Source organism: Aquarana catesbeiana, linkage group LG10, assembly GCF_042186555.1.
Source record: "Aquarana catesbeiana isolate 2022-GZ linkage group LG10, ASM4218655v1, whole genome shotgun sequence".
NCBI lineage: Eukaryota > Metazoa > Chordata > Amphibia > Anura > Ranidae > Aquarana > Aquarana catesbeiana.
Window position 1 is genome coordinate 169,199,442 of NC_133333.1, and position 288,358 is coordinate 169,487,799.

General features: G+C 43.4%; 2 protein-coding genes and 1 pseudogene across 3 annotated transcripts; all 3 read left to right on the forward strand.

Annotated features, from left to right (window-relative positions):
* The first annotated feature begins 26,011 nt into the window (after positions 1 to 26,011).
* PUSL1 (pseudouridine synthase like 1) lies at positions 26,012 to 225,612 on the forward strand. Of its 2 annotated transcripts, none has more exons than XM_073602936.1 (8): positions 26,012 to 26,186; positions 37,499 to 37,556; positions 167,152 to 167,339; positions 174,141 to 174,287; positions 178,366 to 178,539; positions 199,084 to 199,138; positions 212,683 to 212,845; positions 225,486 to 225,612. In XM_073602936.1, exons 1-8 carry the CDS (start codon positions 26,131 to 26,133, stop codon positions 225,512 to 225,514), a joined length of 870 nt encoding a protein of 289 aa, XP_073459037.1. In that variant the 5' UTR covers positions 26,012 to 26,130; the 3' UTR covers positions 225,515 to 225,612. The 2 variants fall into 2 exon arrangements, with proteins under 2 accessions (XP_073459037.1, XP_073459039.1); XM_073602938.1 differs by having other exon boundaries at positions 178,369 to 178,539.
* On the forward strand, positions 161,379 to 161,497 carry LOC141111576 (5S ribosomal RNA; annotated as a pseudogene).
* A 55,888-nt stretch (positions 225,613 to 281,500) lies between the features above and the next one.
* On the forward strand, positions 281,501 to 284,179 carry LOC141111022 (lysophosphatidic acid receptor 6-like). Its single transcript, XM_073602939.1, has one exon. It carries the CDS (start codon positions 281,644 to 281,646, stop codon positions 282,715 to 282,717), a length of 1,074 nt encoding a protein of 357 aa, XP_073459040.1. The 5' UTR covers positions 281,501 to 281,643; the 3' UTR covers positions 282,718 to 284,179.
* Positions 284,180 to 288,358: the final 4,179 nt, after the last annotated feature.

The window sequence follows — 288,358 nt, forward strand, 5'->3', positions numbered from 1 at the left end:
ACGCGGTATTGCGCATATTAATGTGCATTGCATGAAGGTAGGCAGTCCATTCTGTTCATTATTTATGTGCTGCAAATGCATTGTAACAAATCAAACAACACTCATGACCCTTTTTTGGCAACACAGAGCACCACAAAACATGGTGTGTGTATTGTGGTGCGCTGTAGTGTATTGCGCTCTACTGTACAATGCCTTCACAAAGAATGGCACCAGGATACGCCACAGAGAAAACATTACATACATCACTGCAACACACAGGTGTGCACAGGCCCGGCGGCATTTTTTTCTATTTTTTCCAAATCATTCAGCCATTCAACATCCTGGGCGCCCCTATGCTTTGTTTTCGCTTTTAATATACCCCACCAATCTCATGCGCCCTTTGGAACGCCCGCTCCATCTGTAACAAGCTAACATCTGTACATGACCTCTTCATCTCTCATGGCTTGAACATACTCGCCATAACAGAAACCCGGTTCAAAATTTTGACTCAGCTTCTCCTGCTGGCCTCTCCCATGGTGGTCTCCATTGGACTCACTCCCCCAGACCCAACAGACAGAAAGGAGGTGGAGTTGGCTTCCTTCTATCCCCACAAAGCACCTTCCAAGTCCTTCCTGTCCCTCCCTCTCTATACCTCTCTTCTTTCGAGATGCGCTGTATTAGTCTGTTTTCTCCCATTTCTCTGAGGATTGCAGCAATTTATAGGCCTCCAGGACCGGTATCGCGCTTTCTTGATGACTTTGCTGCCTCGCTACTCTACTTTCTCTCCTCTGAAATACCCACCATTATTCTTGGTGACTTTAACATTCCTGTCAATGTTAATAGCCCAACTACAGCTAAACTTCTCGACTTATCCTCATCTTTTGACCTAACCCAATGGACACATACTTCCACTCACTCCAATGGTAATATCCTTCACCTTGTATTCTCCCATCTCTGCAACCCTGGCAACCTCACCAACACCCCCTTTCCTCTCTTTGATCACAACCTCATTACTTTCACTGTATCCTTGCCTCCAACCACCCATCCCTCCAAACAGCAAACAATTACTTGTTTAAACCTTCGCCACTTTTACCCTTCTCTTCTCTATTCTGCTACTGACCACCAATATGACATATTCTCTCCCCTGTCCTGTCCTGACCTGGCCACCTCTGTCTACAACAGTTCACTCTCATCATCACTAGATGCACTTGCTCCTCTAACCACACACAGAATCAGGCCCCGACCGTTACAACCCTGGCAAACTGACAACACTAGATATCTCAAGAGACATTGCCGTGCTCTTGAACGACTGTGGCGTAAAACCAAATGCCTGCAAGATTTCACCCTATATAAATCTGCCCTTCTAAAATACAATTCATGCCTCCATGCTGCCAAACAAGCCTACTTTGTCTCTCTTATTAATTCCTTGTCATCCAATCCCCGTCGGCTCTTCTCAACCTTTAACTCTCTGCTTCGTCCCCCACCCCCTCTACCCACTAACTCACTCACTGCCAAAGAGATTGCCAATCACTTCAAAGACAAGATCGATGCAATTCGTGATCGTCATCTCCACTGTGGGTACGTCTTCCCCACCTAACATACCTTGCCTAGCAGCACATTCAACACTCTCCTCTTTTGAATTGGCTACTACTGAAGAGGTTACAAAAATTTTCTCGGATGCCCACCTAACCAATTGTCCCTTGGATCCTGTTCCCTCACAACTACTACGGTCACCCTCTTCTTCTATCCTATGCTCTCTCACCCACATCTTCAATCTCTCCCTCTCTAGTGGCATCTTCCCCTCCCCTCTAAAACATGCGCAGATCACTCCCATTCTTAAAAAGCCCTCACTGGACCCTACTGACCTGAACAACTTAAGACCCATCTCATTGCTCCCATTTACCTCTAAACTTCTAGAACGCTTAGTCTACAACCGTCTTAGCTCCTACCTCAATGAAAATAACCTTCTTGACCCCTTACAGTCTGGCTTTCGCTCGCAGCACTCCATGGAAACTGCCTTACTAAAACTCACTAACGATTTACTAACTGCTAAAACCAACAGCCAGTACTCCATACTCCTACTACTTGACCTCTCTGTGGCCTTTGATACTGTTGACCACCCGCTCCTTCTCAATAAACTACATTCCCTTGGCCTCCGAGATTCTGCTCTATCCTGGTTCTCTGCCTATTTATCACAGCGCTCCTTCAGTGTCACCTACAACTCTGTCTCCTCCTCTACATTGCCCCTTTCTGTGGGGGTCCCCCAAGGCTCGGTTCTTGGACCCCTTCTCTTCTCTATCTACACCTCCTCCCTTGGTCACTTAATAACTGCCCACAGCTTCCAATACCACTTATATGCTGATGACACCCAAATCTATCTGTCTACTCCTCACCTCACTCCTTCAGTCTCCTCTCACATTACTAACTTACTAACTGACATATCAGCATAGATGTTGCACCACTTCTTTAAACTAAATCTCTCTAAAACTGAGCTATTAATATTCCTCCCCCACCCGTGCCCCCCTCCATGACTTTTCCATCAAAATCAACAATGCAACCATCAGTCCCTCCCCTCACGCCAGGGTACTAGGTGTAATCCTAGACTCTGACTTGTCATTTCAGCCTCAAATCCAATCATTGTCAAAAGTTTGTAGAATTCACCTCCGTAACATCTCTAATATTCGCCCCTTTTTAACAAATGAAACCACCAAGCTCCTCATTCACTCCCTCGTTATCTCTCGCCTTGACTATTGCAACTCCCTTCTCATTGGCTTACCTCTCCATAGGCTATCCCCTCTTCAGTCTATCATGAATGCTGCTGCCAGACTTATCCACCTTACCAACCGCTCAGTGTCTGCCAACCCTCTACTCCAATCCCTACACTGGCTCCCAATCACCCAGCGAATTAAATTCAAAATACTAACCACAAGATACAAAGCCATTCACAACTCTGCCCCGAGGTACATCACTAATCTTGTCTCCAAATATCACCCAAATCGACCTTTCCGCTCTTCTCCAGACCTTTCAAGCTCTCTCATCTCCTCCTCCCATGCTCGTCTCCAAGATTTATCCAGAGCCTCTCCCATCCTCTGGAACTCGCTACCACCATCCATCCGGCTATCCCCTACTCTTGCTACCTTCAGGTGATCCCTGAAAACTCATCTCTTCAGGAAAGCCTATCACGTCTCTAACTAATCTTTTACCACTTCCATCAGCACATTCTCCACAGTTACAACCTTTTGTACCACCTGCCCCACCCTATTAGATTGTAAGCTCTTCTGAGCAGGGCCCTCTTAATCCTCTTGTATTTTATTGTATTATAACTGTATCGTCTCCCTTTTATATTGTAAAGCACTGCGTAAACTGTTGGCGCTATATAAATCCTGTATTATAATAATAATAATAATAATATACACATACTGTAAGTATCTTGAGGCTATGTTAGCCCCCCCCTTCTTACCTTGTTTTAAATTAAATAATTCCAAATAATGATCTTGTTATTATACACTATATATTCAACATACTCCTTTTTCGCTAGGTCTTTGTTTGCCCCCTGCAACCAGGTATAGTTGTGGCGCAGGACCTTCGTTCTCCCTCGGGGCGCCTTGTGCCCCCTGATGCTAACTGCGATCATCTGGTAGGTATTCATCTATCCATCTGGGGGGCTATGGTTTGGACCCGGGCATTAGTGAGAGGGGATCATTTTTAGTCATGTCCAGCATTCATTCGTTGGTAAATCTCATTGACAAATGAGTTAATTGTTTATTATTAGCAAATATTGTTATATGTTTTTTCTTTTCTTTTTAGAACTTATAGAAGTGTACAGGTATTATCATCTTTCCCTGAGGAAGCCAATGTTGGCGAATTTGACTTTTTATACCAATAAAATTATATATTTTTAAAATAATTTTGTGCAACATATCTTCAAATTCCTTGGCACCGCTACAATCCCCTTCTCTATCCCCAATTGTTACATCCAAAGGATAATGCACAAGGCTGGTGCGCCCTTGTTTTTCTTTTCTTTCTTCCTCCTCATTGGCTGAGACAGCAGCATGGTGCCATTGGCTCCCGCTGCTGTCAAAGTCAGTCAGCCAATGAGAAGAGAAAGGGGGCCGGGCCGGGCCCTGGCTCTGTGTATGACTGTACTCAAGAGCTGTGGCTCGGCTGGGGTGCCCACATAGCAAGCTGCTTGCAGTTGGGGCACTCAACAGGAGAGAGGGGCCAGGCGCACCGAAGAGGAGGATCCAGGCTGCTCTGTGGAAAACCCCTGCACAGAGCAGGTAAGTATAAAATGTTTGTTATTTTTAACAAAAAAATTTGACTTTACAATCACTTTAAATGAACACAGTAAACGATTGGCACGATCACTCACTGTGTCCATCCATCACTGAAGCATAGTAAATTGTGTTTACTATGCTTCAGTTTGTGAATGACCATGGAGCCTCAGAGCGCTTTTCGTTCATTCACTGTCCAGTACAGCTGACGCTGCAGAGACTGGGTCTGGTGAAACTCTGTTGTCAGTCCCTTTATCTGTTTCAAATGTGAGACATCATGGGTCTGTTTAGATCCCTGATATTTCATCAAAGGCCCCACAACAAGTCTGTTAAAGGAAAAGTCCAGCCTGAGCTCCTTTGGCTGGGCTTCATCTATGGGTCACAGGAGTGCAATCCGTTTTGCACTCCTGTGACCCGTTTTCAGCAGAGAGTGGGCTGAAGCCCGCTCTCTGCTGACGTCACCAGGATCAGTCCAGGCACCGCGTCATCCTGACTCTGGGAGTCTTGATCCACCAGCTGCCTTGACTAATGGCAGTCTTAGCCTCTCAGCGAGCTGCTGAGATGGCCGCTCCCCACCCCTCCACAGCTCAGCGCTCCAATGAGCATAGAGGAGCAGAGCAGGAGAGCTGCTGATTGACAGCCAGGAGCTCTCCGTTCGGGGAGCCGAGAGAACCGAGCCATCGGCAGTGTTCGGCGGCTCGGTTCTCAGTGAAGAGGCGCCAGGGACAAATGCAGCATCCACCTAGGTAAGTATGAATCTGCAAAAAACAGGATTCCCATACTTATACCTTTAAAAAAAAGTAAACAAAAAAAAAGTACGGGGGGCCCTGTCAGGTAGGCAGTACGGGACCCTGTGATTTCTAACAGCAGCCCTGTGTGGTGCACTATGTTACACAAAAGAGAATGCACCTTTTTTTCGATGCGTCATGCAGCCTTTTCACAGGAATTGACTGTCTTACCAAGGTTCTACAGAAGCATAAAATGTATCAATGCACAAACACAGTGTAGACCCAGCTTGTTGGATGATATGTACCCCAAAGAGTGCTGGGGTTCCTCCTGCCAGCTTCTGCTTCACTTCTTTGTGAAGCAGAAATTGTGTTTCTATACTAGTATAATAAATGTCATAGCTGCTTAACCAGCACCCTATGACACTCACACGCAGATAGTGTGCATTCAGAGGATACATCAGTGTGCGTGTAGGTGCTTTACACAACCCCTGGTACACAACCGCATGCAGATGCATTTTCTATTGCATCTCAACGGGCAGCTCTACGTGGCGGCATTGGGACCCGAGAATGTCATTATGCAGGCTTTGCATGCTTTATGACCGCATGCAAAAGGCCTAACGTGTAAGTGTCTATGTCTGTTTTATTGGCACATATAAGGATACAGTATATTATACTGATCACTGTGATATAGTTACCACCTGTTCTTTAAAAAATACCTGTATTATCAGCAGTGTTTTCATTCTGAATTATTAAAGATTAACCCCAGGCAAGTAGGTAAATAGACAGCCATAATACATATAAGGAAATGATTCAATTGCCAAGACACTTGTAATTATGTTCTGCCAGTCTTATGACCCCGGCACCCCTGCCAGATAACACAGCCAGATCCTGCCTGCTGATAGGATACCGAGGGAGCAACAACACACTGATAGTGGAAAACATAACATATTATCTTTTGTATCACTTGTTCCTCCCTTTTATTTTTATTTTTTCAGATTTGCCTGGCATGTGCCATCAATAGGGATAACAACTCCTATTATTTACAGAGAGCTTTACATATATACTGTATATTGTACTCAGTCTTTGCCCTCAAGAAGCTTGCAAACTTAGGTCCCTAGCTCACATTCATAGATATACTATTTTAGACAGGAGCCAAAGCCAATTAACCTACCAGCTTGTTTTTATAATGCTGCATAACATAACCAATTGAGTAAGAGTTATCCTGTTTATGGCATCAAAACAACTACTGGCAAAACAAAATATATATATAAATACATAATAAAATTAGGATAAAAAATACAAAAATAAAAAGACACAAATAAAATAATAATAAAAAAAGAGACTACTAGTGGTCTTTCCATCACTGGTGATCATGTAAACTTGAAACTGTTTGCTATTCATTCCTACCTACAATGATTGAAAAATGAAAAAGATGAAAAAGGATAACTTGGTAAAGCCCACAAATGTTATTGGAGATCGATCCATATAATAAGTACTGTATAATGGATGTTCATGTTGGGTCAACAAAGAATCACCTCCCTTGTATTATCTAGCAATGTCACTGTGTTTAGCTTTAGCCAACTAAATGTCATTCAGTTAGAATGACATCTAGTTGGCTAAAGCCTTGTGTCAAACACAATGGTCACTTTATAAAATATTGTTTTCACCTTTTCTTTCATCTTTTTTGTCTTTCATTGTTGCTCATTCCCTGCAGCCTCTTCCTGTCCACAGTGCACCATAGCATCAGGTGCAATCATTTCTATAGCCCGGCCTATCTGAGAATGACAATGGTGGACAATGCCTGTGCAATATATGTCAGCATGGCCACTTGCGGTCCCTACTAGGGGTGCATGTGACAGGGTGACAACACAGGAGCACAACTGGGAGAGGGTTGTCATCCTATAACAGAACAACCTGAGCAAGGACCTTCCTGGCAGGATCACTAGGTACTCTTTTAACTTAGTAAAATGGAAGATGTAAAAATATTAAAGTTAACATTGAAATGACATTATCATGATAAAGCTTACATGATATTTTTAGACTTAATTTAAAATCCCACTCTGGGCACCTGAAAAAAATACCTTGCACTGCAAGGCTTAAATACTTGTTAGGTCTAGTCTTAGTGGAATAAGCTTACCTTGCTGCTGCTCCTGTTGTAAATATGTTGCAAATAAATGTTGCTCCAGCAGGTTTCCTTCATGCTGTATAACTGGTCCCCTGAGGCCTCTTCTCTTCACCACTCCGGCCAGCAGTCAGACTCTGACATCATCACATTCAGTGGACCAATATTTGGAAGCGAGCATCAGAGAGAAGAGGAGAATAAGGTAGGTATTTCAAATTATTCCCTGTACCCCAGGCTTAATGAGCATTTACCCTTTGCAGTGCAGGGACATCCCATTGCAAGGGAATTCTTTTTTTAATAGCAGAGTTTGTCTTTAACATATAACATGTAACAAAAATTAAGGATAAAGCATGAGCCAAGAAAATGCCCATTATCAACGCAGAGACTTTTTAACATGGCAACTGGAAGGACTGTTCTGTCTTTCCCAAAAAAGAAAAAGTGATGTACGCTTACATCAGACTTAATTAGCATTCAGCAAAATAGGAAATAAAAAAAACTCTACTAATATGGGACTTATGAGGCACAACATGTTACAATAAAATATTGTATACTAAAATACTACTGTGTAGTAAAATACTGCCCCTCCTTGCACCTACAGCTCAGCCCAGGACTGTCACTCTATTTTATATACCAGGATGATGAATTGTCCATTAATTTTGATTATTTTTGTTTAGATGCCTGTGATTAAGCATAATGATGGCTTCTGTGGAAGTGGATAAAGTCCATGAAACGTGTTGGACCACTAAGAAATCAGTATTTCCCGATATACTGCATAATGTTTCCACTATTTTAGTGTTTGTATTGTAAACTGACTTCTGAAGAAATTTAATGTAACCTATTGTAGATGACCATTTTAAGTGTTTATTCGAAATAAAGAATTAGTATTTTATTGTAACATGTGCCTTAAAAGTCCCATTTTAGTAGAGTTCCTCTTATTTCCTATTTGTCACTTGCATGGGGATGTGGCACTTCCCTTTCTTTTAACTATTTGGGATAATTAGCATTAAGATTAGGTTAAAAAAGCGTAATAGTTTTTGGCAATGCGATATTGTAACAATAAGGTGTAAAGTTCCTCTTTTGTTAGTATCACCAGACCGTCTGTGGTCATCCACGGCTTCTTCTGTACTGACGTGACCAAAAATCTCAATGTATTTTGTCTCTTAATAAAATTATATCTAAGCCCAAGTACAAAAATATAATACAGTATCACACAAAAGTGAGTACACTCCTCACATTTTTGTAAAAATTTTATATCTTTTCAATTTGACAACACTGAAGAAATGACACCTTGATACAATGTAAAGTAGTAAGTGTACAGCTCGTATAACAGTGTAAATTTGCTGTCCCCTCAAAATAACTCAACACAAAGCCATTAATGTCTAAACCGCTGGCAACAAAAGTGAGTACACCCCTAAGTGAAAATGTCCAATTTGTGCCAAAGTATCAAAATTTTGTGTGGCCACCATTATTTTCTAGCACTGCCTTAACCCCTTTGGGCATGGAGTTCACCAGAGCTTCACAGGTTGCCACCGGAGTCCTCTTTCACTCCTTCATGACGACATTAAGAAGCTGGTGGATGTTAGAGACCTTACGCTTCTCCACCTTCCGTTTGGGGATGCCCCACAGATGCTCAATAGGGTTTAGGTCTGGAGACATGCTTGGCCAGTCCATCAACTTTACCCTCAGCTTCTTTAGCAAGGCAGTGGTCATCTTGGGGGTGTGTTTGGGGTCGGTATCATGTTGGAATTCTGCCCTGCGGCCCAGTCTCCGAAGAGAGAGGATCATACTCTGCTTCAGTATCATTCATGGTTCCCTCAATGAACTGTAGCTCCCCAGTGCCGGCAGCACTCATGCAGCCCCAGACCATGACACTTCCACCACAGTGCTTGACTTTAAACAAGACACACTTGTCTTTGTACTCCTCACCTGGTTGCCGCCACACATGCTTGACACCATCTGAATCAAATACGTTTATCTTGGTCTCATCAGACCACAGGACATGGTTCCAGCAATACATGTCCTTAGTCTGCTTGTCCTCAGAAAACTGTTTGCGGGTTTTCTTGTGCATCATCTTTAGAAGAGGCTTCCTTCTGGGACAACAGCTATGCAGACCAATTTGATGCAGTGTGCAGCGTATGGTCTGAGCACTGACAGGCTGAACCCCCCACCCCTTCATCCTCTGCAGCAATGCTGGCAGCACTCATATGTCTATTTCCTAAAGACAACCTCTGGATATGACCTTGAGCACGTGCACTCAACTTCTTTGGTGGATCACAGCAAGGCCTGTTCTCAGTGAAACCTGTCCTGTTAAACAGCTGTATGGTCTTGGCCACCGTGCTGCAGCTCAGTTTCAGGGTCTTGGAAATCTTCTTATAGCCTAGGCCATCTTTATATAGAGCAACAATTCTTTTTTTTTTCAGATCCTCAGAGAGTTCTTTGCCATGAGGTGCCATGTTGAACTTCCAGTGACCAGTATGAGAGAGTGAGAGCGATAACACCAAATTTAACACACCTTCTCCCCATTCACACCTGAGACCTTGTAACACTAACATGTCACATGGCACCGGGAGGGAAAATGGCTAATTGGGCCCAATTTGGACATTTTCACTTAGGGGTGTACTCACTTTTGTTGCCAGCGGTTTAGACATTAATGACTGTGTGTTCAGTTATTTTGAGAGGACAGTAAATTTACACTGTTATATAAGCTGTACACTCACTACTTTACATTGTAGCAAAGTGTCATTTCTTCATTGTTGTCACATGCAAAGATATAATAAAATATTTGCAAAAATGTGAGGGGTGTACTCACTTTTATGAGATACCGTATATTGCAGCCTACCAGTCCTTAGATGTAATTGCTGCATTTGTTTCCTTGTTCAAGCTAGGAACATTTTCTTAGCACCCGTTCACATCGGTGCGATTTGTCATGTGATTTGACCGTTACAAATCGTATGACAAGTCCCACCCCATTGTTGGCAATGGAACCGTTCAAATTGATGTGACTCATGTCGCAGCAACTTTGAAAAAGGTTCCTGCACTACTTTTTGCCAATTTCATTGCGACTTGCATAGACTTCTGCTGTATGAACTTGCAAGCCACAATGAAATTGGCAGTGCAAATCACACTGATGTGCGGCTTTTGAAGTAGCACGATTTCAACGTGGCACCGGTGAAAATAAGGGCTTAAGTACAGAAAATACCAGTTGATACTGCCAGAAATTTAGTGTTCTTGTGCACTGAACTGATATCTCAAACAATATCAACTTACCAGACATCTTCTGTGCACTACAAAACACCTCCTCCCTATATAATATAGGTTACAAGAGAGGCAGATGAGTGTAGTTCATATCAAGAAAGCAGACTAGGATGACAACACTGCTCCTCCTTAGATACAGTGCAGTAAATGAGCGTTTTCACCCTAGGAAAGGAAATGGGTTACTTGCATAATCACAAGGTGAAAATAAAGGCAAAAAATTCTGTAAAAAAAGAAAACTAATGCAGCCACCACATTTGAGGTCTTGTGAACACAAATATGACACATTTACGACAAATGTTTTTTTTTTAGATGACTCTAAACACAGCTCCATGTTAGCTAATGTGCCCATGCAGAAGTTTAAATCTATATTTGTCTGCTGCATTCAGGAGCATAAACAAAAAAGCCCCAAACCCATGTTCCTGGAGAAGCATATATGTGCTTTTTACATGTAAACGTGCATATATGCATGTAAACACATTCTAGAGGCTAGAATAAATGACTAGTCTAATAGCCTGAGTTTAAAGGTATATGCTTCTAAACGCCATACGCCTGTAAATGTGCAGAAACACGTGTAATTTATGTGTTATAATTAGTATTTTTTAGCTGGATTTTTCTGCCAGCTCCTGTATATTGGAGTATATTAATATTCCTGAGTGCATGAGGCCAAAGACCTAATAGTCTGCAAAATATAACCTTTTGGTTCATGGATTTAGATGCACTTTATCTGACCACAAGAGGGCAGTGTCACAAAGTCACAAAGCTTCAGCAATGTCTGTAGTCTGTCAATTGTTGTGTTGTGCCTCCTGTCTGCCAACTGCCTTTGTCATATTTCATCTACACAGACATTCCCTTCCATGTTTTTAAAATAATTTACTCTCCTGTGCAAACTTTTGGCCGGCCGTAGACAGAAACATATTTCTGAATACAAGTGTTTGCCAGTGTATAAACATCTCATTTGATCTGTTTAATAAGACCACATATGAAGCTTTACTAAATAGCAAAACATTACAATATTTGGCCTGTGTTTGTTCTTATAAGTTGGATAATACAGGGCCAAACATCCCCTGGTGGAGGAACTCTTGTGGCTTGTCTTGTGAGGAACACAGTATTCATGAACTGTGAGCCAAGGAATCCAGTTCATGGTGATCCTTAAAGGGGAACTCCGGGCACAAAAACCTCCAATAATTAAACAAATAATAATAATAGCCACAAAAGGAAACGCAGGCAGTGTGAATTATAGTAAACCTCTACATAGGTGGTCAGTGTCAAAGCAACCCCTCACATAGTCAGTATAGAAGTAGCTCCTCACATTGGTGGTCAGTGTAGACGTAACCCCTTACATAGGTGGTCAATGTATAAGTAATTCCTTAGGCCCCTTTCACACTGCCCACTGCAGTTTCCCCCCCATCGCAGGTGCAGCGCAGTGTACCTGTGGTTTTCATGCAGGTTACCCATGATTTACCATAGACTTCTCTTAGATCGGTCATTTTTGGTGTGTTTTCTGAGATGCAACATGCAGGACTTTTGGTGTGCTTTCAGAAATCGCACCAAAAACGCCCAATCTAATAAATATCTATGGGAAAGCACAGGCAACTCATACGAAAGCCGTAGGTGCACTGCTCTGCACCTGCGCTGTGGGGAAACTACAGTGGGGCCGTGTGAAAGTGTCCTAACATTGGTGGTTAGTGTAGAAGTGACCCTTTACATTGATGATCACTGTAGAAATAACCCCTTACATTGTTAGTTAGTGTAGAAGTGACCCTTTACATTGGTGAGATCACTATAGAAATAACCCCTTAGGGCCCATGTACACATAGACTAGGTTAACCGCTGGCTGTGGGAAAACGCAAAACACAGCAAAATCATGCCGTGATTTTGCCGCGTTTTGCGGCCAGCGGTCAAAACACACCTATCCTGAATGCGATTTATCTGCATTCAGGAGAGTTAGGTTGAGAGAGGTTGAACCTGCAGTTGAACCTAACTGCAGCAGCTTCTAAACGCTCGTAAAAGCTAGGCTTTTATGGAGTAAAGTTTAGGAGCTTTGGCAAAAAAACGCCAAAAGCTCCTAAACTCAAGTTTAGAAGCTGTAGTCTACATGTGTCCTTACATTACGTTGTTAGTGTAGAAGTGATCCTTTACATTGTTGATCACTGTAGTGATAACCCCTTACATTGGTGGATAGTGTAGAAGTGTTATTTTACATTGTTGGTTAGTGTAGAAGTGTCCCCTTAAAGCTTTGGTCAATGTAGAAGGGACCGATTACAAAGGTGATCAATCTACAAAATAACTCCCTACATTGGTGGTCAGCGAAGAAATGACCCCTTACGTTGTTGGTCAGGGTAGAATAACCCCTTGCATGATCAGTGTAGAAGTGACCCCTTACATTGGTGATCAGTGTAGAAGCGACCCTTTAAATTGTTGTTCAGTGTAGAAGGGATCCTTTACATTGGTGGTCAGTGTAGAAGTAACCTGTTACATTATTGGTAAGTGTAAAAGTGTCCTCTTGCATTGGTGACCAATGTAGAAGGCTAACAACTCCAGTGTAGAAGTGACCCCTTACATTGATGATCAGTGTAGAAGTGGCCCCACACAATGGTTGTCAGTGTAGAAGTGGCCCCTTACATTGGTGGTCAGTATGGAAGTGGCCCTTACATTGGTGGTCAGTGTAGAAGTGGCCCCTTACATTGGTGGTCAGTGTAGAAATGGCCCCTTACATTGGTGTTCAGTGTAGAAGTGGCCCCTTATGTTGGTGGTCAGTGTAGAAATGGCCCCTTACATTGGGGTTCAGTGTAGAAGTGGCCCCTTACATTGGTGGTCAGTGTAGAAATGGCCCCTTACATTGGTGTTCAGTGTAGAAGTGGCCCCTTATGTTGGTGGTCAGTGTAGAAGTGGCCCCTTACATTGGTGTTCAGTGTAGAAGTGGCCCCTTACATTGGTGGTCAGTGTAGAAGTGGCCCCTTACATTGGTGGTCAGTGTAGAAATGGCCCCTTACATTGGTGGTCAGTGTAGAAATGGCCCCTTACATTGGTGTTCAGTGTAGAAGTGGCCCCTTAGATTGGTAGTCAGTGTAGAAATGGCCCCTTACATTGGAGTTCAGTGTAGAAGTGGCCCCTTATGTTGGTGGTCAGTGTAGAAGTGGCCCCTTACATTGGTGTTCAGTGTAGAAGTGGCCCCTTACATTCGTGGTCAGTGTAGAAGTGGCCCCTTACATTGTTAGTGTAAATGGGAGACCAGTATACCAGTGCTTTATTCTGAAGGAACCTCTAGGAACCTCTGGAAAAAACCCAGGGTTCCACAGAACACTGGTTGAGAGACAGTTCCTCCAAACGAGAGCCAGTTGGTAGCTTTGTTTCTAATGGCAGTAGCATTTGAGCCTATCTAGAAATCAGGAACGGAAAGTCAAGGGAGGCAGGTGAGGCAGAGCCTCACCTACCATGATTATGAAAAAAAAATTGAGATTCAATTCAATAGCTCAGCGGCCTGGGGTCATAGAGACCCCAAATTTGGGGGTCCTATCGTCTGTGGTTCCGGAGATACGGGGCTCCTTGCGCAGCCTGTCAGAAGCTACATACAGAGCAGCCAATTTATATACAAGTTGGCACACTCTGCAGCAGAGGCACTGAGCTCAATAAACAGCTTGGAGCCTTGGATCAATGGTAAAGCACCACTGGAACAAGCTGTCCTATAAAAATGCTGCAGTGGAGACTCTCCTCCCACTTCAGTGTCATAGAAGGGGGCATGTGTCTAAAAGACACATGCTCCCTTCCAGCCCAGCCCTCTTAACTACAAGGAAACAACATGCGTTTATGGATATAAGATTTACCCACAATCCCATGTTTTTCTCACACAATTAAGAGGGAGGATCTGCTGCTGTTGAAAGCAGGGCTGTTTTGGCCTAGGCCAACAAGGCCTAGGCCTAGGGCGGCACTTTGTGGGGGGCGGCGAAAAGGGCCACCCCCCCGCATGAGAGGAAGCCCCCCCACCCGTCTTGCCGATTCCCGGCTCCCGCTGCCGCCTCCCGCACATATGCAGCCTACGGTGGCCGGCTTTCTGTAGCGGCGCCGCGGAGTATGGGCGTGCTTGGCAGAGGGTGGGGGCGTGTACCTCACGCCCCTCCCACTCTCTGCCAAGCACGCCCATACACCGCGGCGCCGCTACAGAAAGCCGGCCACCGTGGGCTGCATGTGTGCGGGAGGCGGCAGCCGGGAATCGGCAAGACGGGTGGGGGGTTTTTTCTCATGCGGGGGGGGGGGGGCGGCGTGTGTCACTCGCGCCCCCATAAGCAGCAGGTGACAGGTGGAGCCTTAAGCTCCGCCTACCCTCCCCTGCAGTGAATCTTCTCCTCGGCTCTGGGGCGGGATCTGGCTGTGACGTCAGATGGAGGAGAGAGAGGAGCACGAGGGAAACCCCCAGGACAGCAGGTATAATGATTAAATAAATTATATCAGTGTTATGGGCACTGGCAGTGGCATCATTTGATGGGCACATTGTTAGCATTTGATGGGCACAGTGTTAGCACTTGATGGGCACAGTGGCTACGTTTGATGGGCACAGTGTTAGCATTTGATGGGCACAGTGTTAGCATTTGATGGGCACAGTGGCTGCGTTTGATGGCACAATGGCTGCGTTTGATGGCACAATGGCTACATTTGATGGCACAGTGGCTGCAATTGATGGGCACAGTGGCTGCAATTGATGGGCACAGTGGCTACATTTGATGGACACAGTGTTAGCATTTGATGGGCACAGTGGTAGCATTTGATGGGCACAGTGTTAGCATTTGATGGGCACAGTGGCAGCATTTGATGGGCACAGTGTTAGCATTTGAAGGGCACAGTGTTAGCATGTGATGGGCACAGTGGCTACGTTTGATGGGCACAGTGGCTGCGTTTGATGGGCACAATGGCTGCGTTTGATGGCACAATGGCTACATTTGATGGCACAGTGGATGCGTTTGATGGGCACAGTGGATGCGTTTGATGGGCACAGTGGCTGCGTTTGATGGACACAGTGGCTGCGTTTGATGGGGCACAGTGGCTGCAATTGATGGGCACAGTGTTAGCATTTGATGGGCACAGTGTTAGCATTTGATGGGCACAGTGGCAGCATTTGATGGGCACAGTGTTAGCATTTGATGGGCACAGTGTTAGCATTTGATGGGCACAGTGGCTACGTTTGATGGGCACAGTGGCTGCGTTTGATGGCACAATGGCTGCGTTTGATGGCACAATGGCTACATTTGATGGCACAGTGGATGCGTTTGATGGGCACAGTTGATGCGTTTGATGGGCACAGTGGCTGCGTTTGGGCACAGTGGCTGCGTTTGATGGGACACAGTGGCTGCGTTTGATGGGGCACAGTGGCTGCAATTGATGGGCACAGTGGCTGCAATTGATGGGCACAGTGGCTGCGTTTGGCGCAGTGGCTGCGTTTGATAGCACAGTGGCAGCATTTGATGGGTACAGTGGCTGCAATTGATGGGCACAGTGGCTGTGTTTGATGGGCACAGTGGCTGCATTTGATGGCACAGTGGCTGCATTTGATGGGGCACAGTGAGGCTGCAATTGATGGGCACAGTGAGACCCCCCCCGCCGTGATAGCATTAAAACTCAGCAGCTACAAATACTGTAGCTGCTGACTTTTAATATTAGGACACTTACCTGTCCAGGGATCCAGCGATGTCGACACCTCTCGCTTTCGGGTTTTACCACTATCATTCATGGTAAGGGAAACCGACCGGTTCCCTACTGCACATGTGCGAAGCGCGTTGCACTTTCTGAATGACCCAGTGGAGGAAGGAGGAGGGGGGGCAAACTTCAGAGGGGACAGCGCAGTCTCCCGGAAGTGGGGAAGGGTACCTGTCAGAAACAGGTACCCGTTCCCCCCTGAAAGGTGCCAAATAAGCCTAAAGAGGAAGGGGCGTGGTTTACAGATGATAGGGTGGGTCTTAAACAGGAAGGGGTGTGGCCTCAACAGGATAGGGTGGGTCGTATTTAAATTAGGGGGGTGCATGCGTTTAGTCAGGCCTAGGGCAGCACAAAACCTAAATACACCACTGGTTGAAAGGGTACTGTTTTAATCAAGCTAAAGTACATATTATTATGCTATATGTTATAAGATAATAACTTATTTATCTGTGAAATTACTGGTTTACAGTTATAACTTCAAACTTCAGTAATTTGACCATCAAGCCACCTGCTTGAGTACAGTTCTTGAAAATATAGTAAATTACCTTAAAAATAATATATAATAATTATTTGTATATTACTTATGGTAATTATTCACTTGCCACCCAGGCCAGTTCTATCACTTCTCTCCTACATGTAAAAAGCATAATTTTTTTTGATAGAAAATCACTCAGTCTCCCAAACATTTTATATATATATATATATATCTATATATATATATAGATATATATATATATAGATATATATATATATATATATCTATATATATATATACACTACCGTTCAAAAGTTTGGGGTCACATTGAAATGTCCTTATTTTTGAAGGAAAAGCACTGTACTTTTAAACGAAGCTAACTTTAAACTAGTCCTAACTTTAAACAAATATACTCTATACATTGCTAATGTGGTAAATGACTATTCTAACTGCAAATGTCTAGTTTTTGGTGCAATATCTACATAGGTGTATAGAGGCCCATTTCCAGCAACTATCACTCCAGTGTTCTAATGGTACAATGTGTTTGCTCATTGGCTCAGAAGGCTAATTGATGATTAGCAAACCCTTGTGCAATCATGTTCACACATCTAAAAACAGTCTAGCTCCTTCCAGAAGCTACAAAACTGACCTTCCTGTGAGCAGATTGAGTTTCTGGAGCATCACATTTGTGGGGTCAATTAAACGCTCAAAATGGCCAGAAAAAGAAAACTTTCATCTGAAACTCGACAGTCTATTCTTGTTCTTAGAAATGAAGGCTATTCCATGCGAGAAATTGCAAAGAAATTGAAGATTTCCTACAACGGTGTGTACTACTCCCTTCAGAGGACAGCACAAACAGGCTCTAACCAGAGTAGAAAAAGAAGTGGGAGGCCGCGTTGCACAACTAAGCAAGAAGATAAGCACATTAGAGTCTCTAGTTTGAGAAACAGACGCCTCACAGGTCCCCAACTGGCATCTTCATTAAATAGTACCCGCAAAACACCAGTGTCAACATCTACAGTGAAGAGGCAGCTGCGGGATTTTGGGCTTCAGGGCAGAGTGGCAAAGAAAAAGCCATATCTGAGACTGGCCAATAAAAGAAAAAGATTAAGATGGGCAAAAGAACACAGACATTGGACAGAGGAAGACTGGAAAAAAGTGTTGTGGACGGATGCCAAAGGTGTGCAATGCTGTAATCGTTGCAAAAGGAGGATTCTTTGATGAAAGCAAAGTTTGATGTAAAAACAATGTTATTTCAAATACAAATCATTATTTCTAACCTTGTCAATGTCTTGACTCTATTTTCTATTCATTTCACAACGTATGGTGGTGAATAAGTGTGACTTTTCATGGAAAACACAAAATTGTTTGGGTGACCCCAAACTTTTGAACGGTAGTATATATATATATATATATATATATATATATATATATATATATATATATATATATTAGCAGACACCCTAGGGAATAAAATGGTGGTCGTTGCAACTTTTTAAGTCACAAGGTATTTGCGCAGCAATTTTTCAAACGCATTTTTTTTAATAAAGAAACTGTTTCATGAAAAAAAAAAAGCTGAAAAAACAAAAGTTAGCCTGATTTTTTTGAATAATGTGAAAGATGATGTTATTCCAAATAAATAGATGCCTAACATGTCATGCTTTAAAATTGCGCACACTTGTGGAATGGCACCAAACTCTAACAATCAGGGCATGTGTAACCTGTGTGTATCTGGCTCTAATAATAGCCAGCGCCTCGCCACCCACTGACCTCACCGCAAATCCCTGCTAGAAATATTAATCAGGGTAAAGGGGGTCCCGGGTTACAAACAAGATAGGGTCTGTAGGTTTGTTCTTAAATTGAATCTGTTTGTAAGTCGGAACAGGTACATTTTTTAAGTGTAGCTCCAGCTAAAAAAACGATTTTTTGGATAGCATAGGGAGGGGTTAACACCCCTGTAATGTTGGTTTTGCTGTGTGTGCCCTTGTTCAGAAGATTTCACCTCACTTTCTGCACCAATGACAATTGGGTTTTGAACATTTTGGGTTGTTGTGGAAACAAGGATTGGTGATAAAGCATCAGTGGAGGTACCTTTTTTCCCATATTAACGCTTACAGGAGTGAATTTCCCTTCCTAGGGGTAGATTTCCTCTCACTTCCTGTTGTCTCCCTCCGTTTGTAAGTAGGAGTCGTTTGTAAGTTGGATGTTTGTAAGTAGGGGACCGCCTGTATCTAGAAACAAGATGATGTTTCGTCAGATTAGGCGACCCGTCAGAATGTGTAACGGAAGTGAGGTTCCGTCGCCACCATCTTGCTACACCCCGCACTCCTCCATAGTAAGAATACACTGAGAAGGGGGAAAGCGGACATCTGGTTACATCCACAAGAGTTTTGCATTTTACACTTATTTTTAACAGTAAAGTGAGTTAATATAGTGAAATACATTATTAGAACTCCGTCTGACTGGTTAGATGTTGAATTTTAAAAGCAGAGAACTTCTGTCAGATTAGCAAACCTATGAGATAAGCAGGCTTGACACTGCTTTTAGAATTCAATATCTAACCAGTCAGACGGTATTCTAAGTACTGGATTTCACTATATTAACTCACTTTACTGTTAAAAATAAGTGTAAAATGCAAAACTCAGGTGGGTGTAACAAGATGTCCGCTTTCCTCCTTCTCAGTGTATCCTCACTATGGAGGAGTGTGGGGTGTAGCAAGATGGTGACGACGGAACGTCATTTCCGTTACACATTCTGACGGGTTGCCAAATCTGATGAAACACAGGCAGATCAATTAACAAGAAGATCACTATGCTTGAAGAGATGTTTCATCACATTATCACTCCAACATTTGTGAAGCAACACAGAGGAAATAGTAAGAGATGGATTGGATGCTCCATGACTGGGAACAAGAAGCTGCTTGTCCCTTAAGGGAATAAGGACAATCTAGGTGAATGAATACATGGACATTGGAGAATGGATCAGCCATGACTCTCACACTACAAAGTACTGCCAGAACATGTGAATCCATCATTACAAAGTAAGGCAAACAAATGACACAGGGAATATAACTACACCAGTACCTAGCTAAAACAATGAAAACATTTGAAGTTGTGCAATGCCTTTAAATCAATGTTTTTTTCCCACTTTAAAGCAATATTAAAGTCTTGTTTTGTTTTGTTTTTTGTTTTTTTAACAACAAACGTGTTATACTTACCTGCTCTTTGCAGTGGTTTTGTACACAACAGCCTGGATCCTCCTCTTTTTGGCTCCCCTGCCGGTGCTCCTGGCCCCTGCCTCCTGCCAAGTGCTTCCAGAGAAAGCACCTCTCCACCTACAGCTCTGTGTGTCCATTCACGCACAGAGCCACGGCGTGGCCCCCTCCCTCTCCTGATTGGTTCACTGGCTGTGACTAACATCAGTGGGAGACAATGGCTCCTACTGCTGCCTCAGCCAATGAGAAGTGAGAGTCCCCAGAGGGTTGAGGCTCCTGTGCACATCTCTGGATCGAGATGGGGTTCAGGTAAGTATTAGGGGGGCTGGGAGGTGGGGGCTGCTGCACACAGAAAAAACCCTGAGCCTTTAGAACCGCTTTAAAGCTGAACTCTGGGAACAAAAGCTTTAATTTAAACATATTCCTTGATAGCCATAAAGGATATAAATATACTTTGTGTGCACCAAAATGTCTTTACAAACCCAGATATTACCATGTAAAAGTAGCAGTGACATCATCATTGTACTGGGTAGAGAGCGGAGCTGTGGGAGGGGCCCAACAGATTCCCCCCACCATAAGTCTAAATGCCCTGATGGCTGGAGTTTAAAGTGGTTGTAAAGTCTCAAGGTTTTTCACCTTAATGCATGGAATGCTTTAAGGTGAAAAACCTTCTGTGCTGCAGCTCCCCCAGACTCCCCTCCCTTTTTTCTTGCCTGAGCCTGATCTGATCCAGCTATGTGCACGAGCACAGCGGTTCTAGCTGCTGTCACTCTCCTCATTGGACAGATTGACAGCAGCAGGAGCCATTGGCTCCTGCTGTTGTCAATCAAATCCAGTGACATGGGAGCGGGGGGCCAGGCCGAGTTTGGCTGTCTGTGCCAATGGATGCAGCAATGGGACTCGGGAGTGAGCCCACACAGATGCCCCCAGGGAAAGCGGCTTTCTGTGGGGTCACCCGATGTAGAGGAGGGGCCTGGAGTGCCGACGGGGCCCCCCAGAAAAAAGAGGATCAGGGCTTCTCTGTGCAAAAAGATTGCTCAGAGCAGGTAAGTATAGGCATAAAAAAACAAGGGTTTACAACCCCTTTAACTAACAAATATAATGCAGTCTTCACAATTTTGACCAGTTTCTCCAGTCTTTGTTGGTAGGCTCAGCAGACTGACCATAGTCAAAAAAGATTTTGATCACGCATGTTTATGGAATTATCACAGTAGTCTATATAAAAATACATAGTAATCCATAACAACCAATTGCAAGTCCACTTTCATAGGCTGACTAGACAAAACCCCTTAAAGCTGAATTCTAGGCACAACATTTTTTTTTGCTCAATAGCCACAAAGAATATACAGGTATATCCACTTTGTGTGCACCATATGCCTTGGCAAAGCCAGATATTACAAAATTAATGGTGATATCATCACCGTGCTGTACATAGCCTATGCAGAGAGCAGAACTTTGGGAGGAGCACAGCGCCTCCACCCACTACAGGCTGCCTGTAGAAAACAACAGGAGGGGGCGGAGAGAAGACCAGTCACTCTGCACATGGAGAGAGATCAGCAGTGACCGGTCTTTATTACAGGAAACTCTTGCACAGGGGTAAAATTTTACACTGGATTACTCCACAGATCTGGAAGAAATAGACTAAGTACACCAAGATTTAAGGAGGAATACAATATTTGCTTATCCTGGAGCTCAGCTTTAAAGCCCCATGTAAACCAAGCAGTTAAACCCCATTATTTTCCAACTGTCGGCTGGATTTGAATCTTTTCAGCTGTGATCAGAGAGACAGTTTTATATTTGACACTCTAATATACAAGGCACAGAGGTTGGGTGTTCATACACCACACAGCTAACACAACGCCAGAGCCATGTAGCTGGGAATAGTCACTGTGTGTGTTCAGCACTGACAGCATCCTAGTGCAGCAGCTAACACATAAAATCCTTCTGCATGAATGAGAAATCATTTCCCATGATCCTCCACTGCTACAGTCTTTTCCCACTTCCCTGCCTTCTCTAGCGTGCAATGGCATTTCCATTCTGTCCTGATTTCCTGCCCACTTGTATCATGGTACTAATACAAAGAATGTATAGGAGCAGATGGCGACAGACAGAAATGTTATTTTTATATTGTGTTTTTGTTTATGTAATGTCTGATATTACATTAATACCTAAGCCTATATATACAGTATATAGAATATATAAAACACACACATATACTTTATATTTTTATGCAAATCAGACAGACATAGCTGAGTGATTACTCCAGACCCGGGGACTCCAAACCTTTTAGTATGAGGGCCACAGCATATCATTTTCAAATATTCACAGGCCAAAAAAAATATTTTGTTTTAAAAGAACAAATAAATCTTAAATGAATATGAGTTTTTTTTTTTATAAGCAGCAAGATATGACTCATAACAACAGAGGAAAAAACTTCAGTAAACACAGAAATTTTAAATGAATTTGAGTCCCCAATTACATCAGAGTCCCCATTAAATTCACACTTACACCAGAGTCCCACCTAACATCAGGGTCCCTATCAGAGTGACCCTTTACATCAAAGTTCCCATCAGAGTCCCTCTTGCATCAGGATCCTCAGTAGACTACCCCTTACATCAGGATCCCCCCTTACTTAAATGTGCATATCAGAGTTCCCCTTATATCGGGAATCCCAGGGGTCCCTGTTTACATTAAGGTCCCCATCAGAGTTCCCCCTTACATCAGGGTCCCTATCAGAGTCCCTTCTTACATCAGGGTCCCCATTAGAGTCCCTCCTTACATCAGGGTCCCCAACAGAGTCCCTCCTTACATATGGGTCTCTGTCAGAGTCCCTTCTTACATCAGGGTCCCCATTAGAGTCCCTCCTTACATCAGGGTCTCCATCAGAATCCTCCCTTAAATCGGTGTCTCCATCAAAGTCCCCCCTAAGGCTCCATTCAAATCTATGCAGTTTGCTTTTGAGCATTTCTGCAGTGCTTTTTGCTGTGCTTTTTTGTTTTTTTTTTTTCAACTATTTTATTGCAATTTTGCCTCGATTTGCGTGTTTTTATGGGTTTTTTTTGGCAAATTTGTTGTTGGGCAGATTAAAGAATGCAAATTCCAGCAAAGACGCACTGCATGCTTTTCTGCAGCTTCTTTATTGAAGTCTATTAAACCAAAAAAAGCAAAAAAAAGCCACAGTTTTGTGTTTAAAAAAGTCCCTGACCCTTTCCAAAAATGCAGATGCACAAAAATGCATTGATGTGAAGGTATTCCATGGGAACCCATGTTAAAAATAATGTCCTGTGTTTATGCAAAAAGCATAAAAAATGCATTGGAGTGAATAGAGACTCACATTACAGTTTATCTGTAGTCAACAACCCCTTCAATTATTATGACACATATAGGGAAAGGAATTTTGATCGATAGTTGAAAGATACGATTGTAAATGATCAATCACATCTGTGTTTCCACTGTGCATCCTTATGATCTGATTGACTGAAATACGATCAGATTCATGATCAGCGCTGCCGATCAAGGCAAAATGATTGATAATTTCCCAACCTTAACGATAGACTAGTTTTATCAAACCCGATCTAAATTGCATCTAAAACAATCAGAAGGGAAGTTATAGCTAACCGATTATATAAAAAATATGTCTAAATCAATATTTAAACATTAATAGCGCTAATATAGTCAGAAAGTTTTTTAAATTGATACACAGTCCACTTTGACAGTGAAAGTAGCAAAATGTGGAATAAAAGATAGTCCGCTCAAACAGAAAAGAATTGAAAAATGAGTTGCAGTTTATTGATCCGGACGAGTCAACATCACCACAATGCTTGTATAATAATCCCCCAAAGGAAATTCACTTACCAGATATTACTGGATTTGATGTAATATCTCTAGATAGTTGTTATCAGCAAAACACTGTGTGTCTCCATTCAGTGACCACGCAGCAACCTACGTGCAGTTTATTGATCCGGACTAGTCTCCATCACCACAATGCTTGTATAATAATCCCCCAAAGGAAATTCGCTTACCATATATTACTGATTTTGATGCATATCTCTGGATAGTTGTTATCAGTAAAACATTGTGTGTCTCCATCCAATATTGCTGGGTTGGTGCGTGGGTGTTAGGTAGCTGTAATCAGGAATCACTGCATCTCTCCATCTATATATTGCTGGTCACAAGCAAGAAAATAAGGGGGCACATAGCGCAATCCAGTATTTGGAAGGTATGTTTATTTAAATAATTCCTTATAGATGTACACTTACGATAAAATCAATTGTTAAAAGCATAAGTAAAGTATACTTATAAAGTCGCTCCCTCCTGATATACCTCTCACCGCTACAGCGGTGTTCCTGGGTAAGGCAAACAGGGGACTCGACAGCGTAATTCGACACACGAGCGGACTTTACGGCAGACTTGGCCATTTGTTTGGAACAAGCAGCCATGTGCACTGCTCTATGCATACTACAAATCCCATAGTTTGTAGAACATCTAGAGGTTGACTACATTCCAACATACAGTGGAACTATGGAGAACTAATGTAGCCACCCTCCAACAGGGAGTGAGGTCACAGCAGAAAAAAAAAATCTATATATTTGAAGGATGCTGAGAGCAATAGAAGGGACTTTTTGGAGTTAAAGCAGTATTAAACTCAAAAGCAAACATTTCTTATATTGCAGTTTACCAATTCTTAGATGTAATGGCTGCATTAATTCTCTTTTTAATGATTTTTTTTAATTTATATTTTCATCTGATGATCCTGTCAGTAAGTAAGCAGAACAAGCTGTCCTGCAAATATACCAGTTAGAGTGCTGAGACCCATTTACCACTGTCAAGGGTGCTTACAATGATCAGCTTTTAATTGCTCATATAAAACCTTTATCCCAAATGGAAAAAAGAAAAACTGTTGCTGTAACTGATTATGAAGTGTGAGCTGGAGTTCAGCTTCAATTTGTTAGCGTATCAAAAGCCTGGTACGCACTGCTATTTTTTTATTTCCGTTCAACCCAGCAGGCTGAACGAAAAACATACTGACAGCTCAGGTCAGAGCCGCTGTAATAACTATGCAATGTTAGTACAGCGCTCTCCCCTGCTGTATTATTGTGTTCTGACAGGGGGGTTGCCCCTTCGCCAAAATACCCTGGTCAGTGCTCTCAGCCATTGGCTGAAAGCGCTGACCAGGAGCCAGTCGGCAGACCTTTTTCGGCCATGCCCCTTTGACAGAAGCCAGCGGAACCAGCTACAGTACACACGAGCCGGCCGATGCCGCCCGACATTCGGCTCATGCGTACTAGGCTTAAATCGGCTTGTACATCTAACACTCCCCTCCCCTCAGACTGAGAGTGCTGCTGTCCAAAGGTGCCCCCTGTGCTCCATCATCCATAGTGGGGGCACTATAATACAGAAGGTGTGTTACTGGTCAGATCACCAGGTGAAAACAGAGGGGGGAAAAGCCAAATAGAAGAAAACGAATGCAGACACCACATATAATGATTAGTAAGCTGCAATATGTTACATTTTTGGTTTGGGGTTTATTACCACTCTAAGAATACATACTTGAATAGAATTGCTTTTAAACCAGAGTTTAATGTATATCTATAAGTGAAAGACATATAGTTACCACAGCTATCATGCCGATCGAATAATCAAGTGTGCAGCTGACCTTCAGCTTCCTGGTCTGCATGCTTGTTTATGCTCAGTGAGTTAGACGCCACTAAATCTACAGCATTAGCATGGCAGCCAGGCAGTTAGCATGTTCAGTAGGAGGCTATTGATGGAAGAATCTGTTGTTTCTTTTCATCCCCTACATGTGATTAGCTTTAGTGAACCCTCTCAATTTACATGAAATGTGGTGACAAACTAGCATACAGTAATAAATATATATTACACTGAGATTATTATAAGAAAAAGAAACATCATTGTCTCCAATAACTTTTATTTTCCAAGTATTTAGCATTTATCATAAAAACAAAACCCTAAAATGCTCTTGTTGGACAAGTCTCCTTCCCAGCTGATATAGGAAAAGCTCTGTGGTGACGTCATGACTGAGAGACTTTTGCTTCAAAGGACCTTGAAACCGCTCTATAGCTTTAGCTATGCTCCGAAGGCGTCTTATTGATGCCTGAAAAACAGAGCCGCCTTTTAAGTATTAGGCAGCACAAGGAAGTGTGTTTATTTTATGTCTAAATGCCATCAAATATTTCAAACGAGTGTTATTATTGTAGAGGGTTGAAAATGAATGCATAGTTTCTGCGCAGGCAGTGAGGTCAGCTATACAGGGGTCTTTCCATACCGGCTGGTCCCTGCCTTGTAGGGTCACATTGTGTCCTGTGCTGTCTGCTGTGGGGTTGTATTTGGATGAAAGTCGCACGGTGTGATCTCTCTGGGCTTCCTGAGGGAACATGGCTTGTAAAGTTCGCTATTTATTATTTTTCCAGTATTATGGAACGAAATACAGGTAGTTATTTAAGCCTTATTGTATGAAGTTGGTGACCTGAGCTGCATATTCTAATGGTATGCCAGTGGATGGAAACCCTAATAAATGACATTTCGACACTCTGTTATAAACAGTTCCCACATCTTGTTCTTTGTTTATTTTATTTTTTAAACTTTGTTGCTGCTGATCTCCTGCAGCCTCTTTGCACACATTCCAGCAATGGCTGCATGACCTGCCTCGGGGTCTGGTTTTCCCTAAGATGACAATGTGGGAACATGTCTGTGCAATCCGTGTTGGGAAAGCCTCTTATTATCTCCGCTGAAAACACAAGTTAGAGGAGAGGAAATTACTAAAACTGGAGCACCCAGAATCCTGTGCAGCTGTGCATGGTAGCCAATCAGCTTCTAACTTCAGCTTGTTCTGTTAAGCTTTGGCAATAAAACCTGGAAGGTGATTGGTTTCTATGCAGAGCTGCACCACATTTTGCACTCTGCAGTTTTAGTAAATCTCCACCAGGGTGACAACACAGAAGAACACTTGGGGGACAGGGACAGGGTGTTGTCACCCTATAACTGGAAGTGCCTTAACAAGGACCTTCAGGGTAGGATCACCGTATATTATTCCACTTGCCGACCGGCTCCTATACATATACGTCAGCACTTTTAAAATGGATATCTCGTTAATGTCAGCAGCTGCTGCCACAACCGAGGTATCCATCTCTTCAGGAGCGGTTGTGTTTACCATAATGGTGGTCTCTGCGGTGGATTCGCCACAAGATCACCGTTATTGGTGGCGGGAGAGGGGCCACCCCCCTCCCCCCGCTTACCGGAGCCAGCGGTGGAGGCGAACAGGACCTGTCCATGACCTGGTGTGGAGAAGATGGCCCCCACCCATCTCCATACCATAGCAGGGCAGAAGTGATGTCAAAACATCACTTTCGCCCATACGTCTTAGAGGCACATTTTTTCAAAGTCATTTTTTTCTAATGACAATTTATTTATTTTTTTTTATTGCATTTTAGTCCAAATATGAGATCTGAGGACTTTTTAACCCCAGATCTCATATTTAAGAGGACCTGTCATGGTTTTTTTCTATTGCAAGGGATGTTTACATTCCTTGTAATAGGAATAAAAGTGAAAAATGTTTTTTTTTCTTAAAAAACAGTGAAAAATACTGTAAATAAAAATCAAGTAAAATAAATAAGGGAAAATTTTTTTTTTTTTTTAAAGCGCCCAGTCCCGATGAGTTGGCACGCAGAAGCGAATGCATACGTGGTATGAAAACGGTGGTCAAACTACACATGTGAGGTATCGCCGCAATCGTTAGAGTGAGAGCAATAATTCTAGCCCTAGAACTCCTCTGTAACTCAAAACATGCAACCTGTAAAATTTTGTAAAACGTCGCCTATGGAGATTTTTAAGGGTAAAAGTTTGACGCCATTCCACGAGCGGGCGCAATTTTGAAGTGTGACATGTTGGGTATCAATTTACTTGGCATAACATTATCTTTCACATTATAAAAAAATTGGGCTAACTTTACTGTTGTCTTATTTTTTTTATTCAAAAAAGTGATTTTTTTTTTTCCAAAAAAGTGCGCTTGTAAGACCGCTGCGCAAATACGGTGTGAAAAAAAAAGTATTGCAATTACAGCCATTTTATTCTCTAGAGTTTTAGAAAATATATATATTTATTTGGGGGTTCTAAGTAATTTTCTAGCAAAAAAACTATTTTAAACTTGTAAACACCAAAATCTCAAAACGAGGCTAGTCCTTAAGTGGTTAACCGCTTACCATCTCGGCCAATTTTGATGTTTCTCACATATATGTAAAAGTCTGTATCCCTTTTTTTTTTTTTTTTTCTTGGTTGAAAATTACTTTGAACTCCCAAACATATATTTTCTGAAAGCAAAGGCCCTGGAGAATAAAATAGTGGGTGTTGTAATTTTTATGTCACTAGATATTTGTGCAGCCGCTTATCAAATACAAATTTTCAGGAAAAAACACTTAAATTAATTTTAGTGCACACATACACACTATATTACCCAATTTTTTGGTAAACTATAAAAGATGATACACCAAGTATAAAGATAACAACAAACCTGTCATGCTTCAAAAATTGCGCAAGCCCGTGTAATAGTGATGAACTACGGCACATTAAAATTATCTGTAGGTGACACTTTTAGGCTAGGTTTCCACTATTGCGGCCCCAAAGTCACGCAATTTACAGTGGGACTTTGCAATGCGATTTGATGCAATGTCATGCGACTGGTGAGAATCATGCGAGAACAAGTTGCACCAAAGTCGAAACAAAGTAGTACAAAAACCTTTTTTTGAAGTTGCTGTGACTTGAGTCGCACCAATTAGAACGGGGACAATTGAAATACATGGATTTTGACTTATGCGACTTTACATGTGTCAAGTCGCAGAACAACTTGCAGTGATGGAAACAGCCTAAAGGCCTGTACAGGTTACCAGTTTAGGCTTCATTCGCAATTGTACGACTCCAAAGTTGGCGTGCAACTTCAATGCATCTTTGGATGGGTGCAACTTGGATACGACTTTGACCAGTGATAATGGACAACTGCTGCATTGTATAACATTCAGGTATGACTTTCATGCAACCTTTGAGGGTTAACATTGAAGTCTATGGCCCTCAAGTTGCATGAAAGTCAGACCAAAGTAGTGCATGAACTATTTTGAAGTTGCTGCAACTTTAAGGCTCAATTTCCACTATTGCGGCCCCAAAGTCACGTGATTTACAGTGCGACTTCGCACATTGCTATTTTTGATGCGATGTCATGCGACTGGTACGAACCATGGGAGAACAAGTTGCACCGAAGTCTGAACAAAGTAGTACAAAAACCTTTTTTGGAGTTGCTGCAACTTGAGTTGCACCAATTAGAATGGGGACCATTGAAATAAGAGGATTTTGACTTGTCATGCAACTTCACATGTGTCAAGTCGCACAACAACTCACAGTAGTGGAAACAGCCTAAGGCTCGATTCACATTTGTGCGACTTGTCATGCAAATTTTGGACATCAAAGTCGCATGACAAGTCATTCCCCATGTTTTCCATTTATAACCATTCATATATGTGCAGCTTAAAGTGATTGTAAAGCTTTGTGTTTTTTTTTTTTTTTTTTAAATTACAAACCTGTTATACTTCCCTCCTCTGTGCAAGGGTTTTGCAGAGCGGCACCGATCCTCCTTTTCTGGGGTCCCCACGTGGCGGTCCTGGCTCCCACCCCCATTCTCCCGTGCCCCCACGGAGAGCCACTTTCCATGGGGGCACTCGTGCGGGCGCGTTCTCGAGTCCTTCTGCATCCATTGACACAGACAGCAGGACTCGGCCCCACCCCCAGGCTCCCGTGTCACTGGATTTGATTGACAGCTGCGGGAGCCAAAGGCTTCCGCTGCTATCAATATATCCAATGAGGATCCGAGACAGCGTCTGGAGCTACTTTGCTCATCCCCATTGCTGCAACGATCAGGCTCAGGTAAGAAAAAGGGGGGCTCTGGGGGGCTTCTGCAGCACAGAAGGTTTTTCACCTTTAATGCATAGAATGCTTTAAGGTGAAGAACCGTGAGGGTTTACAAACCATTTAAAGTTGCAGCAACTTCATAGTAGTTCATGCACTACTTTGGTCCAACTTGAGGGCCATAGACTATTGGCTACTGCCCTGTTTATAGTCCCGACATACATGTTTTACGTCACCGCGTTCAGAACGATCGGATTTTCCGACAACTTTGTGCGACCGTTTGTATGCAAAACAAGTTTTAGTCAACATCCGTCGGAAAAAATCCTTGGATTTTGTGGTCTGAATGTCCGATAGTGTGTACAGGGCAAAAGAGTTTCAATTTGTCTGCAGTCATGCAGGCCCTTGCACTACATGGTTTTGGTAGATCTGAAGGAAATTGGACAGCAAAAGTTGTATAGTGTGTATGGGGTCTAAGTTGCACATATATGAATGGTTATTATCATTGGAAAACATGGGGAACGACTTGTCATGCGACTTTGATGCCCAAAGTTGCATGACATGTCGCACAAGTGTGAATGGAGCTTAAAGCCTCGTATACACGGTACAATTGTTGGCAGGGGATTATCTGTTGACAGACTGTTGTCCTACAATCTTACCGTTAGTATGCTCATTTTGACAGTTGTTGTCCGCCAAAAATTTACTAGCCTGCCATACAACATTTGTTGGCCGAAAGTTGGATAATGGCTTAACGTCTGATTTTCGTATGGTCAGTACTCAAATGCGTCACACAAAAGTCGAAAGTACAAACACGCATGCTCGGAATCAATGCTCACCAAACATGAAATTAGCAGAAGGGGCCCAAAAGGGTTGCGCTCAAGTGCTGAAATTCCTTGTAGTACGTCACTACATTTGTGTTTGTGGCACGACAATTGTGTACCATTAGTATGCAATACGAGATCCTGGCGCATGCCCTTTTGAAAAAAATCAGACACTCAGTTAGCAAACAATCATACCATGTGTGCGAGGCGCTAGAGCTAAACAGGAGTTCTGGAGCTATAATTATTGCTCTCACTCAGACGGTTGTGATGATATCTCATATGTGTGGTGCAATCGCTGTTTATACATGCATGCAACAATTCTGTTCACATTTGCACCGGTGTAGGTAGGGGTGCTTTAATTTTTTTTTTATTACATTTAAAAAAAAAAAAAGATTTTACTTTTTTTTTTTTTTTTTTTTATTTCCTTTTTACACAGTCTTTTTAACCACTTCGATACTGACCACTTTCATTTCCTTCCTGCCCAGGCCAATTTCTAGCCTTCAGCGCTGCCGCACTTTGACAATTGCGTGGTCATGCAATGCTGTACCCAAAACAACATCCTTTTCTTTTGGTGGTATTTATTCACCACTGAGTTTTTATATTTTTTTTCTTAGTTTCTGTTACAAAATGTTGTAAATAAGTAATTTCTCTCCTTTACTGATGGAGCGGCACTGATATGCAGCCTTGATGGGCACTGATAGACGGCACTGAAAGTCAACACTGGTAGTATAATTGTTGGGCACTGGCAGTCATTGCACTGATAATCAATGCACTGACTATCAGCGCAGACCCCCCCCCCCCCCCCGGTCAGGAGAGCTGCTCATCAGCTCTTCATTGCTTACACACTGTCAGTGTGAATAGAGGAATGCTGATAACCAGCACTTCCTATTGGACACAGCGGATCGCATTGTAAAGAGCCCAATGCTGGCCATACACTATATGAAAAATCGGCCAAACCCATTTTCGAAAAACAAACATTTGGCCATGAGAGCAAGCGATAGTGCCATCATGTAATGACCGATAAATCGTTCAGTGGACATAAATGAATCAATTTTTTGTTTTGTTTTTTTATATATACCTAGTGCAGACAGTTCGGATGGGAAGCACATTAACCTTTCAATTTATCGTTCAGCATAAGTCATAGGCTCTATACTGTGATCGGAAATGTGGTGTGTCCAGATGCCCAGTCACAACAATTAACCCCCCCCCGGCCTATAGTAAAATGACAGCTTGTTGTGACAGGGCGTCATATGAGGTCTGGACACTCTGCATCTCCAATCACAGTATGACGTAGGCTCTTTACCATGTGATCAGCTGTGTCCAATCATAGCTGTTAAGGTGTTCATTTAGTTTTTGTTTGAACTATATTTCTATCACAAGGGATGAACATCTTCCCTTGTGATAGCATTGGCAGTGACAGGGCCTCTTTATGGAGAGATGGACCCCAGATCTATCCCCTGTCCTCCAGAGTAGCCAATCACACTTGGTTTGGTTGGCTGCTTTACAAGCCGGTATCAGCTAGTAAAAAACAAAACTAGAAGTGACAAAATCCTCATGGATTCTGGTTTCTTACATTAGAGGAGGAGGAGAAACAAAAGTTCTACTCGCTCTTCTCTGTGCATCCAATGCAACCTTCCTGGGGGGGGGGATTGGGCAGCTGTAGAAATGTCCGGATCACTTTACCAAAAAGCCCATCGCCTGCTCTAAAGTACGATACCACGATCATGGTTACAGCTCCAGCCATAATCCTGGTAGAACCACCTCCACCCGAGGCTGTATTCACTATATATGGCCTAAGGATGGGAATGGGTTAAAGCTGCTAATTTAAAAATGTATATGAAATTTTAGTGTAAGCTGAGATACAGATTTGCCTTCAGTCTTGTACAGTTGTTTGGGTTGATCTCCTTTACTGACATTCCTTACTCTCTTCTCACTGTGGGCTTTTCACAATGTGGATTAGAAGCTCCCGAAGGTCAGATAGAGCCACCTCATCGCCTGGCTGCAGGACTTCCAGCATCATCAAGCCCTTTGTTTTGCAGCCTTAAAGTCTCTGGCTCTCCCCTTTTATTCATTGTATTTCAGTTCTTTCAATCATGGAGGCTTTGCATTATCTAGGGTAGTCTTGATGCAAATACAGTATGTATAGGAATGTCCGCTCCTTCAAACTGACACCCAGTCAACAAGGCGTTTTTATATTTGCAGAACTCCTCCCAAGAGCCAACCCACTACTTGCATTAGGTCTGAGGGCTCTAGAGAGGAGAACTGAGGCAGGGTGCTGTGATGTTTTTAGGAAGCTATGTACAGCACTCTGCCAGCACCTCCCACCAGTCATAATCTGCCTGCATTACATAGAGAAGCACAGAGACCCAGTGAGGATGTATGTAATTAGATTGTTCATGACAGTGGGGATTGGACCAGGGAAGGCAAAACATAAGCAGATGAACTTTAAGCCACTTAAGGTGGAACTACAAGTCCCATCACTTTATTTAAAGTGTCACTAAAGGCAAACATTTTTCATTTTGGATAGAGTGCAGAGGGATTAGAACCCCTGTCAGGTTTTGTTCGTGTTTGTGCCCCGGTTAGGTGATTCACCCTCTCTATTTGTCCTGTGTGTTACCATTAAACAGCAATAAAGATCAAAGCAAATCCCAAATTTTGGGTTGATATCAGAACAGGAGTTTTTCCAATGGGGACACTAGTTCTGGTGACACCCAGGGATTCCCTCACTTTGGATGAATTTCCTCTCACATCCTGTTTGGCTATGGGACAAGAAGTGAAGGGAAATCACCCCAATAAGACACAGATGGCAAGGAAACTGACAGGGGTTATAACCCTTTCTTTCACTACCAAAATGAAAAAACAAAAGTGGTTGTAAATCCTTACATATACCCAGTGCAGTGACTGCTTCAGGTGATACACAGAGATGAAACAAATCCTCCTACATAAGTTGTACCTGTCTATCTGCAGTCTTCTCACCTCTACATCTGTTTAACTGCTTCAGAACCAGGCACTTTTACCCCCTTCCTGCCCAGGCCAGCTTTCAGCGTTGTCACACTTTGAATGACAATTGCGTTGTCATGCAGTGCTGTACCCAAATACATTTTTATCATTTTTTTTACACAAATAGAGCATTCTTTGGATGGTATTTAATTACTGCTGGGCATTTTATTATTTGCTAAAAACACGAAAAAACACCAAATATTTAGAAAAAATAAAGTTTTTGTAAGTTTCTGTCAATTTTTGTTTGTAAATAAGTAATTTTTCTCCTTCACTGATGGGTGCTGATGAGGTGGCACTAATATGCAGCAGTGACGGCACTGTTGAGCAGGCACCCATGGGCACAGATTGGCATCACTGTTGGGGCTGCACTGGTAGGGCACTTATGATCAGTGCACTGATTATCTGTACAGGTCTCCCCTGTGGGGAAATGCCGCTGATCGGCTCTCCCCATACTCTGTCATTATGGGGCGAGGAGAACCAATAATTGGCATTTCCTTGTTTACATGTGATTGGACACAGCGGATTACATGGGTAAAGAGCCTCATCATTGGACACAGCGCGCCCGTGATTGCCGAGCAAGCACACAGTGATACTGGGGTGATGTCATCACAGAACAAGAGAGCACACTGCCCGCCATCATTTGTCTATAAGGTGGGCGGAAGGTGGCTATAGTCCAGAGTTTATAAAGCTTGTCCGAGCTGTCAAAAAAAAATGGGGCAGAGAGCTGATTGGAGGGAAGGGACACTTGCCCCCCCCCCCCCCCACACACACACCTGAGGCTGTCAATCAGCTGGAGCTCCCTCCCCTGTCACCTTTTTTTCTCTTGGTGTCAGGAGAACTTGTCACAAGTGATTCATGCTGATAGAATGACACTTAGTGCTCTTAATTGAGACAGGTACACACTATAGAGGGATATGCTTTGTTCATATTTCATGTCTGAGGTTTAAACCACTTTAACTTCCTAAAGTTAGCTGTAAAATCACAGGATGCTTGCCTATGTTGCATTATTTTTGCCATGACAGACTTTGTGGTTGAGGTCTACAGAACGCTATTGTCTGTTTCCTTTTCCTGGCGTCTTACTTTTTCATTATTCAGTCTGCTTGACCAACAGTATTAAAGAAACTGATTGGTTGATTGGACTAAAACCCAACGTAATGTTTATTTCAAAAAGTAAATTTAGGCCGAGATGGCAGAATTAGCAGTTATTTTACCTTTGTCAGCACTGTATTATATTGTGGTAGTGTTCTCTCCGTTCAATAATCAGCACTATGTTCCAGCAGCAGTTCAAGGACTTCCTGTCTGCTACCCGGACTAAATCAAATTGGACTGAGTTCTTCTCAGCCATTCAGAAAAAGCCTTGTATTTTTACTAGGCTTCCTCTAATTGGCCGAGGTGGAAATATCATTTTTACAGATATAAAAAAAAAGATGAAATGATGTTATTAAAAATACTGTGCTCCTATTTCCTCTAATGATGCTAATTAACTTACTCGGCTGCTGTTATAGTTCCTAAATCTGTGTCTGGCTTTACACAAGCCTGGCTGAGCTGGGTGAGTCAGACTGAATCACTGTATATGTGTTGGAAAGTGTCACATGAGGGAGGCTTGAGTCACCATTGTTTTCTTGGATTTGTTTCCATTTATTTTTCTGCACCATGTACTCAAGATTTTAAAGAGACCCTGTCACCAACCTAAACAAACGCAGGCAATAGTCAAGTATTTCAAATGCTTACTTGCAGCGCTCGTTCTTTCCATAAATGTTTTTTTGTTAACTTATAGTGTGTCTCTGAAGCTTTGCTAGAGAGTGTTTATTCCCTAACATAGTCCCCTCGCTCCTTGCACATCACAGCCTTCCCATCCTTTGGGATTGTCTAATTATTCTCTGTGCTGGCCCAGCTCCTCTGTCTCTCCTCTCCCTACATAACCTTTTATGTAGCATGCAGTAAGTAATCGAAAATCCACCATTTGTGAACAATAGTTTGACTAAAGATGACAATACATGTGTGTGTTTTTTTTTTTTTTTTTTCTGCTAGCAGACTAAATGAACCTAACAGGCTGGTTGTACACAAGTAATCGATAGATCGACGCGTGTACAACCAGGGTACCCATACACTGATCAAAATTCATCCGGTCCCTGCTGAACCTGCTGAATTTCAATCCATGTATGGCCAGCTTAAGTGATAACGAGTAACAAAAGCTGCAGCAACCAGAGATGGAGCAGACATCATTTCAGCTAACTTATTTAAGTGCTTTCACACTGCCGGCGCCCGGGCGTCGGTGGTAAAGCGGCGGTATTTATAGCGCCGCTTTACCGTTGTTTTAGCGGGGTGGTTTTAACCCCCGCTAGCGGCCAAAAAAGGGTTAAAACCGCCTGCAAAACGACACTGCAGCGGCCGTTTGCCGGTGGTACGGCGGCGCTGCCCATTGATTTCAATTGGCAAGGGCGCTATAGGAGCAGTGTATTCACTGCTCCTATAGCGTTGCAAAGAAGCTGCTTGCAGGACTTTTTGTGATGCCCTGCCAGTGCAGCGTCCCAGTGTGAAAGCACTCAGGCTTTCACACTGGGTTTGCAGCTGAGGCTTTTTTCAGGCGCTTTTATAAGGTGCTATTTTTAGCGATAAAGCGCCTGAAAGACGCCCCCAGTGTGAAAGGGGTCTTTTTCTGGGCATATGGCCAAAAATAATTTTGGATGCACTTCAGCTTTAAAGCCCCACTCCAACCACTTGTTTGGCTAGGGGGGAGAAGGAAAAGGTGAAATACTTGCCTTTAGGCCCCTTTCACACTGAGGTACTTCTAAACTGCCAGTAAAACACTGAGCGCTTTTGAAGAGTTTTTCAGGCGCTTTTGAAGAGCTTTCCATTCATTTCAATGGAAAGGGGCGTTTTTTCACCGCCCTGCCAGTGCACTGCTCCAGTGTGAAAGCATTCATTGATTTTAATGGAAATAGGTTTCCTTGAGCTTTTCAGGTGCTTTTTTTAGCGTGAAAGTGCCTCAGTGTGAAAGTGGTCTTATTCATCGCTCCCATGGGCTTAATATGGTCCAGGCAACTGGACCGCGGGTGAAAAAGAGATAAAATGGCCCGCAAAGTGCCGCTGCAGTGGCGCTTTGCCGGCGGTTCGGCATGGGTGCCCATTTAGTTCAATGACAGGAGCGGTTTAGGAGCAGTGTATACCACGCTCCTTCAACGTTGCAAAGATGCTGCTTGCAGGAGTTCTTTTAATGTCCTGCAAGCGCACTGCCCCAGTGTGAAAGCCCTCAGGCTTTCACACTGGAGAGACAGGAGAGGCACTTTGCAGGAGCTATTTTTAGCACTGTATCGCAGGTAAAGCGCCTCAGTGTGAAAGGGGTCTTAGACCCCTTTCACACTGAGGCGCTTCTAAACTGCCAGTAAAACATTTGAGCGCTTTTGAAGAGCTTTTCAGGCGCTTTTGAAGAGATTTCCATTAATTTCAATGGAGAGGGGCAATTTTCACTGCCCACTACCCCAGTGTGAAAGCATTCATTGATTTTAATGGAAATAGGTTTTTGTGAGCTTTTTTTAGCGTGAAAGCACCTGAAAAGCACGTCAGTGTGAAAGGGGTCTTAGGGTTAGGGCGCCCACATCCGTGCATTAAAGCATTGAGCCCAGGGCAGCTGCCCCTCCTGCCCACCCCTTGTCCCAGCCTTGTTGGCCGGTCACAGCTCTCTGACCTCATTGTGTACAAAGAAGGCTCAACACTACAGTGCAGGAGCATCAACATTCCAGAATGTCAGACAGAGGAGAAGTGTGCCAGGTCCTGGGTGTTGAGAGGACTAAGGTAAGTATTTGTACTTATCCCCCCCCCCCCCAGGCCAAGTATAAACACCACAGCACTCTAGATTTTTTGTAAACATGTGTCAGTTGTGCTTGCTGTATAGATCTGTAGTGTAGCATATAGAACAACAGTGATTATGTAGGTCTGATCAGAAGTATATACTGTCCTCTGGGCTACTTGCAGTTTCTGTGTCTTTTGCCTTTCTGGAAATCAAATGACCTGAATACCATATTTCTGATTTTAGTGGGGTGATGAGGGTGCCGGCCAGCCAAGCAGTTCTTGGAGTGCAAAACTACTTGGAAGTAAGTCTTATGACACCACTTCATGTTTTATCACTTTGGTCCCTGTGTACTAATGATTAATGGATGCACCCATACAGAAAAATACAGTAGCAAAGACTTATTTCTTTATTGATATGTAACAGTTGAATTTTTCTGTTGATCAACTTATACGTTACCTTTTAAAAGTTTGTTTTGTTTCATAACAAAACAAATATGTTTTTCATTTGTTATGCATGAAAAATATTGCACATACATATTTCATATTTACTATTTCCAGACAGCAGATGGAGCTGTAGGATTCTATTTACATGATCACCTGCCAGACCTTGAAGGGGTTGTAAAGTCTAAAGTTTTTTACCTTAATGCGTTCCTTACATTAAGGTAAAAAATGTTTAGGTGTTAGCATCCCCCCTCAGCCCCACTTTACTTACCTGAGACCTCATTCGATCCAGTGCCGTGCACGTCTGCAGATATTTTCTTCCCTCACTTCCGGGTCTCGCTGGCTTTGCTGGGGCATCGGGAGCCGTTGACTCCCAGTGCTCTCAAGCAAAGCCAGTGACGAGGGGGCGGGGCCGAGTCCCGCTGTCTGTGTCAATGGACGCAGCAGACGGACTCGGGTGTGAGCATGCACGAGTGCCCCCATGGGAAGTGGCTTCCCATGGGGGCACTGGCCAGAGAGGAGGGGCCAGGAGCGCTGGTGGGGGAACCGAATAGGGGAGGTTCCTGCCTGCTCTGTGCGATTCCATTGCACAGAGTAGGTAAGTATAGACATGTTTGTTTGTTTTTTTTTTTTAATTATCTTTACAACCCCTTTAAGTAATTTATGTGCAGATTGCAGGCTGAAGGAAAATAATCAAACACATTCCCCCATCAACGATGTACAGCGATTCTGACAGCTGCAGTCGGTGCCTATCAGAATACCTGAATAAAAGCTGCATCTGATTGGATGCAGCCACTGTTCAGCTGACAATTTTCCATCCTGCTCCTTTGCTCTTTCAATCATATGCTGTTGTGTGTGAGGCAACTGTTAGGAGCCGGTAGAAATTCCTATAGCTCAACCATAACTTTCCTATTTGCTTCCTTAGGTCTGTTTGGTCTGTTAAATATATAATTGAAAGAGCTTTGTCATAAATGTTTGAGAAGTGCAAAAAAAATAAAAAAATCAGATTCTGCCAGTAATCTTGATAGATAATGTACCCCCGATAACTTTGTGTGCTCTTTGCTTGTGCTACAGTCTTATCAGTTATCATTGTTCACAGCTTTATCTGTGGTCTACAGATCATCCCCCCCTATGTTCTTGAGAAAAAAATAGAGTGGGAGGTGTTTTTTAGGTCTGGCCTAGGGTGGCAATGGTGAAGATACAGAGATACAGTACAGTGAATGAACACTGTCACACTAGGACAGGATGTGTGTTACTATCAGAATTACCAGGTGAAAACAGCCTAAAAAAAAAGACTGCAGTCGCTATATCTAAGTACCGGTAAACTGCAATGTACTACATTCTTGCTTGTGGGTTTAGATTTACAGCAAACCTGTGCTTTGTGTTAACCCCTTCCTACTTACAGCCTGTATATTACCATTTCCTGGCAAGATGCACCTAAACAAAGGTATGTTCTCCCTTTTGAGAGCCAGCAGCTGACACCTTATGCGGCTGCTGGTTCTCAATCTCTGCCGGGTCCCACTGACTATCGGGATCAGAGTGGTTCTTAGTCATGTGGTAATTAACGGTCAGTTTTGACATAGTGGTCATAAGCTGAAGATTGACAAGAATGAAGGCCTGCAAATGAACACTGCTATCTGCAATGGTAATTTGCAGTGCCGTGTATTTAGTAGTTCAGCTGTGAGATACAGTTACACTATTAGAAATTATAATCAATTATTTAATAATATAGATAGAAACAAAATAACTTTTTGCACATCTGTCAGCTTTTATTAAAAACAGCAAACTGTGTATCAAATAAAAACCTTAAATGTATATAAAATGTGTATTAAAAATATTAAAGCGGAACTAAAGATACAAAACCAAGAATTGCAAGCAAGCAGAGCTTTAGGCCTTTTCACACCTGAGCGATTTTCTGCTTGTAGCTCTGATGCTCCATTCACACCTGAGCGATCTGAATCCTGGAATCGCCATGATTCTGCCCCTGATTTGAATTTGCAGCAAATCGCGGAACGCTTGTGCGATGCCATTACTTCTAATCACAGAGTATCGGAACACGCGTTGCTGTCGCTCAAAAGAAGCTCCTGCTCCTTTGTGAGCGAAAAGCATCGCAATTTGCCACAATTTCAGCGTGCTTTATCGTGTCAAAATTGCTCCGCAAATGGGGCGCCATTAAGAAGTAATGGCATCGCACAAGCATCCCGCGATTTGCCGTGCTTTTGAATCGTGGCGATTTGGATTGCTCAGGCGTAAGTGTAGCCTAAAACGCTTAACAAGCCAAATCCTATTCATTTCAATGGCCCCTGATCACATCCGAGCGTTCTGTCACGCAAAAAAGTACATGAGCTTCTTTTTGGCAGATTACAAGTGTTTTTGACCCCATAGACTTCAATAGAAGTGCCTGACTTGAGTGTTTTACAAGCGTTTTTTGCTCAAATAGCAGCTGTCCACCCCTTATTTCCTCTCCTCCCCTTAGTGCTTTTTTCTTTTGGCTAAACAAAAACACCTGAAGCTGTAAAACGCCTGTAATACACTTTTAAAACGCTATAAGAAAGCTAAAAAAGAAAAACGCCAGTGAATCAATACGCTCAGGTGTGAATGGAGCCTAAGGTCTGGTTCAAACCTATACAGGTTGCAGTTTGCATATTCCAGGTGCATTTTGCATTTTTCAATACACATTTTTGATCCATTGAAGTCTATGGAACCAAAAACCAGAAAAAAGTCGCTGGTCCTTTCCATAAAATGCTTAGATGTGAACTACATCCATAGGAAACCATGTTAAATGGACTGTAGTGCTTTTCTGCAAAACTGGAGATGCACTAAAAAATGCATAGGTGTGAATCAGGCCTTATTGCAGAAGAAACATACTATGGGTTGATATACTAAAACTGGAGAGTGCAAAATCTGGTTCAACTGTGCATGGTAGCCAATCAGCTTCTAACTTCAGCTTGTTCAATTACGCTTTGACAAAAAACGTGGAAGCTGATTGGATTCCAGCTGCACCAGATTTTGCACTCTGCAATTTTAGTAAATCAACCCCTATGTCTCTTCTCCAGTAAAACAAATTTACCTTCCTGTTCTCAGTCTTTTTTAGAATGTACACTGAGCTGCTCAGAAGTACATTCTCGGCACAGTGCCCCAATTTCTTATGCATGCACAAGAGTTACGTCATCCTGCCCCAGCCAATCAAAACAGCCGAAGACCTGACACCTGGAAGAAAACAGGGAGAGGATGTCTGCACCAGAGAGGGACCCATTGTCAGGGCTGGGCTCAGCCCTTCCTTCTAAAAGCTGGCCGCTCAGCTGTCAGCTAACTGCCAGCTCCTATCTCTCCACAGTAACTCACCTGTTGATGATACCCTGCTTGTCAGTCCTGTCTACTTAAGCCGTCCAGTCCAGATGATCTCTGCCTTCGCCTTGGTCACATCTCTAGAGATGCTCTCCTGTGTTTCTGTTAAAGACTTGCTTGGCTGACATTCCTTCTGGCTCCAGACCCTACTACGCTCATCTCTGGCTCCCTGACGTTTTGGCTTGTCTGACTATCCATTCCGGTTCCTGGACTTTGGCTATGTTTTGACTACGTTTACTCTGTTTACCTTTTTTTATTATTATTAAACAAGTGTGATTTATCTGTACTTCTGTCTCAGTCTGATTCATGGTATCTGACAATAGGCGAAGGCCATGAATTCAGTAATGTAGATGCAGAAGATGCAGTGAATCCACTTGTTGGTAATATTTTTTCCAGATTGGATGAGCAGGATCACCGCATCAATCAGTTTGCCATGGCGTTACAAATGCTCTTGAGTCGCACGGCTCACCTGGAATCTCCCACTGTGGCTGCTCCAGTACAACCTGTGTTTGGGGACCTTCCCTTCTGCTGCTCCAGTCTCTGTGCACGCACCCGCCGCGACTATTACCTCTATAAGAGGTATGTCTGTTCCACCCCACTTCCCCAGTGATTTGGGGGAAATCCAGTCCAATGCAGAGGGTTTCTCAACTAGGATGAGATATACTTTGAAATGCTGCCCCAGGCGTTTCCCACGGACAAAAGCAAAGTAGGTTTTGTGATATCTTTGCTTTCTGAGAGAGCCTTGGCCTGGGCAAACCCTCTATGGGAGATGCAAAAACCTGTTGTCCTGAGTTTGTGACTTCTTTTGTTTTCAATCTCTTTTTATTAAGTTTTCATTTCATATAAAACAAACATAACATCCCAATTATGCAAGACATTTTTACAGCATGTTCATATTTCTGTTAAGAAAAATTTCTTTTCCTTTTTTCTCCATACCCTTATAATAGGCTGTAAATGTCTGCAACATTCAATACCTTACCTACGAATATACTCCCCCTTACCCACCCTCCCCACATTCATACCATTACCACACTCGTAAAAAAAAAAAAAAAAAAAAATTTTAATAATCTTCATAAACTCGTTCCTTATACCATTTCTAATAGTTCTCGCAATGACCGAAACTCCTCCCACCTTTGCCAAATCGCAGGTAATTGATTTGTTATATACCCTTCCTCTCTAATCTGTTCCTCCATGTATCGAATTTCGTTCATTTCACATACCCAATCTGCTATTGTTGGACTCTTTGTTTTCTTCCAGTTTCTTGCTATTATTGTTCTGGCTGCTGATGCCATATGGTGAATAATATCTTTTTTAATTGATCTTATTGTTTTTGGTATCAATGACAGTAATGAGATTTCCATACTTGGGGTCAACTCCACTCCTGACACCTTGTAATAAATCTCAAATATCTTATTCCAGAATCCCTTCACCATATGACATCCATACCGTATATGTTCCATTGTTCCTTTTTCCACTTTACATCTCCAACATAAATCTGTATTTCTTTTGCTGATTAAGTTTAAGGTAACTGGGCTCCTATACCATCTCATTACGATTTTATAGTTTCTCTCCTGATATTTATTTGCAATAGTTGTTCTATGTATAGTTTCGAAAACCTTTTCCCATTCTTCTTCAGATAGGGGCCTTCCAATTACTACTTCCCATTTCCTTATGCTTGTTATCTCTTTAAGGGGACTGATCGAAATTAATTCACCATATATCTTTGATAACTTCTTAGTTGGGTCCTGTTCTCCCAGCAATAATTTTTCAAACCTCGTCAATGGTTTAATTATCCTGGCTATTTTGGGCTCTATAAACGTCTGTAGCTGTTGGTACTGCAACCATTTTTTTTCGTATCCCTCTCCCATATCCCTCAACGTGGGTATTTTCCCATTCTCGAGGATTTGTGCCAATCTTATGTCTTCCGATCTATTCCATTTTTGCCTCTCATTGCTGGAGGGAATTCTGGGTTAAAAAACAATGGAGTCATAGGTCCCATGATCGTAGAGAGCTTCCCGCCTTTCACTATACCGACCCATACTTTTAACGTTGCACTTACAAAGAGTGTCAGCTCGCTTCTCTTGGGTCTTAAATGGGGTTCTACCCATGGAAGGGCTTTTAATTGAGGCCCTATTATTTCCTCCTCCAAATTGACCCATTGCTTTTTTTCTTTATTGTGGTACCAGTCTATTATACTGGTTAGTGATGCTGCCTGCAGATATTTTACGCAGTCCGGTAACGCGAGACCTCCATTTCTTTTTTTTCTGATCAAATTTTCCCTTTTTATCCGGGGAGTTTTATGCGCCCATATAAATTCGGCTATAGCTTTTCTTAACTCCTTCATCAATTTTTTTTGGGGGTTCCAATGGTATTGTTTGAAAAGTATATAAGAGTTTTGGCAATATGTCCATTTTCACAATATTAACTCTTCCCGTCCAAGAGTATATAAATTTATCGTATTTCTGTAACAAATTGATAGCGTTTCAAATTATTTTCTCATAGTTCATCCCCTGTAGTTGTTTCAAATCTTTTGTTATAAAAATTCCCAGATATTTTATTGCATTTTGCTTCCATTTAAATGGAAAATCTTTTTGCATCAATAAACAACTTTTCTCGTTAACTGATATATTCAATATCTCTGATTTGTCGTAATTTACTTTGAAATGACTCAAATCCCCGAATCTTCTAAATTCTTTCATTAGATTTGGGATAGTTATGATGGGGTTGGTTATATATATATTAGCAGATCATCTGCATATGGCGCTATCTTATATTCCTTCCCCCCAACTTTTAACCCCTGAATATCATTATTGTTTCTAATTGCCTTAATTAGATGTTCCATTATTAGTACAAACAGCAACGGAGAAAGGGGACAACCTTGACGGGTACCATTTTTATACTTTAATATCTTTTGATAACATGCCATTTACTCTCACTATTGCTTTCGAGTTAGAGTACAAAGCAGCGATCCTATCTCGCATTTTTGGGCCCATACCAAGTTGTTTTAGTGTTTCTTCTAAAAAACACCATCCTATCCTATCGAATACTTTTTCCGCATCTACGGCCAGCATACATGTTTCGATAGCGGTTCTTTGAGCAAATTCCATCAGCGTACAGGTCTTTATAATGTTATCCTTGGTTTCCCTCCCTTACGTAAATCCTGCTTGATCTAATTTTATATAATTAGGTAAGATTGGTGTTATTCTATTCGCAATGATTTTAGAATATAGTCGTATGTCTATATTGGTTAAAGAAATTGGCCGATAATTTTTACATAGCGTGTGGTCCTTCTCTGGTTTTGGAATTAAGGAAATATGAGCTTCTGTGCTTTGTGGTACAAATCCTTGTATGTCGGATATTGAATTGTATGTTTTTTTCAATATAGGGGCAATTATATCCTGAAAGTTCTTATAGAATCTAGTAGTATATCCGTCAGGTCCTGGACTTTTTCCTGGAACTAGTTCTTTGATCGCTTGTTGAATCTCTTTTTTGACTTCTTTAAAAAGGGTATTTGACATTCCTGCATGCTCCGCTTCTGCTGCCAAGTGCCTCATGTCCATCAAACAGAGTATGAGAACTGTTGCCGATTATGCCATTGAATTCCGTACTCTGGCAGCGGAGGTTGCTTGGGACAATGAGGCCCTTGTGGCTGCTTTTGCTCATGGTGTCTCGGATACCATCGAGGATGAGATAGCAGCCCGAGATATACTCACTGAGCTGGAGAGGTTGATCACGTTTGCCATCCTCATTGACTCCAGACTCAGAGAAAGACTCCCTTTTAAGGAGCGCTTGCGGAAGCCTCCTGTACATTTGTCTCTTTGCAGTCCCACCCTTGCCTCCCTCACCTCCCATGCCTCCTGGTACCGAGTCGGTCTGTGAAGATGAACCCATGCACTTGGGCTTCACGTGTCTCTCTGCAGATGAGAGAACCCATAGGAGGAGGTAGAGATTGTGTCTTTATTGTGGCCAGGCAGGTCACTTTTTGAAGTCTTGCCCTACCCGTCCAGGGAACGCCTGAACGTTGAGGTCCTGTCACGGCATTGTTTCGTTCCCAGTTATCCAGAAGGATAAGCCCCTGGTTTTGGTTACCCTTTCTTGGGCTGAGTTGTCAGTTGAGATACAGGCTCTAATCGACTCTGGGACTGCAGGCCTGTTTATTGATGCTGCCTTTGTATCAAAGCACTTGATTCAGCTGCAGCTGGTGTGACACTCCTTGCCATTGAGGCTCTTGACGGAAGACCTCTACAGCCTGCCCATGTGACTCATGAGACTGTACTGTTGTCTATAGCCATAGAGGCTCTTCACCATGAGATAATCCAATTCCAATTTATTTCTTCACCTAAGTTTCATCTGGTTATTGGTTATCCTTGGTTACAGAGGCACAGCCCCTCTTTTGATTGGCTCCATGCTGAGGTTCTCTCCTGGTCGCCGCAATGCAGTAAGACATGCTTCCAGAAGGTAGCCAGGTTCTCTGCACATCTTCACTGCTGGAGGAGTACCGCGATTTTTAGCGTTGTCTTTGACAAAGGTCAAGCCGGTAGTTTGCCTCCACACCGGTCGTATGATTGCAGAAACTGATTTTCAACCTGGTGCCATACCCCCTCGTGGCCGGGTTTACCCTTTGTCGGTCTTGGAGGATAAGGCCATGGAGGAGTATGTTGTAGAAGCACTTTCTCGAGGATTCATCCACAAATCCTCATCTCCTGCTGGTGCTGGTTTCTTCTTTGTGAAGACGAGGAGTGGTGAACTGAGACCTTGTATTGATTATAGAGGACTCAATCATTTCACAATTAAAAATGCCTATCTGATTCCATTGATTACGGAGTTATTTGACCGCCTCAAGGGAGCAGCGATTTTCACGAAGCTTGATTTGAGAGGGGCATACAATCTTGTGAGGATTAAGGAGGGCGACGAGTGGAAAACTGCTTTTAATACCAGAACAGGCTATTATGAGTACCTCGTAATACCTATTGGCCATTGTAACGCTCCGGCAGTTTTCCTGGAATTTATTAACAATGTCCTCCGAGATTTGTTGCAGTTATGTGTGTTGGTTTATCTTGACGATATCCTCATATTTTCCAAGTCCCTGGAGAGCCAACACACAGATGTCTGTCGTGTGCTTCAGAAACTGAGAGAAAAATCTCTGTTGTAAATTGGAGAAGTGCAAATTCCATCGTGAACAAGTTAAATTCCTGGATTATGTCATTTCCACTGCTGGTTTTTCAATGTACCCAGAGAAACTTTCAGCAGTCCTACAGTGGCCCCGACCCGTGGGTTTACGTCCTCTGTATCGTTTTCTTGGCTTTGCCAACTATTATCGGAAGTTTATTTCGTAACTTCTTGTCTCTGGTCAAGCCCCTGACTGATATGACCAGAAAGGACGGTAACCCACAGAGTTGGTTTCTGGAGTCCATTGAGGCCTTTGAGAGTATCAAGGCTGCCTTTGTTTCTACTCCTGTGTTGGCACATCCTGATCCTACATTACCTTTTATCCTTGAGGTTGATGCTTCTGATACTGGAGTTGGCGCCCTTCTGTCTCAACGTCCTACCTCTGAGAGCACTATGCATCCTTGTGGCTACTTTTCCAAGAAATTGTCACCTGCGGAGTGCAATTACGAGATTGGTGACAAAGAGCTGTTGGCGATCATTTTAGCCCTGAAAGAATGGAGACATCTCCTCGAAGGTACTACTGTGCCGGTTCTCATTCTTACTGACCGTAAGAATCTCACATTTTTGTCTGAGGCTAAACGCCTCTCTCAGAAGGGCGCGATGGGCTCTTTTCTTGTCTAGTTTTAATTAGATTTTCTCATTCTTGCCCGGTACTAAGAATGTAAGGGCTAACACCTTGTCACAACAATTTTCCTCTGCTTCCAAGTTGGGGTCGGTTCTGGTTCTTGTGATTCCTCCTGATCGTATTCTGGCTACGGTTTGTACCTGTCCCATTTTCTCCTTTGGGTGACAAAATTCTTGCCGCTCAGGTCCATGCTCCTCCTGAGAAACCTTGTGACAGCTACTTTGTCCCAGATAGTCTCCGTACTGCCGTGATCCAGGCTTACCATTCTCCCAAGGCTGCTGGCCACCCTGGGAAGAATCAGCTCATTTGGGCCATTTCCCAACAATTCTGGTGGCCTAGTCTATGTGCTGCTGTAACTGCCTTTGTAGCTGCCTGTTCCGTGTGTGCTCGGAGTAAGATTCCACGACACCTTCCGGTGGGCCTCCTACAACCTTTACCCAATGGAGAGAGGCCCTGGACCCAGCTGTCTATGGATTTCATTGTGGAGTTACCCAACTTCCAGGGCAACATGGTTATCCTTTTGGTGGTTGACTAGTTCTCGAAAACATCCCATTGTATTGCACTTAAGAAGTTGCCCACTTCTAAGGAACTGGCTTCCATTTTTGCTCGGGAGATTTTTCGCTTACATGGGCTACCCAAGGTGATTGTCTCGGACAGGGGTAGTCAGTTTGTCCTGGTTCTGGTGAGCCGTAGAACGAGCTAACCAGTCCTTGGAGCAATTCCTACGTTGCTATATTTCTGACCATCATAACAACTGGTCAAACCTCTTACTGTGGGCGGAGTTTGCTCAAAATAGTGCCTTGAATTCTGCTTCCCGATTGTCCCCGTTTATGGCGAACTATGGTTTCCAACCTTCCATGTTGCCTGACTCATTTGTTCCGCAGAGTATTCCTGCGTTAGAGGAGCATCTCTGTGGTCTTCGTCCCACTTGGGCACAAGTCCAGGAGGCTTTGTGACATGATGATGGGTACAGACTGCATGCTGACTGCAGATGCCTGCCTGCGCCTTTCTACCAGGTTGGGGACAGGGTCTGGCTGTCATCTTGCAACCTCCGACTTCGTGTTCCCTCTCTGAAGTTCGCACCTTGGTTTATTGGGCCTTTCCGTATTCTTCACAGGATTAACCCGGTGGCTTACGCATTAGGCCTTCCTTCTAATATGCGTATTTCAAATGTATTTTATGTCTCCTTATTAAAACCTTTGGTCTGCAACAGCTTTACCACCTCGGTGCCTCGTCCTCACCCTGTGCAGGTTGAGAACCATAATGAGTATGAGGTACAGTCCATTGTTGACTCCCGTAGGTTCTTTGGGCGCATACAGTACCTGGTGCATTGGAAAGGGTACGGTCCGGAGGAACACTCTTGGGTCTCATCCTCAGAAGTACATGCCCCTGTCCTCCTCCGTGATTTCCATAGAGGTTTTCCCCGCAAGCCTGGTTGTCCTCTGAGGGGGAGGGGTCATTGAGGAGGGGGTACTGTCAGGGCTGGGCTCAGCCCTTCCTTCTCAAAGCTGGCCGCTCAGCTGTCAGCTAATTGCCAGCTCCTATCTCTCCACAGTGACTCACCTGTTGATGATATCCTGCTCGTCAGTCCTGCCTACTTAAGTTGTCCAGTCCAGATGATCTCTGCTTTCGCCTTGGTCACATCTCTAGAGACGCTCTACTGTGTTCCTGTTAACTGCTTCCTGACCGACTTGTGCAGATATAGTGCGGCAGAAGGGCACGTACAGGCAGATTAATGTACCTGTACGTTGCCCTTTAACCTCCCTGGCGGTATTCCCGAGTGTGGCTCGGGGTTAAAATTCAGTACCATTAGCGGTAACCCCGAGCCACACTCGGGATCGCATTGCAGGATCCTGGGGCGGCTTTACTTACCTTGTCCCCGGGATCCTGCGATGTCCCCCGCAGTGTCCGAGGGCTCCGTCCTCCTCCGAAGCCTCTCCGTGCCAGGCTCCGTTCCCTGCGAGCGGCGCGACGCACGGGGGCGGAGCCTGGCGGCAAATTCAAAAAAATGTCAAAATCATAACACATACAGTACTGTAATCTTACAGATTACAGTACTGTATGAAATGATTTCACATCCCTTTTGTCCCCAGTGCTCTGGCCCATGCCCTGCATGCAGTTTTACATGATATACACTGTTCTTTCTGCCTGGAAACTGGAGATTGTCCATAGCAACCAAAAAGTGTCCCTTTACGTCAAAAGTGGCTTTAGACCAGCTAGAAAACAGCGATAGTAAATTAGAACACTTGCAGAATTGAGCGATAGTGAATTGTGGGGAAATTTATTTTATTACTATTTTTTTTTTTTTTTTTTTTTTTTTTTTAATTATTTATTTTTATTTATTATATTATAATTTATGTTTTTGTGTTTCAAACTTTATCATACCCGGGATATCTACTAGACTCTTGTTTGGACAGATTTAAGTGTGTTATTGTTAAGATTTACAGACCTACAATATAAAACGCCAAATTTCCATGCAAAATAATTGTACCGCTTTCAGCACCTAAAATCCGAAAGAATCATACCGCCAGGGAGGTTAAGAGGTGGCTTGCGGGCGCGCGCACCCCCGTGAGCTCCGTGACCGTGATCGCGGGCCTGATGTCCGCGGGGATACCCGCGTTCGTCACACGGTGAGGAAGAACGGGGAGTTGCTAATGTAAACAAGCATCTCCCTGTTCTGCCTAATGACACTGTCACTGATGACAGCTTCCTGTGATCGGGAGCGGCGATCAGTGATGTGTCACACACAGCCCCTCCCCCCCCCCCGCAGTTAGAATCACTTTCTAGGAACCACTTAACCCCTACAGCGCCACCTAGTGGTTAACCCTTTCACTGCCAGTCACATTTACACAGTAATCGATGCATTTTTAATTTCACCGATCGCTGTATAATTGTGAATGGTCTCAAAATCGCGGCAGAAGTGTCCGATGTGTCGCAGTCACGATAAAAATCGCTGATCGCTGCCATTACTAGTAAAAAAAAAAAATCAATAAAAATGGCATAAAACTATCCCCTATTTTGTAGACGCTATAACTTTTGCGCAAACCAATCAATAAACGCTTATTGCGATATATATATATTTTTTTTAACCAAAAAAATGTAGAAGAATACGTATCGGCCTACACTGAGGGGAAAAAAACATTTTTTATGCATTTTTTTGGGATATTTATTATAGCAAAAAGTAAAAAATAATGCGTTTTTTTTTCAAAATTGTTGCTATTTTTTTGTTTATAGCGCAAAAAATAAAAACCACAGAGGTGATCAAATACCACCAAAAGAAAGATCTATTTGTGGGGGAAAAAAAGGACGTCGATTTTGATTGGGTGCAACAGTTAAATCGACGCAGTGCCGAATCGCAAAAAGTGCTCTGGTGAGGAAGGGGGTACATCCTTCCGGGGCTGAAGTGGTTAAAGACCTGCTTGGCTGGCATTCCATCTGGCTCCAGATTCTTCTTGCTGTTCTACTACGCTCATCTCTGGCTCCCTGACGTTTTCGCTTGTCTGGCTATCCGATCCGGTTCCTGAACTCTGGCTATGTTTTGACTATGTTTACTCTGTTTACCCATGGACGTTGGACATTTTTGGTAGGGAGGTGAGAATGTGTGGATTTTACTTCTGCTTTAACCACTTGCCTTGCATACATATGTGATTGAGCCTGCTTCAGTTCGGGGGTGCGTTTGTGTGCTGTGACAGCAGATCACTGTTACTGGTAATCGGTTATCATGTGTTCATTATAATTGGTCATTGCAATCACATGATAACAATGTAAACAACCCATCATTAATGGCTTTCCATTCATGAACAGCTTGCTTACTGTTGTGATCTGTGATTGGTTCAAATAAATCACATGGTACCTAGCTTCCTGTGCCATGTGAATAGCTTAGCCAATCACAGATCACAATCAAAAGAAAGCTGTTCATGTATGGAAAACCCATTTTAAGATAATGCTTATACAGTGATCATCACTGTATACACAATAACACGGTAAAAAAAAAACCCTGATCACCCTCCCCCAGAGTACCCGCCTGTAGTACAGTGTCAGTGTTTTTAGCTTGTATAGCAAAAAAATAAAAAAACCCAGTGGTGATCAAATACCATCGAACGAAAGCTCTATTTGTGTGAAATGTTATAAATTTAATTTGGGTACAGCATTGCATGACCAGTCAAATTAGCTCAGTGCTGAACTGCAAGAAATGGCCTGGTCATGAAGGGGGTAAAACCTTCCGGAGCTCAAGTGGTTAAAGTTATGCAGATTAGTCATACCTTTAGTGTTAGGATAAAAAAAAAACATGCTGATGCTTTTAGTTTTGACCTGAGTATCAAGGCGTCAATGAGCTCTGGTAACAAAAAGGGTTAGGTTTGTAATTTTTTTTTTCAAAATGTTACAAAAATGTTGTCCTTTGTCCATGCAGGGCAAAGTAACAGGTTCATTATTGAACCCGATCCTAGCAGCACATATTCACCTTGTCTTTACTCCATTCATCTGCTGAAGATACCCGTTACTTCTAGCTATGGAGGAGCAAAGAGACAAATTCCCTCTAATGCTTACACAAAGGATTTTCTATGGAACCCTTTTACAGTAGTTAAAGATGCAGAACTCTTTTATATTTTTTTTTCGGCCCCATGCACACATGGCTTAGAAAAAAAACTCCAGTTCCCTTGGCAGAAAAAAAAGCTCGTATAGAGTGTTTTTGTACAAAAGTTTAGACTATTTTAGGAGAGTTTTGCGTTATTTCTGCCAGAAAGCTCCGAACAGCAACGCAAACCAGAAGTGTTTTTTTTTTTCCTGCCTCTAAGGCCCCTTTCACACGGGGCTGTCCGTTTTTACTACTCCGCTTGCTCAGCGGGGATCGCTCTGCTCTTCATAGCTGTTTAACCACTTCAGCCCCGGAAGGTTTTACCCCCTTAATGACCAGGCCATTTTTTGCGATACTGCGTTACTTTAACTGACAATTGTGCGGTTGTGCGACACTGTACCCAAACAAATTTTTTTTCCCCACAAATAGAGCTTTCTTTTGGTGGTATTTGATCACCTCTGCAGTTTTTGAACAAGAAGAGCGACAATTTTGAAAAAAAAAAAAACAATATCTTTTACTTTCTGTTATAAAACATATCCAATAAAAATATGTAAAAAATCAAATTTCTTCATCAATTTAGGCCAATAAGTATTCTGCTACTTATTTTTGGTAAAAAAAAAAAAAAAATCACAATTAGCGAATATTGATTGGTTTGCGCTACAAACTATGGGATAATTTTATGGCAATTTTATTTTTACTAGTAATGGCGATCAGCGTTTTTTTTTTTTTGCAGGACTGCGACATTGCGGTGGACAAATCGAACACTAAGTGAGACTTTTTGGGGACCCATGACACCAATACAGTGATCAGTTAAAAAAAAAAAAAAAAGCACTGTTACTGTATAAATGACACTGGCAGGGAAGGGGTTAACATCAGGGGCGATCATGGGTTAAGTGTGCTCTAGGGAATGCTTTCTAACTGTGGAGGGATGGACTGACTGGAGGAAGAGAGAGATCTGTGTTCCTGATTAGCAGGAATCGCAGATCTTTCTCTTTCTCTGTGATGGAACGATGGTCTGCCTTGTTTACATAGGCAGACTGCCGTTTTGCCTCTCCTTCGAATGATCGCGGCCGCCGGACGCGCTGATGTGTCCAGTCACAGTGGGGGTGGGTCTCCGCACCGAGGAAGAGGAAACAATGTAGAGGTACATTGTTTCGCGCAGCCAGGCCGCCCTGCCGCAGTATATGTACGGTGGGCAGTCCAGAAGCTGTCAAACACATTGCTCAATTACTTCTGCCTTACTTCCTGGTCAGACTTTATGTCATGACACAGGAAGGAGTTGACCAGCTGAGGGTAGATAATGCAGGGTGTGTGCTAATGAGATCAGCTGGTCAACGCCTTCCTGTGTCATGACCTAAAGTCTGACCAGGAAGTAAGGCAGAAGTAATTGAGCAGTGTGTTTAAACATCTATGAAGAGAGTTGGATAAGCCAGTGTAGAATTTAATGGAAAGCTGTTTTAATATTTGCAAAAGAAGTACATAAATGCTATATTGGTACATAGGGGAGCTGGAATTTAGAAAAAAAAAGGGTGAACTTAGCCTTTAAGCCAGTGTGCAATGGAGCCTTACCCTGCATTTGCTGGTAACAAACTTATCAGAGAAATGCGAGTAGGGAAACGCTCCTGTTGTAGATTCTCTAGAGCAGAGCCGCTCCATATTTCCTGGTTAGTTCTTTTCAGCAGAGCGAGAAACTGCCGTCAGATAACAGAATGTGTTACAGCGTTCGCCTTCTACAGATAAAACCTTAGAGGATGCTGAGTTAATGAGCGTTTAATTAAAGAATGAGGATGCAGTGCTGTGTCAGGCAGCTCAGTGCCATGTTCTCCCGCTGGGGCCTGCGGCTTGCATCACCTGCTAGTAATTAACAGGAACCCCTTCCAGACCCGTCCCTGCTGGAGAGATCAGACACCAGCTGGAGGATCTATTCAGGTAGACTGAGCAGCTCCTGCCTGTTTTATCTGCCTTTTTTTTATTGGATGCTTCAAGGAGTTAAGCTGGCCATACACTAGTAGAATTGTGTTAAAAAAAATTCAATTGAGGAGCATTGTGTACTAGCCAGCTTTATTAATCATTCATTAAGGGACACACAATTCAGTTGTTCTGGGATGAATGGGTTATACTGCCACCATATCCTTCTGTAGGTGGCAGTATAACCCAGTTGTCTCGGAATAGCTGAATTCTGTGTCCCTTAAAGTGGTTGTAACTCTAAAAAAAAAAAAAATTAAGATCCTGTTTCTTTAAGGCATTCTGTTATAGCACAGTGCTTGTGCTATGTCATTTTTCCCTTCCTATCTTGTAAAATATGTGGTTAATCCTGGCATTTACAGTGTCCTCCTGTCTGTGCTGACCACGGTAATCATGGCTGCTGATCCATGATTACCGTGGTCAGTTTACGTGTCTCCTTCACCCCACTGCTATTTTATAACAGGCTCTGACAGTCTCTCCCCTCTGCCCCTCCCGCACTGTCAGCTGCAGTATGCAGCATAAATACATGTACCCCCTCCGGTTTAGGCTGGCATCAACAATAGTGTATATGACTTTTTTTTTAAATGAAAAGGCTAAATTTCCCATACCGCCACTGTGCGGTCACATGATCCCCCTGTGTTGGCCAGCTGACGTCACTGGGGAATCTTGGCCCTTCCCGCTTCTCTCCATAGATCGGAGAAGACCAGCGCAGGGAGATCGTGTGACAGCACAGCGGCGGTGTTAGAAAAGGTATTTAGCCATTTCTTTTACAAAAAACATATAAACTATTGCTGATGGCAGCCTAAACTGGAGGGGATATATGTAAAGTCCCATAGTGACTTTAAAGTGGTTCTAAAGTCAGAAGTTTTTTTTTTTTTATATATCCTAATGCATTTTTTTATTAATATAACAAACATGTTATACTTACCTGCCCTGTCTAGTGGTTTTGCACAGGGCAGCCCGGATCCTCCTCTTCTCAGGTCCCTGGCTGGAGCTTCTGGCCCCTCCCTCCTGTTGAGTGCCCCCACAGCAAGCAGCTTGCTATGGGGGCACCCGAGCAGAGCTGCAGCTCCATGTATCCATTCAGACATGGAGCTGCAGTTCGACCCCATCCCTCTCTCTCCTGATTGGCTAACTGAGTTTGATTGTCAGCAGTGGGAGCCAATGGCGCAGCTGCTGTGCCTCAGCCAATCGGGGGGGAGAGTCCCGGAAGGCCAAGGTTCAGGCAAATATTGGGGGGGGGGGGCGGAGGGGAGCTGCTGCACACAGAAGGATTTGTATCTTAATGCATAGAATGCATTAACTGCTTGCCGACCAGCCGCCGCAGTTTTACTGTGGCAGAATGGCATGTCGCTACACCTTTTGGCCACTAGGGACGCGTGCCCACAGCATGTGCTCAGAGCTGATGCGAGTGCCTGGCGGGCGCGATGAACGGCAGACACCCACGATTGCTCGTGACGGAGGTCCCGCGATTGCTCGTGACGGAGGTCCCGCGATTGCTCGTGACTGTCTCCTCAGGGGAGAGGAGACAGATTGTGCGTTTATACTAAGTATGAACACTGATCTCTCTCTTCCCTTAGTCAGTCCCACCCCCCCTACAGTTAGAACACACCTAGGGAACACAGTTAACCCCCTGATCGCCCCCTAGTGTTAACCCCTTTCCTTGCCAGTGACATTTATACAGTAATCAGTGCATTTTTATAGCACTGATCACTGTATAATTGTCAATGGTCCCAAAAGTGTCCAATTTGTCCTTCGCAATATCGCAGTCCCGATAAAAATCATAGATCGCCGCCATTACTAGTAAAAAAAAAAAAACCTAATAATAAAAATGCCGTAAATCTATACCCTATTTTGTAGACGCTATAACTTTTGCGCAAACCTATCAATATACGCTTATTGCAATTTTACCAAAAATATGTAGAAGAATACATATCGGCCTAAACTGAGGAAATAATTTTTTTTTTTTTTTTAATGTGGGATATTTATTATAGCAAAAAGTAAAAGATATTGTGGGGGTTTTTTTTTTCAAAATTGTCGCTCTTCTTTTGTTTATAGCGCAGAAAATAAAAACCGCAGAGGTGATCAAATACCACCAAAAGAAAGCTCTATTTGTGGAAAAAAAGGACATCAATTTTGTTTGGGTACAGTGTCGCATGACCGCGCAGTTAAAGTGAGCAGTGCCGTATTGCAAAAAATGGCCTGGTCCTTGAGCAACCAAATCTTCCGAGGCTGAAGTGGTTATAAATGAAACCTTCTGCCTTTACAATCACTTTAAGATAAAAAATCTTCTGTGTGCAGTAGCCCATTGGCTGAGATGGCAGCGTGGCGCAATTGGTGCCTGCTGCTGTCAGTCAGTGAGCCAATGAGGAGAGAGAGGGGCAGGCTGAAAACCGGGCTCTGCGTCTGAATGGACACACAAAGCAGTGGCTTGCCTCGGGTGCCCCCATAGCAAGCACTCGGCGGGGGGGGAGGAGCCAGAAGTGTCAGCGAGGGACCCAAGAAGAGGAGGATCGGGGCTGATCCGTGCAAAACTTTTGCAGAGCAGGTAAGTATAGCTTGTTTGTTATTTTAAAAGAAAAATAACTGAGACTTTAATATCACTTTAATGAAGTCAAAGTGATTAATTTATGGCAAATAAAAAAAAATCCTGTTTTTTTTTTTTTTTCATTAAAGGACTCAGGATTTATTCAGACAATTGGTTTATATCGCTGCTTACAAGAGGATTTGGCAGCAGTATAACCCAGTTGTTTCCGAAAAACTGACTCTAGCTTAATGGAAGTAGCCAGTCAAGGCTCTGAAAAGATCCCGACCATATGGTTGGGATCCACCCAGATTTCTGAACTGCAGCTAGCTCAGCCTCTCAGCAAGCCACTAAAAGCCTGAGCCAGCCTCCCGCCCCTCCACAGCCCAGTGCTCCTGTGAGAGCTAGGGGCAGAGCAGAGAGCCAGAAACTGACTGGATTGGTGCTTCAGCCATCTAGGTGAGTAATTTTTTTTTTTTGCAAATCCTACACTTTTCCATCATCTGGGAGCGGCTTACCTCAGAGCTTGAGGTGAATATCTTAAAGGATATCTAAAGTCTTGTTTAAAAAAAAAAAAGTCATGCTTACCACCTCTGTACAGTTGGTTTTGCACAGAGTGGCCCCGATCCTCCTCTTCTGGGGTCCCTCAGTGGCGCTCTTGGCTCCTCCTCTTCTCGAGTGCCCCGTCGGAGAAAAGCTCTCCCTCGGGCGCTCCCGTGTCCTGCTGCTGCATCCATTGACACAGACAGCAGGACTCAGCTCCGCCCTTCAGCTCCCACGTCATTGGATTTGATTGACAGCAGCGGGAGCCAATGGCTGTGCTGCTATCAATCTATCCAATTAGGACCCGGCTGGAGCGGGTGTGCTCATCTCCAGCGCAGGAACGATTGTGCTCAGGTAAGTAAAAGGGGGGCTCTGGGGGGCTGGTGCACTACAAGAGGTTTTTCAGGGTTTAAAGCATTTGACACAGTTCCCCATAAACGTTTACTGTACAAAATAAAGTCCGTTGGCATGGACCATAGGGTGAGTACATAGATTGAAAACTGGCTACAAGGGCGAGTTCAGAGGGTGGTGATAAGTGGGGAGTACTCAGAGTGGTCAGAGGTTGGTAGTGGGGTAACCCAGGGTTCTGTGCTGGGACCAATCCTATTTATTTTGTTCATAAACGACCTGGAGGACAGCTCAATCCCTGTATTTGTGGACAATACTAAGCTAAGCAGGGCAATAACTTCTCCGCAGGATGTGGAAACCTTGCAAGAAGATCTGAACAAATTAATTAACTACATGGCAAATGGGGTTTAATGTAGACAATTGTAAAATAATGCATTTGGGTGGAAAAAATATGAATGCAATCTATACACTGGGGGGAGAACCTCTGGGGGAATCTAGGATGGAAAAGGACCTGGGGGGTCCTAGTAGACAATAGACTCAGCTATGGCATGTAATGCCAAGCTGCTGCTAACAATGCAAATAGAATATTGGCATGCATTAAAAAGGGGATCGACTCCAGAAATAAAATGATAATTCTCCCACTCTATAAGACTCTGGTCCGGCCGCACCTAGTGTATGCTGTCCAGTTCTGAGCACCAGTCCTCAGGAAGGATGTACTGGAAATGGAGCGAGTACAAAGAAGGGCAACTAAGCTAATAAAGGGTCTGAAGGATATTAGTTATGAGGAAAGATTGCAAGGACTGAACTTATCCCGTACATCACGGGACACAGAGCCATGGTAGTTACTATGTGGGTTATAGGCCACCTTCAGGTGATGGACACTGGGATTGCCCTAAGACAAAAAGTCCACTCCCTATATAACCCCTCCCACTACTGGGAGTACCTCAGTTTTGTAGCAAAGCAATACACATGTATACCCAAGAAGGGAGGGACCTCTGTGTCCCGTGATGTACTTCAAAGAAAAGGATTTCACAGGTAAGCTGTTTTAAAAATCCTATTTTTTTATCGTGCATCACAGGACACAGAGCCGTAGTAGTTACTATGTGGGATGTTCCATAGCAATGCCAACTGAAGGGAGGGAGACACAACAAAGTAGGGCACTAAGAGAATAGAGGACTTATACTGCAGCACACTGCGCCCAAAGGCGATATCCTCATGACCTTTTACATCTACTTGATAGAATCTGGTAAATGTATGCACTGAAGACCAAGTTGTGGCCTTGCAGATCTGAGCCATGGAGGCTTGGTGATGCACTGCCCAGGAAGTACTAACAGCCCTGGTGGAGTGCGCTTTAATATGAAAAGGTGGAATTTTCCTTTTTAAACCATAAGCTTGAACAATCACTTGATGAATCCATTTAGAAAAAGTAGATTTTCGACGCTGCCTGTCCTCTTTTATGACCTCCTGGCAACACAAACAAAACATCTGTTTTACAAATCTGAGCGATCACCTTCAAATAGACCTTGACTGCTCTCACCACGTGAAGAGAATGTAGAAACCTTTATTCCGCAGAACGAGGTTCTGGAAAAAATGAAGGCAGAATAATATCCTGGTTTAAATGAAAACCTGACTCTACCTTTGGTAGGAAATTAGGATGAGGCCGTAATACAACCTTATCCTTATGAATAATCAAAAATGGCTCTTTACAAGAAAGAGCAGCCAACTCTGATACTCTTCTTGCAGAAGATATGGAAACAAAAAAAAACAATTTCCTTGTCAACAGGACCAAGGGAATATCTCGTATCGGCTCAAAAGGCTGTTTCTGTAACACTGACAGGACTAAATTCAGGTCCCAAGGGTTCAGGGGTGACCTAACTGGAGGATTAATCCGCGTTACCCCCTGAATAAAGCTACGAACCAGAGATTGTGAAGCAAGTGGTCATTGAAAAAACACTGATAAGGCCGACACCTGGCCTTTGATAGTATTCAAGGCCAGCTTCATTTCTAATCCCATCTGTAGAAATTCAAGGATCCTACATATGACGTATTTTCTGGGGTGCCAACCCCTGGATTCACACCAGGAGACATATGCCTTCCAGACTCTATATGACTCTGGAGGCTGGTTTCCTAGCATTAACCAATGTAGAAACTACTGAACCTGGCAGTTGGTCATGAGTAAAGATGTGCTGTGCTGAGCTCCACTGGAGAAATCCTTGCTGGGGCATGCAGCCGATCCATTCAAAGTGTCCTTTAGGCCGAATTTAATGGTACCCGGGCCTCGTATTCGAAGAAACAAGGTTTTTCCTGTAACGCTGTAAAGTTTTACTGGCGGTGGTGCTATTACAGGTCCAGGATTGTGGGTTCCCCCGAGGGTCCCCAGCTCCTGAAGGTTTGTTAACGGAACCCACCGTGAAGGATGAAGATTGGGTCTGTTGGTTTTACCACAGAAAACCCTACAGCGGGAAAGGTAAGTGGAGTTTTTTCTAAGAATTTTTATGAATTTTCTTATGAATGTCTCCTTTAATTCGTGAATGTTGTCATGCCTTTGTGTCACCGGGGCTGTATAAAGCTCATACCTTCTCATGCTTCCTCAGAGAGCTCACGTTGTGTCCGGAACAGCAGCTTCCTTCCTCCAGCAGCAGACCTCCAGTAAGTCTGGGGGATTTACCTCCCCACCAGACGTCCCCCACCTGTGCTATTTTCTCCCCCTCTTCACGAGGAAGAAGCGCAGAAGAAAAAAAAAAAAAAAAAAAAGAGCGGAATGCTGCCCTACTCGGCGGCTTCCAGACTCCCTCCTTGCTATACGATCCCATAGGATCAGAGGCCGGCGCTCGCGTGGGAAACCTCTTTTTTTTAAAAAGAGAGAAGGTGGCCATAGGCGACAGGGGGGCGGAGCATAGCGCGGCATTGGCATCCTCCAACGTCCAGCGCGGGAAAGTGTGTTTAAAAAGCACCACTGTTAGTGCTGCTAGCTGCGGAGGGACACGAGCAAGGGTGGCATGAAAGAGGTTTGGTGACACAGGCATTCCTTTGACACGTTTACTATTGCATCAGGCTGAGCACTAACAGCAGCAACAGGGCTGGACTATTGCCAAGCAGTGGATACATTCCTTCTGGTAGTGCTTCTGTTTTGTGCATCAGGCTATGGTCAGAAGGGGGGTAAAAGCACCTCAAAAAAGGGCTCTAGAAAGATTTCTATAGCCACAAAGAAGCCTAGAAGCATCTCAAAAAAGATGGCATCCTCCCCTGAGAGTGATATGGCTGGTCAGAGTGATGCATCTGGGACGCCGGTGTTGCAGCTGCTCTTAACACTGCAGCCCCTGTATTTATTACTAAGGATGTTTTTTCCTCAACCATTTTAGGCTTGGAACAAAAAATTGATGCCTTAATCGCTTCCCAGAGTGGGACTAAGCTTTAACAGGCCCCCGTCCATTACTCAGGACCCTCAAACTGAGGAACAGGGGGCGAGAGATGACGAATTTCTCTCAGGGGGCCAGGAAGAGGCTAGTGACTCCTCTTCTGAAGAGCCTAATATGGAAGGATCAGGTTCACAAGAAAGGTTGTTGGTACAATCTCTCACTGAATTGGTCCGCTCCACATTTTTGCTGCCAGTAGCGGAGTCATTCGATGAGCCCACTTCTGGTTTGGGTTCGCTAAAGCCTCCCCAAACTGTTCATGCTTTTACTATCCATTCATTACTAAAGAAGCTTATGTATTATGAGTGGGAGCACCCAGATAAGCAGTTTTTTCCTCCAAAAAAGTTTTCAACACTTTATCCTATGGAGGAAGAGTTTAATAAGAAATGGGGGATTCCAGCAAATGACGCTGCTATATCTTCGGTGAACAAAAACTTGACTTATCCAGTAGACAATGCTCATATGCTGAGGGATCCAACAGATAAGAAGTTGGAATTCCTTTTTAAAAACTATATTTCACTGGCAGGTTCAGTGGTTCAGCCTGTGCTGGCAGCAATCGGGGTATCTCAGTCCTTGAAGGACCAGTTTTTAAAGACTTACTCAAGGTTATTCCTGATCAGCAGGCCCAAGATTTGGCCGGGATATCAGAGGCGTTATGTTTTACAGTAGACGCTATGAGAGATTCTATTCTCCAGGCCTCACGGCTTATGCCAGGGCTGGTACATGTGCGTAGAATTTTATGGTTGAAAAATTGATCAATCGAAGCACCATGCAAAAAGCTCTTGGCTAGTTTTCCATTTCACGGTGAACGGTTATGTGGGGACGATCTGGATAAGTACATCCAAAGAATTTCTAATGGGAAAAGTTCCCTTTTACCAGATAAGAAGAAGTTTAAGCATTTTTCTTTTAAACAAGCTTCTACTCCAGTGCCAGGAGCATCAGCCTCCAGGCAGTCACCGACGGCCTCCACTCTCAGGTTCAAGAGGTAAACCTCAGGGTCAAAAGAGGCCCTGGGGGAGGAAACCCACAAAACAAAATAATAAAACCTCCTTATGAAGGGGCTCCCCCGCTCGCTCGGGTGAGGGGAAGACTTCTGCGGTTCTCAAGGGTCTGGCAGAAACAGTGTCGAGACAGATGGGTGGCTTCCTCGATATCTCTAGGTTACAAACTAGAGTTCCAAGATTTCCCGTCTCCTCGTTTTCTCAGATCAAACGTTCCCAGACTTCCATTAAAAAAGAAGTCTCTCTTTCTAGCTTTGGATCATCTCTTGTCTCAAAGAGTGATATCGGTGGTCCCCTTGGAAGAGCGAGGAATAGAGTTTTATTCAAACTTTTTCACGGTACCAAAACCAAATGGTGATGCCAGACCCATTTTAGATCTCAAAGATCTAAACTGGTTTTTGAATATCCGCTCTTTTCACATGGAGTCAATCTGATCAGTGGTCTCCATTCTACAAGGTGGAGAGCTGCTAGCGTCAATCGACATCAAGGATGCTTATCTCCATGTGCCTATTTTTCCCGCTCACCAGAAATATCTACGCTTTGAGATAGAAAATCTTCATTTTCAGTTTGTAGCTCTGCCTTTCGGCCTAGCTACTGCTCCTCGAGTGTTTACAATGGTCCTGGCTCCTACTTTAGCCAGATTAAGGGCTCAAGGTATAACGATACTAGCTTACTTAGATGATCTACTCTTGATAGATCAGTATCTCCCACTTATACCAAAGTTTGGTCACCGCAGTCAGCTACCTGGAATACCTAGGTTGGATTCTCAACCTAGAGAAATCCTCCTAAAACCATCAAGGAGATTGCAGTACTTACAGTGGGGACAGAAAGTATTCAGACCCCCTTAAATTTTTCACTCTTTGTTATATTGCAGCCATTTGACAGAAAAACACATAATTGTTGACATTTGTGCATATTTATTAAAAAAGAAAAACTAAAATATCAAATGGTCCTAAGTATTCAGACCCTTTGCTCAGTATTTAGTAGAAGCAACCTTTTGATCTTATACAGCCATGAGTCTTTTTGGGAAAGATGCAACAAGTTTTTCACACCTGGATTTGGGGATCCTCTGCCATTCTTCCTTGCAGATCCTCTCCAGTTCTGTCAGGTTGGTTGGTAAATGGTGGACAGCCATTTTTAGGTCTCTCCAGAGATGCTCAATTGGGTTTAAGTCAGGGCTCTGGCTGGGCCATTCAAGAACAGTCAGGGAGTTGTTGTGAAGCCACTCCTTCGTTATTTTAGCTGTGTGCTTAGGGTCATTGCCTTGTTGGAGGGTAAACCTTCGGCCCAGTCTGAGGTCCTGAGCACTCTGGAGAAGATTTTCATTCAGGATATCCCTGTATTTGGCTGCATTCATCTTTCCCTCCATTGCAACCAGTTGTCCTGTCCCTGCAGCTGAAAAACACCCCCACAGCATGATGCTGCCACCGCCATGCTTCACTGTTGGGACAAGTGATGAGAAGTGCCTGGTTTTCTCCATATATACCGCTTAGAATTAAGGCCAAAAAGTTCTATCTTGGTCTCATCAGACCAGAGAATCTTATTTCTCACCATCTTGGAGTCTTTCAGGTGTTTTTTTTAGCAAACTCCTTGTGGGCTTTCATGTGTCTTGCACTTAGGAGAGGCATCCGTCGGGCCACTCTGCCATAAAGCCCCGACTGGTGGAGGGCTGCAGTGATGGTTGACTTTCCACAACTTTCTCCCATTTCCCGACTGCATCTCTGGAGCTCAGCCGCAGTGATCTTTGGGTTCTTCTTTATCTCTTTCACCAAGGCTTTTCTCCCCCAATAGCTCAGTTTGGCTGGACGGCCAGCTCTAGGAAGGGTTCTGGTCTTCCCAAACATCTTCAATTTAAGGATTATGGAGGCCACTGTGCTCTTAGGAACCTTAAGTGCAGCGGAAATTTTTTGTGACCTTGGCCAGATCTGTGCCTTGCCACAATTCTGTCTCTGAGCTCTTCAGGCAGTTCCTTTGACTTCATGATTCTCATTTGCTCTGACATGCACTGTGAGCTGTAAGGTCTTATATAGACAGGTGTGTGGCTTTCCTAATCAAGTCCAATCGGTATAATAAAACACAGCTGGACTCAAATGAGGGTGTAGAACCATCTCAAGGATGATCAGAAGAAATGGACAGCACCTGAGTTAAATATATGAGTGTCACAGCAAAGGGTCTGAATACTTAAAACCATGTGATATTTCAGTTTTCCTTTTTTAATACATCTGCAAAAATGTCAAAAATTCTGTGTTTTTCTGTCAATATGGGGTGCTGTGTGTACATTAATGAGGAAAAAAAAAATATTTTAGCAAATGGCTGCAATATAACAAAGAGTGAAAAATTTAAGGGGGTCTGAATACTTTCCGTCCTCACTGTAGGTCTGATCATAGATACAGCTCAGAAGAGGGTGTTTTTGCCCCAGGCAAGGATCAGTTCCATAAGGGAACTGATTCAGTTGGTCAAATCAAAGAAGAATCCTTCTATTCGACTTTGCATGAAATAGCTGCCTGCCTGTGGTAATCATAGGAGCAGAACAACAGCAATTGTCTTCAGGTAGCTTTAGGTGCACACTGCAGAGGACGCAGTACACTAACTGTAAATACTGTAACTGCCTGCCTGTGGTATTAATAGGATCAGAAGAACACCACCAATTTTCTTCAGGTAGCTTGAAGAAACCAGGCTGAGGCCATGGTGACCCTGCCACCATGGCCAGATGGTGGCTTCATTCGAGGCCATTCCTTATGTGCTGTTTCATTTGAGACTGCTGCAAAAAAGTATCCTGTCAACTTGGAACAAGAAGATCCAAGCTTTGGACTTCCCAATGCGTTTATCCCCTCAAAGTTCCTCAAAGTCTCAGTTGGTGGCTGATATCCAAGAATCTTCAAAAAAGAAAATCCTTTCTACCAGTTACCTGGAAGGTGGTAACAACAGATGCCAGCCTTCTGGGCTGGAGAGCGGTCCTAGAAGAAGCGTCTGTCCAAGGAAGATGCTCCAAATCAGAAATGATCTTGTCCATCAATATCATAGAGATTCAGGCAGCACGCCTGGCCCTGAAGGCCTGGACGCTCAGATTATGGAATTGTCCTGTCAGAATCCAATCCGACAATGCCACAACAGTGGCCTATATCAATCACCAAGGGGGCACGAGAAGTTGTGCGGCCCAGAGAGAGGTAAATCATATCCTATCTTGGGCAGAAGACAACATCCCTTGCCTGTCGGCAGTCTTCATTCCAGGAATAGAGAATTGGCAGGTGGACTACTTGAGTCGCCAACAGTTGTTCCCAGGAGAATGGTCTCTTCACCCCAAAATCTTTCTGTCAATATGTCAAAAATGGGGTATTCCGGACATGGATGTGTTTGCGTCCAGGTTCAACAAAAAGATCGACAACTTTGTGTCAAGGACAAGGGATCTGATCGCATGCGGAACAGATGCCTTGGTTTTCCCGTGGGATCAGTTTTCACTGATCTATCTGTTCCTTCCTGTTCTGCTTCCACGCCTTCTTTGCAGAATCAAGCAGGAAGGGAAGGAGGTGATTCTTGTGGCCCAGGAGATCTTGGTATGCAGAGATCGTAAAGATGGCAGTAGGGGACTCATGGACCCTACCACCATGGCCAGACCTTCTCTCGCAAGGTCCGGTATTCTATCCTACCTTACAAACGCTAAATTTAACGGTTTGGCTATTGAGACCCACATTCTGAGACCATGGGCTGTCAGGTTCAGTAGTTTCTACTTTGGTTAATGCTAGGAAACCAGCCTCCAGAGTCATATATTATAGAGTCTGGAAGGCATATGTTTCCTGGTGTAAATCCAGGGGTTGGCACCCCAGAAAATATGTCATAGGTAGGTTCCTTGAATGTCTACAGATGGGATTAGAAATTAAGCTGGCCTTGAGTACTATTAAAGGCCAGGTGTTGGACTTATCGTTGTTTTTTCAACGTCCACTTGCTTCACACTCTCTGGTTCGTAGCTTTATTCAGGGGGTAACGCGGATTAATCCTCCAGTTAGGTCACCCCTGAACCCTTGGGACTTGAATTTAGTACTGTCGGTGTTACAGAACTAGCCTTTTGAGCCGATACGAGATATTCTCTTGGTCCTGTTGACAAGGAAATTGTTTTTTTTGGTTGCCATATTTTCTGCAAGAAGAGTATCAGAGTTGGCTGCTCTTTCTTGTAAAGAGCCATTTTTGATTATTCATAAGGATAAGGTTGTATTACGGCCTCATCCTAATTTCCTACCGAAGGTAGTGTCAGGTTTTCATTTAAACCAGGATATTATTCTGCCTTCATTTTTTCCAGATCCTCGTTCTGCGGCATAAAGGTCTCTACATTCTCTTGACGTGGTGAGAGCAGTCAAGGTCTATTTGAAGGTGATCGCTCAGATTCGTAAAACAGATGTTTTGTTTGTGTTGCCAGAAGGTCCTAAAAGAGGACAGGCAGCGTCGAAAATCTACTATTTCTAAATGGATTCATCAAGTGATTGTTCAAGCTGATGGTTTAAAAAGGAAAATTCCACCTTTTCCTATTAAAGCACACTCCACCAGGGCTGTTAGTACTTCCTGGGCAGTGCATCACCAAGCCTCCATGGCTCAGATCTGCAAGGCCGCAACTTGGTCTTCAGTGCATACATTTACCAGATTCTATCAAGTAGATGTAAAAGGTCATGAGGATATCGCCTTTGGGCGCAGTGTGCTGCAGTATAAGTCCTCTATTCTCTTAGTGCCCTACTTTTGTTGTGTCTCCCTCCCTTCAGTTGGCATTGCTATGGAACATCCCACATAGTAACTACTACGGCTCTGTGTCCCGTGATGCACGATAAGAAAATAGGGTTTTTAAAAGCACTTACCTGAGAAATCCTTTTCTTTGAAGTACATCACGGGACACAAAGGTCCCTCCCTTCTTGGGTATACATGTGTATTGCTAAAAAACTGAGGTACTCCCAGTAGTGGGAGGGGTTATATATGGAGTGGACTTTTTGTCTTAGGGCGTGCCAGTGTACATCACCTGAAGGTGGCCTATAACCCACATAGTAAAAACTATGGCTCTGTGTCCTGTGATGTACTTCAAAGAAAAGGATTTTACAGGTAAGCTGTTTTAAAAATCCTATTATTCTCTCTGGAGAAGAGATGTTTGAGAGGGGATATAATTTCAATTTATAAATACCGTAGTGTGATCCCACAATAGGGATAAAGCTTTTTTTGCGGAAGGGAGTTTAACAAGACACGTGGCCACTTGTTAAAATTAGACGAAAAGAGGTTTAACCTTAAACTATGTAGAGGGTTCTTTAGTGTAAGAGCGGCAAGGATGTGGAATTCCCTTCCACAGACGGTGGTGTCAGCGGGGAGCATTGATAGTTTAAAAAAACTATTAGATAAGCACCTGAACGACCGCAATATACAGGAATATGCAATGTAATACTGACATATAATCACACATATAGGTTGGACTTGATGGACTTGTGTCTTTTTTCAACCTCCCCTATTATGCAAGTATGTTTACAACCATTTTAATACACAGGAGAAAATACATATTTGAAAGCTATTTTACCTGTCAAGGATTTGTATTTTTGTCTATACAGTCCTGAAATATACACAGCTCTTCCACCGACACAGCACAGCCCTGTTTGGCAGGGCAGGAGACCTACACATTACTAAGCTTCTTCCTGGCCACGCACCCTTCACACAGACAGGTGCATTGCTGAAGAGTTTTCTGATTTATTGGTGGAGACTGATGTGGAACTGAGAGATTGGTTCCCCATTAGCTCCAGCTTGCTCTTTTTTTGACAGCACAGGCAATAGGCAGGCATGGAGTTGGGTAGGTGGAGCCCCATGGGGAAATCCGAGACTAGCTTCCCATCAGGTCCGAGACACACACAGATCCAAAGCTCTGCTCAAGATTGGCCTCTCCTGCACATGGACAACCTGGGTGCCAGCCATTACAGTCTGTCTCCACTCCTCACTGAAAATAGGAAAAAAATAAGCTGCACTCTAATTATCTTTTCTTGCAGGGACTTCCCCTATCCTTGTCAGCAAGCTTAAGAGTGGTGAAACGCATCAAGGAGGGTTGGAGACATTAGTGAATGCAGTCAACACACTGATTATTAAGAAAAGCTAATCGTAGTGCGGCTGATTTTTTTCCCGTATTCCCCATCATGTCCGCCACATTTGGATAATGACGTCAGCCAATATGCCTAGCCCTTTTGTTTACATGCAGCTTTCGACTGGGGAATCTCTTGGACGACACCTGAATTGGGCTGGGAATCATTGGTTGCTATGAAGCCGACAGTTTGTCCTACCTCTCCTGCTCCAGTTGCTCCAAGCAATGGTGAAGGACAAGACTGGTAGAGTTGGTGACCAAGGAAGTTGGGGGGCATGTCAGAGCTCATCCAATTTCTGGGCTTCTGAAGTGCTCGATAGGCACTCATACCCTACGTGGAGGCGCCTAGATGTTTCTATTCTGAAATGTAAATGCCTATTTAAAGCTGAGGTTTATGTTTTGTTTTTTTTGTTATGCAGCACCACAGGAATAAATACCTCAAATGAAGTGTGTTTCATGTCTTGTTGCTGCTGTCTTTTTGCTGCATAGTATATAAATCTTCTACCTACAGTCACTGGGTTGTCCCCCACAGTGCTGATCTTCTGGCACTGTTGGGGCCAGCATTGGCAACTGCAAACGTGACATAGTTAGTCAGTTTGAAAAAGACACAAGTCCACCTAGTTCCAGATCTGCTACGTCAACGTTTCGCCAATCCTCAGCTTCTTCAGGACTTAATATATCAGGATAGAGCAACAATCACTGTGATGAACCATAAGCAGACATCCCAAGTCTTCTGCATTTGCCTGCGGGCTCCCGGACACCCGACTGGGCCTGTCACTCAGCCACAGACAGAAGACAGAGCGGTCGCCGCGGCCATACTCCATTCGGCCACTCGAGCTGCTCTGTCTTCTGTCTGTGGCGAGGGGAGGGGGCGGGACAGAGCCAGGAGAGCTCCGCTGGTGAACACTGAGGCTGCGCTGGTAAACACTGATGAGGTGGCACTGAAGGACACTGATGGCCTGCACTGGTAGGCACTGATGGACCCCGATGGGCTGCACTGATGGACACTGATGGGCTGCACTGATGGACACTGATGTTCTGCACTGGTCGGCACTGATGAGGTGGCACTGAGGCTGCACTGGGCTGCACTGATGGGCACTGATAGGCTGCACTGGTGGGCACCGACAGGCTGCACTGGTGGGCACTAATAGGCTGCACTGCTGGGCACTGATGGACACTGAGATGGCACTGGAGCACTGATGAGGTGGCACTAATGGACACTGATGGGCTGCACTGGTGGGGACTGATGAGGTGGCACAAATGGACACTGATGGACATTGATGGGCTGCGCTGGTAGGCACTGATAAATTGGTACGGATGGACAATGATGGGCTGCATTTACATGGCACTGGTAAGGCTGCATTTCATTGGGGGGGGGGGGTTGGCGCCAGCGTCAGGCTACACCTCCCTGAAATGAGTTTTTGCATGTTGGGTTATCTGCATAAGATGTACATAAGCATAGCCTGGGGGCGGGCATAGGGGTACCCATGGCCATCACCTTGGTGGAACACCGCCAGGGCAGTGAAAGGCTGGATATTTATTAGCTCAATAGGACAGACAGGTGTATCAACATATCATGTGGCAAGAGTAGAAAAGGTGTATCCAAGTACTGAGCTTGTGGACTTAGCAGATTATCCAATAGTTAGATAGAACGCCCATGTGTGAATGTCCAGGGACTGCAGATCAAAGGTCTGTCAGTATCACCTGTCAGTTTTCACTGCCCGCCAGGCTATTTTTTCGCAGGATGCAAAGTTTTCAGTGTTTGGACACAATGGAGGAGGTAGCTAGAAGGGGCAGGTTGGTTGCACAACACTGACACTCTCAGCAACTGATGTTAGCTCCCACAGCACCAAAATATCAGCGTTGTGGGGAGAAGAGTGCTACACTATGCAGAAGCCAGCTGGACATTGGACATACTTCGTTAGAGGTAGGTTATGTCCCTGTTGCAGGTTGCTTTAACATCATTGAATATTGTCAGCTTCCTGTTATTCTGTTTTTACTTTTTAATGTGGTGGCTGTTGGCAAGGGAAACATTTGCTTCTTTTCAAGAGCTACAGGTGCCACTATCTCTGACACTTTGGGGTGTATCAGAAGGGCCCTGTGTTTCTTCCTGCCCCCTACATTACTAATTGCAGTACCAAGCAGGGACATCCTCAGCTCTCCAACAGAGTGAGGCTTTACCTTACCGCCTACCAAAAGATGAATGTTGCCCTTGTTCTTTTGCAGATCTCCTGGTAGCATACATGTCAGGGTTACTCTAGATTGAAAATACGAGGTGTGCACAGAAACACTTATAAATTTCCAAAAACGTTCTTTTTTTTTAGTCCTGAGATTACATAACTGACTGCATTGGTCCATCCTATCACATAATGTAGTAGTTATGTAAACAGGAATACGTTTAAAGAGTTTAAATAACTCTGCTGTTTCAATGAGCAATATTGCTTTCTTGCGCCATAGATATGTTATACTGTTTGGATTAGGAAGAGGTTATGACCGAGTCAATTACAGAAGCCTCATGGGGGTGGTGAAAGGATGTTGAGTCTGTCTTCAGATCCTGTAAACTATCAAGACATCTTTAATGTCTTTCTGTTACCACTATGATTATTTCTGAGCAGCATAGCTATCCCAGCAATGAAGGAATGGGGATTGTTAAACTTGACAATGCCACATAAATACTTTTTAAGAGTTTTAAAGAGGCATTCCAGCCTTTATTGATATTTCAGGTGTGGCTTGATACTTGGCAGTTGTATCTGTCATAGATATTCCTAAAGTTCAAAGACTGCCGTATGACAGTCTAAGCAAGTACCAAAATCCAGTTACTAAAATAAAGAAAAAAAACTTTCTTTAGCTTCCCTGACTGAGCCAAATCCTCTTCCCCCATGTGTCTCACATACTTCCCAGGCACTGCAGCTCACAGTGGGTGGGTTTTAGTAACGGAGTCAATGTCTTTGAAAGCAGTTGGTAGGACTAGGCGTGGCCAGGTACTGACTGTCTAGCTACAGACAGCAGTGACAATCCTAGTTGCCACACCCCCTGAAACATTTTTTCATCCTACTGCATAGCTCCCAACTGTCCCTGATTTTGAGGAACTGTCCCTGATTTGGAACAAAGTCCCTCTGTCCCTCTTTCCTCCTCATTTGTCCCTCATCGATCGATATAGTTCTATATAAAATGCACTATTTCTCTTTTAAAAGGTGTTTCCCAGTGCTAAACCTTTCACCCAATTTCCAAATATCTGCATTGGTAATTTTCAAAAGCCAATATAAATAGTAGTGGTTAAAAAAAAAAAAAAAGCACTTGCGGGTTTAAAGAATAATTTTTTTTGTATAATTCTCTGTTAAGGGAGCATGTGTCCTATGCCTACATGCTTTTGCTAATGAGTGTCCCTCATTCCTATCGCAAAAAGTTGGGAGGTATACCTACTGTAGTGTAAGCAGCAGGAACATGCAGCATCAATGCCACCCCTTTACAGGAAGCTGCATTAGGTGGGATTTGAGATAGGAAAGTATATCATATTTACTTGTTTTAAACTTTTTTTTTTTTAACATTCAGTTACTTCCTGGTTTCTTGCCTTGGCAAATGATGCCATACATCCCAGGAGTCTTCAAGAGGGGAGGTGAGGAGAGGAGGGGGGTTTCTCAGCTAAGCACAGTCTCCTGCATGCATTTTCAAGCTAAGGGCAGATGGATTCCAGGAAGTAAATGCACCACAAATTATCTGCCCTTACTCAAGATGGCCACAGCCAGAAATGCTAGGGAGGGTGTTTTTTCAAAGTAATTTCTCAACAAAATAAAGCTTAGGGACATGGATGGATGGGCGAGTTTGCTTTGAATATATAAAAATAAATTAAATAGGGTTTTCTTGTTCATACATCACGGGACACAGAGCCTTTGATAATTACTTAGTGGGTTAGATAGTCACCATCAGGTGATTGGACACTGGCAACCCTAATTATAAGGTGAGTCCCCCCCCTATATAACCCCTCCCATATGAAGAGTACCTCAGTTTTTTCGTTGGGGTCTAAGGTAGTGGGTCACGTTAAAGATGTGCTAAAAAGAAAGCTCTGTGTGACAATCTCTGCAGGGGCCTAGGAGCTATAAAACCGGATCCATGCCTCAGGCCAATAAATATGCCAAAGATGGATGGTACCCGGGCCTCATGAAAGAAGAAACGAGGTTTTGCCTGTAATGCCTCTCTTTGAGGACTGGGCTTTGGGATCCAGCACTTTGGTGCACAAATTTAAGTTATGCGTAAAGTTTCTGGCAGAGTCTTCTACAGGTCCAGGGAAGAGGATCCTGTGAGTAGGAACCCAGAACCCTGAAGTTTGTCACAACGCTACCCACCGTGATGGGTGAAGGTTGGATCTGTCTGTTCTCAGCAGTTCCTGCGGCGGGGATAAGGTAAGTGAAGACAATCCTAAAGTATACACATTATGGATTATCTTCTTTTGAGTAGTTTGCATGTCTTACCTGGTTTCCGCCACTAAAGGGAGTAAGAGACATACCTGGTGTATACTTACATGCCATCCAGGATACACGCTCAGTGAAGCTGGTCTAAGAAGCCGCTCACCTCGTCCGTTGCAGGCTCTGCCACATAAACTGAAAGGGGGGATCCCACGCAGTCCGGGGGTCCTGCGCAGTCCTCAGGTAGTCTCCTTTCTTCCCCCTCGCCCCTATCCGCCGCCATGATGCTATCCTATGCTCGCAGGGGGCGCGCTTTTACGGTGGTTTCGGCGGGGAAGGAGGGGGGCGTGGTTGTGGTGGCGTGCACGGCGCACCAGTGCGCAGAAGCAAAGCGGCTATGTTTAAAGCCCAGTACGCCGGAGCTCCTGTAAGCGGTGGGACACAGAGCTGTGGGCAGTAAGCATCTCCGTGGATTCGGATCCAGGCATACCTAAGACACCTACTCGGCATCAGGTTGTGCAGACTGAGCTAATCTTAATATTGTAAGACTAAGGCACAACAGTGATTGCATTTGTACTTGTACCTCTGCTTTGCAGCTTAGGACTATGTCTCCCCGCAAGAGGGCTTCAGGGGGAGGTAAAAGTGGCACTAAGAAATCGCCGCCTAGATCTAGGGGTTCTGAACATGCCTGCAGGATACCATCCTCCCCTGAAAGACTGGAGGCAGCCTCACAGGATGAGTCTGTGCCCCTGTCAGGCTTTGCAGCCTCTCCCAATGTTACAGTCCCTGTATATGTCACTGAAGACACTATGAAGGTTGCATTGGATGGTTTAGAAGGAAGGATTACTACTTTTATCACAGCTTCCTTAACCACTTACCCACTGGGCACTTAAAACTAGGGATGTACCGAAATTTCAGCCACCAAAACATATCGGCCAAAAATGGCCTTTTCGGCAAAATGCCGAAAGAGAATTCTTTCCGATAATGGCGGCGAAAATCGTGCATGCGCAGTAGTGGTGGGAGAACCGGTGGGTGACGTCACTCATTGTGTGGGCGGCGTGCACATTCCTCGTGGTTATGACGCCGCACTCGTAAGCATGTTCCCTAATGAGACGCTGGCACCTTCCCTGCGGACACTCCTCGTGCTTGAGGGACACTGCTGGGACCCGAGAGACGCTGCTGGGACCCGAGAGACGGCTTCATAGAGAGCTGTACATACAATACTCAAGTGGGCACTTCTTCAATTTTTTTTTTTTTTAAATTTCTTTTTATTGAGATTTTTCCGATAGTGTAGTGTACAACTGGGTGCGTCAAGTGACCCTTCCCCAGTGAAACTTGGCCTTGCAGGGCCTTGAAACAACTAAACCTAACAGATACAAACTAGGCCTACCCCATACCCTCTCCACTTCCTCCCCCCCCCTCCCCCCTCCCAGAAACCTGTCACAGCTCAGGGACATTTCTTAGCAGGCTAATTGTTTAGTCTTGCATTTCACATTTTTACATTCTTGCATTTGTGCGTTCACATTAACTTCCACCTTCTTGTCTGTTTCCTTGTTTTAGACTTCCCTCCCCACTTGTACGTATAATACACTGAGCCTTTACATTTTGTCTTTTGAATTTCATACCATCCAAATGTGTAAGCCATGGAGTAAATCACTTATCCCACCGTATTACTAGATTCCCACCAAACCTTCCATATTTTGTCGAATTTTTTCTCACACCCCCTTGCTCTATATGTTGTCTTGTAAAACGGGAGCATATTGTTGACTAACTGTTTCCAAAACCTGCCCTCTGGAGCATTCTTGTTTTTCCATTTAAGGAGGATCGCTTTTTTCCCATAGAATAGGAGGATGGTTATTAGAGTTCTTAATGCCCTGGTTGGAACCAGGTCTTCTACCAGCCCCAATAAGCAAACCTTTACTGTTACTGGGATGGGAACTGTGATCAGGTCTGAGATGCACTGTGTGATTTCCTTCCAGTATATTTGAATATTTGGGCATGACCAAAATATGTGTTCCGCATTTGCTGGAGAGAAAGAACATCTCCAGCATTTTGCTGTGTCTCCACCATACATTTTTGCAAGTCTCGCCGGGGTGTAATAGCTTCTATGCAGAAACTTAAATTGGATCAGTCTATCTCTTGCTGCAACTAAGTATTGAAAAGATTGTGTCCATAGGTCGTCCCAATCCCCCCCTTGTAACTCTGGAACCTCGGTTTCCCAATTTGTTCTACATTTAAGAACCGCTTTAGGGGTAGTTTTAAAAAATTCCTTGTATGTTACTGAGAGAACTTTAGGCAATTCTTTGTCTGTTAATAGAGATTCCAGAGACGAAGGCAGGGATTCCACCCTCTGCTCCCTGAATTGTTTTTGGAAGGCGTGCCTAATTTGAAGGAAACGAAAGAGGTAGGAGTTCGGCAAATCGTGTCTGGTCTTAAGCTGTGGAAAAGTCAAAAGCTCACCAAAAGATGTGATATCTTTCAGCGTTTTTATACCCCTCACTGCCCATATCATTGGGTCCGGGAGAATATAAAACTGCGGGAGTAAAGGATTCATCCATAGTGGTGAGGACGGTGAGAAACCCAGGTAGCTAGGAGATGCTAATTTTACTGCCAATCCCCAGGCTCTAATTGTGGCTATCATTGTCTCTGTAAGTGGTAAATCTGTTTTAGTGCCCCTAAATAGGGCCAGCCTAAGGCTTTCGTATGACCCGAGATGAGCCGCCTCCAAAACCGTAGCTGCGTCCCCATCGTCTGTCAGTAACCATCTACGGGCAAACACCATTTGTCCCGCCAGATAGTACTTGTGCCAGTCCGGTAACGCTAGTCCTCCCTGTGCACTAGGCTCCTGGAGAACTTTGAGACCCACTCGGGGAAGCTTAGGTGTCCACAAAAATGAGACTATCAGGCTATCCATACTGTTGAAGTAAGTCTTTGGTATCCAAACCGGGGCATGTCTAAGAAAGTACAGGATTACCGGCAAAATTTTCATTTTTATAAGGCATATTCTGCCTATCAGGGAAAGGGGTAATCTGGCCCAGGCCTGAAATTTTTGTTTAATGAGAGTTAGCAGAGGTAGTAAATTTAACTTGAAATAATCCTGTACTTTCGCTGTTATTTTTACCCCGAGGTATCTGAGTGAGTCCACCCATTGGAGTTGAAGATTGGGGTCTGCTCTATCCTTTGCTTTGCTGTCTATAGGCAATATGGACGACTTACTCCAGTTTACCCTGAGCCCTGAAAAAAGGGCGAATTTATTTAGGATTTCTAGGACCGCTTTTAATGAGGTGACAGGGTCATTTAAAAACAGAAGCATGTCGTCGGCATATAAGGCCAATGTTTCACGGATTGTACCTACTCTAACCGCTTCCACATTACTCGAGGATCTCAGTGCAATAGCCATAGGTTCCATTACCAGGGCAAACAGAAATGGGGACAGTGGGCACCCTTGTCTAGTACCCCTACCCACCTCAAAAAAGTTAGATACCGCAGATCCCAATCTAATAGCCACCTTTGGATTCTTGTAGAGCATATAAATCCATTTCCTGAAATTCGGACCAAATCCCATAGCCTCCAGCACGCTAAACATAAAATTCCAATCGACTGAGTCAAATGCCTTTTCTATGTCTATGGATACCACAATCCTTGTCTCAGAGTCCGAGGGTGGCAGCTGTAAGTGTGTAAATAGTCTCCTCAAGTTTGTGTCTGTCGACTTGCCTGGCATAAAACCCGTTTGATCGATGTTTACTATGGCCGGGATCACTGTCGCTAGTCTTGTCGCCAGAATTTTAGTTAGAATCTTTAAGTCTGTGTGTAACAGTGCTATAGGCCTGTATGACGCACAATCCGTGGGGTCTTTCCCTGGCTTTAATAACAAGATCATATAAGACTCTAGCATAGAATTAGGGAGAGCTGAATTTTTGTGACAATATTCCATGAGCCAATGAAGTCTGGACGCCAACTGTTCTACATTATCCTTGTAAAAGTCAATGGGGAACCCGTCCGGCCCTGGAGCCTTGTTAGACGGAAAAGCAAATATTGCTGCCTGTATTTCTTTGATTGTTATATTTGCCTCTAAAAGTTGACAGTCATTTTCAGATAATTTCGGGATATGCAACCCCTCTAGAAGTTCGTGCATTTCTTCAGTATCATAATTGGGGATTGGTGAGTAAAGGGAGGAGAAGAAATCAACAAACTCCTGCATTATGGCGGTCGGTTCATTAACCAAAACTCCCTGCTTGTTTTTAATCACCGGTATGTGAGCAATGGGTGATTGGTCAGCCACTAACATTGCCAGGAGCTTGCCATTCTTGTCCCCCTCTGCAAACACCCTATGTGCCGCCCTAGTCGAGTCCGAGCTAGTTAAGCCCTTTATATGTATAGATAATCGCCGTCTCGCCTCTAGCAGTGCTTCATAGGAGGACCCAGTATTAGACTGAGCATGAGCTTCTGCACATTCTCTCTCCCCCTGTTTTAGAGTTTCCATTTCCTCATTTTCATTTACTCTTGCAGTTTTTATAGCTGATATGCATTCCCCCCTAGCTACCGCCTTGAAAGCATCCCACACCACAGTTGGTTCGGCAGACTCTGAATTGACCGCCCAATATGAGTTGGTGGCTTTCTCAATTTGGGTCGCCACCTGCTCATTCTGTAACCAGATAGTCGAGAGACGCCATCCTCTCCCCCTTGCCCCGGTTGGAAGGGACAGAGCAAGAGAGAGAGGATTATGATCCGACAGGCCTCCAGCCAAATACTCAACCCTATGCACGTATTGTAATATTTGATTGTTACCAAAAGCAAGATCTATTCTTGCTGCCGACCTATGAGTTGATGACAGGTGAGAATACCCTCTTTCCGTTGGATGTTTCCATCTCCACAGTTCTATTAGGCCCGCCATCGTGGCCCATCCACACAGGTCCGCCGAACTCGCTCTGCCCGGATTGGATGAGTCCAATGCCGCATCAAGTATCGCATTGAAATCACCCATCAGGAGCAAAGGGAGGTGCAGAAACTGGGCCAAGCGGGTCAACATGTCATACAACATCTGGATCTGGAATGGAGGAGGAACATACACATTTACCAGTAGCATTCTACTATAAAACACATCAATTACCATTGCCACGTATCGGCCATTAGGATCAGTTATAATTTGGTGTATGTTACACGGAATTGACTTGCTAACCAATACAGACACTCCCCTAGCAAAGGTAGAGTAGGTGGAGTGGAAAGCTTTTTGTATCCATGGTTTGCGGAGAGACATCACCTTGCCACCGTCCAAGTGGGTCTCCTGCAAGAAGACTATGTGTGGTTTTGACTGCTTTAGGTATTGGAACACCGAGGCTCTCTTAAACTTATTGTTCTGGCCTCTAACGTTCCAAGACACTAAGTGCAAGTTATCCGTCCCTGCCATTGGCATGATAATAGTATTTGTTTCCTCCTTTTACCGGAACCTTTTCCCACCTATGCATTGTATACCGACTAGTTATGTAATCTAGTCCACTTATGTCAATCTGAGCTGTGACAAGCTAAACCCTCCCCCCCCCTGCTATTATACCAGTGAACAACCCCAACCGAACGTAAAAAAGTCTGGCATGTAGCTTTATCCCAAAAAACGAAAAATCAAAAAATAACTTGGACATCTGCCGTATCTGGCGAAAGTCTGGTAGCTCTTCTAGTGTAGTGTTCGTCTTCCTTCGAGATGCTCCGGGCAAGATGATTTTTGGAGCTTGTAAATTTTAAAGTGGGCTTAGGGGACTTAAATGGCAGGAAAGCCCTAGCAACAGTCTACCCTCCCTCCAATAAAGTGTGGGACATGTGTGACCGGAGTGTTCTCCATTAAACGTCCTTCAGGAGGATCACTGCTCCCCTTCTTTAGTGACAACTGTCCCATCCAGGCGGAAAAACAGGAACAGAGGGAAACCAGTGAAGCGAAATTCGAAAACAGAGGAGTAAAAAATAAAAAATTTGAAAAAATAAAAAATTTGAGAAAAAAAATAAAAATTTTTTTGAAAAATAAAAAAATTTTAATAGCATTTCTTTGTTGAGACGGAGGTCTGCATGAAGGTTGTGTTTAATATTCCAAAGAATTACGGATGCTGGGGTCAGGATATTCTCGAGCTTCCAGGCCCTATAATGATCTGTTGTCTCCTTCCAGAGGTGATGTTAAGTTCAGGGGCGGTCATGCAGTCACCCTTTTCTAGCTTTAGGACTTAACTTCCTGGTGCTAGGTCTGATTCAAAACAAGATGGCGCTTTTCAAACTCCAACAGCGGGAATGATCTTGGCAACTTACAACCTTGCTATCAAATAGTAGTGCCTTTAAAATAAGTCAAACTGCATCAGTCTATCCAGTTAGCCTTCTTCTAATCACTGTTTTTAGGAGAGTTCTTTGTCCATCCATTCGCATGCTTCCGCGGGGTTATCAAAGAATCTCACATTGCCTTTATACTGTATTCTGAGCCTGCTAGGATAAAGCATGCTGTATTGCACCTCCTTCTCCCTTAAGCGTTTTCTTACATCATTAAAGGAGCGACGCTGCTGCTGCGTGGCTGCAGAAAAGTCTGGAAATAACATTATCCTGGCATTTTCAAATTTTAGTTCCTTGGCTTTTCTGGATTGCGTCAGGATCATGTCCCTATCTCTGTAGTTTAAGAATCTCACCAAGAAGGGTCTAGGGAAATCTCCTGGAGGTCTTTTGCCAGTGGGGACTCTGTGTGCTCTTTCTACTACATAAGTGGGGGGTAAATCCTCCAGTGAGAGGAGCTTTGCGAAGAATTCTTCTGCAAACAATGTTGGCCTATCCCCTTCTGCTCCCTCTGGCAGTCCGACCACCCTGACATTGTTTCTTCTTTGGCGGTCTTCAGCGTCGTCTGCTCTGCGTTGCAGGGAGTTTACTAGGCCACGGAGTTCCGCCAGCTGGTTGCTCTGGGTGTGAGATGTGTCTTCTACCCCGGAAACCCTGTCCTCCACTGTGGTCAGCCGACCTCTAATTTTGTCCAGATCATGTCTGATTAAAGTGCATTCTGAAGATAAATGGTCAATTCTCCCCATTAATTCAGACTTACTAGCACTGATGGCTTCCAGGATCGGTCTGGTGATCGCCTCCGCATCCACCGCCACAGCTTGCTCCTCTATCCCCTCTGTGTCAGCCAGCAGCTCTTCTGTGACTTCTGTCTGCGCCATCATGGAGGTTGAAAGCTGGGCGCCCTGTGCTGGCTTCCGGGAAGACAAGATGGCGGGGGCGGAGCCTGTGTGCGTCCCCTTAGTGGAGCGAGTCTTACGCTTCTCAGTGTGGCCCTTCTGCTGCATTTTGGAAGCCGTGGAAGGCATCTCTGTGATCCTCTCACCTTCCCCCAGGTGCCTGTGTAGTTTTAGAGCGGATCAGAATGCTCCAGTATTCCGGATTGTAGTCAGGATGAACGGAGCTCTGGAGAAAAGCTAGCTACCTCGCTCACATCCGGCCACGCCCCCCGGGCACTTCTTCAATTTAAGTGAGAACTCCAGATTTTGAACTACTGTACATACATAGTTTGTTGCTGTTGGGCCAAACTATGTCTCTCCGTAAGCTGTCAGCCCTCTGCATATGCAAATGCAAAACTGTATGTTCTGTGTCTGTGGCTGTCTACATACTCCAGTACTATACACTATACTGCACTGTGTTCTGGGTATGGGTGGAGACTTCCAGAAACACAGACTAGTCTACATTGCTTACTGTCATTGGCTGCAATGCCTCTCTTTTGGCCCAACAACAAACTATGTATAACTAAGTATAAAGAACAACTAACCATAACATAAATATGGCAGAAGTCCTTATTCTGTTTCACAGTTTCTGTAAATATAAGTTTAACATATGCTAATGCTATAATAACATTTTTATTTATTTTCAACTTGAGAACTAGTAATTTTTAGAGTTCTCTCCCTAAGGTGTCAGTGGCTGCATGTGCGATTAAAAGTGTATTTATGTAGCTGCAAGTTACATACATATTCATACAGTAGACCGCACTGTGTTCTGGCCCCGGGTATGGGCGGAGACTACCCGGAACACAGACTAGTCTACAGCAGCGATGCTCAGCCAATAACAGCAAGCAGTGTAGACTAGTCTGTGTTTCTGGAAGTCTCCACCCATACCTGGAACACGGTGCGGTATAGTGTGTATAGTACTGGAGTATGTAGACAGCCACAGATACAGAACATACAGTTTTGCACATGCAGCGGGCTGACAGCTTAGGGAGAGACAATGACTGACATAGTTTGGCCCAACAACAAACTATGTATAACTATGTCAGTCATTGTCTCTCCCTAAGCTGTCAGCCCGCTGCATGTGCAAAACTGTATGTTCTGTATCTGTGGCTGTCTATATACTCCAGTACTATACTGCACTGTGTTGCGGGTATGGGTGGAGACTTCCAGAAACACAGACTAGTCTACATTGCTTGCTGTGATTGGCTGAGCACCGCTGCTGTAGACTAGTCTGTGTTCTGGGAAGTCTCCACTCATACCCGGGGGCCGGAACACAGTGCGGTCTACTGTATGACTATGTATGTAACACGCAGCTACATACATACACTTTTATTGCACATGCAGCCGCTGACACCTTAGGGAGAGAGAACCGAATTACTAGTTCTGATTTAAGTTGAAAACTAATAAAATAAAAAAATCTTCTTACTTCTTAGGCTCCATGCACACTGGAGCTGATAAACTGCAGTTTATTGGAGTTTGGGCGTTTTTTCTAAAAGCCCATAAACTCCACTCTGTTATCCTCTGTGTCCATGCACACATGGACGTTTTTTAGCTTTAATGAGCAGTGGAGTTTATGGGCTTTTTTCTGAACGCCAGAAATTCGTTTTCAAAGTGCCGTTTTTCACCGCCAAAAAAACGCCAAACGCCGATAAGCGCTCATAAACGCGTGTTTAATTAGCATTCGGCGTTCTATTTTTTTAATGCATTGTGGGAGTTTGGAATGCATTGTGGGATTTTGGGAGTGTCCTCTGTGTATTTTTATTAAAAACGCCCATAAATGATAACGCTAAAAAACGCTCATAAACGCTAGTACAAAAAGCTGTTAAAAGAACATTTTTCAACCAGAGTTTTCTGCCGGCAATCTGGTGTCCAGAAAATGCTTTTTTGAGCTTCAGTGTGCATGGAGCCTTAGACTTATGCCCCGTACACACGGTCGGATTTTCCGATGGACAATGTCCGATCGGAGCGTGTTGTCGGAAATTCCGACCGTGTGTGGGCTCCATCGGACATTTTCCATCGGATTTTCCGACACACAAAGTTGGACAGCAGGAGATAAAATTTTCCGACAACAAAATCCGATCGCGTCAATTCCGACCGTGTGTGGCCTGTTCCGACGCACAAAGTGCCACGCATGCTCAGAGAAAAAACAGACACGGGACAGCTCGTTCTGGTAAACTTAGTGTTCGTAATGGATAAAGCACTTTCGTCACACTGCAATGTTCAAAATGGTTTAATACAGCGCACTCTCTTCTTCTTTATAATGTGACAAGAATTAAGTCGTTTTGATGCTCATATTCACACACACTTCTCACAAACTTTTTTCGTTACTATTTATCGGGATTCCCTCAATATATTTTGATTTCTCACATCTGACAACATATTTTTTTTTTTTTAGGTTTTTTTACTTTAATGTAGAATCTTTTTTTGTGTTTCTCTTTTTATTTTTTATTTTTTTGGTGATTTGGATTTGTATTCCCGAAAATGTTTGTGTGTTTTTGGTGACAAGTTCCCACAACACCACTAATATGTTGTTCTATTTAATCTGTAGGAGATTGTTTGGTGTTGTTGTCCCTTGTTAATTTCACATTGTACTTTAGAAATGTACCTGAATCGTCACCAACAAACTGTCCTTTTTGGATGAAAACACACACAGGAGAGTAGAATTTCCCGAAAAATATTTTATTAAGGGCTCACAACTAAACAATGAGGGAGGCAACGCTGGAGAAACTGCAGAAGTGGGTGAAGCCTTGGACCCCCAGGGCAGACATCAATTATTTAAAAGCAAAATTGGTGGCCTGAGGAGTCCTTATCTAAGGGAGGGCAGTCTGGTCCAGAAGTCCCAGAGATCCGGAAAGCAGCAGATGACATGTGTGTCCCCAGGCTGTGGTCATACGAGAGACTGCATCTTCTGTCAGACCAGACTGAACCCAGGGCAATCACTCTTTGGTCTTCCTTCCACGCTTCCTTACAGGCTTTGGCTGTGGTGGTGGATTTGTGGCAGCAGGAGGAGGAGGAGGATCGTCCCTCTCCATGACATCTGTCTTGTGTGTCAGTTCCCCACTCTCCCCCTTACGTAGGACTTTATAAATCAGGTCCTCAGAAATCTTGCGTTGGCCCTCCTGCATGCCCTGCAATTTTGTGGCAGCCATGCAGGCAAAGGCCTCTTCAGGACTGGGGAAGGCTCGGAGGGACGCCGAAGCCTCCTGGATCAGCCTGTATGCTGAATCCTGCACGGGACTCGGAGTGGCCTTCCTGGCCCTTTTGTATGGCAGGTGGAGGGGAGGAACCTGAGACTCAGTCAGGCTGCGACTGGTCCCAGGCTTCTCTTGGCTGCCACTAATCCCCGCCTCCTCCTGGCTGCCACTAATCCCCGCCTCCTCCTGGCTGCCACTAATCCCCGCCTCCTCCTGACTGCCACGTTCCACAGCCTCCTCCTGGCTGAGGTCTTCCTGTGTATGAAAAAGGGACATAGTTTTAGTTTTTTTTTCATCAATCACACACAATTTTCACCTCCTGACTGCTGCAAATTGAATGTTAACAAATATAACAGACTATCCTTCTGAGCCCAGCAGTTTTCATTCTTGTCCCAATTTTGGGTGCCCACTACTGTCTATTGATATGTAAAACACTTTTTTCAATCAGCAATTAGTGATCAATAATAACATCTAATAAACATCATTTATTGATTGACCAGAAATCTGTAGAAGAATGCTATACCTGACCCCAGCTGGGCTCCTCCACTTCTTCCTGGCTGGAAGGCCCAGGTTGGACATCGGAAGCCTCAGCTGGGGTGGAAGGAAGCGTGGAAGGAAGAGTAGAGAGGGATTCCCTGACTTCAGTGTGGTCTGACAGAAATCGCAGTCTCTCATAGTACCACAGCCTGGGGACATAAACGTCATCTGCTGCAGCTCCGGATCTCTGGGAATCTGTGACCTTCTTGCGCTCCCTAAGATAAGTGCTCCTCAGGCCACCAATTTTAGCTTTTAAATAAGGGATGGTTGCTGTGGGGACCACTGGCTTCACCAACTCCAGCAGTTTCTCCAGCGCTGCCTGCCTCTTCTGTTTGTGATTATAGTGGGGGTGTCTCACCTGCCACAGACAGGGCAGCTCCCTGTACTTGTCTATGAACAGGGGCAGGAAATTGTGGTCGTTGAACCCATCCATTTTCTATGCAAGACACAACACAAGACAAAGCCTAATGTCAGGCCAAACTCCCCTAATCTTGTTACAATATAGGCTTCAATTTCGAAGCAGTATAGGGCCAAGTTTAGATCCTACCTTCGTTAGCACGATCGGCGTCTCCGATGCTCCTTCCTCCGCTCACAGATCGTACGTCAGACGCGCGCGTTACGATTTATACACACTGCGCATGCGTATAACTCCGCCCGCCCCTGACGTTCTTTCTATTCTATTCCCCGCCCCTTTTCGTTCGGCGCAGTGGAGGAAGAGCACATGGCGGAGAGACAGCAGGATCCTGAGAATTGGAGCAACGAGGAGGAGGAGGAAAGGCCGGAGCCTGAAACGTCCAGATCCAGAAGGAAATTAAAGGACTCAAATATGTCCTTTGGGGAGATGTTGGAAATGGTTGACATCCTGAAGAGGGCCAACTATGATGGAAAGTATGGGCCTTACCCCAACCCCAATGTCCGAAAGGCCAAGATCATGGCGAAAGTGGTCAGGAGTCTGCACCGGAAATTCGGGGTACGACGATCGAAAGATCAGCTCAGGAAGCGGTGGTCGGACCTGAAATTACGAGAACATGAGCAGTACAGAAAGATCCGGAGAGTGCTGCAAAAAAGTAAGTAGTTGTGCTGTGTTCCTATTTTTTTGGTGTTTATTACGTTCGTGCTGCTCCATGTGCTTTTAGGAACTGTTGTACAGTTTAAAATGGCAACTTTCATGTTCATGGGCACATTATTCGTTCGGATCACACATTTTTTTTGCGGACTAGAAAATACCATTGTTTAGGCCATATGCATTTGGCCACCATTTTGAGGCCCTATACTTGTCTTCAAAGAATTGGGTTGTGTAGATGGCTTTGTTACTAGAATGAAATGCAAACTAGATTCTGTGTAAGGAGAGGACACTGAGCAGCTGTTTTCACATCTGCACACTGGAGCACTAGTGTGGGACCCCAGAACACCATTTTTATTAGGGGGGCCACACAGGTGCTCCAGTGTATACTATAGGGGGGGCTACATCTGTGAAGCTTGTACTAAACAGGTAAAGTATTGCAGCTTGACAAAGGGCACTAAAAAAGCTACATCTTGGAACTCTGCTAAAATATATCATTGTACCCCACTTCCAAGCAATGTTTCATCTTTATATAGTTCTGCCATCAAATATCTGTGTGCTAATTATACCATTTTTGTTTTACATAGGGGATAAAAGACTCGGAGGACACCCCTCATGTGAGGAGACCAGAGCCCCCCCCCCCCTTTGGAAGAAGGTGAAATCCCCCCAACACAAGATGAGCAGGAGGATGAAGACGTGGTGGAAGTAGTCACCACAACAGGTGAGTGTCTGCGACCACAGGCTCAGATAAGAGATGGATGGCGGCATATTTTTTACACCTAATTTATTTTGGGGTTCCTCTCTTTTTAGGTGATCGTGAGGTTGTGGATGAAGTTCCTTTCACATCAGAAAGTGCCCAGATTGTGATCGGGGAGATCATGGGGTGTAATTTACAATTGGAAAACATCAAGCAAAACATCAATGATGTTATTCCAAAATATAAAAACATCATTGATGTTTTGGGGCGAGTTTAAAGCCCCTCCAAATCACTTTCTTCTTTTGTCTGCTACAATGTGCGAAATGTTTTTGTGATTTTTTCCCAAAGCCAAATTTGGAGGATGCACACAGTGTGTCAACATGTGCTATCTGTCATCACGGGAGATCAATGGGCGCGTTTTGGGGGTGCAACCCCTTCCTCAATAATAAAGTAGCGGTGAGGAAGGGCTTTCTCCCCCAAAACACGTCCCTTGATCCCCCGTGATGGCAGCTAGCACATGTTGACATTGGGAAATTTGTGTGCATCTTCCAAATTTGGCTTTGCCAGGGGTGGTTTCCCCCCATCTGAACGCAATATCAAACACAGTTCCTAAATACTCATGTCTGATATTGCCTTCCAGTTCTACCAAATGTGAACTTTGTAAGATCAAGATTTGTGTCTTTCTTGTGGGTTTTACACAGGCCTGTTTTCTATAAAATGCACATTTTGATTTTGGATAATGACACCACAAAAATTGTTATACAACAAACATGTTGGTTTGTCAGAAAAACCTTTGGTAAATGCACATGTGATTGTGCAGGTAATAAAAAGATTGTTCATCAAGAATGTGTGGATTATTGTCTCAATGCTACAACACTTTTGGGGTGAGGTAATTGTTGTTTTATGAGAAAATAGGGGTTATTTCCTAAGGGGAAATCCACTTTGCACTACAAGTGCAGTTTCAGTGCAGTTGCAAGTGCACTTGTAGTGAAAAGTGTCTTTGCATTTAGTAAATAACAGCCAACAGTGCTTTGTATAAGGTTACACAATCACGACATTTTCTGCACTCCACACATTTCTGTCAGGGTCAGCTCAAACAAACACAAGCAGTAAATGTCCACAAAGAAGAGCCTGGGGGGAGATGCCTGTCGAGAACTTGAGGTCCTGCAGGCTTCTCCCTGTGGCCAAATACCGCAAGGTAGCGACCAACCTCTGCTCCGGAGTGATGGCTTGCCTCATGCAGGTATCCTGCCTGCTGATATAGGGGGTCAGCGAAGCCAACAAACGGTGAAACACGGGGTCCGTCATCCTGAGAAAGTTCCTGAAATCATCAGGATTATTCTCACGGATCTCACGGAGCAAAGGCATATGACAGAACTGGTCACGCTGAAGCAACCAATTCTTGGTCCATGAACTCCTCCTCACCCTGTTCATGGACTGGACTTGTGTCAAGGTCAGGACCCCAACACCAAGCCCCCGCACAGCACGAACACTACGAGGAGTACGCATACGAAACATGGCTAGAAAACGGTCGGCTGCTCAGAACGAAGTAACAGAACGCACTGAAGAACAGCAAGGCCTGTGAAGAGCGACCTGAAAAACAGCAACGAGCAGGCAAGATCACACAGAAAACTCTGATACGAACTGACTGCACGCACTGAAAAGCAGATACAAACCCACAAGCACAAACTGAACGTCAGAAAACGATCTGAAAGCCACAAGTCTGAAAAAGCGCGAATCGTCTCTCACCAAACTTTTACTAACACGGGATTAGCAAAAGGAGCCCAAAGGGTGCCGCGCTTGGTTCTGAACCGGCCTTTTCTAGTCTCGTCGTACGTGGTGTACGTCACCGCGTTGTTGTCGATCGGAAATTCCGACAACTTTGTGCGACCATGTGTAGGCAAAACAAGTTTGAGCCAACATCCGTCGGAAAAAATCCTAGGATTTTGTTGTCGGAATGTCCGAACAAAGTCCGACCGTGTGTACGGGGCATTAGTCTTAGGCATTTTTATATTATTTATTATTTTTTATGCCTGTTGTTTCCTTTTTTTTTTTTATTATTTTATTTTGTTGTTATGGTGCAATGTGCACTGACTGCAGTCTGCACTGCAGGATATGCTGTAGTTATTTATTATAATTTTGTATTTTATTTGATTTTATCTTATGTCTCCACTGCCCAATTTATGTGGGTTGCTTTTAATTAAAGTACTTATTTACATTACTGGATTGTACTATTCTTTTATTCATAAAATGAATGATTAAGTTGAATATGAATAATATAACGAATATAACACAATTTTATATATCAAATAATTTTTTTGTTTAATATATATAAAAAAAGCCATTTTCGGTATCGGTTTCGGTTTTCGACCTAGTGTATTTTTCATTTTCAGTATCGGTTTTGGCACCAAAAAGCCCATTCGGTGCACCCCTACTTAAAACCCCTTCCTAACCAGACCAATTTTCAACTTTCAGTGCTCTCACATTTTGAATGACAATTACTCAGTCATGCAACACTGTACCTATATGAAATGCTTGTCATTTTTTTCACACAAATAGAGCTTTCTTTTGGTGGTATTTATTCACTGCTGGGTTTTTTTATTTTTTGCGCTATAAAAGAAAAAAGACCGAAAATTCTGTAAAAAAATGCAATTTTCTTTGTTTCTGTTATAAAATTTTGCAAATTAGTAATTTTTCTTCATATATTTTGGCCAAAATTTATACTGCTACATATCTTTGGTAAAAATAACCCAAATCGGTGTATATTATTTGGTCTTTGTGAAAGTTAGGCCCCTTTCACACTGGGGCGGTGGGGGCGTCGGTGGTAAAACAGCGCTGCTTCACCGTCGTTTTAGCGGCGATATTCGGCCGCTAGCGGTGCGGTTTTAACCCCCGCTGGCGGCCGAAAAAGGGTTAAAACCGCTCGCATAGCGCCGCTATAGCTGCGGTATAGCCGCAGTATAGCCGCGCTGACCCATTGATTTCAATGGGCAGGAGCGGTGAATACACCGCTCATTCACCGCTCTAAAGATGCTGTTTGCAGGAGTTTTTTTTTCTCTCCTGCCAGTGCACCGCTTCAGTGTGAAAGCCCTCGGGCTTTCACACTGGAGAAACAGCAGCGGCAGTTTTAGGTCGGTTTGCAGGCACTATTTTTAGCGCAATAATGCCTGCAAACCGCCCCAGTGTGAAAGGGGTCTTATAGAGTCCACAAGCTATGGTGCCAATCTCTGAAAATTGATCACACCTGATGTACTGTCGGCCTATCTCAAATCTTGAGACCCAAACAAGCCAGGAAAGTACAAATCCCCCCCAAATTACCCCTTTTTGGAAAGTAGACATTCCAAGGTATTTAGTTAGAGGCATGGTGAGTTTTTTGAAGTTGTAATTTTTTCCCACAATTCTTTGCAAAATCAAGGTTTTTTTTGTCTTTTTTTTTTTTTTTTTTCACAAAATTGTTATATTAGCAGGTATTTTTCAGACACAGCATATGCATAGCACAAATTACACCCCAAAACACATTCTACTACTCCTGAGTATGGCGATACAACATGTGTGAGACTTTTACACACCTACAGAGGCCCAACATGCAGGGAGCGCCATCAGGCGTTCTTGGAGCATAAATTATACATCTAATTTCTTGACTACCTCTTACACTTTTGAAGTCGCTGGAGCACCAGGACAATGGATACGCCCCAAAAATTACCCTGTTTTGGAAAGAAAACAACCCAATGTATAGTATATGAGGCATAATGAGTCTTTTGAACATGTCAGTTTTTTCTACAAGTTTTTGGAAAATGTGTAAAGAAAATGAAAACACTTTTTTTTTACACAAAGTTGTCCATTTACACAATCGGCATGTGCCAGTTCTTCAAGGAACAAATGAAGCAGGTGCTTAACCTCCTCTCCACTGAGGAGGTTGAGTTTTATGCAGACCTTCCTAAAGCCTTGTGTTTTGCTGTTGATGCCATGATGGATTCTGTTCAGCAAGCATCCCGCCTTACTCTCCTGCTGGTACACATGCGCAGGGCCCTTTGGCTTAAGCATTGGGTAGCTGAGGCTTCATGCAAAAAATATTTGACTGGGTTCCCGTTTTATGGGGAACACCTGTTTGGGGATGATCTGGTTAAATATATTCAGAAGATTACCAGGGGGTAAGACCACGTTGTTATGGGTTAAAAAGAAGAATAAACATCCCTCATTTAATGTTCTTTTTCCCCAGCCCCTGGAGCCTCGACCTCCAGGCAGTGGCGACGGCCTCCCCAGTCCAATACTAGGTGTAAGGGTCCAAGGCCAAGCTCAAGGGCGAAAGAAGTCTTGGGTCCAAGATCTGTTAAACAGAACCCCAAAGCCTCCCTATGAAGAGGCGCCCCCGCTCAGCCGATTGGGGGGAAGGCTGCTGCAGTTTGCAGGCGCCTGGCGGGAAGAGATTCAGGACAAATGGGTAGTCTCCACAGTGTCCCTGTGCTACATGCTGGAGTTCCGGGAGCTTCCGCCATCTCCTTTCCTAAGGTCAAGAGTCTCCAAAGATCCAGAAAAAGGGAGGCCCTTGTTTCTGGCCTTAGAACGTCTATTATCCCAAGGGGTAATTATAGAAGTGACCCCAGAAGAGCAAGGCTCAGGGTTCTACTCAAACCTCTTTATGGTTCCAAAACCGAACAGGGTTGTCAGACCCATTCTAGATCTAAAAGACCTGAATCAGTTCCTAGACATTCGTTCTTTCCGCATGGAGTCAATCCGCTGAGTAGTTTCCACCCTTCAGGGGGGAGAATTCCTGGCATCAATAGTCATCAATGATGCATATTTACGTGTGCCAATATTTCCCGCTCACCAAAGATTTCTAAGGATTTCGGTGGATCAGCGCCACCTCCAATTCGTGGCCCTACCTTTCGGACTTGCTACCGCTCCTCGAGTGTTTATGATATGGCATAACAGTGACAGCTTATCTGGAGGATTTGCTACTTGTAGAAAAGTCTGTAGCACACTTAGACCACAATGTGCTCAGCACAGTAGAGTACTTAGAGTACCTAGGCTGGGTCCTCAATCTAGAAAAATCTTCCTTACTGCCCCTAGAAAGGCTGGAGTATTTGGGCATGGTCATAGACACAGTCCAAAGCAAAGTATTTTTGCCCAGGTCAAAAGCCAAAGCCATAAAGGATTTGGTCCAGGTAGTCATAGCAAGGAAAAAACCCTTTATTCGACTACGTATGAGACTATTAGGAAAAATGGTGGCCTCTTTCGAGGCTGTTCCTTATGCCCAGTTTCACTCGAGGCCTTTGCAGAGCAGCATCCTCTTTGCCTGGAACAAAAGAGTTCAAGCCTTGGATCTTCCAATGTGCCTATCACCATGGGTATGCCACAGCCTCAATTGGTGGTTGCTGACCAAGAATCTAATGAAACGGAAATCCTTTGTTCCAGTTACTTGGAAAGTCGTAACCACAGATGCCAGCCTAATAGGCTGGGAAGCAGTTCTGGAAGAGGTTTCCACCCAGGGAAGATGGTCCAGAGCCGAAAGGCTCTGCCCATCAACATTCTGGAGATTCGGGCAATTCATCTAGCCCTCAGGGTCTGGACTTACAGGTTGCAGGGTTGTCCTGTCCAGATACAGTCCGACAATGCTACAGCAGTGGCCTATATCAATCACCAAGGGGGCACCAGGAGTCTGGATGCCCAAAAAGAGGTGAATCACATTTTTTCTTGGGCAATGAGACATGTTCCTTGCCTCTCTACGGTCTTCATCCCAGGAGTAGAAATTTGGCATGCGCATTTCCTAAGCCGCCAGCAGCTGTGTCCAGGAGAATGGTCGCTACACCCCAATGTATTTCAGGCCATATGTCGAAGATGGGGTACCCCGGATGTAGGCTTCCAGGTTCAACAAAAAGCTGGACAGCTTTTTGTCAAGAACAAAGGATCCACCAGCACAAGGGTCATTTGCTTTAACGATTCCATGGGATCAGTACTCTGATCTATGCGTTCCCTCCAGCTCCGCTTTTCCCGCGATTCGTTCGGAGGGTCAAAAAGGAAGGAAAGCCGGTAATTCTGGTGGCCCCGGCTTGGCTCAGGCGACCTTGGTATGCGGAGATCATAAAAATGGCAGAAGGAAGACCTTGGGTTCTTCCGCTGCGCCCAGATCTACTCTTGCAGGGTCCAATATTCCATCCTGCCTTACGAAGTCTTAATTTGACGGTTTGGCGGTTGAGACCCACATTCTGAAGGCTCGTGGCCTCTCGGGGCTGCAGGCGGCAGTATAGGCTCTCTTGTCCGCTGGCGCTCTATGTTTCTGACCTGTGTCTCCGTCCCCTCAAATTTGGAAATTGCTCTGGGACATCCCACTAAGTAATTATGAAAGGCTCTGTGTCCCATGATGTATGAACAAGAAAATAGGATTTTTTAAAAACCGCTTACCTGTAAAATCCTTTTCTTGGGAATACATCTCAGGACACAGAGCTCCCGCCCCTCTTCGGGATTATACTTTGGGATACTTATTGCTTTGCTACAAAACTGAGGTACTCTCCATATGGGAGGGGTTATATAGGGGAGAAACTCGCCTTGTAATTAGGGTTGCCAGTGTCCAATCACCTGATGGTGGCTATCTAACCCACTAAGTAATTATCAAAGGCTCTGTGTCCCGTGATGTATTCCCAAGAAAAGGATTTTACAGGTAAGCTGTTTTTAAAAAATCCTATTTTTGGTTTGTGGTGCTCAGATGCAGTGAAGATCCGCTTTAACAGGCGTTTGTGATCTAGCACATGCACTTATTATTTAGTGCTTCAACTTTAACCACTTGCCGACCAGCCGCCGTCAGTATACAGCGGCAGGTCGGCACAATTCCGTGAGCTGTCGTAGCTGTACATCGGCTCCTTTAAGCGGAATAGCAGGCACGTGCCTGCTGCACTGCAGGGGTGCCGATGCTAATGACCGGTGGTCGCGATGACCACTGGCCACTAGGGATCATGGGCGCGGGAGGCAAAACAGGGACGTGTGTGTAAATGCACAAATCCATGTTCTGTTCTGAGAGGAGATGCAGATCGTGAGTTCCTAATAGCTATCAACCACGATCTCTCATTTTCTATAGTCAGTCCCCTCTCCCTACAGTTAGAACACACAGTCGGCGAACACAGTTAACCCCTTGATCGTCCCCTAATATTAACCGTTTCCCTGCCAGTGACATTTATACAGTAATCAGTGCATTTTTATAGCACTGATCGCTGTATAATTGTCAGTTGTCCCAAAAATGTGTCAGAAGTGTCTGATGTGTCCGCCATAATGTCACAGTCACAATAAAAATCGCAGATCGCCACCATTACTAGTAAAAAAAAAAAAATAATTAAAAAAATGCCATAAATCTATCTCCTATTTTTTAGACGCTATAACTTTTGCGCAAACCAGTCAATATACGCTTATTGCAATTTTTATTACCAGAAATATGTAAAAGAATACATATCGGCCTAAACTGAGAAAAAAATTAGCTTTTTTATAAAAAAATTGGGGATATTTATTATAGCAAAAAGTACAAAATATTGTGTTTTTTTTCAAAATTGTCGCTTTTTTTTGTTTATAGCACAAAAAATAAAAAACGCAGAGCTGATCAAATACCACCAGAAAGCTCTATTTGTGGGAAAAGAAGGACATCAATTTTGTTTGGGTACAGCGTCGCACGACCGCGTGATTGTCAGTTAAAGCAACGCAGTGCCGTATCACAAAAAGTGCTCTGGTCATTGAGCAGCCAAATCGTCCGGGGCTGAAGTGGTTAAGCTACATTATATATAATGGACAACACGCATAGTTTTGCTGCATCCTGCATTAGTGTTTGCGCCCACTCCCCCCCACTCCCCTTCCCCTTGTCCCGCAATATTGTCCTGCATTCAACTTGCATGCAAATTACACCAAGCAAAGTGGTGCTGGATCTTCTTCCAGGGCTGTAAAGGAAGTAATAAAACCATAGAAGGTCCGAAAAATGCCTTTCCAAACATGATTTGAGCTTGGTCATGTGATATCAGTAAGTGCTAAATGTGAAGAATGAGATAAATTGTAAAATATAAAATAAAAAAAAAAAAAATTCCAAAAAAAAAAAAAATTTTATAAAATTTTTATAAAATCAAAAAAAAATTGATTTTTTGATTTTATATTTTACAATTTATCTCATTCTTCACATTTAGTACTTACATACTGATACTGATTTTGTAATTACAATCATCATTTATTGATTACCACAACATCCATATGCTGCTGGCTGTAACCAAATACAAAGAACTAAAAAGCATATAAAATGACTTTTTACACTATAAAAAATCTAGCCATCCATTTATTATTTCTATTACTTTCGTATTGAAATTATGAAACATTTTTATCTGTGTTAAACATAAATGTATTTATAGCACTGCCATTTGATGCTTTGACCGCAGGTGCTGCGTTTTCGCCTCCACGCCCCTTCCTGGCATTTAGGATTATCCTTTATTGTGATTCCTCGTATACCACTCATGAATGGTAGGCCCTCATCAATGTTGTTCTGGCAGGTTGGGATTCCCAGTGGGATCGAGTGGAGGGGGGTGTTTAGAGGACCTCCAGTTCAGGAGACATTGCACAATACAGTGTGATTGGTAACTACCAAGACAAATGTTCATTACTATGGCATTTTTATTCTGTATGTTTATGATTTTCAATATATGTATAAATATTTTTACAGCGTATTAATCCTCTGATGATGACACGGCGGGGTCGAAACGCGTCAAAATTCGCTCTCCATTATCAACTTTTTTAGCGTTTGAAAATTATATAAATTGTGTTCAGTCTCTGTGTTGTTGCTTTTACATCTCCTGTAACACAGTTCATTTTCTAACCATCAGTGTTAATTTTTTGATATTATGTCATCAATAAAAAATTCAGTAATTCTAAATCACATGTAGTATTTTTTCTACCCCTTTGCTGCTAAAAAACCCCACGCGGGAGACCTTTCCCTTTTTTGACATTTATCGGGGTGTGCAGCACCCTTCTTTTCTCATATGTCTTCTTTTTTACAATATATATTATTATTATACATGATTTATATAGCGCCAACAGTTTGTACGGTGCTTTACAACATGATGGCAGACAGTACAAATACAATACAGGAAGAATTAGAGGGCCCTGCTCATTAGAGCTTATAATCCAGGAGGGGAGGATCAAGTGATAAAAAATGTAATAACTGTGGGGGATGATCTGATGGAGAAAGTAAAAGTACAGGCAGAATAGGCTTCTCTGAAAAAAAGGGATTGTCTAAAAGCAAGCAGAGTAGGAGATAGTCGGACAGATTGGGATAGGGAGTTCCATAGGAGAGGCTTGGGAAAAGTCCTGGAGGCGAGCATGGGAGGAGGTGACAAGGGAACTGGAGAGCCGGAGGGCTTGGGAGCAACAAAGGGAACACGTAGGTTGGTATCTTGAGACTAGGTTAGTGATGTAGCTGAGGGGCCGAGTTGTAGATGGCTTTGTAAGTTGTTGGTAGAATTTTGAATTTAATTAGTTGGGTGAGTGGCAGCTGGTGGAGGGATTGACAGGTGTAGCAGACACTGAGCGGTTGGTAAGGTGGATGAGTCTGGCAGCAGCATTCATAATGGACTGAAGGGGGGCCTATATAAAGGTAAAGGAGGGAGTTGCAGTGGTCGAGGAGTGAGATGACCAGGGAGTGAACTATAAGCTTTGTGGTGTCATTGGTTAGGAATGGCTGTATTTTGGAGATGTTGCAGAGGTTGAGGAGGCAAGATTTGAAAAGTGGTGGAGCATTTTGCTCTTTTCACCTTGGGTGCTAAAGGACCCACCACAGGTTAGAGGTAAATCCAGTGCACAACCCTAGATCCTTAGGCAGGGCATACAAAACACATTCATTGGTCAGATCATTTGTAAATAACCAAAAGTTTAGTATTAGCATGTTTTATTTCTCTATTTATAATCAGGAATATTTCATTTTTACTGCTGTTAGATTATTAAAAGTTTTTGCTTTATAAGGTACTTGAAAGCCAATAGACAAGGAATTGTTCATGGCTGTGTGCCTTGAAGTGCAAATTACAGTAGAACGGTGTGGGAGGAAGCATCAATCATCTGTCAGACCTCACTGGGCTGTGTGACTCATTGAAAAGCCCCCACATTCTGCCGAAATAAAATTCTGTTTTATTAAAAGGATCTAACAAAGCAGAATAAAAGTTTTCGGTTTGAAACACTTTGGAAAGTAATGGATGTGCAACAGTTCAAAATCATTTCTTTGGCATGCACTCTCTTCGAGGGTAATTTAAAGTGGACTTTAAATTACCCTCGAAGAGAGTAAAGTGCTTAAAAAAAATAAAAAAAAAAAACATATGGAGAAAATTTTTTTTTTACTCACCTCTAAATGCCTGTTGCTAGGGGGGTCCCTTGTAGTCTGCCTCCTTCGGTGCCTGGGCTCCTGACGTCACTTCCCTTGGCGCAGGAAGGGAGATCGCCTCTCTACCCTCCCTCTTGTCGATCATCTGGGACACATGACCGGTCCCAGATGATTGCGGGGCCAGTGACAGGAAGCTGATTCATTTAAATAGGTCTTTGGTGCTCCTCAACACAGAAAAATTGCACCTGCACCATTTTATGCAACACACCACAATGCACGGGCAAATTACACTTAGTGTGCCTTAGAAAAGTTCTCCACGGTTCTGCTCCAAGTTCATATTCCCTGTACACATGGCACCAAGTGGAGGACCCCCTACATTTCACTACATCATCCAATTCAATTTAGGATAAAGGTGGAAAGCCTGTACTTCAGCTAGATCTTAAGCTGGCCATACATTATACAATTTTCTTATTTAGTTTCCTTTAGATTTACCTTCAACTATGTAGTGCAAGGGCCTGCCTGATTGCATACAAATTAGAAGTGTTTACGTTTGACCTCATATTACATGGTTTTGGTAAATCTAAAGGAAAATTGTACAGGTGAAAATATTTTGATTGTTTCACATATTATATAGAAAGAATTACATAAAGCATATAGAAAATCAGAAATCAAGGCCACTGCCAAAAATAGGTCACATGGATAACATACAATCTTAGCGAGTAGGTTATACCACTGAAGGGAACCAGATGGGGTGGATATATAGAAGGAAATTGACCAATAAGAGTGAGTGATGCAGATAATGGACATCAAGTATTCACACAACAAAAACAATAGGGCACCAGTTACCGGGTCCTATGAGAAGAGGGATATTGGCATAGCCTGATAAAATACAATGGTGTATAAAAGAGAGAAGCTAGAAAGGGGGAAAAAGACCAAGAGCAGTCTGAAAAGGAGAGAAAAGAAGAGGGATAAGCACATAGAAATCAAAGGTAAGATATTGGCGAATGTGTGGCATCAAGAAAAGCGTCAAGTAGGTTGGTAAAAGAGATAATGAAATGAGAGGGCTATTTGTCGAGGGAATAAGCTCAATCTTTAGTAGAGGTCAAAGGGATACTATAGGGTTGCTAGGCTGTCTCATATGTAGACTAGGGGTACTGTTTTTGAACCACCAGCATAATGAAAATTTAAATGAGTATTGAGTCTATGGGTAGCCTACGAAAAATCTCATCAGGAGTAAAACACTTTTATAGGGAGGAGGCCGGATGATGTTCCAGTGTCTTTACATTAAACCCATTAAGGGATCTACTCAGAGTGTGTTTTCCTGTTTTTATTTATTTTTTTATATATATATATATATTTTTACTCGGTATGCCGTCCCTTCAGAGCGCAGTGTGCATGCGGATTCGCTGCACTTAGCCATAGAACTCTATTATATCGTGCCGGTTTGGTGCACTTTCTGAGTGCAGGAGTTTTGGTACACTTTTAGAAAGTGCACCACACCTGCAGGTATAATAGAAGTTACATATTTACATAGTAGGTGAGGTTGAAAAAAGACACAAGTCCATCAAGTCCAACCTATGTGTGTGATTATGTGTCATTATTACATTGTATATCCCTGTATGTTGCAGTCGTTCAGGTGCTTATCTAATAGTTTTTTGAAACTATCGATGCTCGGCGCTGAAACCACCGCCTGTGGAAGGGAATCCTTGCCGCTCTTACAGTAAAGAACCCTCTACGCAGTTTGAGGTTAAACCTCTTATCTTCTAATTTTAGTGAGTGGCCACGTGTTTTTTTAAACTCCCTTCCGCGAAAAAATTTTGTCCCTATTGTGGTATTTGTAAATTGAAATCATATCCCCTCTCAAGCGTCTCTTCTCCAGAGAGAATAAGTTCAGTGCTCGCAACCTTTCCTCTTAACTAAGATCCTCCAGACCCTTTATTAGCTTTGTTGCCCCATTTCCAGTACATCTTTCCTGAGGACTGGTGCCCAGAACTGGACAGCATACTCCAGGTGAGGCCGGACCAGAGTCTTGTAGAGTGGGAGAATTATCGCTTTATCCCTGGAGCTAATCCTCTTTTTAATGCATGCTGGAGCCTATCATCTACTTGGACTCCCAGGTCATTTTCCATCCTAGATTCCCCCAGAGGTTCTCCTCCTAGTGAGTAGATTGCATTCATATTTTTGCCACCCAAATGCATTATTTTACATTTTTCTACATTAAACCTCATTTGCCATGTAGTTGCCCACCCCATTAATCTGTTCAGATCTTCTTGCAAGGTTTCCACATCCTGCAAAGAAGTTATTGCCCTGCTTGCCTTAGTGTTCCGCAAATACAGAGATTGAGCTGTTTACCCCATCCTCCAGGTTGTTTATGAACAAATTAAACAGGATTGGTCCCGGCACAGAAGCCTGGGGGGACCCCATCCCTGACCATTCTGAGTATTCCCCATTTATCACCATCCTCTGAGCTATGACTAAGAAACAATGATGTTGTGAAACGCGTCAGCTGTCTGTCCTGCTTCTGTTGTCACATGAATGTTGTCTATTCATTACAATATAGGCTTTTATCGGAGTGCGGCTGTCCAAAATCCATTCCTTCAATATCCCCCATTTATCACCACCCTTTGAACTAGCCCTTGTAGCCAGTTTTTAATACATGTACTCACCCTATGGTCCATGCCAACAAATCTTACTTTATACAGTAAACGTTTATGGGGAACTGTGTCAAATGCTTTTGCAAAATCCAGATACACCACGTCTACAGGCCTTCCTTTATCTAGATGGCAGCTCCCCTCCTCATATAAGGTTAATAGATTGGTTTGGCAAGAACGATTCTTCATGAATCCATGCTGATTACTGTTTTCATGACTAAAATCTTGTATATAGTCCCTTATCATCCACTCCAAGAGCTTGCATACTATTGATGTTAGGCTAACTGGTCTGTAATTCCCAGGGATGTACTTTGGGCCCTTTTTTTAAATATCGGTGCTACATTGGCTTTTCTCCAACCAGCTGGTACCATTCCAGTCAGTAGACTGTCCGTTAAAATTAGGAACAATGGTCTGGCAATTACTGAGTTCCCTAAGTACCCCTGGGTGCAAGCCATCTGGTCCCGGTGATTTAATAATGTTAAGTTTCCCAAGTCTAAATCTAATTCTGTCCTCTGTTAGCCATGAGGGTGCTTCCTGTGATGTGTCAGGACTCCTCCGCTATGTGTCTTTTGTGTTCTATCTTAGCCGCCCTAATTGCACCCTTACATATCTTGTTGCATTATTTGTAAAGTCTAAAGTCTTTGGCAGAGTGCAGCTAACCCAGGAAAGTTGTAGATGCATTGTGCTGCACCCTTGGTGCAGGTAAACCGCAGCACATCAGTGTGAAACAGCCTTAGAGGGGGCTCAGAACAGTAAGGGTTCATTTACATTTGCAGTTTTGGGGGTGGTAAAACCCCATAGTTAAGACGTGTTATTATCACCCCCGCCCCAGACACACCCCCTTTAGCTGCAGTCACCAGAGGTGTACACATGTCGCAGCAAGAGTTATACATCTTGTCATGGCCCTTTCAAGTGAAAGAGGCCACTCTGCAAGTGCTCAGCAAACAAGAGGTTAAAGCAGGCAGCGTTGTGTTGCTTTCTGACCACTTGCTTTAACCCCTTGGACCCCGCAGAAACATGCAGTTGCAGGGCACTTACATAGTTTCCTCATTTACTTGAATGGGTCGTGATTGACAGACAGTAGCACCCACCATAGGTGCTTAATTCCTGCTGCGGCATTTTTACTCCTTTGGCTGTTGCCTCAGCAGCTAAAAGGGGTAGGGATTGGAGGCTGTAAAACCGCGACTCAACCACAGGGTTTTACTACCCCCTACCTTTTATGTGTGAACAAGCCCTAAGGGTGCTGCGCTGAATGCAACTAAGAGCTCATTCACAAGTGCAGCGAGCATTGCTGCTCGTCTGAAAAGCAATCTGAGTGTGTTTGACAGTTGAAGAGGCGATATGTTGCCTCCTCACCACCTGATTTAAACCCATGATTGCCATACAATGCATGCGATTGCGACACTGTAGTATACTGTAGTATGGCAATTAGAGGTTTAAATTAGGTGTGAGGAGGCGATACTGTGCCCGGTGATCTCCCATGTTGTTCAGGTAGATCTCCACCTCCTTTAAAGTGGTTGTAAACCTTATACAACCTCTTTTTACTACAGGTAAAGCCTATAAGGCTTACCTGTAGCTACCGTGAATATCTCCTAAACCTGCATGGTTTAGGAGATATCCCCTGTAGCAACGGCTCGTTCGTGCTGTTGCTTCAGCTGATGTGCCGTTACCGGGAGTGATGTCTTGCGGCTCCGGCCAATCACAGCGCCGGAGCGCGATACCAGGAAATAACTCCGGGAGGCATGTCGCCGGGCAGAGCAGTGTGCCGGGTCCGCTGTGGGGGCTTTGATCTAAGGTGAGTATTTCATAATGAACCAGTATGATATGCATACTAGCTCATTATGCCTTTGTCTTGCAGGTTTTTTTTTTTTTTGTAACGGGTCTACAACCACTTTAAGGTTGCTTACCCTTGACCTAAATGGTGCACATTTAAGAGATATTCATTTTTCCTACAGGGAAGCTTCATTTTATGCTTGCCTGTAGGTAAAAGTTGCAAAGTGGAGTGTACTTTTAAGTCCAAAAGTATATTATATTGCAGCTTACCGATTCCTAGATGTGTTGGCTGCTTTAGTTTATTTTTTAAGCTTTTTTTTTTCCTTTATTTTCACCTGGTGATCTATGCAGTAGCCCTGTTATGTTTCTGCTTCCTTTAACAGACCAAGTTGTCCAGCAAAAGTTGGAGTTAAAGGATTAAGACAAACCATTTAACACCGACAGGGGTGCTAATAATAAATTATGTAATAAATAATGATCACCTTTTATTTATTTATGTAAAACTTTTATCCCAAAAGGAAAAAACTGTTGCTGTAACTGATTATTTTTGAAGCCTATTAGAGCCACCAGCTCTAATCATGTGCTTCAAAAAAAGCACCCCCCATTGGAATCCATGCATGTATGTAGATCAGGGGGCCGGGCACATAGATAGGGGGGGCCACGCCCGTGAGACCCTAATGGACGGGCCGCCACTGTCTACGATACTACAGTGGTGCAACACTGCCCACCTATCCTAATTATCACGTCAGCCCCTCCCCCTCTTCTCCTTCTACCTACCCTCCCCTCTATCCCCTCTCCCTCTGCCCTCTAACCCTCCTATCCCCCCTCCCCCCCATTATTTCCATCACCTCTCCCTTTCTCTTCTCTCCTCCCTTCCCCCTCCTCTCCCCCCCCCCCCCCCACTCCCTCTCTCTATCATTCCCCCCCCATGTCCTCTCTCCTCCCTCCCAGTTTTCTTCCCCTCTGTCCTTTCTGCCTCCCTCTATCCACACTCTCCTCTCCCCCCTCCATCCTCTCTCCCTTCCCTCCCTCTCTCTGTCCCCCCCATTCTCTCTCTACCCTTTCTCCCTCCCTCTCTCTGTCCTTCCCCTTTGTCCGCTCTCTCCTCCCCCTCCCTCTGTCCGCTCTCTCCTCCCCCTCCCTCTGTCCTGTCCTCCTTCCCTCTATCTTCTCTCCCCCTCCCTCTCTCTGCCCTCCCATTCTCTCCCCCGTCCTTTCTCCCAACTCCTTCTCTATGTTCTCTCTCCCCCTCCTTCTGTCCTACCCATATCCTTTCTACTCCCCTTCCTCTGTCCTCTCCCCCTCCCTCCCTCCTCCTCCTCCTTCAGGGTCATGAATTGTGTAAAAACTGCAGACCTCTACCCCGGAAGCATGGGGTCTCATGGGCACTATAAACAGCGAGGTCCAGAGGGGTGGCCAGGATACTTGGAGTTAGTTCAGCTTTTTATTTTTTGTGAAAAGGTGAACTTACCCTCTAAGCCTTCCAAACTATCTCAGGGCATAAAAGAGGCCTCATAGGTGCTGCATTCCTCTTACCTACCTGGTGGAACATTCAGGAGACCTGAGTCCCCAAAAACTATCATATGCAGATCTAGACCAGCCAGAGGAAGTGGTAAGGCTCCAATGGTTGTTATTGGCTTATAACTTTGATGGATGGCCTCCTTTACTAGTAGGGTGGAGAGGACGCGTCCAAACATTCTACAACAGTGGCTGGTAAAGATTTGCATAATGGAGCGCCCAAGGTTTAGGGGTTTAGAGGTATTTGACCTTAAAACTGCCAACAACAGATGGGACATGGGAACCTGTGGGTGATGTCACCGCTCCAGGCTCTACCATCCATTGCCAAGCGCACTCTCCTCTCCCCTGAAGCCACCGATGACTGACACAGGGGATCATGTGACCAGACCAGAACTAAAAGTCCACGGGTTAGGGGGGCGCAAATTACTTGCCTTGCCCCAGGCGCTGACAACCCGTGCTATGCCACTGGAGGGGAGAGCCCAGCATCGGGAAGAAGGATGGCGCTGTCAATGTTATCTCTTTGTGCCGCTCACAAATGGTGATCTGCTGACAAGACACACCCAGCGGAGAGCAGAGCACAGCCTGGGAAAGGGAGGGACGGTCTGGGTGAGCTTGCTGGTGTGATATGATCCAATACCATGCTGGTATCCTTGAGGACTGGCCTGGCAATGGGTGAACCATCAGTTCATTTTACACTGTACATTGCAATGTAGTATTAAATGTAGTATTATATTTTTATCGCTTTAATTATTCTTCCCATTATGGGCGTGAGAGGTCCTCATGCCTAAGTTTTGCCTAAGGCCTCACAAAGCCTAGAGCTGCCTCAGCACATGGGCAGGCTGTAGAGGTCTTCCGTCAAGAGCCTCAATGGCAAGTGGAGTGTCACGCAGCTGCAGCAGAATTTGATACAAAGGCAGCATCAATGAACAGGCCTGCAGCCTCAGAGTCGATTACAGCCTGTATCTTGATGGACGACTCAGCCCAAGAAAGGGTAACCGAAACCAGGGGCTTATCCTTCTGGATAACTGGGGACGAAATAACGCCAACTAAGATCTGTCCGTGACAGGACCTCATGGTTTGGGCAGTCCCTGGACAGGTATGACAAGACTTCAAAAAGTGACCTGCCTAGCCACAATAAAGGCAGGGGTGGGAGGTGAGGGAGGCAAGGGTGGGGCTGCAAAGTTCGGAGACAAATGTTCAGGAGGTTTCCACAAGTGCCCCTTAAAAGGGAGTCTTTCTCTGAGTCTGGAATCAGCAACAGTTCTCATACTCTGTTTGATGGACATGAGGTACTTGGCAGCAGAAGTGGAGCGTGCGGGAACGTCAAATACCCTTTTAAAAGAAGGCACAAACTCAGGGTAACTCAAGACAACAGGTTTTTGTGTCTCCCATAGAGGGTTTTCCCAGGCCAAGGCTCTCTCAGAAAGCAAAGATGTCACGAAACCTACTTTGCTTCTGTCTGTGGGAAATGTCTGGGGCAGCATCTAAAAGTATATCTCAACCTGGTTGAGAAACCATCTGCATTGGACTGGATCGCCCCCCAAATCGCTGGGAAAGCAGAGCGGAACCAGACATACCTCTTATAGAGGTAATACTCGAGGCGGGTGCCTGCACAGGTGGTGATCAAACTGTTGTCGCCTTCATTCCTCAATCATGTATGTAAAGTCCACAAAAAACTCTTGCTCAAATGAGTCAAATGGCATCTCCAGGTCTTTGGACAGAAATTCATCCACTTCAATGATATCCTCCAATGATTCCTCCAGTGGTTTCTCAAAAATAAGCTCTGATGTACTTGGTATCCTTGAGGACTGGCCTGGCAATGGGTGAACCATCAGTTCATTTTACACTGTACATTGCAATGTAGTATTAAATGTAGTATTATATTTTTATCGCTTTAATTATTCTTCCCATTATGGGCGTGAGAGGTCCTCATGCCTAAGTTTTGCCTAAGGCCTCACAAAGCCTAGAGCTGCCTCAGCACATGGGCAGGCTGTAGAGGTCTTCCGTCAAGAGCCTCAATGGCAAGTGGAGTGTCACGCAGCTGCAGCAGAATTTGATACAAAGGCAGCATCAATGAACAGGCCTGCAGCCTCAGAGTCGATTACAGCCTGTATCTTGATGGACGACTCAGCCCAAGAAAGGGTAACCGAAACCAGGGGCTTATCCTTCTGGATAACTGGGGACGAAATAACGCCAACTAAGATCTGTCCGTGACAGGACCTCATGGTTTGGGCAGTCCCTGGACAGGTATGACAAGACTTCAAAAAGTGACCTGCCTAGCCACAATAAAGGCAGGGGTGGGAGGTGAGGGAGGCAAGGGTGGGGCTGCAAAGTTCGGAGACAAATGTTCAGGAGGTTTCCACAAGTGCCCCTTAAAAGGGAGTCTTTCTCTGAGTCTGGAATCAGCAACAGTTCTCATACTCTGTTTGATGGACATGAGGTACTTGGCAGCAGAAGTGGAGCGTGCGGGAACGTCAAATACCCTTTTAAAAGAAGGCACAAACTCAGGGTAACTCAAGACAACAGGTTTTTGTGTCTCCCATAGAGGGTTTTCCCAGGCCAAGGCTCTCTCAGAAAGCAAAGATGTCACGAAACCTACTTTGCTTCTGTCTGTGGGAAATGTCTGGGGCAGCATCTAAAAGTATATCTCAACCTGGTTGAGAAACCATCTGCATTGGACTGGATCGCCCCCCAAATCGCTGGGAAAGCAGAGCGGAACCAGACATACCTCTTATAGAGGTAATACTCGAGGCGGGTGCCTGCACAGGTGGTGATCAAACTGTTGTCGCCTTCATTCCTCAATCATGTATGTAAAGTCCACAAAAAACTCTTGCTCAAATGAGTCAAATGGCATCTCCAGGTCTTTGGACAGAAATTCATCCACTTCAATGATATCCTCCAATGATTCCTCCAGTGGTTTCTCAAAAATAAGCTCTGATGTACTTGGTACACGTGATGGTTCTTCTATCTCTGCCCAGTCAATCCCATTAAAGAAAGGGTGTGATCGAAGATTGCGCACTAGGTACGCACGTTCTTCTTGGTCATGCTATAAAGGTCTGTGCATAAGTTCATACTGGGGAAACTCCATGTACTCTGGGAAAGTGGTTGACATGTTGTCAATGAGGTCAGCCAACTACTCTCTATTCTCCCACCCAGTATAAAAAGGATGGAACTCTACGGCCATCTCATACTATTATCCCAAATGAGAAATAGTCTGCCAGGTAATAGTATGGCCTACGAGCATGGACTTCAGGGGTCATGTAAGTTGGTGTCCCCACACGCTCTCTAACTCTGTTGGACTCCGTGATACAAGATGCTGCCAAACCGAAATCGGTAATTTTGGCGTGGTCATCGTCATCAAGAAGAATGTTCTCTGGTTTTAGATCCCTGTGAAGGATCTGAAGAGAATGAAGGTGTCGCAGTCCACACAGAATATCAGCAGTAAGATATCTTAAGGTTTCTTTATCAAATGAAGCTGAAGCCTTTATGAATGCTAGATCCCCTCCACCCAGGAACTCCATAACAAAGACCAGATGAGTCTCTGTTTGAAATGAGCAGTAGAGATGTACAAAAAATGGGGAGCTGCTGCATGTTTTCATTGCATCGCGCTCATCAAAGGCACACATGGGATCACCATCAAGTAGTTTTCTTTTTTGAACAATTTTCACCGCCAGCTTTTTATTAATGATGGGATTAGAGGGCAAGAATACTTTTCGAAAGGACCCCTGTCCAAGCATTCTATGGAAGGTGAAACTTTCCAAGGTAGGTTTGTCAGACTTGTAGGTAGGTGACGTATCCTCCCCTTCACTGTTGGCTGTTTTTTTTTGTCCTCATTGGATTTAGCCAGTGAAGCCTCCTCACCCTGATTGGTGACTATTTTGTTGTCCTCGTTGGATATAGTCAGTGAAGTCTTTACGACCTCACTGGTGACTTGTCCTTGTTGGATTTGGTCAGTGAAGTCTTTACACCTTCACTGATGTCTTGTTTGTTGTCCTTGTTAGTTGTAGCCAGTGAAGTCTTCTCATCCTCACTATTGGCTGATTTTTTTGTCTTTGGATTTGACCAGTGAAGCCTCCTCTTCCGCACTGGTGACTGGTTTGTTGTCCTCGTTGGATATGGTCAGTGAAGTCTTTACGACCTCACTGGTGACTTATTTGTTGTCCTTGTTAGTTGTAGTCTTTTCCTCCTCACTATTGGCTGATTTTTTTGTCCTCGTTGGATTTGGCCAGTGAAGCCTCCTCGCTCTCACTTGTAACCGAAGTTATGGGAGGTTTTTTGTCCTCCATGGATGTAGCCGGTGGAATTGGCTGAGTGTCTCCATTGGATGAGATAACATTTTTGCCTAGAGAGAGAGAAAAAAAAAAGTATTACTTCTACTTGCTCATCTTTTCTATGAAACAGAATCTGTGGCCATTTCAATGTGTTTCTTTTTCATATGCAAGTGAATTTGTGTTATGACACTAATGTTGTGTCACACTTTTCTCTTTATGGCAGTTCTATACATACATGGACAATATGGTGGTTCTCAGCCCTAGGTATCTATACTCCGTGCATGGCTTTTATAAGTCCTTAAGACATCCCTAACAGCTATTAAACACTGAGTAACGAGCTAGGGTCCGTACGTCATTAAGGCCTGACTGTAGAGGTTTTACACACACTTCCGGTGGCTGCAGTCACTGGGAATGTGTAATCCCCCTACTGTCGGGTCCACACCCGACACATATCTGACAACCCGACTTCCTGCTGTCAGATTGAAGCAGTCCGGCGCCTCCCCACCCCCCACATTTGATATGACCCGCGGTACCTGTGTTACTCATGTTTTCTGTATCCAGCACATAAAAAAAAAATTTATTTCTGTCTACGGACAATTCACAAAGCTTTAACGTCAGAACAGGGATCTATTTTTAGCTTGTAACAGTCATGTTCAGATCTGCTGGATCCCAACTGAAATTACTGATCATGCGCTCTTATCCTAGTGATGAAAATTCAAACTTTTTGGCCATATAGTACTTAACCCATTGAGTGCCAGTCTGTAAAATATTCCCTCATTATCAGGACATTGTTCAGATTTCAGCACTGTGATAGTTTGAATGACAATTAGTTATGTAACACTGTACACTAATGGAATTCATATCTTTTTTTTTTTTCTTTTTTTTAATATAAGTTTCTTTTGGTGGTATTTAACCACTTTACGCAAAATCACGTACCTGTACGTCATTTTTCTTCACCCCGGTACCGTTTTTTAGAGCTGGCGGTTGGCTTTCTCATGATAACAACCAATGCGGCTAATGAGCCGCACGAGCAGCAGTAGGGGACGTTCCCCCCCTCCCGCCGCTTTCCACTGCTCTGCCCGGGTCTCCTGTCCCACCAGGAGACCCGAGCGACTAACTGGCACGTCCGCCAGCTGGCCGGAGACCTGAACAAACCCAGTCGGCTTCGATCGGGTCTCCGATGTAAAAACTCAGAAGTGACATCGCAACATCACTTCTGGTTTACTCGGCTGCCAATAGCGCAGATTAAAAAAAAAATACTTTTAAGTATAAATACTTTTAAGTGCAAAGGAGGGATTTAGGGGTCCTTTAGACCCCCGATCCTCCATAAAGAGTACCTGTTACTGCCTAGTACTGTCACAAGGGATGTTTACATTCCTTGTGATAGTGATAAGAGTTGTTTTTTTTTTTTTTTTTAATGAACCGTGTTAAATAAAAGAAATAAAATAAAGAATTTTTTTTTTAAAGTGCCCCCATCCCCACGTGCTCGCGCACCAAAGAAGCCGCATACATAAGTCACACCCACAAATGTAAACTGTGTTCAAATCGCACATGTGAGGTATCACCGCGATCGGTAGAGCGAGAGCAATAACTCCAGCAAAAGACCTCCTCTGTAACTCTAAACTGGTAACCATTAAAAAAATGTAAACGTCACCTATGGAGATTTTTATTATCGTAGTTTGTCGCCATTCCACGAGTGTGTGCTATTTTAAAGCGTAACATGTTAGATATCTATTTACTTGGGGTAACATCATCTTTCATCTATGTAAGAAAATTGGGCTAACTTTACTGTTTTCTTATTTTTTAATTCAAAAAGGCGTATTTTTTCAAAAAAAATCTCGTTTGGAAAGACTGCTGCACAAACAGCTAGGGGTTTGCAGAGGCAGGGATTGCACTGGCAACTATCATCTTAGATAAAGTATATTCATATTGGATTAGGTATTACACTTCGGCTCAGCACTTGAGTGAATGCACAAAGCGAAAATCCACAACAGACTCACTCCCTACTTTTCCTTCTCACAGCTGAATCTTCTCTCCTTCACACATCTTCTCCACCCCACAGCTTATTTATATATCACCCTAACACCTGTCTTTACCTTATTACTGCACGTATCAGCTCCTGCTAATTCTGAACCTATATACCAATAAAACCTGCAGGACACATGTTCCCCCCCCACACACACACATAAGTCGCACTCCCATATAACCTCTCTCACCCTTCTGCTTCTCCTAACTTCTGGAGATATTCCTCCAAATCCTGGACCGCCATCATTTGCCTTCGGCCAACATACCCAGCACCCCCCCATCCTCTGATAGCAGCTGCAATCCACACAATCTCATTTCTATTCCTCTTCAGCTTAGAACCAGCCTCCCCTTCACCTGTGCCCTTTGGAATACCCACTCTGTTTGTAACAAACTCACCACCTTCCATGACCTATTTATCACAAACTCCCTGAACCTACTTGCAATTACTGAGACCTGGATTCAAGAATCTGACCTTCCTTCTCCTGCTGCTCTCTCCTATGGTGGCCTCCTGTGGACTCGCTCTCCCAGGCCTAGTGAACGGAAAGGAGGTGGTGTTGGAATCCTCCTATCCCCTCAAAGCACTTTTCAGGTTCTTCATCCACCCCCCTCTCTGTCCCTCTCCTCGTTTGAAGCTCACTGTATTCGTCTTTTCTCCAGTTTCATTGACAATTGCTGTGATCTATCGCCCCCCTGGACCGGTATCAAACTTCCTTGATGACTTGGTGACTTCATCATCCCTGTTAATCTTAACACTCCTGCTACTTCTAAGCTGCTGAGCCTAACCTCCTCTTTTGACCTAAAACAATGGACACACGCTTCTGCTCACTCTGTTGGCAACTGCCTTGACCTCATATTCTCCTACCTATGCACTCCGCACAACCTCTCCAATATTCCTTTTCCTTTCTCTGATCACCACCTTATTAATTTCACTCTCTTTGTCTGCCTCCTCCTTGCTTTCCAACTACCAAACTATTACCCGTAGAAACCTTTGTCATCTTAACCCTTCTCTTTTTTTTCTGCTACAGATTGTCTCTACTACAAAATCTCATCCTTTTCCTGCCCCAACTTGGCCACTTCTGTCTACAATAGTTCACTGTCATCCACCCTGCATACCTTCGCCCCCTCACTACACACAGAATCAGGCCCCAACCGCTACAACCCTGGAAGACAGACAATACCAGAAGCCTCAAAAAACTTAGCCGCACTCTTGAGCATCTGTAGCGTAAGACTAAGTCACAGTAAGATTTCCGTCAATATAAATCTGCCCTCCAAAAACACCATTCTTGCCTCCCCACCGCCAAACAGACCTACTTAATCACTCTCTTTAACACCCTCTCACGCAGTCCCCTTCAACTCTTTTCTACCTTTACCACTCTAGTGTCCCTGATCACCGCCACACCAGTTAAATGATAACGCTGTACCGCACTGGTGACAGTATGTAAAAAAAAAAAAGGAATTTTTTTTTTTTTTTTTTAATATCTTCATTTTCCTAAAAAATGATGACAAAAAAACTATAACTTAAAAAAACTTGATATGCCTCTTACTAGATACCGTCTACTAGTAGACGGTATCTAGTAATTCTCTATTTTCCAAAAAGGGGGATATTTGTACTGTCCTGGCGTTTTCGGGCCTCAAGAAATGAGATAGGCCGTCAGTACATCAGAATTCAGATTTACCATATATACTCGAGTATAAGCCGTTCCAAGTACAAGTCGAGGCCCTAATTTACCACAAAAAAATGGGAAAAAGTTAGTGACCCGAGTATAAGACGAGGATGAGAAATGCACAGCTACTGTAAGTGGAAAAGAGGGTCAACAATGCCCACTTGCAGCCTTACTGTGCCCATTTGCAGCCACAGGTCCCCCGAACTTCAAACTTGGTAGTTAAGGGTTCCTAGATGTCCCCTAGCTGCAGCCAAAATTTGGGGTCTCTGAACCCAAAGGGTCCCGAAATGACATTGCTGCAGATGGACACAGTTGACCGACTTTGGGGCCCCGTATCTTGGGGCTACTTAGTGTTAGGAACCCCAAATTTGGTGTGCAAACCCAGTGGAACTAGTACCATAAAATATCCAAAGCTGGGGTTTCTAGCACCAAGTGTCCCCGAGATACAGGGCCGCAAATATCGGTTCAGAAAATGTCAAGCACTTTTCTGCAGCAGAGAATGACATTTTCCGAACCGGGTTTGGGGCCCCGTATCTCGGGGCCACTTGGTCCTAGGAACCCCAGACGAAATAATATACATGATTTGAATTATTTTCACCAAAGAATTGTAGCAGAATACACTTTGACCTAAATTTATGAAGAACAATTTTATACTGTTTTATAACAGAAACGAAGAAAAACAAGTTTTTTTTGTCAAAATTTTCAGTTTTTTTCTTTTATTTAGCAAAAAGTAAAAAACACCAGTGGTGATTAAATACCACTAAAAGAAAGCTCTAGTTGTGTGAACAAAATGATAACATTTTAGTTTGATTACATTGTTGCATGACCGCACAGTTGTCATTCAAAATGCGGCAGTGCTGAAAATTGGCCTGGGCAGGAAGGGAGTAAAAATGCCCTGTATCGAAGTAGGTTGCAATATATTCATTATTTGGTTTTGGGTTTAATACCGCTTTAAATACACATTCAATCAGGTAATGTGCGCAATCATATATAATCTCTTGCAATCTTTTTGCTGGTTGAAAGTCTACTTATCTGTCACCACAAGTTCAGCTGAAGGTTTGTGAAACAAAACTTTGTTGGCCACCAGCTATTTTATAGCATAGAACTTACATGCATACATAAAAAAAGACTCCCAAACCCACAATAAAAGAATTACGGTTATATAAAATCTTTCTTAGTTTGCAAAATCCTGTCTAAAAATAAAGTGGGAATGCTCATGCAGACTTTGTCATTGGCATCAAACTCCAGTACAGAATCCAAATCTATGCGTCGTACTTTCATGCGTGTTTTGGGGCCCAGCCAGGAGCTGCTGAGTTGGTAGTTCTTATTAGAACCATGTGAGGACATCAATCCTTATTGAACCTACAGTGCACATTCTATATGACTTAGTCATTCTGTACTTTCATCCTTGATGTACTGCATCCTCAGCTTCCACTTTGTTGCAGGGTCACAGGAAGAGCTGGTTTATGATGGGATTTTTATTATTCTTGGCTTATGTTTGAATAAAGAATTTCTGTATCTCAAATGTGGGGCTTTTCTATCAGCTGTTCTTGTTTTACTTCTAAAGAAATATATATGACAGATCTTCTTCTTGTCTAGTGTTTGTTTTTTTTTGTTAGGAAAGGTTGCTGGCGTTCAGAATGGGATTATTAGTTATAGGTACAATGTTGTAAGTGCTGTGGTCAGTGGCTCTGAACTTATTGGGCTAGAAACTAGTATTTGTAGAAGACGGTCGGCAATGGCGATCCTCATATTTCTTTTTGTACAGGTTCACTTTAAGCTGCAAGAACTGTATGGTACCTTATCACTAGTACAGCATCCCTAAGCGTTCTGCATTGTTCCTATTACATGCAAGTAGGTCGAAGTCAAAGAAAGAGAAAACATGAAAATAATCAATTTTTAGGGGATGGAGAAATCCTTTCGCTGAGCAAACATTTACTAAGAGCCTCCCTTTGCCCTTGAGACCCACCACTCGGCCATGTTGATGAATAGCATTAATATTTTATGAAGACTTCAAGCTGCAGCAAGGCCAGAGCTGGCACAGAAAATTTTGGCTTAGTCAGATGTGCGGAGGCTCTGCTCTCAGATCTCCCAGCCAAACCATGGAACGTTTTTCTGCGGAGCTGTTGGAGTAAGAAAGGCAGCACTCCAGAAAATTAGGATATGACCCTCTCTGCTGTGAGATGCTCCTTGTGTGCAGCAGACCAGAGCTTTTTTTCAGGCTTTTAATAAATATTTAAAACTCTGAGAGGAGACAAGAAAGGGCATGGCTGACAAATGTCTGCATCCATTATCAGACCAAGTACTTCTTGTTGCTTTGATGTTTTCTCACCTTTTGCTTATTATTATTACTACAGGTGTTTATATGGCTCTAAAAATGTATGCAGCCCTTTACATACTGTATATTTACATCAGTACCTGCCTTCATGGGGCATATAATTTAAGGTCCCCATCTCACATACAGTATCTCACAAAAGTGGGTACACCCCTCACATTTTTGTAAATATGTTATCACATCTTTTCATGTGACAACACTGAAGAAATGACACTTTGCTAAAATGTAAAGTAGTGAGTGTACAGCTTGTATAACAGTGTAAATTTGCTGTCCTCTCAAAAGAGCTCAACACACAGCCATTAATGTCTAAACTGCTGGCATCAAAAGTGAGTACACCCCTAAGTGTAATTTTACCCCCCCGTGTCATGTGACTCATTAGTGTTTCAAGGTCTCGGGTGTGAATGGGGAGCAGGTGTGTTATTGCTCACACACTCTCATACTGGTCACTGGAAGTTCACCATGGCACCTCATGGCAAAGAACTCTCTGAGTTTCTGAAAAAAAGAAACGTTGCTCTACTTAAAGATGGCCTAGGCTATAAGAAGATTGCCAAGACCCTGAAACTGAGCTGTAGCACAGTGACCAAGAGCATACAGCGGTTTAACAGGACAGGTTCCACTCAGAACAGGCCTCGCCATGGTCGACCAAAGAAGTTGAGTGCACTTGCTCAGCGTCATATCCAGAGGTTGTCTTTCGGAAATAGATGTATGAGTGCTGCCAGCATTGCTGCCGAGGTTGAAGGGGGTGGGGGGGTCATCCTGTCAGTGCTCAGACCATACGCCGCACACTGCATCAAATTGGTCTGCATGGCTGTCATCCCAGAAAGAAGATGATGCACAAGTGGGCCCGCAAACAGTTGGCTGAAGACAAGCAGACTATGGACATGGATTACTGGAACCATGTCCTGTGGTCTGATGAGACCAAGATAAACTTATTTTTATTTCAGATGGGGTCATGCATGTGTGGCGGCAACCAGGTGAGGAGTACAAAGATAAGTGTGTCTTGCCTACAGTCAAGCATGGTGGTGGGAGTGTCATGGTCTGGGCTGCATGAGTACTGCCGACACTGGGGAGCTACAGTTCATTGAGGGAACTATGAATACCAACATATACTGTGACATACTGAAGCAGAGCAAGATGGCTGTATGTTGAGTTATTTTGAGAGGACAGCAAATTTACACTGTTATACAAGCTGTACACTCACTACTTTACATTGTAGCAAAGTGTCATTTCTTCAGTTTTGTCACATGAAAAGATATAATAAATTGTTTACAAAAATGTGAGGGGTGTACTCACTTTAGTGAGATACTTGTACATACATAAACATGTACAGTTAATCTACCGGCGTGTCTTTTGGAGCGTCCACCTATCTATCGTTTTTTTTTTTTTTTGGAGTTCATTCACAAACTTTTCTTCTCATGATTATCTACTCACATGTTCTGTGTAATAAGTCTGCCTGTGTCCGATTTCGTTGTAAAGAATAACTTATAAAATTCACTGAAGGCGGTTTCCATCTTCATTGTGGGCATTTGAAGCCCACAAGCATGTATTTCCTGGATGCGGTGAATGCTGTGCTCCCAGCATTCACCGAGATGTTGTGATGACGCTGTTGCACAATGCATGCTGGGAAGCCTGAGACTAGCTCCCAGGGGACTGTGGGAGGTCTGGGAGAGGCTAGAAACACGCCTACTCCCATGGGAGGAAAACCAGGAAGTGCTAAGAAGATTAGAAAAAAAAGGTAATTACGGCGATTTAAATTTTTTTACACAGCATGTCAGCATCTAGGCAAGGAAGAGAATGCATAGAGATAATGTTCAAAATTTGGGGGGAACCCCGCTTTAAAGGAAAAGCATGACAACTCTGTGCAGGTAGTGTCCTGGTCTGGTATTGAACCAGGGACCCTAGTGCTGTAAGGCAGATGTACTAACCACTAGGCTACTGTGCTACCCAAATCACTTAAAATAGCTAACGTTTCATGGGTGAACGGTCCCTTTATCAGGGCTCAGTGATTTTTGTAGACACTTAAAGTAGAGTCCTAACTCTAACTAGTCTTCTCCCCTTTCCTGCTATCTATGCTGACTAACCTGTGTAAAAAGAAATGTGTATACTTGCCCATTTTCAGCTTTCTCCAGTTATGTGATCAAGCCCCCGTCTGTCAGTCAGTGGCACCTACAGAGGAGGGAGTGCCAACCACAGCTGGGACATGGGAGCCTATGGATGACATCACAGCTTAAAGATTTCCCAGCCATTGTCGTGCTTTCTCCTTTCACCTGCAGCTGGTGCACACTGACATGGGGTCACATGACCAGACCAGATTAGGCTGAAAATAAGTAAGTATACACATGTTTTTTTTTCTCTTTTTTTTTTTTTTTACACAGGTCAGTCAGTGTAGGTAGCAGAAGAGGGCAGGAGACATTTTTAAACATAGTAGAATGGCAGTACCAAACTTCCCTTCCCCATTTTACTATAATAAATATACTGTATATGCGTGTATGTGTATATGTATATACTGTGTGTGTGTGTAATATATATATATATATATATATATATATATATATATATATATATATATATATATATATATATATATATATATATATATATATATATATATATATATATATATAGTAATATACAGTATGTATCATTTTTAAAGAAGACAGGAGTTAGTAAGCAAAACACATTTTTTTTTTAAAATTTCTTATGGGATTCATATTCAGCTGCAGGTCATAACAGAATGGCACAATCATAAAACAATACATGGCAACAATAAACAAATGAAATGACCCCTGGTCAAAAGTCTGCATACCCTTAGTTTTTAATACTGTGGATCGCCCCCTTTAGCATAAATGACAGCGTACAGTCTTTTGTAACAGTTGTCTGAAGCCCTGAATTCTTGCAGGTGGTATAGCTGCCCATTCGTTTTGACAAAATGCCTCCAGGTCATGCAAAGTCTTTGGTTGTCCTGCATGAACCGCACATTTGAGATCTTCCCAGAGTGGCTTGATGATATTAAGGTCAGGAGACTGTGATGGCCACTCCAGAAGCTTTACCCTTTTCTGCTGTAAACACTGGAGGGTCAACTTGGCCTTGTGCTTGGGGTCATTGTCATGCTGCAAGTTCCAAGAGCATCCCATGTGCAGCTTTCGTGCAGAAGAATGCAAATTGTTTGCCAGTATTTTCTGATAACATACTACTCATCTTGCAATCAATGTTTACAAGATTCCCTGTGCCTTTAGAGCACACACACCCCCAAAACATCAGTGAGCCACCACCATGCTTCACAGTGGGGATGATATTCTTGTCGCTATAGGCTATGTTGACCCCTGTCCAAACATAGCACTTATGGTATATCCTTTTCCATCTTTATAAAGTTAATTACCTTGTTACACAGGTATTTTGGCAGTTTTTTTTCTGCTCCTCATGGCTCAGTATCAAGCCTGCTCAGTGCATCCATGTGAGAGCTAACAAACTCATTGACTATTTATACACAGACACTAATTGCAATTTAAAAAGCCACAGATGTGGGAAATTAACCTTTAATTTCTGTTTCAACCTGTTTATGTCACCTTGTGTGTCTGTAGCAAGGCCTAACATTCCAAAACTTGTAAACTTTTGATCAGGGCTATTTGGGTGATCTCTGGTAATCATTATGATTTAAAGGTATAAAGTATAGCTAAAGCTATTTTGGTGATACTTCTTCTATGGATCACAGCAGTGCAGTTCATTCTGCACTGCTGTGAACCATTTTCAGCTGAGAGCGGGCTGAAGCCCGCTCTCAGCTGACATCACAGAGCCGGTTCAGGCTCTGAAAAGATCCCGACCATATGGTCGAGATCCACCCAGAAGCCTAGACTGGCACCTGGCTCAGCCTCAGCGATATGCTGAAAGCCTGAGCCCATCCCTCCCACCCCCTCCATATCCCAGTGCTCTAGTGAGCGCTGGAAGGGCAAAGCAGAGAACTACAGACTGTCCCTGGCTTCCCTGAGAACTGAGCGATCAGTGGTGTTTCATCTCACCGTGCAGAGCTGGCGGGGGACGGATGGACATCAGATCAATGCTGCATCCACCTTTTTTTTTTTTTTGAATTCCATACTTCTCATTTAAAAAGGAGCCAAACAACTATGTGATACGAAATGGCTTCATATGATCAATATCCTTAAATAAAAGACAGTTTTTTTTGGCATCATCATTCATATTTTCAATATTGATGCCAAAATTTCATGATGTCTGCTAAGCAAGCTTTTGAGCACAACTGTGTGTGTGTGTGTGTATATATGTGTATATATATATATATATATATATATATATATATGTTATATATATATATTACACACACACATCCACAGTACTGTGTAAAAGTTTTAGACAGGTGTGAAGAATGCTTTCAACGGTATATAATTTTGTTTGTTTTTATCAATTTACAAAAGTGAGCAAGCAGAAGAAAAATCTAAATCAAATCAATATTTGGTGTGGCTACCCTTTGGCTTTAAACCAGCGTCAGTTCTGGCCATACACTATACAAAAAAATCAGACCAGAAATTCGGTCATTTGGCCAGTTCGTTTGTTTTTCGCCCAGTTAATGGGTACAAAATCGAAAATCGTTGGGACGTTTTTGAGCCGAAAAAACGAAGGTCAAGTTTGGAAATTTTCTAACGAACGATAAATTGAAATTGTAATGCGCTTCCCCTCTGAACTGTTTGCACTAGGTATATGTAAAAAACAAAAAAAAAAAATGGATTCATTTACATCCACTGAACGATTTATCGGTCAATACATGATGGCACTATGGTTTGCTCTCACGGCTCCCTTCGTTTTTCGAAAATGGGTTTGTATAGTGTATGGCCAGCATTACACTTGCACAAAGTCAGGGATTTTGTAGGCTTAATGTCAGGTCTATGATTAACCAATTATACCATGCAGGTGCCAATGATTGTCAATTTCATATGTAGGTTGTAAAACCGTCATTAACTGAAACAGAAACAGCTGTGTAAGAGGCTTATAAATGGGCAAGGAACAGCCATACTCTGCTACTAAGGTGAGGTTGTGGAAGACAGTTTCATGTCAGAGGTCATACACCATAGGACTGAGCACAGCAACAGGACACAAAGTAGTTCTACTGCATCAGCAAGGTCTCTCCCAGGCAAGGATTTCAAAGCAAACAAGATACAGAGAAGTCACAGTGGTATATTTACCCGCTAACACCCTCCCATGACCTGCATGAAGGGTTAAGCAGTATATGAACCACTCATATTGAATATGTCAGTTGGGATCTCTTGTCCCCAGGGGTTTGAACCTGGACATAGATCTCAACTGCTTTATAGCCAACCCATAATGGGAACTTGGGCCAATTGTTCACTTCTTTTAAAGTAAGATGCTTTATAGGTATTTTAGATCCCTACCTATAACGTTAATGGGTGTGTGAATGTGCCATGTGCAATGTGCCAGGGGTAGACTGTTATAAACAGGCCCTTTATACATTATATACTATACAAGTACCCTACCTTCTAGTTCTTTAGTTTTTTAATATCACCATTTTCTGTGTTTCTTGTGGTGTGTCCATTAGTGGGTAATATCTGTTCTGATTTTTTGATAGGGTATCTTTCCAGTACATCAACATAAGATTTTCTGATACACACTAGCTTATTATATTTTTAGTACAGTTTGGCAAATATATGTGTTTTAATTTAGCAAATCATGTTCTTTTCTGATTTCAACCAGCTCATTTCCTGGGTTATGCAGTTTTACCAGGTAATATCTGGAATGTATGTGTTTCTTTTCGGTCTGGGATTGCGCCGCTTGCCTACCCGCCTTCTCACCTCTTGCCACTGGGGGGAGTTCGGGTGGATAACATGTGCGGCCCCTTTCTAATACCAGAGTTATTCTAGCATAAGTTTTTAGGAATGTGGAATGCGCCATGACTGCTAGCTTAGATCGTTTATTTGTCGTTTTTCTTATATATTCCATGTTTCCTATTGTTTTGTAAGTTGATTATGGGAGAGCGGCGATACGGGGCTTTATCATATTTATTTGGGATCCCAGTTTCGTATTGCTAGCAATGATTACTGGGTCTTTTTACCTCTGTTATCATTGCATACACCCGTTGTGGTGCCTGTTCCATCCCCCTTTTTCTGTATTGGCCAATCAGTAACTATGGGGACGTGGGACCCGTATGGCTGCTCTCCTTTATAAAGACGTAGGGAGTAGTAAGATGGCATGACGTAACGCATAAGACAGAGCCACGCACACTATGTCATTTCCAGTATACGAGAGCCTTGGTTGGAACGCAGCTGGAGCGCATGCTGTGAATCCCCGGCTCAGGCTGTTTTATGCTGTCCATCAGCTAGTGTGTGTGTTCTTTGCTACACTTTTTGGATTTGTTTTATACTCCTTTTTTTTATACAAACTTTTAAATAAATATAATTTTTGGTACTACTCTATGGGAGCCTTTATCTCTTTCCTATGAGGAGCATACCAGAGTGTATCTGCAATTGCCTGAACATCGAGTAACACCACAGAGCCTGGAGACGCTGGGATCTGGAGGATTAATCCGATAGGATCTGGATCTATATGCTCAATACCCCTGCAGGGGTTAAAGGAGCTGGTGAGTGGGGACCCAAGAGGTGGAGCACGCAAGTCACCTGAAAAATTTGCGAGCACGAAAGTCACCTGCAAAAACTTTCTAGAACGAACACTATTCACATTGGAACTGTTTTTTTTATCCTAATTTTGCTCTTTTTTGTGCAATAGTTGCGCAATTTTTTTGCATCTTTTATGCATTTTTTTATGCATCAGTTTATTGTTTTGACAATTAGCATTGTTTGTATAGACTGCTCACTGTCTTACACCATTTATATATATTTTTTCACATATATTATGTTGGATGATTAATTCTGTATCAGTATTTCACTGTTTAATATATACATATTTACTTTTTTGTTAGGGGAGGTGCCCTCCCGTTTATCACCTTATTATTATATTATCCAGTACGGTTTATTGCGGACTTACCCTCTTCTATCTCACTATAAGAGGTTCTGTCCTCACAGGAGTGGTTCATATACTGCTTAACCCTTCACGCAGGTCATGGGAGGGTGTTAGTGGGTAAATATACCACTGTGACTTCTCAGTATCTGGTTTATATAGCCATATGGATAGAGACCCGATAGATCACTCTTCGGGGCATAGGTAGCGCCACTGACCCCAACTTTGATTTTTCTTAATGCAGCAAATGAAAGACACATCATTCTTACTTCCCTTTGACGTCGGAGGATGTCCAACAGTGCTATCAGCACAGAACTGGTAGAAACCAGTGGGACCCAGGTACACCCGTCTATTGTCTGGAGAAGTCAGGCCAGGAGTGGCCTTCATGGAAAAATTGCATCCAAAAAGCCATATCTCAAATGTAGAAACAAGGCTAAGCAACTCTACTATGCACAAAAACATAGGAACTGGAGTTCCGAAAACTGACAGCAGGTGCTCTGGACTGTTAAGTCTGATAAGACTGATAAGTCAAAATTTTAAATATTTAGCTGTAGAAAGAGACAGTTTGTTCACCAAAGGGCTGAGTGTCTGCAGGCAACAGTGAAGCATGGTGGAGGTTCCAGGGAAGTTTGGGGCTTCTTTTCGTCAAGTGGAGTTTGGTCAGGATTGATGGTGTCCTCAATGCTGAGAAATACAGGCAGATACTTATCCATCATGCCATACCATCAGGAAGGTGTGTGATTGGCCAAATTTTTTTCTGCAGCAAGACAATTACCCTAAACATACAGCCAATCTCAATAAGAACTATCTTCAGCGTAAAGAGGAACAAGGAGTCCTGGAAGTGATAGTTTGGCCCCCACAGAGCCCTGATCTCAATATCATCGAGCCTGTCTGGGATTACATGATAGACAGGAGGATTTGAGGCAGCCTACATCCAAAATTGATAAAAATAAACTATTAACACTTCTATTTCTGAAAGCATTCTTAACCGCTTGCCGACCGCCTCATGCAGATATACTGCAGCAGAAGGGCTCGTACAGGCAGAATCACGTACCTGTACATTGCCCTCTAAGAGGAGGCCTGCAGGCATGCACGCGCCGCCGGTGGCAAGCCCCGTGAGTCAGGTCGTGCGTCCCGCGGACTTGATGTCCGCGGGGATACCCGCGATCATCTCATGGAGAGGAAGAACGGGGAGATGCTAATGTAAACAAGCATTTCCCCGTTCTGCCTAGTGACATTGTCACTGATCTCTGCTCCTTGTGATCGGGAGCAGAGATCAGTGATGTGCCACACACAGCCCCTCCCCCCCCACAGTTAGAAACACTCCCCAGGACACACTTAACCCCTTCACTGCCAGTGTCATTTACACAGGAATCAGTGCATTTGTATAGCACTCAGGGCTTTTTTTCAGCAGGAACTAGGGGGAACTCAGTTCCACCACCTCTGGCTCAGGTCTTCTGCTCCCTGCTCACCACTATCACTTGGTAACATTGAAGTCCAGCTTCTGCGTTTACAAGTGATAGCTTAGCTCCCACAAGTCAGATCTCCTGCGCAGATCCCACTAAGTGCCGGACAGGGACAAGGGAGATACAGAACAGGTGGTTCAGTGCAGTCATGCGCAAGACAGGGTGTGTGGTAGGCTGCACCCTCTGTGGTCTCCATTTTTTCCCTGGTGACCAGTTGTTGATGCTCCTACTGCATAATCTTCCTTGCAAGTGACTGTAGTATAGTATAGTATGCTGGGAGGTACTACAGCCGGATAGGTACTCAAGCTTAAAGTGGATGTAAACCCATCCTTTCTAAACTACTGCCATAGGGGTTATCTATAAGGATATACATGCCTCCTGCATGTATCTTTACCTGTCAAATGCCTCCCCTCTGTCTGTTATGAGACCCAAAAAACTGCAGATTCTGTGGGTGGGTCTGCTGTCTGGAGCTCGGTGGGTGGAGTCGTGATGTCAGTAGACTCCCCGCCCACCTCTACACTCCCCTTGTCAATATGCATTTTCTCCTGTGTATTTCTAACACTGAACTTCTGCTATGATCTCTAACATCCAGTGAAAAGACAGGAAAGTAACCACATGACTTCAACATGCCAAATCATGCGGGGGTGTGGAACAGCCAATCCTTGCAGAGCTGCTAAAGAAAGGAGTTGGAGGGAATTAAAAAATAATGCATGTGTTTTAGGCTAGTGCACGAGATATGTAAATCACCTGTCACTCACAGCAAGGGGGAGTATTTGACAAAGTTTTTCTCAGTTTGTCAAGATTTATCTCACTGAACAATAAAAGAGGATTGCTCAGTAGTATACAGCTCATACAGTATGATATAAAAAAAAAAAAATAAAAAAATTCGGGTTTACATCCACTTTAATATTGCAACAAAGGTAAGACATATGACAGATGGTGGAGCTTTTAAGGAGGGGGGAGAAGATGAGTGCAGTGGAGGGAGGGATTGTATGCAGAGGGAAGAGCTACTATTTTATGCCATTTGGCAGGTATGTGTGTGTGGCGGGCATGGTTGAGCTCCTGCACCTTTTCTCTGAGAAAAAAAGCCCTGATAGCACTGATTGCTGTATAAATGACAATGGTCCCAAAAATGTGTCAAAAATATCCAATGTGTCCGCCATAATGTCGCAGTCATGATAAAAATCACTGATTGCTGCCATTACTAGTAAAAAAAATATTATTAAAAATGCCATAAAACTATCCCTTATTTTGTAAACGCTATAACTTTTGCGCAAACCAATCAATAAACGCTTATTGCGAATTTTTTTTACCAAAAATATGTAGAAGAATACATATCGACCTAAACTGAGGGAAAAAAAAATTTATATGGGGGATATTTAATGTAGCAAAATGTAAAAAAATAATGCTTTTTTTTCAAAATTGTCGCTCTTTTTTTGTTTATAGTGCAAAAAAGAGGAGGCTTATTCCATTTTTCTGGTTATCCAATACACCTCCTCCATGGTCCAGATTTCTACACTTGGTGACAGAGATTCGGACAATGGAGTTTTAGACGACTTCGGTTCACGACTGTATTTCCCAATTTAATAAAATATGGGAACCATGGGATCTTTCGGAGTACGGGACCCCCATGCCACCAAACACGCCCTAATTTTAATCCGATCCTATGCTGCCTGTGTGTGGGACCTGAACTGATCTCAGGGGTCTAGACTCTCTCTAGCATTACGCTCATTGTGTATATTATAAGGATTTGATCTAATGCAAATATGTGTCTGGTTTCTGTGAACACTTTCTTATTACCTATATTTGTTACTTTATATTTTGCTTTCCCTTTTTTTACTATGTTTGTTTATAATGCACTGATGTTGACAGTGCAATGTACATTTTGTTACAATTTTGTACTTATTCTTTGAAATCCCAATAAAAATACAATTTAAAAAAAAAAAAGAAAAAAAGCATGGGTGATCAAATACCACCAAAAGAAAGCTCTATTTGTGGGAAACAAAGGAAGTCAATTTTGTTTGGGAGCCACGTTGCACGACCGCGCAATTGTTAAAGCGACGCAGTGCCGAATCGCAAAAAGTGCTCTGGTCAGGAAGGGGGTAAATTCTTCCAGGGCTGAAGTGGTTAAGTTACAGCATTTTTTTCACACCTGCCTCAAACTTTTGCAAAGTATGTATAGATGTCTGGAGTTTGTCATTGATTAAATTATCCAGATGCTTAAAAATAATCATTTGGCAAAAGCATTGAGAACTTTTGGTTTTAGTGACTACGATTTGATTTTTTGCCAGTACTGATCGTTCCATTTGTATGATAAAGGTTCTTTATCCATTGACTATATATCAACCAATTCTTGCAAGATATTTTCTTCCATCATAACATTTATATAGTTCATATTGCGACATGCACTGGCCACCTAATGGGTTTAAATACGTGTCTTTTTTTTTTCCCCCTCCAGTAAAACTCAACGTTTTATTTTCATTTCTTTATTTTTTTGTGCTCTGTCCACTCTCCAGGTTTTACAGTGGTAGCCGTATTTAATTCTCATTTATCATGGTTCTTGGATTGTGGGAATCACAGAAGCGTGACAGGAGTTGTGGTGGACCCCAAGCACGTTGTCAGGTTCCCCCCCTCACGCTCCTGTGACTCCTTATTCTTTCCACATGTGCTGCATTCAACCTCATCAGCCAAGCGCACGCAGGGAGAAGGCCAGAGTGAAGCGAATGTGGGAACATGACGATTCCAAAGGCTGCGGCCTGCTGCCAAGCCAGTTTTGTGTGTGTGTAATCAGAGCAGGGGATGCACGCCCAGAGACACACAAATGCTCTGTTAACCACCTCACTGCTAGCTGAACTAAAGATGCCCTTACAAAGACATACCTGATATGGATGACGAGGATTGGCTGGATCTCTGGGATGCACGTTTTTAAACAACTGGTCCCTGCCCAAAATAGATTTGTCCTGTTCAAAATATTTCATAGAGCATACTTCACCTCCCGTAGGCTACACAGGTTAAACCTTAATCTGTCTCCCACCTGCTGAAGATGTGGCCATCTGGACAGAGACTTCAACATTTTCTGGACCTGTTGTCTTATCTCTCAGTTCTAGACCGAGGTGCAATCAATACAATCACCTAGGCCCACCTCACTCTGGAGCCAAAATTATGATTACTGGGTCTGGTAGAGAGCATGGCTCACACTATCGCTGAAAAAATGCTCTTGAGTTATTGTTTATGCTAGGAAATCGATCACTATGCATTGGAATAGAGAACCCCCGTACTTCTCTTTCCTTTTGGAAACATCTGATTAAGTAAAATCTCCCTCTATATACCGTGATACCTATGAAAACAGAAAGAAATAGTTTAACCACTTCAGCCCCGGAAGGATTTACCCCCTTCCTGACCAGAGCACTTTTTACAATTTGGCACTGCGTCGCTTTAACTGCGCGGTCATGCAATGCTGTACCCAAACTAAATTTGCGTCCTTTTCTTCCCACAAATAGAGCTTTCTTTTGATGGTATTTTATCACCGCTGCCGTTTTTATTTTTTGCGCTATAAACGGAAAAAGACCAAAAATTTTGAAAAAAAATGATATTTTCTACTTTTTGTAATAAAAAAAATCCAATAAACTCAATTTTAGTCATACATTTAGGCCAAAATGTATTCAGCCACATGTCTTTGGTAAAAAAAAATGTCAATAAGTGTATATTTATTGAGAGAGGGGTAGAGAAGGAAGTGCCACCTGAGTGTAGTATTAACAAATGATGTTTAATGACACCAGGTAAAAACACACTTACAGGATAAAAACATATAAAAGGCTCATCTGTATGAGTATGTGGTCCTCAGTGTTCCCTCTGATCCTGTGGTGGTGACGCTGCAGGGATGCTGGGCTGCAGAAGGTGGATTACCAGCCGGGAGCTCCTTCTGTGGCCATCAGGAAGAGACTAGGGGCCGGCGTGGAGCGCACGTGAAGCGTGCATGACGTCACAGGTCCTCCGTCTGCTTCTGGGTTCAGTATCCAGGGGAGGGATCGTCCAGGGAGGAGGGCTAGCAGAGAGGTTGAGAGAAGGCTACGCGCTCGGAGCCACTGCTCCTTCAATAGGCCTAATAGGGAGGTGTCTGCAATGTGCTTTTATATGGCAGTGCTGTGGGATAACAGGTCCCAGCGTCTATCACAAGAAAGCACAGTGCCACCTGTGGGCGGGAGGGGAACTACAAGGTAACAATGTACACATTGCTCCACGCCGGCCCCTAGTCTCTTCCTGATGGCCACAGAAGGAGCTCCCGGCTGGTAATCCACCTTCTGCAGCCCAGCATCCCTGCAGCGTCACCACCACAGGATCAGAGGGAACACTGAGGACCACATACTCATACAGATGAGCCTTTTATATGTTTTTATCCTGTAAGTGTGTTTTTACCTGGTGTCATCATTTGTTAATACTACACTCAGGTGGCGCTTCCTTCTCTACCCCTCTCTCATCCATCACAGAGCCAGCTCTCTGAGGAAACAGCAGCCGCCTAGCCTACCAGCCTACTTTAACCATTACATTACTGGTTACCACTTAACCCTTGAACTTCCAGCCTGTCCCCTATGGACTAAGTTGCCCAGCCCTTTATATCTCCTGTTATATATGGACTTGTGTGTTTGCGCTTACAGTTACCAATACTCTCAGTGTATATTTATTGGTTTGCGCAAAAGTTATAGCACCTACAAACTAGGGTACATTTTCTGGAATTTACACAGCCTTTAATTTATGACTGCCTATGTTATTTCTTGAGGTGCTAAAATGACAGGGCAGTACAAAACCCCCCCAAATGACCCCATTTTGGAAAGTAGACACCCCAAGGAAATTGCTGAGAGGCATGTTGAGCCCATTGAATATTATTTTTTTTTTGTCATTATTCAAACAGTTGTCCCTAAATGATATATTGCTCACACAGGCCATGGGCATATGTGGAATTGCACCCCAAAATACATTCAGCTGCTTCTCCTGAGTACTGGGATACCACATGTGTGGGACTTTTTGGGAGCCTAGCCGCGTACGGGGCCCCGAAAAACAATCACCGCCTTCAGGATTTCTAAGGGCGTAAATTTTTTATTTCACTCCTCACTACCTATCACAGTTTTGAAGGCCATAAAATGCCCAGATGGCACAAACCCCCCCACAAATGACCCCATTTCGGAAAGTAGACACCCTAAGCTATTTGCTGAGAGGCATGGTGAGTATTTTGCAGCTCTCATTTGTTTTTGAAAATGAAGAAAGACAAGAAAAAAAATTTTTTTTTTCTTTTTTCAAAACTTTGTGACAAAAAGTGAGGTCTGCAAAATACTCACTATACCTTTCAGCAAATAGCTTGGGGTGTCTACTTTCCAAAATGGGGTCATTTGGGGGGGGGGTTTGTGCCACCTGGGCATTCCATGGCCTCCAAAACTGTGATAGGCAGTGAAGAGTGAAATCAAAAATTTACGCCCTTAGCCTGAAGGAGGTGCTTGGTTTTCGGGTCCCGTGCGCGGCTAGGCTCCCAAAAAGTCTCACACATGTGGTATCCTGTACTCAGGAGAAGCAACAGAATGTATTTTGGGGTGTAATTTCACATATTCCCATGGCATGTTTGAGCAATATATCATTTAGTGACAACTTTGTGCAAAAAAAAAAAAAATATTCCATGGACTCGACATGCCTCTCAGCAAATAGCTTGGGGTGTCTACTTTCCAAAATGGGGTCATTTGAGGGGGTTTTGAACTGTCCTGGCATTTTATGCACAACATTTAGAAGCTTATGTCACACATCACCCACTCTTCTCACCACTTTTTGTTTACATGAAAACATTTTTTTTTTTTTTGCAAGAAAATTACTTTGAACCCCCAAACATTATATATTTTTTTAAAGCAAATGCTCTACAGATTAAAATGGTGGGTGTTTCATTTTTTTTATTACACAGTATTTGCGCAGCGATTTTTCAAACGCATTTTTTTGGGAAAAAACACACTTTTTTTAAATTTTAATGCACTAAAACACACTATATTGCCCAAATGTTTGATGAAATAAAAAAGATGATCTTAGGCCGAGTACATGGATACCAAACATGACATGCTTTAAAATTGCGCACAAACGTGCAGTGGCAACAAACTAAATACATTTTTAAAAGCCTTTACAGGTTACCACTTTAGATTTACAGAGGAGGTCTACTGCTAAAATTACTGCCCTCGATCTGACCTTCGCAGTGATACCTCACATGTATGGTGCAATTGCTGTTTACATTTGACGCCAGACCGACGCTTGCGTTCGCCTTTGTGCGAGAGCAGGGGGGACAGGGGTGCTTTTTTTTTTTCTTTATTATTTTTTTGCTTTTTTATCTTATTTTTAAACTGTTCCTTTCATTTTTTTTTTTAATCATTTTTATTGTTATCTCAGGGAATGTAAATATCCCCTATGATATCAATAGGTAGTGACACGTACTCTTTTTTGAAAAAAATGGGGTCTATTAGACCCTAGATCTCTCCTCTGCCCTCAAAGCATCTGACCACACCAAGATCGGTGTGATAAAATGCCTTCCCAATTTCCCAATGGCGCTGTTTACATCCGGTGAAATCTAAGTCATGAAATGCTCGTAGCCTCCGGTTTCTTAGGCCATAGAGATGTTTGGTGCAACTCTGGTCTCTGATCAGCTCTATGGTCAGCTGGCTGAATCACCGGCTGCATTCTCAGGTTCCCTGTTGGGACAGGAGAGCCAGAGAAAAACATGGAAGATGGTGGGGGGGGGGCATTCCCTCCCACTGCTTGTAAAAGCAGTCTAGAGGCTAATTAGCCGCTAGGATTGCTTTTACATGAAAGCCGACCGCTTGCTGAAAAGAATGATACCAAGATGATACCTAAACCTGCAGGCATCATTCTGGTATAACCACTCAAAGTCCAGCAACATACCAGTACGTTGCTGGTCCTTGTTGGGCATATATTGTAATCTTTTTTTTTTTCATGCAGCCTGTGGGCTGAACGAAAAAAAGAGATTGATTGGTGGGTATGCCCACCATTAGAATACCTCCCTTCATCCACCCACTTCTAATGATGGGCATACATGCACCATTTATATATGCCGAAACAGGGGGGCATCCGCCCCAAAAGTTAAGAGCAAATTGCTCCTCCGCCCCTGCTGCCCTATACTTCAGCATATATCACCTGTAACTTTTATAACTGTAACTGGTTCCAGGTTCAGGTCTCTTAACCACTTGAGCCCCGGACCATTATGCTGCCTAAGGACCAGAGGTCTTTTTCCAATTTGGCACTGCGTCGCTTTAACTGCTAATTGCGCGGTTATGCAATGCTGTACCCAAACGAAATTTGCGTCCTTTTCTTCCCACAAATAGAGCTTTCTTTTGATGGTATTTGATCACCTCTGCAGTTTTTATTTTTTGCGCTATAAACGGAAAAAGACCAAAAAATTTTGAAAAAAAATGATATTTTCTACTTTTTGTTATAAAAAAAATCCAATAAACTCAATTTTAGTCATACATTTAGGCCAAAATGTATTCGGCCACATGTCTTTGGTAAAAAAAATGTCAATAAGCGTATATTTATTGGTTTGCGCAAAAGTTATAGCGTCTACAAACTAGGGTACATTTTCTGGAATTTACACAGCTTTTAGTTTATGACTGCCTATGTCATTTCTTGAGGTGCTAAAATGGCAGGGCAGTACAAAACCCCCCCAAATGACCCCATTTTGGAAAGTAGACACCCCAAGGAAATTGCTGATAGGCATGTTGAACCCATTGAATATTTATTTTTTTTGTCCCAAGTGATTGAATAATGACAAAAAAAAAAAAAAAAAAAAATATTTACAAAAAGTTGTCACTAAATGATATATTGCTCACACAGGCCATGGGCCTATGTGGAATTGCACCCCAAAATATATTCAGCTACTTCTCCTGAGTACGGGGATACCACATGTGTGGGACTTTTTGGGAGCCTAGCCGCGTATGGGACCCCGAAAACCAATCACTGCCTTCAGGATTTCTAAGGGTGTAACTTTTTGATTTCACTCTTCACTGCCTATCACAGTTTCGGAGGCCATGGAATGCCCAGGTGGCACAACCCCCCCCCCCAAATGACCCCATTTTGGAAAGTAGACACCCCAAGCTATTTGCTGAGAGGCATATTGAGTCCATGGAATATTTTATATTTTGACACAAGTTGCGGGAAAGTGACACTTTTTTTTTTTTTTTTTTTTTGCCACAAAGTTGTCACTAAATGATATATTGCTCACACAGGCCATGGGCCTATGTGGAATTGCACCCCAAAATACATTTAGCTGCTTCTCCTGAGTATGGGGATACCACATGTGTGGGACTTTTTGGGAGCCTAGCCGCGTACGGGGCCCAGAAAACCAATCACCGCCTTCAGCGTTTTTAAGGGCGTGAATTTTTGATTTTACTCTTCACTGCCTATCACAGTTTCGGAGGCCATGGAATGCCCAGGTGGCACAAAACCCCCCCAAATGACCCCATTTTGGAAAGTAGACACCCCAAGCTATTTGCTGAGAGGCATGGTGAGTATTTTGCAGCTCTCATTTGTTTTTGAAAATGAAGAAAGACAAGAAAAAACTTTTTTTTTTTTTCTTTTTTCAAATTTCAAAACTTTGTGACAAAAAGTGAGGTCTGCAAAATACTCACTATACCTCTCAGCAAATAGCTTGGGGTGTCTACTTTCCAAAATGGGGTCATTTGGGGGGGGTTTGTGCCACCTGGGCATTCCATGGCCTCCGAAACTGTGATAGGCAGTGAAGAGTGAAATCAAAAATTCACGCCCTTAGAAAGCCTGAAGGCGGTGCTTGGTTTTCGGGGTCCCGTACGCGGCTAGGCTCCCAAAAAGTCTCACACATGTGGTATCCCCGTACTCAGGAGAAGCAGCAGAATGTATTTTGGGGTGTAATTTCACATATTCCCATGGCATGTTTGAGCAATATATCATTTAGTGACAACTTTGTGCAAAAAAAAAAAAAAAAAAAAAAAATTTGTCTCTTTCCCGCAACTTGTGTCGCAATATAAAATATTCCATGGACTCGACATGCCTCTCAGCAAATAGCTTGGGGTGTCTACTTTTCCAAAATGGGGTCATTTGGGGGGGTTTTGAACTGTCCTGGCATTTTATGCACAACATTTAGAAGCTTATGTCACACATTACCCACTCTTCTAACCACTTGAAGACAAAGCCCTTTCTGACACTTATTTTTTACATGAAAAAGTTTTTTTTTTTTGCAAGAAAATTACTTTGAACCCCCAAACATTATATATTTTTTTAAAGCAAATGCCCTACAGATTAAAATTGTGGGTGTTTCATTTTTTTTTTTCACACAGTATTTGCGCAGCGATTTTTCAAACGCATTTTTTGGGGAAAAAACACACTTTTTTAAATTTTAATGCACTAAAACACACTATATTGCCCAAATGTTTGATGAAATAAAAAAGATGATCTTAGGCCGAGTACATGGATACCAAACATGACATGCTTTACAATTGCGCACAAACGTGCAGTGGCAACAAAATAAATACATTTTTAAAAGCCTTTAAAAGCCTTTACAGGTTACCACTTTAGATTTGCAGAGGAGGTCTACTGCAAAAATTACTGCCCTCGATCTGACCTTCGCGGCGATACCTCACATGCATGGTGCAATTGCTGTTTACGTTTGACGACAGACCGCCGCTTGTGTTCGCCTTAGCGCAAGAGCAGGGGGCGACAGGGGTGCTTTTTTTTTTTTTTTTTTTTTTTTCTTTATTATTTTTTTGCTTTTTTATCTTATTTTTAAACTGTTCCTTTCATTTTTTTTTTTTTAAATCATTTTTATTGTTATCTCGGGGAATGTAAATATCCCCTATGATAGCAATAGGTAGTGACAGGTACTCTTTTTTGAAAAAATTGGGGTCTATTAGACCCTAGATCTCTCCTCTGCCCTCAAAGCATCTGACCACACCAAGATCGGTGTGATAAAATGCTTCCCCAATTTCCCAATGGCGCTATTTACATCCGGCGAAATCTAAGTCATAAAATGCTCGTAGCTTCCGGTTTCTTAGGCCATAGAGATGTTTGGAGCCACTCTTGTCTCTGATCAGCTCTATGGTCAGCTGGCTGAATCATCGGCTGCATTCTCAGGTTCCCTGTTGAGACAGGAGAGCCAGAGAAAAACACGGAAGACGGTGGGGGGGGAGGGCATTCCCTCCCACGGCTTGTAAAGGCAGTCTAGAGGCTAATTAGCCGCTAGGATTGCTTTTACATGAAAGCCGACCGCTGGCTGAAAAGAATGATACCAAGATGATACCTAAACCTGCAAGCATCATTCTGGTATAACCACTCAAAGTCGTGAATGGTGTACCTGAAGACAAAAAAATGGTTAACAATAAAGCACAGTAAACAGTAAAGTATAAATAATTACATACCTGAAAAACAAACATGATAAAACATAATAACAATAACAATAACAATAAAACACTGCAGAATAGAATACAGTAAAAAAAGAGCAGAACAATAGAGAGAGAGAATAGAGAGAGAGAACAATAAAACGACAACTATTTTTTTTTATTTTATATATATTTTTTTTTTTTTACACTTTTTTTGTAACTAACTTTTATAATGGTAACCGGTTCCAGGCTCGGGTCTCTCAAAATGCGATGGCATCTTGGGAGACCCTGTGAAAGTGTGCCTAGTCTGTGCAATGCTGTACCCTACGCTAATACTCAACTAGTAAATGGTAGCGTTCAAAACATTCACCAATGCAAAGACCAGGATTGTCAGGACAGGAGGGACAATAATAGCGGGTGTTACGCCTATATCCGCGCTTGCTGCAGACACAACATCTTTTTGGGGGGGGTTCGTTGGGTAGGGGTACTCAGGAGGACATAAAAATGCCTCTCATGCAGCCGACTGCATTTGGTTGGGGATGTGAATGGGGGAAGTACGGGCGCTGCAGAAGCGGTGTGTTCCCAATTAGGATTGGCGAATGCAGCAGGAAGGGCACTATGGGCATGACGGGCCTGTGTTTGTCTTTTTGGTGGCAGCGGGACACTACTTGTGCTTGCCACCTCACCAGCTTGAACTGCACTTATGGGACTCGCCACGTCACCAAGTGTTACTGCAGTGCTGGTTTGACTACGACCGGGGTATACTAGGCCGCTGGTGCTTGCCAGTTCAATAAAAAGCTTCCAAAAAAACTGTTAGCGATCGCAGGGATCAGGCCTGACTCTGCAAACGCTGCAGTTATGCGTTTAGTGTTTTGTAAGTGACAGTGATCGATCGATACTGCACTTGGGTGGGCTGGGCTGGGCTGGGCCGGGCGGAGGGCAAAACGCAGGTGCTAGCAGGTATCTGGGCTGATCCCGCTAACACTGCGTTTTTGGGAACCCTAAACTGCTGGGGACGCCAGTATAAATCTGATCGGATCAGATGTTGATCCGTTCAGATACTATACCACTAAAGGAGGCGTATGCTGCGTGCGTGGGTGTTAGTGGTACTGGCGCTAACCTGACGCTGCCTGGGGACGGTGCTTGCTAGTTCACCAAAATGCTACCAAAAAAACTGTTAGCGATCGCAGGGATCAGGCCTGACTCTGCGAACGCTGCAGTTATGCGTTTAGTGCCTTGTAAGTGACAGTGATCGATCGATACTGCACTTGGGTGGGCTGGGCTGGGCGGAGGGGCACAACGCAGGTGCTAGCAGGTATCTGGGCTGATCCCGCTAACACTGCGTTTTTGGGAACCCTAAACTGCTGGGGACGCTAGTATAGATCTGATTGGACCAGATATTGATCCGATCAGATACTATACCACTAAGGGAGGTGTATGCTGCGTGCGTGGGTGTCAGTGGTACTGGCGCTAACCTGACGCTGCCTGGGGCTGGTGCTTGCCAGCTCACCAAAATGCTACCAAAAAAAATGTTAGCGATCGCAGGGATCAGGCCTGACTCTGCGAACGCTGCAGTTATGCGTTTAGTGTTTTGTAAGTGACAGTGATCAATCGATACTGCACTTGGGTGGGCCGGGCGGAGGGACAAAACGCAGGTGCTAGCAGGTATCTGGGCTGATCCCGCTAACACTGCGTTTTTGGGAACCCTAAACTGCTGGGGACGCTAGTATAGATCTGATCGGATCAGATATTGATGCGTTCAGATACTATACCACTAAGGGAGGCGTATGCTGCGTGCGTGGGTGTTAGCGGTACTGGCGCTAATCTGACGCTGCCTGGGGCGACGCATATCACCGCCGGGCGACCGGGGGGCTAAACCTTTATTCGGTAATAAACGGCGGGTGCCCTGACACTATAAAAAATAAACAAACTAACCAGCGTCACCCGTAACAGTTATACGGTGATCAGTGGTGAAAGGGTTAACTAGGGGGCAATCAAGGGGTTAAAACATTTATTAGGTAGTATATGGGGGTCCCTGTCGCTATAAAACGCTGACGGCGAACCTAAATATTTACCTCACTAACTAGCGTCACCAGCGACACTAATACAGCGATCAGAAAAATGATCGCTTAGTGACACTGGTGACAGGGGGTGATCAAGGGGTTAAAACTTTATTAGGGGGGGTTAGGGGGGTACCCTAGACCTAAAGGGGGGTAATACTAACTGTCCCAATGTCCCAACACTGTAACTGTCACAAACTGACACCAATGCAGTAATCAGAAAAAAAAAAAAAAAAAACTGCTGGTGTCAGTTTGTGACAGGGAGGGGGGGGGGTGATTGGGGGGGTATCGGGGGGCGATCGGGGGGGGGATCGGGGTGTTTTGTGTGCCTGGCATGTTCTACTGTGTTGTGTAGTGTTGGTGCACTCACATAGATGTCTTCTCTCCTCGGCGCTGCAACGGAATACCGAGCCGAGGAGAGATGACATCATTTCCTTTGCTGCTGTTTAGCATACAGCAGCAAAGGAAGTAATCTGATTGGCCGGCGGCGATCGCGAGGGGGGGGCCACGAACGGATGGCCTCCCCCTCACCTCCGATCGCCGTGGGACAAAACGGGACCGCCTCGGGCACCGGGGGGGGGGTCCGATCGGACCCCCCACCCGCGGGAGGCAAATCACGTACATGTACGTGATTTTGCCTGCCCGTGCCGCCTTGCCGACGTAAATCGGCGTTAGGCGGTCCTTAAGTGGTTAAAATGCGATGGCATCTTGGGAGACCCTGTGTTAGTGTGCCTAGTCTGTGCAATGCTTTACCCTACGCTAATACTCAGCTTGTGTATGGTAGCGTTTAAAACATTTACCAATGCAAAGACCAGGATTGTCAGGACAGGAGGGACAATAATAATATCGGGTGTCACGCCTATATCCGCGCTTGCTGTAGACAAGACATCTTTTTTGGGGGGGTTCGTTGGGTAGGGGTACTCGGGAGGACATAAAGAAAATGCCTCTCATGCAGCCGACTGCATTTGGTTGGGGATGTGAATGGGGGAAGTACGGGTGCTGCAGAAGTGGTGGGTTCCCAATTAGGATTGGCGATTGCAGCAGGAAGGGCACTATGGGCACGACGGGCCTGTGTTTGTGTTCTTGGTGGCAGCGGGACACTACTTGTGCTTGCCACCTCACCAGCTTGAACTGCACTTATGGGACTCGCTTCGTCACCAAGTGTTACTGCAGTGCTGTTTTGACTACGATCGGGGTGTACTAGGCCACTGATGCTTGCCAGTTCACCAAAACGCTACCAAAAAAACTGTTAGCGATCGCAGGGATCAGGCCTGACTCTGCAAACGCTGCAGTTATGCTTTTAGTGTTTTGTAAGTGACAGTGATCGATCGATACTGCACTTGGGTGGGCTGGGCCGGGCGGAGGGGCAAAACGCAGGTGCTAGCAGGTATCTGGGCTGATCCCTGCGTTTTTGGGAACCCTAAACCGCTGGGGACACTAGTATAGATCTGATCGGATCAGATATTGATCCGTTCAGATACTATACCACTAAGGGAGGTGTATGGTGCGTGCGTGGGTGTTAGCGGTACTGGCGCTAACCTGATGCTGCCTGGGGCGACGCAAACCCTATCTGACCCTAAAACCTAACTTATATCACCGCCAGGCGATCAGGGGGCTAAACCTTTATTCAGTAATAAACGGCGGGTGCCCTGACACTAAAAAATAAACAAACTAACCAGCATCACCCGTAACAGTTATATGGTTATCACTGATGAAAGGGTTAACTAGGGGGCAATCAAGGGGTTAAAACATTTATTAGGTAGTATATGGGGGTCCCTGTCGCTATAAAACACTGACGGAGAACCTATATATTTACCTCCCTAACTAGCGTCACCAGTGACACTAATACAGCGATCAGAAAAACGATCGCTTAGTGACACTGGCGACGGGGGGGTGATCAAGGGGTTAAAACTTTATTAGGGGGTATCCTAGACCTAAAGGGGGCTAACACTAACTGCCCTACCACAATAACTGTTACAAACTGACACCAATGCAGTAATCAGAAAAAAAAAACTGCTTGGTGTCAGTGTGACCGGGTGGGGGGTGATGGGGGGGGTGTAATATATGCCTGGCGTGTTTTACTGTGTGTGTTTTACACTCGGATGTCTTCTCTCCTCGGCGCCGGAACGGAAAATACCGAGCCGAGGAGCGATGACATCACTTCCTCTGCCTCTGTTTACTATACAGAGGCAGAGGAAGATTCTCATTGGCTGGGAGCGACGCGAGGGGGGCCACAAATGGATGGCCTCCCCCTCACGTCTGATCGCTCCTGGACAGAAGCCGACCACCTCGGGCACTGGGGGGGGGGGGTCCGGTCGGAATCCCCGCCCGCGGGAGGCAGATCACGTACAGGTACGTGATTCTGCCTGCCCGTGCCATTCTGCTGACGTATAATCGTTGTGAGGCGGTCGGCAACTGGTTAATGTGTGAACAAAATGGTCACCATCCAATGCTGTTGATGCAGGCCCCTGATTTATGTTTTGATAGCCTATTTGGAGTCGTGCTAAGGCCCTCTTTTCTGTAGTACACCTGCTTGGGTGTTCCTAATATGAGGAGATGCATCAACTCATAAATACTACTGTTGTGTACTGGTGCGCAAACCATCACGTTGGGTTTTATTAACTGCTAGTTTTATTGGGTATTTGAATGCTAGCAGTGACCTCCCCTGCAAGGGTTGGTCATTTGGAGTCTCCTGTAATACTCTTTACTAGAGCTGCACGATTCTGGCCAAAATGAGAATCACAATTTTTTTGCTTAGAATAAAAAGATCACGATTCTCTAACGATTCTTGAGATGTAAAATCTTAATGTGAAATCTTTCACATTATACAAAAAAAATTGGGCTGACTTTACTGGTTAGTGTTTTTTTTTTTTTGTTTTGTTTTTTTTTTTTGTTTTTTTTAAATTCATTAAAGTAATTTTTTCCAAAAAAATTGCATTTGAAAGACTGCTGCGCAAATAAAGTGTGACATAAAATATTGCAACAACCACCATTTTATTCTCTAGGGTCTCTACTAAAAAATATATAAAGTTTTTGCTGGTTCTAAGTAATTTTCTAGCAAAAAAAAAAAAAAAAAGATTTTAACTTGAAACCAACAAATGTCAGAAAAAGGTGTTTAAGTGGTTAAACTTTCTTCATTTACACACAAGTCTATCCCAATGACAAATTGTTACAATTTTTACACTTAGTTCCACTGCTAAAGAATGTTGTGATTCTTGGCACAGACTGACCATTTTTTTTTTTTCTTCCTTTTTTTTTGACGGCTGTGGCTTCAGAAGAGCAGAGAGAATTCTTTGCATAGACAGAATCGTTATACACTTTTGTCAAGATCGCAATGGGGAAAAAAATTGCGATGACGATTAATTGTGCAGCTCTACTCTTTACCTTTTTAAAATGGAATAAATAGATAAAAAAATATGCCCTTCCAATATATGGAGTGGAGGGCATGCTGCTTTAGGCCCCTTTTTGTCAACACATACCTAATTTATGTAAGAGTCAAAGTTTCAAAATATGATCTATAACCAGTTGGATATTGATAAACTATCAGCAGGCTGTAAATGAACCACCTACAGTATGGCATTGGTCTTTTTATGCCATTGAAGTGTTTGGTTCAGGTCCAAGACAGCAGGTCCAAATCTGCCTACATGTTCCTCTTACGTGATACCAGGCAGGCGTTTCTTGCTGAATTGGCCAAAATTTAAGCTATGGGTGACCCTAATAATGGCACAGAAAAAAAAAACTGCTACCAAACGGCTAAGAATTTTGACATTCAAGACATACAATTAATTTTCGAAAATCTAACTGCTCACATATTTTGTTCCAAGTTCAGCGTTGCTTTAACGGGCCAGTTGTAATTTCTGTATCATTTTACTTTGATTACAACATAGTAACTGTATGGATATCCTGACATTTGGTATTGATAAAGTGACACCATTTAACACCAATATTTTCACATCAATTTTTTTTTTAGGTTTAAATGTTCACATTTTCACTTGAATTTCTTTACCTAGTCAAGTAATTTTGAGCACATTATTCAATCACACAGGTTATCCATGTTTTTGTGTCCATGGCATTTATTTGTTTGTTGATTGGACCCAATTAATCACCCATCTGATCACATGGTCGAAAGACACTAGTATATATATGATATTCATTTCTGTGAGTTAGCTATGATTATGTTTGATGTGAAACGCGTCAGCTCTTTTGTCCGTTTTGCTGTGGCATGTGTTTTTGATTCCTTTTGACAAATAAAGGCGATTTCTTGGAGTGCAGCTGTTCAGGATTTTTCTCGAGTTCATGGATATCCTGACAGCCACACGAGCCGGCTATCAAAATACAATAGCCAGAAAAGGAGATTCTATCATCCATAAGAGAAATTCATAAGTGCATGGCAAGCCTTGACAATTTCTTATATACTCAAATGACCCCCTTGCACACCCCACTCCTAGGCAGCAACAGGCCACACTCCTACTGTATACTATAGTAAATAATTACTATTCGGATAAAATCATTTGTACAGAGAACCCATATATTTGTACAGTTGTACTGCTAAACCACATTTTCAATAATTGCTGGCAGGCAAACTCTGAAACTACAGTTGTTCTGATAAGGTCAGGGAACAGGCTCTTTTCTTCTATGATAGTATAATAATCATTAATGCTATGTTTGATCAGGAGTTTACAATACCTTTTTCCTTTATTCATTTTTTCCATTATTGCTTTTGAGTTTATAATAAGTTGTTCACTGTATTTTATGTGTATGGTGTACATTGGTTTAATCACCTGATATCACTGCATGTTATATGTATGGTATACATTAGTTTAATCACCTGATATCATTGCATTTATATGTATGGTATACATTGGTTTAATCACCTGATATCATTATTTCAATACTGCACATGCATATTGTTAGTTTGATATCTTCACAATTATTCTAACTTTGATACATTTAGATGTGTATCAGGTTATCTATGCACTTTAGATCACCCATTTATATTTTAAATTGTTAGTAGCGCTGCACCATCATTTTTTCACTTTTACTCTTTGCAATTGTCATTTGCGTTGCTGGCAGATCCCCCCCCCCTTTTTGGACAGCGCAGTATTTAGTACATTTTTTTTCACTCAATACCTATTTAGTGCCAGCTGACACTAGTAAGGTTCTGTTTGCATTTCTGGAAATCAGGTTTGTGCTAGCCCTATTTTGCGGGCAGCCATTATGCCCGTTCAGTAAACAATACAATCTTTTAATATGCTATGTAGTGTTTGTTGAACACCTGGTAAAGTTGGCACAAATAAACATTTTTACAGAGTGGCATTGCTAAGCTTGTGAAGCCTGCTGGTTTAATTAGACAAGATAACCATCTTTTTCCATATTAGCAAGGCTGAGATATATACTGTCAGATTACCAGGTGAATTGCAGTTGGCCATACACTGTTTGAAATTGGGACGGTTCGACCGTTTTCAATCACTGTGAGGGTGTTCCTACTTGAAAGAAGTAAATTGTTTGATCAACGTCTGTCAAAGGGCAAGGTGGAAAACTTTTCTTGATCAGCAGCTGCATCTGCCCGAATCTTTCTGAATACAATTTGCCAGGATGGGGAGGGATTCCTCCATCCATCTAATTTGTGTGGATAGAAGAATTTGTTAGTTTTTTTTTTTTTTTTTTAAGTTGAGTCCATTGGCTGAATTAAAAAAAATTAGGAGTCTTTGACCAGCTTACGATCCCTTTCAAAGTCATTATTAGCAACCCCTGACTGCCCACCTAAGGCCTACCATGGCAGTAAAATTGGTTGGTACATATGCCACAGCCGCACTGTTTTGCTTTCTGGCCTAACCAAATGTTACTGCACTGCCTGTCAAACTCATCCATGGGGGTCAATGGGAGCACGCCACTGCTGTTCTTCTGCCCTCTAAAATGTGATTCACCACAGTTCACTTTTCACAGGACAGTAGAAACTGTCGTCTATGTAAAAGAGGCCTTAAAAGTGATATGTGATTTTTATTTTGTCTTCATTTTGAGTGTAACTGAATAATTTCCCTGTTGCGCTTTATAAAGTATTCTGAATCTGAATCATTTGCAGAACAAGTAAAATCACAAAAAAACAAGTACTGTATTTATTGGTGTATAACACGCACTTTTTCCCCCTTAAAATCAGGGGAAAATCGTGTGTGCGTGTTATACGCCCATCCCCCGCCGATTGAGAGCCTTTTGGAGGCTGTCGGCGGCTTTTGGCCGCTCTCAGCGGCTTTCGGCTTTTCTCTGCGGCTTTCGCCCATTCTCTGCGGCTCTCGCAGTCCCGCGTGAGCCGCCGAAAGCCGAGTGCGTCCGAGAGCCGCCGAGAACAGCGGCGCCATTTTCAAACGAATTTCTGCAAACGAAGGGCAAGGCTACAGATGGACACTGACAAGGCTGCAATGGGGGACAAGATTACAGATGGACACTGACAAGGCTGCAATGGGGGACAAGGCTGCAATGGGGGACAAGATTACAGATGGACACTGACAAGGCTGCATTGGGGGACAAGATTACAGATGGACACTGACAAGGCTGCAATGGGGGACAAGGCTGCAATGGGGGACAATGCTGCAATAAGGGACAAGGCTACAAATGGACACTGACAAGGCAGCAGATGGCTTGAGGTGCGTGTTATACTCCGGCGCGTGTTATACGCCGATAAATACGGGTATTTTGAAAGCTTACTTGAATCGTTTATCCTTACCTTTCCAGGGGTCTCAAACTGGCGGCCCTCCAGCTCTTACAGAACTACTAGTCCCATGAGGCATTGCATAGCTGACAGTTACAGGCATGACTCCCACAGGCAGAGGCATGAAGGGACTTGTAGTTCCGCAACAGCTGGAGGGCCAGCAGTTTGAGACCCCTGCAACCTTCTAGAAAAAAATACTGTGGAGTATTGGAAGTGTAGCAGTCTCCCCGACTTCCAAGGGCCTGATGGTGACCCCCAGAGCCAAGGAGAACTGACATTCCTCCTTAGGGTGCAGGTTACTAGGCATAGTGGGTGTGGTGCAAGGTGAAAAGATTGGGCGCCAGTCACTTTTTTTAAGATTGAACAAAAAAAGAGTTTTATTTCTCTTAACAGTAACGGTGGGGAGAGAGGGTTCAGGGCACAGGACACCCTTAGGCAAATGCAATAGCAATTAAGGCAAACTCTGCTGACAAAAATAGAACTAGGCAGACAGCAATACAGAACTAGGGCCTTTAAGCTGAATGCAGCAATCTGTTTCTTGTAGCAACCACTGTCTCCTATGTCAACAGTATCTCACAGTATACTACTGTAGATACTTAAGCGCAGCTCGCCGTCTTTCACTAGACTTCTTGGACTCTCAGCTACCTGCTGGATTCCCGAGCTTCACTCATAGCTAACTGCTGTACTTTATCTACAAGCTTCACTCACAGCTACCTGCTGCCTTCCTGGATGAGTCTCTACTGAAGCTTTCCCACCACTTCACTGTTCCCGGCTAGTAAATCATCTGCTCTGGTACTCCTTCAGAACTTCATCCCTTCTAAACTTACCTCCATTAACAGGAGTCGTCTTCCTTTTGTGGCAACCATCTCTCCTTTACCTCCGACGACGAACAGGCCTCCTTCAGGCCAAGCCTCTAACATATGCAGTTCCACCTCAGGCTTCGGGCTTAACCTTGGCTGCTCCTTCTTTGCGGAACCCTTTGCGAACCTAGCAGCCAGCATGTCTCCTGGATAGCCCTCAGGCTTCATTACATTTATACATTGGATTTTTTTTTACACTTCCTTGTATTATCTAATTTTCCAGGCTATGATGAAGGGGGAGTTTCAAGCATTGTGTTTAATAAAAACCCTTACTGAAATGTTGCAACTGTTGTGGAACTCTCATTATTTCAATACTCTAGAGACATTTCCAGAGACTCCTTGGGACACCCCTGTCGATGGAGAGCTGCGTCCAAAAAACTGATCAGACTACCTGTCCTCATCCTCTGAAGGGGTCTGGTGCTCCCTTACACAGCCCCTCCTCCTTGTATGTCATAGCCCTCTCCACTTCTGGGAGTGTCTAATTGCTCTCTGTGCTGGCCTAGCTCCTCCACACCTCCCTACATAATCGTTTATGTAGCTGCTGGGGCAACTCTAATGCCCCGTACACACGGTCGGACTTTGTTCGGACATTCCGACAACATAATCCTAGGATTTTTTCCGACGCATGTTGGCTCAAACTTGTCTTGCATACACACGGTCACACAAAGTTGTCGGAAAATCCGATCGTTCTAAACGCGGTGACGTAAAACACGTACGTCGGGACTATAAACGGGGCAGTGGCCAATAGCTTTCATCTCTTTATTTATTCTGAGCATGCGTGGCACTTTGTCCATCGGATTTGTGTACACACGATCGGAATTTCCGACAACAAGGTCCTATCACACATTTTCCATTGGAAAATCCGACCGTGTGTACGGGGCATAAGTCTGCTGGAGCTGCTGGCATCATATTCAAAATAATGACAATGCTTAGCTACAGTCTCAGAGCTGTGGCATGTGCACACAAGGGAGCCTTTTACAGGCATATAACATGCATAAAGTACATCTACATACAGTATAATCTTATGGGAAGATTTTTGTTTAAATGAATGGTTCGGTGACAGGGTCCCTTTAAGACAAAACTTTGGTTGCAGGGACTCTCGTCTTGCCAAATCTTTCTGTCTCTCTAGATTTCATCTACATATAACTGAGCTGGTGTACTCTATATATCACACGTGGCAGCGGCTGCTGAACTGTCATGCAAACTAAACATATGTTGTACAACCTAAACAGGCCAGGGTAACCAGAACAAGAAAATCAATATATTTTTCCCTGTCTGTTGTTATGCTTTACATGTGGTTTTCATTTACAAGGAAAAGCGCATTGCTTCCCATCAGTATGGAAAGCAGATATTCCCCAAGAAATTTCAGATATCCTGGATTTAGGAGTGTCATTTGTACAGCTGCCATCGTACACCCAGCTCTTCCCGTTTACCTCACGATATGCCACTCAGCCATGTCACTCAGAACAATTAAAGGAGAATTCCAGGCATTGTACCAATCCAATGCAAACCTAATATTTGGAATCTGCATTTATGGACTTATTCAATAAAACCATGCAAAGAACAAAGCACTAAAGTATATGTATGTAAACTTATTTTATTAGCTTCCTTGTGGTCTTCTAAATATGCTATTAACCACTTCACCCCCGGAAGATTTACCCCCCTTCCTGATCAGGCCATTTTTTGCAATACGGCACTACTTTAACTGACAATTGCGCGGTCGTGTGACACTGTATCCATATAAAATGTATGTAATTTGTTCCCACAAATAGAGCTTTCTTTTGGTGGTATTTGATCACCTCTGTGGTTTTTATTTTTTGCACTATAAACAAAAAAAAGAACGACAATTAAAAAAAATTATATGTATTTTTTTTACTTTCTGCTATAAAACATATCCAATAAAAAAAATGTAAAAAATCAAATTTCTTCATTAATTTAGGCCATTATGTATTCTGCTACAAATTTTTGGTAAAAAAACCCCAAAATTCAATAAGTGTATATTGATTGGTTTACCGAAAAGTTATTGCATCTACAAACTATGGGATATTTTTATGGAATTTTTACTTATTTTTTTTCTACTAGTAATGACAGCGATCAGCGACTTATAGTGGAACTGCGATATTGCGGCGGACAAATTGACACTTTTTTGGGGACAAGTGACATAAAAAATATGCACTGTAACAATGACACTGGCTGGGAAGGGGTTAACATCAGGGGCAATCAAAGGGTTAACTGTGTGCCTAGCCAGTGTTTTACTGTAGTGTGGGATGTGCTTTTACTAGGGAAGGTGTTCATCCATGTTCCTGCTTTGCAGTTACACAGGATCAATGCCTTTCCTACTGACAGAATGGTGATCTGCCTGTGTACTGAACGATCAGCAGGTGACGGCGGACATGGGGTCTGTGGGACCCACTGATCAGCTACCGCTATGTATAATCATAGCGGGAGTGAGCCGCTGGTGGCGCGCTCTCTTTTCTGATACCCGTAATTGCAGGATCACATATAGATATATGTAGAACTAACTCTCGATGGAGCTTCTGGTTTTAGCGGGCTTGTTACTTTCACTCTTCTTCCCTCTGTTTTACCGGCACCGGGTGTAGGGGTTCCGTTGAGTTTACCTCTGGACGATACACGCGCCAACACTTGAGTACATTTTCAATGCTTTATTGAACAATTTACTAATGAAATAGCAGGAAAGAGGCAGAAGGGAAACTGCAGAAGAAACTCAAATATCTTCTTGTAAGGTTCTTGACAAATGTCCTGGTAGAATTTGGATATTATAATAGAATGCGCTCCTCTCGTGGGACACACCCTTTGCTCGCCTGGATAGGCCTCTCTCACTTCCCTAGCAGCCAGTACGTAGCACGAACAAAAGTCTCTGCCACAGACTTGTTTGGGATAAACCGGTATGATCCTCTGCCACAGGATGTATTGTTTTTTTCTGCGATGAACGTCAGTCACAGTGCTTGAACCTTTAAGCCAACCCGGCAACACTATGCTGTATAGTTACTTTTAGGATACGTCCACCAACCGAGTCACCAGGCCCCTCTCCAGACCAGCACGCCGCGTGATCCTTCCATGACGGGTCCTCCCCTGGGATCTCCTCGGTTGTCCAGCTTCCTCCCTTTGGATAGACAGCTCAGGACCATTCCTCGGCTGCTGTGGTAGGCCCCAGACAAGCTTCTGGGCCCACCCCTGCGCCGCAGCGACGTGGGCCTCTGGAACGGAGGACCACGAGATTGCTTCTTTAACGCATACCTGTCGGCCAGGAGGGCCAGCAGGTGGCTGTAAAACGAACCCCACAATATGGCGTCTGTCCCATAAATACCCTCGCCCAGAATGCATCTCAGAGGACCACCTCCACCGAGTTGTCTCTGGGACAGAAGAGCATCCATACACTTCGACACGTTGCATTTCCAACACTGACCCGTGATAACAGCGACACCCACCGGTCAGCACGGAAACACACACAACGTCAGCCAAGCTGGAACAGAGGCAAACCTAACCTATTTAACGAACAAGTTACTAAATTTACCTAACATATGGTAGATCGCAAATCTACCAGCGCTACGTATATATATATATATATATATATATATATATATATATATATATATGTGTGTGTATGTATGTGTGTGTGTGTGTGTGTGTGATCCCGCGCAGCGCGGTTGTCTGTAGCAGTAAAACTTCTATGGGGTGGTTGGCAAGTGGTTAAATTGGTTGTATCTATTTGTTGATTGGGGGAAAAAACGGTTGATCTTGTCAAATTTTGTGAGCTAACTTAGGCTCCTTTTACATTAGCACGTCTCCAAAGTCGCATGATTTCCAGTGCGACATTGGAGCGACACTTGGTGTGACTTTGATCTGACTTTACATTCCATGGACCAAAATTGCATCAATAGTCATACCAAAGTAGTAGAGGAACCTTTTGTGAAGTCGCGGCAACTTCTGTGATGTCAGTAGGAACAGCTCTCATAGAAATACATTGAATTTCACATGTCTTGCGACTTGGGGTCTCACAAGTCAAATCCCAAGTCGCACAAGTGTGAAAGGAGCCTTACTGTGCTCCCTCCTGACTGTTTCTAATTAGCATTGTTCCCATTTCTCTCTATGGAAATTATAAATGAGAAGAGGAGGTGACCTGTAGTCTTATCAAACGTTCTCTCCTAGGGTAACAACTCTGCTCCTCCATAGATACAGTAGAATGAGTGAGCGTTGTTTCCTTAGGGCTGGAAGTATGTTATTGGCAGAATTCCCAGGTGAAAACAAAAGAGAACTAATGCAGAGGGCCCTGGTATAAAGTCTGAATAGGCTTTCCTTATTTCCTTATGCCTCTGAGGGTAGGGAAATGGCAATTGTTTCAAGTTTTTTTCAAAAATATATGTCCTGTGTTAATAAAAAGTACAAAAATTAATCATATTATTCACATATTCTTATATGGAGGAAGAAAATTTTCTATAGAGTACAATGGGTGAGCAGGCCAGCGAGTAGACTTCATGTACACTGGGGTTGATTTGAAGGACAGATATATTTTCTTCCCAAACCTCACTTTTTGGAGAACTATATATGGGGATTGTACCATACAGCCTCCTATGCCATATAGTCCTCTTCTGTATTGATGTGTTTGAATATTGGGGAGTCTGCCATAAAGATTACTAGATGCCTGTGATCAGTCTTTTGGGGCTCCAGTTATCTTCTATGTCCCCTTCTATCCCCTATTTGGATGCTCTTGGCTTTTTAGGTCCATAACATGATTTGGACAAAGATGATATGATAATGCCCACCCCATAATAAACCACCCCAGCTCTACTGTATGACTCAGCTGATGTCTACTGGAGAAATATTATACAGTAAAACCTTGGCTTGTGAGCATAATAAGTTCCAGAAACATGCTTGTAATCCAAAGCACTCGTATATCAAAGCGAATTTACCCATAAGAAACAATGGAAATAAAGATTTGTTCCACAACCATCCACAATCATTTATTCAATCCAAGGTTTTACTGTACATTTATATCTACCATCAACGGTTGCAGCTTACCTTTATATTTGATGAATGTTATGATATATTACAATAAGCTGAGCTCTAGGTTGATCAAAGGTGGATACAGAGATTCCATACAACTGGTATTCATACTATGCAAATAGAACCAAATAATTTTATTGTTCTTATCTGATTTTATTCTTTGTAAGTACTTAAAGTTGAACTATGGGTAAAATAAAATATGACGTATATGATGCAGTCTGTCAATAGCATTAATACAACATTTGCTATTTTGAGTCTCCTTTCCTGTAACATACTTTTGTTACCTGTTGATGCTTTCAGTAATTCTTTTTTTATTTTTGCAACTTCCCCTAACAGACCAAGCTCTCCAGCAAAAATGGCAAGTAGGGGGTTGAGACCATTCAACAGTGACAGCAGTGCTTACAATGGTCAGCTTTTATTCAAATAGTAAAAATCTTTATCCCAAAAGGAAAAAAAAAAAACCTTAAAGTTTTTCTAAAGGATAATTTTGTTTTCTTAAAAAAAGAAAATTAAAAATATTGTACAGAGCAGTTTCTTACCTTCTCTTTGGCGTTCCCCTTAAGCCGACTGCTAGGGGTCACCTGTGTGGGTGCGCTCCCGATCTGGGGTATGTGCGTCGTCCATAGACACACATGCAGCACCGGCAAGCCCCACCCCCAATTCCTCTTTACAAGAGTTTGAGTGACAGCAGCAAGAGCCTATGGCTTCCATACTCTGTGTCTCCTGTGAAAGCAAGAAGAGAGGAGAGCGGGGACAGTGCTGGATCAGTGAATCAGTCAGGTAAGTGTTTAGGGATGGGGCTGGGTAGATTAGATAGTTGCAAATTTTTTTACCCTAATGCAGATAATGCATTTAGGTAAGAAACCATTTAGGGTTCAGAACTACTTTAAAGTGGAACTAAACGCTCCTATTCTTTACAGCAAGGAAGCTGCCATCCTAAGTTGGGTATACACTAGTAGAATTTTGGAAGAAAATTTTGTCCAAAATTCTTAGGAAAATTGTCAGAACATCCTCAGGAAGGGTAGCAAGATAGAAGCTGGCAATTACAGGCCAGTGATTTTAACTTTTGTTCTAGTCAAGATAATGGCATCACTCCTAAAAAGAAGTATCATTGATCACCTAAGAACACAGAATTCGCTGGACTCAAAGCAGAATGGCATTGCTGAAGGTAGATCATGTCAAAATAATTTGATTGTATTTTTTGACTATATCACTAACACTTTGGACCAGGTTGGTGCTGTGAAAATAGACTATCTTGATCTCAGCAGAGCATTTGATACTGTTTCACATAATGATCTAATACAAAAGTTGTACAAGCTAGGACATAACCTTTGCGTGGTTCAGTGGATGTGAAGTTGGCTAAAGGATAGTGATGCACCACAATTTCAGCCAAAAATAGGGTTTTCAGCATTGTGGTTAAAAAAAAAATAACAATAAAAAAAAAGGGGGGCAGATAATGGCTGCCAAAAACACATTTTGATGTGATTTTACCGCAATTTTGCCATGATTTTACCTTGCCTTTGGTGTTTTTTATAGGTCATAGGTCATGACTCAAAAAATTGCATCAAAAACACAACACGGATGCATTTTTGATGCGTTCTTGCTGCATTTCAATGCTTTTCAATGGGGAGGTGCATTTTGCTGCGGTTTGCCAAATATTCACCAAAAATGCAGCAAGCAGGATTTTTAACACCTTCAAAAGGTGCTGATGATGGCCGACAATAAATTCATATTCATTTAAATTCATAATATTAATTAAAACGTTGAATATAATACAATTATTTATAAAAATATATGTATTGTTTTAAAAACTGTCAATTTCAGTTTCGGCCAAATGCATCCTGAATTTTTGGTTTTGCCACCGATATTTTCATTTCGGTGCACCACTACTAAAGGACAGACATCAGAGTATGGTTGCACATGGGATTAATTTGGAACAGAGACCAGTCACTAGTGGTGTACCAGTGTAGGTCCTGTTCTATTTAATATATTTATGATGTAACTAAAGGTTTGGTGGATAAGTTATGTCTTTGTGCTGATGACACAAAGGTGTGCAACGGGGTAAGCATCCCTGTAGGTGTCTGTAACATGGAACATGATTTGGGATTGCTGGAAGATTGGTCAAAGAAGTGGAAACTGCAATTCAATGTACTTATTTTTTATGAATGCAAAATGAGCAAAAAGTGTGGCCAGGCAATGGGAATAGCGAATATAATTCTAGGGGGATCACCAGCAGGAGGAAGAAGGTCCTGATTCTCCTATATAGATCTTTAGTTATCACCAGTGAGAGGAAGGTGGTCCTGATTCCCTTATATAGAACTTTAGTTAGACCTCATTTGGAATACTATGTCCAGTTCTGGAGACCTCACATCCAAAAGTGATAAGATAGAACGAATCCTGAAACAGGCAAACAAAATGGCGAAAGGTCTGAGGGATAAAACATCAGGAAAGACTTCAGGAGTGAAATATGTACAGTCTGGAGGAAAGAAGGGAAAGGGAAGACATGATTGAAACCTTTAAAGGAGTTGTAAAAGGTAAAAGTTTTTTCACCTTAATGCATTCTATGCATTAAGGTGAAAAAACATCCGACAATACCGGCCCCCCCAGCCCCCCCGTTTTACTTACCCCTCGAAAGTCCCGCGCTTGCCCCCAACATCCTCTTCGCCGCTCAGCCTGCCCGTTGATTGGTTACAGTGGATGGATTGAAAGCAGTGCAGCCATTGGCTCGCGCTGCTATCAATCACATCCAATGACGCGGCACCCGGGGGCGGGGCCGAGTGATACAGTGAGCGGCTATGGCCGCTGGCTGTATCACGGGACTGCGCCTGCAAGCACTCAACACCATGCGAGGGAGCTCACATGAAGGTGTTGAGTCCTTGCAGGGGGGAGCCGAGACAGCTGCCGAGGGACCCCAGAAGACCAGGTTCAGACCAATCTGAAAAACGAGCTGCACAGTGGAAGCAAGTATAACATGTTTGTTATTTAAAAAAAAAATATATATATCTTTAGTGATCCTTTAAATACATCAAGAGGGTGAAAAAAGTTCAGGAGGGCAGTATTTTCAATATGAAGCCAAGATCGGGAAAACGGAACATGACCTCAAACTGCTGGAAAGTTCAAAACTAATCCTAGAAAGTATTATCTTTCCGTAAGAGTAGTCGATACTTCGAATAGACTTTGAGGAGAGGTAGTGAGTCAGTTAAAGGTAAGTGGATTCAAACATGCTTGGGACAAACGTGCATCTATATTCAGACCAAAAAAAGTAAAAAACAAAAAACAAAAAAATACAGTATTTAACGCATAAAAAAAGGGGCAGACTCATTGGGCAATTTAGTAATGTTCTGCTGTCACTTTTCTGTGTTTCTATGTTTCTAATATTCTAATGTCATTCGAAAAGTAGTTTAAGATTTTGTTTGATTTTGGAACGAATGGACTTTACCAAATGGAATCCACTTACACTGTTAGAAATCCATGCATACAAGAAAAAATGTTGAGCATATGTTCTTACAACGAAAAACGTTGAACAAAATTCTACTAGTGTTTACCCAGCTTTCTTCTCTGTTTGATCTGCACTTGCCATGCTGCTGCACATGTAATCAGCTATGACACCAACCATTTCATAGCTTGACCGGTAGTTTGAGAAGCAAACTAGTAACTCCAAGGTTGCATTCACACCTGGGCATCGTGTTTTGTTGTGCATTTTTATGCACAGCATCAGTTGTCACTGTGCGGACATATGAGTTAAAAAAAAAAAAAAAACGTGCATGAATGCGCGTTACAACACATTTATTGCTCATTATTTGTGTGCAAAAATTCAATTCTGTGGGACTCCAAAGGCTGCAATCTGCCTGAGCTCAAACTTTTTTTAGCTACAGCATTTGCGCTTTCAGGTGTGAAAAAGCACTATAGACAGTAATTTACTTTTTTATGTTTTGACTGATTTGTAGCTTAGACCTGTGTGAATGCAGCCTAAGGCCCCATTCACACCTCTCTCACAACGCTTGAGGAGAAAAAAAAATAGAAAATCAATTGTTCTCTATGGAGATGGTTCACATCTCCACTTCAAGTCACCTGAAGCCAAATGCTTGCAGCTCAAAAAAGTTCTGTAGTTTTTTTTTGAAGCACAAACTGGGCAGATTTCATGTTTTGGACGCGTTCTTATTCCCATAGAAATAAATGGAAACGCGTGATTTGTGTGTTTCTGTGTGCTTTTGCACAAAGTGTGTTACTGACCAGATCACCGGGTAAAAATACCACATCTATAATTATTATTGCTTCATTTTTGGCTTTCGATACAATTTAAAGTGATTGTTAAGTCTTTTTTTTTTTTTTTAGTTAAAAATAACAAATGTGTTTATACAGGTGTGTGAAAAGGTATTTGCCCCCTTCCTGATTTTATTATTTTTTGCGTATTTTTCACACTTAAATGATTCAGATCATCAAACAAATTGTAATATTACACAAAGATAACCCGAGTAAATCCAAGATGCAGTTTTTAAATTATTATTTCATTTATTAAGGGAAAAAAGTTGTTCAAACCTGCCTGGCCCTATGTGAAAAAGTAATTGCCTCCCATGCTGAATCATGAACGAACTGTGATTAACCACAATTTTCTGGAAAGCGGAGTTAAATTTCACTTGCCACACCCAGGCCTGATTAATGCCAGACCTGTTGAATCAAGAAATCACATAAATAGAAGCTATCTGACAAAGTGAAGCTCGCTAACAGATCACAAAAAGCCACACATCATGCCACAATCTAAAAAAATTCAAGAACAGATTAGAAACAAAGTAATGTACATGTATTGGTCTAGGAAGGGTTTCAAAGCCATTTCTAAGGCTTTGGAACTCCATTGAACCACAGGGAGAGCCATTATCCACAAATGGAGTTAACTTGGAGCAGTGTTGAACCTACCCAGGAGTGGCCGGCCTACAAAAATTACTCCAAGAGCATGACGATGACTCATGCAGGAGGTCATAAAAGAACCCAGAACAACATCTAAAGAACTGCAGGCCTCACTTGCCTCAGATAAGATCAGTGTTCACGATTCAACAATAAGAAAGGGACTGGGCAAAAATGGCATCCATGGGAGAGTTCCAAGGTCAAAGCCACGCCACTGCTGACCAAAAAGAACACAAAGGCTCATCTCACATTTACCAAAAAACATCTTGATTATCCCCAAGACTTTTAGGCAAATGTTCTGTGGACTGATGAGACAAACATTTAACTTTTTGGAAGGTGTGCGTTCCGTTACATCTGGCATAAAACTAATACAGCATTTTATACCAAGAACATCATACCAACAGTCAGACATGGTGGTGGTAGCATGATGGTCTGGGGCTGCTTTGCAACTTCAGGATCTGGATGACTTACCATAATTGATGGAACTATGAATTCTGGGCTCTACCAGAAAATCCTAAAGGAGAATGTCCGGCCATCAGTTTGTGACCTTAAGCTCAAGTGCACTTGGGTTATGCAGCAGGACAATGATCCAAAACACAACAGCAAGTCCACCTCCAAATGGTTCAAACAAAGCAAAATTTAGGTTTTGGAGTGGCCTTGTCAAAGCCCGAACTTAAATCCAAATGGAATGCTTTATCATGACCTTACACAGGCTGTTCGTGGCTGAATAAAAACAGTTCTGCAAAGAAAAGTGGGCCAAATTTTCTCTACAGCAATGTGAAAGACTCATTGCCAGTTACAAACGCTTGATTGCAAGCAAGGGTGGCACAACCATTATTAGGTTTAGAGGGCAATTACTTTTTCACATAAAGCCAGGCAGGTTTGGACAGCTTTTTTGCCTTAATAAATTAAACCATCATTTAAAAACTGCATTTTGTATTTACTCGAGTTATCTTTGTGTAATAATACAATTTGTTTGATGATCATTTAAGTGTTACAAATATGCAAAAAAATAAAAAAATAGAAAAGGGGGCAAATACATTTTCACACAACTGTACATACCTGCTCTGTGTAGTTTTGCACAGAGAAGCCCAGATCCTCCTCTTCTTGGGTCTCTCGTCAGTGATTCTGGCCCCTCTCTCCTGTTGAGTGCCCCCACAGCAAGCAGCTTGCTATGAAGGCACCCGAGCCGAGCCACAGCTCTGTGTGTCCATTCAGACACAAAGTCATGGCCCAGTCCCGCCCCCTCTCTCTCTCTCATTGGCTGACTAACTTTGACAGCAGCGGGAGCCAATGGTGCCGCTCTGCTGTCTCAGCCAATGAGGTGGGGAGTCCCAGGCAGCCAAGGCACTCCTGCAACATCGCTGGACCTAGATGAGCTCAGGTAAGTATTAGGGGGGCTGTGGGGTGCTGCTGCACACAGAAGGCTTTTTATCTTAATGCATAGAATGCATTAAGATAAAAATCCTTCTGCCTTTACAACCACTTTAACTGTAGTATAGAAAAATCAGCTCCTCGGGCTGGCTGCACTGTTGAAATCTTTGAGTTGACCGTAACACAAATACTTTGGCAACTAAAGCAAATTCAGTACATGTATTTTAATTTTAGCTATTTGCTTGGGGTATATCTTTAGTCTTTGGTAGACATTTTTTTTTTGTTATAATGGAGGTGTAAAAAAAGCAACATTTGGTTGCTATAGGCGACCAGAACATTTTTATTTTCTTTCAGACTCTTTGCAGCATGAGACCCCCTCCCCTATCTAATGTGTTGGAACAGCAGAATGCAGACAGGGATTATCGCTAGACGCTCTCCCTAGCTGTTATAGAAGATCCGTAAGGCTATTTCCCGTCAAATTGGCATGCACCCAGCACCACTTCATTCTGCGGCTCATGCCCCCTGCTGCTTGGATTAGGTGGCACGCGGCACTCACACACCAGATTTACAATATTTGTTCAGCTCTTTCAGTGCTAGATGAATAGCCACATACACTATGAGAAAGCCCTCTTGTAAGCATCAAACTGCTTTTCTTTTTAATTCTATGCAGGGGTGTCTTGGGATTTTGGGCCCTGGGCACGAACTCTGTAGTAACTTAGATGTGCCAATGCTCCAAGATTGGACAGGAGACCCGGCACTTTGTAATTGAATCTTCTCCTGAGATCTTTGGCCTACCTCCCATTTTATCCTGAGTAGTTTTTTGGATGAAGTTACTGCTGCCCAGACACAGTTATTTCATTTTGATACACATGGAAAGTGAAAAGTTTCTCTTTGACCCGCCATTCTAAGGCATTCTTTATGGGTCTGTTAAAATAGCCGCTAAAAAGATCAGGCGTCTGCTGGAAGGGACAACAATTGCAGAAAGAACAACAAAATGAACAGTCCTGTTTGACCTTGGCTGCTTGGACATATTCCTGGGGAGAGGAACTGTGAAAAAAGCCGCAATAAGGTCCATAAAAGCACTTAGGTCCATGTGTAACTGTTTACTGTATAATAACTTTGCAAAAACTAGTGAAATACCAGTATCCATGAATCAAAAAGTGTAGTTTTTATTGAATTAAAAAGTCATAACCTTAAAATAAAAAGCCATGCAACCAATGGTGTCAGATGTTAATAACAACCTCCATGGCTTAAATCTGCTTACATGTCTGCGGTTGAAAAAGTTCAGGATGTGTCTCAGCACTTGCAAACTCCAACCTTGATGTATGACAGCTGGACTAGGCAGGGGAATCCGGGGGCTTTTGGAGAGCCAAGATGTAGGCATGCCATGCACAGTGCTGGACAAGGTACCCTTGTACGAAAAAGTATCCTGTTCTCTTTGTATTGCTTACTTTGTGTAAAATACCCGGTGTTCCTGCCAGTCCTTCTCCTTTCCTATCAAAAGCTGGCATGAAAGCACAGCATGGTCAGTTTTCTAGCTGTGTTAAGAACTCTCTTCCAATGACCAGGCTTGTCCTGACATGCCCCCCCCCCCCCAGCCATTCACTGGAAAGACCAATGTGTTGCTGATGCTTTTATATATATATATATATATATATATATATATATATATATATATATATATATACACATACAGTTAGGTCCATATATATTTGGACACATGGACAATTTTCATACTTTTGGCTCTGTATGCCACCAGATTAAAATTAAAATGAAACAATCCAAATGAATTTGAAGTGCAGACTTCCAGCTTTAATTCAAGGGTTTTAACATAAATATCAAGTACAAACTTTAGGAAATGCAACCATTTTTATACAGCGTCCCCCCATTTTCAGGGGCTCAAATGTAGTTGGAAAAATGAATATAATCATAAATAAAATGTTTAATATTTTGTTGAGAATCCTTTACTGGCAATGACTGCCTGAAGTTTGGATCCCATGGGTTTCCTCCATTCTGATGCTTTGCCAGGCTCTAACTGTAGTTGTCTTCGGTTGTTCCTTGTTTGTGGATCTTTCTGCCTTCAGTTTTGCCTTCGGGAATTGAAATGCATGTTCAATTGGGTTGAGATCAGATGATTGCCTTGGCCATTGGAGAATATTCCACTTCTTTTCCTTCAAAAGCTCCTGGTTTGCTTTTGCAGTGTGTTTTGGATCATTATCCATCTGTACTTTGAATCACCGTCCAATCAACTGTGCTGAATTTGGCTGAATATGGGCTGACAGTATATCGCTGTGTCCCTGCAGCTGTGTTTTTCAGCCACAGGGACAGGACGACTGGTTGCAATCGAGGGAAAGATGAATGCAGCCAAGTACAGGGATATCCTGGAGGAAAACCTTCTCCAGAGTGCTCAGGACCTCAGACTGGGCTGAAGGTTTACATTCCAACAAGACAATGACCCTAAGCACACAGCTAAAATAACGAAGCAGTGGCTTCACAACAACTCCCTGACTGTTCTTATATGGCCCAGCCAGAGCCCTAACTTAAACCCAATTGAGCATCTCTGGAGAGACCTAAAAATGGCTGTCCACCAACGTTTACCATCCAACCTGACAGAACCGGAGAGGATCTGCAAGAAGGAATGGCAGAGGATCCCCAAATCCAGGTGTGAAAAACTTGTTGCATCTTTCCTAAAAAGACTCATGGCTGTATTAGATCAAAAGGGTGCTTCTACTAAATACTGAGCAAAGGGTCTAAATACTTAGGACCATGTGATATTTCAGTTTTTCTTTTTTAATAAATCTGCAAAAATGTCAACAATTCTGTGTTTTTCTGTCAATGTGGGGTGCTGTGTGTACATAAATGAGGAAAAAAATGAACTTAAATGATTTTAGCAAATGGCTGCAATATTACAAAAAGTGAAAAATTTAAGGGGGTCTGAATACTTTCCGTCCCCACTGTATATAATGTTTGGGGGTTCTAAGTAATTTTCTAGCAAAAAAGAATGATTTTAACTTGAAACCAACAAATGTCAGAAAAAGGTTTAGTGTTTAAGTGGTTAAACTTTTTTCACTTAAGCTTCATTCCCACGAGGCGGATCCGCTGCCTCGGAGTCCGCCTCTGTCCGCCAGCTCAGCGGGAGATCTCTCCATTGATCTCCGCCGAGCCGGCGGATGACAGGTCCCTCTCTGCTCACTGAGCGGGGAGGGGCTTGTCGAGCACCGCTGGTTGCTATGGAGAGATCGGACGAAAACGGACAGCATGTCCGTTTTCATCAGATCTCACCCAATCCAATCCGCCAGGGACGGATGCGAACGTGGGCCATCCGTCTGATTTTAGCGGAGCGGGTCGGATGTCAGCGGACATGTCACTGCTGACATCTGCCGCTCCATAGACTAGCATGGAGCACCCGTTCAGGCCTGCCGACAAAACCGACAGGTGGACCTGAACGGTCCGACAGTGTGAAAGGGGCCTTACACACAAAGTCTATTCCATTGACAAATTGTTACAATGTTTATACTTAAGTTCAGCTGATAAAGAATGTTTTGATTCTTGGCAGACTGCCCAGTTTTTATCTTCCTTTTGAGGGCTGTGGCTTCAGAAGATCAGAGATAATTCCTTGCATAGAAAGAATTGTGAAACACTTTAGTCAAAATCGCGATAACAATTCTTGACGATTAATTGTGCAGCTCTAGTGTGTGTATATGTGTGTGTGTGTGTGTGTGTATAATATGTGTGTGTGTGTATATACATATATATATATATACACACAGTTGTACTCATAAGTTTACATACCCTGGCCAAATTTATGATCTCTTGGCCATTTTTCAGAGAATATGAAGGATAACACAAAAACTTTTCTTTCACTCATGGTGTTTGGCTGAAGCTATTTATTATCAATCAACTGTGTTTACTCTTTTAAAATCATAATCACAACAGAAACTACCCAAATGACCCTGATCAAAAGTTTACATTCCCCAATTCTTAATACCATGTATTGCTCCCTTTAACATCAGTGACAGCTTGAAGTCTTTTGTGGTATTTGTGGATGAGGCTCTTTATCTTCTCAAATGGTAAAGCTGCCCATGGCAAAAAGCCTCCAGTTCCTATAAATTCTTGGGCTGTCTTGCATGAACTGCACGTTTGAGATCTCCCCAGAGTGGCTCAATGATACTGAGATGGCCTCTCCAGAACCTTCAATTTATTCTGCTGTAGCCAATGACAGGTTGACTTAGCCTTGTGTTTTGGATCATTGTCATGTTGGAATGTCCAAGTACGACCCATACGCAGCTTTCTGGCTGAAGAATGCAAATGTTCCTCCAGTATTTTTTGATAACATACTGCATTCATCTTGCCATTAATTTTGACCAAATTTCCTGTGACTTTGTAGCTCACACATCCCCAAAACATTAGCGATCTAGCGATCCACCTCCATACCTTTCATCATAGGCCTTGTTAACTCCTCTGCAAATGTAGTGTTTATGGCTGTGGCCAAAAAACTAAATTTTGGTCTCATCACTCCAAATGACTTTGAGGCTTGTCTCTGTGCTGTTTGGCGTATTGTAAGCAGGATACTTTGTGGCATTTGCATACTAATGGCTTTCTTCTGGCGACTCGACCATGCAGCCCATATTTCTTCAAGTGCCTCCTTATTGTGCATCTTGAAACAGCCACAATACATGTTTTCAGAGAGTCCTGTATTTCACCTGAAGTTATTTGTGGGTTTTTCTTTGCATCCTTTGCATCCTGAACAATTTTCCTGGCAGATGTGGCTGAAATTTTAGTTGGTCTACCTGACCGTGGTTTGGTTTCAACAGAACCCCTCATTTTCCATTTCTTGATTAGAGTTTGAACACTGCTGATTGGCATTCTGTGTTTTTTTTTTATTTAATTAAGGGATATAACTTGGATGGGAATGGAGTATATGGGATGCCCAGTAAAGAATCGGTAGCAACTATTTTGGGTCAAACTATGTATACTCACTGTACATAATCCTTCAACTTCTTCCTGCACACTCTTGCTTGAAGTTACCTCTCCTCACTCCTCCAGCACATCACTTGCTGCAGACTGTTACTCTCTGCCACCTCCAGCACATCACTTTATTCCCAGGACCAGCTTGCACATTTGTATGACTAGGCCTGACACTGGCTCGGCCAGACCTCAGCAAATGCCTTTTGCAGGCAGGGACCGCAGGCCCCTATAGTGTAGCAAAATATCAAGTCTCTGGTGCTAGCTGTCCTATCTGCAGCTACTGATCCCAGTTAGCCCTCTTCAGGCCCTGCCAGCCCTCCTGGCTGCAGCTGCCTCCTTCCACTGCCCATTCCACCACAGTCCACACTTCTGGTTTTGCACCCATACACACTGCAAACTCCCTGTCCTCTCAGGCGTTCCTCCCCAGTCCTCCTGACTGTACCTCACTCACCAGCCCTCCTGGCTACTAACAGTTGTCCTCCCTGGAGTTTCTTAATAGTGCTGGCTCCCACTGTCCTCTCCTTACTCTCTCTTGTGCCTCCGGTTCAGGACCTCTTCATGCGTTCCTGAAGGTGGTCCCAACTGCACCCGAGCCCAGGTCACCGCCCTCAGACTGGGGAGCTCCTTCAAAGGCTTTGACTGCCTCCACGCTCTCTCACTCCAGCTCTTCCCCCCGACAACTCCACCCAGCTGAACTCACCCTGGGTATTTAAGGAGGCCTGCCCCCTGCCAATCAAGGTTGGGGATTGGTTAGGGCTCCCCAAAACACCCCAGGCAGCTCCACCTCTCCTCACCTCCTCTCTTTTCAGATCTTTCTCACAAACTCTGGAGAGAAGAGGGAGGTCTCAGTGATTCTGCCTGTGAGTCACCAGCTGCTACCCTGAGCCACTTCCAGCCCAGATCAAAACAAAACAAACAGGCCTGACTACCAGCCAGGCTTGGCTAAATGTACCTGTCCTACCTCTAGCACCTACTTACCTAGAGGGTGATATCTATATCTATATATATATATATATATATATATATATATATATATATATATATATATATATATACAAAAATTGTAGCAGGGCCTAGAAAGAGGTTGTGACCCAGAATTCTCAACCCAGCGGGTTGAGGGGCTCCAGGGAGCTTGTGTCATGGAGGAGAAACTGGCTTTTCAGTTTCTTCAGTGTTTTCTAAAGTCAATTTGGGGACCTGGAGTTGAATGAGAGGATCTGGACAGCCACACACTGGGATAAACAGATTAAATTCTTCTTTATTTGTAAAACAGGATCATAGGGTACATGAGACATCACTGGAGTGGTACAGCTCAACAGCTGACGCGTTTCACACTTATACAAAGTAAGCACTTTGTATAAAGTACCCTATGATCCTGTTTTGCAAATAAAGAAGAATTTAATCTGTTTATTCCGGTGTGCGGCTGTCCAGATCCTCTCATTCAACTACATTTGTACAAGCAATTGCCAGCACCTGGGGCTCTCTCCCTTCTTCCTGGAGGATGAGGAATTTCAGTTTGGTCTGTCCGGAGCGGTGGTAACTATTTCTGTTTCATTCAATATATTTGGGGACCTGGAGCCTGGAGATTTCAAAGTGATCCAGGTGGGGAAATCTCCAATCCTGGGTCCAGGTATTCAGAATAGCCAACACACTAATTGGTCAGGTGTGTGCATGTCTTTAAACCAGTGTCCACATTGAGCCAATTTGACATGTCAAATCGCATGCCAAATCGGAACCTATTGCCGGCAACGACACTGCACCGATTCCCAAAAGTAACTGGTGACTAAAGGGTAAGGCAAGAGCAGGTGTACTGCAAGTGCAAGCCAGAAAGGCTGAGTCAGTCATCAAAAATTCCACTCACCCGCTCGCATTTTGTGAGTGGATTTTGAGGGCTGGGGACAAGGGCTGCCTAGGAGGGAAGGGAGGGGCGAGCACCGCCGATCACAGAGGGGAAGAGAAGGGAGCCGCCAGCTGGATGATCAGAGCAGGGAACATCACAGCTTTCATTTCAATAGCTGTATGTTCCCCCGCCATACGCCATCACATACAGCCCCTCCTCTTTTTCTGGGACTTTGATAGACAGCTCACCCGTCCAATCCTAGAACGGGTGACGTGTATCAAAGTTCCCCGGACAAGGGGAGGGGCTTATGTGACGGCACGCAGCGGGGGAACATACAGCTATTGAAATATAAAGCTGTGATGTTCCCTCCTCTGATCATCCAGCCGGCGGCTCCCCTCTCTTCTTCTCCACAGGTAGGCTGCATGGTGGCCACAGGCTGCATTGGTGGACACAGGTAGGCTGCATTGGTGGGCATGGATAAAGTTGTTAATATTTTTATAACTTCTGCATAAAACATTTAAGTGTCGTTTCATGAGATAATTTATGAGGGTGGGATTAGGGGCGGGGAATGGTAGGGGTTGCGTGGGGCAACTGGTGGCGAGTAACCCTTGAGGCCTGGCGAGTAGCTGAGGACTTGAAATTCTGAGCCCTGCGAGTGACCGTTTGTTTTGGAGCAAGAGTGAAATGCTGAAAACCTCTGCGAGGGAACCCTGTTATTTTGTGTTTTTTTTAACTTTCTTTTTTAAAAAAGGCAAGAAAAAGCCCTTAAAAAGGAGAAAAGCGAGTGGCGGTGTCCTTTAAAGCTCTATGTTTACCTGCTGGTTCTCACATAAAATTATATATATATATATATATATATACATACAGTATCACACAAAAATGAGTACACCCCTCACATTTTTGTAAATATTTTTTCTTTAATCGTACATCACGGGACACAGAGGCATTGTAATTACTGTGTGGGTTATAGTCCACCTTCAGGTGCTGGACACTGGCACACCCTAAACAGGAAGTTGCCTCCCTATATAACCGCTCCCATACCGGGAGTATCTCAGTTTTTTCGCCAGTGTCTAAGGTGTTGGTCATGAGTAAAGATGTGCTGTGCTGAGCTCCACTGGAGCAATCCTTGCTGGGGCTAGCTATGCAGCCGGATCCATTCAAAGTGTCTTTTAGGCCGAATTGAATGGTACCCGGGCCTTGTATCCGACGAAACAAGGTTTTGCCTGTAACGCTTCTCTTTTTAGAGAGCTGGATCCCGGGATCCAGTACTTTTGGTATTAAGGCCATAAAGTTTTACTGGTGGGGTGCTTTTTACAGGTCCAGGATTGTGGGTTCCCCGACGGTCCCCGGTTCTTGAAGGTTTGTTAACGGAACCCACCGTGAAGGGTGAAGATTGGGTCTGTTGGTTTTACCACAGAAAACCCTGCGGTGGGAAAGGTAAGTGGAGTTCTTCTGAGAAATATTTAAATTTTCTTATGAAATGTCTCCTTTAAAGTAAATGTTGTCATGCCTAAGTGTCACCACTGGGGGCTGTATGGCGCACGTACCTTCTCATGCTTTGCTCAGAGTCACGCTGTGTCACAGAAGCAGAAGACTTTTTTCCTCTGGCTAGCAGGTAAACCTCTGGTAAGTTTGGGGGGGTTTTCTTCCTCCAGACACCCCCACCTGAGCTGAACTCTTCCCCTCTTCAAGAGGCTGAGTATAAGGGAGAAGTAAAAATGATCGGCAATGCCGTTTTCTTTCACCGCCCCTACTTGGTGGCAGCTTTCAGGTCTCCTCCACGCCATCCCTCCCTCACTTAGCTGATCCTGTCGGATCGGAGGCCCGTGCTTTGGCGGGAAAACTTTTTTTTTTTTTTTTTTTTTTTAAGAAGGGGGGGGGGGGGCGCAATGTGACAGTGGGGGTGGGGCTTAGCACGGCATTGGCGTCCTACAACGCTGGAGTGTGTTTTTTAAAAAAAAGAAGAAAACTCCATTTATGCTGGCTGCAAATTTGTCGGAGAGACATAAGAGCAAAGAAGAGCATGAAAGAGGTTTTGGTGATACAGGCATTTCCTATTTGACACATTTACTATTTGCATCAGGGTGAGCATTTAATAACAGCAACATTAGCTGGACTATTGCTCAAGCAGTGGATGCGATTTCTTCTGGTAGTACCTCTGCTTTGTGCATCGGGCTATGGTCAGAAGGGGGGGTTGAAACACCCCCCAAAAAAGCTAAAAGGGTCTCCCTCAAGCTCTGGAAAACCTATTCATCTCTACAAATGGCATTCTCCCGAGAGGGGGTGGCTGGTCAGAGTGAGTATCAGGGCCATGAAATGTCTGCAATTGTTTTTACCACTGCAGCTCCTGTTTATTTTATGATAATTAAAAAAAAAAAAAAGTTTATAGACTTTAATCACATCCCAGTGTTGGTCAAAATGCGACAGGTACTCTTCCATTACCCAGGACCCTCAGACTGAGGAACTAGGGGCAGGAGAAGACAAATTCCTTCAGGGGACCATGGTGAGGCTGATGACTCCTCTTCTGAAGTGTCAAATGCGGGAGAATCAGCTGTTTCAATCTTAAGATAGATGGTGCAATTTCTTGCTGAATGATCGCTCCACATTTATGTACCCTTAACTAAGTGTTTGGGTTCGCTAAAGCCTCCTCAAGCTTTGCATGCCTTTTCCTGTCAGTTCATTGCTGGAAAAGCTTTTTTGTATCTGAGAGGATCACCCAGATAAGCATTATTTTCCCTCCTAAAAAGTTTTCACACTTTATCCTATGGTGGAGGAAATTCGCTAAGTAGGGTATACCAGCAATTAACGGTGCTATCTCCTCTGTGAATAAGTTTGACTTGTCCGACAGACAATGCTCAAATGCTTGGGGATCCAACGGATAAAAAGGTGCAATTCCTATTTTAAAAAAAACAAAAAAACCCACTTTTTTTTCTGACAGATTGAGTGTCTCAGCCTGCGCTGACACTAATTGCTTAATCATTGAGAGACCACATTTCTAAGATCCAGAGAAAAAGAAAAAAGTGATTGTGGGGGTCCCCATGCAAGAACCGAGGTTGGGGTTTGATTCAAACCTCTTTGGAAGACATTCTGGATGGACAATGGACATTCTGGATCTCAAAAATCTAAATTCAATTCCTGAATATAACCACTCTTTTTTCGTATGGAGTCAATCCAAATCAGTTATCTCCATCCTACAAGGAGGAGAACTTCTGGCGTCAATCGACATCAAAGATGCATACCTCCATATGCCTATTCCCACGCTCACTGGTAATATGTACTTTTCAAGGTGGAAAAACTTCATTTTCAGTGTGTAGCTCTGCTTTCCGGTCCAGCTACTGCAACTTGAGTGTTTACAAAGGTTCTGGCCCCTTTTCTAGCCAGATTAAGGGCCCAAGGTATAACGATTATGATTTACCTAGTCGATCTGTTCTTGATAGACCAGTCGGTAGCCCGCTTAGACCAAAGTATGGTCACCACATTCAACTACCTGGAATATCTAGGTCGGATTCTCAACTTAAGAGAAATCTTTAAAACCATGAAGAAGGCTAAAATACTTAGGTCCGATCATAGGTACACCCAGAAAAGGGTATTCTTACCCCAGGCAAAGATCAGCGCCATAAAGGAACTGATTTAGGTGACCGAAGCAAGATGAATTTCTTCTATTCAACTTTGCATAAGGTTGTTGGGAAAGATGGTGGCTTCATTCGAGGACTTTCCTTATGCTCAGTTTCATTCGAGACTGCTGCAAAACAGTATCCTATCGGCTTGGAACAAAGGGTTCAAGATCTACATTCCCAATGTGTCCGACTCCAAAGCCTACCGCCACATCACCCTGATAGCGCCCGATCTCGTTTGATCTTGGAGGCTAAGCAGAGTCGGGCCTGGTTAGTACCCGGATGAGAGACCACCTGGAAATACCAAGTGCTGTAGGCTGAGTGCGCCGGAGCCTCAGTTTATGGTTAATATCCAAAAATCTACTAAGGGGAAAATCCTTCAGTTACCTGGAAAGTGGTAACAACATATGCCAACCTTTTTTGTTTAGGTTGGGGAACAGTCCTGGAAGAGGCAACTGTCCAAGAGAAGTGGCCCAGATCAGAAATGGCTTTGCCCATTAACATTTTAAAAATTCAGGCAGAGCACTTGGTCCTGAGGGTCTGAACGTTCAGTTTTCAGTATTGTCCTGCCAGGATTCAAACTGACAATGCCACAGCAATGGCCTATATTAATCACATAGGGGGCACAAGAAGTTGTGCATCCCAGAGAAAGGTGAATCATATCCTATCTTGGGCAGAAAACAATGTACATTGCCTATCGGTAGTCTTCATTCTAGGAATAGAAAATTGGCAGGCGGACTACTTGAGTCGCCAGCAGTTGTCATGTCTGGGGATCCCAGAAATAGATCTGTTTGTGTCCAGGTTCAACAAAGAAATCGAAAACTTTGTGTTAAGAACTTCCTGTTTAGGGTGTGCCAGTGTCCAGCACCTGAAGGTGGACTACAACCCACAGAGTAATTACTATGGCTCTGTGTCCCGTGATGTACTTCAAAAGAAAAGGATTTTACAGGTAAGCTGTTATAAAAATCCTATTATTATATCTTTTCATGTGACAACACTGAAAAAATGACACTTTGCTACAATGTAAAGTAGTGAGTGTACAGCTTGTATAGCAGTGTAAATTTGCTGTCCCTTCAAAATAACTCAACACACAGCCATTAATGTCTACACTTCTGGCAACAAAAGTGAGTGCACCCCTAAGTGAAAATGTCCAAATTGGGCTCAAAGTGTCGATATTTTGTGTGGCCACCATTATTTTCCAGCACTGCCTTAATCCTCTTGGGCATGGAGTTCACCAGAGCTTCACAGATTGCCACTGGAGTCCTCTTCCACTCCTCCATGATGACATCACGGTGCCGGTGGATATTAGAGGCCTTGTGCTCCTCCACCTTCCGTTTGAGGATGTCCCACAGATGCTCAATAGAGTTTAGGTCTGGAGACATGCTTGGCCATTCCATCACCTTTACCCTCAGCTTCTTTAGAAAGGCAGTGGTCGTCTTGGAGGTTTTTGTTGGGGGTCGTTATCATGTTGGAATACTGCCCTGCGGCCCAGTCTCCAAAAGGAGGGGATCATGCTCTGCTTCAGTATGTCACAGTACATGTTGGCATTCATGGTTCCCTTAATGAACTGTAGCTCCCCAGTGCCGGCAGCACTCTTGCAGCCCCAGACATGACACTCCCACCACCATGCTTGACTGTAGGCAAGACACATTTGTCTTTTGTACTCCTCACCTGGTTGCCGCCCCACATGCTTGACACCATCTGAACCAAATAAGTTTATCTTGGTCTCATCAGACCACAGGACATGGTTCCAGTAATCTATGCCCTTAGTCTGCTTGTCTTCAGCAAACTGTTTGCAGGCTTTCTTGTGCATCATCTTTAGAAGAGGCTTCCTTCTGGGACGACAGCCATGAGAACCAATTTGATGCAGTGTGCGGTATATGGTCTGAGCACTGACAGGCTGACCCCCCACCCTTTCAACCTCTGCAGCAATGCTGGCAGCACTCATACGTCTATTTGCCAAAGACAAGCTCTGAATATGACACTGAGCATGTGCACTCATCTTCTTTGGTCGACCTGTTCTGAGTGGAACCTGTCCTGTTAAACCGCTGTATGGTCTTGGCCACTGTGCTGCAGCTCAGTTTCAGGGTCTTGGCAATATTTCTATAGCCTAGGCCATCTTTATGTGGAGCAACAATTATTTTTTTCAAATCCTCAGAGAGTTCTTTGCCATGAGGTGCCACGTTGAACTTCCAGTGACCAGTGTGAGAGAGATAACACCAAATTTAACACACCTGCTCCCCATTCACACCTGAGACCTTGTAACACTGTCGCATGTCACCAGGGAGGGAAAATAGCTAATTGGGTGCAATTTGGACATTTTCACTTAGGGGTGTACTCACTTTTGTTGCCAGCGGTTTAGACATGAATGGCTGTGTGTTGAGTTATTTTGAGGGGACAGCAAATTTACACTGTTATACAAGCTGTACATGCACTACATTGTAGCAAAGTGTAATTTCTTCATGTTGTCACATGAAAACATATAAGGAAATATTTACAAAAATGTGAGGGGTGTACTGACTTTTGTCAGATACTGTGTGCGTGTGTGTGTATATGTATGTATGTGTGTGTGTGTGTGTGTGTGTGTGTGTGTGTGTATATATATATATATATATCGTATATACTCGAGTATAAGTCGAATTTTTCAGCCCATTTTTTGGCCTGAAAAAAGCCACCTTGACTTATACTCGAGTCAGTGAATAAAAATGCCCAAAATGGAGGAGAAAAGGGGGCGGGGCCGTGCTGCTGGGTGGCGCTCGTGAATGGCCCGGCGCCCCTGCGAGGTTCCCTCCCCTAATGCTGTGTCAGATCACCGCCGCATAATGATGTCCCACCTTGTGTTACCCCTCCCTCCCATGCCGTTTTAGATCGCCAGCCACATAGCGATGTCCCGCCTCCTCTTGTGCAAGACGGCAGTGTTCCAATGCTAGGAAGCACTGTGCCGTATGTCATAGGAGGCGGGACATCGCTACCCCCGCTGCTGCACGGTTATCTGACACAGCGAGATCTCACATGCGGTGAGTGAAATAACGGTACTCCACTCCAGTACCATATATGTTATACCAGATCTGGGACCAGATTATTGATAGTGTATTGGGACCAGGTTGTGTGTATTGGGACCAGATTATTGATAGTGTATTGGGACCAGGTTGTGTGTATTGGGACCAGGTTGTGTGACATTTACAATGGCTACCGTATATATAATGGGCACTGGCAGGCTATATACCGGTATAATGGACACTGGCAGGCTGTATATAATGGGCACTGGCAGGCTGTATATAATGGGCACTGGCAGGCTGTATATAATGGGCACTGGCAGGCAGTATATAATGGGCACTGGCAGGCAGTATATAATGGACACTGGAAGGCTGTATATAATGGACACTGGCAGGCTATATACCGGTATAATGGACACTGGCAAGCTGTATATAATGGGCACTGGCAGGCTGCATTTCATGGGCACTGGTAGAATGTATATTATGAGCCTTAACACAGGCTGCTCTATGCAAACAGTCATGTCATCACATTCTGTAATATCATCAGCCTGCATTAGGCCTCAAACTATACAAGTCTTCTTTTTTTTTTATCCGGTTAGAAATGGATCCCAATACTTCTACCGGTAATCCTGGACCAAAACAAAAACGCAGATCATACGAAGCTGGTTTCAAACTTAAGGTTGTGTCAAGAGCAGAAGAAAGCAATAACAGTATTGCAAGTAGGGAATTTTGTGTTAGTGAAAAACAAGTGAGGGAACTGGCGGAAAATGAAAGCTGACTTGGAAAAGATTCCAAAGGAAAAAAAAGCTCAACGTGGTTTAACAACTTCATATGGGGCTCTAGAGACTGAATTGTATAAATGGGTTATGGAGTGTCGTCAAAAGGTAACACGCATGGGAATTCGCTTACGTGCCCTTCAAATGGCTAATGATGACAAATTAAAAGCACCAGGCATTGCAAATGTTGTTGCGTCAGCAGGATGGTGTACCCGCTTCATGAATAGGCCTATATTTGCGGCAAAGAACAAAGATTTCACAGTTGCCAAAGTTGCCAAAAGACCTTGATGAAAAAGTGATGTAATTCTATTCATTCATCATAAAACAAAGAAGGATCCATAACTATGACCTGGGAGATATTGGAAATATGGATGAAACACCTATGACCTTTGATCTTCCAAGCAACAGAACTGCGGCAAGTTTGGGAGCCAAAACTATTTTTCTCAGAACCATAGGAAATGAAAAAAAATATTTCACAGTCGTTCTGTCATGTTTGGCTAATGGAACCAAGCTGCGGCCTGTCATTATTTTTAAAAGAAAGACCTTGCCTAAAAAGGTCAAATTCCCACCACGAATTACAGTGCGCGCACATATTAAAGGCTGGATGGATGAAGATGGAACAAAAAATGGCCGGAAGAAATTTGGAACGGATGACCAGGAGCAGCCTTAAAGAAAAAAACATCATTGCTAGTTTGGGATATGTTCAGAGCCCACACATCTGATGAAAAATTGGCAAAATCTTCTCAAGTTACTCTGGCCGTTATTCCAGGTGGGCTTACATCTGTATTGCATATGTGTGTTTAAATAAACCTGTCAAAGACCGTGTACGAAAGATGTGGCATGAATGGATGTCATCTGGTCAAGCCCGACTGACAAAAGGTGGAAATCTGATGAAGCCCGACATAGAATTGCTAGCAACGTGGGTTTGTGATGCATGGGAAGAGATTCCGGAGGACATGGTGCAACGCGCCTTCAAGAAATGTGGCATTAGTAATGCTATGAATGGCAGTGAAGACAGCGCTTTGTTTGAGAATGACATCAGTGACAGTGATGATGACCTCACACCAGCTAATACTGAAGCTCTGTTTGGACATACAGATGATGAGGAGGAATCCAGTTTTGAAGGATTTTAACTCTTGTGTTTTAGCTTCGTTGCTGATTGAGCTAAGGTTTTTGTATTTTTAAAGTTATTGTTGATACCATGTAGTTTTTATTGACCCTCTTTTCCACTTACAGAGCTAGTTTACTGTTTTTCATTGAAATAAATATTCAAAAACATTATTGGTATCTATTTTTATTTTTAAAATTTACCGGTAGCTGCTGCATTTCCGACCCTAGTCTTATACTCGAGTCAATAAGTTTTTCCAGTTTTTTGTGGTAAAATTAGGTGCCTCGACCTATATTTGGGTCGACTTATACTCGTTTATATACGGTAATCTCTTTGCATTTTTATTTTAAAATGAATGGGTTGTTTTACAAGGTGAGGGTTCACATGTGGCTTGAACTGTGGCCTGAAGGTTATTTTTTCCACCGTTGTGATCACATAGCTTACTGTACATGTAATGAATATGTCTCATATTCTGCAGGCTGATGGTTCCTGTTGAAATCTTCTCAAATTAATTACAAATTACTGTCTCTAGTCAATAGCTTTGTCCTGTCCTAGTGACAGTGGTTACCAGGATTAATGGAGCGGTTGAGTTTACCTAGATGGGTACAGTTTGGGCTACACATAAACTTTAATGCTAATAAAGGAAATGTAATACCAAAGAGGAAGACAGTGATTAGCCTTAGCCCAGTTAATATTACAGGTACTTATAAAGCACCATCAATCTACACAGCACTTCACATATATACTGTACATTCACATCAGTCCCTGCTCTTAAGGAGCTTACAATTGAAGGTCCCTAACTAACATTCAAACACATACTAGGGCCAACTAACCTACCAGCATGTCTTTGGAGTGTGGGAGGAAACTGGAGTTCCCAGAGGAAACACTTGCAGACACAGGGAGAACATGCAAACTCCAGGCAGGTAGTGCCATGGTTGGGATTCAAACAAATGACCCTAGTGCTGCTAGGTGGAAGTGCTAACCACTTTTGCCACTGTGCTGCCTCAGTTGAAATTAATCAAGCAGTTACTTGTCTTTGTGTAGCAGCTACATTGGCTTGATGTTCTTTAATATATGCTTTTCTTGTCTATAGATGGCATTACAGAAACTGCAAACTATTGGCACCCCCACAATCTACATCTCCAGCCGTACAGACTCTGGGGTCCATGCACTCTGCAATTCTGCTCATGTGGACATAGAGAGACTACCAGGAAAACATCCATTCTCGGAGGCTGTTCTGGTGCAGGCTTTAAACTTCCATCTAAAGCCAGAGCGCATAAGGTGAGGCAGTCCATGCAAGCCAGGAGCACAAGAATTTACCATTCAAACTCTGCAAATGGGAGCTTGCTTATGTCACTAGATCACTTATTACAGCTGCATGGGTAGTTTTACATGTAATTAGCGATGTCTTCAAGCACAGTATTGGGGATTGGATGTTGTGGCTTGGTCCAAAACATAGTGATGTTAGAACTGGATCTATTTTCAGCGCAAAGTGGACAATTCCTGTTACCATATTTAAAGCGGAACTTCAGCTTTAAGCACTCCTCGCCCCCTTACTTGCCTTGTTTGGCATGTCATTTTTTTTGGGGGGGGGGGAGCAGGTACCTAGTTTTGACCCAGCTCCCTCTTCCGCTCTCGCCGCCTATGCGACTCCTCTCCCCCTCCCTCCCTGCAATCTTCTGGGACGTGTCACAGGTCCCAGAAGATTGCCCGGCCACTGAGAAAATACCGCGTGACATGTGCAGTGCGCACCCAGCTGTGACTTTTAATAAACTAAAACGACTGGAACACCGCTTTAAGACTGAACTTTACCCTAAAACAATTTTCTGTTTGGGAGGTGTGTAGGGTTTACACCCTCCTGGTCTTCAGGACTTTCAGTGATCACCAGTAGATAAGACTTTTCTGCCTGTTCCCAGCATGGTTAGGAATGCTGTTTGGCTTTTCGGCAAGCAAAAGTACCAGCCTCTGTGAATTCTCTATGTACATTTCTAAGTGGGTGACATGTAAATGTGGAGATTGTACTTTAAGACTTGGTTCACATATATGCGAATTGGATGCGTTTTGAACCGCATCCGAATTACATGCCATGTGAACCGAACCAGCTTTCTATGGAGCGGATTCACATATGTTCGGGATGGCGACAGTCTGTTTTTTAAGAGTCCTGTACAATTTTAGGTCTGTTTCAGGTGTGATTTCAAGTGTCATACACTTAAGAAATTCGCACCTGAACCAGTGAACGAAACTGCACCAGACTCCTTTGATAAATCGCCCTGATATCGTTCCCGGACATATGTGAATTAAGCCTTACTGTTCAGTTTCTCTTTTAATAGATGTATTTTCCTTTGAATTTGTTTTACTTTATACTGTAAAAAAAATCACTATATTCATATAAGCTTTAACATGTTAGTGTAATTTCAAAAGTCATTTTCAGTCTTTAAAATAATACCTGGTGATCGTTGCTCAGATGGCCTTTTTATAGCCCCGTCTCCCTGTCTCATCATTGTCACCCCGTCATATGGACCTTCAATGAAAACTACAAGTGGCTTTTTCAACACACATTGCGCAGACATCATTGTTATTGTCAGGAAATCTTCCCTAAAAGATGCCAAGGAGTGGCTTCAAAAATGCTGCAGGAGATCAGCAGCATGAAGACGTAACAATGTATGAATTCTACTTGAAAAGGAGCTCCAGTCTCCTGTGTAGAAATTAAAAGTCAGCAGCTACAAAAAATGTAGCTGCTGACTTTTAATAAACAGCTGCTCGCTTTTCCCACACTCTAGCGATGGGCTCACCCCAACCGTTTTTACCTCCTGTCATCTGTCCCCTGGGCCGCCATCACTGTGCATGCACGAGCCACTCTGCACATTGTGAATGGTCCCACAGTCTTCTGGGACCTGTCGCATGTCCCCGAAGACTGCAGGCAGTGGGGGGAGGTGAACTTTTGCTTCCAATCACCTAGGCCAGGGGTCTCCAAACTTTCTAAACAAAGGGCCGGTTTATTGCCCAAAGACTTTAGGGGGGGGCGGACTGTGTCCAGCAGGTGTGGAAATTTTCCTGGCAGCGCTACATTTGGTATTAGGAGGAGGAATAGCGCCCCATCGTTGGCATCATTAGGAGGGACAGTATCCCATTGTTGGTGTCAGTGAGCAAAATGGTGCCCCATTTTTGGTGTCAATTGGCAGAATAGCGTCTCATATGAGTGGGAAGAATAGTTCCAAGGGCCGGTTAAAGGCAAGCAAAGGGCTGCATCCGGCCACCTGGCCACAGTTTAGAGACCACTGACCTAGGCAGTTGGAGCGGGTACTTGTCAAAAACGGGTACCCCCCCCCCCCCCCACTCCAAAAGCTCAATTTTGCAAACTGGAGTGGGAGAGGAGGCCTTAAAGCGGAACCTGCCCTTTTGGTTGGAGCTCAACTTAAAGCTAATGACCCTCACCTAAAAAATGAATGGCAGCTATCCTGGTCATGTCAAGGATGTAGATGAAATCTCCCCATGGCCATTAATAGCTGTAAATACACCGCCAAGGTGTCTAGTCTTTCCAAAATAACATAAAACCATTCCTTGTTAGAAAAAAAAAAACCTGCATCTCTCTGTAGAGTCCAGCAAAATGTAAAGAGATGCCGGTACACATAAACTATTTGAGACATGACGTTGGCCTGTAATCCAGTACATTTGTGAGATAATTAAGGGACTGAAAGTCAAGTGTTTCAGATTACTTGTTTTTTTTCCTCTTTAATTATACGGGTAGAAGCTTGTTCTGAGGTCAGTAAAGCGCACTGCTCTAAAATCTATTGCAGATGCCTGTGGCAGTGGAGAAAATCCAGTAAAGAGATAAGTGGGTAACGCAGCGCATGTTTATTGTTGCTAACAGATGAGATGGAGCGGCAATGATTCCTGGCTTGTGAACACAGAAGTCTCTACATTCCTGTCCACAATGCATCCCTCATACACAAAGGCTTGTTCCCATAGTAACTAATTATAACTATAGTACTGGGAGTTCAGCTCTTACCTTGAAGAGGAGTGAGAGCTGGTTTGCCACATGTGCCAGTTGGACACCCTGTATTGGGAAGTCTAGACTGCTTCACACTGCAAGAAACTTAGATCAAGCCATTAAACCTTTATAACGCACATTGGGTTAAAGAGCCGGCAACAGACATATTATCCCTGTAAATATGTATACTGTCCTCCATAGATGTCATACTGTTTAGAGATATAGATTATTTTCTATGACCCAACTACATCTCCCTTCAGATATTCGTAAAGGGCAAATGCTGGGGACTCTGTTGTAAGTGGGGATTCTGTTGACTCTGATGTATAGGGGAAGCTGAGGACTCTGATGTAAATGGTTTCCCTGAAGGGTGACTCTAATGTACGGAGCAACAGATATAAGGTAAGTCTCTGGGATCTCAAATGTAACGGTGGACTCCGATGTACGAGGGGACACTGATGTAAGGGTGACCCTGATGTGAGGGGGGGGTGAACTCTGAGGGTTCTGAATTAGAAGGGGACTCTGTGGACTCTGATGTAAGGGTGGACATGGCAAACCCTGATATAAGAGGGAATACTTAGGATTCTTTTGTAAAGGGGGACTCTGATGTAAGGGAAGGGACACTGGTATAAGGGAGGAGCGATGGAGGATCTGATTTTGGGGGGGGGGGGGGCTCTGCCGACTCTGATGTAAAGAGAGAGACCTAGAAGGTCTTTGGGCATTTCTGTTTATGGATAGCAGTCATCTATCCCTATCACCTGGTTGTTTCTGTTTACATCTACAGTGCCTTGAAAAAGTATTCATACCCCTTGACATTTTCTCATTTTGTCATGTTACATCTAAAAAAAGTAAATGTATTTTATGTGATAGACCAACACAAAGTGGCACATAATTGTGAAGTGGACGGAAAACGATAAATGTTTTACAGCATTTTTTACAAATAAATATAAAAAGTGTGGTGTGCATTTTTATTCAGCCCCCTTTACTCTGATACCCCTAACTAAAATTTAGTGGGACCAATTGCCTTCAGAAGTCCACTACTTAGTAAATAGAGTCCACTTGCCTGTAATTTATTGTCTGTATAAATACAGTGGTTCTGTGAAGCCCTCAGAGGTTTGTTAGAGAACCTTAGCGGACAAACAGCATCATGAAGCCCAGGGAACACATCAGATAGGTCAGGGATAAAGTTGTGGAGAAGTGTAAAGCAGGGTTAGGCTATAAAAAAAGTATCTCAAGCTTTGAACATCTCAGGGAGCACTGTTCAATCCATCATCTGAAAATGAAAAGAGTATGGCACAACTGCAAACCTACCAAGACATGGCCGTCCACCTAAACTGACTGACATTAATCAGAGACGCAGCCAAGAGGCCCATGGTAACTCTGGAGGAGCTGCAGAGATCCACAGCTCAGGTGGGAGAATCTGTTCACAGGACAACTATTAGTCGTGCACTCTACAAATCTGGCCTTTATGGAAGAGTGGCAGGAAGCCATTGTTGAAAGAAAGCCATAAGTTCCATTTGCAGTTTATTAGAAGCCATGCGGGGGACACAGCAAACATGTGGAAGAAGGTGCTCTGCTCAGATGAGACCAAAATTGAACTGTCTGGCCTAAAAGCAAAATGCTATATGTGGCGGATAACTAACACTGAACATCACCCTTAACACACCATCCCCACCGTGAAACATGGCGGTGGCAGCATCATGTTGTGGGAATACTTTTCTTCAGCAGTGACAGGGAAGCTGGTCAGAGTTGATGGGAAGATGGATGGAGCCAAAAACAGGGCAATCTTAGAAGAAAACCTGTTAGAGTCTGCAAAAGACTTGAGACTGGGGTGGAGGTTCACCTTCCAGCAGGACAACGACCCCAAACATACAGCCAGAGCTACAATGGAATGGTTTAGATCAAAGCATATTCATGTGTTAGAATGGCCCAGTCAAAGTCCAGACCTAAATCCAATTGAGAATCTGAGGCAAGACTTGAAAATTGCTGTTCACAGACGCTCTCCATCCAATCTGACAGAGCTTGAGCTATTTTGCAAAGAAGAATGGGCAAAAATTTCACTTTCTAGATGTGCAAAGCTGGTAGAGACATCCCCAAAAAGACTTGCAGCTGTAATTGCAGCTAAAGATGGTTTTACAAAGTATTGACTCAGGGGGGCTGAATACAAATGCACGCCACACTTTTCACATATTTATTTGTAAAAGATTTTGAAAACCGTTTATCATTTTCCTTCCACTTCACAATTATGTGCCACTTTGTGTTGGTCTATCACATAAAATCCCAATAATATACATTTATGATTCTGTTTGTAACATGACAAAATGTGGAACATTTCCAGAGGTATGAATACTTTTTCAAGGCACTGTACTTTAATACTAATAAATACTGTAATGTATGCTGTTACTTATTTTTTATGTGCTGCTATTTTATTCCAGTGTAAGACTTATGCTTGCAGTTCTTACCAGCCAGAAATGACTTCTCTTACACTGCACATGCATACTTATCTTGTGCTCTATTTACAGAGTCAGTTCCCTCAAAAGTGTTATGCCGCGTACACACGAGCGAAAACGTTGGATGTTTTTTTCAACGGAATTCCGCTCAAGCTTGGCTTGCATACACACGGTCACACGAAAGTTCACTGAACTTTCGACCGTCAAGAACGCGGTGACGTACAACACTACGACGAGCCGAGAAAATGAAGTTCAATGCTTCCGTGCATGCCTCGAATTGTTTCCGAGCATGCGTAGGAATTTTGAGCGTCGGCATTGGTACAGACGATTGGAATTTCCGATCGGAACTTTTTTTGGAATTCCGCCAGCAAAAGTCTGATGGAGCATACACACGGTCGCATTTTCCGACCAAAAGCTCTCTTCGGTCTTTTGCTGGCCGAATTTCCTTTCGTGTGTACGGGGCATTATTTCAGTTTAAGACTGAATCACAGACTAAATCACATGGATTCCTGCACCATGTCCTCTTCTCTTCCCAGTTCTCTCTATTCAATTCCTCCTCTTGGCCTAAAGCTGGGTAGTCCAGTTTTTTTTTTTTTTTTTGTTACATTCTATAAAATTGAAAAAAGTACATCCAGTGGGAACAAATCTGTTCAGCTGGGCAGTCATAGAGCTGTATCTGTTGGAGTACTCTTGTGATATTGGAAATATATAGTACATTCAACCAGGGTGGATTTGATTTAAATCATGATTTAAATCACTAGTAAAAAGGCTCAATTTAGATCAACTCGCTTTAAAGAGCAACTGTCATCTCTGTCCCGTAGCGGCTCTTTCTCTGACCTGCTGTTGACTCACTGACAGTCCCATTCACTTTATTGGGACAGTTGGTGATGCGGCAGCAGGTGAGTGGATGCCCGCTAACAGGCGCAGCCGTAATGGATGTGAAATGAAAGGTGCTCTTTAAATGTAAGGACTTATTCTTGCTGGTAGTTAGAATCTTTAATATTTGCAAACAAATTAATGTTTCCTATTTAGAATAATAAGCTGTCAGGTTAGTAAAACAGCGATATCAGAACTGATTTATTCATACAGTTTGAAGTGTACATAGATTTTCAAAACAACGGGATAAAGGAATATTCCTGAACTTTGTTTTAGCTCACGGTTACTGTGAAATTGTGTGAATGCCTCAATGCAGTGCATGTTATCTCAGCTTGCAGAGCTTGGATTCATTGAATGAGTTTACCAAAAATGTAAATATTGCAGAATATACAGCCTCATGCTACATAAGTAAGCTCCATTTCATGCTGAATAAACTAAATTATTAATGTATGTTAAACAGAAAACTATCTTTAGATTAGATTTTTACTCCAAAAGCATTTTATTCAAATAAATTTGATACAAATAAAAAAAAAAAGATTTAAATAAAAAAAAATTTGATTCAAATAAAAAAAAACAGATTTTTTTTTTATTTAGTTTTTAAAAAAAAAATCATAGATTTTTATCCACCCTGCATTCCACACGTTGTATCTACCAGAAATAAAATTTTTGGGTGGAGTGACTATTTATACATGGGCCTATCAATTTGTCATCTGTTGTTTTACATATTTTTTAACAAGTTTCCTATTTTGTATGTTTTTTTGCACTCAGTGTTCTGAAGGCCATCCGAGTAAGTAATGACTTCCATGCACGGTATAATGCACTATCCCGCACGTATGTGTACCGTCTAGTCACCGGATATGGGCACCAAAACTTACCAGTGTTCGAGAGGAATATGTGCTGGGCTGCAAGTGAGAGGTAAGACCAGCAATAGATTATCAGTATGGTCCTGAAAGACAATGAACACAGGTAACCCATAGAATCCGAAAAATCCTTTTCCATATGTCTGTAGCCTATTGAAATTTGATTGCTTGTTATTTAAAGCAACACTGTCACTTGTGTACAAAAGTTCAGCCTGTAAAATCCTTTGAAAAAAGAAGCTGCATACTTGCTGTCCTGCAAGCAGTGAGCCTAATCTTTATATTCTTCCACAGTTTCTGGTGATGTTGCCACCTGACACTCCTGGTGTGTGTTTCTGATAGCATGTTCAGTGCTGGGCACTGTGGTTTCTTTCACCGACTGCTACGTCACTGCTGTGCATTGTAGTGATGTAGCGGCTGGCAAGACGTACCACAGTGCCCAGTGGGGGACACGCTATTAGACATGTAGACATGTCGCATAGCAGCAACGTCAGTAACTGTGGAAGAAAAAGAAGATTTACCTTGTCGGAGAGATAAGTATGTAGCTTCCTCTACATGATGCCGCAGGATAGATTTTTTTTTGTTTTTTTGCTGAACTCCAGGAAAATTAAAAATTCTCCCTGCTAGATTGACTACTCATTTAGATGTAGAGGGGGAGCCGAGGATTGGGTAGTAAGTAAAATGCCTTTACTCTCCCCTATTACAAACAAGCAGTTAACCCTTGTGCAAGCACAACACCCCTCATTTTGGATAGTAGTAAGGAAAGGTTATGACCCCTGCCAGTTTTTTTTTTTCGCTGTCTTTGTCCCATTGGAGAGAGATCCCTTCACTTCCTGTCCCATGTTTAAAACTGGAAGTGAGAGGAAATTCCCCCAATGTGAGAAAATTCATGGTTGTTACCAGAATTAAGTGTCCCCATTGGAAGATATCCCCTCTATTACTGTTCTGGTGACAGCCCAAAATTTTGGATTTTCTTACTCTTTCATTTTTGGTGATCACAGTAAACAGGACAAGTAGAGAGGGTTAATTTCCCTAACAGGGGCACAGACAGTAATAAAAACCTGGCAGGTGTTCTAATCCCTCTCCACTCTATCCAACACATAGGCTTTGTGCATATTACCATTACTCTTGTAGATGAATCCCATGCACCAATGAAACCAGTCACTGAGCTCCCTCCACTAGTTACAAACACTGCAACTATGCTATATCAGAAAGGTATCCCAGTTTCACAAGTTCTGCTTAGTCTTCTGTAGCCAGATGGCACCATACAAGGTCATTGGGAGTGTATTTCCTGGGGCATTTTCTGTTACTGTCGGATCCCTTTTTTGCTTATCATATCAAAATGTAACTCCAGGGCTTCAACATTTGCACATTGTGGCAGACATCAGTGCTACATATGGTTGCTTCATTGTTGCTACAGACATCCCTTTAAAGCTCCATTTAAGACGCTCCATAGTTCCCAATGACATGCGTTTCATGATAAGAGAAGAACCTTCATTCAAGAAATGTAAGGGAACATATCTGCAGCGTGCCCTATATATGTTTCACGGCTATACTTGCTTCTTTAGGAGTAACAGGAGCTTATTAAACATCTAGATTTCAGCAGAACATAAATTACAATACACACTTAAATTGCTACGTACTAACAAATCATTATGTAGAAACATGTAAAAATACAAGTACAATCTTGAGGGTGGCCTGCCGAGGCTTAGCAAAGTCCAGAGAACAGGCACCTAGATAAGGGGGTCTGATCACAAGGGCCAAATTCTTACCCAGGGCAGACATGGGAGTCAATAGTTACAGGAGGGCACTTGATGCTATGATGCTATGGCTAACTATCCCAGGGATCTACAGAGTAGTATAAAAGAATAATAAAAATGTATTAAGGCACAGCACCATAACCAAAGAGGGGATACCTACCCTGAAAACAAATAAGGTAAAAATTCCCAAGATAGCCACTTAAGAAGGGTATTTTCCCACAGGGCCTAAAAGACCCCAAACTGAGTAGAATTAAGCCAAATGTCCTCTGCGCATGCGCGGTTGGGAGACCGGTATCAGAGGCGTCACACGCCACTTAAGTGGAGATGATCATTTCATAAAGTCAACCAAATAGAAGGGTATTTTCCTACATGGCCTAAAAGACCCCAAAATGGTTATGGTTATAATGAAGCTAAGTGTCCTGCCCTGGTATAGTCTAAAGAAATTAAAGAGTATGTATACACTAGACAGGAGAGCACACTGTGGTCAGTTCTCCAGCTATGCTGGGAATGCAGTCAGTCCCTCCAATGATCAGATTTCTGCTTACAGCCCCCCCCCCCCCCCCCACCTGTCTCTTATACCCCAGCTCTCTGTTCTCAGCTACATAAGGAGCTTAGAAGATATGTGATCACTTATAAAACGGGGAAAAAAAAGTATTTATAATGTTTTGCCGTTAATTTCCAATTTTAAATTGGATGGGTTGTTTTACAAGGTGAGGGTTTACATATGCTTTAAACAGAAGGCTTTACAATAACATGCAGCCATATCAAGGTCTGATGTCATAAGTATTTCCTAAGAAGAGCATAGATGCTAAAAAGTCCAATGAAAAGCTCACAGCATCCAATGAACATCATCGTTAAGATGTCTCCTTACTAACGTCTTCTCTGGCAATATGAGAGGCAAATGATTGGCTTTCTTAAATGTCTTTAGCCCAGCACTCCCACATCCTGGCAAAAGCCGGTGACATCACCAGGCCGCTCTCTCAACTGTGCATGTGCAGAGGACATTTAGCTTCATTTTAACCATAACCATTTTGGGACCATATGGGAAAATACCCTTCTTAAATAGCATTTTGGGGTCTTTTAGACCTTATGGGAAAATACCCTTCTTAAAAAGCATTTTGGGGTCTTTTAGACCATATGGCAAAATACCCTTTATAAGTGGCTATCTTGGGAATTTTTATCTTCTTTGTTTTAAGGGTAGGTAATAGTGCTTTGCATAATAATATAATATCTAACATGGCCTTATGTTTTTATTATTATTTTATTCTACTCTGTAGATCACCGGCATAGTTAGCCAGAGCATAAACCCTAATGTGCCCTCCAGTAACTATTGGCTTTCACGTCCGCTCCGGGGGAGAATTTGGCCCCTGTGATTGGTCCCTCTATCTAGGTGGCTGTTCTCTGGACTTTGCTTAGCCCTCTACAGGCCATCTTTGAGATTGCACTGGTATTTTTACATCTGTCTACATAATGATTTATTTGTCAGTTTGTAGATATTTATGTGTATGTTATTATGTATGTTCTGCTCCATTCTAGATGTTTAATAAATTCCTATTCGAAGCAGCTATAGCTGCGAAACATGTAGAGTGCCGAAATACTACCTGCTCATTAGAGCTGCACGATTAATCGTTAAGAATCGAAATTGTGATCTTTTTCCATTACTGATCTTCAAAACAGCATGTCACCATCTTTCTAACAAGTGCAGAAAGTTCTCACAGCTGGGGAAAAAAAATCCAGGCAGCCTGCCAAGTTTTAATTCAACATGCAAATAAGTAGAAACAAAGTATCTTTTTGTTCTTTATCAAAGGAAAGAACTCCAGATGTAGATGAGGGAAGTTTAACCATTTAAAGACCAAACCCTTTCTGACATTTGTTGCTTACAAGTACAAATCATTATTTTCTGCTAGAAAATTACTTGGAGAACCCAAACATGATATATATTTTTTTTTTAGCAGAGACCCTAGAGAATAAAATGGTGGTTGTTGCAATATTTTATGTCACACCGTATTTGCTCAGCGTTTTTTTTAAACGCTTTTTTTTTTTTAAATACACTTTAATTAATAAAAAAAATAAACTAAAAAGTAAAGTTAGCCCAATTTTTTTTTGTATAATGTGAAAGAAGATGTTACACAGCGAGAATCGTGATCTTTATTCTAAGCAAAAAAATTTGTGATTCTCATTTCAGCCAGAATCGTGCAGCTCTACTGCTCATATGTTTTTTCAAGTTCAGTTCTGCAGTAAAGGGGCTCTTTGACATCTGTAACATTTTGGTTAGATTATAGTATGGAACGTGACTGATTTTATAAATGCTAATAGGTGGACCTTTTCTCAGTCACATTAGTTCATATTCTTTATCAGTGTCACTTTTTTCCATAGTAGCTTTGACTTAGAGAAGATTCATGAAGCTGCTCAGATTCTGCTTGGAACTCATGATTTCAGTGCCTTCAGATCCATAAACTCTGAGACTCCTTTCAAATCACCTATCAAGACATTAGAACAGGCAGATTTTACTCCTTCTTCAAGCCTCCTTCCAATTGACAGCCAGAACAGGTGAGGCAACTTATTGGTTCTTATGTCCAAACAGTGACCTTCATTGAATCATCAAGTACAGAACTACAAAAAGCAACTGTAATGTGGACAGTATAGTATTCCACAGTAACAATAGGTGGAGGTTGCTGTATGGGTATAGGTGCTTTATCCACTTGACTTCCACAAGGTTTTACCCCCTTAGTGAACAGGGCATTTTTTGCTCTGCAGCACTGTGCAAATTTAACTGGCAATTGCTCCGCCATGCAACACTTTATGCAAATTAAATTCATATAATTTTTTTTAAACAAATAGATCTTTCTTTTGGTGGTATTTAATCACCACTGGGTTTTTTTCATTTTTTTGCTATATAAACAAAAAAATACCAACAATTTTGAAAAAATATATATTTTTCTAAGTTGCGGTTAGAACATTTTGCAAATCTTTCTTCGTAAATTTAGGCCAAAATGTAGTCTGCTGCATTTGTTTGGTGAAAAATAACTTAAATGGGTGTATATTATTTTGTCTGCCTGAAAGTTATAGAGCCTTCAAACTATGGTATATATATTTGAAAAATGATCAGTTTTGATGTACTGATGGCCTGTCTCATTTCTTGAGGCTTTAAAATACCAGGACAGTTCAAATGCAGCCAAAATGACCCCTTTTTGGAAAGTAGACAGTCAAAGGTATTTCGTAAGAGGCATGGTAAGTTTTTTTAAGTTTTGTCACAGTTTTTTGGAACTAAGAAATTCAAAAAATATTTTTTTAGCACCTTTTTTTTTTTTTTTTTTAATATACTGTCACCAGTGCAGTACAGCGCCATCATATGCCTGGCATGGAGGTGATCAGTAACATTAAATGGTGATGGTATGTAAAAAATGATTGATGATTGGTCATAGCGATCACGTGATATTCTGGCCACTCGTAGCAGCTGGGTATCAAGCACCCAGGTCTGGTGGACACAGCAGATCTCAGACAGTAAGAGGGAGAAGCAGCCCAAGGAGCCACTCATTTGTTCTCCAATGCAAGGAGCATGCTGAAACCTGGGCCTTCCTTCCACTGCAAGTACTCCTAAAACCTCCAAGCCCATGACCAAGTTCTCTTGGCATTAACGGGAGTTTTGACTTGCCCGTATATTCTATATCTTGGACAAAGTACAGGACACAGACAACTTATTCATACACCATGGGTTATAGGCTCGTACCTTCAGGTGATTGGACACTAGCAAGCTTTTGAGGGCATCTCCCCTATAAACCAACTCCACTGCATGAGTCCTCTGTTTTTATAGCAAGCAATGCAGAGTAATAAGGAGAGTTAAACAGGGTGGCCCATGTCCTGTACTGTACTCCAAGATATTAAATTTATAGGTAAGTCCAGTCCTCCTATCTTAATCGTACAGAACACAAGCAATGTATTCATACACCATGTGACGTCCCAAAGCAATACATATAAGGATGGGCAACAACTAAGCAATGGATCTACGCCAACTGGCCCAATAACATGGGTACAAAATACCCAGGTACAGAGTGGTGGGGCAAGAACCTTGCTGCTGAAACCTGCACCATTAGAAGGAAGGAGATGTACATTCCCCCTGCCCCCTAAGAGTGAGGGAGCCCCTTCATTGTGAAGAGGGCTTGGTGGCCTTTTGGGGCAGGCCTTGTGCCTTTAAAGATTTTGAAGTTGAAGCCTGGGAGGAACGTGAAGGTGCTGTGCATTTAGAGGAGGTAGGAACAACTAAAGAGGAATTAGTCAAGTGCCTCATTAAATAGGTATCTTCCTTAAAAAGGCATACACATGAGGTATCTTTTGCAGGGAAGTTCAGCTGTCCAAGCTTTTAGCCAGCGAATCCTGTGCATATGAACAGAGATAACAGCCATTCTGAAAGTTTGTTTCATGACCTGTTATAGGGTATTCACACACAAAAGGGAGCAAATGGAGGAAGCTGTATTTACTCCGCAGTTGCGCGATCCTGAAAGATTGGGTCATGTTGGTTGCTCATTGTCCTGCTCTAGCTTGATGTGGTTGGGCATACTGAATTGCAGCCAGATCTGGTTGCAGGGCTGGGCTTGCCAGGGTGAAGAGATTTTTTAGGAGATTCTCAAATTTTCGTCCACAGGATCCTTATAGGATGGAGCATCTTCAGTGGGTACAATGATATGTTTGTTTAGGACAGAGACTGCACAAGAATAGGCCATTTTTTGTAAATTCTTTCTCAGCTGGATAGAGTTCACTAAAAACTTTTGGGGGGTTAAAATCCTTTCCAGAGTCTCCCAATCGTCATAGACTGCCCATTCTGTCTGTCCGTGAACAGGGAATGATTTGAAAGTCTTTGTAGGACTGTTTGTACCCATAGGTACGTGGGAAGATGGAGGTGAGTCTACCTGTACAAGACTAATGGCGTGTACACACGGGTGGACTTTTCGACCGGACTGGTCCGACGGAACGAATCAGCCAGACAATCCGACTGTGTGTGGGCTTCATCGGACCTTCAGCTGACTTTTCCTGTCGAAAATCAGACGGACTTTAGATTTGGAACATGTTTCAAATCTTTCCGATGGACTCGAGTCCGGTTGAAAGATCCGTTCGTCTGTATGCTAGTCCGACGGACGGACAAAAAAGGATGCAAGGGCAGCTATTTGCTACTGGCTATGAACTTCCTTATTCTAGTCCCTTCGTACGTCATCGTGTTCATACCAACGGACTTTCGAACGGACTTTAGTCCGTTCATGTGTGGGCAAGTCCGGTCGTCCGAAAGTCCGTCGTAACTCCGTTGAAAGACCGTCGGACATTTGATGCTGAAAAGTCTGCCCGTGTGTACACGGCTTAAGGTTTTGTGTACAGAGGCAATAAGCTTTCCAACATTAGCAAGCATGTTGTGGGAAGATCCCTTTTAAATATGGTGACAGTATGGGGGAGGAGAAATCTACAGCTTCCTCCAACACTGCTTTTACGTCCTCTTCATTTCCCTCTGATTCGGCATTATCTAGGACCAGCATATCAGGGTCTAACTCCAGTTCAGAAACAGGAGTAGTGAAAGAGGTAGGTGTTTTTACACTTTGGAAAGAAATGGTTGCATTAAGGCCGTAATCTGTCAGAAAATTTTGCATTTGTCAAATGGGCCATTTGTTGCATGCCTGAGATAATGTTGCGTGGGCCTTTGGCAGAGCGAATGTTTGTCTGCTGCTCAGAATCCCTTTTTGCCTGGTCTGCACCATAGCTACAAGTGAGAGTACTCCCCTGTGGGGTATTCATTGAGTTCAGTGTAGGAGATAGGGTAAGCATGTCCTGTAGGAATACGTGGTAAACCAGGTGTAGACACTAGCAAAAACAGGGACTCAGAGAGTGAGGAGGGGGTTATACTGGAGGCACCCCAGGGGGGTGTGCTTTCAAAAGTTTGCCAGTGTCCAATCACCTGAAGGTATGGGACAACAACCCATGGTGTAGGTGTATGAATAAGTTGCCTATGTCCTGTTCTTTACGATTAAGACAAAGGGATGCTCCCAGTTCTCAAAGTGGGGGGACATTTATTGGCATTTGCTACCACCTGGTGCGAAAGGATTTCAGACGCATGTGTGATGAACATGTAGTGGCCAAGGGTTACAAATTCATATTTCAAGCACTACCTCCACCCTGCTTCATGTTGTTAAGCCTGCTAACATCCCTGCAGAGAGTAGCAGACCTCCATGCAGCCCTACCACAACTTTATTGTTCCGGAAGATTTCAGGGTTTCTACTCAAACCTGTTCACTGGGCCAAAGCAAATTGAGGTAGCCACCCATTCTGACTCTGAAGGCCTTCAATTTCTACATTTGACTGCAAAAATTCTACCTGGAATCTATATGCTCAGTCATTGCCTCCCTTCCATCCAGGGGATCTATTGACCTCGGTGGATGTCAAGGATGCCCACTTGCACAACCTCATCTTTCCTATACATTAACGCAACATTCGATTTGCAGAGAGCTCACAACACTACCAGGTGATTGCTCTCTTTTTTGGCCTTCACCAAGGTGCTAGCCCCTGTGCTTGCTGTGCTTTATTCAGTGGGACATCTCCATAGTGGGATACTTCGACAACCTGCTCAGACCTTGTCTGACATGGTCCATGAAACTGTGCAGATTCTATTGCTGGGTGGATTAGACAGCATATCAGTCAAGCCTATAGGCTTAAGGACAAGGTTCTATCTTTTCCTGTCAAGGCGTACTCTACAAGGTCTGTGACTGCTTCTTAGACCTTTTAGCGCTTGCATCTCAGATTTGCAAGGCTGCCATCTGGCTTTCTGTTCACAATTTGTACTAGGTGGATGCTTGGGCATCATCTGATGCCAGCTGCATATGTAAGGTCCTTATGGTAGGTTTTTGAACTGCAAGTTACCCCAGTGTTACACTGTTGTTTGGTGTGCTTATTAGCTTCATTTTTCTGTGTTGTCCAGATTGCTTTTGGACATCCAAATTGTCTTCATATCGCCTGTAATTCTTAATAAACACTTGGGAAAAGATTTTTGGACTTTTTTTTGCCTGGAGTTCATTAGGGGACACAGGGCCCACCCCTCTATCTTTTATGATGTGCTCCTAACACTCTTTTTCACATATCCAAGGCATGTTGGAAAGTGGGAGGGTTTTTTTTGTGTCAAGTTCTCCTGAAGGAGGCAATATAACCCACTCGTCTCAGAATTTTTTTTTTTTTTACTTTTGTGTAGAGTGAAGAGCCATTGTCATTAAGAAAGGAAATAGAAATCCCAAATGTTAGGGTTGTCCCCAGAACAAGAAATGGGGGGGGGGGGGCATTTTCTAATGGGAGCATCTTTCCCTGGGACAAATGTCTAATAGGGGAGTTCTTTTAAATTCCTGTTGGGTCTCTGGGATGGGAAGTGAAGATAAATTTCCCCATTGATACCCAGACAACAGCAAAATAACCAGGCAGTAGTTTTAATCCTCTCTTACTCTATCCAAAACTAAAAATTTCGTTTTGGCTAAAGATGCTCTTTAATATATTGAGTGTAAATTCCTCTGTAAGCTAAGCACAAGAATGATTTGCAGAAGATCGGTTTTCCGTCAGAGGGGGTGCAGTTACTCATACCTCATATGCCTGCATGGATATCAGTGATGTAGTTACAAGCTGTGGTATTACAGTTCACCTTCAACGTGACTGACCGAGATATATTGCAATTCTTAAGCGTAGTCCACATTTTGATTGTAATTAAACACTCCTTTAAGACTCCTTCCATACTTTTGAGTAGTCCTTTTCCTCTTAGACAGAAGTTGGCTGAAGTTTAGTTTGCAGAGTAGATTTGTTGTTTCTTGGGTCTAGTCATAAAGATGCTCAAAGCAGTTAATTCTACATTGCTGAGTCAATGTGTTTTATTCATATTATTCGACCATATAATCTTAAAGCTGATACACCCTCTATGTCATTTCCTTTTTCGTGAACAACACCCGCAGATGGAATTAGGTTTATTATAACGTTGTTCTAAAGACTTTTACAGCAAGGGTTCATTAATTATGGTGGCTGTGGCCAAAATGACTCCGCTGTCATTTTCCATAACTGTAAATGTCCCCCAGGCAGGACAGAAACTAGCTCTGTGCCACTACCACAATTAAAAGCTGGAGAAATTTGCTGTTAAAGTTGTTTCCTCTTTGTAAAGGGCCGAACACAGGGGCTTAATATTGGGCAGCATCGGCGGGTTCAATAGAAACCAGCCGACATTTGGCCCATGTGTACGGCAGCCGGTCCAACAGAAGTCGGTCATTTGGCTGGCTTCTGTCAAAGGGGCATGGCCTAAAAAGGCAAGTGTCTGAGAGCACTGACCTGTGTGTTTTGGAAAGGGGTGGCGCACCCCTGTCAGAACACAATAGCTCAGCGGCGAAGATCAGTGTGCTAACATCGCATAGTTAGTACAGCATCTTCTCCCGAGCTCTTCAGTTTTTTTTCTATTCAGCCCGCTGGGTTGAACAAAAACAAAACAAAAACCGAATAGTGTGTACCAGGCTATAGACATGGACACTGGAAATGTTCCAAGTGATCATATTGTGAATCTGATCTGGTCACCTTGCTTAAAACTGAATTCCACCTTCAGTCTTGCACAGTTGTACAGACTGCTCACCTGAACTAAAATTACTTGCTCCGATTTCACTGCATTCTGTGAGCTTCTTGCAGTATGCATTAAAAGCTGCAGCAAATCAGAGCCCACTTCATTGCCTGACCTGGGGTCATCTAGCCCTTTATTCCCCAGCTTTACTGTCCTTGGCCCACCTCTCTCATTTATTGGATCAAAGTTCTCTCAAGCATGGAGACATGTGAGCATTACATGACAATAGGTAACCTTATTAAAAGATTTCCCTTTTAATCCTGTTCTGGTAGCAATTAAAAAAGGTCAGATTTACACTCCCTTTAATTTCTGGTGACATTGGTGATCAGGACAATTATGCCCCGTACACACGGTCGGATTTTCCGATGGAAAATGTCCGATTGGAGCGTGTTGTCGGAAATTCCGACCGTGTGTGGGCTCCATTGGACATTTTCCATCGGATTTTCCGACACACAAAGTTGGAGAGCAGGAGATAAAATTTTCCGACAACAAAATCTGATCCCGTCAATTCCGACCGTGTGTGGCCTTTTCCGACGCACAAAGTGCCACACATGCTCAGAAGAAATTCCAAGACGGAACAGCTCGTTCTGGTAAACTTAGCGTTCGCAATGGATACAGCACTTTCGTCACGCTGCAATGTTAAAAATGGTTTAATACAGCGCAATCTCTTCTTCTTTATAATGTGACAAAAATTAAGTAGTTTTGCTGCTCATATTCACACACACTTCTCACAAACTTATTTCGTTACTATTTATCGTGATTCCCTCAATATATTTTGATTTCTCACATCTGACAACATATTTTTGTATATTTTTTATATATTTTTTGGCTTGAATGTAGATTCTTTTTTTGTGTTTGTATTTTTTTTTTTTTTTGGGCGATTTTTATTTGTACTCCCGAAAATGTTTGTGTGTGTTTTTTGTGTCAAGTTCCCACAACACCATTGATATCTTGTTCTATTTAATCTGTAGGAGATTGTTTGGTGTTGTTGTCCCTTGTTAATTTCACATTGTACTTTAGAAATGTACCTGAATCGTCACCAACAAACTGTCCTTTTTGGATGAAAACACACACAGGAGAGTAGAATTTACCTAAAAAATTTTATTAAGGGGTCACAACTAAACAAAGAGGGAGGCAACGCTGGAGAAACTGCAGAAGTGGGTGAAGCCTTGGACCCCCAGGGCAGACATCAATAATTTTAAAGCCAAATTGGTGGCCTGAGGAGTCCTTATCTAAAGGAGGGCAGTCTGGTCCAGAAGTCCCAGAGATCCGGAAAGCAGCAGATGACATCTGTGTCCCCAGGCTGTGGTCATACGAGAGACTGCAGCTTCTGTCAGACCAGACTGAACCCAGGGTCATCACTCTTTGGTCTTCCTTCCACGCGGTGGCTCTGGTGGTGGAGTTGTGGCAGCAGGAGGAGGAGGATGGTCCAACTCAATGACATCCGTCTTGGGTGTTAGTTCCCCACTCACCCCCTTACGTAGGACTTTGTACAGAAGGTCCTCACAGAGCCTGCGTTGACCCTCCTGCATGCCCTGCAATTTGGTGGCAGCCATGCAGGCAAAGGCCTCTTCAGGAGTTGGTAAGGCTCTGAGGGACGCAGAAGCCTCCTGGATCATCCTGAATGCTGAATCCTGCATGGGACTCGGAGTGGCCTTCCTGGCTCGTTTATGTGGCAGGCGGAGGGGAGGAACCTGAGACTCAGTCAGGCTGCGACTGATCCCAGGCTTCTCCTGGCTGACACTTAGCCCCGCCTCCTCCTGGCTGCCACTAATCCCCGCCTCCTCCTGACTGCCACATTCCACAACCTCCTCCTGGCTGAGGTCTTCCTGTGTATGAAAAAGGGACATAGTTTGAGTTTTTTATTCATCAATCACACACAATTTTTACCTCCTGACTGTTGCAAATTGAATGTTAACAAATATAACAGACTATCCTTCTGAGCCCAGCATTTTTCATTCTTGTCCCAATTTTGGGTGCCCACTACTGTCTATTGATATGTAAAACACTTTCAATCAGCACTTAGTGATCAATACTAACATCTAGTAAACATCATTTATTTATTGACCAGAAATCAGTAGAACAATGCTATACCTGACTCCAGCTGGGCTCCTCCACTTCTTCTTGGCTGGAAGTCCCAGGTTGGACATCGGAAGCCTCAGCTGGTATGGAAGGAAGCATGGAAGGAAGAGTAGAGAGGGATTCCCTGACTTCAGTGTGGTCTGACAGAAATCGCAGTCTCTCGTAGTACCACAGCCTGGGGACATAAATGTCATCTGCTGCAGCTCCGGACCTCTGGGAATCTGTGACCTTTTTGCGTTCCCTAAGATATGTGCTCCTCAGGCCACCAATTTTAGCTTTTAAATAAGGGATGGTTGCTGTGGGGACCACCGGCTTCACCAACTCCAGCAGTTTCTCCAGCGCTGCCTGCCTCTTCTGTTTGTGATTATAGTGGGGGTGTCTCACTTGCCACAGACAGGGCAGCTCCCTGTATTTGTCAATGAACAGGGGCAGGAAATTGTGGTTGTTGAACCCTTCCATTTTCTCTGCAAGACACAACACAAGACAAACCCTAATGTCAGGCCAAACTCCCCTAATCTTGTTACAATATAGGCTTCCATTTCGAAGCAGTATAGGCGCAAGTTTAGATCTTACCTTCATTATCACGATCGGCGTCTCCGATGCTCCTTCCTCCGCTCACAGATCGTACGTAATACGCACGTGTGTTACGCTTTATACACACTGCGCATGCGTATAACTCCGCCCGCCCCTGACGTTCTTTCTATTCTATTCCCCGCCCCTTTTCGTTTGGCGCAGTGGGGGAAGAGCACATGGCGGATAGACAGCAGGTGCGTGCTAATTGTAGCAACGAGGAGGAGGGGGAGGAAAGGCCGGAGCCTGAAACGTCCCGATCCAGAAGGAGATTTAAGGACTCAAATATGTCCTTTGGGGAGATGTTGGAAATGGTGGAAGAAGTCCGACTATGATGGAAAGTATGGGCCTTACCCCAACCCCAATGTCCGAAAGGCCAAGATCATGGCGAAAGTGGTCAGGAGTCTGCACCGGAATTTTGGGGTACGACGATCGAAAGATCAGCTCAGGAAGCGGTGGTCGGACCTCAAATTATGAGAACATGAGCAGTACAGAAAGATCTGGAGAGTGCTGCAAAAAAGTAAGTAGTTGTGCTGTGTTCCTATTCTTTTTGTGTTTATTATGTTCGTGCTGCTCCATGTGCTTTTAGGAACTGTTGTACAGTTTAAAATGGCAACTTTCATGTTCATGGGCACATTATTCGTTCGGATCAAACATTTTTCGTTCCAACTATAAAATACCATTGTTTAGGCCATATGCATTTGGCCACCATTTTGACGCCCTATACTTGTCTTCAAAGAATTGGGTTGTGTAGATGGCTTTGTTACTAGAATGAAATGCAAACTAGATTCTGTGTAAGGAGAGGACACTCAGCAGCTGTTTTCACATCTGGACACTGGAGCACTAGTGTGGGACTAAAGAACACCATTTTTATTAGGGGGCCACACAGGTGCTCCAGTGTATACTATAGGGGGGTCTCCATCTGTGAAGCTTGTACCAAACAGATAAAGTATTGCAGCTGGACAAAGGACACTAAAAAAGCTACATCTTGGAACTCTGCTAAAATAGACAATTGTACCCCACTTCCAAGCAATGTTTCATCTTTATAGTTCTGCCATATCTGTGTGCTAATTATACCATTTTTGCTTTACATAGGGGAGAAAAGACTCGGAAGACACCCCTCATCCGAGGAGACCAGAGACCCCCTCCCCCTGGAAGAAGGGGAAATCCCCCCAACACAAGCTGAGCAGGAGGAAGAAGACGTGGTGGAACTAGTCACCACAACAGGTGAGTGTCTGCAACCACAGGCTCAGATAAGAGATGGATGGCGGCATTTTTTTTAGACCTGATTTATTTTGGGGTTCCTCTCTTTTTAGGTGATCGTGAGGTTGTGGATCCAGATCCTTTCACATCCGAAAGTGCCCAGATCCTGATCGGGGAGATCATGGGGTGTAATTTTGCAATTGGAAATCATCAAGCAAAACATCAATGATGTTATTCCAAAAAATAAAAAAATCATTGATGTTTTGAGGCGAGTTTAAAGCCCCTCAAAATCACTTTCTTCTTTTGCGTGCTACAATGTGCTAAATGTTTTTGTGATTTTTCCCAAAGCCAAATTTGGAGGATGCACACAGTGTGTCAACATGTGCTATCTGCCATCACGGGAGATCAAAGGACGCGTTTTGGGGGTGCAACCCCTTCCTCAATAATAAAGTAGCTGAGAGGAAGGGCTTGCTCCCCCAAAACACATCCTTTGATCCCCCGTGATGGCAGCTAGCACATGTTGACATTGGCAAAATTGTGTGCATCTTCCAAATTTGGCTTTTCCAGGGGTGATTTCCCCCCATCTGAACACAATATCAAACACAGTTCCTAAATACTCATGTATGATATTGCCTTCAAGTTCTACCAAATGTGAACTTTGTAAGTTCAAGATTTGTGTCTTTCTTGTTGGTTTTACACAGGCCTGTTTTATGTAAAATGGACATTTTGAGTTTTGATAATGCCACCACAAAAATTGGTATACCACAAACATGTTGTTTTTTTTAAAAAACCTTTGGTAAATGCACATGTGATTGTGCAGGTATTAAAAAGATTGTTAATCAAGAATGTGTGGATTATTGTCTCAACGCTACAACACTTTTGGGGTGATGTAATTGCTGTTTTCATTGCAAATGGGGGTTATTTACTAAGGGCAAATCCTCTTGGCACTACAAGTGCAGTTTCAGTGCATTTGCAAGTGCACTTGTAGTGAAATGTGTTTTTGCATTTAGGAAATAACAGCCAACAGTGCTTTGTATAAGGTTACACAATCACAACATTTTCTGCACTCAAAACATTTCTGTCAGGGTCAGCTAAAACAAACACAAGCAGTAAATGTCCACCAAGAATTTCTTTTTTTTTTTTTTATTCTAAAAAGGCTTCACAGATTGTCTGGCATATTGATAGCCCCCCTACCCGCAAAGAACTCCAGGTAGCGTAACCGGACATCACGGGCACTCAGGGAGGGCAAGCCAGGACGGCCACTTTCAAGCGCCGTCAGTGTGGTTTGATGTAGGATTCCGGCCTCAGGCCCAACTGAGCCAGCATAGTTGGCCAAATGTTTCCTTAAAAAATTATGGAGAACACAGCACGCCAGTATAATATGGTTCAGTTTATACTCCGCCATATGGATGGGTGTCATAAATAGGCGGAACCGGCTGGCCAGGATTCCAAATGTGTTCTCCGCCACTCTTCGGGCTCTGGCCAGCCGGTAATTAAAAACCCTCTGTTCCAGGGTGAGGGTCCTCATTGGGAATGGCCGCATCAGGTGGTCCCCCAGCGCAAACGCTTCATCAGCAACGAACACAAATGGGAGTCCTTCAACATTGTCCTCTGGAGCTGGCAAGTCCAAGCTGCCATTCTGGAGACGCCTGTAAAACTCTGTCTGGGCGATGACTCCACCATCGGACATCCGGCCATTCTTCCCCACGTCCACATACAAGAAGTCGTAATTAGCCGACACCACCGCCAACATCACTATACTATTAAACCCCTTGTAATTGACCCCGAGTTGGGTGGTGGGACGATGTGGACGTGTTTCCCATCAATTGCCCCTCCGCAGTTAGGAAAGTCCCACCGCTGGGCAAAGTGGGAGGCCACAGTCTGCCATTCCTGTGGCGTGGAAGGAAACTGTTGAGGAAAAAACAATAAACATTACTATTTTTACTCAGAAACATGGCAAGCAGATTATACACAAACATTATGGGGCAACCTCCAGATAGCATTTACTAAGAGGAATTTAACAAGGCCAAAGTATAAGGTACACCTATCATATCCCCCCCCCCTCTCATGGGCCATTTCTAACATTATAGGGGGTGTGTGGAAATCTTGGACAGGTAACCCTCTTCACTTCATTGAGAGATGAATGCCTAAATAATGGGTATTACTTTGAACAGATCCTCCTTAGTTACACTATTGGCAGACCACTGGACAGGTAAGAAGTGTCATAATACAAAGATATAAATAAACATTGTACACATTTGAGGACATTTGGACATTCTGCTATTACCTATCAAGATAATAATAGGATACAAAAACTTTAAACAGTACCATTTGAAAGTATACAGGCAGGCCCTTGCACTACATGCTTTGGGGAATTCATCCATAAATCTGACCACAAAAGAGATGGGTATAGTGTGTATGGGTTTGGCAAAGTCAGCAGATAGATGATTGAGGATAGGGAATTGGGATCAGCTGACTTAGCAGTTGGGGGAGGGAGGGTTACTAAAAAATTTGGGGGGACACCACCAAAAAAAAAAACTCTGGCACTCTGCCTGAATTTAAATCAAAAATAAAATTTCCAAACATTTTAGGGGGTGTTTGGGGTAAAGCACTACTATGGAGCTGATAAAATACATTGTTAAGTGACTACATGAGGTGAATATAGGGCAGGAGACACCATGCTGGGGAGGTTATTGAAGGGCAAATATGTATGAAGGACATAAAATAATAATTACATAAAAATCCAGCATGCATGAGAACAAAGGGGACATTCACAGCATATTACAATCATGGTAATTAGGGAATGAGGAAAGAAATACAATATATTAGCAAACATTCAATACAATAAAATGTGATATAAAAGGATAAAAATCTTACCTTCATATACTCCTTCTGCAGGACCTGTATGATGGCAGAACAGGTCTCCGGGATAATGATCCCCAGAGCCTGGGGGGAGATGCCTGTCGAGAACTTCAAGTCCTGCAGGCTTCTCCCTCTGGCCAAATACCGCAGGGTAGCGACCAACCTCTGCTCCGGAGTGATGGCTTGCCTCATGCAGGTATCCTGCCTGCTGATATAGGGAGTCAGCGAAGCCAACAAACGGTGAAACACGGGGTCCTTCATCCTGAGAAAGTTCCTGAAATCATCAGGATTATTCTCACGGATCTCACGGAGCAAAGGCATATGAGAGAACTGGTCACGCTGAAGCAACCAATTCTTGGTCCATGAACTCCTCCCCACCCTGTTCATGGACTGGACTTGTGTCAAGGTCAGGACCCCAACACCAAGCCCCCTCACAGCACGAACTCTACGAGGAATACGCATACGAAACATGGCTAGAAAACGGTCGGCTGCTCAGAACGAAGTAACAGAACGCACTGAAGAACAGCAAGGCCTGTGAAGAGCGACCTGAAAAACAGCAACGAGCGAACAAGATCGCACAGAAAACTCCAATACGAACTGACTGCACGCACTGAAGAGCAGATACAAACCCACAAGCACAAACTGAACGGCAGAAAACGATCTGAAAGCCACGAGTCTGAAAAAGCGTGAATCGTCTCTCACCAAACTTTTACTAACACGAGATTAGCAAAAGGAGCCCAAAGGGTGCCGCGCTTGGTTCTGAACCGGCCTTTTCTAGTCTCGTCGTACGTGGTGTACGTGACCGCGTGGTTGGCGATCGGAAATTCCGACAACTTCGTGCGACCGTGTGTAGACAAAATAAGTTTGAGCCAACATCCGTCGGAAAAAATCCTAGGATTTTGTTGTCGGAATGTCCGAACAAAGTCCGACCGTGTGTACGCCCTATTAGAGTGCGTGAATCTCCCTATAAAATCCTGACAAGGGTTCTAACCACTTTATCCAAATCTAAAAAAAAAAGTTTTGGCTTTAGTAATATCTAAAATGTTGTAGCACATGGGCATTGAACATAGCTGTGGCACACCTGTATGCCTATGTGAACACTGATGCAACACTGGTTAAAATTGCTGTACGTATTGGATGGCCATGCTCTTTTTCAGCTAGGAACAAGTTAAAATAAATTTCTAGGGCGGGGCCCTTTTTTCCCATGAATGAAGTGGAACATCTGCAGCAAATAATCAACTTTCCCTCGGATTCTTTGTGCAAGCATCACCCTGCAGAGGACTCCACCCGTCATTGTAAAAACACAAATTTTTCTAGACTCTATTATTGGTCGGTCAAATGTGTTGGATCTGAAGCCAAAACCAAAACTTTCTGTAACTTTATCCACTGCTCAGCGTATACATTCCCAGCTCACTGACCTCGTCTTACAATGCATTGCTCTGTTATCAGCCACGTTCAGACCACTTTACAACTTGTCATGATTTAACATATCATAAACAGGCCGCCAGACGTCTACACCAAAATCCTTTATAGGAATGTTTATGCAACTTAGTGTTTTTGTAAATTAAAGTAAGCCTCGCGATCTAATCACACACCAGGGAATATCTGACAATGCAAAGAATTTGCTGAGATTTAAATAAATCTGTCAAATGTGCTGGTTCCAGTCTGCTTAAAGCAGAACTTCAGTCATTTTTCGTCTTTCCATCTATTAAATCTTCTGCCCTTGTTGATTTAACTTTGGATAGTAAAACTTTTTTTTCCCTGCCAGTAAATACCTTATACAGACCGCTTCTTGTCTGGTAAAAAGCCTAGACTTATGACATGGTGCACAGCTCTCTCTCTAACTCTTGTGAGAGTTTGCCAGGAAGGAAGGGGGATAAGTCATAAGAGGACCAATGAGAGCTGCAGAGCTGGAGGTGTGTGTCTGTGTAAATCCAGGAAGTGAATAGGCAGCAGCTTCAGCTGCTCACAGTTAAAATGATTGCAGCCAGACTCAGTGGAGGGAGATTTCTGCAGCATATTTGACAAGTACAGAATCACAGTATATATAAAATAATATGCAAAGTGGTTGGACGGAAGCTTCAGAATGGCAAAGATGTTTTTATTACAAATGTGAGCAGACTGCAGTTCCTCTTTAAAAAGGCCTGCATTAAAACAAAAAGCTATTGAAATCACTACATATACCTAGATAGATGAAATGAATATTCCTGCGCTGCCTAAACTCTGATAAATAAATATGATGCTTGGTTGCGGCAAGCACCGATTGGGTCAAACACTACCCAGCAGGAAATGTAATAAAAAAATCAATAAATGGTGCTGCACTCCAAGTAATAGAAAACAAATAAAGTGCTCAGTGATTCATATAAAGTGCTAAGTGTACAAGATAATAGATTCCAAAAAATTGAATTCATGTGTTTTTAGTGTATGAATTTAATTTTTTAGAGTCTATTATCTTGTACACTTAGCACGTAATATAAATCACTGAGCACTTTATTTGTTTTCTATTACTTGGAGCGCAGCACCATGTATTGATTTTTTTTTTTTTTTACTACATATACCTAGTTAACACGTTTACTTCAGGTATCACACACGCTGTAACTAAAATCAGATATTTTCACATATTTGATGGCTTTATGACAACACCAATAATACATAAAGCAGGCAGACATGGTCAAGAGGTTGAGTTTGTCCAACCAAAAAATACCCAAGGTATCTATTTTAGATTACTTGTTAGTACCAGATGTGGTGCTTACAGCATCAGAAACTGCTGATCTGTAATTTTCATGCTTCCTAGACTCCTAGGCAAATATGCCTTGTAAATGAGGCAGGTCAGACGGCAATGTCCATACTTGTTAAAGATCACAGGAAGTCCATTGGCTCCCGCTGCTGTCAATCAAATCCAGCGGCACGGGAGCGGAGAGCGAGCCTGCAGGGGTGCCCCCAGGGTAAGGGGCTTTCCGTGGGGGCACCCGATGAAGAGGAGGGGCCTGGAGCGCCGGCGAGGCACCTCAGAAGAGGAGGTTCGGGCCTGCTCTGAGTAAAACGATTGCACAGAGCAGGTAAGTATAGGCATGTTTGTTATTTTTATTAAAAAAGAAAGGAAAGCCAAGTATGAATTATTTGGGATGCAGTAGGACATGAACGAGAAGGTGTTAAAGGGATTGTAAACCTTTTGTTTTTGTTTTTGTTTTTTAAATAACAAACCTATCATACTTACCTCCACTGTGTTAGTTTTGCACAGAGTGGCACCGATCATCCTCTTCTGGGGTCCTCCCCGCATCGGTAAACCCGCTAGGAGAAACGCTCTCCCTGGGGGTTACCATGTGGGTGCGCTTCCCTGTCCAGCATTTGCGCCCTTAGACACAAAATGCCGGACTCAGCCCCACCCCCCGCATCTTTGGATTTGTTGACAGCAGCGGGAGCCAATAGCTGCGCTGCTATCAATCTATCCAATCGAGAGCCGAGAACCCTGGGCAGAGAGGTAGAGCGTGTCTCCACCGTGGGAAGAACGGGCTCAGGTGAGTAAAACGGGGGGGGGGGGACTGGGGGGCTGCTCAGTGTCAGAAGTTTTTTTCACCTTAATGCATAGGATGCATTACCACTTGAGGTCCGGGCCATAGCCGAATGACGGCCACCGCGCGGACCTCTATTTCCGGGAGGCCGTCATAGGACGTCCTCCCCTGTGCACGCGCCCCGCGCGCACCCTGCAGGGCGCGAGATCACCGAGTCAGCCAATGACAGCTGATCACATGATGTAAATAAAAGCTGGATAATCGTGAGAAGAAAAAAAAGTCGATCACTGGCTTTTGTTAAAGGGACATCGGTCCCGAAGAGGAAGGAGGCACACCTGCCTCATCTGTGCCTGCCAGTGCCACCTGCCACTGCACTGAGTGCCCAGCAGTGCCACCTATCAATGCCCACAAGTGCCGCCAATCAGTGCCACCTAGCAGTGCTGCCATCAGTGTAAGCAATCAGTGCCCATTATTGCCACCCATCAGTGCCCATCACTACCACTTATCGGTGCCCATCAGTGCTGCCTCATCAGCGTAAATCAGTGAAGGAGAAAAATTACCTGTTTGCAAAATTTTATAACAAAATATTTAAAAAAATATTATTTTTTTTTTTTAATTCGTTTTTTTTCAATTGTTTTAACAAAAAATAAAAACCACAGAGGTGATCAAATACCACCAAAAGAAAGCTCTGTTTGTGGGAAAAAAATTATAAATATTTAATTTGAGTACAGTGTTGTATGACAGCGCAATTGTCATTCAAAGTGCGACAGTGCTAAAAGCTGAAAATTGACGACCCCTTTAATGCTTTAGGAACTGAGTGATGCTATCTGTTCTTCAAGGACTAGAAGTCCTAAAGAAGGTTTTCAGTACCTGATTAAATATGTTCTTTAAAGTATTTGGACTGTTATGAAGGAAAAAATAATCCTATCTTGTACTGGATGGATTTACCTAATAAAGAGGTCACAAATTCATAATGCATTGGTATTTGGTTGTGTGCATGAGAGGCTGAAACTAAAGGGGAAATGTAAACTTTATATACTTTATTATACTTCCCATATTTCTCTTTTACATTAACTATTCAATTAATAAACTGGGTGCAGGCTTTTTTGGAGGTTGCCCCATCCCTATTAAGTGTTTGAAGGTAATTGTCACCGGGACTGAAAGTAAGATGGAATATAAACGTTTACGTTGTCATCAAAACAGAAATAAATGGGAAATGTTCCTGTGGGGACACTTATTCTAGTGACAGCTGTGTAAAATAGTGTTTACCTCACTTTGGAGAGGTTTCCTCTCACTTCCTGTTGTGTCTACTGGACAGAAAATGAAATAAAATCCCTTGAATGAGACACATGGTACAACAAAATTGACAAGCTTTCACCATTCTTTACTCTATACAAAATTAGAAAGAAATAGATTTACAGTGCCTTGAAAAAGTGTTCACACCCCTTGAAATTTTCCGCATTTTGTCATGTTACAACCAAAAACGTAAATGTATTTTATTGGGATTTTATGTGATGAACTAACACAAAGTGGCACATAATTGTGAAGTGGAAGGAGAATGATGAATCATTTCAATATTTTTTACAAATAAATATCTGAAGAGTGTGGCATGCATTTGTATTGTGTCCCCTTTACTCTGATACCCCTAACTAAAATCTAGTGGAACCAATTGCCTTCAGAAGTTACCTAATTAGTAAATAGAGTCAACCTGTGTGTAATTTAATGTCAGTAAAAATACAGCTGTTCTGTGAAGCCCTTAGAGGTTTGTTAGAGAACCTTAGTAAACAAACAGCATCATGAAGGCCAAGGTACACACCAGACAGGTCCGGGATAAAGTTGTGGGGAAGTTTTAAAGCAGGGTTAGGCTATAAAAAAGTATCTCAAGCTTTGAACATCTCATGGAGCACTGTTCAATCCATCATCCGAAAATGAAACGAGTATGGCACAACTGCAAACCTACCAAGTCATGGCCATCAACCTAAACTGACTGACATTAATCAGAGAAGCAGCCAAGAGGCCCATGGTACCTGGAGGAGCTGCAGAGATCTACAGCTCAGGTGGGAGAATCTGTCCACAGGACAACTATTAGTCATGCACTCTACAAATCTGACCTTTATGGAAGAGTGGCAGGAAGCCATTGTTGAAAGAAAGCCATAAGTCCCATTTGCAGTTTATTAGAAGCCATGTGGGGGACACAGCAAACATGTGGAAGAAAGTGCTCTGCTCAGATGAGACCAAAGTTGAACTGTTTGGTCTAAAAGCAAAACGCTATATGTGGCGGAAAACGAACACTGCACATCGCCATGAACACACCATCCCCACTGTGAAACATGGCGGTGGCAGTATCATGTTGTGAGGATGCTTTTCTTCAGCAGGGACAGGGAAGCTGCTTAGAGTTGATGGGAAGATGGATGGAGCCAAAAACAGGGCAATCTTAGAAGAAAACCTGTTAGAGTCTGCAAAAGACTTGGGACTGGGGCGGGGGTTCATCCTTCCAGCAGGACAATTACCCTAAACATACAGCCAGAGCAACAATGGAAAGGTTTAGATCAAAGCATAGTCATGTGTTAGAATGGCCCAGTCAAAGTCCAGACCTAAATCCAATTGAGAATCTGTGGCAAGACTTGAAAATTGCTGTTCACAGACGCTCTCCATCCAATCTGACAGAGCTTGAGCTATTTTGCAAAGAAGAATGGGCAAAACTTTCACCCTCCTAGATGTGCAAAGCTGGTAGAGACATCCCCAAAAAGTCTTGCAGCTGTAATTACAGTGAAAGATGGCTCTACAAAGTATTGAATTAGGGGGGCTGAATACAAATGCATGCCACACATTTCAGATATTTATCTGTAAAAAAAAATTGGAAAACCATTTATCATTTTCCATTAACAAGTATGTGCCACTTTGTGTTGGTCTGTCACAGAAAATTCCAATAAAATACACTTACGTTTTGGTTGTAACATGACAAAATGTGAAAAATTTCAAGGGGTATGAATACTTTTTCAAGGTACTGTATGTATATATGTATAATAAATATATATATATATATATATATATATATATATATATATATATATATATATATATATATATATATATATATATATTTATTATACATATATACATACAGGTACCTTGAAAAAGTATTCATACCTATATATATATTTATTATACATATATACATACAGTACCTTGAAAAAGTATTCATACCCCTTGAAATTTTTCACATTTTGTCATGTTACAACCAAAACGTAAGTGTATTTTATTGGAATTTTCTGTGACAGACCAACACAAAGTGGCACATACTTGTTAATGGAAAATGATAAATGGTTTTCCAATTTTTTTTATATATATAAATAATGATGGCTGGGCGGTGGTTCCGTTATCCTGACTGGACGTCTTTCAGGATAACGAGCCGGCGCACGCCCAGCAATCGGTGGTGTGTCAGTCTGACACACCGCACCACCTATCTCGGTAAAGAGCCTCTGACGGAGGCTCTTTACCATGTGATCAGCTGTGTCCAATCACAGCTGATCACGGTGTAAACAGGAAGAGCTGTGTATCGGCTTTTCCTCTATCGCGTCTGACAGACGCGACTAGAGGAGAGCTGATCGGTTGCTCTCTTGACAGGGGGGGGTCTGCGCTGATTGATTATGAGGATGCCCACATAGGTATGCCAGCCATGGCCACCAGGGATGCCCACAAATGATGGCAATAAGTAATGCTTGCCAGTGCCTCCATATCAGTGATGTCCATCAGTGCCATCTATCAGTGTCCATCAGTGCCATCCATAAGTACCCATCAGTGCCACCTGTGAGTGCCCATCAGTGCTGCCTATCAGTGCTGCATATTAGTGCCACCTCATCAGTGCCTCCTTATCAGTGCCCGTCAGTTTTTTAGGCACCCTCACATACAAGGAAGTGCATTGCTATATTTCAGTAGGAATTCCACACCAAAAGTAAATCTTTCAAGTTACTGCTTGGGTGCAGTTTATATTTGTAGATGTTTCTTATGACCTGGTGGATCTTTACTTTTAATGTTCAGAGTCAGGTCCACATTAACACATATTTGCAAGTGTTTTCAACAAAAACCATGAATGTTAGAAACCGTTAATATCTATTTTTTTTGTTCTGGCTTGAGTGCTGGGGAGTTTTTGTAACTGTGCATTTGTAATACAATCAGGAACCTATTAATATTTGGGCATTATTGAACTTTGTAATCTGCATATTTGTCTCTGACTCAGTCTTTTATTTTGCAGCGATGTCCAGTTTTGGAATGTTACCTTCAAAAGTAATTCCTTTGTCTATAAACAGGTATAGTTACTTTTTCAGTTTTGCATTGGTACGATTTCTCATGAAACCAGGTTCATATCTTGTTATTTTAGCTTTTTTCAGAAATGTTCAGCTATCTTTATGGGCATTAAATATGATTTATTTACTTGGTATAAGAAGAAAAGCCTGCCATTACTATGGCTTAGTTCTAAAAGTACAATGAACTTGTCTTTTGGCCAGTGTAATAAAAGCAATATGCTATTGAACATGTGGTCTTGCTACCTTGCAGGAAACAGGCTTGACCACAGAGCTTTCCATTCAGTACTGTATAGCTCCAATGGTTATCTATAAGACAGGGATCTTTCATCCACTGGATGACTCTTCATTCTGCTCATGCCCCCAGAATGTATGCAGCCACAGTGGAAGGGAGCCTGTCCCAAACTATTCCAGGTAGAGCAAAAAAAAAATAAAAAAATCTATTTAAATGCTTACCTGCATTGTTTTTCCTTTTAAATATGAATTCCGCAACAACCCAAAATTTTCAAAACCCAGTTGTCATTGGGACAGAAAGTGGGCTGAAATCTTCTGAACAGGGGCACAGACAGCAAAACAAACATTACAGGGTTATTAACCCTTCCCTATCCAAAAAGCTTCAAAATAGTTTTTTTTTAGCTGGAGCTACACTTAAAAAAATGTACCTGTTCCGACTTACAAACAGATTCAACTTAAGAACAAACCTACAGACCCTCTCTTGTTTGTAACCCGGGGACCACCTGTATTGTTTTATTCACTTTCAAAGTTCCTTTGAACTTACTAGAAAATGTGATTACTTCAGGAAGAGTCAAATTTCTAGTGCAGCTACTCCTTCCTTGTAAGTCTTAGCTCTGTCCTCTTTTGGGCGTGTCTGAATACTGTCTGTGCTGGCCCATCTCCTCTCCCCCTTTCTTCACCTCCTTACATAACCTTTGAAGTATCTGGAGGAGTAAAGTGGAGTACTTGATTGACAGCTCTGAGTCTGCTGGCGCTGCTGAGCAGGCTTTGAACTTTTGCCTATCGACACATAGTAAACTTTTATAGAGAACTAATATGCATAAAGTACATTAACTGCACATGCAATTTTATGGGAAAATAATTGTTGAAATGAATGTTTTAGCAACAGAGTCTCTTTAAAGAATATCCAAATCATGACATTAAACCTCTTATTCGCTCCTTTTACATCTTTAGACTTTACCATTGAAAGTGTTTTGTTATATCTGTTTGATAAGTGCAAAAAAAGAAAGGGGAAGGAGTTTTGTAGTCACAACACACTTTCCTGGGGCTAATCATGTCAGCCTACGAATAGGTCAGCTCCACCCCTCTGACCCCACAGGACAAAATCTTGTTCAAATAAAAGGAGGAATTTCCCATACCACAGTGTTTCTATTTTGCCCTCACTCTGAAACAACTATCCTGCTGTTCTAGAAGACAAGAGATTAGGAGATTGAAGATTCCCTACCTTTCCTGTTTGGTTCAGACTTTCCAGGTGGAGGACTCCTGGCCGGAAGGTAAACCCTCTATTGTAGGAGTGGCTTGGTCGTTCAATATTCATCATTTATAAAGCTTCATGGATTTTTGATTTTGATTTTCATATAGCTTCCTACATGTACTATGAGGCTACAATGCTATACCCTTACACAGAAACTGTCATTATGAAAAAGGTGGGCCTGAGATACTCGACAGCAGTACACACTTTCCCTTTGTCTGCAGGGGAGGTGGGGCCTTTGTGGATGGGTTTGGCAGGATCTGCCATCATATGGGCATGTACATAGGTGCATATATGTGTGTGTATGTTTAAAGACAGTTAGAAGAGGACAGTCATTCATCGCTTTGGCTCTGAGGAAGAGGGTCCTCCCTCGAAACACGTTAGCCACCCTGCAATACCTTCTGGTCCTCCAACACCCTTTGTTCCTGCTATAGACCCAAGAGTTATGCCCCGTACACACGAGCGGAATTTCCATTGGAAAAATCTTGGATGGTTTTTCCGACAGAATTCCGCTCAAGCTTACCTTGCATACACGCGGTCACACAAGTTCTCTGAACTTTCGACCGTCAAGAACGCGGTGACGTACAACACTACGACAAGCTGAGAAAATTAAGTTCTATGCTCCCGAGCATGCGTCAAATTGTTTACGAGCATGCATGTTTTTTTTGCTCGTCGGAATTGCATACAGACGAACGGAATTTCCGTCGAGAACTTTTTCCGTCAGAAAAATAGAGAACCAGCTCTCAATCTTTTGCTGGCGGAAATTCAGACAGAAAAACTTGGATGGAGCGCACGGTCGGAAAAGTTGGATGGAGCGTACGGGGCATTAGTGCTCGGTATTGCTGTTGCTTTAATATGCTTTATACCACGTTTTTATGTGAGTATGATCATTGCTGTTTTACCTTTAACCGTTATACTGCGGCAGGTTGGCACGGCTGCGCAAATCCCCGTAGCTAATTGTTGGCTCTTTGGACGCTATAGCAGGTGCGCGCGCCTGCAACCAACGCTCGTGCTAGGTGGGCGCGATGTATGCCGGGCATTGGCGATTGCTCGTTACAAACCGAGAACGGGGATGTGTGTGTGTGTGTGTGTGAACACACAAATCCCGGTTCTCTCAGGGGAGAGGAGACAGATCGTGTGTTCATAATAAGTATGAACACCAATCGGTCTCCTCCCCTAGTCAGTCCCATCCCCCCTACAGTTAGAACACACCTAGGGAAGACAGTTAACCCCTTGATCGCCCCCTAGTGTTAACCCCTGCCAGTGACATTTATACAGTAATAGGTGGCTATTTTTAGCGCTGATCACCGTATAAATGTCAGTGTTCCCAAAATAGTGTCAAAAGTGTCCGATCTGTCCGCCGCAATCTTGCAGTCCCGATAAAAATCGCAGATCGCCGCCATTACTAGTAAAAAAAAAAAAATAATAATTAAAATGCCATAAATATTTTCCCTATTTTGTAGACGCTATAATTTTTGCGCAGACCAATCAATATACGCTTATTGTGGGTTTTTTTTTACCAAAAATATGTAGAAGAATACATATCGGCCTAAACTGAGGGAACATTTTTTTTTTGTGGGGGGGATTCTTATTATAGCAAAAAGTACAATATATTGTGTTTTTTTTTCAAAATTGTCACTCTTTTTTTGTTTATAGTGCAAAAAACAAAAACCGCAGAGGTGATCAAATACCACCAAAAGAAAGCTCTATTTGTGGGGAAAAAAAAGGACATAAATTTTGTTTGGGTACCACGTCGCACGAGTGCGCAATTGTCAGTTAAAGCGATGCAGTGCCGTATCGCAAAAAATGGCCTGGTCAGGAAGGGGGCAAATCCTTCTGGGGCTGAAGTGGTTAATAAAATTATTTTTGTTAATGCTCAAGATCGGTGCTCCCTCCCTTCTTTTTATATGTTTCAGTTCCAAGGACACCCATTGTTCGGAGGAAGGCGGTAAGGCCATTGACATTCTATACTAAAGGGCTGACTGCACCACATACCTCTAGACCCAGCACCCAAGCGCAGGAGAATTGTTTTGTGTTTTTAGGAGTGGCTTGGTGCCTGTGTTTCTGTGTTTGTGAAAACTGCCTAAATGTGCATATTTGACGGTCCTCTGTGAGTGGTAGTGTGGTCCCCCCCCCCCCCCCCCCACCCTCGGATATGTACTCTCCACTTCCTTGTGCCTGGTGGGGTACAGTTTTTCCAGTGAGAATTGGTTCCCTGCTCTACCCTGCAGTAAAATGGCTGCAGCAGAACTTCCCACGTCACTGATGTCACTTCCAGTATGATGTAAAATCTTTTTCATGGCAACTAGACGCTGGGCAACTCCAGCTGGCTTATGAGGGATGCTCTCCTCCTGGTGGGTTTGGTTTCCTCTTATCACAGCGGAGAAACAGGCGATCGTCTGCGAAGAGGAGCCATCTCAAACGCCTCATGAAATATTTCTCTAATTTTAGGAAACTGCTGCATAACTTTCACATTATATATGAGATTAGGGAATTGATGGAGGAAGAATGGTCTAGACCAGACAAAAAGACATATGGGATAATGCACCGAAGATGGACGTGTCTCTCCAGAGGCTGGTGAGACGTGACATTACCACTTGATGATTTAGTGGCATTCTGAAATGTGACGGACAGGGGATTGGACGCAAAACTGAAAAAAGTTTACCTCACGGCAGGGGCAGCTTGTGTGCCTGCATTAGCTCTAATGTTGGTAGCCAGAGCTATGAGGGCTTTGATGGTTGAGAGTAGAGGAGATTGAGAGTGGGCAAGATTTGTTTCTTTCTAAAATGGTGCAGCTGGAGTCGCCAGCGGTGGACCTCATTTGGTTGTCACCCAGAGTGATGGCGCATTCTATGGTGGCCAAGAGAGCTCTGTGGCTCAAATATTGGACTGCAGACAGTGTATCTAAGCAGGAAATGATCAGTTCCTTATGTTGAAAAAGTCTCATTCAGCAAGGCTTCAGAGGAAGCCAACCTTTGAGTAATGGGCAGAAAATCGAGACTGATTCTGCTAGAGAGGAGAAAGAAATGGCAGCCCTTTTGTTCCACAGTTAGGTCAAGAGAACAGTTCAGAGACTCAAAAGATTACCAACCTGGAAGAGAGTATCTGTGGCAGCCCTAGTGAGTTTCCCAGCCTACAAGCATGATTCAAAAGCCCAAGTCTTCCCAGGGCTCTAAAGTCGTGGACAGGTCCTTCTGAAGGCCAGCCCACCCAGACCCCACAAGTGGGAGAAAGATTGTCTCTCTTCTCGAGTTTGGGCAGATCCAGGACCCTTGGGTTGTCTCTGTAGCAAGAAGTGGGGGACTGGCTAGAGTGGGAAAACCATTTTGTAAGAACTTACCTTCTCTCTGAGGAAGTAGAGGCTTTCATTGGAGGCCTGCATTAGAGATCTGTTGGATGCTGGAGTGATAGTCCTGGTACCCGAAGACCAGAGGGGTGAGTGGGTCTACTCTCCAATCTTTTTGGTTCATCAAGCCAGCTAGATTTCAGATGGAATCGCTTCTGACCGTTACATTAGTGGTCCAGCCATTGGACTAGTTGCTGTCCATAGACTTGTTTGATGCATATCTCCATGCCCCTTTTCATGTGGTTCAGGAAACTCCGTACCAGTTCACGTGTCTCCCCTTCCGCCTCAGTTTATCCCCCCAGACGTTCTCAAGACATCTTCTGGCAGTAGTCGCTCACCTCTGCTTGGAGAACTTAAGGATATTCCATTATCTGGACAATATCCTGCTTCTGGCAGAATCCAAGAAAGTTTTGTTAAACAAGAGCTTCAGAGATCTAGTTGGTGAATCAAATTCAACAAAAGCAGGTAGCCCCCTCTCAGAGGCTGGAATATCTAAGCATAGTGTTCAACACAGTGAAAGAGAAAGGTGTTCCTTGTGCAGAGGAAGATATCCCTCTTAATCACAACTGTTCAAGCTCTAAAGACAACTCATTTGGTGCCAACAAAACATTGTATCAGGGTCTTGGGGTTAATGACCACAGCAGTCCCCACAGTAGCCTTAGCACGATGGCTTCTGACACCTCCAGTTTGCTTTCCTCCAGCAGTGGGAAATGAGCTCTCTGTGCCAGCAGGTAGTCCTTCCCTGATTTGTCAAGCAGGCTTTGACTTGGTGGACGGACAAAACCAGCCTACTTGAATGAAGGGCTGCCGTTTCAATCACAGGAGAGACCAAACTTACAGTTGTGCTAAAAACTTGGCCAAACCCTTGGGAAATTGGTAATATACTGTACAGAGTGTACCGTTTTTAAACCAAACCTGAGTGAGCAGGCATAACACATTTCTTTTATTTCTTATGGGATTCATATTCAGCTGTAGGGTATAACAGAGTGGCACAATACTAAAACAAAACATGGCAACAAGTAAACACATGAAATGACTCCTGTTCAAAAGTCAGCATACTCTTAGTTCCTAATACTGTGTACTGCCCCCTTTTAGCATCAATGAGCTCATGCAGTCTTTTGTAATAGCTGTCTATGAGGCCCCAAATTCTTGCAGGTGGTATAGCTGCCATTCATCTTGGCCTTCAGGTCATGCAAAGTCTTTGGTCGTCATGCATAAACCACACTTCTGAGATCTCCCCAGAGTAATTATATTAATGTCAGGAGATTGTAATGGCCACTCCATTGCTTTTACCCTTTTCTGCTGTAACCACCACCATTTTGTCCTAGGGTAACAATGCTGCTGCTTCACAGATACCGTATGGTGAATGAGTGTTACCACCTTAGGACAGGAAGTATGTTATTGGCAGAATCATAAGATAAAAATAAAGTGTAAAAAATAAAACTGACGCAGCCACCACATCTAAGGACTGTTGAACTATTAAGTTTTACAGTTTTGTTCTTGGGTTTTTTGTATACTTGAAAATATTTCTGTATTAAAACAAAACCAACCCTCACCTCCTTCCCCCCTTGCACTGTATAGTAAGCAGCTTCTAGTCCCTATACTTACTGCTCCTGTCTGTACCCCTTGCTGAAAATCTCACCATTTTTGTGTTTAGGACACACAATCACACTTTCCTGCCCTCACGTAATGCAGCATTCTCTGCCTGCACATAAAATAATTGGTGCTGTCACATCAGAGAAGGGCAGCATGTAGAGACGATTTCAAAAACAGGCTTCCAGATGTGGTGGAGCATATGATGTCCCCTGTGGGGTCCAAGAGCCCATCACTAGGCCCGAGTACTGTTACATGACTGAGGGAGTGACATCACCATTAGGGTTGCCATCTCATCCCTTTAAAACCCAAACGCATATTAATTACACAGGTTCTGTGGCTGATTAAAGTGGTAATTAAACTCACTTGGTGTATTATCTGCATTAAATTAGCCTCATAACCTGTGGCAACCCTATCACCACTCCCTCCAGCATCTGACTCCAGCCTACACTGGGAATTTTACTGCTGGCTGCAATGGAGGAGGGAGTGGCAGGGGAACACTGGCAAGGGGAATATCTGTGGGGTGGAGGATGTTTATCTCCACCCAAAGAAAATTCAGTTTTAGGTGAACAGAGTTGTGTTGAACAACCTACCAGCTTCTTATGTCTGTTGAAGACTCAATTGGTGAGACTTACCCCAAGGCAGTGTGTGTCTCCATGCTCTTCCAACAAGGCCACAATCGAAAGGTCACAGCTGCTTAGTTATTTGGTTAGCCTTAATTATAGAAAATCCTTTTAGATGAATTCCAGGCAGTTAAGAAAAAAAAATCTAGTTTTGTACTCCTTAGAAATGCTGTTGAATGTATGTTTCTTTCTTGTACATTGAGGAACACAGGAAGTCTTTAACCTATTATTATTATTATTATTATACAGGATTTATATAGCGCCAACAGTTTACATAGCGCTTTACAACTTGAGGGTAGACAGTACAAATACAATACACTTTAATACAGTAGGAATCAGAGGGCCCTGCTCCTTAGAGCTTACAATCTAAGAGGGAAGGTCAAGAGATACAAGAGGTAATAACTGTGGGTGATGTGCTGATTGAGAAGATAAATGTACAATTGTTAGGTGGGGGCCAGATAGGCTTCTCTGAAGAGATGAGTTTTCAGGGATCGTCTGAAAGTAGATAAAGTAGGAGAAAATCAGACGGATTGGGGTAGAGCATTCCAGAGGATGGGAGAGGCTCTGGAGAAGTCCTGAAGCTGAGCATGGGATGAGGTGACAAGGGAGTCTGAGAGCAGGAGGTCTTGGGAGGAGCAAAGAGAACGATTAGGTTGGTATTTTGTGACTAGGTTAGAGATATAGCTGGGGACCAGGTTGTGGATGGCTTTGTAAGTTATAGTTAGTGTCTTGAATTTAATTCGGTGACTGAGTGGCAGCCAGTGGAGGAATTGGCAGAGGGGTGTAGCAGACGCTGAGCAGTTTGTGAGGTGGATGAGCCTGGCAGCAGCGTTCATGATGGACTAAAGTGGGGATAGCCTATTTAGAGGTAAACCAATGAGGAGGGAGTTGCAGTAGGCGGGAGATGACCAGGGAGTGGATTAGAAGCTTTGTGGTGACATTGGTTAGGAAGGGGCGTATCTTGGAGATGTTGCGGAGATTGAGGCGGAAAGTTTTGGATAGTGATAGAATGTGGGGTCGAAAGGTTAGTCCTTGGACCTTGGCGTGGGGAGATGGGTTAATAGTTGAGCCGTTGATATTGACAGAGAAATCAGGGGAAGTGGCACCTGAGGGAGGAAATATCATGAGCTCGGTTTTGGATAGGTTGAGTTTGAGGAAGTGATGTGACATCCAAGCTGATATGTCTGCTAGTAAGTTGGTAATGCGTGAGGAGACAGATGGAGAGAGCTGGCGGGTGGAGAGATAGATTTGGGTGTCATCAGCGTAGAGATGATATTTAAAGCCGTTGGAGGCAATGAACTGACCCAAGGAGGTGGTGTAGATTGAGAAAAGGAGAGGTCCAAGAACAGAACCTTGGGGGACCCCAACGGAGAAAGGAAGAGGAGAGGAGGAAGTAGAGTTGTAAGTGACACTGAAGGAGTGGTGGGATAGGTAGGATGAGAACCAGCGAAGAATACAGTCACGGAGACCAAAGGAGTGGAGTTTTTTGAGGAGGAGGGGGTGGTCCACTGTGTCAAAGGCAGCAGAGAGATCCAGGAGAAGTAGTACAGAATAGTGTCCACTGGTTTTAGCCATTAGTAGGTCATTTGAGAGTTTAAGGAGAGCAGTTTCCGTGGAGTGTTGAGGGCGAAAACCGGACTGAAGGGGATCAAGAAGTTTATTCATGGTCAGATGGTCGCTTAGTCGGTTGTAGACCAGTCTTTCAAGAAGTTTGGAGGAGAAGGAGAGTAAGGAGATGGGACGTAAGTTGTTGAGATTGGTGGGGTCCAGTGAGGGCTTTTTAAGTATGGGGGTGACTAGCGCATGTTTTAGAGAGTTTGGGACTATGCCACAGGAGAGGGAGAGGTTGAAAATGTGAGTTAGAGAGTGTAGAATCGAGTCAGAGGGTGAGCGTAGCATTTGCAAGGGAGCAGGATCCAGGGGGCAGGTGGTTAGATGAGTGTTAGATAAAAGTTTAGCAACCTCAGTGATAGTAGCAGGAATGAATGAGGGAAGTAATGATTGTATCTGTGGACATGGGGTGTTGCATGGGGGAAGTTTTTGCGCATTGGCAATCTCCTCATGAATTGTATCAATCTTAGTTTTGAAGTGATTGGCAATCTCCTGGGCAGTTAGTGAGTTGGTGGGTGGAGGCAGTGGAGGACAGAGTAGAGTGTTGAAGGTAGAGAAGAGTTGACGTGGACTGGATGAGAAGGTGTTAATGAGTGTGATAAAGTAGGTCTGTTTGGCGGTGTGAAGGCAGGAATAGTATTTTAGGAGGGCAGATTTATATTGTATGAAGTCTTCCTGGATCTTAGTCTTATGCCACAGGCGCTCACGAGCGCGGCTGCGTTTTTTGAGACTTCTGGTGTCATCTGTTTGCCAGGGTTGTAGCAGTCGGGGCCTAATTCTGCGTGTAGTGAGGGGGCAAGCTTGTCTAGGGATGAAGACAGTGAGCTGTTGTATATGAAAGTGGCTAGGTTGGGGCAGGACAGAGGTGAGATTTTGTCATAGAGGTGATCAGTAGCAGAGTAGAGTAGAGAAGAGAAGGGTTGAGGTGGCGAAGGTTTCTACGTGTAACTGTTAGGCGGTTGGAGGGAGAGGAGGTGGAAGACAGGGAGAGAGCAAAAGTAATAAGGTGGTTATCAGAGAGTGGGAGTGGATTATTGGAAAGGTTGCACGGAGTGCACAGATAGGAGAAGACAAGGTCAAGGGTGTTGCCGTTGGAGTGGGTAGGAGCCTGTACCTATTGCTTCAGGTGAATCGATGAGGTTAGACTGAGAAATTTAGAAGTAATAGTAGTGTTAGTGTTAACAGGGATGTTGAAGTCCCCGAGAATAACTGTGGGGATTTCAGAAGAGAGAAAGTAGGGTAGCCAGGCAGAGAAGTCATCAAGGAAGGCTGATACTGGTCCAGGGGGCCGGTAGATGACAGCAATTCTTAGAGAAATGGGAGAGAATAGACGAATGCAATGTGCCTCAAAAGAGGAGAGTGTCAGAGAGGGAGGTGGGTGAAGTACCTGATGGGTGCTGCATGGGGCTAGAAGGATTCCCACACCATCCTATGTGTATGCTGCCGCCTAAAGAAGGACTGGACATAGGCAAACAAAAAGCCAGGCTTGCAATAACCCCTCTTTTTACCACCCTGCCTTAGTTTCTTTCTTGGAACCTATAATTTTTTTTCTAGCAAGTCAGGACTCTTCTCTACACCACAGCTGGTGAATCCTCCCCCCACCCCCCCATTATTTGCAGCTATCTGACGCAGTCATCCTCATCCTGGGAATTGAACCATACAGCATCCAGACCCGACTGGACTGGAAGTTGTGGGCTGAGCCTGGAAGTAATCTTCAGTCATTGGATTCTTTGTGCAATGCTTTCTACACTGCGTTCTGGTTAAGTTAGCAGCACAGTACTTTCCAGGTCAGGAGACAATGGCATTGTCTCTGCACTTGCCCTGTTTCTGTGAACTCAATGAGTTGGCCAGTTTGATCGAGCACCAGGAGCTCCCTTGTTTTTATTGGTCACAAAGTGCTATTATTACCCGGCTTCCTCCAACTTTGCCATAGAAGAGACTAACACTGCGAGACAGAACGCTCACTCGCATGCTCCATGCTTTCTTTAACTGCTATACAGCATAAAGGAAGCATTTATTTGCAATAGTTTATATAATAAACTATGGAATTTTGATCTTCAATCCATTCCAGCTGCCCGCCTATGTTGTTTTTGGTTACCTTTGGCCATCTGACCCTCCAGTCGCAGAGGCTCACCTGTTACAGCTGTCCAGGTTTTATGAATACATGGAGCTTTGCCTTTTCTCCTGAGCCTTTATGTTGTGCCTGATTCTAGCCATGGGGAGAATGCTTCCAGCACGCTCTACTAACAGGTCGGGGGCTGCTTGTGCCTACAGATAGTGCCAACATCTGCAGCTTGACGTTATGCTGTCTTCTACTACTAGCAGACTGCAGAACAGTTCAGGGGTTTTATTTTGTCACTTTTTGATTGAAAGGAGGCATATGTCTCATCTTGGGGCTCAAGGCATTGAATATTTACATTTATGCTTGCTTCCCTTTCAGGGTTTTGCTGTAGGGCCTCTGCACTACCAGTTCATGGCCCTGGGTGCTAACCAAGGTGCTGGATCCAGTGTTGGCTCTGTTGCACTCTTGGGGTAGCCCCAATCGTGGAGTACTTGGACAACTTATTGTTGAGGGAACAGTCAGAACTCTGAAGCACAACATATCTCTGACTGTCAGATGTTACGGAGGTTTAGGTAGATTCTGAACTCTCAGAAATCATAGCTGAAACCAACTCATCGATTGAAATATCTGGGTCTGATCCTGGACAAAGAGAAGAGAAAGATTAAACTCTCCAACCTCAATTTCCAATGCTTCAACCCAGAAGCCGTCCGACTCTTCTTCTGTATGAGTGTTTTGGGGAAGCCTCCTTCTGCCTCAGTTCCCTTTGTCCACTTTCACTCCAGACCTCTAAAACACAATCTTTTGTCATTGAGGGAAAAATTTGACCCATCTCTAGACAGTCTGTGGAATCCAGAACACCTTTCCCCTATGTTATGAGGAAGAGGAGTGAAGGAGGTATCCGCTGTCCTGTAGTCCTGTTCTAAGGTGACATGTGGCTCCTCCATATACAGTGGCTTACGAAAGTATTCGGCCCCCTTGAACTTTTCAACCTTTTGCCACATTTCAGGCTTCAAACATAAAGATATAAAATTTTTATTTTTTGTGAAGAATCACCAACAAGTGGGACACAATTGTGAAGTGGAACGAAATCTTTTGGATTTTTGAAACTTTTTTAACTAATAAAAAAATGAAAAGTGGGGCGTGCAAAATTATTCGGCCCCCTTGCGTTAATACTTTGTAGAGCCACCTTTTGCTGCGATTACAGCTGCAAGTCGCTTGGGGTATGTCTCTATCAGTTTTGCACATCGAGAGACTGAAATTCTTGCCCATTCTTCTTTGCAGAACAGCTCGAGCTCAGTGAGGTTGGATGGAGAGTGGTTGTGAACAGCAGTTTTCAGCTCTTTCCACAGATTCTCGATTGGATTCAGGTCTGGACTTTGACTTGGCCATTCTAACACCTGGATACGTTTATTTGTGAACCATTCCATTTGTAGATTTTGCTGGATGTTTGGGATCATTGTCTTGTTGGAAGATAAATCTCCATCCCAGTTTCAGGTCTTTTGCAGACTCCAACAGGTTTTCATCCAGAATGGTCCTGTATTTTACTGCATCCATCTTCCCCTCAATTTTAACCATCTTCCCTGTCCCTGCTGAAGAAAAGCAGGCCCAAACCATGATGCTGCCACCACCATGTTTGACAGTGGGGATGGTGTGTTGAGTGTGATGAGCTGTGTTGCTTTTACGCCAAACATATCGTTTTGCATTGTGGCCAAAAAGTTCGATTTTGGTTTCATCGGACCAGAGCACCTTCTTCCACATGTTTGGTGTGTCTCCCAGGTGGCTTGTGGCAAACTTTAGACAAGACTTTTTATGGATATCTTTGAGAAATGGCTTTCTTCTTGCCACTCTTCCATAAAGGCCAGATTTGTGCAGTGTACGACTGATTGTTGTCCTATGGACAGACTCTCCCACCTCAGCTGTAGTTCTCTGCAGTTCATCCAGAGTGATCATGGGCCTCTTGGCTGCATCTCTGATCAGTCTTCTCCTTGTCTGAGCTGAAAGTTTAGAGGGACAGCCAGGTCTTGGTAGATTTGCAGTGGTCTGATACTCCTTCCATTTCAAAATGATCGCTTGCACAGTGCTCCTTGGGATGTTTAAAGCTTGGGAAATCTTTTTGTATCCAAATCCGGCTTTAAACTTCACCACAGCAGTATTACAGACCTGCCTGGTGTGTTCCTTGGTCTTCATGATGCTCTCTGCACTTTCAACAGAACCCTGAGACTATCACAGAGCAGGTGCATTTATACAGAGACTTGATTACACACAGGTGGATTCTATTTATCACCATCAGTCATTTAGGACAACATTGGATCATTCAGAGATCCTCGCTGAACTTGTGGAGTGAGTTTGCTGCACTGAAAGTAAAGGGGCCGAATAATTTTGCACGCACCACTTTTCAGTTTTTTAATTGCTAAAAAAGTTTAAAATATCCAATAGATTTCGTTCCACTTCACAATTGTGTCCCACTTGTTGGTGATTCTTCACAAAAAATTAAAATTTTATATCTTTATGTTTGAAGCCTGAAATGTGGCAAAAGGTTGAAAAGTTCAAGGGGGCCGAATACTTTCGCAAGCCACTGTATATAGTATTGCAAATGAGTGTTGTCACCCCAGGATAATAAATGTGTTACTGGCAAGATCACCAGGAAAACGTAAGAATAAAAGTGAAAAAAGAAGACTAATGCAGCCACAACATCTAAGGACTCATGAGCTGCAATATATTATATTTTTGTTTTTGGGCTCTGACACATTTTGATTGCATATTTCTTTGTTGTGGATTTAGTTATTGCATTTCTTTGTTATTAAGCAGAAATCTGATTTCTTTTTTCAGGTGCGAAGAATGACTAGTGCTTTAGTTGCAGTGGGACTTGGCCTTCTCACACCACAACAAATTAAATTTCATTTGGAGACGGGTGAACAAATGAACTACTCAAGAAGTCTAATGGCTCCACCTGATGGATTGTTTTTAAAAGAAGTCAAATATGCAGAGACAGGTGGGTGATGCTGTATAAAGTGAGTGAGTGTAGAACTTCCTTCCATCTTCTGGATACTTCTCTATCCCTGCCTGCACTAGTTAGCAAGTCATCACCTAGGGAACAGATGCAGTAGGTTTGTTACATGCCCTGCACAGACCTTTTGTTCTTAAAAATGTCACCAGCCTATAGGAACAAGGTGTGTGGGATATTTCTAGAATATAAGGCGATAGAATTAGGAAATAAAGGTTGCTAAAATTATTTAATTAAACAACAAGGCTGATAGCGTTTAGGAGCTGAGATGAGGAATAGTGAATGGTGGCTGCAAACCACAATGTCTCTTCAATAAGCTTGCTGGCGTTTTATTCAAAGACTGTGAGGCAGGCTTGGGCACTGATGGATCACTGCATCCAGATGGGTAAATCCTAGGGGAGGGGACGACCATCATCACCACAAATGGAACAGGGAGACAGTGTGTTCCTTGCCAGACCTGCCGGCGTGTATGGATGACATCACTGGAGCATAGGGCAGAAGCACGGTAACCACTGGAGCCCTGGATGGAACTACAGTGTCCGGAAGAGGAAGCAGCCACGGCCAGCGTGCAACACGTGTGTCCCTGTTGCCATGACAGTGCATTTCGTGCGCATGCGCCTTATCAACAGGACTTGATAAAGCACATGCACGCAAAGCGCGTTGTCACAGCCACAGGGACGCATGCGTCCCATGCTGGCCGCGGCTGCTTCCTCTTCCAGACACCGTAGTTCCATCCAGGGCTCCAGTAATGCCACCCTCACACGCCAGCCACAGGGGCTTCCTTTCTGGGTACCGTGCTTCCGCCCTAAGCTCCAATGATGTCATCCATACATACCGGCGGGTCCAGCATGAAACACACTGTCTGCCTGTTCTATTTGCGGGGATGATAGTCACCGCTGCCTCCCCTTGGATTTCCCCATCTGGATACAGTGATCCATTAGTGCTCGAGCCTGCCTCACAGCCAGCTCGATAAGGTTGCAACCAGGGGCGTTGCTAGGGGGTGGCTTTTGGGGCTACAGCCCCGAATCTGGGGCCCATAGCCCCGAGTCTCTTTGAGACGGCCGTGGCTGTGGCCTCTCTGCAGCCAGGCAGGACTAGAGCGCGGGCAGGCAGCACGGGAGAGCCGAGAGAGCAGAGAGATTACATCATCTCTCACCACCCACCCTGCATCACCGCTGTTCCGCTCTCACTGTGCAGCCATGGGCAGCAGAGAGATGACATCATCTCTCACTGCCTGCCCTCTCTCTGGTGAGCCTGATGTAAGGAGTGGCTCTCTGGGGACTCTGAGGTAAGGAGGGGCTCTCTGGGAACCCTGATGTAAGGAAGGGGCTCTCTAGGGACCTTGATGTAAAAGGGAGGCTCTCTGGGGACTGTCAGGAAATGTTCCATCCGCTGGTAATATCTGTTATTCGGCATGCAGTACTGAGGTCCACCAGCAGGTGTCTCCTGGCAGTTTGGAACTGTCAGGAGAGCTTTTCCCTGTTAATGTTATGTCATCTTTGGGCCGCAGTACTGGCGTCCACCAGCGGATGGATCCTGGCAGTATGGAGCAGGTATTCCCCTCTGCAGACAGGTGTCACCTGACGTTAATTAGCAGAGCTGCAGTATAAATACCCGGCAATTGCACACTTATGTTGCCCTGGTATTGTCCTTGATCTGCATCCTGTTACCCTGATCCTGTAACCTGAACCCTGATTCCTGGAACCTGTTGATCCTGTTTCCTGTCCGTTACCTGAACCCTGGACTCTGGACTCTGAGCCTTGTACCTGACCCGTCCCTCCTGTATCCATCCATCCTCTCTTGTCCTGTTTATCTCCCTTCCCAGCTACTGATTCCGTGTTTATGACCCTGGCCTGGCTTGACTACGATTCTGGTACTCCCTCTTGCTACATATGCTGGTTGGTTTTATATCACTGATTGGTTGTTCACTTGTATTTGTGGTGTGCTCACATATGCATTTTCCTTAAATAAACTTACTTTCACCTATTTATGTCTGGTTCACTCTGTTGCAGTCACACAGTTCTGGTCACATCTGGTTTATGACAGAATACCAGGGCCATCCCTGACCAGAAGTGGCTGCACTGGGGAACCATTTTGATTCAGTTGGTTGCAAACATGAATGCCGATGAGGTTATTTATTTTTCTCTGCTGGCATCTGAAAGTGGTGATTATTGCCGCCAGGCTTTGAAAGGATGATCTAGTGACCAGTTGTTTGCCACTATACGTTTGGCTCACTCACTGGTCGATCAGGGTTATATATTGTTTGGGGAGGTGCAGCCCTTGATCAAGATCTGTACTGAGCTGGCCCTGCCCTGTATTTCAGAGGGCCGTGATGATTTCACTCCTCCTTTTGATTTGAATCAGGTTGTATCACTAGTGTGGCTTTTTGAAGATGATCCAGCCGATTTTTGTGAGCACTATTCAGCCTGTTCCCCACAGGTGATTGCGGAGTGCATTGTGTCTGCTCAGTCTTTTGTTAGACAGGGAGATTTAAAAGTACAGTTTGTACAACCTATACTTTCAGCATGGTCTGACATGATGCAAGCAGCTCCAGCCAAACAAACCACCTCTGCCACCAAACACCAGCCTACCCAAATGTATGTTTCCCCATCACCCGTGTCAACCGCAGTTGCAGCTCAGTATACGCTGCTGCCAACCAAATATTCATATCCAGTCTCTGCTCCCTGTACCTATCCTGCATTCAACCCACCTGTCTCTTCTCAGCTGCCCACAAACCCACAGGAACTTCCTCCAGCTACTGTTACCTCTTCTCTGCCATATCCCAATCCTCCTTTCCAGTCTGCTGCACCCCTCACCTACAGAGCTTCAGTGGCTAAGCCAAAGAAAAAACGAAAGTTTTTTCCAACCAAGACAATCCTGCCAGTAACCCAACCTGCCTCCGCACCAGCTAATCCAACCCAGTCTGACATCCCAGTGTCTGCCTTCCAGCCTGACGCCTCGGTGCCTGCCTCCCAGCCTGACGCCTCGGTGCCTGCCGCCCAGCCTGACGCCTCGGTGCCTGCCGCCCAGCCTGAGGCCTCGGTGCCTGCCTCCCAGCCTGAGGCCTAGGTGCCTGACGCCTCGGTGCCTGCCTCCCAGCCTGAGGCCTCGGTGCCTGCCGCCCAGCCTGAGGCCTCGGTGCCTGCCGCCCAGCCTGAGGCCTCGGTGCCTGCCGCCCAGCCTGAGGCCTCGGTGCCTGCCGCCCAGCCTGAGGCCTCGGTGCCTGCCGCCCAGCCTGAGGCCTCGGTGCCTGCCGCCCAGCCTGAGGCCTCGGTGCCTGCCGCCCAGCCTGAGGCCTCGGTGCCTGCCGCCCAGCCTGAGGCCTCGGTGCCTGCCGCCCAGCCTGAGGCCTCGGTGCCTGCCTCCCAGCCTGACGCCTCAGTGCCAGTGTTCCAGCCGGAAGTGCCAGTGCCTGCTCTCCAGCCTGATGAGCCCGCTGTCCAGCCTGATGAGCCCGCTGCCCAGCCTGATGAGCCCGCTGCCCAGCCTGATGAGCCCGCTGCCCAGCCTGATGAGCCCGCTGCCGAGCTTGAAGTGCCCATGCCTGCTGCCGAGCTTGAAGTGCCCATGCCTGCTGCCCTGCCTGTTGTGCCACCGTCTGCTGCCCAGCCTGTTGTACCAATGCCTGTGCCCGCTGTCCAGATTGAGGGTCCAGTACCTGCTGCCTGGTCTGATGTCTCGGTACCCGCTGTCCAGTCCGATGAGCCTGCTGCCCAGCTCGAGGACCCGGAGCCCGCTGTCTGGCCTGATGTGCCCGCTGTCTGCCCTGAGGTGCCTGATGCCCCGCCTGAAATGCCTGTGGCCCAGCCTGATGTACACCCATCTGTTGTTCTGCTTGATGCCATAGACTATGGACAATTACAACCAGTTGGAGCGTCCGGAGGCCGCTCCTTTGAGGGGGGGTACTGTCAGGAAATGTTCCATCCGCTGGTAATATCTGTTATTCGGCATACAGTACTGAGGTCCACCAGCAGGTGTCTCCTGGCAGTTTGGAACTGTCAGGAGAGCTTTTCCCTGTTAATTTTATGTCATCTTTGAGCCACAGAACTGGCGTCCACCAGCGGATGTATTTGTGGTGTGTTCACATATGCATTTTCCTTAAATAAACTTACTTGTCTGGTTCACTCTGTTGCAGTCACACAGTTCTGGTCACATCTGGTTTATGACCCTGATGTAAGGGGGAGGCTCTCTGGGGACCCTGATGTAAGGGGGAGGCTCTCTGGGGACTCTGATGTAAGGGGGAGGCTCTCTGAGGACCCTGATGAAATGATAATATATGTAATATACAGTATATATATATATATATATATATATATATACACACACACACACACACACACACACACACACACACACACACACACACACACACACACACACACACACACACACACACACACACACACACACACACACACACACACGTATATTATATACATGTGTATGCCCGCCCAAGCGTATGACTTTCTTTACTTAGCTGCTGTGGGCTCTAGCCCCAGATCTTTTGTAGTCCTAGCATCACCCCTGGTTGCAACCATATACTTAATGAACTATGTACTGTTGTTATCACTTCTTCTTTGAGAAAAATGCCAGCAAGCTTATTGAAGAAACATTGTGGTGTATTGCATCCACCATTCACTATTCATCACCTCAGCTCCTGAGCACTGTCAGCCTTGTTGTTTTCAGTATTTAACATCCAATCCTATGCCCCTGGATAGCAGCATGGTTTAGCTGTGATCATATCATACTATTGGGGGGATTTTTCAGTCAGTAGCGCCTGGAACCCAGTTTCTAAAATTATTTTAATATATAGTATATAATAGAGCTGTTTTTATTTAGAGTTTTGATTAAAGCCTAACTCCAAGAAACGTAAAACGATCCCTTTCAGTGGGGCTGCACCTGCACTGCAAGGATTATTTGCTCATTTAGGTCTAGGGGACTTGTTAAAGGAGATTTAATTACCTGATCCTCTGTTCTTCTTTGCTGCTAGGCTGGTCCCAGTAGCATCTTCTCTTCCATGCTCCAGTGGTCTAAAGCCCTGTCATCAAGACCAGTGCAGAGTTCATAGCCCTGGACTGGGTGTCATGACGCCGAGGGACAGTCCCTTACCACATGGGGGGAGTGGAGAATCAGGTAAGTAAAAGCACTTTTATTCTCTCCTAGACTAAAAGAGTAATTAACCCTTGCAGTGTTGAGGCAGCCCCACCGCAAGGGATAATTTTCATGTTTCCTGGAGTTGGGCTTTAAAGCTAAAAATGTTTGTTTTTATGTTTTAGTATTGTTATTCCTTTTCCAGAGACTGCTTAAAGTTTTACGTTGTACATTACTAATAGTCCCAGTGACAATGGTCATTAGGACAAACAGGTTTAATCTCCCCAGTGGGGACATATACTGCAAACAAAAAAGCACCACACCCAAAAGTCATTGTCCAGCATTTTTCCTACATGAAATAGTCCACTAACAATTCATATGTATACTTGTGCGTTTCAGAAGCTCAAGAGTGCCCCTTTTATCAGGGCTTAAGAGGTTTGCTTCAAATTAAAAAGCACTAAATTAGTACCAGATAGGTAGTGTATAAGCGGTGGACATGCGTCACATTAGCTCTTGTTTTCTTACGTTCCCCTTGGAACCAATTTATGTGCTCTTTGATATATACTACAAAGCCCCCCCTCCCATCAGGTGTCCCCGGCGGAGCCCCCCCTCCCATCAGGTGTCCCCGGTGGAGCCCCCCCTCCCATCAGGTGTCCCCGGTGGACCCCCCCTTGCATCAGGTGTCCCCAGTGGAGCCCCCCTCGCATCAGGTATCCCCAGTGGAGCCCCCCTTGCATCAGGTGTGTGTCCCCAAAGGAGCCCCCCTCACATCAGGAGTCCCACAGCGGTGCGCCCCCCCCCCCCCCACCTCAGAGGTGTCCTAGTAGTAGCATGGCTAGAACCCCTGCCCCTTTCCATATCAGGCAGGAAGACGGCTGGGGGGGCTAGACGGAGCGCCTGCGTCACCGCCCACCCTCCGCCTCGCCCCGCCTACCCCCCGCCCCGCTGCCAGTCTGATATGGAAAGGGGCGGGGTGGGGCGGGGTGAGGCGGAGCGGGGCGGAGGGTGGGCGGCGACGCAGGAGCTCCGTCTTGCCCCCCCCAGCCGTCTTCCTGAACTTCATCAAAATGGAATGTCTCCGCCGGCCGCGGACCTCTAGCGGCAGCGAATCGTGAAGAACCGGATTTCTCGGGACATTTCCCGGGACACCAGAAATTCGGGAATGGCGTCCAAGTCCCAGGAATGTCCCGGGAAATCTGGGACCGTTGGCAAGTATGTATACTATCATATACTATCAGTTGCTGCCCTGAACATCTTCCAATCTACCGCCATTGCCACAGTAATTAGACACATACACCCTTCTAGGACCAGTTTGGTCAGTAGCCAGTTAACCCACCTGAATGTTGTTTAGTTGTGGAAAAAAACAGCACATGGGTAGAACTCCATTCTGCTAGGGTCCCTGGTGACATTCAAACCTAGGACCACACTGCAAGACAACAGTGCTAACCACATTGTCTCTGTGCCTGATTTATGAAAACTGGAGGAAAGTGCACAGCAACCAGTCACAATCCACCATTCATTTTTTAGCCACACCAGACATCTGAAAGAAGATCTTTCTGTTTCCCTTGTGGCTCCCATGGCCCTTCAACATTTTCTTTTTTACTTCTAGGACAGGTTAGATAATGAAAATACAAAGCTATTTGTGGTGGAATCCCTAAATGTCCCATTGTGGAAAGAGAAAAAGCTAGTACAGAATGTAACTCTATGACACGCAAAGCACAGAATTCCGCCTTGTGTTCGCTTCTTCACAAAATGAAATCTGTTTCAGTGACAAAGGAGGGGAAAGCTACTTATGGTAATTTCCTATGAATCTGGCAGCATTTCAGAGAGCGCTCTCATTTTATCTTTTTACTTATTAGTGACAGTAAGGAAGAGAACAGTGAAAGGAGCTGCCTGGAGGACACAATGCCTGCTCTGTTGTATTGTGTCTGCAGATTTCAGCTCCAAGTCCACATTATAAGTCTCTCTCCATCCAAGCTGTACAAACGCACAGCTGCTGAAATAATGGAGCCACCACAGTAGTCATTATACGCCCGGGATGTTTAGTTCTCCTAAATAATGCCCTAATTGTCCCACTTAGAGGAATCAAGTAGCTAAAAATAACATTTTGAAAAATAATATTCTGTCAGGTAAATACAGTATGAAATGACATTATTTTGTATTCTTTTTTTGAGACAGCAGGTGGAGCTTTATGCCTCGATACTTAAGCATACCTAGCCACATGCAGCCAGTTCCATTCATGTCAATTGGCATGCAGTGGCTGATGCTTCTAATTAGACATCTGTGTGGGTGCAGGTGTGTGTCCTACAAAGTGTCTGTGCTTAGGAATACACAACTACATGGATGTCAAACTGGGAGCAGCGGCTGTGTCTGTGCACCCACTGCATGCCAATTGACATGAAAAAGTCTTCATGCACGCGGATGGAACCTGTGCAGCCCGGGCAGGCAAAACACGGCCCTCATACGGGTGTACGCTTACATGTGCCTGTTTGAACAAGGCTTTAGGCCAGTTTTTACATATTTTTCTTTCTCTGTTTACTACTGTGCAGAAGAAAAAAAAAATGTGCTCATAGCTGAACTCCACGTATGATCTTGGTTGCATGCTTACATTGTCCCAGCTTGGACCAATGTAAGAAAGCATGTCTTATATATGAGGGGTTGCTGAGTAAGCTGACAATCACTACAACCTTCCAGGTCCTGTGAAAAGTGGCAGGCCCACTGAATACTGACCACAGAGGTTTACCCATTCAGCACCACTGCCATTCACAGAATGCCTTGTATTTTATCCAAGCTGTAGGCTCCATGCACACTCCATGCTCGCTGCTTATACAGGAGTTTTGTGTTCTGCCTGTAGAAGCAAATCGAGAAAAAAAAAACTGCTCATAGCTGAACTCCACATATGATTTTTATCCTGTGTCCATGCACATTAAGACGAATACAGGCATATTTTGAGCTCAACGTTTAGAGGCAGGAAAAAAAAAACCCTTCTGGTTTGTGTTCCTGATTGGAGGTTTCTGGCAGAAAAAAACGCAAAACTCTCCTAAACTCGTCTAAACTTTTTACAAAAAATGTTCTATTGGAATGTTTTTTTCTGCCAAGGGAACTGGGTTTTTTTTAAACACCCAGTGTGCATGGAGCCTAAGCAATTAAGATCAGCTCACAGTAAAATTTACACACAGATCTAAATGACTGATCCCTTACCTGGCTGTTGAGTTTGAGCTGTAATTTAAAGCCATTCTACCTGAAAGGTGATTCCTGCTCTGCTATTTTTTTAGATTTTTTTTTTTTTTTAGCCCTACAGTTTTTTTTTTCGTGCAACCCTAAAAAAAACTTACAGCTCTGGCCGGAGCCACTGTACTAACCATGCGAGGTTAGTTCAGCGATCTCCCCCACTGAGCTGTTGTGTTCTAAGAGGGCCACGGCTCCCCCTCCAGAACTGCACTCTCTGCTATTGGCTGAGAATGCTGATCAGGAGTCAGTCGGCTGCTGGTTTTCCAGAATGCACAAACAGAACATACTGAAAGTATTCAGAGCTCTTCACTTTTTCCACATTTTGTTATGTTACTGCTTTATTCCAAAATGGATTAAATTCATTATTTTCCTCAAAATTCTACAAACAATACCCCATAATAACAAAGTGAAAGAAGTTTGTTTGAAATTGTTGCAAATGTATTAAAAATAAAAAAAAAATCACATGTACATAAGTATTCACAGCCTTTGCCATGGCACTCCAAATTGATTGGAGTCCACCTGTGGTAAATTCAGTTGATTGAACATGATTTGGAAAAGCACACACCTGTCTATATAAGGTCCCACAGTTAACAGTGCATGTCAGAGCACAAACCAAACCATGAAGTCCAAGGAATTGTCTGTAGACCTCTCACCTTTTAGCAAATCAACCCCTTAGTGACCTGGGATTCCTTTGTCATGTAATAAATGTTTATTAAAAAAATAGCACTGTTTTATATATCGTAACAAAAACTAATACAACAGTTTAAAAACATATAAACTTAAAATGCAACTTAGACTCAGAGGAAGTAGGCTGAATAATAACTAGTAATAAGTGTAAAATTGATGCGCTTTAAATAAATAGTGCACAATATACCTCTGCAAGGAATTAGCTTAAATATATAAATATACGATGCATATATATAAATAAAATAAATAAATAATTCTGGTGCTCATACATGTATTAATGTTATCCAAAATAAATCCACAAACTGATAATGTGACGGTGAATAAAAATATACTGACACTCTAAGTTTAAAATGTCCAGGCGGAGATAGATAATGGGAGAAATAAAAGTAATTGAACAATTCCTTCCCTTAATCCAAATTGATTAATTCACTGGGTTAAACAGTTTGTTGCAGGATATTTCGTTTTTCTTGCATCCCACTTCAGCCTTAATACCGCTGGTGATTCGGCTCTCAGGGTAAAGATTTATGCAAGACAAGCAAAAAAAGATAGATCATTGTGCAATAAACTTCTGAGATAGTACACAAGCAAAACAGGGACAAGAGATACACTCACATACTCCCGGTCTATTGGAAACATTCAAATATGCAGATTGCAGTCAGCCGCTGTGGACGAGGCTTCCCATAGAGAAACCGCTGCTGTTATACTCATACTTCTTATACTTCTTCCAGGGGAAAGGTTTTTTCCCCTGTAAAAGATGTTACGCTTGCATTAATACCCAACAAAATGGGCAAAAGTGCAATAAGTTTACTGCAACAAGTACTGGCAATGAACACACCATTAAGGACTTCATATCGTGTAGGACGGAAGGAGTAGTATATGTCTTGCAATGCTCATGTTCACTACAATATATTGGTAGAACAAAGAGGCCTATGTGGAAGCGCATAAAGGAACATATCCAGAACATTAAAAAATCTTTTCCTAAGCACAATGTCTCCAGGCATTTTGCTATGCACCACAATAGTGACCCTAAACAGTTGAAATTTTAGGCAATTCAGAAATACAGACCACAATGGAGAGGCTCAAACAAGATAAGGGAACTCGGTAAAAGCGAGTTTAAATGGATATTCTTGCGCCTAACGGCTTAAACATAGAATTTGATCTCAATTGCTTCATATTAGATTTTTAATACTCCGTGATATTCTCAAGATATTCCCTATTGTTTGGAAATTTATTTTAAAATATATTATATATCAATTAATTTTCACCTTATAGGTATTGATTGGTATTTACTATCATCGTCATTTTACATAGTAAATCATATTTTATATCCTATATTCTCTATCATAGTAACATTTTTTAATAAATTCATTTTTTTTAATTTTTAATATTTTTTATTTTTTTATATTTTTTAGGGACTATGTATTTATAAACTGTGAATTGGTTTTATGAATACCTGGGTTACGCATACAACCAAATATGTATTACAATTCATTTAGTATATTTTTTTATTTTATTTATTTCGAATATATAGATTTTTGAAACATTGTTGCATTGGTTTATCAGTGGCGCAACAATGTAGTGTTAATTTATTTTTATTTTTATTTTATTTGTGATAAATTTTTTATTCACTATTGGATGTAGCATTATACTAGCCTAATTGATATGTTGCTAGTGATTACTTAATGTGGATTGATTGGTATTTTACTTGCGGATTTACATTCACATACCAGCAATGTTACTATGTATCCCAGTTTAAAATGTCATGTTATCTGATGTGGTAACATTGAATGTGTAGTAACATTCTTTACCACTGGAGGGAGTCTATGACCATATTAATTATGTCTACTCTTATGTTATTATTCTCTATTTGGAATTTTCTATCTATATTTGTTTTTTGTATACAAACCTGTGTTTATAAATATATGTCCCCCGTTTTAACAATTTGTAAACAAACTAAATATAGTTTAAGTATGTATATGTCATTAGTAGCAGAAAGCAGTATGATGATCCAATGAACACAGCGCTGTCTCCATGGTAACCATAACGCCATAGGACTTAAATACAGAGGCCGTGGCTTCCTGTGTTTATCCTTGAGAAAGTCACGTGCCAGTGACGCAACGCGTGGGAGGAGCTTAGGACGTTTAGTGCTGCAATACACCTTGAGTATAACAGCAGCGGTTTCTCTATGGGAAGCCTCGTCCACAGCGGCTGACTGCAATCTGCATATTTGAATGTTTCCAATAGACCGGGAGTATGTGAGTGTATCTCTTGTCCCTGTTTTGCTTGTGTACTATCTCAGAAGTTTATTGCACAATGATCTATCTTTTTTTGCTTGTCTTGCATAAATCTTTACCCTGAGAGCCGAATCACCAGCGGTATTAAGGCTGAAGTGGGATGCAAGAAAAACTAAATATCCTGCAACAAACTGTTTAACCCAGTGAATTAATCAATTTGGATTAAGGGAAGGAATTGTTCAATTACTTTTATTTCTCCCATTATCTATCTCCGCCTGGACATTTTAAACTTAGAGTGTCAGTATATTTTTATTCACCATCACATTATCAGTTTGTGGATTTATTTTGGATAACATTAATACATATATGAGCACCAGAATTATTTATTTATTTTATTTATATCTATGCATCGTATATTTATATATTTAAGCTAATTCCTAGCAGAGGTATATTGTGCACTATTTATTTAAAGCGCATCAATTTTACACTTATTACTATTTTGTTTTTGGTTATCTGATCACCTTTGCATTGATAGCAGCTTTAATTTTCTGATTTCATTTTATTATAGCACGTATCGTATTATTACATCAATATATTTTTTAACCATTTTTTAAGCACATTTTTATTACCTACACTTATCCACATCAGCGCTTGGTTTTTACACTTATTTTTAGCACTGAATAATAACTAGCTGTCAATTAACGTTGAAAATTGGTGACATCTAGTGCGAAGGGCAGCTCTGGATTGAAGTTGAGTATTGCAGCAACAGTTGCCCTTTTATTACTTTTAATGAGCTACTTATGGCTATTTATCTATTTGCAGGAATTAAAGCCCCGCCAAATTAAAACTGAGCCAAAACCATGATAGTTTTAGTTTAAAGAGGAACTCTAAGTCTTTTGATTCATACACATCTGTTACACAACACAGCCAGACTGGTAACGCACATATTTTTAAGGTTCAAGGGGAACTTCACTTGACTAAAAATGAAAAATCAGCTGCTTCAAATACTGTAGCTGCTGATTTTTAACAGGTACTTTCCAATCCATGGAGTCCAGCAATGTTTTTCTTGGAGCCAATTCTTTGCTGGGCTTCGGATCTCTGACGCTGTCATCTTGGATGTGGGAGCCGCTGTGACTTTCTGATGTCTCGGAGCCGGCTCCTCAATGCACTTGTGCAAGATAGCTCTGAGCTGTGAAGACTGTTCCGGAGACCCCTGGGATATCTGACCCAGAAGGCTAAGGGCAGTGGGAGGGTGGCTCAAGGTGATGTACTTGGGGGAGTCGTGCTTCAAACATCTGCCATAATTTGACAGCTGAGATTGTTTACTTTTTATTTGTATTCACTCGTGTCCTGTTTATTAAAATACACTTTATTTCATCCTTTAGATTTAAAGATGGACAAGGCCTCCAGTTAAGAAGATGGACATACATATAGAAACATGTAGGGACTTTTACCAACTGCTTACTGTAACTTTGTACAGTACAAATAAAATTTTATATTTTTTATATGGTGGATATTGGATAATATATGTTATTATTTTGCTATGGTGTAGAAAAGCAAACTGGATACTTGTAAGTTAACCATTTGACCTCCAGGCCTTTTTCTGACACTTGTTTACATGTAAAAATCTGTATTTTTTGCTAGAAAATTAGTTGGGACCACCAAACATCATATATTTTTAAAGTAGAGGCATCAGAAAATAAAATGGTGGGTTTTGCAATTTTTTGTGTCATGGTATTTGCACAGCATTTTCTTAAACGCAAAACACAATACATAACCCAATTTTTTGTAAAATATAAAAGATGTTACGCTGAGTAAATAAATAGCAAACTTGTCACACTTTAAAATTGTGCACGGCCTGCAACGGCGACACGCAACATAAATGTTACTATCCAAAAAAAAGCCTTTACAGGTTATCACTTTCGCTTTACAGAGGAGGTCTGGTGCTGGAATTACTGCCCATGATCTGACTTTTGCGGTGATACTTCACATTTGTGTGCCGATCGCTGTTTGCCTGCGTGCAGGACCAATACGTGCGTCCACCTTTGCACGGGGGAATGGAGACACTTTACAAAAATGTTTTTTCTCATTTATTTATTCTTTACACTGATGCATTTTTTTTTAAATCACCTTTATTGCTGTCAGAAGGAATGTAAACATCTATAAGACCCCAAATCCTTCCTCTGCCCTTAAAAGCATTTGATCATGCCAAGATCAGTGTGTTTGAATGCTTTTAATTTTTGAAAATGGAAGTGATGTCAGGTCATCGCTTCCGGGTTATCATAGCTGAGAGCCAAACAAAGTCGTCCCGGTCTTTGTTCAGCTTTCCAATCAGCCAGTGGAAGCGCCGGCAGGACAGGAGATCCCGGTAAAGCCACGGAAGGTGGCAGGAAGGGGGATGTCCCCTCCCGCTGCTTGTAAAAGCAATCCAGCAGCTAATTAGATAGATAGAACTTTTAGCTTATGTTATAAAAAGGGGGGAAAGGGACCGGTCACAGGCCCATTGGGGAGAGAAAGAAAAAAGATATAAGGGAGAAAGGGAAACGTGAGTCTGTCCCGGAATCTACCGCCATCTGGTCCAGGGGTCAGAACCGTGTATTGGGGACCTGCAAATAGGCAAGCCAAGGAGACTATATTTTATCGAAGAGGGCTTGTTTGTCTCAAAATTGAATTTTCAAACATTCATTATGTCATCAAATGTACTGATCAGCATTTTACTATGAATGTTTGTACTAGCGTTCACTCAAAAATATACTAATAAATGGCCAGTCTCATTCTGGCTGTCTGAAATGGCTGTCTAGCAACCCCTGCTAAGGGTGATGGCTATTGGGAAGAACATGTACAGTGCATCCAGAACGTATTCACAGTGCTTCACTTTTTCCACATTTTGTTATGTTACAGCCTTATTCCAATATGGATTAAATTATTTTTTTCCGCAAAATTCTACAAACAATACCCCGTAATGACAACGTGAAAGAAGTTTGTTTGAAATCTTTGCAAATTTATTAAAAATAAAAAACAAAAAAAATACATGTACAGAAGTATTCACAGCCTTTGTCATGACACTCAAAATTGAGCTCAGATGCATTCTGTTTCCACTGATCATCCTCGAGATGTTTCTACAACTCGATTGGAGTCCACCTGTGGTAATTTCAGCTGATTGGACATGTTCTGGAAAGGCGCACACCTGTCTATATAAGGTCCCACAGTTAACAGTGCATGTCAGAGCACAAACCAAACCATGAAGTCCACGAAATTGTCTGTAGACCTCCGAGACGGGATTGTATCGTGGCAAGGATCTGGGGAAGGGTACAGAAAAATTTCTGCAGCATTGAAGGTCCCTATGAGCACAGTGGCCTCTATCATCCGTAAATGGAAGAAGTTTGGAACCACCAGGACTCTTCCTAGAGCAGGCCACCCGGCCAAGCTGAGTGTTTGGGGGAGAAGGACCCTCCATTAACCAGGCCTGTATGGTAGAGTGGCCATACAGAAAGCCACTCCTCAGTAAAAAGCACATGAAAGCCCGCCTGGAGTTTACCAAAAGGCACCTGAAGGACTCTCAGACTATGAGAAACAAAATTCTCTGGTCTGATGAAACAATGGCAAGAGTCATGTCTGGAGCTTTTTTCTTTTTTTTATTTTTAATAAATTTGCAAAGATTTCAAACAAACTTCTTTCACGTTGCCATTGTGGGGTATTTGTAGAATTTTGAGGCATATAATGAATTTAATCCATTTTGGAATAAGACTGTAACAATAACAAAATGTGGAAAAAGTTAAGTGCCGTGAATATTTTCCGAATGCACTGCATATCATCCGTTTAAATCCATTATGGATGGTATGAAAATCAAGTTCTTTAGTCCATACAGTTGATGCAAAATAAACTTTCACAGGGGTGTGAAAAAAGGGGTTTTGAACTTCCTGGGCCATATTGGAAAAAGAGGAAGAGGGCCACACATAAAATACACTAACAATAAGGATAGCTGATGAGCAGAAAAAGTCATGAACCTATATGAGTAATACATTTTTCATTTTTTTTGTAATATTTTTAAGTAAAAGTAGTGTAATATTTGACACTGTTTTCGATAAACTAACGCATACCATATAGTATCTGGTTTGATGGATGGAATAGCAATGCTCAATGAATTCTCAAGGTGCTCATTAGATATTTTTGGTCCTAATTTTGCCCTGCGAGTTCTTCATCCTTGAAAATCGTTGCACGCAAATATAGGTGCTGCTGAAAAACTGATGATATGAATAAGCGTGATTATGAAGAGTGAGACATTTTTCTTTGGGAAGATAAAACTTATAGATGTCCAGTAAAGAGACGCTGTCAAATTTTTCTTCAGCAGCATGTGTTTTTGCGAAGTGTAAACGCATTTTTACCTGGGCCACAGGTTGGAGACACCTGATTTAGAAGGTTATTTAAAAGTTTCCTTAAATTGTCTTGGCTGAAAAAACAATTAGGCCTCATGCACACGAGATGCTGGTGCAAACTCTGCTGAACACATGTTTTTAAAAGCTATAACCGGCGTTTAGAAACGCCCGTTTTGCTGCGTTTGCATGCCGCGTTTAGCCGCGTTTGCGTCTAGAAGCGTCTGCAGAGCAGAGAATGACATTTTGCGACCCAACTTTGGGGCCCCGTATCTCGGGGCCACTTGGTGCTAGGAACCCCAAATTTAATGTGCTAACACAGTGGAACTAGCACTACAACATATCCATATCGGGTCACAAAATGTCAAACACTTCTGCAGCAGAGAATGGCATTTTCTGATCTAACTTTGGGGCCCCATATCTTGGGGCCACTTGGTGCTAGAAACCCCAAATGGATATGTTATAGTGTTAGTTCCACTGTGTAAGCACACCAAATTTGGGGTTCTTAGCACCAAGTGGCCCCGAGATATGGGGCCCCAAATTCGGGTCATAAAATGTTCCTTTAAAAACACTTATAAACGCAAACGCGGCTAAACACGGTAACATCTGCCTGTTATTGGGAAGAGAACTCTATTTTTATCAAATTTCTTTCAGGGCTGGTTCACATCATATGCAGTCCAGTGCGTTTTTTTTCTGCATCAGAAACACATGGATAGTAGGTCATATGGTTTCCAATGGCATAGTTCACACCAGTGCGGTCAGTTCCAGAAAAAAAAAAAAGTAGAACATGCTGCATTTTTTCTGCACTGGACTGTACTGGAATGCGGTAAAACGCACCAGACCACAGTACAGTGAAAGAAAAAAGGAGGAAATGCATCAAAAACGCACTGGAGTGTGCCAAAAACGTGTTAAAAACGCGCATGTAGTAACGCATCCGAAACCGATTTGGAGTGTGTTTTTGTGGTGTGAACCAGCCCTTATTGGATCTCGTATTTTTTTACACTTATATTTGATTTTATGCATCAACATTAGTGCTTTTATTGAAAAAGATAAAGGGCAACGTTTAGTAACAGCAGCCAGCTAGTCTTGGTGTACACAAAGTGATATTTATGTGCCCTCACTCAAGAACTAATCTAGACATCATCATTTTATCTGCATATATCAGACTTGGGGAATGTAGGTGCTCTCTGGCTTTTGAGGAGCTACAGGTTTCAGCAGAACCCAGATGTTGCACAGTTGTGTACCAATTCCATCCACATTATGGGAGCCATGTCTCTCATAACACTGCGTTGTTTCAAGGCTTAGTCAGTAAATTCGAAAATTTCTTGGCACCACCTGCTGGGATTTACATTATACTTCAATATCTAATGTAAAAGCATTAGAAATAGGTATGTCAGGTATGTTAAGATCCTAGTCTCTCAGCCTTTACCAAGTTTCTTTGGGGCTGCAAACACTCACGTATTGGCAGGGGGTTGCTGTTGATGCCGAAGCTCAGGGAAGGAATTGGCTTCCCAGACCCTGCCCTATACTACACAGCGACACATGTTAAGTGGGTAGTTGATTGGTGTCGTCATGGGGACTTGAAGCTCTGGGTAGCACTAGAAGAGGAGGTTGCCCGTGCTCCACTGGCCCGCCTACCCTGGGCAGGCAAGCAATCGACTTCCCACTTGGCTACTCACCCGCTAGTTGGCCCCACTCTTTCCGAGATGGAAAGGTTCCTTCAGTTATCTTCCTTGATTAGTTGTCCCTCCCCCATGACACCAATTGTTGGACATCCGGGTCTATCGGATCCAGCTTTTACCTTGCAGGCTCCGAAAGGGCTCTTATGTGCCTCACACTTTCTACAGCCCACGAGCTGGGATCCCGCTAAGACCATAGTAACGGGCCAAACACCTGTTGCACTAGACCTATGGAGCACTATACAGCTCTCTCATTTCCTTAGCTCCATGCCCAAACATACGCAACTCCACCCATTTGAAGAAATGTGTTTGAGTGACGGCCTGATCCGTAGATCCCTTTCTACATCGTACAGAATTTTGTTGGACCTTCACGCAACTACTGACCATCCTTTCTTGGCAAAGTGGGAAAGAGACGTGCAAACCACATTTACTGGACCACAAAAGAAACATATACTTTTCTTTGCGCAAAAGTCTTCGCTCTGTAGTAAATATCAGGAAATTTCCTACACATTAACCACAGGATGGTACCGCAACGGGCCAAACATCTGTTGCACTAGACCTATGGAGCACTATACAGCTCTCTCATTTCCTTAGCTCCATGCCCAAACATACGCAACTCCACCCATTTGAAGAAATGTGTTTGAGTGACGGCCTGATCCGTAGATCCCTTTCTACATTGTACAGAATTTTGTTGGACCTTCACGCAACTACTGACCATCCTTTCTTGGCAAAGTGGGAAAGAGACGTGCAAACCACATTTACTGAACCACAAAAGGAACATATACTTTTCTTTGCGCAAAAGTCTTCGCTCTGTAGTAAATATCAGGAAATTTCCTATACATTAACCACAGGATGGTACCGCACCCTGTCACTTTTGGCTAAATTATTTCCCAATTAGTCTGAATGTTAGTGCTTTGAGCAACAACGGGGCACTACTCTCCATATTTTTTGGGACTGCCCCAAGCTCCAAACCTTTTGGAAACCAGTCCTTCAACTCATCCACAAATATACGGATATCTAATGACCCTGTCGCAGTCCTACTTAACCTTACTCCCATGTCAAGAAAGCGTTATCACAAATCTCACCTCAAACACCTTCTCAACGCTGCTCGGGCGTGTATACTGAGCCAATGGAAACAACAATTCCCCTACAGTAGCCCAATGGTTCGCAAGGGTTGATATTGAACGGGTGGAAGACCTGACTGCTACCATTTGGGATAAATCGGAGGAAAATAAGACCAGGTGGTTTAATTGGGACCTTTTCCACTTCTCAGATGAATACCTCGACTATACATAGCTTAGCTTTAATGAGTGTCAAGGGCTTCAGCTTGAAACCTGAAACCCTTGCAGCTTGATGAAAACAGACGTTCCTTACCCCCTAGGTGGAACTTCCCTCTCCCCTATCTACCATCAACCCCCCCCCCCCCCCCCTTTTTTTTGTCTCTCTCTTCTCTCTGTCCTCCTCTTTTCCATTATAACTCAAAAATGTGGTATGTCTTGACCCTAATGGGACACCCCACATTAAAATTCCCCCATGTTCTCATATCTGTTCTTCAAGAACATAGGGATCTCTCCCTATGGCAGTGCGGGCGAGTGTGTGACCTGCCGAAGAGGAACCTTAGACTTCTGTTTCATAGGTACCAGGTCTGCCCAATTATTTACGGATTTATCCTCTGGCAATTACCTGATGTGACCCTATGGGTAGGACGCATCCAGATACTGGACGCCTACATGTTATTTTGTATTGTAAACTTTTTTTTTTTTCCAAATATAAAGTTTTATCAAACACCCAAAAAAGGGGGCGAAGCCCCAACAGCACAAACATTTCTGTGATTGTAAAGAACATATACAGTGCGCGAGATGATATTAAAAAGGTTACGTTTTCAGTTACAAGTTCACGATTATTAAATTCCAAGTGAACGTCAAGAGATGAAGGGCTCCCCCTTAGTTCTTTTTCACCTTTTCCATTCACCCAAACACTGAAGGTGTCCGGGTTACATCGGGGTACTGGAAGGGGGCTGAGCGAAAGGGGGGAAGGAAGGTGGGGAGGTGTGAAAGAAGGGTCAAGCAGAAGACATGGCGGTGGTAGACAGAGTAGTCAGTAACTTGATGTTAAGGGGAGTCTATGGCCCCAGGAGGCACTGCCCTTCATCTGAAAAAATGAAGATGTTCCATATATTCCATGTTTCCGTGAAGGTCTCCCCTCTGTGTTGCGCTGTAAGGATTAAGTCCTCCATCTTTTTTATTTCTTCTACTTTCCTCAGCCAAAGAGCAGCGGTCGGTGGGGATTGTTTCCAAAGAAGGGGTATGCATGTCTTAGCCACATTGAGCAGGTATCTAATGAGTGATTTCTTGTATGCTTTGCCTGAGATCCTTGAATGGTGTAGGAAGAAGAATGCCGCCTCCTCTGGGATACTCCGTGAATTTTTGTGTGATGCGACGGGCCTCTCCCCAGAAGTTTTGCAATCTGGGGCAGGACCAGAAGATATGTAGTAGTAAACCCTCCTCTTCTCCACAGTGCCAGCAGCGGTCCGAAGAGGAGGGGAAGCATTTGTGTAGCCTAGAGGGTGTCAGATACCACCTGGTTAGTAGCTTGAAATTAATCTCTTGTGTTTTAGTGCACAGAGAGGATTTAAGTGCAAAAATTAATGATACGTTGTCTTTGTGCCGTAGAGAATGTTAGGTTCAGGTCCGCTTCCCAACTAGATATACAGTGTAGTTGTGGTTGTTCTGGAGGCGTGTTTAGTAGGGTATATGTTTGAGATAGTATGTGAATTTGCACCGCCTTCCAGAAGGGAAGTTGGAAGGCTCCCTTCATTTCGATGAGGTCTAGAATTGAAGGCCATTTCCATCTAGAAACAAATTTGGCGGCATGGTCACAACCGGAGTCTCTCATTGTAGAGTACTCTGATGGGTGTAAGCCAGGTGAAAAGCTTGGGTGTCCAAGTATCGGGAGAAGAGGTGAATTTCTGGTCGTGAGGGATGAGTGAAAGGCAGCACGGGAGCTGTGTCTCAGCGTGGTGCCTATTAACGGGTGTGATTTCAGCTCAGAGGGTAAACTGTTGTAGCACCCTTCAAAGGTATGTGGGTTTGGGATTGCTCAAGTTGTACCCAAAGTTTGGTCTGCGCATTGCGTCTCCAATCTAGTATGCGGCCTAGGTGGGTGGGTGTCTGATATCCGGTAGGGCCAGACCTCCGTATTGTTTGGGAAGCGTCATCTCTATTCTACTGAGCCGAGGTTACTTGTGGGGCCAAACAAATCGGGTAAAGAGGGCATAAACCTGCTTAAAAAAGAAAAGTGGGATCTGTATGGAGAAGGCCTGGATGAGGTAAAGAAATGTGGGTAAGATGCTCATTTTTATGAGATTACATCTTCCAAACCAGGAGTGGAGTTCCGTGTGCCACTTATCTAGCAGAGGGGGGAAATTAAGATCGTAAGTGCGTGATGAGTCAGATGGGATATGTGTTTCAAGGTATTTTAAGGCTGTGTTTGTCCATTTGAATCGAAAGCTAGTTTGCATGGAGAGCAGAGTTTGGCGAGGGACCGCTACTCCCATCGCCTCCGATTTGGAGAAGTTAATTTTCAAATGTGAGATTGCACCATATCCATCATTCTTTGAGCAGGTTGGGTAAGGAAATCATGGGGTTTGTCAGGGAGAATTGGAGGTCATCTGCGTATGCCGATATTTTACATTGGGAGTCTCCTACTGGGATTTGTAAGAGAAGTCTGGCTAACAGATGCGCACCTGCACACAAGCACGGGCACACCAGTGTGTGTAAAAGGGACTTGTATTGGTGCGCGCGCATGGGTGCGCGCGCACACGTGCACGTCTGTGCGCCAAATAGTTTACTTAAGCTTAACACTGACACATGAGCCTTGCTGAGTGGTCTTTCAGCTAGTACCTGTTACCTGAATCTGACGTGTTCCTGTGTTTGACCCGGCTTGTACCTGAGACGCCTCTTGGACTTCTGCCTGCCTTCCTGTGACCCCGGCTTGTGTTTTGACCTTGTCCCTGCTTCATGCTCCTGTACCGCGCTGCCCAACTGTGTACCAAACCTGGCCTGTATCCCGTCTTTGATCCTGTCTCACGTTCCAGTACCTGCTCTGCTCAGCTGTTGATGAACTCCTGGCTTTTGTACCGACCACAACTCAGCCTGCTGTCCCAGCAACATGGAGTTCCAGTCCTCGGTGCCCGTCTGGTAATCTGCAGCTATCGGGCTCCTGCCAAGACCTGTCCTGCGCCACCTGCTACATCGGCCCTCGTGCCACTCTGTCTTTCACTCCCTGTCATCTCTATCAGGGGTGCTAGACAGGAGGTGCAAGAGAAGCCCTCTCTACAGCTCAGTCTCCACCAGGTATGTGACAGGATTCCTTTAATGTCTGGGTTAAACCTGATTGTGTTAAGGAACGGTTCTAGGGAGATAGCAAACAGAAGAGGGGACAAGGGACATCCTTGTCTCATCCCATTCCCTATAGGAAACGGTGTTGAGAGTATGCCATTTGCTTTAACCTGAGCCGTAGGATTTGAATAGATCCCACCTATCCAGTCAAGCATCCTACCTAGACCAATGTGGCGAAGAACTGAGAACATGACGTTCCAATTCACGCGGTCAAAAGCCTTTTCAGCATCAGTGCTCACAAAGACACAGGGCACTCTGGAGGTGTTCGCGACATGTACAAGATTTAGCACTTTTACAGTGTTGTCCCTAGCTTCCCTAGTAGGGATGAAGCCGACCTGGTCGAGGTGTATCAGGGTTTGAAGGTGTTGTGCTAGATGAGTGGCCAGTATCTTTGAGAATAATTTCAAATCCATATTTAATAGGGAGATGGGCCTGTAACTTCCGCATAAATTCGGGTCCTTCCCTTCCTTGTGAATTAAGGAGATGAAGGCCCTCAGAGTGTCTCTAGGGAAGTTGGTCTCTGATCCCACTGCCTTAAAGAAATTCACTAACCGCGGGCCCAGTATCGGGAGGAAAGTTTTATAATATTGGATGGTGTAGCCATCTGGGCCTGGGGCTTTATCCAGCTTTATGGAGTTCACTGCCATTTGCAGCTCTTCCAAAGTAATTGGTTCGTCTAGCTCTCCCTGAACCTCTGCTGATAGGGACGGAAGTTGGGAGGACGTGATATAGTCCTCTGCTTGGGTGTCCTGGCTGCCCGGTAGGTTGCACAATGTGGAGTAAAAGTCCCCAAATCCCTATGAGACTTGCGTCGGTGTCGTGGCTTTTTGACCTTTGGGGCCTGTAATTTGGGGGATATAGACCACTGATTTCAATTCTCTGACTGTTATGGCTAACGTCTTCCCACACTTGTCCCCTGACTCGTAAGTTAACTTACGACTAAATTGTAGGGCTGCTTTGGCCCTATAGTGCAACAGGTCTGTTACCTGTCTACGTAGGGATCCCAGCTCTATCTCTAACGCTTGTGAGGGAGCATGTTTGGGACGCGATTCCGCGGCGGATAGTTTGTTGAGTAAGCCGACGAGTTGGACATTGTGTTCTTTCTTGACTTGTGCTCCATGTTTGATAAGAATCCCTCTAAGGACCATCTTATGCTCTTCCCAAAGGGAACCCGGGTCGCAGTCTTGTATGTAATTTTCCCGAAAGTATAGGGTAATTTCTTTAGTCACGTCCGCTAGAACCTCCTCTGGGATCTGCAGGAGGCTCTCGTTCAGATGCCAAAATCGGGATCTAGGCGAGGGTCCCTCCGAGAGGATGTAGGGTAGGTGAGGGAAATGTGAGCGTGGTCCGACCATGTAATCTGGCCAATGGTGGTGTTACTCACTAGGTGTAATTGGTCATGGGGTATCATGAAGAGCTCTTTTCTGGTATACAACTTATGTGGAGGGGAGTAGAATGTATAATCCCGTTCTTCCGAGTGTTGTAGTCACCACACGTCGATCAGCTGAGCTCTATGGAGGGCTTGCGCTATTCGTTTCCTGTATGCAGGCGGGATGGAGGAATTGCTCAAGGAGGTATCTGAGGAGGGTACTAAAGGGGTATCGAAGTCCCCACCTAGGATAAGCTGGCCTGCTTTGAATTCTAGTAATTTGTCCAGTATGTGTTTGATAAATCTATCTTGATGGTCGTTGGGAGCGTATAACGTTGCTAGGGTAAATTGCACATCTCCAACCAGTCCCTTAAGGAACACAAAACGTCCTTCTGGGTCTGTGACAACTGCCTGGCATTGCCAGTGTAATTTACCCAATAGTAAGACGGAGACTCCTTTGGATTTAGATGTGGGATTAGTGGAATGGTATGCCAGAGGGTAGTACTTTTTTTTAAGGAAAGGGAGTTTGTTGTTTTTGAAGTGTGTTTCCTGGATAAAGGCGATGTCCGCATGCGAGCCTTTGAGCTCTTGTAGCAACGTGTGCCTCTTCTCAGGTATATTTAGGCCCTTCGCATTGAGGGAAACCACTTTTATGGTGTCCACCGCCATGTCTTCAAGAAAAAGGAGGGGGGAGGAGGGGTACAGAAAGAGGAAGGTACCTCAGGTGGGGGGGGGGATTAGTTAGAACACGGGGAAGAAGGAAGGATAAAGAAAGGCTGGGGACGTGGGGGAGGGGAGTGAGAGAAGGAGAGTGGGAGTTAGGACAGCGCTGAGTTTCCTGTCTCTACAGGAGGAAAGTTAGCTATACAAGAAAATAGCTTGAAGGTGGCCCACTAACCGGAGCACCGGGTGTGTGCGGGGGCCTATTTGGGAGAGTGGGTGTCTATGACCAAGGAGAGAGGTCCCCCACCCACCCCGACCATATCCTGAAGAAATAAAAATTAGATAATAATAAGGAAAAACTAATAACATTTGAAGCTGCAAGCTGAAACAGTTTCCAACAAGTTGGCAGTTTGGAGTATTTCAGAAAAAAAAGATATTATGGCAGCATTAACCAGAAAGGTGGAACAACGAGCCCAGTGGACTCCCTGTTGCGGTTCTCTGAAACACCTTGAGGCCGTATCAATTTTAGAGCAGCGTAGCTCTCCTACCTGTCCCGTTCCCAATGTAATGTTTCTTTTCTGCACTACCCCTCAGTAAATGACGGCGGAGGGAGGACCCCCATTCATGGTCTCCAGAGAGCGGTCAGTGGATGAGTGTGAGCAGGGCCCTCTTGGCTACAGCCAAGCGAGCCACCCCCCGGATATTTCGATCGGGGGGGTCTCCATCTAATCTCTCCGCCTTGTATACCCCTCCAGACAGCAGCTCCCCTCCCCCCCCGTAGTCAGTCAACCGCTCCCACCCCAACCCTGAGGAACCGCCGGCCCCACTCTTCCAAAATCGAGGGCTTCAGAGGTCAGCCCAAGAGGGCGGGCTCCACAGCATCGTGAACACGTATACACTCCACAATGTTAGTAGGCCTCCCCGCACCCGCATATCTACTCTCTCCCACATACTATCACCTCGTAGACTTGAGATGACAATCTCCGGTCCTCAGTCCTGTGACAGAGCTGGTGAGCGTCTCATATACACCGGTCTCCCGATCCCCTTATGTTCCACATTTAACACAATAGTCTGTTTGGACATTCCCGCTGCCCCACAACAGATAACACAACAGAGTTCAACCGGGCAAGGGGCTGATATAACCTGCGGGTTTACGGAGATCCATGTGAATGGTCACAAGAGTGGGGTCGGAGACCGGGTCAATCCGTAGCACAATGCTTGCGTCCAGCGGGTCGGGGGGGGTGCACAATGTTTGGATCGGACACTGTGGAGTATCTGAACTTTGTGGGGGGAAAGCGGAGCAGACTCACATGGGGTGTACCTGTAGAAGTGTGATCCAATGGGTATCGAATGGGGGACAGGTAGGGGCAAAAAAAAAAAGTATCAGGGCAGTGCGGTAAGTGTATGGTGGGAGATTACTCACGCTTCCTGGATCTCTTCTTGGGGTAGTGTGCACGAGCGTTGCCTGCTTCTCTGCGGTCTGCGTTGCTGACCTCCCTGGGATCCCGGAAAGCTCGGCCGGCCCTGGAAATGTGGGATGTAGCCCAGCCAGTCTGGGATCACGATCATTTCCACCACCAGAAAGGTGAAGAGGGTTGGTAGGGAATCTGGAGATCTCAGCACGAAGGACTGCTGGCCTTTCCGAAAGGTGAGCGTCAGGGGGAAGCCCCATCGGTATATAGCGTTGTGCCTCCTGGCTAGGTCTATGAGCGGCTTCAGGATAGCTCAGCGCTGTAGTGTCGCCCTGGAGATGTCTGGCAGGATCCTCACTGATGCACCATCAAACTCCACTTCGCCTGTCTCCCAGGCTCCGTGGGCAACCATCTCTTTGTGGGAGTAATGTTGTAGATGGCAGATCACGTCCCGAGGTCTGGAGGGGTCGGACGGGCGGGGGCCCAGGGCCCTATGGATCCAGTCGAACTTCACTCGTTCTGGGAGTTGTTCGCCTGCCACCTTCCTGAAAATGTCTGTGACCGTGGCTGTTAGGTCTGTTGGGGTCGACGCCTCCGGTAATCTGCGACGGCACAGATTGTTTCTGGGGCTCCAGTCTTCCTGCCATTCGGAGCTGCAGTTTGACCGTCGTCTCAGCATGACTGTTCTGGGAGGACTCCAAGGCAGTAACCCTCTTGTTCAATGCTGACAGGGAGGATTCACCCGCCGTCAGCCTGGTATTCAGTGTCTGGACCACTTGTTTGACGGCCTTAATTTCTTTCTTGTGTACAGCCTCTACCCGTCCCACCAGGGCCTCTATGTCTGCCTTTGTTGGAAGAGCTTGCAGGATAGCTTTTTAGTTCAGGATTCGCCCGGTAAGTCAATGGCAGGTGCGGAGAGCTCCTCGGGTCGGTGGATGGGGCCGGTGGGGAGTTGGGACACAAGACTGGGCTCATGGATCTCTCTGGTGATGGTGGAGCTGTCTCTATGTCCAGGTCCAAAGAGTGTGAAGCACGCAGTTCCGCCATCTTGGATTCCGGCGTCCCTGACTGGGAGAGACGGAAAAGTCTCTGTATCTCACCCTTGGATGGTGCTGCTGGGGCCGGACTGGTTTTCTTTTTGTTCCGCTTGTTCATCCGCTTCTTGGCTGAGAGCATTATATAGAAATTAGAGCTATTTTAGTCAGAATAAGTGGTGGGAGTCCGGGAGATCTGCACTTGCACGTCTCTACTCGGCCATATCCAAGCCATGCCCCCTGTATTGTAAACCTATTCTGTAAAGTTATCTTTTCATTGGGTATGTCGCATAACGCTAAATTTAAAAAAAAAAAGATCCTAGTCCCAACTCACCTGAGCTATCCCACCAAGAAGCTGTCACTGCATACCATAAATCATAAGCAGCCAAGGTATGCCACGCCTCAGAGCCGCTTGTGTGCAAGGAGTGTGTATTTGGGCGGACAATGCATCGACCACTTATGATTGGCAGTGTGCAGTGACAGCTTCCTGGCAGGATAGCTCACCTAGGTTTGGACTAGGACCCGAACATGTCATCTCTAATTAGAAATCACTACTGTCACTTTTTAGTGCTGCAAAAGTGAAAACTATATGGGAAAGCCATCACAAAACTTAAAGACATTGTTCACTTTCAACTAGGTATCAGTATAGTTCTATTCACGGTGGTGCTTGTTTGCCTTACCTTGTAATGATGAGCTCATATATTGTGGCAGCAGTTTTCAGTGTCATGGCTGATCGATTCCCATATGTCCATATATCAGTTAAAAAGACAGACAACTTCTTGTTCTGGGTCATACAACATCCAGGGCACACCTTTCCATTTCCTCTGTGTTGCATCACAAATGTGGGAGCGCTAATGTGATGAAACATCTCTACCAGCATGGTGACAACTCTTTTAGACTGGGAGATGCAGGGATTGTTGGATATGTAGTTTCTTAATGGGAATGTTACATAGTAGGTGAGGTTGAAAAAAGACACAAGTCCATCAAGTCCAACTAAAATGTGTGTGATTATATGTCAGTATTACGTTGTATATCCCTGTATGTTGCGGTCGTTCAGGTGCTTAGCTAATAGTTTTTTAAAACTACCGATGCCCCCCCCCGCTCAAACCACTGTCTGTGGAAGGGAATTCCACATCATTGCCGCTCTTACAGTAAAGAAGCCTCTACGCAGTTTAAGGTTAAACCTCTTTTCTTCTAATTTTAGTGAGCGGCCACGTGTCTTATTAAACTCCCTTCCGCGAAAAAGTTTTATCCCTATTGTGGTGTCACCAGTATGGTATTTGTAAATTGAAATCATATCCCCTCTCAAGCGTCTCTTCTCCAGAGAGAATAAGTTCAGTGCTCGCAACCTTTCTTCGTAATTAATATCCTCCAGACCCTTTATTAGCTTTGTTGCCCTTCTTTGTACTCGCTCCATTTCCAGTAATCCTTCCTGAGAACTGGTGCCCAGAACTGGACAGCATACACCAGGTGAGGTCGGACCAGAGTCTTAAAGCGTGGGAGAATTATCGCTTTATCCCTGGCGTTAATCCCCTTTTTAATGCATGCCAATATTCTGTTTGCTTTGTTAGCAGCAGCCTGGCATTGCATGCCATTGCTGAGCCTATCATCTACTAGGACCCCCAGGTCCTTTTCCATCCTAGATTCCCCCAGAGGTTCACCCCCTAGTGAGTAGATTCATATTTTTGCCACCCAAATACATTATTTTACATTTTTCTACATTAAACCTCATTTGCCATGTAGTTGCCCACCCTATTAATTTGTTCAGATCTTCGTGCAAGGTTTCCACATCCTGAGGAGAAGTTATTTCCCTGCTTAGCTTAGTGTAGTCCGCAATTACAGAGATTGAGCTGTTTACCCCATCCTCCAGGTCGTTTATGAACAAATTAAACAGGATTGTTCCCAGCACAGAACCCTGGGGGACCCCATATCCCACCCCTGACCATTCAGAGTATTCCCCATTTATCACCACCCTCTGAACTCATCCCTTGTAGCCAGTTTTCAATTCATGTACCCACCCTATGGTCCACGCCAACAGACCTTACTTTGTACAGTAAATGTTTATGGGGAACTGTGTCAAATTCTTTTACAAAATCCAGATACAAATGTCTACGGGCCTTCCTTTATCTAGATGGCAGCACACCTCCTCATAGAAGGTTAATAGATTGGTTTGGCAAGAATGATTCTTCATGAATCCATGCTGATTACTGCTAATGATACCATTTTCATTACTAAAATCTTGTATATACAGTCAGGTCCATAAATATTGGGACATCGACACAATTTGAAACTTTTTGGCTCTATACACCATCACAATGGATTTGAAATGCAGACTTTCAGCTTTAATTTGAAGGTATTTACATCCAAATCAGGTGAATGGTGTAATAATTACAACAGTTTTTATATGTGCCTCCCACTTTTTAAGGGACCAGAGGTAATGGGACAGTTGGCTGCTCAGCTGTTCCATGGCCAGATTTGTGTTATTCCCTCATTATCCCATTTACAAGAAGCAGATAAAAGGTCCAGAGTTAATTTCAAGTGTGCTATTTGCATTTGGAATCTGTTGCTGTCAACTCTCAATATGAGATCCAAAGAGCTGTCACTATCAGTGAAGCAAGCCATCATTAGGCTGAAAAAACAAAACAAACCCATTAGAGAGATCGCAAAAACATTAGGTGTGGCCAAATCAACTGTTTGGAACATCCTTAAAAAGTAAGAACGCACCGGTGAGCTCAGCAACACCAAAAACCCGGAAGACCATGGAAAACAACTGTGACGGATGACCGAAGAATTCTTGCCCTTGTGAAGAAAACACCCTTCACAACAGTTGGCCAGATCAAGAACACTCTCCAGGAGGTAGGTGTATGTGTGTCAAAGTCAACAATCAAGAGAAGACTTCACCAAAGTGAATACAGAGGGTTCACCACAAGATGTAAACCATTGGTGAGCCTCAAAAACAGGAAGGCCAGATATGAGTTTGCCAAACAACATCTAAAAAAGCCTTTACAGTTCTGGAACAACATCATATGGACAGATGAGACCAAGATCAACTTGTACCAGAGTGATGGGAAGAGAAGAGTATGGAGAAGGAAAGGAACTGCTCATGATTCAAAGCATACCACCTCATCAGTGAAGCATGGTGGTGGTAGTGTCATGGCGTGGGCATGTATGGCTGCGAATGGAACTGGTTCTCTTGTATTTATTGATGATGTGACTGCTGACAAAAGCAGCAGGATGAAATCTGAAGTGTTTCGGGCAATATTATCTGCTCATATTCAGCAAAATGCTTCAGAACTCATTGGACGGTGCTTCACAGTGCAAATGTACAATGACCCGAAGCATACTGCGAAAGCAACCAAAGAGTTTTTTAAGGGAAAGAAGTGGAATATTATGCAATGGCCAAGTCAATCACCTGACCTGAATCTGATTGAGCGTGCATTTCACTTGCTGAAGACAAAACTGAAGAGAAAATGCTCCAAGAACAAGCTGGAACTGAAGACAGTTGCAGTAGAGGCCTGGCAGAGCATCACCATGGATGAAACCCAGCGTCTGGTGATGTCTGTGCATTCCAGAGTTCAGGCTGTAATTGACTGCAAAGGATTTGCAACCAAGTATTAAAAAGTGAAAGTTTGATGGATGATTGTTAATCTGTCCCATTACTTTTGGTCCCTTAAAAAGTGGGAGGCACATATACAAACTGTTGTAATTCCTACACCATTCACCTAATTTGGATGTAAATACCCTCAAATTAAAGCTGAAAGTCTGCAGATAAAGCGCACCTTGTTTGTTTCATTTCAAATCCATTGTGGTGGTGTATAGAGCCAAAAAGATTAGAATTGTGTCGATGTCCAATATTTATGGACCTGACTGTAGTCCCTTATCATCCCCTCCAAGAGCTTGCATACTATTGATGTTAGGCTAACTGGTCTGTAATTCCCAGGGACGTATTTTAACCCTTTTTTAAATATTGGACGACATTTGCTTTTCTCCAATCAGCTGGTACCATTCCAGTCAGTAGCCTGTCAGTAAAAATTAGGAACAACGGTCTGGCAATTACTTGACTGAGTTCCCTAAGTACCCTCGGGTGCAAGCCATCTGGTCCCGGTGATTTATTAATGTTAAGTTTCCCAAGTCTATTTCTAATTCTGTCCTCTGTTAGCCATGAGGGTGCTTCCTGTGATGTGTCATGAGGACAAACACTGCAGTTTTGGTTACTGAAGTCCCACGATTCCCTCAGGAAGACTGAGGAGAAGAATAAATTCAATACTTTCGCCATCTCCCCATCCTTTGTAACCAGATGTCCTTCCTCATTCTTTATGGGGCCAACATGATCTGTCCTCCATTTTTTACTGTTTATATACTTAAAGAATTTCTTGGAATTTTTTTTTATCTCCTCCGCTATGTGTCAATCGTGTTCTATCTTAGCTGCCCTAATTGCACCCTTACATATCTTGTTGCATTCTTTGTAAAGTCTGAATGCTGATGATGATCCCTCAGCCTTGTATTTTTTTGAAGGCCTTCTCCTTTGCTTTTATATGCATTTTTACATTAGAGTTAAGCCATCCAGGACTTTTGTTTGCTCTTTTAAATTTATTTCCCAATGAGATGTTAGTTCTCAGACTAAAGACAGAGGTCATGCATTAACCTCTGCAATGCCATGTCACATGCCTCATGTTTAAACAAGAACAGGAACTTCTGACACAGGAATGTGAGGATTTACACTACTACAGGGCCTGCATACAGGGTAACAAATGACACCATGAAACTACATGATCATTGCACACCAGGTGCTGATAAGAAGGTTTATAATGCTTTTAAAGATTTTGTATAGGATTGACCTACACTTACACTCAAATTTCCATCTCCTCTAGATCATGTCCAAGCATTCATTTTTTTCCTTTTACCTTGTTCATGTACTGAGAAAAAATGTTCCTAGGAACTGTTAGGAGGGGGCATAAGCAGAGTGCCCTAAGTCAGTTTCTGTTAAAACAAGCAGACCTTCCATAACTACATCTTCCATAAGTTCTTTCCTTACATACAGTGTGCGAGCAGATTCTTTGGAGTCAAAGTTGCATCATTGTTTTGTTGGGGCAAAAAAATCAATATATGCATGTGGAGAAGAACAGAAAGAGCTGCCACTATGAAAACATTGTTTCAATTCAGCGCAGCAAAACTATTCGACCCCCCCCAAATTTTGTCAGAGAATGGCTGCCTCTACCATAGTAGCAGTAACATTAACTACACATAAAGGATAAGTTCACCTTTAAAAAAAATAATAAATGCATATTTTTTTCCAGGTAAAAAGAAATGTGCATTTTTTTTGTAGGTGCCTGTAAAGTATTGCAACAGCGATCAGCAGATCGCTGGAGCCATGCAGGTCTCCCGCAGACTGTACATCGTACGGACAAGCAGTTTCACACTGACAGGAAGACTCGGTGAACTCCCACAGCGCTGTGGTAGCTTATTGGGAACTGCAAGCCGACATCCGAAAAGGACATTGGTAGTTGTAGTCCATCCATTTACAGAACTCTGGCTGCACTCATTTCAAAAAGTGACAGCTAGTAAGGGGAACTTCTCCCCTTACTGCTGTCACAGAGAGTGCAGGGATCATCGAGCAGCTGCAGGATCAGGAACATTGTTACATGTTCCACCCTAAAACGGGTGAAACGTGTAACATGTTTCCGAAGGTGAACTTATCTTTTAAAGTGACAACAACACTGCTGCATTGGAGGCAGCTTCGAGTGAGTGTTTTCACCATACTAATGAAAGTCCTGTAGACGCATCAGTAACTGGTAGGATCGCCAGCTAATATTTATTTAATAGCTATACAAAATACATACTATGTATGTACGTGCTATGGTAGTTTAAAGGACCTAGACCTGCAATATTTAATTATTTTTAGGTTTACTTACATATCATCATTTGTTTGTGACACTGAGATAAGGTTTTATCTGGGCACCCTGGAAAAATGTAAAAGTGAACTTGTGGTGCCTGTGTTTAAACCCAAGGACAAATGTTTAACATATTGCAGCTTACAAGTACATAGATATGTTGGCTGGATTTGTTTACATTTTTTAGGCTAAGAACCTTTTCAGCAAGTACAGAAAATATCTGTTGATCCTGCCATTAATGATTGAAGTCCAGCCTGTCCATAGACACATTGAAACAGCATAGCCACTTAGTAACAAGAAGTGGTATTCGCAGGATTACCAGGTGAAAATAAATAGAAGAAAGCTTGAAAAAGGAGAACCAATGCAACCGTCTCATACACAGACTGGTAAGCTGAAATATATTATTATTTTGGGGTTTTAGATGTGCTTTAATCTTTCTATTTAGCTTTAACTAGTCCCTGTCTTGCTGCTCTCTGATTTGCCTTTAAAGTGGTTGTAAACCCTGTTACACCACTTTTACCTACAGGTAAGCCTAGAATAAGGGCTCTTTCACACAGGGCGGATCAGTGATGATCCGCCCCGTGAACATCCGCTTGCTCAGCGGGGATCGCTCCGCCGCAGCGACGGACCTGTCAGAGCGCCGCAGCAATGTGCAGCGACGGACCTGTCAGAGCGCTTCTCTCCCCTATGGGGGATCGGATGATGACGGACCGTAGAGTCCGTCGTCACCCGATCCGACCCGAACACGGATGGAAAAAGTAGGGTTTTCCTCCGTTACACTTTTCGGATCGGAGCGGGTCGGATGTCAGCGGACATGTCACCGCTGACATCCGACGCTCCATAGGGATACATGTATGTCCGTTTTTCATCCGAAAACAGAAGGATGAAAAACGGACATACGGATCCTCCATGTGAAAGGGCCCTAAGGCTTTTTTTTTTTTTTTTAACAAACAGATGTGCTTTATTGTCACAAAAGGGAAAAATACAGAATACCAATTGACATAGTGCATAACACTTCATGAGAGGTGTACAGGAATGCTCACAGATCAAGTTGGAGTGGACAGTCTTAAGGGACAATGCATAGAAAACATCAATACTGTCAATACTAGAAGTATCATAAAACCTCCAATACCCAGAAGCCCTCCCCACCCCCCAAAAACATATTCATACAACAGACTGCGTATCATTAGGAGGATATCCATGGAGCCCAAACTTTTTCGATTTCCACGGACAGCCTCGGTTAATATATGTGATCCTATACATGGGTATAGCTGCTTCAATCTGTGCTTCCCAGGCTAAAATGGACGGGGATGCGGAGTCAATCCACTTCATAAGGATCTCCTTTTTAGCGTAATAGAGCAGATAAGAGACAAGCAACTTTAGATGATTAGCTGTTTGCTCGTCATCATGGACCCCCAATAGAGCTAGTTCTGGTTTGGCTGGAATGGATATTTGTAACCTAGAGTTGATTTCTCCAAATATTGCAGTCCAGTATGTCGCTATAATGGGACACTCCCAGAACATGTGGAAAAATGTTCCAATTTAAATTTTACATTTAGGGCACATGGGGTCTTTGTCAGGGAATATACAATGAAGTCTCTGAGGAGTGTAATAGATCCTATGGATAAATTTAACCTGAATTAGCTTGTCTCTAGATGCTATTACTAGTTTGGGGCCATAATCCAAACAGTCCTCCCATCCCTCTTTGTTCAATGATGGAATGTCTGCATGCCATCTGTCCCATAATTTCTCTATCTTAGGGGAGTCCTTGCCTAGGAGTACGTTATATAGAGTAGACAGAGGTTTAGAGACAACTCCAGGAAAGAGAAGTTCCTCAATAGGATCAGCTTGAAGTAGGGGTGTTTGCGGAAATTGGGCCCTAGTCACGTATCTAAGCTGTAGATACCTAAACCTCATGCATTGGGGTAATTGGAATTTGTTCATTATGTCTGTCAGGGAAATCAACTCCCCACTGGGCATTATTTGCCCCAGGGTTATAATACCATATCTAGCCCAAAGCTGCGGGTCCGGAATAGTACGAAAGTGTCTTAACGCTGGATTCCCCCATAAAGGATGTGCTGGTGATAACTGGCTCGGCCTAAGGTATCTACGTCTAGCAGCCACCCATACCCTCCAAGTCGCCCGAGTGGGTCCAGGGACCTTCAAGTATGCCCCCGGCCCTCGGTATGGAAAGTTATGAAGGTCAGTAAGAGAGCCCAAGCAGTTTGCCTCAAATTAAAGGGCTCCGAGACCAAATTATTCGTACGGACGCAAGCTCTGGGAGCATGGTATAATAATCGAATACCGTGAATAAACAGGACCAAATCCAAATCTATGCAATACAGTCCATAAATAGTTCCATCCGCCCCAGGTGCCTTCCCCCCCCCCCCGGAGATGTCCCATGGCAATTTGAACCTCTTCAAGCATAATGTCTGCCTCCAAACCCTCTTTAGCTTCCGTAGTCAGGACCGGAATGGACAGTGAATCAAGAAACAAGGACAGGGCAGAGTCAGAGGCATCCGCCCGAGATGAATATACTTCCTGGAAGTACTCTCTAAAACGGCCATTAATGTTATTGGGAGCTGTAAGTAGCTGACCAGAACTATCTCTGATGGAACTTATGGGGGTGGATGGTATGTTACCCTTGGCCAACCATGCTAGAAGTTTCCCATTCTTCCCACCATGTTCAAATACTCGTTGGGCCGAGAATAGTAAAGCCTTATCCGTTTTGGGCCATTCTAGCTGTGGAGAGTCTGCGCAGAGCCTGTTTCCATGCCCTATATCGGTCATCTCCTGGGGCAGAGATAAACTCAGCTTCTAGTGCAGTGGACTGTGTCTCAAGCTCCTCCAGGGTACGGGCGGAGTCACGCTTGAGACGAGCAATGCTAGTCATGAATTCTCCTCTAGCCCATGCCTTAAAGGAGTCCCATAACACAGGTGGGGTGGCAGAGTCAACATTGTCCGTCCAAAAATTACAAATGGCGGCTGTGAGAGGTTCCTGTAGTTTCTCATCATTAGCCCAAAATCTGGAGAGCCGCCATAAGCGGGATCCGGGGGGGTAGTCAAGGTCAGCGTCAGACATAGAGGTGCGTGTTCAGAAATTCCCCTGGGAAGCACAGTCAGATCCTGAACAGATTGTAATGCAGGGCCAGAGGCATATACCAGGTCTATTCTAGATGGGGTTTTGTGAGAAGAGGAATGACACGTATATACCCTCAAGTCGGGTGTATGTGTCTCCAGACGTCAGTGAGGGCAAAAGTATCAGCCCGTTGCCTAAGATCCAGAGTGTCACGAGCTGACTGGTGTAATCTGTCAAGTTCCACCGAAGGAACCATATTGAAATCCCCCAGGAGACCAGGGCTGTATCAAATTGCACCACAATCTGCATGATCTTGTGAAGGATTCTGCCAGTGGCTGGAGGGGGGATATAGATTCCAACTAATACCACATCTTTATCATATATATTAGCATGCACAATGATAAATCTTCCCTCCCTGTCAGTTCTGACCTCCAGAAGTCTAAACGGCAGTGTCTTGTGTACTAAGATGCTGACCCCCCGGCATACGTGGAGAAGGTGGAATGGTTATTCAAGCCCACCCAGGCTTTTTTAAGGCAAATAGTTTTGTTATCCTGCAAATGTGTTTCTTGGAGGATACAGATCTGCGGGTGATATTTATGCAGGAACCGAAACACTAAGGAGCGCTTCACAGCAGTGCTGAGGCCTCGCACGTTCCATGAGATTTTTTTAAACTCAGCCATTAGGTGGGAGATATGGAGGAGGTGTATGCCATATCCAGCCCGAGGGAGCAGCATCCAACCCCACAACCACATACAACATCACACATAGTTCCATGTCAAAAACTTTGAGTATAGACAAACTAAAGCACCTGTAGAGAAAACAAACAATGAACAAAAAAACCCCAACAAAATTCACCCCCCACCCCGCATCCCCCACCCCAACCTAGGAATGCTTTGTTCCCCAAACATCAAACACCCAATGTCAGGGAGCGTGAACCAGTGGGTGCAGTCACTCAGTGGAGTTAACTCTTCCACATAAAGTGATGAGAGGCTCCGCCTCCAAAAGGAAGCAGGGGAAGAAGTCCAAACAGTAGAAAAATTATCATTATCAGGCTGTTTCAATCCATAGCTTTATAAGCAAGGGAGGAAAAAAGAAAAAAAAAAAAAGGGAAGGTTCTCCTGATGAGTTTCTCATTGCCAGAACATACAAGGAAAGTTATTTCAGCATTTTGTGACAGCTCACAGTGGTCAGAAGCACTTATCTTCCCAAGGCTTATCCAGGTTCATCAAACCTCACCAGGAATTGCCACAAAAAGATATGCATGGCAGCTGACTTGTAGCATACCTCCCAACTGTCCCTGATTTTGAGGGACTGTCCCTGATTTGGAACAAAGTCCCTCTGTCCCTCCTTCCTCCTCATTTGTCCCTCATTTTGGTCTGATCTATATAGTTGTATATAAAATGCACTATTTATCTATCAAAAAGTGTTTCCCACTGTTAAACCTTTCATCTAATTTCTAAATAGCTGCATTTGTAAATTTCAGAAACCAGTATAAAGGAATAGTAGTGGTAATGAAAAGCACTTGTGGGTTTAACCAATCCTCTTTTTTGTACAATTCTCCTTTAAGGGGGTGTGACGGGGGGGGTCCTCCTATGCCTATACACTTTTGCTATTGAGGCGTCCCTCATTCCAATTTTAGAAAGTTGGGAGGTATGCTTGTAAGCTCAGATGGGTATAAATTAAATGAAATTTGAGCTTGTAATAAAACAAGCTAGCACTAGAGTCTGCCAGAGGTCATCTTTACCAGCTTCAGGAACTGCAGCAATAGGCATGTAAAACCCCCCCCCCCAGGAGGAAAGCATGTACTTTCAGTGCAGCGGCAAAAAGTAAAACCAATCTCTTACTTTCTCTGACCAGATCATTATTAGTATGCTGGCTCCAGTAGATTTAAGGCAGAACTAGCTATAACGCATCAAGTGGCAGTCTTAGAGTCACGTATCCCCTGGCCTTGCCAGGGGCACAGTACTTGAAAGTCCAACAGTTAATCAAACAAGAGGCACAACAGGTGCAAGTATGGACTCACTGGTTAGCAGAACATGGTCTTCTTGCAGCACACAGAATGGGTAACTTGACAAAATGCACTGGTCAGCAGTCAGCGATTTGGGGGAAGTGACTCCAGCCATGCGGTAGCGTCCTGGGGGAGGTAAATAATCTAGTAGTCTCCCCGTCTTGAACCTGGAGACGTGCAGGGAAAAGGATACTGTAACAAATGCCTTTAAGACGCATGGCTGCTTTGACATGATCAAAAGAGCGTCTCAGTTTTTGAGTTTCAACTGAGTAATCAGGAAAGATGAGTAGCTTGTTGTTCTGGTATTGCAATTCTCCCTTCACTCTGGCTGCTCTGAGCACCTCATCTCTATCCCTGAAATTTAGAAATTTCAAAATGACAGTGCGCAGTGGCGCTCCAGGGGGACCTGGTTTGGGAGGAATCCGATGGGCCCCCTCAACAGCATAAAAAGGCGAAAACTGGGCCGCAGGGAGGAGGTTGCGGAGTAAATCCTCAATAAATTCCGTTGGACGCTGACCCTCAGCCCCTTCCGCCATGCCGACTATACGGAGGTTGTTCCTCCTATTGCGGTTTTCAGCATCCTCGGATTTATATTCCAGGGCCTTGATTTTTGTGTGGAGGGCACGGAGATCGGCGCCATTATTCTCCACAGTGTCCTCCACATGTCCCAAGCGCTGCTCAGCAGTATTTAGCCTGGAGCGTATCTTATCCATCTTGTCTTGTCTGATCATCCCCACGTCTGATTGCACCGCATCCACCTTGGTAGTTAGGGCAGTGATTGAGGCCTGGCAGGTAGCTATTGCTGCCAGTACATCAGCTAATCCCAGCTGGGGAGAGGGGGATGGTCCCGGCTGCTCAGTTTGGGATGCCATATCAGTGAGAGCACGCTTCCCGGCCCCCACGCGGTCTGCACAGGCCCTCACTGGTTCCTCTGGCACAGGGGGAAATTGCAGCTTCTTACCCCTTCCTCTCGGAGCCCGGGTTGAGCAGCGGTACATGTAGGTGAAGGGTGCCCGTTTTCAAGCTCTTTTCTCTGCAGTATAGGAGAAACAGCCTCGGATCTCAGCGGAGCTCTCTGAGAACACGTCCTCTCACAGCGCCATCTTGGCCACGCCCCCTAGAATAAGGCTTACCTGTAGGTACTGGAATTATCTCCTAAACCTGCATGGTTTAGGAGGTATTTTTTAAATCAAAATAAAGGTTTATTTTGTAGAAAACACATAGATACATAAGCAGGTACAGAATCATTGCATTGGTACATACATATACAGTCTTTGACAAAGTTGTCATCTTTGACCTACTCCTGTAGGCTTAAACTGTAACATGAAACGGACTTATTATTTAAAGGTTCCAGTACTAGTTATTGAAGCAGCATAAATCAAATAAATCAATAAATAGTGACTCTGTACTTTAAATGCTTGGTGTTTTTCTTATTAATAAAGGGGCTATCATAAAACAATAACCCATTACATACTTGACTGTAACAGTTACCTAATAGTTGCAAGGCATAATGTACTAGGTATGAGAGTGAAACATTGCTCTCTTAACTTACTATTGTTAATATATTACTTTTAACCCTTTTAACAAACACTTATTCACCATGGTTCTAGTATACTTAGTCCAGTGGTTCTCAACTCCGGTCCTCAGGACCCACTAACAGGCCAGATTTTATGTATTACCTTGGAGAGATGCAGACTAGAATACTGCAGTCACTGCGCAGCAAATGATATCACCTGTGATGTGTTTCAGTTATCTTGCAAACCTGGCCTGTTAGTGGGTCCTGAGGACAGGAGTTGAGAACCACTGACTTAGTCAAAGTAAAAGTTATGTGTGTATCTATATATCCACCTTCCTGTCCACAGATCACATTTGCAGCAGTCTGTCTTTTACCAACTGTGTTGGGCCTAGCCCTGGCATGTCCAGCCAGGGTTGCCACATTAAGTTGATTTTTTTTGGAACATTTCTATGTTGATAAGTAATTTTTTCACAAATCAACATGTTATTTATCAGTTCGACCCATCCTCTAGCAGTTGGTACTCTTGGAGTTATCCAGAACCTCGCTATGGCCTTGCGTGCCATGCATAAAAGTCTTAGGACAGCAGTGTGACCATTCGGTGAGAGTGAGGGTATCTCCAAGGCCCCAAGTAAACAAACAACTGGGTCATGTAGAACCGGTATTTGAAATACCTGAGAAATAGTATTAAGAACATACTGCCAGTAACGAAAGAGTTTTGGGCATTTCCACATCATATGTAGCAAATCACCATTGTCTTTACAACATTTTGGGAAAATTGGTGAGTTTCTGAGTCCCCATTTGTATAGTCTAACTGGTGTTCTGTATACCCTACGAAGCAGGAGTAAGTGTGATAATCTATGTGAGGCCGAGACCGACACCAATGGGGCTGAGGTTAAACATAATTCCCATTTCTCTCCATCAATGGGACCCAAGTCTTTTTCCCATCCCCGTCTGCTTGGAAGTTTAGACGCATCGTGTACCGAATGAAACAGTCTAGAATATATTCTCGAGATCATGCCCTTCCTCTCCTCTGCCATCAGCACATCTGAGATCAAGGGGTGGGCTACCGTCGCAAGAGGAGACAACCTTCTCTCGCTTTGAAATGCATGCCTGAGTTGCAAGTATTGAAAGAACTGTGTTCTAGGTATCATAAATTCATTTTGTAATTCTGAAAAGGATTTAAACACGTTACCATTGAACATTTGAGAAATATAGTGTATACCTCTTGCTTCCCAAGAGCGAAAATCTTTAAGTTTAAGAAGTTCTTTATAGTATTTATTCCTCCATATAGGTGTGAAGTCACATGGGCCTATAATTTTCAGGATAGATCTGATATATTTCCACAAAGTGTTTAGTAAACTTATTGTGGGGAGCGTTTGTGTCAAGTGCACAAGAGCTGCTTCTAGGTGGGATATTGCCGTCAATGGAGATCCCTCTGGTATCAGTAGGGATCTGATGGGGTCATCGATATCTATGTCACCCCAGTTAAATAGGTGTTGTATTTGGGATGCAACAAAGTAAAGTCTGGCGTGTGGTACAGCCAGTCCCCCTTGTTCTTTAGTGAGCTGTAGAGTATGGAGGCTAATCCGCGGTGCTTTAGTACCCCATCTTAAGTCCCATATTTGTGTGGTAACCAAACGGGAGCATTATGAAAAATATACAAAAGTTGGGGTGCCCACACCATTTTAATCAGGTTTGCTCTGCCTGTAGCCAAGAGAGGAAGCTTCGTCCATGCAGAACATTTTAACCTAAAGGTACGAAGTAGAGGTACCAAGTTCTGTGTGATATATTCAGAGAGGGAAATAGATTGGGCTTTGGACTTTTTAGGCACAATAATCACTATAGTTGGTGTAAATTAAAATCTAATTTATTAAAGATTTTTTTTTTAAAAAGTGGAAATAAAAAAGACAGATACAGTATTCAGATATTAATCACACATTTACAAGTTATACACTCCATACATAGCTTAATGGTGTAGGAATTAGTTGAGTACTGATTGGAAGTGCCAATCCTGTTTACATACGATTGTACTATGTTTGACAGACAAGCTATGCGGTGGTAACAGCCAGTATCTGAAATTTGCTCGACATGTTGCACGCCAACGGGCGCTTCTTCAAGAGCACAGAACTGAATACTGTAATAGACAGAACATTCAATAAATAGTATGAGTGTATTACACACAGTTCTAACTAAGTAATGTCATTAGTGATGTCATAGATTACACAATATTGCCAACAGTGCCCATCAGAAAGTGCTATTCCCACAAGGTCCGGGCGTTATTCATATACTATGGGGGCGTATGCAACATGGTATTCAAGAGAGTAAACATCAAATTGTATGATTTATTTGTCTCCAAAGAGGTAAGACTGCTCCTAACATGTAAAGAAAAGAAAGGAAATAATATAACTATTACAGGACGTGGCACACGTAATATACTAGGTATCCGCATGACCACTATGTGATGATACTTTAAACATCTAATCAGTGTGATATATTGATTTGGGTCTGGGATGACTTGTATACCTAAGTAGCGGAATTGATTAACCGTCATGACATCTCTTGCACAATCGGGTAGGGGCCTAGAAAGAGGGTCTAGAGGCATAAGTACTGATTTATTCCAGTTGATACTAAACCCTGACAGCGCACCAAAGTCAGCGATCAAACGCATCACATTCTCCAGGGAGCTGCCGGTGTCGCCTAAATATATCAAAGTGTCATCGGCATAGAGTGAGATAATATCATGATTAGTGCCTCTACGAAAGCTGATTATGTCTAGTGATGCTCTAATATGTATCGCTAGAGGTTTGAGGGCTAGGGCAAACAGCAGGGGTGAAAGAGGGCCCCCTGCCGTGTGCCCCTGAAAAGTTTAAATGACTCCGAGATATCCCTGTTAATACGCATTCTTGCCGATGGATTATTATATAGCAGTTGGACCCATTTCAAAAAAGAGTGACCCACCCCAAATTTTTTCAATGTTTCGCAGAGATAGGGCCATTCCACGCTATCAAACGCTTTTGGATACATTTGGCTAATCTGTTGGCTAGAACTCTGGCCAGTAATTTTATATCAAATGTTCGTAATTAAATAGGTCTATAAGCATCAGGAGATAGTGCACCCTTACCGGGTTTTAAGAGTACTATAATGAGGGCCACACTCGTAGAGGGTGGGAGTCTTCCAGTTTCGAATGCATAATTATAAGCCTGCAGAAGTATCGGAATAAGTTGTGCGGCATAACGTTTAAAAACTTCTGCTGGTAGGCCATCTGCACCAGGTGCTTTGCCATTTTGTGTGTGGGCTAGCGCCTCTAGAAGCTCCTCCTCTGTCAGTGGGGCATTCAATAGCTCTGCGTCTGTTGTGGATATACATGGAAGAGGGTATTTGTCCAGAAAAATGCAAATGTCTTCCTGTGATGGGTGAACTTTAGATGTATATACCTCTTGAAAGAAGTCTTTAAATGTACCTATAATATTTTGTGTGGAGTAACATAGTGTGCCCTGTGGATTCATCACAGCCACAATATGGGAGGATGTTTGCTGCGACGTAGCCAACAAAGCCAACATATGACCCGTATTTTCCCCTTCCTCAAAATGTTTCTGCTGTAAGAAGAATCTCTTGTTTTCTGCTAATTGAAGGGATAATTGTTTGAGCATGGACTGGGATGCCAGCCATGTTCTCTTTGTGTCATCAGTTGGGTTTGCTACGAAGAGAGTTTCTGATTGTTGTGCGTCTGCTATTACCTGATTCTCCCATTTCTTTGTGTTAGTTTTAATATGCGAAATTTCTTTAATGACTTGCCCACGTAAGAATGCTTTGGCTGCCTCCCAAACGGTGTCTATGCTCGTAGACCCTATATTTTGTTTAAAGAAGGAGATTAAAGCTGTTGGAAGCGGGTCAGAGTCTGGTAAGAGTGACAGCCAAAATGGGTTGAGTTTCCAAAGACTATTCCCTTTTATTGCTCCCATTCGTAAATCAATTGAGAGTGGTCTGAAATTTGTCTGGCATGGTATTGGGAAGAATCAATCATAGGGAGTATACATTCATTGCCCAGACCCAAGTCTATCCGTGAGAGGCCTCCAACTGAGGCTGATTGACAAGAGTATACCTTAGCTACAGGATTATGCATTCTCCACATGTCTGTAAGGCCCATCTCCACAAGCAGAAGGGCGAATGGTGTAGGCCCGGTTCTCTTCTGTGGATCACCCGTCTTTCCACTTAACCTGTCCTTCCCAGAATCAATACAATTATTAAAATCTCCCATGACCAGTATCGGTATACCCGGGTAGCGGGAAATGTCGTTTGCTAATGTTGTAAGAAGATTGGCTGAAAACGGAGGAGGAATGTATAACCCTGCTAATACACATTTAGTACCATATAAGGAGCAGAAAAGAAATACATAACGACCTTCTGTGTCAATTTTAACCTCTAGAGGAGAAACTTGCACACCCCTCTTGACCAGGAGGCTCACTCCCCTTGAGTACACTGAATATGTAGAGTGATATTGGTGACAAAACTGCCTTTGCGCAAATTGTGGTGTTGAAGTCAAGGGAAAATGAGTCTCCAGTAGACATATCACATCAGCATTCAATCGCTTGATTGTGCGCAGCACAGCCAAGTGCTTGACCGGATTATTCAATCCACGGACATTCCAGGACATCAATCTAGTTAGCCTAGCCTTTTTGTTAAGTTAGCAATAGAAACAGATTCAGAATTTACTATCATTCTATGAGCGTATGACAGTATTCCTTGTCTACTGGCACTAGAAAAATGTGACCCTGTAGAAAAACAAGCAACAGTAGATTGGATCAGTATACATATGGGTAATCCAGCCATATATGTGATAGTAGACTGGAAAATTATAGTCATCACTATAAGAAAAAACAATGAGGGAACCATGGTGAAAAAATCCGAAGAGAGATAATAATAAAAAAAAAAAAGGGGAGAAAAAAGGGTTCTTACAACGTAAGCCAACATGGCTCTACTCCTTTGCCAACATAGAGTTAAGTGTCTGTAACAGACCATCCTGGGGGGCAACAGTGGAAGCTCACTACCGTGTCTTATAGCTTCTCAACAGCAAAAACGGAAGCCTTAGGCCCAAACAACTTCTATTAAGAACTTACAGCTATTTCCGCCTTAGTAAGTAGCTTGTGAGAAAAATTGAAGAAGGGGACTCTTCTGCTCATCCCTATGGCAATAACTAGGTCATGATGGTGACAAACGCCTGTTGCGTGCAGCACGGATTGATTGTTCCTCACGGTCCAGCCATTGTACAGCTGCTGAGGGCGAATCAAAAAATTGCACCGAGCCCAGCACCTCCACTCATTAGACAGGCTGGGTATAGCATGGCATATTTAAGATCAAGATCTCGGAGGTGGCGTTTAACATCATTAAACTTTGCCCGTTGTTTTTGCAAATCAGCTGAAAAATCCGGGAAGAGAGATATTCTGGTGTTATAGATCTTCAGAGCATCTGGTTTTGTTCTGGCGTTGTATAGAATTGCATCTCTGTCTTTATAGTTGAGTTTAAACAGGAAGGGACGCGGAGGTGCTCTTGGCTGTGGAGGCCTGGCCGGAACTCTGTGTGCGCGTTCCACAGTAAACATGGGGGAGAATGTTTCTCTGCCAAAAGCTTTTGTCAGCCAGTTTTCAATAAACTCTACAGGGTTTTTCCCTTCCATTCTTTCTGGTAAGCCTATGGCTCTTACATTGTTTCTCCTCATTCTGTTCTCGAGGTCCTCTAAGCGGGACGTATGCTGTGATATCAGGTGATTATTGTATGTTATGTCCCTCTACATGGACGCCATGTCGTCCTCCATAGAACTTACCCTTCCTTCCAGGGCGGAAGTTCTTTCCCTGAGTTTCTGAGTGTCCTGGCGTAAGAAAGTTATTTCTGCCTTCACCCCTTTTATTTCTGTAGTGAGGGCTGCTATGGAGACATTACAGGAGGTTACAGCCGTAAGTATATCCCTCAGTGTGGGTTCTACATCTGCAGTGGGGCTAGCGTGAGCATGGGGCCTAATAGGGGCATCTGATGGTGTACTGCGTCCCATGTAAATTCAGAGTTATTAACCTCCTCAAGCAGTACTGTGTCGTCTGCCTCTGAGGCACCTCCAGACGAGTCCTCCGGTGTACTGAGAGATGCCATTGGATCCGTGAAGAGCGGCATGGAGAATAGTTTTTAATATGCTTTTACTTTGCAGGGAAAAAAAGAGGAAGTAAAACCCATCAGGGTTTACTTCCTCTTTAACCACTTGCCGACCGCATCACGCCGATATACGTCGGCAGAATGGCACGGGCAGGCAGAATCACGTACCCATACGTGATCTGCCTCCCGCGGTCGGCTTGTGACTGGGAGCGATGAGAGGTGAGGGGGAGACCATCCGTTCATGGCCCCCCCCTCGCGATCGCTCCCAGCCAATGAGAATCTTCCTTTGCTGCTGTATGCTAAACAGCAGCAAAGGAAATGATGTCATCTCTCCTCGGCTCGGTATTTTCCGTTCCGGCGCCGAGGAGAGAAGACATCACTGTGAGTGTAAAACACAAACACACACAGTAGAACATGCCAGGCACACATTACACCCCCGATCGACCCCCGATCACCCCCCAATCACCCCTCCCCCCTCCCTGTCACACTGACACCAAGCAGTTTTTTTTTTTTTTCTGATTACTGCATGGTGTCAGTTTGTGACAGTTACTGTGGTAGGGCAGTTATTGTTAGCCCCCTTTAGGTCTAGGGTACCCCACTAACCCCCCCTAATAAAGTTTTAACCCCTTGATCACCCCTGTCGCCAGTGTCGCTAAGCGATCATTTTTCTGATCGCTGTATTAGTGTCGCTGGTGACGATAGTTAGGGAGGTAAATATTTAGGTTCGCCGTCAGCGTTTTATAGCGACAGGGACCCCCATATACTATCTAATAAATGTTTTAACCCCTTGATTGCCCCCTAGTTAAACCTTTCACCACTGATCACCGTATAACCTTTACGGGTGACGCTGGTTAGTTTGTTTATTTTTTATAGTGTCAGGGAAACCGCCGTTTATTACCGAATAAAGGTTTAGCCCCCTGATCGCCCGGCAGTGATATGCGTCGCCCCAGGCAGCGTCAGATTAGCGCCAGTAGCGCTAACACCCACACACGCAGCATATGCCTCCCTTAGTGGTATAGTATCTGAACGGATCAATATCTGATCTGATCAGATCTATACTAGCTTCCCCAGCAGTTTAGGGATCCGAAAAACGCAGTATTAGCGGGATCAGCCCAGATACCTGCTAGCACCTGCGTTTTGCCCCTCCGCCCGGCCCAGCCCAGCCCACCCAAGTGCAGTATCGATCGATCACTGTCACTTACAAAACACTAAAGGCATAACTGCAGCATTCGCAGAGTCAGGCCTGATCCCTGCGATTGCTAACAGTTTTTTTGGTAGCGTTTTGGTGAACTGGCCAACACTAGCCCCAAGCAGCGTCACGTTAGCGCCAGTACCGCTAACACCTACGCACGCACCGTACACCTCCCTTAGTGGTATAGTATCTGAACGGATCAATATCTGATCCGATCAGATTTATACTAGCATCCCCAGCAGTTTAGGGTTCCCAAAAACGCAGTGTTAGCGGGATCAGCCCAGATACCTGCTAGCACCTGCGTTTTGCCCCTCCGCCCGGCCCAGCCCACCCAAGTGCAGTATCGATCGATCACTGTCACTTACAAAACACTAAACGCATAACTGCAGCATTCGCAGAGTCAGGCCTGATCCCTGCGATCGCTAACAGTTTTTTTAGTAGCGTTTTGGTGAACTGGCAAACACTAGCCCCAAGCAGCGTCAGGTTAGCGCCAGTACCGCTAACACCCACACATGCACCGTACACCTCCCTTAGTGGTATAGTATCTGAACGGATCAATATCTGATCCGATCAGATCTATACTAGCATCCCCAGCAGTTTAGGGTTCCCAAAAATGCAGTGTTAGCGGGATCAGCCCAGATACCTGCTAGCACCTGCGTTTTGCCCCTCTGCCTGGCCCAGCTCAGCCCACCCAAGTGCAGTATCGATCGATCACTGTCACTTACAAAACACTAAACGCATAACTGCAGCGTTCGCAGAGTCAGGCCTGATCCCTGCGATCACTAACAGTTTTTTTGGTAGCGTTTTGGTGAACTGGCAAGCGCCAGCGGCCTAGTACACCCCGGTCGTAGTCAAACCAGCACTGCAGTAACACTTGGTGACGTGGCGAGTCCCATGAGTGCAGTTCAAGCTGGTGAGGTGGCAAGCACAAGTAGTGTCCCGCTGCCACCAAGAAGACAAACACAGGCCCGTCGTGCCTGTCGTGCCCTTCCTGCTGCATTTGCCAATCCTAATTGGGAACCCACCACTTCTGCAGCACCCGTACTTCCCCCATTCACATCCCCAACCAAATGCAGTCGGCTGCATGAGAGGCATTTTTATGTCCTCCCAAGTACCCCTACCCAGCGAACCCCCCCAAAAAAGATGTCGTGTCTGCAGCAAGCGCGGATATAGGCGTGACACCCGCTATTATTGTCCCTCCTGTCCTGACAATCCTGGTCTTTGCATTGGTGAATGTTTTGAACGCTACCATTCACTAGTTGCTTAATAGCGTAGGGTACAGCATTGCACAGACTAGGCACACTTTCACAGGGTCTCCCAAGATGCCATCGCATTTTGAGAGACCCGAACCTGGAACCGGTTACAGTTATAAAAGTTAGTTACAAAAAAAAGTGTAAAAAAAATAAATAAAAAAAAAAACACAAACAAAAATATAAAATAAAAAAAAATAGTTGTCGTTTTATTGTTCTCTCTCTCTCTCTATTCTCTCTCTTTTGTTCTGCTCTTTTTTACTGTATTCTATTCTGCAATGTTTTATTGTTATTATGTTTTATCATGTTTGCTTTTCAGGTATGCAATTTTTTATACTTTACCGTTTACTGTGCTTTATTGTTAACCATTTTTTTGTCTTCAGGTACGCCATTCACGAATTTGAGTGGTTATACCAGAATGATGCCTGCAGGTTTAGGTATCATCTTGGTATCATTCTTTTCAGCCAGCGGTCGGCTTTCATGTAAAAGCAATCCTATCGGCTAGCCTCTAGACTGCTTTTACAAGCAGTGGGAGGAAATGCCCCCCTCCCCTACCATCTTCCGTGTTTTTCTCTGGCTCTCCTGTCTCAACAGGGAACCTGAGAATGCAGCCGGTGATTCAGCCAGTTGACCATAGAGCTGATCAGAGACCAGAGTGGCTCCAAACATCTCTATGGCCTAAGAAACTGGAAGCTACGAGCATTTTATGACTTCGATTTCGCCGGATGTAAACAGCGCCATTGGGAATTTGGGGAAGCATTTTATCACACCGATCTTGGTGTGGTCAGATGCTTTGAGGGAAGAGGAGAAATCTAGGGTCTAATAGACCCCAATTTTTTCAAAAAAGAGTACCTGTCATTACCTATTGCTATCATAGGGGATATTTACATTCCCTGAGATAACAATAAAAATGATTTAAAAAAAAAAATGAAAGGAGCAGTTTAAAAATAAGATAAAAAAGCAAAAAAATAATAAATAAAAAAAAAAAAAAAAAAGCACCCCTGTCCCCCCCCTGTTCTCGCAGTAAGGCGAACGCAAGCGTCGGTCTGGCGTCAAATGTAAACAGCAATTGCACCATGCATGTGAGGTATTACCGCGAAGGTCAGATCGAGGGCAGTAATTTTAGCAGTAGACCTCCTCTGTAAATCTAAAGTGGTAACCTTTAAAGGCTTTTAAAAATGTATTTATTTTGTTGCCACTGCACGTTTGTGCGCAATTTTAAAGCATGTCATGTTTGGTATCCATGTACTCGGCCTAAGATCATCTTTTTTATTACATCAAACATTTGGGCAATATAGTGTGTTTTAGTGCATTAAAATTTTAAAAAGTGTGTTTTTTCCCCAAAAAATGCGTTTGAAAAATCGCTGCGCAAATACTGTGTGAGAAAAAAAAATGAAACACCCACTATTTTAATCTGTAGGGCATTTGCTTTAAAAAAAATATATAATGTTTGGGGGTTCAAAGTAATTTTCTTGCAAAAAAAAATAATTTTTTCATGTAAACAAAAAGTGTCAGAAAGGGCTTTGTCTTCAAGTGGTTAGAAGAGTGGGTGATGTGTGACATAAGCTTCTAAATGTTGTGCATAAAATGCCAGGACACAAGTTGCAGGAAAGAGACAAATTTTTTTTTTTTTTGCACAAAGTTGTCACTAAATGATATATTGCTCAAACATGCCATGGGAATATGTGAAATTACACCCCAAAATACATTTTGTTGCTTCTCCTGAGTATGGGGATACCACATGTGTGAGACTTTTTTGGAGCCTAGCCTCGTACGGGACCCCGAAAACCAAGCACCGCCTTCAGGCTTTCTAAGGGCGTAAATTTTGTATTTCACTCTTCACTGCCTATCACAATTTCAGAGGCCATGGAATGCCCAGGTGGCACAAACCCCCCCCCAAATGACCCCATTTTGGAAAGTAGACACCCCAAGCTATTTGCTGAGCGGTATAGTGAGTATTTTGCAGACCTCACTTTTTGTCACAAAGTTTTGAAAATTGAAAAAAGAAAAAAAAATTTTTTTTCTTGTCTTTCTTCATTTTCAAAAACAAATGAGAGCTGCAAAATACTCACCATGCCTCTCAGCAAATAGCTTGGGGTGTCTACTTTCCAAAATGGGGTCATTTGGGGGGGGGGGGGGTTGTGCCACCTGGGCATTCCATGGCCTCCGAAACTGTGATAGGCAGTGAAGAGTGAAATCAAAAATTTACACCCTTAGAAATCCTGAAGGCGGTGATTGGTTTTCGGGCCCCATACGCGGCTAGGCTCCTAAAAAGTCCCACACATGTGGTATCCCCATACTCAGGAGAAGCAGCTAAATGTATTTTGGGGTGCAATTCCACATATGCCCATGGCCTGTGTGAGCAATATATCATTTAGTGACCACTTTGTGCAAAAAAAAAAAAAAAAAAAAGTGTCACTTTCCCGCATTTTGTGTCAAAATATAAAATATTCCATGGACTCAACATGCCTCAAAGCAAATAGCTTGGGGTGTCTACTTTCCAAAATGGGGTCATTTGGGGGGGGGGGGTTATGCCATCTGGGCATTTTATGGCCTTCAAAACTGTTATAGGTAGTGAGGAGTAAAATCAAAAATTTACGCCCTTAGAAATCCTAAAGGCAGTGATTGGTTTTCGGGGCCCCGTACGCGGCTAGGCTCCCAAAAAGTCCCACACATGTGGTATCCCCGTACTCAGGAGAAGCAGCTGAATATATTTTGGGTTGCAATTCCACATATGCCCATGGCCTGTGTGAGCAATATATCATTTAGTGACAACTTTTTGTAATTTTTTTTTTTTTTGTCATTATTCAATCACTTGGGACAAAAAAAATTAATATTCAATGGGCTCAACATGCCTCTCAGCAATTTCCTTGGGGTGTCTACTTTCCAAAATGGGGTCATTTGTGGGGGTTTTGTACTGCCCTGCCATTTTAGCACCTCAAGAAATGACATAGGCAGTCATAAATTAAAGGCTGTGTAAATTCCAGAAAATGTACCCTAGTTTGTAGGCGCTATAACTTTTGCGCAAACCAATAAATATACACTTATTGACTTTTTTTTTACCAAAGACATGTGGCCTAATACATTTTGGCCTAAATGTATGACTAAAATTGAGTTTATTGGATTTTTTTATAACAAAAAGTAGAAAATATCATTTTTTTTCAAAATTTATGGTCTTTTTCCGTTTATAGCGCAAAAAATAAAAACGGCAGAGGTGATCAAATACCATCAAAAGAAAGCTCTATTTGTGGGAAGAAAAGGACGCAAATTTCGTTTGGGTACAGCATTGCATGACCGCACAATTAGCAGTTAAAGCAACGCAGTGCCAAATTGTAAAAAGTGCTCTGGTCAGGAAGGGGGTAAATCCTTCCGGGGCTGAAGTGGTTAAGCACGTGGAGGCTTCCTCCAATTTCCAGCGAGAAAGTGTTAAGGGTAAGTTATAGAAACACAAAGCCTGAGATTGGTGAAACCTTTCTGATAATGCTAGTTGCCTGGCTGTCATTCTAAACTGCACATTCTATGCAACAAGTGAAATCTGAATGACAATGGAACGCCAATCTACTTACCTATTCTAGCTCAGTGACTCAGAATGTGTTTCATCTATTAGGTCAGCATTAACCAAGTAATAAGCATTCAGAAGGAGGATAGCAATGCCTCACAGGTTTTCTGAAGTTGTGAGCTGCAGCAGTTCCTGTGCAGAAAATCACAAGTTTCTTCGTAGCAGGGGATTGGATACTTAAATTGCTTTTTTGTGTGGCATTTAAAAACCCTGTCTAATTTTGTTTTTGTTGTTTGTGGTCTATCAGGGAGATATCCTTTCACTTCCTGTTTCACAAGCGCAACGGGAAGTAAGGGGAGATCCCCTCTTAGCTGTCACTAGATAAGCTTTAGTTGCCTCACTTACGGTTTATTTTTTTTGATTTTCAATCACTTTCTGTACTGCAGACCATGGTCACCAGGACTAAAGCTAACTTTTCAATGGCACTAATGTGCTGCAACCACAAGTCAGGTGTTTAACTCACGCTTGTGGCATGGCCCTATTGATTTGAATGGTTGAGTCTGACAGGTGGTACTGCCTGCCAACCATAAATGCCATGTGAAACTTGCCACAAAGCTGTGCAGTCACTGCATGTGAACAGTCCTTTAGGAAGACAGTCAGGGGTGATAAAACAGCATCTCAACTTCCTGTTTTTAAACTCTTGCCTTATCGCCTGTGTAAAGTGGCTTAATAGTGAAGTTAAAGTGGTATTAAACGCATAAGGAAATGTTTATTCTATTGCAGCTTAACATTTCTTAGGTGTGATGGCTACATTCATTTGCCTTTTTACTCTTCTATTTTCATGTGGTGATTCAGCCAGTAAAGCCGCATACACACAGGCAGAATGTCGGGAGACATTTGCCGGTTCAAAAAAAAAAGGCTGACATTCTGCCTGTGTGTATGTCAGTCTACGGCCGGATTCTGTCAGACATGCATGCTGGGAAACCAGCAGCCGACCGACTCCTGATCAGCGTTCTCAGCCAATGGCAGAGAGCGCTGATTGGAGTGTTCGGCACGCGCACCTGGGGGGGGGGTTCTCTGGCAGAACACAACAGCTCAGCGGGGGAAATTGCTGAACTAACCTTGCATGGTTAGTACAGCGGCTCTGACCAGAGCGGTCCATTTTTTTTTTTTTTTTTTTTATTCAACATGCGTTTGTTCAAACGAATAGTGTGTACCTGGTTTGAGTTTTTTGTTTTTCAAAAGAAGAAGCTCTCCAGCCTGAATTTATCATTTACAGAGATTAGACAAACCATTTACCACTGACAGGGGTGCTTACAGTGATTTTATCTATTTATTTAAAACCTTTATCCTAAAAGGAAAATGTTTGCTGGAGTTTGGCTTCAATTTATTAGTATAGCTAAATCTGCTAGTACAGCGAACACTCCCTTCCCCCAGACTGACAATGCTACTGTCCAAAGGTGGGGGCAATACAGAAGGTGTGCTACTGGCCAGATCACCAGATGAAAACAGAGGGAAACAAGCCTAATGCCGCGTACACACGCAAAATTTCGATGAGAAGTTTTTTGTCGGAAAATTTCTGCCGTCTGTATGCTCCATCGGTCTTTTGCTGGCAGAATTCCAGCCACCAAAACCTTGAGAGCATGTTCTCTATTTTTCGGTCGGGAAAAGTTCCTATCCAAAAATGTATTCGTCTGTATGCAATTTGGACGCGCAAAAAATGCATGCTCGGAAACAATTTGACGCATGCTCGGAAGCATTGAACTTCATTTTCTCGGCTCGTCGTAGTGTTGTACGTCACCGCGTTCTTGACGGTCGAAAGTTCAGAGAACTTTTGTGTGACCATGTGTATGCAAGGCAAGCTTGAGCGGAATTCCGTCAGAAAAACTATCCAAGTTTTTTCTGATGGAAATTCCGATCGTGTGTACGCGGCATAAGAAAAGAAAACCGATGCAGCCACCACATCTAATGATTGGTAAGCTGCAATATACTACATTTTTGGTTTTGGGTTTACCCCCTCGCTCCCGCCCAGCCTATTGTAATATGATGGCTGAGCGGGAGCCCTGTTATCCTGGTAGGTCATCATATGACATCTTCCCAGAATTATGCCTTGTGCACACCTTACAGCCACGCTCCAGCACGACCTGTTGACCGATGTGTCAACCGGACACAACCGACGACAGATCACTGCACCAGCCTGCTTCTGGTACCATGTGATTGCTGTGGCTAATCACAACAGATCACATGACAGTTGTATCATCAGTTGTTTCATTGTTTACTATTGTGATGAGCTCTGTGATCGGTCACAGTAATCACATGGTACAGACAGGGCCATTAAAAAAACTTTTTTTTTAATTTCTTGATTTTGCCCAAAATTGTGCCAAAAAAATACAAATTCAAAAAACTTGCCATGCCTCTTATTAGCCACCTACCACCCGCAATATAACATGACGTGCGCAAAGTGGTTAAGTTATCCTGACTGGACGTCACATGATGTCCAGCATGATAAGCGGCAATTACGCGCCCACGGGGGCGCGCAGGGCTGCGATCGTTGGTGTGGTGTGTCAGTGTGACACACCGCATCACCGATCTCGGTAAAGAGCCTCTGACGTAAGCTCTCTACCATGTGATCAGCTGTGTCCAATCACAGCGTAAAGAGCCATGTATCGGCTTTTCCTCCACTCGTGCTGACACACGCGAGTAGAGGAGATCTAATCGGCTGCTCTCCTGACAGGGGGGTCTGCATTGATTGATTAACAGCGAGGATGCCCACCCATGACCACCTGGGTTACCAATTGGTGCCCATTAGAGGTACCAATCAGTGGCCATCAGTAATGCCTGCCAGTGCCTCCTCATCAGTGCTGCCTAACAGAGCCATCTATCAGTGTCACCTATCAGTGCTGTCTATCAATGCCCATTAGTGCTGCACATTTGTGCCTCATCATCAGTGCCCCCTTATCAGTGCCCGTCAGTGCAGCCTCATCAGTGCCCATCAATGAAAACGTACTTATTTACAAAATTTAATAACAGAAACAAAGAAAACTTTTTTTTTTTTCAAAATTTTCGGTCTTTTTTTATTTGTTTAGCAAAAAATAAAAACCCAGTTGTGAACAAATACCACAAAAAGAAAGCTCTATTTGTGGGAAAAAAGTGATAAAAATTTTGTTTGGGTACAGTGTTGCCTGACCGCGCAATTGTCATTTAAAATGTGACAGTGCTGAAAGCTGAAAATTGGCCTGGGCAGGAAGGGGGGAAAGTGCCTTGTATTGAAGTGGTTAAATACCTTGGACTGTCTACTTTCCAAAAAGGGGTCATATAGGGGGTATTTGTACTTTGCATTTTGGGCATCATGACATGAGATTGGCTGTCAGTACATCAGAATTAATTAATTTTCAGATATATACCATAGTTTGTGGACTCTATAACTTTCCTACAGACTAAATAATATACACTGATTTGGGTTATTTTCACCAAAGTAATGTAGCAGTATAAATTTTGGCCAAAATTTATGAAGAAAATGGAAAATTGTATCATACTTACCGTATTTTTCCTTTCCTGGTGCCTATCCATGGCAACATACCTGTGATAAGCTCTGCCCTGGGCTCCTCCTCTCAGGATAGTGAATGTATTATAAAAGACCAATACCCCCCCCCCAGCATTCTCCTGTTATATCGAATACCAAGGGAGAGCATATATGCTGCCATGGATAAGCACCAGGAAAGGAAAATTACGGTAAGTATGATACAATTTTCCCTTTTCCTGATGCTTCCATGGCAGCATACCTGTGATACAATAACTAGCTGAACAACTGGGTGGGTAATGCTCATAAAGAAATTTTATTATGTAATCATCAGAGCTGATTCAATTGCCCTTCTTCCGAACTCCACTGAAGTGAGTGCTCTTGGATCAATTCTATAATGTCGCATGAATGTGTTTGAAGAAGACCAGGAAGCTGCTCTGCAAATCGTTTCAAGAGAGACATTTGCCCTTGCCGGCCAAGACGAAGAAACTGCCCTTTTTGAGTGGGCTTTAACCGCCGGCAGCTCCAATCCTCTAACCCTATATGTTCTTTGAATTAGTTTGCCAATCCAGAAGGCAATCGTTCTTGAGGCTGTTTCTTTTCCTCTAATCTTGTCCCAAGGTAGATTGAATAGTCTGTTTGATGCCCTGAAGGATACTGTGGCCTGAAGGTAACATCTTAGAACTCTGGACACATCTAGTTCATGTAAAGACCCTGACTGGAGATCTGGAAAGGTAGGTAGAGCCCAAGCCTCCGTGAGAGTGGATCGGGAAGACACTTTAGGCGCAAATCCTTGAACTGTCCGAAGCTCCACTCTGACTGGGAAGAAGGATATGTGCTCATCCTCTGCCCCTAATGCTTGTAGTTCCGAGGCTCTCTTCCCTGAAGTCACTGCAATCAAAAAGGCAGTCTTCGAGCATCAGGTTCCATAATGTAGCAGATTCCGATGGGGCAAAAGGATGAGTTGTCAGAGAGTCCAATACCACAAACCGATCCCAAGCAGGAAAAGTATGCTTTACTGGTGACCTCATTTTCTTAACTGCTCTGAGGAATTGGATGATAAGAATGTCTTCTGCCCATCTCTTTTGTGTGGCTGCCGAAATGGCTGCCACCTGATCTCTTAGACCGAGACCAAGGTTCAGGCCTGCTTGAAGGAAGAGCAGCGAGGAGGAAAGGACCGCAGGGTCCAAACACCTGCCGGCTGCAAACAATTTGAATTTGTTTCAGATCTTGGTGTATACACCATTTGTGGATGGCTTTCTGGCCTTTAGCAGTGTAGAGATCACTTCTGATGAGCAACTTAGAGATTGGAATTTTTGACTTTCAACATCCAAGCATGAAGATTTAGTTTGTGAGGTGCTGGGTGCACAAATCTCCCTTGAGTGAGAAGCTGAGGTAAGATTGGAATCTTGACAGGATGACAAGTGCTGAGGTGCATTGCCCAAGGAAACCATGGCCTCCTCAGCCAATATGGGAGGATTGCCACCACACTGATTGACTTGTTCAGTAATCTGAGGAGAAATCTCGAGATTAAAGGTTTGGGGGGGAACGCATAAGCTGTCCTGCACTGCCATGAACTCAAAAGGGCATCCACTGACTCTGCCCGGGGATGAGCCAGACATGTAAGGAACCTTGGCAATTTGGCATTCTCTGCTGAGGCGAAGAGATCGATTTCTGGGGGATTCTGGAGACCCATGATCCAACTGAATATTGAGGGGTGAAGGGACCATTCGTTGCTGTCTTGAAAGTTCTGGGACAGATGATCTGCCTTCTCATTCAGGCGGCCCGGAAGGTAGACTGCCTTGAGCTCCAGCAAGTTTCTCTCTGCCCACAATATAATGGGCTCCACTTCCTTCAACAACGAGATGCTGTGAGTTCCCCCTGTCGCTGGATATATGCCACTGCCGCTCTGTTGTCCAAGCGTAACAAGACTGGTTTTTGTAGTAGGTGGTCCCCCAGTCTCACTATGGCTAGATAGGCTGCCCGTTTTTCCAGGACGTTTGAGACTATTCCCGTCGTGGGAAAGTCCCACTTCCCTTGCACCTCTAGATGATCGCAGTGTGCTCCCCAGCCTCTTGAACTTGCATCGGTAGTAAGTATGGTCCAAGAGTGGCACTTCAGATGCCGTGGCTTCGAGATCCGATCTTTCTTCTTCCACCAAAGAAGACTCCTCTTCATGGGGATCGAGATGAAAATCCACTGATGCAGTGACTGTTTCTTCCACTGTGACTAGAAGCCTGCTTGAAAAAAGCCTTAGGTGCCAATGGGCTCAAGGCAGCATCGGGATGCAAGAGGACATAATCCCGATTAAACTCAGGCAACCCGACGCAGATAGGTGGGACAGTGATCTGACCTGGATCATCCTCTGGGAAATAGCCGCCACTTTCTGGGGAGGAAGACACACTATCCCGGTCGAAGTGTTGAACAAGGCTCCCAGGTAGATCATTGTCTGGGTTGGTGTAAGAAGACTCTTTTCCCCATTTACTAGCCACCCGAATTTTTCTAGGGTGGACAGCAAGATCTTATGCTCCAGAAGTTGTTCTGGGCTGAGAGCTAGTAACAAGATGTCATCTAGATAATGAAAAACTCTCAGCCCTCTCTCCCTTAGGGGGGCTAGAACTGCATTTACGATCTTCGAAAATACCCTCGGTGAGATGCAGAGGCCAAAGGGGAGACACTGAAACTGAAGATGCGTGTGCCCTACTGCTACCCTTAGATATTTTTGGAAGGCAGGGAGGATGGGCACGTGGAAGTAGGCATCTTGGAGACCCACTGAGATCATCCAATCTCCCGGTTGTACCATCTGGATGATCGTTTGCAAGGATTCCATCTTGAAGGTGTCTAGACGAATGAAATTATTCAGATGCTTTAACCCCTTCCCGACCGGCGCACGACGATGTACATCGGCAGAATGGCACGGCTGGGCAAATGGACTTACAGGTACGTCCATTTGAATTTCCCTGCCGTGTCATTGCGTGCGCACCGCCGGCGGCGCACGCCGGCCCGGAGCTCCATGAGTCGGGTTGTGGGTCCCGCGGACTCGATCGCCGTGGGGATACCCGCGATCACCTCACGGAGAGGACGAACGGGGAGATGCTGATGTAAACTGCATCTCCCCGTTCTGCCTAGTGACAAGTGTCACTGATCACAGCTCCCTGTAATCGGGAGCGGTGATCAGTGTAGTGACACTGCTAGCCCATCCCTCCTACAGTTAGTAATCACTCCCCTAGGTCATACTTAACCCCTCCCCGCTCCTAGTGGTTAACCCCTTCACTGCCAGTGCCATTTACACAGCAATCAGTGCATTTTTATAGCACTGATTGCTGTATAAATGACAATGGTCCCAAAAATGTGTCAAAAATGTCCGACATGTCCGCCATAATGTCGCAGTCACAATAAAAATCGCTGATCGCCGCCATTACTAGTGAATAAAAAATTATTAATAAAAATGCCATAAAACTATCCCCTATTTTGTAAACGCTATAACTTTTGCGCAAACCAATAAACGCTTATTGCGATTTTTTTTTTTTTTTTTTTACCAAAAATATGTAGAAGAATAAGATCGGCCTAAACTGAGGAAAAAAAATGTTTTTTTATATATTTTTGGGGGATATTTATCATAGCAAAATGTAAAAAATAATGCGTTTTTTTCAAAATTGTCGCTCTTATTTTGTTTATAGCGCAAAAAATAAAAATCGCAGAAGCGATCAAATACCACCAAAAGAAAGCTCTATATGTGGGGAAAAAAGGACGTCAATTTTGTTTGGGAGACACGTCGCACGACCGCGCAATTGTCAGTTAAATCAACGCAGTGGTGAATCGCAAAAAATGCTCTGGTCAGGAAGGGGGTAAAATCTTCCGGGGCTGAAGTGGTTAAATACACCACCTGTCTCCAATCCCCATTCTTTTTGGGGAGCAGAAAAAGGGTTGAATAAAACCCTGTGAACCTCTCTGAGGGAGGGACAGGGACTACTGCTTGTTGGACCTGTAATAGGAGTAGAAATTTTTGCAGTGCCTCTATATGTAGTGTGATGACTGCACTTAAGACAATAGATAGGTATGCTGCTACATCATGACAGGGAGAACAGAAATGGCCTACAGGGGGAGCCTCATACGAGCTGCAGATTATTAGTACCATATGAGTTGTGTATACGTGGCATTTTTATATATAGGGTGTATGGATGAATTAGTAATATTGAGTATTAGGATCACTATTCTTATTGCTCATGTTAGTGCTTGTCATGATGCACATATATATAACTGGTTTAACCTATTAGGAAATCAGCCATGATGTCGGACGTAGCACATTAATCTAATTTACTATTTCAACCATTGCGGACACTGCGGGAGGAACCAGGCATGTTGCTCCGCCTTCAGCTCACCATGATAGGTGCCTTCTTCTATAAGGGGCGGGACTGATATGGCTGCTTCCCTATTAAATGGCGTGGAGTGCGGGCACCGTCGCTGAGGACGTCTATGACGAAACGCGTATGATGGCGCCAGGCACGCTACGTCATTTCCGGAACACGGGCCGGTGGAATGCAGGTGGAGTGCAAACACACGTTCTTTACTTCCATCTAGCGTCACAGGCTGCCGATTGTTTTTATACTCTATTGGGGTAGCATTGTGTTAGCTACACCAAAGCTTGGAGTAAATTATCTTTTTGGTACCTTGCTGCTGGAATACTATAGCCAGTTGCTGCTGGACTGTAGTTTTTTATTGGAAGATTTTATATGTTGCAATAAATTTTTATTTTTATTTACTACACTATGGGAGTCCACTATTCCTTCTTTTTCATATGAATGACCAAGCTCTACTTTCTTATGAATGCTGAGGATCACCCTTGGAGCCCCATCGACCACGCCGATAAGGAGACCACAGAGGCCATATCTATATGCGCATTGCCCCCTTGGGGTGACTGGATCTGGTTAGTGGGGAGCACTAAGTCACCAAGGATACTGAGAGCACTCAAGTCACATTTTGAAAATTCTCTTTCACCGTTTTGAAGACATCTTTATGCATTAATTATGGACTGCTATATAAACACTTATAAAACATTTTTTTCAATTTTTTGTTCACTTATAATGTTTATGGACCTCACAACCTGGTAGCAGTATATCATTTATCACATTGGTAAACTATATGGTGATTTATGGGCATACTGCTATCTTCATTATCTATGATGTTATTATTGTTTAGCTATAGCTATGGAGGTATACCATTAATTTCTCACTAATTATCGCACTGTACACTGATGATTTTATACTTGTGTGAGTTATTTTTGGTACTTTATAGGGATATTACTTACGGTATATTTCTACACATGTCGAGTGTATAACTTTGGATGTTTTATCCACACATACCACTACCATAAGTATAATAACCACACACTTTGTGAGGAGATTATATATGCAGTAGTATACTTGTTTATACATATAACCTGCAATTTGCAGTACCTCTGCTTTCTGCAGCGAGACCGGAATTCTGGTTAGAGCAAATGAATCTTGAGGAGGATGCTTTGAGAATGTCCAAAAATGTCTGAAACTGACTGTGGATACCACCCAAGGATCCTTGCAGTGGCTGGTCCAGACCCCGGAGAAGCAGGTTAGTCTGGCCATGACCAGTATCCCCTGGGGTGACCTCATGTCAAAAAGGTTTCGCTCCGTCCTGGGGGTTGAGAATATCTCTCTGTTTATTAGGTTTTAAGAAGGTAGCTTCAGTGCTTCTCCAGTTCCTTTTAGGATCTCTATTTTGACGGAACTGAGAGAAATTCCTATTCCTGGAAGGCTGAAACTTGGAGGAAAAAACTTGAGACCTTCTCATCCTCTAGTCTATCCCCAAATAGTGCCTTTTCGTCAAAGGGGATCCTGCACCAATTCTGTTTAGAGGCTTCATCAGCCACCCATGGCTTTAGCCACAGGGCCTGTTTGGCCATAATTGTATGCAGCATGGCTTTAGCTGAAAATTTTATTGCATCGATGGCTGCTTCCCCCACAAAATCAGCTGACATCTTGAGCTCTTCCAGTGCTTTAATGATATTATATTTTGGGACATCTTGTTGTATGGCCATCTCTATGTTCTCCGTCCAGACCCTAATAGTGTTAGAGACTGATGTTAACGCCACCACTGGTCTGCAGGCGCCTCCAGCCGACTGGTAGGCATTCTTAAGGTCTGAATCAATGCACCTATCTAACGTATCCTTAAAGAAGGCTGAGTCTTCCATTGGCAAGGTAATGTTCTTGGCTAGGCGAACTACTGTGGCGTCAACTACCGGGGAGGTGTCCAAAAGAGCCAAGTCTGATTCGGCTAAAGGGTAAAGTTTTTGCAACCAGTTTAGGGAAAAAAAACGTTTCCCAGTCTTTTTCCATTCATCCAAGATGAGGTCTTTCACTTCCTCCATAAGCGGGAAAAAGGAAAGTCTTTTCTACAAAAAGGGAAAATAAGGCATCGACTTTTTAGGAGGTTCCTCGACCTCCTCCCAACCTATAGCCTACTTCACGGCTGACACAAATAGCTGGACTAAAGAAAAACTGAACCCTGATGGGTCAGTCTCATCCGCTGATTCTTCCAACTCATCCTTGTCTCCACCAGTCGTAGGAGGAGGTAGTGATGCGGACCAACCAGAACCGGTGGCAGAGGGACCTGGGAGCACACTACATCTGCCGTCTTCTCCTGCTCACCTGTCGCAATCTGCTGGGGAAGCGTTGTTCCCACTAGTTCTGCAGGTGAGTCCTTAACGACTTTTTTGATCAAGTCTGTAACTTGCTGAGCTTCAGCCTCCCCTTGAGCGGCATAGGTTTGAAAACAATCCTTGCAGACCAGTTTATCTGCCATAGGGACAGCACCACAAGCCCAAAACTTTTTTGGACCTTCTCGTCTAGGAGAATTTGTCGATCGATGTCTCTTGGAAGAAGATTTGTCATCCGAATGATGTGATCTAGACGATCGACTGTGTTCATGGCTTTATGGGAATGACCTCCATGGTGGCCAGAAGTCCTGTTAGACTTATCTTGGCGTATAGGGCTGAAACAAAAAAAAAAAAGTTAACGGCGTAAAAGCACTCTTTTTCTAACAAACAAAGAAAAATTCTTCTTCTTTTTTTTTTTTTTTTTTTTTCAGGAACCAAAGTGCATGTCTTTACCTAGAGTAACGAGGATCTTGATCTGATGGTGGCTGACTCATTGCTGTGGGGGCAGGCAGTAGCAGCTTAGGAGAGGAAAAAAACACTAGTGACAAACAAATAAAAGAGATAAAAGAGAAAAAAGAGGGGGAGAAAAAAAAAAAGGAGAAAGAAAAAGGAAGATTTCAGCTATACACCATTTCTGACTCCAAACTCCGTCCAAAATTAAAAACAAAAATATGCTAAACAAACTCCCTCTTTCCCTTCCCACACTCCCCCATGGCAGCTTTCAGTGGTGAGGCCTGGTTAGGCCTTATGGATAAGATCCAACAAACCCATAATACGGGAGAAATGAGTGACAAGGATCTGGAACATATCTTCCTAAGACTTCAACGTCTTCTGGAACGTAAAGTAAGAATATATTGGCATAAAAAATATTTTATTAAATATATAGATCACAAAATTGTGCCTTGGGGTTTAAGAATTCAAATCTTCCCTAATGTACGCAAAGTTGATGACCCCTTGAAGGTCCAGTGGGAAGAAAACCTGCAGACTTGTTCCTTTGGGATGATGGATCTATTGTGCAAACAATACGAACAAGAATTTGTCACTTTAGATGCATCCATTACACAATGGTACAATGACCATAAACATATATCACATAATGCAAAATTTAAGAAAAAAGAAAATGAACTCAAGGTTCATGTAGAAAAATATACCTTGGACATCATCCGAACGAAGGAGAACAAGTTTGCACGTGACACCAATGCCCACTCAAACGGGTCAGCTTACAAATGGACGCATAATACTAATACTAGACCATATAGATCCTCCGGTCAACGCAATACTAGAAATGGCAATGATACAACTAACCTTTCACCTTCCTCTTCCCTATCATCTAGCCAATCAACGGTCTATCGAGATCTGTCTGGAGACAGACTGTCGAAGCGACGCAAAAGCAACTCAGACACGGCCTCCTTGGAGTCCCTGAAGAACCTAACCGGCACTCCTGCACCTCGTCGGTCACAGCCCAATCACCTCAAATTGGCACCACCTCGCACTTCTAATGTACCTCACCCTTCGTCACAAACTTCACGTGGTCCACAGGTATCGGCCACTCATACTATTGTATCCACAGCACCTTCTACGGCGGTCATTGCCCCTCCCCTTAACCTTAACACGGTTACCAAGGTAAGCAACACTAATACTGTGATTTCTCCCTCAGGTACACTTGTAACAGCAGATATGAAGTTAGCTCCCATTTTTTTAGGGAAAGATCAGGAAATGGCATAAACCCAGACTCCAGTTTAATTCCCTGTACCTCTGACCCCACATCTAATCCATCTGAATTGTCTATCATTAATCTTTCTTCGTATGCCTTAAATGAGTTCGAAGAACAAGTCCTTAAATTGGGTCTTACTTTTTGCCCTGACTCTCAGCCTGATAAGTTTCATCTTATCAAGGATCTCCATCTATTCGCTCGCAGACTCTTATACAAAGTCATCTTTGACAAACCCCAATCAGACATCTGTCCTAATGATAAAACAAGTAGCCTTTGGACTAATATAGAAGAACAGAGAGCCTATGAGGACTTGATGGCACTCTGGGAGGAGGGACACACGGACGACGACGCCTCCGGTTGTCTGCACTTGCCGGAGCTGTCAGTCGCCGGTGTGTCTTTCCCCCCCCCACAGCCCTATAAACCAAAGTCAAAAAATTTCCCTCTTCTAAATACGAACCCCAATATCTGGGCATTCGTTACACAGACCTCACAAGCAATTGAGGAGTCTAACCTTCGCCCCTCTGGTTCGTCTAACTTAAATGCAAATCAAAAAGCTGCCCTTAAATCCCTTGAGTCCAATCAAAAAATAATAATCAAACCTGCCGATAAAGGCGGGAATTTGGTTATCATGGAAATACCTCAATACATTAATATGTGCAATAAAATTCTATGTAATCAAGAATGGTACCGTCCTATTTCCAAAAGTCTAATACAAAATTTCCATGCTGAATACTATAATATCATTTTCAAGGCATTTCACGAGGGCATCATAGATAAAAATACGTGGGACTACCTCAATGTGAAGGACCCACGTATTCCTACGTTTTATGCCTTACCAAAGGTACATAAATCCATTACAGACCCTCCAGGACGCCCCATAATCTCGGGCTGTCTGTGTCTTACGGAAAATGCTAGCTGTCTAGTTGACAATTATCTACATCCTCACGTTACCTCCCTCTTCTCTTATATTAAAGACACTATAGATCTATTAAAAACTATTGAAGATATATCTCTCCCACCAGGCACCATTTTGGTTGCCCTGGATATCGAAAGCCTCTATAATACGATCCCCCACAAAAAGGGTATTGAAATTGTCAGTAATCACCTACAAGAGAGAGGTCCTTCATTTGAGAAATACAATGACTTTGTCTTAAAACTTCTCAACTACATACTAAGACACAATGTCTTCATGTTCAACTCTTCCCACTACCTCCAGGTGCAGGGGGTTGCGATGGGGACCAAATGTGCCCCATCGTATGCCAACCTGTACCTGGGGGGGTGGGAAAAAGATCTGTTTTCCAGGGACGACCTGACCTTTTTCTTGGAAAAGGTCGTCTCCTGGTATCGTTACCTAGACGATGTTCTGGTATTTTGGTCTGGGTCAGAAAGAGAATTGGTTGAATTCTTTAAATTGATCTCTGTTAATAATTTTAACTTACATTTCACCATGGAACACAGCATAACTGCAATTAATTTTCTTGATCTTACCATTTCAATTGATACCAATGGAAAACTAAATTCGTCACTTTTCAGAAAACCCTCGGCGGGAAACACTATTCTCCACGCAGCTAGTGCGCACCCTGACCCGTTGTTGAAAAGTATCCCCTACAGTCAATACTTGCGTCTAAGACGCAACTGTAGTAGGGATACTGATTTCCATACAGCAGCAAAAGATCTATATAAAAGGCTATTGTCCCGAGGATATAGCCATGCATGCCTCAAGAGGGCCTACAACAAGGTAAAAATACAGAATAGAGATCCCTTATTATTTTTAAAAAAACACCCAAAAAAATCTGACACGGTCAGATTGATCACTCGCTATTCTGGTCAACATAAAAAAATTAGAAACATTATAACAAAATTTTGGCCTCTCTTGTCTGCTGACCCAGCTGTCAGCAGACACATCAATTCGTTTCCTGAAATAACCTACAGACGTGCCCCGTCATTGAAGGACCGTCTAGTCCATAGTCATTTCCAAGACACCTCAATTAACAATAACCCTTCCCACACAGGTATCTCCCCGTGTGGCAGATGTGACATATGTCCCTATGTGGAAAATACATCACAATTCTCACTTCCCAATGGTCAATGGCATTTAATAAAATTTAAGGCTACATGTCAAACTCCAGGCATAGTCTATTTAGCTCAATGTATCTGCGGTGGATTCTATGTGGGTAAAACAAAACGACCACTATACAAACGAATTAGAGATCATATAAAGCCAATCTTGAAAAAACAAATGGACACAGCCATTGCCAGACATGTAGGATTATATCACAACTTTAATCCCAGAACCATAAAGTTCTATGCTTTGGAACATATACCACTAGATGAAAGAGGGGGAAGTGTCGATCGGACACTCCTCCAGCTTGAAGCCCGTTGGATTTACAGTCTCCAAGCCACTCACTTCCCAGGTTTCAATGAATGCCTTAGTTACAGACCCTTCCTCTGATTTAAGCTGCTCATGTTATGGGTAATGATGTCACTTTCCAACTGACACCATCCCCCTTTCATCCCTCTACCCCTTTCCCATCTCCCTCCCCCACCCCTACCCCTTTCCTCTATGCCTTTCTCATAATTTGTTATTTGTGAATATCCACGTTAGTTTATTTTATTTATCTCCTATTGATACATTTGTGTAAATGTGTAATTGCTGTCTAAATGATGTCTCACTGCTTAACCATGTTCTTTATTGTATTCATGATTTGATAGATACAATATGTGTTGTCCCTCGGTAGCACCGATCGAAATTGGCTGGTCTGTGGTCCCCCCATGTCGATCGATTACCCCTTTGACCCTTCTCAGTTAGACCACTTCAGGCCGGTCCTGTTGGGATATGTTATAGAGGGGCTGCCGCATCCACACGGACGCCCGGGGCACACCTTTTTGATGTGCCCAATCCGCGCCGTGCATCCCCTCCAAGCCAGCTTCTCGACAGGCGATGGCATTCGTCGCCCTCAGCAGAGCTGGTTTCCATCGCAACCATTCCCCGCCCCCTCCGTCCCCGCGTGATCATTGTGCGGGAGGAGCTACCATGCGTATTGGCACGCATGTCGGCTGTCTCCTCCGGCGCGGTGATTTGTGGGGATTGAGGTTCGACGAGGTTTGGCTTCCCGGGCATGCGCAGTAGCGCCATCACGTCCGCATCGAGCCGGCAACGTCACACGCCGTCTCGATGGGGAGCAGTATTTAAACCGGCTAATCTGACAGCCATGTCTGCCAGCGCCGGAGGTTGCAAGCGAAGACATAAGCTAGGTAATGTGACTGGTGTTTATCACCATACCTTGCTCCATATTCTAGAGTTATGTTTTTATGGCTATACCTATTGAACTCTGGTTGAGTGTCTAATTTATCTATAACTTTTCTCCCTTTTAAGTTAATTGAAAACTCTATACTCTGAACAAACCCTCATTATGATGTTGATTGACAACATCATTTTTCAATACTTTCTTTATGGAGCATAGTTTTAATTCCAAACTTTAACCATATCCTTGTGCAAATTGTGTTTAGGTCCTGTTTTCCAGTTCCAAACGTATATTACATTTACCTATTTCTGGCTATTGCCATTTCTGGCGTTTAACTGCATCTCTCGGATCGCAGATGCAACTTATAATAACTCTTTGATGTAAGTGATACTTACTTAACTTTATACTCTCTACAAATCCAATTAAGCCTTTATACAATGATATTTATCCCCTTATATTGAATACCCCTTTGTTTTGTACAACAGCTTCACCTGACTGCTCCCTGTGGTTGCATATTTAGCCTCCCTTGCTATCCCGCTCGGCTGTGTCTGCATACACTGGTCCTGATGAGTCCACCTAGGGTCAATTATTTTTGGGGGTAAGCCTTTATGGGTGCTTCAGAGTGATAACACATTCCTTATCTCATGTTGTATTATTATTGCAAAATATATATTTTTTCTATATGTAAAACCCTTTTTCTTCTTTTGTAGAATAATTTAAAAGTTTTGGATGACTCGCTACTCAATTGCATACCCCTTGATAAAGCGACTAATGCGAAACATGTCGGGCTAGTATGCAATAACGACTATTTGTGAATTCGTAGCGTATATCCTATATGTTATCCTCCATTATTGACCACGCTGTTTTAATTGTATTGTCACAAATTATTGACATATATGTCTGTTTTTAATGTAAACAATAAAACTGTTTTTTAACAGAAAGTGAAAAAAACATATAGCCTTCTCTTTTATATTTGAATAAATTGCACCGTAAAAATCCCTTTCCTTCCTTTTTCACTTATCTAAATGCTAAACAAACTATTTTCCCCTTTCCCTCCCCTCTTTTACCTTTGCAAGTACAGACACAAAAGAAAAAATCCAAAAACCTTTTCCCCTATTTTTTTTTTTTTTTTTTACCTACCAGAGAACATGGACTGCAGTCATACAGGAGCACTTGGCACAGACAACCTGCTGCACCAAAGCAGGCCGCCATACTAAACTCCCCTGCTACTTAAATAGGACCAGGGGAGGGAAGGAGAGCGTGGACATAGCCTAATGTCCGCCCCCCAGCCATCCTCCTATAGTGAGGGCAACAGCCTAAGCTGATTCCCTCAAGGAAGATGGCACCTGAGTCCTCACCACTATTGCGCATGCGCCGCACGGCGGCCGATGCAAGCACACGATCCCCAAGAACGCCACAGACTCCCCATACACTCTTAGAAGTGAAAGGCATAATGCATACGAAGTGACAGAAAATAAAGCTAAACAGGTATGCTGCCTTATCTGCTCCCCAGCATGGTACTAGCCATAATCCATCTGGAGACCAACCGCTCCAATTTAGGAGACTGCTGCGGCCCCAAAAGATCCTTAGAAGGGGCTCCCCACCTTATTAGCGCTTTTAGCAGCCCAAGGATGAGGACTGCATCTGGGAGAGGCTTAGAACCCAGACGGAACCTGCACAAGGCAGAGGCAAGGACACACACACCACTATCCATGAGGTATGAGGAAAAAAAGGAGAATGCTGGGGGAGTATTGGTCTTTCTTTTAAAATATATTCACTATCCTGAGAGGAGGAGCCCGGGGCGGAGCTTATCACAGGTATGCTGCCATGGAGGCACAAGGAAAGATTATTTATTTACAAAATGTTGTAACAGAAACAAAGAAAAACACAGATTTTTTTCAAAATTTTCTGTCTTTTTTCATTTATTTAGCAGAAGAAAAAAAAACCCAGCAGTGATTAAATACTACTGAAAGAAAGCTGTATTTGTGTGAAATAAGTGATACAACTTTCATATGGGTACAGTGTTGCATGACCGCACAATTGTCATTCAAAGTGTGAAAGTTGAAAATTGGCCTGGGCAGGAAGGGAGAAAAAGTGTCCGGTATTAAAGTGGTTAATTACGCTTTGATTCTTCCCTATCAGGGACACAGAACACAACAGAAAATGGCGACATTCTATTCAAAAGATAACGTTTTGGCTTTGCATTTAGGCTCTGTTCACATTTAAGTGTTGCTAGTTTACGGGTGTTTTTGCAGCGTTTTTGTACAGGCTTTTTCAAGGTTAAAAGGTCACCAATGTAAAAGCAGTAAAACGCCTGTAATCTGCCAAAAAAAAGCTCCAGTACTTTTTTGAGCTACGAGTGTTTTGCTACAGGTGACAGAACGCTCAGATGTGAACAGGGGCCATTGAAATGAATAGGATTTGCCTTGTTGGGCATTTTTAGAGCTGAGGCTTACAGCAGAAAAACACCCAAAAACGCCTAGGTGTGAACAGAGCCTCAAACATTTCTGCTTATTGTGTTTGCCTTAAGCTCAGCAATCGAAACATATGTCTTATGTGATATATATCAAAATGTTACTTTGTCACGTGTGATATTCAGAAGTGTTACATTTTTTTCTTTCACGATTTGTTCCTTTCAGGCTTGTAATGTTTTTTTTAAGTGCAGCTTTTGCAGACCTATGACTTCCTGTGGTTACTTGTTCTACAAACTGCTTTAATAGAGGTGGTTGGTCTTGAACTGACACAGAGGAGCGTGCACGGCTGCTTTAGACTGCGATGTGCTGTTTGCTTCAGCTGCATCTTTAGCAGATTTCATCAACTTTGCAGCACCAGGCACCACTTGAGGTTCTCCTGACTTGTCCTATGTTGGGATGGATGAGAATCTATTTGTGCAAGGAGCCAGCCACAATGGTTGCAGCTTTCAGGCTGATTTTCAGTATGGGTTTTTCACAGTTACATACAGCCTGGTGTGTATATTGGGCTTACCGGGCAATATCCTTGCCTTGTACTTCCTGACTCGAAGTCGTCAGAGGGCACGAAGCTCCAACGTCTATTTTGTTAACCTGTCTGCAGTGGATTTTGTTTTTATATGCCTACTGCCTTTTCGGATTTATTACCACAATGCTGGAAACAACTGGGTTTTAGGTGACATAGCTTGCCGAATTATGGGCACTCTTTTCTACGCCAACATCTACTTGAGCATTGGCTTCTTTACTTGTATATGCCTGGACAGGTATCTTGCAGTTGTTCACCCAGTGATATTCCTAAGACTCAAATCTAGTTGCTATCCACTAGTACTGACCATTATGATTTGGATGGTCTGCAGTGCCATTGTACTGCCGTTAATCTTGGAAGGTCCGCTGGACAATGTGCAAGAAAACAGCACATTGACTTCTTGTTTTGAAGGTTTCTCCCTAACATTTTGGCAGGATCGGCTTGTTTCCTACAATGTCTGTGCCTTAATCTTTGGATTTTTGGTACCTTTTACAGTTATCGGAGTGGTCTTCCCAGTGATGGCACGAAAAGTGTGCCAAATCAAATCAAGCATTCATCGAAAAGTGGCAATGAGGATCATAGGATTTGTTTTTGTCATCTCTCTACTTTGCTTCCTGCCCTACCATGTCACCCACCTCCTGCATTTCCTCATGAGAATGGAAATCATTAAGACTTGCACTTCCAGCCAATATATCTATAAAGTACGAAGAATCACTTTGGCCTTAGTAAGCCTCAACAGCTGCTTGAACCCCATTCTCTACTTAATTCCATACTTAAGCCAAAGAGTTAATTTGCCAACCTTACCTGTTGCTAGAAAGGAATACGTCTTTAATGATTTGACAGCCAAGCACAAACCTCTCCCTGTGGTCTCCTCACCCACTCGTTTTCCAAACCATAAGCAGTCTAGTGTCACCATCTTGGATGCAAAGGTCGAGTGGTCAGTACTGTAAACTTGCAATTCATTTTCAGCATTATATGCCTTTAAGACTGGACCCACTGGGACTAAGAGCCTGTGTGCTGATGTGTTTGCCTATATGTTTTTGTATAAGCCCATCTATAATCAAGAAACGATATATTGTTCTTTTGTGTGTTTTATTTTTTCGTGGTCTATATCCCACTCTATTGATTTCCTTTCATTTCTTGTCCTGTTATTTTAAATTATCTGTGATACAATTACCTTTATTGGTTATGTTATTTTATTTATATAGGTTGTTTAATAGGACAAAGGGCAATTACCCTTGGCTGCCAAGAAAAATGAATCTTTCACTGATGTGGCTACAGTAAATGGAATGTAAATTTATTTTATTGGGCTGCAGCACTTTGCAAATCACCATTGCTCTTTACACTTAATAATTTAATTGTGATTAGACAATTTGAGATTGATTAACAAAAATTTGGGAGTGCAAAAACTGGTGCAGCTGTGCATGGTAGCCAATCGGCTTCTAACTTCAGCTTGTGCAATTATGATAATCTGGAAGCTGATTGGTTACTATGCAGAGCTGCACCAGATTTAGTATTCTCTAGTTTTAGTAAATCTTTTTTTTTTTTTTTTTTACATTCATATGGTTGTGCACCTCAGTCAACTGTGTTATTTTATTAAGTCAAAGCTAAACACAACCTCTGCAAGGAATACACCTAAAGTAGAACTGTAAACAGGCTATAAATATAAAAGCATATAAAAAGTCTTAAGCATTAAATGAGTGTTAAAATAAACCCTCATTGATCTCTCTAGCTGCAAACACTGTGCAGTAAGTCATCCTCAAAGTTTAGAGAGAACTTCTTTTATTTTAACAGTTCAGCTCTCTCTGTAAAATGCTACTTCTAACTCTTACACTGCAGTAGTTTATGCTGGCAGATCTGAGTAACCATACCCTGGTATTTTTTACTTTGGATATAGCTGGATAGAGGTACATTTTCTGTTCTGTGATTTTCTTTCATTTCCTGTCTCTTTGATGGCTGGACTCTAGATCAGGAGATTGGTTGTCACTGGGAGAAGAAGTCACAGACACACTAAAATCAACACCAGAACGCAACTCAAACTCAACTCTCCTAAAATTGTGTTTTTGGTAATGCCCCTGTTGGGGGATTTCTGATCACTTCCTGTCTTGGTAGGATATGAAGGAACCCCCCCCCCCCCAACAGAAACACAGTAATAAACACCTGCCATATACTGTAATCCTTTATTGCTCGGTTAAAGCGTTGGACTTCAAGAGTTCTAGAAATACAACGTATGATTATTTTGTTTCTCATTCCTGCAGAGCTCATGCAAATAGGGTGTTATGTAATTTCACCTGGGTGCCCAAACATTTTCATGCAACTACATATAAGAATAACACTTTTGTACCATATGGAAACTTAGCCTACAGCTGTGTATTTTTATAGCCCTATTAAATGACCTGCACTTTTATAACAGCCATATGTTGTCTAATACCTCCTGGCATGTTTTATCTTATTTCAGGATGATTATTTTTTTACAAATAATGGTCTACGTATACATAATTATTTTCTGCCAATCATATGTATATTTTTATATTTAAATTTTTTTTTTTAATCAAAAGGTCAAACTGTTGTTTGGAGTTTACTGTAAAGGGCATACATGCCCCCTGAACTGGTAAAATGTACTCTTAGAGAAGGCGTGTCATGCTAAAAAAAACAGGGAGATAATTTACCTTAATACGAGTATTGTTTAATCCATGACAATCAGAATCCAGTGAGTAATTTTACATATGAGGCAGTGTAAGTTGAAGGATGTGCTGTGTAACCACTTTTCTTTATTTTCTATTTTGCAACTTCAAGGCAGGTTTCAGTTTGACTGGTGGCAGTTTAAAAACATTAGGCTTTCTATATTGTAGAAGGGGCACATCTTGGAGCATTAAAGTGGATGTAAACCCAATGTCATCCTTTCTAAACTACTGCCATAGGGGTTATCTATAAGGATATACATGCCTCCTGCATGTATCTTTACCTGTCAAATGTCTCCCCTCAGTCTGTTATGAGACCTGAAAAACTGCAGATTCTGTGGGTGGGTCTGTTGTCTGGAGCTCGGTGGGTGGAGTCGTGATGTCCGTAGACTCCCCGCCCACCTCTACACTCCCCTTATCAATATGCATTTTCTCCTGTGTATTTCTAACACTGAACTTCTGCTATGATCTCTAACATCCAGTGAAAAGACAGGAAAGTAACCACATGACTTCAGCATGCCAAATCATGCTGAGGTGTGGAACAGCCAATCCTTGCAGAGCTGCTGAAGAAAGGAGTGGGAGGGAATTAAAAAATACTGCATGTCTCTTAGGCTAGTGCACGAGATGTAAATCACCTGTCACTCATAGCAAGGGAGAAGATTTGACAAAGTTTTTCTCAGTTTGTCAAGATTTATCTTGCTAAACAATAAAAGAGGATTGCTCAGAGATGGATTAACTCTGTGTGGCAAGACTGGGCTCAAATGATAGGAAATCTTATACTCTACAGTATGAAATAAAAACATTTTTTTGGGGTTTACATCCACTTTAAGTGTATTTTGTAGGTATTTCTATCTTGCTTGCAGGGTTCTCAGCTGACAAAAAAAAGGCTGTGGTGGACTGGTGCAAAACATCAAAGTCTGTATGAAATATTAAAGCCCTTAGTTTTTAGTGCACTTTCCCCTTCCGGGTCACCCCTGCTACCCCAGCAAGCATAATTTGCTAAACTGCAGGACTGGGGAGATCTTCCAGTCCTGCATTGTGTCCCTTCTGCGTGAGTCGCTAAAACTCCATTGACTCCACCAAAAGCCTGTTGCTATCCCGTTACTAACTAATTAAGGGATGGTGAAGGGGAAAAGGAGACCAATTCTCAGATGTTTACTTGAAGCAATTGTATATTATAATGTGATGGATCATTAGGGAGTAATTGAGAGACTAAAGGATAGCTACCTTTCCTAGAAACAATGCCCCTCCAGTGCTGGTTAAATGACTTAAAGCCTAAGTTTTTAGTCAGCTCATCTCTGCTGATGGTGAGTACCAGCTTCATTGAACTCTGACCCTTCTTTCAACAACGGTAAAGACCATTTGGTTTAGGCTTGTGTTCACATGGCCAGCACTGGGGGGAGCCTGGGAAATATTTTTTTTTCAAGGAAAGGTAAGAATTTCTTCCTTTCTGTTACTTTTTATTTAAACCTCTTGGCGGGTCTGTTAACATAGACTATCGTTAACATGTGAGTACATTTCCACTTCAGAGGTTGTAAATGGGTTTTGTTAAGAAAAATTTGGAGAAAATATTTATTCAACTTTATAGTTGATGAAGAAGGGAAAAAGTAACATTAATGACAAAACACTCTTTCCTCCATGGTCGCAGAACATCAAGAACTAGAAGGCAGCATGCTGACTACCACCACACTACACAGGTACATTAGAAATGTGTTACAGCCAAATTCGGACTATTGTCTTTTTAGGGTGCTGGGTGACTAGAAATGTCTATATCTGTCTATTTAAACCCTTAGAAAATAGAAGCAATATCTTGAACAGTTTAGGGAGGCTCATTCACTAAGAACCGAACAGAATGACCTGCACCAACTGGTCAGATTTCAGTTTACTGGAGGCAGATCTAATTTTTTTGTCAATTCTTTATTTAACTATATGGAGGTCTCATTGCAATAAGGGCACAGTTGGTATATATTTATAACAGAGGCTTTAGATGAGATGCTGTACTGATACAAACAGGAGCGACATGGAGTAAATGAGGATAATATGAAACTGGGTAGTAAAGTATTTTTATTTTTTAAATGTCTGGTTTGCAAAGTACTGGGGTCAGTCCTGGGTATTTTTGGTAGAGGAGGAATTAAAGTTTGTAATAATCACTACCTGTAAGGCCCGTTCTATGGAGGGGTCTTAACATAATTGTCTAAATCAAATAAATAATTGTGTATGCGCTAGAAAGATAAGCTAATACGTGATAAAAATAAATAAATAAACAAAAATGGATATGATCGAAATAAATAATCAAATAAGTGCGATATTGTAAAATCTATAAATCACAGTGAAAAATATTCAATATTAAATGCTGCAAGCAATAATCAGTGCCATTCGCCTGTGAAAAAAAGTGAATAAAATACATACTGTATTTATTGGCGTATAACACTCACTTTTTCACCATGAAAATTGGGTGCAAATAGCGTGTGCGTGTTATACGCCAATACTTCAATTTTAGCTGCCTCAGAGGGGACAGGGAAGGGGGCAGGACGAGCGGCGTCAGATTACATACAGTGAGAAACTCCTGTTTACTTGGTGGCCTCTATAATAGGAAGTCCCGTCTCCTAGGCTGCCATTGGACCACTGTTCTGTCTATCATAGGAGAGTCTCACTGTATGTAATCTGTCGGCGCTTATCCCACCCCTCTCCCTGTCCCCTCTAGGCTGCAGATGGGCATCAATCAGGCTGCACTGATGGCAATGGTGAGGCTGCTGCATTGATGTGGACTGGTGAGGTTGCATTGATGTGGACTGATGAGGCTGCATTGATGGCACTTGTGAGGCTGCAGATGGGCATTGATCAGGCTGCATTGAAAGCAATGGTGAGGCTGCAGATGTGCACTGACCCTTATTTTGCTTCAAAGTTCTTTATTTAAAATGTAAGTTTTTTTCCTGAAACTTCCCTCTGAAAATGAATATGCGTGTTATACGCCTGTGTGTGTTATACGCCGATAAATACGGTATATAAATATATCAACATGCAACATGCAAAACGTGGAAAATCCAGGTGCTAATTATAAAATAATGCAGTGTCCAACAACTCGAATAAAATCGATTCATAAAAAATATAATATGAAAAATATAAAGTGCAAAAATTAGTGTCCAAAAAAAAATAGGCATTCCTCATGTTCTTCCTATATGGTGTGCAAATAACGGCATGCTTCAGTGCCCTCCAGTGACCCCCAATTGCTCATACGCTCACCTCTGAGCGTGTGACACAGTGGTTAAACAGTGTCTAAACACGCAATAGAGCCACCCCTGGGCTCATATAGGATCTGTTGGAAATGATCAGCACCTCGCTCAGATAACCATCAATGGCAGCATGTATAGGAAAGAAGGAGACTACATAGCATAATACCGTCAGGGATTTATTGTACATTCATAAAACCAGTTCCCTCCAGGAGGGTACTCACAATGTGTGTGTGCGTCAGTGCACCATCCTATCCAGAGTGTGGCATACAGGAATACAGGAAAAACGTATGGCGTGCGGTGCTGTGTGTAATCCTCTGCTAGTCTGTGTTGGTAGCTCCGTCCTGCCCCTGGGGTAGTGTGTCACCCACTATTTGTGTTTTTGGTGTCTACACCAGTCTACAGTAGAACTGCAGATTCTGGACAAAATGAGAATCACAATTTTTTTGCTTAGAATAAAAAGAGCACAATTCTCACGATTCCCACGATGTAAAATCTTTGACATACAAAAAAAATTGGCCTAACTTTACTGGTTAGTTTTTTGGTTTTTTTTTTTGTTTTTTTTTTAATTCATTAAAGTCATTTTTTTTCCAAAAAAATTGCATTTGAAAGACCGCTGCGCAAATACAGTGTGACGTAAAATATTGCAACAACCACCATTTTATTCTCTAGGGTCTCTA

Excerpts from the sequence above, each read along its gene's own strand:
- LOC141111022 (XM_073602939.1), top strand. The coding sequence starts at position 281,644 with ATGGATGAGAATCTATTTGTGCAAGGAGCCAGCCACAATGGTTGCAGC.
- PUSL1 (XM_073602936.1), top strand. The coding sequence starts at position 26,131 with ATGGCTTGTAAAGTTCGCTATTTATTATTTTTCCAGTATTATGGAACG. Across the intron at positions 167,340-174,140 it reads CTAAAGCCAGAGCGCATAAG|TGTTCTGAAGGCCATCCGAG; the intron begins GTGAGGCAGTCC and ends TTTTGCACTCAG. Across the intron at positions 178,540-199,083 it reads CCAATTGACAGCCAGAACAG|CGATGTCCAGTTTTGGAATG; the intron begins GTGAGGCAACTT and ends TTTATTTTGCAG.